This window comes from Platichthys flesus, chromosome 2, assembly GCF_949316205.1.
Source record: "Platichthys flesus chromosome 2, fPlaFle2.1, whole genome shotgun sequence".
In the NCBI taxonomy this organism is placed as follows: Eukaryota; Metazoa; Chordata; class Actinopteri; order Pleuronectiformes; family Pleuronectidae; genus Platichthys; species Platichthys flesus.
The window spans coordinates 2,867,264-3,152,058 of record NC_084946.1 but is presented as its reverse complement, the minus strand read 5'-3'; the positions used below and the strand labels follow the sequence as shown (position 1 = coordinate 3,152,058).

Genomic DNA, 284,795 nt, shown 5'->3' with positions numbered 1-284,795 from the left:
AACTGATGGGTTTCTATATGATATTGTCTTAACCTTATGGCCTTAAAATAATGTATGCTGTGATTTGGCACCATACAAATACAATTAATTGCATAAAATGTCTTGTGAAGGTTTACAGGGAATTTAAAGACAGAACGAAAGCACTGATCTAGGTATATATAAGGTATATCACATATACTAATTTAGTGGATGGCTATATGTGCTTGATTAACAACTCAACCTATAGTGTGCAATAATTGAATCACTGTCGCTAACTGTAGCTTACAGGCTTATAGTTAAGATAGACACAGAAAAAGGCATACTCTTTGGCATATTAAATAACCCATCTTGATATTTGCATATACAATTATGAGCTGTTCAGTCCAACAGTTGACTAACTCATTGGCTATCTAGCTGCCAATTAGTTCAAACCTAAAGCTGCTTTTCCTGTCAGTCCATGTGTAACTGCCCGAATAAAATTTTCATACAAAAAGTTTAAAATGAACTGGTTGATTGGCCATAAGCAGAAATACATATGTTGTCATATATGCACAACACATCAAGAAATTACTTAATGTACAGTTTTTCAGTACAGAAGTCATGAACAGCATCCTGGGTAGCATCACAGCAACTTGACTACACTGTCCCATTTTTAAGCCTTCTTCAATTGTGGCCGAAAAACCCATCATTGCATTCGAGAGCAAAAAACGGTTTAAATGGGTTAATCCATCTCAGGCCAACCTATCCAAGGACTTATTGCGTGCCGGTGACAAAGCTAACAAGCTAGCTAACTTATGTGGCCAAGGTGCCAAGTAGCTAACAAAGCAAAGGTACGGGCGAGACAAACTGGTTAAGTAATGACCTTCAGAGTGAGTAGACTGAGTCCTATAAGGCCTAAACTGAGCGTTTAATATGTGATCTGCACTTTGGTGGGATTGATAGGAATACCGTCATAACAAAACCCCATATTATTAGTACAATATTTGTGTCAATGTGCAACAGTCGTCTGTGTATGTGTGTTCAGCACTCTCTGGAATCCCTCAACTTTGCTTCTATTCCACTTGACAACAATAAAATAAGAGGTATTCCTAGGAATACAAGTGTCTTTGCTTGAGTTCTATTTTATAAGATAATTTACTAATCTGGCGTACATCTCTTTATACAAATATTGACTTTTCCACAACTTGAAAACTGAAAAAAAAGTTGATTCTATGTGTGACAGGTGAGTAAGCCATCAGTCATTACACCCTGAGGGAGGAATCTCACCTTGGCCATATTCAGCGTCTCACACTTAGTGGCAGCTAAGTCAAACAACACACACACACACCAGACACACACACACACACATATGGGTGTACATATTAAAAATACTCACATACTGGTACATACAGTACATAGCAAACACAAGCACTTGACAAACACATGCTGTGTTGAATTGCTCACCCTCTAGTTCCCCACCCAGAGGAATCTAGAGCTCTGACATAAACAACGTGCCATCCCAGCTATCAGGCCTTGGTGTGGACTGACATGGAAAATGTAATGAAGAGGTGACCTCCCCAAACTGCCCCTGTGTTATAGTCGTGACACCTTGTACCTTGAAGCTGCCATCACATTATATGTATATGATGATGATGATAGACGTTTGACCAGTGATACATGTGTGATAATTCAATCTCATGTCTGTTTAAATTTATCTCACTCATCTGACTGGTACTATCAGAAAACTGATATATATATATATATATATATATATATATATATATAAACTCCAGCATCTCTTGCTGACACAAGTGCTTGCATGCCACTGAAAAGGGGGGGGGGGGGCAGGGTCCAACATCCCACTGCTCTTCCTGCTTCAGTTGTAAAGAACACAATGCATCTTGGGGGATTTCTTTGTCCAAACCTGTCAGAGATTAAACTCTGAGCATGATGCAGTAGATATAGCCTGCTCTGAATGGGAGACTGGGGGATTTTGTGGGGTTTAGTCTATAACTTGCAGAACTCATTGGCTACTAGCAAATCGGGCTGAAAATCTTGAAGTGTGAACTAGGTGTAAGGTCTCATTTATTTAGCTAAATGGCAACACCAGCATGCTAACAATCTGGTAATGGCATCAGCATCAAGAACCATCAGGCAAATGTATCCAATAAACACAGAGACTAGAAGCAGGTGAAAAAACAAAGCTTGTGTAGTAACACAAATAATCACACCAGGAGTTGCGGGTATACGTTTACAGGGAACTGATGAGATGAATTGGGGATGAGGGAAGGAAAAGCCTTAAATACGCAACTGAACAGACCCAAGTGAAACTAATGTGGGTGGAGCAAACAATCACCGCGGAGTGGTCAGTAAGACAAAGACTGGAAGTAAAACAATCTAATACATGAGGGCTGGTTAACAACATAAAATAGGAAGTAACTGAAAATGTGCAAAAACAACAACAATTGACCGCTTCACTCTACTCAGGTCAGTAGTTGGTCATTAGCATGGCTACAAAAGATCAGTGAAAGAATTTCATAAGAAATTTGCAAACATATATATATATATTTTCTCTCTCTCTCTCTCTCTCTCTCTCTCTCTCTCTCTCTCTCTCTCTCTCTCTCTCTCTCTCTCTCTATACTTCTATATAGAGATATAGATATATAGTGTTTTACACACTATTGCTGAATATTGCCAGATGTAAAGGATTTACAGCAACATCACTTGGCTAACACAAGCAGTCAGGGGGAGGTCACATTTTTAAGACATTTTTTAGACATGGGTAATTTTTTGACTTATAATAGATCTAAAATTCTTAAGATCGAAGGTTCCCTGTAGCGTTCTTGACCCCTGCATATGGCAATGCAAAGCCACAGGCTTTGCATTGCCATTTATTTCACATTATTCTATTCAAATTGGGACAGTAGGCAACCAATGTGTTAAGAAGGAAGACTTGCATACAGAAATACTGATGAGCAGGATTTACTATATTGAAAAAGTTGCTTTGCAGATGTGTTGAGTTATGAGGAAGGAGCTGGCTTCAACATGAGCTCATGGACACTGCACTTTAGTGAGGAACACTGTATCTATACATAACCTTTCTTGGCACCTTCTAATCTTGGAAAAGACCTGCAGTCCAGTCTGTTTCTTCAGAGGAACTTCGAAAGAAAACAGGTGAAACAGTGAAGTCTGTAAAGCAACCAGAATAACTGGGCTGTGACAGTACATGGTCTCATACTATATATATATATATATATATTGAAAAAGTCCCAAAGTCTTTCTGGTGTGTCCTAAAGTAAGTGTGAGGTGCTATAAAACCAGCACTGCACAAGGTCAGAGGTCTGACAGAGCAGCAAACTTACTGACTGGATCCACTTAGTCACAGAAACAAGACATTAATTAATTTACAAAACCTCCAGTTACACAGGAAGAGACATTATGCACTGTTCAAATAATCAAATGTGTGTGATGCAGAGGGAGGTTCAGAAAAATCCAAGCGGAATGAATAACTGATTTCCACTGTCAAACTATTTGCATCTGCTGATAATTGTAATTTGTTCATTACTATTTGACAGTGTAAAATGCCCATTTCCACACTGACCTGCTTGTATTTTGAAATATTAATGTATTAATTTTTCACACAAGGAGATTTCATGCTCCATTTACCTTCCTGCTCTCTCCTTTGTGTGTAGTTTTTGTCGATGCGTTTGTGTGTTTGTGCTCAGTGCAAGAATGTGCACATAAGCATACATAAAATCAGCTTAAGTCAAGGCCTGTTTGTGTGTGTGGCTGTGAACGACGATGTGGCACTGTGTTTGAAGATACACTGGTGCACCCATTCAACTCCATGCACATACATATTGATCCATACATTAGTGTGTTTGTTTGTCTGTGTGTGTGTGTGTGTGTGTGTGTGTATGTGAGCATGTGTGTGTGCAGGCATGTGTCTGTTCCCTCTATATTGGAGAGCAACCTGCTGTAGGTACATCAACATTCATGAGGAGACTCTTTGCTATGCTCCATCAGCCATGTGGCAACCATTGTAAACATGTCCTGGATTTCAATGAGTGTGTATGTGTGTCAGTGTCTGGTCTAAATTTGTGGCTGTGTTTTGACCAAACCAAGCATGACTGGGTGTGGATGGTGGGGGTCTTTCAGAGCAGCAGAGATCAAAGGAGCATTGCAGCCCCGTGTAAAACAGTGCTGCCAACCAGGGGCCAACTACTGCTTCGTCATTTGTTTCACTGTGTAAGATGTTTTGTTACCACTGCAACATTATCCTGAGGCATTGTGTTCATGTTGACCTTTATAGACATTCTGAGCATATGCATGAATCTTGACAGCTATGATGTATTATCCAGCATATATATAGTAAGCATTAGGGAGGCAGGTTTACATGAAATACAGCCAGTACTGAAAATACATAACACCAATGAAAAAACTTGGTTGAAGATTTTTTACAAAATAGAGTCTCTACACTTTATGAGTCCTGTTTTAATCTTTCATTACATGGAAACTTAGCAAATAAATACGGTAAAGTTAGTGAATCTTGATATTGTAGAATCTTCTGTTGAACCCACATACTCTATATACTCTCATCAATTTGCTGATTTTACTTCTTTAATTTAGTTCTGTTTTGTCAATGATTTTTAGTTTCTAAGCTGAGCGCTAACATTGCTCAAAATTAAGTCATAAAGTCGTGAGAATGACTGTCGTCAGTTGAAAGTTAAGTCTCCTGTTGGTAGAATATGTTATGTTTGGTTTCAGTAGCCTCAATCAAATTAAACATTTAAAAAGTAACCTCCTATTGGCTGATTTCAAGTCATTGCTGTTTCAGTGACTTTCAATACATTTTTAACCAGGAAGTATGATCACAGCTGATCTGCTTTCATTGAGGGGAGCTTCACTTCTAAAGCTAAATTGAAGGTAAATACTCCTTCATATACTGCACAGCTCTATATAATTGTGTGATCATAATCCTGTGTCCACATTGAGGTCTGACTGAGATCTGATCTCTGTCCAGCTCACATTACATCCTCCAGCTGATACAGAACACAAACAGATGGAAAATATAACAAGATATGGTTTGAATCTATTATGTAGTTCCACTCACAAATTGTTGAATGTAGATTGACCCGGAGTCTCGATGTGTCACTGACCCGATCTCTTATGCCTGACATTTTAGAATGCAGGAAGCCAGAGAGCTGGTAATTAACACAGTTCACACAAACAAATGACTTTGATGATCAACATTTCTCAAACTGATGTTGCAATTTGAGCTATTCATTTTTCGTCATTAACAGTTTTTTCTTTGCTCCTCTGTGTACTCTTCCTCCCCGTCTCCTACTCCCTTCCACCAAGCAAAACCACAGTGTGTTTTTATGACCGTAAAATACTGACCTAGGGAAAGGGGCCCAGCTGTACGACAGCACTGTTTTCTCAGGGGACCTGTAAGACAGAACTGGTCCAAGGGATAATAGTATCAGCACAATATGCCAGCCTGTTTGAAAGTACAACTGTCGAGCTCCTTTCCAAAGTATAAATGGGGTCACACATGATTACATCTGTACTGACTAAGGTTTCTGTTATCACACTTCACCTTATATCGTCACTGCTCTGATGGAAGATAATAGTGAGGTATAAAGCCCAATTCCTCCTTCTGCGTCAAAGCTACTACAGAGCCCCTGCAGAGCCCTACAACCCCAAATATGTATCTATCTATCTATCATGAGGCGACACAGACTGCAAGAGCTGGGATTGGTTAGCTTGGTGTTATTGCATTTCGGGCAGACTCCGCCATTCTCTAATTGAGTTGAAGGAACGTACACGGGCGACGTCTTTCTTTTCTCCGTTGAAGTTGTTTTAGAAAAGTGTATGCTCTTCAACATCTATCAGCCCTAACTCCAGCACAATCAGCTTGGTGACCATCACCATTGTTCTGAAGTTAACAAAGAAGCCAGACAATGTGTAACTAAGCGGACAAGAAACCGGAAGACACTCAACAGTAGCATAGAAACTCTACCAGCACTATCCTTTTGGCGGTGTAATTGCTGCGCAACTCACACACAACTATGTACAACTTCGTATGCTCGGCCCGTGTTTAGGCTATACATGTACCCATGACATAGCTTCGACATAGAATCATGAGTTGGCTTAAGGGAGTTTTAAGAGACATAACACTCTTTGGCCATAAGACTTGTACCAAAATGGGATAATGAGCCACACAAACAGAGAAAATCAAAGTTTATCTTTTATTTGCATTTATTTTTAGTGGCTTAATCTAACTTTATAAATTGAATTATTTGCTGCATTTCTGAAGGCAATAATGGTGTGATTGTTTGCTTGCCAACCGATCCCAGTCATGGCCAAACCAGTCTGCAGAAATGTAGATACCAGACATGTGAGGGTAAAACAATTCAAAGAAAATCTACCTTTTGAGTCAAGACTTTGTATCACAAACTCTTCCTTATATAAATATTTACAATGAGTCCTGCTAGTTGTGATATGTATCTTATCATGGCTGATGTTACCAAATATTTTCTTATGAAAACAGTTTAAACAGAATGTGGCACTTATACCCCTTTTACACCAAAATTAGCAGGTACACGTGTCTACTTTTCAAAATGCCATTAAACCTTCCAAAAAAGGCAGTTGACTCATTTCCCACTGTCAGTAGAGGAGTTTCCAAATTTTCGTTTGTTTTCCCTGATCCGTCATGTTAAGTGAATGCTGATTAAATCCCATTGCAGACAAACGGCAGGTATTAGAAAGCTGCTGTTATTTAAAAAAACATACATAGATGAGGGTTTGCTTTACATTTACAAAAACCCCAAACAGCATGACAAAAAAAATAAGTATCTTAGAAACTCAATAAGGCATCTGTGAAAGAAACTGGAACTTAGTTGATTTTTTTTTGAAGGCTCTCAAGGTTTTGTCTCAGTGTGTCCAACCAACAGTACCACTAGATGAAGGATCCAATTGTGAAGACTGAGTATATGCTACATCCTTTAACTCCCTTCACTCCTTCTATTTGATCCACAAATGGACGACAAGAATGCAGACAGTAAAGTGCCTCCATCCTTATAAACACATTTACAAAATTTTCTAACTGGGAAATATATCTTGACTGGCCATTCAGTTTTCTCGAGATCATATAGCATATCTCTGCAGCCTGACATGCTATCACAGCAGTAAAAAAAAACATTGCACCTCCCATGAGACCTCATTAAGGCCCTCTCTGCCATACTAACAAGATAGAATGGGGTTCTTGCTTTGTACGCTGAACTACACCACTACCTCAGGCAGACAGAGAAAAAAACTACCCCAAGAATAAAGGGCCATTGTCCGATTCCTGCTTTGCTCCCACTCACTGTGTCACTCTTCATCCTGCCACAAGCCAAATGCCAAATGTTCCTGGTCCACTGGGCCTGGGAATCTGGCAGCCAGATTTCACACTCAAAACTCCACTTCATTTTTCACAGATATAGTAGTGCAGTAACTGGCATATAATGGGCCCTCTTGAGAGCAGATGTGGAGCATCTGATCCACCAATCAAGACATTTCTGATGGATTAAATACAACTTTGTGCCAGTTAAATCTGAAGCCAATGCACAGTAGCAGTCCTCTATGAAAAGTTGAGGAAAGTTACAGTTGACTATTGGGCAGTGAATCATACTTCTAATGCCAAACTATGTTTTCTCAAATTTTAAAGAATTGTTGGACTACTACTACTCAACAAATGGTCTTGAACAGTTTGTATGCCTTCGTGTCAGTGTGCTACAATACTAACACATCCCTGTGGCTTTTAATTGCAGGTTTTCTGATATAGTTGAAGGCTGGTGGGGAGGTTTGGATGTAGGGAAGATGCCCGGAGCTTCAGAGCACAATACCTCCATCTGGGGAAGTTCTCCATTTTCTATTCATTTAACCTCTGGGCAGCCAACACTGATGATTGTCTTAATAGTTTGTTTAATGTTGCATTTTGGTCACTCAGGGTGGATGATTTTTTTTGTTGCCCAATTGAGCAAATACTAAGGGTACAAATAACAATCCTGCACACCAATTCCCAAGAGGAATGCCAGAAAGAACTGGAATGTGGGACAATAGCATCAGCACAATATGCTGGTCTGTTTATAAGTGCAGCTTCAGGCTCCTCCCAAAGTATAAAATAAGGTCACACATGGTTACGTCTGTCGCGACTGGGAGCGCTCTCTGTAACTGCATTATCATGGAAAACGTGCTGTGCCTTACACCTTGACGTCTCTGTAGAAAATAGCTGAGTCCTAAAGATTTTTCGAGTGACACAACACATCCTCTGCTGACCATAATAATTGCTGATTTTGAAAAGTCTTCTTCATAACTGACATCATTGATCAATATTCAGATTTAGGTTAATAAGTCATTATTTATATAAATTAAGATACAACAACTTTACATCAACTTCATCCAATCTACAATCCATCAGACTCTAACATAAATTATATAATGTTCCAATTTCTTGTCTTACGTAACCAATATTTTTCGGCCTGAGAAAAAATACTGATGGTGAGTTTGGGAACCAAGTTACATGCAATACTCTTGCAGATAGATTTTTCCATTTGTCTCTATTTCCGTGTAGGCACAGTGAATATGATAGCCTGTGTACCTATTCAGTGACAGAATGTGCTGCAGTGTAACTGTATAGCGCAGTCAACAGCAAGTGAACGTAGCATGATATGCTGGTAATCAGACACAAGCAGTAATCAGATACAACACCACTGAAACTTGAATGCTTTTAACTTCGTCGTCTCTGATCAGCCTGGATTAAAGATCACTGCGCTCACAGCTATACTGAACAGAACTCATTATGCAAATTAGGTACTAATAAAGTATGTCATTAGTCTCATGATTTATAAAATGGACACTCCACATTTCTGTGTTATTATTCACATTATTATGGTAACCTTTATTATTAGTTGTAGCAGAAGTGGTATTGGTAATGATATATATATATTTATCATGCTGTACTCAACCAGTCCTTAAACTGATCTGCAGTGGTTTGGCATATGTCTTAATGATTTGTGCTGTAACAAACACCACTAGTTATGTAAGGAAAAGACAGGGGGATTATTTCCTGTCTTGGTGTGTGTGTATGTGTGTATGTGTGTGTTTTTATGTGTGTGTCTGTGTGTGTGTGTGTGTGAAGGGAAGAGAGAGTGAGAGAGAGCGTGTGTGTAAGAGCAGACAAGCTGGGGACTTGGCTCCAAGCTGCGTGAGCTTTAAACAAACCTGGTTCTAGGAATAAGCCTGAGGGACTGAAGAGAGCTAGAAGGGAAAAATGCATACATGCACACACTCTGCCTGAACAGTAAGAGTACACAGTAGTCCTCTCAAGGAAAAGCTACACTTCTTATTGAAGTCCAGCATCCTCCCATGAGGATAAGCAATTTATTTTCAGTGTCTTATTCCTTTATGACATGTGGTAGAAATAGGTATTTTTCCAAGGTTTAATTATTGGGTACATTTTAGGTTGCATTAATATATACAAAATGGGATAATTAGCCACTCAAACAGAGGGGATTAAAGCTGATCTTTTATTTGTATTTATTTTTAGTGGCTTAATTGAACATATATATATATTTATTATAGAGTTATTTGATGCACATCTAAAGATAAAGGCATCTTTCAATGAGAGGGTTGAGAGCTTTCTGAAAAAATGCATGGTGTGATTTTGTGCTTGCCAGCCGATCACAATCATAGCCAAAGCAGTCTGCAGAAATGTTAAAAAGATTTAGAAATAGCAATACCAGACATGTGAGGGTAAAACAATTCAAAGACCTCAGAAATCGACCTTTCTTTTGAGTCAAGACTTTGTTTCACAAACTCTTCCTTATATAAATATTTACAATGAGTCCTGGTAGTTGTGATATGTAGTTTATCATGGCTGATGTTAGCCAATATTGTCTTATGAAAACAGCTTTACCTTTTCAACTGCTGAATATGCACTTATACCCCTTTTACACCAAAATTAGCAGGTACACGTGTACACTTTTCAAAATGCCATTAATCCTTCCAAAAAAGGCAGTTGACTCATTTCCCACTGTCAGTAGAGGAGTTTCCATTTTTATTTGTTTTCCCTGATCCGTCATGTTAAGTGAATGCTGATTAAATCCCGCTGCAGACAAACGTCAGATATTAAAAAGCTGCTGTTATTTAAAAAAACATACATAGATGAGGGTTTGCTTTACATTTACAAAAACCCCAAACAGCAAAGTATTTGTATCACAAAATCTTAGTTTTAGTCAAACTTGCTCCAGAGATACTTTAAGCGGCTGATAGTTACTTAGTATTGCAAATAGTTGTTCACCTATCTATAGTACATAGACTTTGTATACCGCAAATGTATGAATTGTTGAGTATGACTGCATTTTAACAATTATTAGTTAATTTATCCATTTTTCTTACAAAGTATTGAAAAATTGAAATACATGTGTTTTATTTTTGTTTAGGCTCTCGAGCATTTAATTTGATATTGCTCTTGTATTTTTCTTCATACTTCTTGCAGATGAACCACGGGCAATGTACGAAAGTTCTATATTTGAAACACAGATGGGTAAACTCACTCATCAGACTTACCCATCTTCATGAATAATGCACAACATTTTTATTTTCTAATCATGATTGATCGGCAGTTACTGTGCTTGCATAAACCCTGCTCGGCCTAATGTACTGAGATTAATTGATAAACACGTTCTGCACCTGAAAATACGTCTGCTGTGTATGGACATAAGGCAGACGACCTTCAGCCGCAATGCTGTTAATGCTTAGTTTATGACCTGTTGATTAATGACTGCTTTTCAAGCTTGTAATGGAAGCGTATTTACACTGAAGTGAGACTGTGCTGGTGAAATGTTATGTAGTGTTGGGACATGGTTTTTGTGCAAACCACAGGCCTCCTTTCAGTCAAATTTGTAACAAACATGCCGCATGTTCTGGAGTGGACTCAATCCCCCAAGATGCCACAGGTTCCATTTGATCTTAGAAAGTCAAGGAACTCAGTCTTCCAGAGGATGTAACAGGATGCTGCATGTCCTGTGGTCTGGGCAATGTCACACAAAGGTGTCAAGAACCACCAGGGTCAACTCCTATTGGTCACTCTGGTCCAAGACCTGTGAGGTCACCGGGTCCAATATAAGGAGAGGTCTCCCCAAGATCTTCCTCTTTCTCCAATCCTCCCGAGGGCGGAAGGCTGCTACAGCCTCTCTTCTTCCATCTCTCCGAGGGCGGAAGGCTGCTCAAGCTCTGATCCAGCTTCCTTCTCTATCCAACCCACAACCGGAGGTCAGAGGTGCAGCTCCCCTGCCTTCACTTCAAGGAAATCTCCTCGCCCTTCAAGCTCTACCAAACTCCTCGTAGCGACGATGTCCTGCAGGAAAACTTCAACCAGCATCTGAGCACACCGCTCGACAGAATCGCGAATGCAGAACTCTACGACCACAAAGCCAGGAGACGTCACAGAACTTCAAACTGAACAGCAACTTCTGTTCCTCTTTCCCTCGGACTGGTAACATAATCTGGGCTTAATAAATATACATGCTAAGCAAGACTGTTTACTCAATTCTGTGTGTTTACAAGTTTGATATATGCTGTGATGTTGTAGGTATATGTTAAATGAAGGTTAATGGCAGTTAGGCTCGCCACAGGCTTTGTCCCTGACTATCATTATCTAATCTAGTCGATAGCTCTGCAGACTCATTACGATTAACATTAGACTCAATAGCGCCTCTAAAAAAGAAAAATGTCAAACATAGTAAATTAGCTCCGTGGTATAATTCCCAGACAAATGAGTTAAAACAATTATCAAGAAAACTAGAAAGGAAGTGGCGCTCCAGCAACAATGTTGAAAACCTCATAGACTGGAAGAATAGTGTTAAAGAATATAAAAAGGCTCTCCACAAAGTAAGAGCCGCCTACTATTCAAAACTAATAGAAGAGAATAAAAATAACCCCAGGTTTCTCTTCTGCACTGTAGCCAGGCTGACAGAGAGTCACACCTCCACCGAACCCAGTATTCCTCCATCCCTAAATAGCAATATCTTTATGACCTTTTTTAATGATAAAATTCAAACTATTAGAAATAAAATCAACCATCTCCTGCCCTCAATTGGCACTAATACCCTCCCAACAACAGAGATCTCAGAAACAGCTGAGAATCCTACCCATTACTTAGACAGCTTCTCTCTGATCACCCGTGATCAGTTTACCAAATTAATCTCAGGTTCTAAATCAACAACCTGTATCTTAGATCCCATTCCTACCAACTTACTTAAAGACATTCTGCCCCTAATTGATAGTTCGTTACTTAACATTATCAATCTGTCATTATCATTAGGTTATGTACCACAGTCTTTTAAAATAGCTGTCATCAAACCCCTACTCCAAAAACCCACCCTAGACCCAGAGGTTTTAGCCAATTACAGACCAATATCTAACCTCTCCTTCATTTCTAAAATCTTAGAAAAAGTGGTAGCCAATCAGCTGTGTGAGTTTCTCCAGGAAAATAATATATATGAAGACTTTCAATCGGGGTTTAGAGCCAATCACAGTACAGAGACAGCCTTGGCAAAAGTCACTAATGACCTTTTAATAGCCTCAGATCAGGGACTTGTGTCTGTCCTCGTTCTGTTAGATCTCAGTGCAGCATTCGACACAATTGACCATCAAATTTTATTACAAAGACTAAAACAGTTAATTAACATTAATGGAACCGCCCTTAACTGGTTTAAATCGTATTTTTCTGATCGCTCCCAATTTGTGCAAATTAATGATGAGTCATCTGTGCGCACCAAAGTTAATCATGGTGTTCCACAGGGCTCTGTGCTCGGCCCAATTTTATTCTCATTATATATGCTTCCACTAGGAAACATTATCAGGACACACTCGGTAAATTTCCACTGCTATGCGGATGACACCCAGTTATATTTGTCAATAAAACCTGAACAAAGTAATCAATTAACTAAACTTCGAACATGTCTCAAGGACATAAAAACCTGGATGACCCGCAATTTTCTCTTATTAAACTCAGACAAAACAGAGGTTATAATACTTGGCCCCAAACACCTTAGAGATGCATTATCTAATGATATAGCTGCGCTAGACGACATTGCCCTTGCTTCCAATGAAACAGTCAGGAACTTGGGAGTGATCTTCGATCCTGATTTATCCTTTAATAGTCACTTAAAACAAATTTCTAGGACCGCTTTTTTCCACTTGCGTAATATTTCAAAAATTAGACATGTCCTTTCACAAAAAGATGCAGAAAAACTAGTCCACGCCTTTGTTACATCGAGACTGGACTATTGTAATTCATTATTATCAGGCTCCAGCAGGAAGTCGTTAAAGACTCTACAGCTTGTCCAAAATGCTGCAGCACGTGTCCTGACGAGAACAAAGAGAAGAGAGCACATTTCTCCAATATTAGCATCGCTACACTGGCTTCCAGTTAAATCTAGAATAGAATTTAAAATTCTCCTCCTCACCTTCAAGGCCCTTAATAATATAGCGCCTTTATACCTTAAAGAGCTGTTAATACCTTATAAACCCACTAGAGCACTCCGCTCCCAGAATTCAAGCCTACTTGTCGTCCCTAAATTCTCTAAAAGTAGAGTAGGAGCCAGAGCTTTTAGCCATCAAGCCCCTCGGCTGTGGAATAATCTACCACTTTCAGTTCGGGAGGCAGTCACCATCTGTTCGTTTAAAAGTAGGCTCAAAACCTTCCTTTTTGATAAAGCTTATAGTTAGAGCTAATTAGTGCGCCAGAACGTTACTTGTTCTATTTTATGACACATGACACACGGAGCTTCTCTTTCCAGCTTCTCCTTCCTCTTCTCCATCCCTATCCCCCTTCCCCGGAATCCCTTTGCTTTATCACCCGCAGATCCAGGGCCTCTGTGGCCGCACCATGGATTACGGTTTGTGGATCGCGCACCGGTGGTCGCGGTGTTGGATCCAGTGTGGCGGATTCTGAGTCATGTGGGCTGATCGTGGTGCTGGTGGCGGACCCTGTGTCGCGTTGGCATTGGGCACGGGCGGTGGACCAGGACCGCAGTGGTGGCTTGTGATGGGTCCTCCTGGTGGGCGGCGGTGGACGGTGACTGAGGACTGAAGTGGCGTCTGGTCTGGATGGTGGATCGTGGTCTAGATGGTTGCTGAGCATGGACTGTGCTTCATCAATGCTGCTAGAGACTTTGATTATTGATGATGTTCTCCTGCACGTGGCATCTATTGCACTTCTGTCCGTCCTGGGAGAGGGATCCCTCACATGTGGCTCTCTCTGAGGTTTCTACATATTTTTACCCTGTTAAAAGGGTTTTTTGTAGTTTTTCCTTACTCTTGCTGAGGGTTAAGGACAGAGGATGTCACACCCTGTTAAAGCCCTATGAGATGAATTGTAATTTGTGAATATGGGCTATACAAATAAAATTTGATTGATTGATTGATAATTAACATACACACAGACACGCATAGGATCTCACCAAGTTAACCTTCCCCCTCAGCCGTAAAGCGACGGCCATAAAGTAACCTCAGAAGAAGGGGGGGGGGGGCTCTTATCTTAGGGACCATTCTTTAAAGCATGCTAATTTACATTCACACACACACTCACACACCTCCTAGTTAGTTAGTTTGATTGTTTAGTAATTTGTGTTTTTATACTTTATTATGTTCATAATAAATGTTCTTCTTTGACAAATGTTCTGTCATTAATATTGCATAAGTGAATCTTGCCAACCGTTACACTGTTAAGAACTCCATAACCTTCATTGTTCATTATATAATCTTTAATGGTAAAATATTGAGATTTCTAATTGAACTAGATCTAAATGAGACTGATCTTAATCAATAAATTGTTCATCTTTTCCCCTCTATGAAGGGTGGTGCCCCGCGAGAACTTTAACCAATTAAAGTTATGATTTAATATTAATATTTTAAATATTAATGTTTTACATTTTATTTTGATAACCAAATTTATTGAGTGCCTAAAGGCACACCATTCTATGGTAACACTTTTTACGTACTATTGCACAACAGTAGCATCCTTACTAAATGCTCATTCAGAGTGACTGAAATATACATGTCTCCTGATATTTGTTACATCAACATGTGTTCTATCTGGTTTCCCTAGATAGAGCTGGCTCTGTTGTGGATGACAGATGTTCATACCCAAGAAGGCGTAGAGTTTCACAGTGAGCACCCACTTCTCTAAAGCTCTGGTGTTTTTGAAAGCTGGAGAATGTGGGACATCCCCAGTTTATTTTCATTTGATAATTTTTTTAGTTGGAAATGTATATGAGCACCGAATACACTGAGCATACATTTTAACAGACATATCCATAGTTTTTTTTTTTGTTTTTTTTTACATACACATACAAACAACATCCCACCCACCCCACCCACTTGAACATGTAGTACACACACCTAGAATAACAAATAAAGAAGATAATAGGTAAAAAAAAAAAAAAAAAAAAAATATATATATATATATATATATATATATATATATATATTCTGTACGCTACTTGATATAGGGTCCTAGTGCAAGAAATATTGCTATGGGGTATCAGGTATAGTTTTGAGTTTCCCTATGTATTTCAAAACCGGATCCCAGGTGGAGTAGAAATTGTCCCTTGACCCCCTAAGTGAGTATTTAATTTTCTCTAATTGTATAAAGTGCATCAGGTCACACATCCACAAAGACGCTTTGGGAGGGTTTTTTGATTTCCAGTGTAATAATATTCTTCTGCGTGCAAGCAGAGTCACAAAGGCCAAAATGTTTTTATAACTTTTCCTTACTATAGAATGTCTTCGGTCTGTGATACCAAATATAGCTACTGCTGCATTGGGTTGGAAATCAGTATTGAGCGCCTCAGATATTGTTTTAAAGATCATAGACCAGTAAGTGACCAGAGCAGGGCATGACCAAAACATATGGGTTAAGTTGGCAGGGGTGTGATGGCATCTGTTACAACTAGCATCTGAATTAGGATATATTTTAGCTAATCTTGCTTTGGAAAAGTGAGTCCGGTGTAGAACTTTAAATTGTATTATACTTAATTTTGCACAAGAAGTGCTGTCATTCACTCTTTGTAAAGCACAGTTCCACATGTCATCTTCCATGTCTTCCCCCAATTCATCTGCCCAGTCCGCCCTTATCTTTGCGATGGTTATGGTTTTAAGAGAAGCTATACAATCATGTATTCTAGAAATGAGCCTTTTTGAATTAAATGGGGATTCTAGCATATCATCTAAGCCAGACATTGAAGAGAGAATTGGAAAGTTGGGGTCATGGCTCATAAGGAAGTGGCGTGCTTGAAAATATCGAAATAGACTAGATCGAGGAAGGCCAAATTTTTGTGATAAGTCGTTAAAGCTGGCAAATACACAATTTATGTACATATCTTTAAATTTAGAAATGCCTTGTCTTCGCCAAAAAGAGAATGTAGCGTCTATTTTAGCTGGGGGGAAGAGGTGGTTATTGCATATAGGGCTTAAGCTAAGAATTTGTTTGAAACCAAAGTACCGTCTCAATTGAAACCAGATCTTCAAAGTATTGATGACAATTGGGTTGTTTGTGAACTGGGAAATAGAAACGGGGAGACTGGAAGTGACCAGAGCCGTGAGAGATGTTGAGATGCATGATGTAGCCTCATAGTGGCACCAGTCTGTGTCTGGAGTATGAAGCCAAAACATTATTTTTTGAACATTTGCAGCCCAGTAGTAGTAGAACAGATTAGGAAGAGCTAGGCCTCCCTGTAATTTAGGCCTCTGTAGAAGCTCTAAACGTACCCTAGGGTTCTTGCCATTCCAAATAAAAGAAATAAAAGCGCTATCAATACCTTTAAAGAAAGACCTAGGAAGGTAAAGTTGGATACATTGAAACAGGTAGAGGAATTTGGGGAGCACACTCATCTTGATGCAATTCATTTTACCTGCCAAGGACAAGTGGAGTGTTCTCCATTTCTTCAGATCTAATTTGACTTTATCAAGTAGAGGAGCAAAATTTTCCCGATAGAGGTTTTTCATATCTCTAGTTATGTTAATGTAAAATATTTAAAGCCGTTTCTAGACATTTTAAACGGTAAAACATTCTCCTGAATTTGAAGAGCCAAGTTGTTAACAGGGTAGCATTCACTTTTACTAAAGTTCAGTTTATACCCGGAGAATTTACCAAATCTTAACAGAGCATGGAGGATATGAGGTACACTAAGAATAGGGTCTGAGACAAATAATAGTAAATCATCGGCATATAAGCTTAGTCTATGCTCTTCTCCTCTAAAAATTCCACTTATTGATGGCAATGATTTGAGTGAAATGGATAAGGGCTCTATGGCCAAGGCAAATAACAGTGGACTAACTGGACATCCCTGACGGGTCGCTCTCGACAGGGTGAAGTACTGTGATTGCCTGCCGTTTGTAACCACAGAGGCCTTGGGTGAGCTGTAAAGAAGTTTAATCCATGAGATAAAATTTGGACCATACCCAAATTTCTTTAAACACGTGAATAAATATTCCCACTCAACCCTGTCAAAAGCTTTCTCTGCGTCCAGCGAGATGACCACCTCAGGTACCTCACTGGACGCAGGGGAGTGAATAATATTCAAAAGCCGTCTGATATTTGTAAATGAGTGTCGACCCAAAATGAAGCCGGTTTGGTCAGCAGAGATCACATCAGTCATTGTGGTTTCTAGGCGTAGGGCAAGAGTTTTAGCTAGGATCTTCACGTCACTGTTTAGGAGGGAGATGGGTCGGTATGAACCACATTCTGTATTCTCTTTACCTGGCTTAAGCAGGAGAATAATCAATGCCTCAGTGAGTGTTTGTGGTAATGACCCACGGGATATAGAATCCATAAACATTTCAACAAGAATTGGGGATAGTTTCTTTCTAAGGACATCCCCAGTTTAAGCTTGAAAGTGCATTGCAGTAGTAATGTAATGCAAAAAAACAATTCAATTTCATGCCCTCTCATTTCAGCAAAGCAGAACAGGCTTTTGCTTTGGTAATTTTGTAAAGTGTTCAAAGTAGCTGAGAACGGGCCTAACACAAACTCTAATCCAGATTGCAGGCTAGGTTTTATCTTCGGCCTTCCAAACATGAGGCGCTGCTGCGATCAGATGTCAACATATAAACTTTTGTCTTTTGGGGCTGATTTGCATATTTAGGTTTGGATTAGATCTCCATTCCAAGCAAACCCGACACTTGCACTGAAGGAGAAAAAAATATGTTGAGTTATCACTCTCATTCGGCCAAATAAACAAAACTAAATGAGCAAAAGAGAACTTGGATAAACTGCTCTGATCTTGTGGGTGTGAACATGGCTGTACTACAGATATTTTCGAAACCTTCACATCACAGGATTTTGAGGAAAGCCTCCCGGCTTATGATTCCTAACATGAGCCTGACAATTGTTGACCAATCTTTGAACGATTTTGTACAGACATGTATTTTACTTGAGCTCCTGTGATTTTGAGTTAAGTATTACATAGACTGTCACTTAAATTGAAGGCTCTTCAATTAGTTTGGAGCTGGGGCTGGTTCTTGAAACTGAGGTGGTCAGGGGACGGAGGATATGAGTAATCACGCTAACAAATAAAGAAATTACAACAAAATACTGAAGGAGTCAATATATTCTATGTTGTAAGAGCTTAACAACATATGCCCAAGAGGCCGCATAGGCCCAAAGGTTCAAAAATCAAACCAGGTGAGCAATAACCAAGCCATATTAACAGTCAATTGGACAAATGCAATTAACTAACAAAAACATGCACTTCATTGTACTGTACCAACACAACTTTACTGGTCATTATCCTCAATATTAAAGATTAAACTGATTTGAGTGACAGGCAGAATCAAATGTATCTCCACCAACAAAGTGCATTGCATGGAACTCAATAGAATTGCAACAACTTAAAAGTGTATGGTATTCTATCAAGGAAATGTGTTTCAAATTTCATCACTCAGTTCAGGTGAACTGTATCAGTTGTTTAGAATTTCATTCATTTAACTGGCAAACAACGTCCAAGTGCACCAACAAATACAAAACTACATCATACTGTTACAAAAATGCACCTTAATTTCTTGCTTGACTAACATGCCTATTAACTTGGATGTCATTTGCCTACATTTGCCATCTAATGAGAGAAATGGCATCTTTTTGACTTGGCAAGAGCAGTGAAGTCAGGTTTATAAGTTGTCTGGGCAATGCGCATGCAATCATGTAGATGCTGGTCAGTAAGGGATATGAGATTGTGAGTTTTAACGGCATTCAAGTGTGAGAATGATGACTCAAAAATGTATGTTGAACCAAACATTGTCAGAACAAAAAGTGCAAGATCCTTAAAGTGTGGAAATTTCTCACGGCTGACTTCATGGGTCCAGAATTTATCAAAACCTGCCTGCTGCCATGACTGTCGCAAGTCACCTGATGACTGAATGTCAATGGTTTCCAGTTGTAAATACCCCTTATCCACAGAGGATAAAAGCTCATCTCCTTTCAATGCAAAGTCAGATTGAACGTTCACAGAGAATGATCCTTTACAAATGTCATAATTCCTATGGGGTTGCTAAAATCATGAAACCTTGAGGCAAAGTAGTTTTTCAACGAGTCAATGAAGCCTGACATCATTTCTGTAATTTATAGGCCAGAACTCCTCAATGTTGGGAAGTGGAGCATCTTCCTTGGACAAAGAGCAACAGAGAAAAGAGACAGCTTCCTTTGAAAAGCTTAAAGCTTCTCCACAAGCTGGGTTGGTTAAAAAGGTGGAAAACAATGCTCAAAAAGCAAACGATGGCATTAAACTCATCATTTTCCATCAGAGACAGAAACTTGCCAGCTTTTTTTGAAGACCGGAGAAACACCAGAATTTCCTCTCGTAGCTCACAAAAACGTTTCAATGCGTTTCCTTTGCTAAGCCAACTTATGTCATTGTGAATGAGCAAATTTTTATATTCAGCAGACATGTCAGCTAATAGCTTGCGGAAAAGGCGGTGATGTATACTGGAAGTTGACCGGATCAAATTTATGATGGACATTCAACTCACCCCTGAGCTTGGCACACAGGAGGCTCTGGTGGATGAGGCAATGAAGTAAGATAATCTGCGGAGCCACGGCTGCCATCCTTGCAGCTAGTCCCTGCTCCCTGCCCGCCATCAAGGGTGCACCAACAGTCACCAACATGTTGACGTGCGCCAAATCCAACTACAAAGAATGGAACGATTTTGGTGAAAAGAATCTCACCGGTAGTATGTCCCTCCATGGGAATTAGTCCAAGCAGTTCCTCACGAAAACATTCCCCATCAAAAACTCGCACATAGAGGCACAGCTGTGCAACATCACTGTTATCGGCGGACTGTTTACTTGGCTTAAACGGTTGCATACCGCCACCACACCGCCACCTACTGCACGTGAGAGTGTACAATTAGCCATAGTTTGCACGCAGTTACTTTTGCATGTGGTGTCAGCTGCGAATTTAACCCAAGCTCACTTTGATGACGTGGTTGATTACGTTACTGTTGATCATCTGTCCATGTACATTTTTACTCCAAAGCACACAGTTTAAAAAAAGAAAATTAAGACTTCATCATAAATTTTTACATATTAGACCTAGCCAGAGATGCCAGGGCAGACACAGATGACGAGGTAGGAAAAAAAGTACTTCTCAGGTATGGACCAAGTTAAAAAGTACAGCAGACAAGAAAGTACGGTGGCAAACAAACCAAATAGGGTCTTGCCACAGGGTAAAGCCAGTGATTGCCTAGGGCCCCCAAGAAGAGTCGGATTATGTTAGTCCACAGCAACAACAATTTTGTGAGAATCTCAAAACATTCTTTGAGGGACTCTCTTTTAGAGAATGGAATGACACCATGTTCAGAAAACTCCTAACAAGGTCCCATGCAACTAGCTTTCTGCCATTAGCTTCATTATTTTAGAAATTTGGCTTAAGACTAGAACATTAAAATATGCGCGTATGATGACCCAGGGGTGGTGTTGATGGTTGCACCTAATATTTACTGTTATTTATGTGTATGCACAGTAATATGTTTACAATTTTGATACTAAAAGAATAAATTGAAGATTAGAAGGATGTGGTTTGTTATCATATGTTTCCTTCGAGAGAAGCTAGGGGAGGTAGGGTGTTTGTTTGTCTTTGATGCAGAGTGCAAGGCCCCTGACATCCCTTTTGACTGGGGCCCCCAAAGTTCCTTAGGAATGTGCAAATGCTAAATTATTGCATATTAATGGGTCGACTGGCTCAGCGGTCGTCCTCTAATCAGACGGTTGGCGGCCCTAGTCCGCATGCTGAAGTTTCCCCCCCACATTAAGAAAGTGCTGTACATAGATGCACTGTATGCAATTTGTGTGTGAATAGGTGAATATAAAACTGGACTGTAAAGTGCTTTGAGTGGTTATCAAGACTACAAGAGCACTATATAAATAGTGGAAATAGGGCACCATTTCCTTTCTGATGCCCTATGCGAGCATCAGAAAGGAAATGGCGGAAATCTACACACCTGGACGACCTGCTCGCTTATCAGTCTCTACTCCCCTCAGTTTCTGCCTCTATTTCCACAGCCAAAAGCACTTTTTACCAAACTGCAATTCAATCCTCATTTTCTAACCCCAAAAAACTCTTCTCCATTTTTTTCAACCTCCTCGACTCCCCCAGTCCCCCTCCTCCTTCCTCCCTTCTACCAAGCCACTTTGTCAACTATTTTACGAAAAAGATAGATGACACACGCTCTTCATTTTCGGATCCTCCTTCGATAACTACACTTCCATCAGCTTCATCTTCATCTTCATAACCTTCGCTTTCCTCTTTCACCCCCCTGTCTCCCAATAAAGTTCTGACCTTGGTAACCTCTGCCTTTCCAACCACCTGCCCCCTTGACTACATCCCTTCTCACATTCTCCAGTTTTTTGCTCCTGACCTTCTTCCTTTTCTTACCCATCTTATCAACACTGCCCTGTCAACTGGCTGTTTCCCTAATTCTCTGAAGGAGGCAAGAGTAAATCCTCTCCTGAAGAAACCCACCCGTCTGAAGTAAATAACTACAGACCTGTCTCTCTTCTTCCCTTTGTTTCGAAAAACTCTTGAGCGCGCTATCTTTAATCAACTCTCCTACTATCTTGACCACAATAATCTTCTTGACCCTCACCAGTCTGGTTTCAAGGCAGGTCACTCAACTGAGACTGCCCTCCTTGCTGTCTCTCAGCAGCTTCACACTGCTAGATCAGCCTGCCTCTCCTCTGTGCGAATCCTTCTAGACCTCTCTGCTGCATTTGACACAGTTAACCACCAGTGCCTGATTTCCACCCTTGAGGACCTGGGTGTCTCAGGCTCTGCTCTCTCCCTGCTCTCTTCCTACCTCAATGAACGCACTTATCAGGTAACATGGAGAGGATCTGTGTCCGAACCTTATCCTCTCACTACTGGTGTCCCTCAAGGGACTGTCCTGGGTCCTCTCCTCTTCTCTTTGTACACCAACTCTCTCGGCTCTGTCATTCACTCACATGGCTTTTCCTAACATAGCTATGCTGATGAAACCCAACTAATTCTGTCTTTTCCCCGATCTGAAACACAGGTAGCAGCCGGATTTCTGGGTACATCTCTCAGTGGATGTCTGCACACCACCTGAAATTTAACCTTGACAAGACTGATCTACGTTTCCTTCCAGGGAAAGACTCTCCCACCCAAGACCTGACTATTAACTTTGACAACTCCATGTTAACCCCCACTCAGACTGCTAGGAACCTGGGTGTGACACTCGATAGCCAACTCTCCCTTACTACCAACATTACTGCAACAACACGGTCCTGTAGATACATGCTGTACAACATCAGGAGAATACGTCCCCTTCTCACTCAGAAGGCGGTGCAGGTTCTGGTCCGGGCTCTGGTCATCTCACGCCTAGACTACTGTAACTCCCTCCTTGCACTGCTACTGCTACTGCCATCCGACCTTTGCTGCTCATCCAGAATACAGCAGCTCGACTGGTTTTTAACCAACCTAAATTCACTCACACTACTCCGCTCCTTTCACTGGCTACCAGTGGCTGCCAGCATCCGGTTCAAAACACTAGTTCTTGCGTTCCATGCTGTGAACGGATCAGGTCCAGTCTACATCCAGGAATTGGTCAAACATTACACCCCAGCACGTTCACTCCGCTCTGCTTCGGCTAATCGGCTCGTTGCTCCCTCACTGCGAGTTAAACGGTCAGAATCACGACTGTTTGCTGTCCTAGCTCCTAAATGGTAGAATGAGCTGCCCATCGACATCCGGACATCAGAAAGTTTACACATCTTCCGCCGAAAACTATACACACATCTTCCGACTATACCTTGAAAAAAAAAAAAAAAAGTACTTTCTTGATTCTTGTCGTCCTGGGTCTGTCCCCTCGGGGTTGAATGCACTTATTGTAAGTCGCTTTGGATAAAAGCGTCAGCTAAATGAAATGTAATGTAACGTAATATTCAAACATGGTGGTAGTAGTGTGATGGTCTGGGGTTGCTTGGCAGCTTCAGAACCTGCATGACTTGTCATAATTGATGGAACCATGAATTCTGCCATCAGTTTGTGACCTCAAGCGCACTTGGGTTATGCAGCAGGACAATGATCCGAAACACACCAGCAAGTCCACCTCTGAATGGCTAAAAAAAAACTAAATGAAGGTTTTGGAATGGCCTAGTCAAAGTCCGGTTTTAAATCCAATTGAGATGCTGTGGCCTGACCTTAAACAAGCCGTTAATGCTCGAAAACCATCCAATGTGGCTGAATTAAAACTATTCTGCAAAGAAGAGTGGGCCAAAATTCCTCTGCAGTGATTTGAAAGACTCATTGCCAGTTATCGCAAATGCTTGATTGCAGTTGTTGCCGCCAAGGGTTACACAAACAGTTATTAGGTTTAGGGGGCATTACTTTTTTCACAATGGGCCAAGCAGCTTTTTTCCCTTAATAAATTAAATCATCGTTTAAAAACTGCATTTTGTATTTACTCAGGTTATCTTTGTTTAATGTAAAAAAAAAATGTAATGATCTGAATCATTAAGGTGTGACAAAAATGCAAATAAATGTATTATCAGGAAGGGGGCAAATACTTCTTCACAGCACTGTAACTAACAAATTCGTACTTTCCAAAATACTTTTAACACATTAGTCATTTTGACATGAAACAGCAGGTAAACACATCTGTTGCAATCACAATATATCAGGCTCTACAGAAATATGTCAGCCCCTCGGTTTATGTGATCGGATTCATCTGTGTTTACCTACTATTCTTCATTCCTCAGAACCCAATCGGCTATAGTCTGATGACAAATCAGCCTCTGGGAGCAATGGCCAATAATTTGGGTGTTTTGTTTGATGTCTAGGCCAATATTCTGTCTTTTGTTTGTTGTGCACTGTTAACTTGTTTCTTCTATCATGAGTCAAACATCTTACAAAACACAGTGATCCTTTTTGTACGTGATTTAGGTCCAAACGCCATTTTGGCTAATCTCTTTTAACAGTCCTGTGCTTCTCCAACTGGTTGTATATTTGCACTCTGATTATTATCTTCAAGTAGTACATTCTCTTGCTGTGTCTCAGGCTAATTTGTGTTTGTTGTGGACCTTTCTTCAACCACAGGATCATCAGAGCTCAACATTGTTGTCTCTCTTGATCCCTGTCCTCTTGTGTGTCAGCATGCTCAGTGGCCATGTCCATAGTGTGCATTTAAGGCTGTACTACTGGCTTGTAATAGTACCCACATTCGTCTTCATTATCTTCCTCTTCTTGATTTGCATTTTCTGCGGCTGTTTCCGCCATCCTTTTCTTTTGCTTAGACGCTGCTTTTGGCTGGAATTCCAAGGGTAAGTAATGACACGGTAGCAGTGGCGATTTTAGCCTGAAATTTCTGGTGGGGCAAGGTAGCTGATTATTATAAGCAGTAGGCCTATATAGACCAGTTAGATATATTATGGGCTGCATTTTGAGTGCCAGTAGGGAGCAGAAATCCTATTTCAAATTTCACCTGCTTTAGGGCTCAGCACGACACAAAGATGTTGCCTATAATACAGCATTAACGTAAAATGATTGCAACAAAGTAAAAAGATTAGAGAGACACATAGCTCAAATAACTTCCATAATTTATTAAACAAAACTTTGTAAAAAAGACGATGTCTTTCAGCTCCATAAAATAAATAAAGTTTTGACTCACCAACGCCGATCACTTAAAAAGTAAGTTTGCGCGGCGGTTCTTTGCTTGAACAAACCTCTTGATGACTGTGCTGGTAAAATCCACCAGTCCATGAACGAACGGGTTTTCAATGGCCCAAACGTTTGATTTCTAATTTTTCTTCCAACGACAATGTACTAAATTGCACCCTCAAAAAATACTCTACGTTATTCATTGTATGAATTAAAACCCTCGACTGTATATATAATGGACGTAGGATGCGCGACATCACCCATTGGTTTCTGCAAAGGGAGAATGAGGCTGAGTACTTTCTGATTTGATACACTTTAGATAAAAACCCAGTTTTTTATTTTTCTTCTTTGCCATAAGAGACAGAACACGGTCAGCACAGCTGTGTCCGTCAGGCTCTTCCGTCCCTAATACAATGACAGGAAACATAAAAGTATGGCATTAATGTAGAGGAAGTGTTACTTCTGAACAAAGTTTGTATCTTTATTTTCTGTGGATATTCAACTACGTATTTGAACATGGTTTTGGATTAAACAGTGCACTACCAAGACAAGGAATGTACAGTATGGAGTTCTTCCACATTAATAGTATTGCATATATTATTTAATACATTATGTATTATGTGCAATACTTTGCTTTGATTGTTTGTAAATTATGAAAACATAAATTATGAAACATGACACGATACCTGCTCATCACTACTAACACATGAATACAATACTGAACTTGAACCTGTTAGCTAAGGTGAAGCCTTAGCTAACAGGTTCGAGTCGAGATGATAGGCAGATTTCGTGGGGCACATCTGAAAGTGCCCCACCTCGCAATGTTAACTTTGGCCTATGTGGTTCACGCAAATAGGTGTTTCCATGGCAACTGTATTAAGCTTGGGTCGTGCCCTACAGAGCAGAGATGGACGGCAAGAGAGAAGCATTTCACAGAGCAAGCACACATACAGAAACACACACAAATTAAATTACTCCAAAACTAGACCATAACGCTTGTGAGTCAAGATTATTCACACACACATTCAAGCTACTTTGCATATAAAATAAAATAAAATATATTGTGCCACAAAGTACAGCTGTATTGAGCTTTCTGCACAACAGCGCCATCTAGATCTGGTGGGGCAGTGCCCCACGTGCCCCTAATGTAGAAATGCCACTGCAAGGTAGCAACAGGTTGCGATGTAAAATTCTTGATCTTCCTCTTCCCTGCTCAGGCTTGACTTCATAGACTGGAATGTCTTCTCCAACCTGGCGGATCACAACAGGGATATTCTCTTCCCAATGATTAAGAAGCTTTCCAGTGCCTCCTCTAAGTGTCATATTTCGAACAAGGACACGATCACCAGCATACAACGCTGAGCTTCTCACTCTTCCATCGTAATGTCTTTTACATCTCTCTGTTGACTTCTTTGCATTCTCTTGTACAATGCTCACGCCTCCTGCATTTCTAGTTTCCATTTCTCCATGTGTAACAGGTGGAACAAACCATAGGATTTAAAATAAAAAAAATAAAAGTTTATTATTTAATTGAAAATTAAAACAATGGTTTCACGTTGAAACTCTTTCCCCTGCTCAAGACAACTCTCTCTAAACAAAGACACCTGTTCTACTCACCGGTGAGTTCCTATAACTGAAAACGTAGCAACAGGTAGGCCTAAATGCAATACACTCAAAATCAAGCTTAACTTGTGGGAGGGGCTTCAGGAATCGTTGGGTGAGATTTCTACAGATTACCTCAACAAATGAACAGCTAGAATGCCAAAGGTCTGCAATGCTGTAATTGCTGCAAATGGAGCATTCTTTGACGAAATCAAAGTTTAAAGAACAAAATTAATATTTCAAATAAAAAATCATTATTTCTAACCTTGTCAATGTTTTGACTATATTTTCTATTCATTGAGCAATTCATTTGATTAATAAAAGTGAGTTTTAATGGAAAACAAGAAATTGTCTGGGTGACAGTGGACATAATAGTAAAGTAACCCGCCCAGAAACCTTTCAGATCCGGACAAAGAAAAAACATGTGGCTAAGGTGACAAGGAGAGCTATAACATTTATCACATTTGTCTTCCACTTCTGGATACAGTTCAGACAGTCTAGACTTAGAAAAGTGTGTCCTGTATAGGACCTTAAATTGAATAAGTCCAAGACGAGCACAAGAAGTGGTAGATCGTATCCTCTCTATGGCCTGCTCCCAGGACTCCTCATGTATTTGTATTCCCAGTTCCCTTTCCCATGTACACTTAAGTTTAGCATTAGAGTGGTTGCTAAAAGCTAAGATATCATACAGCTTTGAAATGATTCCTCTGTTATGAGGAACAAATGATAGCATGGTTTCCCACTGGTGTTCTGTAGGCAAAGATGTTGAAAAGTGTACGGATATTAAAAAACAATTGACGTCCCTTTATGAAACCATTTTGCATTTCGGATATAATATGAGGAAGCACATTCTCTAAGCGGGATGCAATTACTTTAGCCAACACCTTTACATCAGCATTAAGCAGAGATAATGGTCTGTAGGAACTAAAGGAGGTTGGATCTTTGTCCTTTTTAAGAAGGAGCGCAATAGTGGCCTGAGTCAGGGTGGGTGGTAATGAACCACTTTCTAAGGATTCATTGAATACGGATAAAAGTAAAGGTGCCAATTTACCAATAAATGTTTTGAAAAATTCAATCGGAAACCAGTCAGGGCCAGGGGCTTTGTTAGATTGCATAGCTTTAATTGCATTTAATACTTCCACAAGGGAGAGTGGGGAGTCGAGATGCCTGGCAGTATTTGTATCAACGACGGGATTTGAAAGATTCTGAAGAAATTCATCCATTTTAGTATTGTCTGTAGGAAATTCAGATTTATATAATGAAGAATAAAATAATTTAAAATTAACATTAATTTCCAGGGGATCTGTAGTAATAGTGTCATCATTGTTTTTAATACTAGGTATCAAACGGGAGGTGGCCTGACGTCGTAACTGATGTGCCAGTAAACGACTTGCTTTGTCGCCATGTTCATAATATGAGCCACGGCTGCATAGTAACAAGCGCTCTGCCTCTTTAGTTGAAAGGAGTTCGAATTCTGCTTGCAAATCAACACGCTGCTTAAGCAGTTCCGGAGAAGGGTTCAGTGCATATCTTTGATCAAGATTACTAATCTCAGATGTAAGAACATTAAGCCTAGCATTTATCTTTTTATTAGAAAGAGCAGAGTAAGAAATAATTTGACCTCTCAGGTAACATTTAAGTGTCTCCCATAGCAATGAATATGAAGAGGAGTCATTTTGATTGAAAGATAAGAATTCATCAACAGAATTTGAAATGAGTTCGCAAAACTCTTTGTCTGCCAAAAGAAGAGAGTTAAATCTCAAAAGTGGAGGGCTACGTTTATAGTTAGAAAATTGAATATCTAATAACAAAGGTGAATGGTCAGATATTACAATACCTAAATAGTCAGAAGAATTTACACATGAATTAAGCGTACTGTCAATAAAAAAATAATCAATCCTCGAATATGAATGGTGCACCTGGGAGAAGAAAGAACATTTTTTAGTAGAGGGGTTACGAAATCTCCACGGATCAATAAGACCATTCTGTTTCATAAAATCAGAGAATGTTTTAGACATAGCGGATTGAGACAGATTACGAGGACTAGACCGATCCAAGCTTGGGTCAAAAACACAATTTAGATCCCCTCCGAAAATCAGCAGGTGTGTATTCAAATAGGGGATGTTACTCAGCAATCTGTTAGCGAATTCGACATCATCGAAGTTTGGGGCATATACATTTACCAACAAAACCTCTCTCTGCATTAGGGTACCTGCAACCATGAGGTATCTGCCATTCCTATCAGCAATAACATCAGTGGATGAGAACTGAACTTTTTTGTTAATCAAAATCGCGACTCCTCTAGCTTTCGAATTAAAGTTTGAGTGGAAGACTTGACCCACCCAAGGGCAATGTAACTTATGGTGATCTTTGGTGCGAAGGTGAGTCTCCTGCAAAAATACTAAATCAGAATTTAAACGTTTTAAATGTGCAAAAACCTTAGATCGTTTTACAGGATTACCCATACCTCTGATATTCCAACTGATAAATCTGAGAGGTGTGCCTGACCCAGCAATGCTGGGATCTATATTGCCATTAACCATTTAAAAAAAAATGCAAATGTTCAATGAGAGCTGACACCCTTTCCCCAACAAACCCCTTAACACAAACACACCCAAAGTCCCCATATAACTACAGAACAAAGGAGACAGCAGTGTTTCCCACAATAACCAAAAGCCGTACACAACTCGGAGACTATGCGAAACAAACCAAAATAAAAGAGAAAGAGAGAAGAAGTATCTCCCGCCGACCTCGACACTATTTAACAGTGTGTGCGCAATGATAACCCATTATATTGAAATTGGGGAAGCTCACTATACAACATATCGTTTCAACTAAAGGTGGATGTTCCAGAAAACTCTGCACATAGATCAGATTGATACAACAAGGCAGGTGAATATATAGATTAACAAATAACAGAAGGCCCTCAGCCCTGCACAAACAAATGCAGAAAGCATAAAACGAGGTATTGTTGATCTGATCTGGAGTACAAATATATCAAATACGGTGTAACCGTTTTATAAAATAAAAATGCGTGCTATAAACAAACAATAGTGACACCAACCTAGTTAGTGCATATAACAGAGAACCACCTAATACTGCACAGGTGGCTTATTCAGTCTAGTGAGCACAAGCTTTGAACAATAAAAGGACACAGAACTGAAAAGGTATTAGAGCTCACTCAGAAATCAAGGTCTTGACATAGTTGCTGGCTACCGCCGCTGAAACGAAGTCCTTCTCAACCCCGTTGTATGTGATGCGAAGTCGCGCTCGATACATCAGACCATACCGAGCGCTGTCAATGCCAAGGAGCTGGTGTCTGACCTCGTTGAATGCAGCCCGAGCCCGACCTGTCTTGGCAGTGTGGTCAGGGAAGACCGAGATTGACAAGTCTCCGACTTTAATCTGTCGCAGCTCTCTAGCGCGGCGCAAAATGTCAACACAGTCACCGTGATAGTGAAGTCTGCACACAATGGCTCGTGGACGATCTCTGGGCTTGGGTTTGGGTTGGAGGGTCCGGTGGGACCAGTCCAAAACTGGCTCCTTTGCCAGCCCGAACGCATCCTTCAGTAAGGCGGCTACAGCAGAGGTGATACAGGTGTCGGGACCCTCCGGTACACCCACTATTCTTATATTGTTACGCCGTGATCTGGACTCCAGGTCTTCACACTTATTCTCCAGCATGGCCACATTAGCAGTGAGGGACTTGATAGTAGTTTTCATCTCGGCTATGAAAACTACTCAGTGAGCGCTAGCTCCATCCCCCCGACCGTACCTTTTAGGTCGGACATGGTGGCATCGGTAGCAGCTTTATCATTCACCAGCTGTGTCTTCACTGCTTGCAGGTCGTGCTTGATAGTAGTCAACGCATCACCGAGAGCATCCTGGAGCTCCTTTTTAAAGATGTCAGCGATATCTTTCCTGAGCGAGGCCAGCAACTCGAGCCTGAGGGCCGTGGTGTCAAGGTCAGCGTGCGTCGAGGCAGCCACTGCAGGAGCCAACGGGTCACCCAAGGACGCGGTCGCGGCTTGTGGACCAGGCCGCAGTTGCGTTTGAATCGAATTGCGGGTTTTAGAGTTTTTTCCCGACATATTAGGAAGCTCAGAGATAAACTTCCCAACAAAAAAGTACCGATGAGCAAAACAAGACCAAGTATGTGAACAAAAAGCACAGATGAATTACATTTTTAAATCGAAATCGGCAGGAGCCTCCAAAATCACGTCCTACTCCATCAAAGCTCAGCAGCGCCCCCACCCCAAACTTTTGAACGGTAGTGTAAATCTAATCTAAATTGAACACAGACAATGTGATGAAAAGTTGCATGTTCCATAGAGTAGAGGACACGTTTTGAAGGATGACTGATTGACAGGCTGGTATAACCGCTATTGTCGTCATCAGCTGCTCACCGGTGTTTGTTTTGCCTTTGCTTATCAATAAAGAGCAGGTACTGGGGTCCTGAGGGGACCCTCTGGAACACCATCTGCCTGCACAAATATTGACCAGAGCCACTTTCGTCATCAGCTCATATCCAATCACTGTCACAAGGTGAATGATGTGTTGCAATGTGTGCCTTAAGTCACTGATAAGCAGTGGGAAAAAGTAACTGAGTACTTTTACTTTTGTACTTCACTGATGTACTTGAACTTGTACTTGTTCTGCTTTATACAGTTCTTCTACTCTACTACTATTCAGAGTTAATCCATTTTATTTATATAAGCCATCACACGGTGTTCTGTATCCAATGAAAATGCTTTCTGGAACAACAGCATAGAGTCTTTTTCAGTGTATCTTGATTTATTAAACTAATATTATTTTTCCATGTGCGCATGAAGATGAAGACGGAAATAAAAAATTTAAAATTTGAACTACAGCAGTTGTTATGTTAATCTTTTGTATAAGAGTGCCTTAGGTGTTCATTTAGTCATGAAACCAACTTGTTCGATTACAGGCGAATATATAGGAGTGTATACTAATAAGCGCTGCTGCTCAACAGAGCTTAATTGGGAAAAAATGTTGACCTGAGTGGCCCCATTCCGACAATCACACAATGTGTTCCCAATAAGAGGACGATTGGTGCAGATTTAAATAATCTTTTATTCTAAAGGGTTTACAAAATAATCTTCATTCCCCAAGTTTACACATCATAAATATAAAATATATTTGATAATTACAATACTCGGCTCCTATAGAAACATGCAATAGCCAATGAGAGCGAACTGACCGGGAAACGTCACTAACCAGCTGTTGCGTACTTGTACAGCTGCAGCTAAAAACAACAATAAATTTACAACTCATCTCTAGCTTGTGCTGCAAAATGCAGTTTTCCACACTCCAGTAAAGACCGGGGTTGGCAACCTCTACTATCAGAAGAGCTATTCAGCCCCCTCTACCACCAAATAAAATTTGTCTGGAGCCACAAAATATTTTTGATGACACAGCTTATAAAGTTTTATATATAGTTATACTCAGTGTTGTGCCAGTTCACACTTAAAATGAACTAGTTAAAAGTTCAGTTCATGCAGAAGAAAATTAACTACTTCATGTTCATAGTTAATTTTTGTCAATTTGGAGCCCCGGGCCTGTGTGTGTGTGCACGGTGTCTGGGAGCATACGCACACATTTTCTTTCACTCCTGGTATTTCAAGTGAATGAACTGTATTACTGCTGAACACTGAAGTCGTGTTTAAGTTAGCCGACTGGTGACGGCTACTTGCCACATTTCACCATCAGTCGCTTATTCATCAGTTGCGTAGCTACCTGTTCTGTCCAATCAGATTCACACAGGTGTACAGTTCAGCCAATATTAACTGACGCTCATTGAGCAACACATTATCTGCAGTTATGCAAATGTTGTGTTGCACCTAGTCCTATTTTGTTAAAATGTTTGGATTTTTCCCCTTTTCCTTCAACCAACTGGAAAACGTCCTCTAGGGATAAATTCCAAGTTGAAGGCTTGGCCCTCTGGCAACAAGATTAAACAAGATTATTCTCTGGCTGAAGCTACACCTAGTCTTTTTCTTCAGAGGTGGTGGGGTTAAATTGCAGGTGGACAGAGGGCTGGCGGGAGATTGATGAGGTGATGGTTTGACTGGCTGACCAGCCTGGATCAGCAGATAGTTGATATGCACTGAATCGAGAGAAGCCAGTTTCATTACAGCTCCAGATATGCAACATCATGTCCTCTAACCCCAGGGTCTGTATTATATCTTGGAACAGGTCAAATCAGTAATTTGCAACCATTGGGTTGAACCCTGCTGCTCTTGATGCAGAGAGGCTTTCTGCTTTTCTAATCCTCAGATGTTAGTTCCTCCACATGAACCCGTGGAACCTGCCAAAGACATGACCCTCCCAGTATTGAAGCCCTTTAACACCCTTTTTTGTGCAAACTGAAACACCAGTCTTAGATGTCTTGCACATGTCAAGGAAATCTTTATCCCCGAAGGACTATTATTATATCTGCAAGCTTTGCATGGTCACTTGAAGAAATTTTTGGATTTGAACCAGCCGTGTGCTTGTGATGGCCTTTTCCTTTTACCCAGCACTGAAGTGTTGACTCATAGACTGTCCAGGCCCAGGGTAACCCCACCAGCCTTCAGCTATCACCCTTCATCCTGTTTTACATTCCTGTGTCCTTTCCTCTTCCTCTCTCTCTGTTGCTGATGGTGTCATCATGAAGTCCTTTATACCGTATGATGACGAAAGATTGGTTCTGATCTAAATAATCTGTAGATCATGTCTCTAATGTTATTGATTTCCAAAGTTTGTGTCATTTTCTGACGCAGAGTGGCATCATTATGATGTCATTAAAACCATAATAGTGAATGATTTTTTGGATCTATACAAGTTTTAGGTTATGTCTAGTCCTATATAATACAGAGATACAAAAAATAGATTCTGAACCATGAAGACAAATTCTTTCTGACTTCTTTGTAATGGCTTCTTTTTTTTTGTTTCAATTTCAATGATATCTAGGGTCAAACAATAGTACAGAAACAACATTATTGAAGAAACTTGCATACTACCTATGAATGGGGGATTGGCTCTTTATGTCTTGATCTTAATATTATCCAAATGTTGATCTCCCGTCTTAAGTCTGTGGGATGTGCCTTCTGCTGGAATCATCCAGTAACAAGTGTAATACTTAGGCAAGTGTGTGGCTAATAACATTAACAATGCAGTCAGTTGCCTATGCATAGCAAGCTAAACAGCAAGTAGATTAACAAAAAATATCTTCAGGCTGCTGTCTTCCGACTTAAAATACCATCATGCTTAAAATCTTTAATTGGGTTATTGCATAAATTTGGCTGGTTGGACAGCTCCAGTAAAGCACATTCCTCATATGGAAATCTTTATCATCATTTTAGCCTTGTTACATTCTTTAACTTGTGATTGAGGACATACACTGTTCACTGTGTTCTTGTGTGGAGAAGAGGTTCATTTAAAGCAGGGAAACCCCTATAAGAAACATATGTTGCTGTTTGGGGGCCACTTATAAGCTGCTGAAATTGCAGCATTCAACTCCTCTTCCAAATCCCTGTAGTGTTTACAGAATCACAGAGACACAGGTTGACTGAAGACTGAAGGTCTGTACACAAGCAGCAGTGAATGGAGTCCATATGCAGTCCAATCACCCCCCTAAAAACATACACACACACCTCACACCATTTTCCTTACACTTACTGTTGGGGCTTGTGTGTGAGATTTTTATAGTAGTTGACAGTGTGAAGGCAGTGATACCACTGAAGGAGAACAAGGAAACACAACATACTCTTTTCAAGCAGGCGTCAGTGTCGGTGAAGTCATGTAAAAGCTGTACTCTAGGTGCTAAGGGGTTTCTGACCTGAACGTATGGAGCCATTTTTATATGGGTTGGTCCCCATTTTGTTTGTATAATGCACATGCATGAGGGTGACGTGACTTAAATTCTGTCCAATGATTTTTAATCAATGCCCTCTCCGCCTGGTGTTAGCAACAAACACAGTAATGGGAGACTACTAGTTGGATAAAATGAATGTGAAATTTTTGAATACATTTAGATTACGGATTTTCTCTAAGGAAATGTTTTAATACATTAGTTAAACCTCAATCATCACACAGTACTTTCTAGTGAGTAGCTCTGAAAGTCAACATAACATTTGCTTGTTCACAAGAAAACTCGACATCTATGAGCTGTATGCCACATCTGCTCTACAAAAGGGTCATTGCAATATAGGCAATATAACAATAGATGCTGTGTGCATCAACAAACACGTGGTAAACACCCTGTATAGTTTAAACTGTAACACATGTGTGCCTGCTACTTAGCATATAATCGCCTCATGAGTCAATAGAAGTGGAAGTGCGGCACAGTTTCAACAGATGACTTTTCAAGACTAAATTAATAATATGATTTAAATTAGATTTTACCAGTCTGCAATTTAACAGAAAACTTTATGTGATTTTGAAAACAAATTCATGACAAAGAAGTTGTTTTGTTAGTTTGAGTTATTCCTAAAGCACAGCACTGCACAGTGTGTTTCAAACGCGATATGAAAACTGTTGTGTGGCATTCTGTTACTAATTCTAATGTTCTAATACTAATGAGGTGAAGGATTAGGGACCAGACATTAGCCTTTCTTTGACTGCATATTACAGATCAGATTACTCAGGATCAGTATCTGCATGAATAGGGTTAGGGCATGATTCAAAGTATATACCAAAATTAATATGAAAATGATATAATGATATAATATGATTTTATAAACAAAATGACAGACTTGTGAGTTTACATAATGTATATATATCAGTCACCTGGTTTCAAGTTTTTATATTAAAGGACCCATCATATGCCCATTTTACCACAGTTGATATGATTCCTTGGGGTCTTAATGAAATGTCTGTAACATATTTTGGTCAGAATACCACAAGGATCATTAAAAACAGCACCCTTTAAACCCTCACCCCTCCTCTCGCCTTCATGAGATACAAGCGCCCAGATTTTTGCTATCCATTACCTCTGTAGATATATGGCTACTGGAGACGAAGATACAATCTTGCAACCATATCGTTTTGAACCAGAGTCAGGTGGGCCGAAGCCTGGCTACGTGAGCCCCAGCGCCCCAGCAGTAGCATCCTTCCACACTGTTGAGTCAACGTTTAGATGTGTCCCGAGGGTCTCCGCCTCTACGATCTAAATGTTTATGTGGCCACTTAGACATAGCTCGCGACCACTCCGGAGCTACGATGCAAGCTAGCGTTAGCTTGCTGCTGCTACCCATCAGACATCTACATGTCAGAATCTCCCAGCATGCTGAATTTCATATTGTGCAATTGTCCATCTAAGCTCAGTGTGAGTCTGGTTAACCTGACCTCCCCTCACTGGCAAAGGATCATATTTCAAATACTGTCTGACTACGTGACAGTACTTTAGTGCAACCTTCACACGGTTACCATGTCTACAATGCAGCAACATAATGCAAAAATGTTACCTTACATTTCTTACCTTCATAACATTCTATATCATTTTAATGGTACACTGATGTGCAGTACGGATAATGGTGCAAATGGTCCAAATATTTCTTCTTGCACTATACAACTTTTGTTTGAGTGGTATAAAATCTCCCATGAGAAGTGTGTAATACACCCCCAGCATTATTGGTCCTTCAGCTAGCTATAAGCTATACGAAGCCATGGGAACACCTTTATAGGGTTTATTACATGAACATGAGCTATCAACTGCTTCTCTTCTAGTTATGATGGGAGAGAATGTGGATAACAAACAACATTAAGGTGCATACCTAAAAAATACTGAGCCTGTTTTTATGCATTACTCTGGGAGGCCAAATCCCTTTTTTTGATATTACAGAGAGAGCAAAAAGAGAGTGTTGATACCAGTAGTGAATATCAGGTACCGAAACTGGTAACAAATCAGTTCAGAACCAGAGTGGTGGTGTCTTCCAACATGACAAACTTCAGCTTATCTATGGAGGACCCAGAGCTGTATACCAGTGGCACAGATAGCATATTCAACAGCAGATAATAACAAGCAGTGTTAAACAGACAGTTGTTAACGATTAGTTTTCCCTTTCAGCCTGCACTGTGCTATGTGCTGTGGTTGGCCACTGTGTAGCTATGCTGCTGGGCAGGAAACGACCCATGCATTTGCTGTAAAATACCAGGGGCCTTATTTATAAAACAGTTCGTAGGATTTCCTTCAAAAAGTGAGCATCCCCCAAAATCCGAAAAAATCTGATTTATAAAACCGTGCGCAAGCACATCTGAACACAATGTTCACTTTACAAATCACAGTCCACCTTGAAACGTTTGTACGTGGATATGGCTCCACATTCAACCATGTATGGTCAATGCAAAGCACCTCATGAATATTAAATTATCCTGCTGACCAATGGGTTTCCACAGAGAGTCATGTCATGAAGCGTTGAGAAGTGAAACTTTCTGACGCCGAAATTGAGGAGTTTGTTAGTGAGGTGGAGGTGAAGAGCGATTTTATAGGAAAACAATGATGTCATTAATAAAGGAGATACTCTGCTGCTCCTTATGATGATAAAACAGTGAGAGTGAGTGAGATAGAAAGAACAGTGTCTGGCAAAAAGAGGCAAATAATAATAAATAATCACTTCAAAGCGTCAGACTGTGAGGGAACTTGTTGTATCGACTTTTAGTATTTTAATCATTTAGAACTGCAGGATTATTAAATTCAGAGACAGCTGTGATCTCCCCAATCTATACAATTTAACAGAATTATTTTTATAGGCTTGTGTTTGTACTGGGATGGTAAATCTGTGTGATACTGGAATCAGTTCAGCACAAAGATCACAGATCACAGATCTATAGAATTTTTATCAGCTGATCAGTCATCGTCATGGGACAAAAAATCTTTGTGATCACTGAACCATTGTTTCCTCCTCATCCTTCCATTAACGTGTGTCCATCAAACAGCATTACACTCATATGTCACATCAGTGGATCCTCACCTCCACTCTCTGATATTATTTGGAAATTTAGATTTTACTCATGCTTGTACTTGATGATACACGCACAGTGTTAGAAGATATTAAGATTTATTTTTCATAAATCCCAATGTTTGCGTGAGAAGTGGTGTACACATCTGTCAGGCCCTGTTTTGTGTGGGTATGCAACGATTATAAATTAGGCCCCTGGGCAGTTAGTTCTGCCTCTTCAGCTTCCTTTTACACAGTTTCATCACACAAGTGTGTAAAAGATAAGTGTAATTCCACAGGTTTCAGTGTTTGGTAGAAAGTAACTAGGGAGGCAATTAAGTGTATTTACTTTTTCTGCACAATGCTACAACTTGCTGTCATGTTTATGCATTTACAATTATGTGGATGTGATGGTGGTCCAAGGAAAAAAAATAAAAAATAGCTCCAAGACTCATTATACAATAAGAGGAACCATATCACTTTAATTGCACTAATCAGTCACACAACTTAATGAATTTTATAGCTTGTTCTGATTGCTATATAAGCATACAACAAAAATTCACAACTGGTTTAATCACGTAAAATGGGCACACAAAGAGAATAAATAATATGTTATTGTTTTTTTTTATAACATGAGGTATATTTGTTCTTCCTCTCTTGTATTAACTAAATTTCTCCTATATACTCTGGGGCTGAAGAATTCCACAATTCAGCAAGTCCTATGCATTTAGCTCACCAGGTATGTGTACCATCCATAAAATAACCTCCCACCATCAGTGTATTAACTGCCTTCTGGTCCCAGCCAGTCTGAGCAAGGCCCCATTTACAGCAGCTCACTGTTGAAATCTTCTCTTCCTTTGTGGTTTCAGGAGGACAGAGTATGGCCTCCACTCGCAGCCAGTATGCATAACAAAGCGGAGCACAAGAGTGGAAATAGACGCTGCAGACGTCCCAGTGGACAGGCAATTGCTTAAGAGCAGAGGGTGCATTTCTGTGTGGGAGTAGTCTGGGTAGAGACAGACAAAGGAGGAGAAAGTTAAAGACAAGAGAAGGACGGTAAAAATAAGAAATGACAAAGTGGTTTGTCAGGCACAAACTTAACATACACATTTTTAGGACTGAACACAATCGCTGCTGTTGTACCACACTGAAGAAGCAAAGCTTTAGAACATATTAAGACTGGCCCTTACAGGTAAATGACTAATCCAGATGAAAATGTCAAGAATATAATACCAACAAGGGTTTTTTCTGAGCTGTCATCCCAATTAGCAGGATTTTTCTTGGACATTCACAGAGACTGAATTCACAAGAGAGGCTGGGATAGTAGGACAGAGGTGAAACACACCAGGACTGGGAAAACAATCACAAGAGTGGAAAAACTAGACAATGGAAGTAAAATAACTTGGAAATAAAATGAAAGTGATACCAACTTAAAATAACGAGAGTCCAAAAGGTCCAAAGAGTTCCCACAATTACTGTCTTCAGTCATAGATGAAATTTAGCTTTTTAAAGGATTTGTTGAGTTGGGCTGTTAGACCAATTGACAATGAGTAGGCAGGAAAAATATAGAACACAGCTGATACTGTTTGTTCCAAACTGGTACAGACTTATTGGTAGGCAAAAGTCTGGCAATCGACACGCACAACCATGTGGTCATTTCCGTAATAGAACACAGCTGTGTTCTCGGCCCCTTGGCTCTCGGAAGAGTGTGTCGTGATGACTGCTCTTTGGAGCTGCCAGGTCTCCACAGAAACACAGCAAAAGACATAATGCAGACACACATGATGAGAACATTAGTGAATGATTATTATGGATTATTATTATGATAAAAAAGATAATATATATCATGAAAGTGAGCATAACATTTTTTCAGACTGAACTTAGACGTCTTGTTTCTCGGTGGTGCCACTGTTCTGTACCTGCAGTCACCGTGTTGAGATGGAGCAGACTTTCTCTTTCCTCAGCAGAGGGACATGATGGCCCTCACACAAAAAGAAGAACAGGCAACAGGGTTTCATTACCCGACTTATCTCTATGAAGTCTTCACAAAACATTTTACGAGCCATGGCTAAAAGTGCCCCTGTGAAGAGCAGGTGGAACAATATTTAGTCTGTGTTGGCAAAAAAATGATGAGAGGGCAGCTGTTGATGTTTGAAAAGTTGAACTTTAAAGTTAGTGATGTATATTTATATTTCATAAAAGTAGCAAGGTGCAGGAAGTTTACAGTGATGGCATGAAAGAATAGTTCAACATATTGGCCAATATATATATATATATATACTATACATATGTAGCAGGAGCCAGGAAGCGATTAGCTTCTATCAAAAGTGAAAAAAATATAATAAAGACATCCACCAACATATTGGATATTAATTATTAACTATGTACAGTATTTTTTTGCAAATGCAAATTCACCGCAACCTATGCAACGTGTTGGAATAAAGAGGTATTTAAAAAAAAAAAAAATTGTATTTTTGTGCAGCAACTCTTTCCCAGCTAATAACAGCCAAGAACAGTATGGATCCTTTTACATTTTTGTTTTTGCACAGATTCAAAAACCATATACATATTGCAAAAAAATGTTGTGTCTGTAATCAGTAATTGAGTTACAGTTTCTCAAAAAAGAAAAACTGAGTGCATTATGCAGATGTGCAGGAGGTCATGTGTTGTATCAGCCTATTGTTCCACTGTTTCCCTTCTAACAGGAAAGACTTCAAGACTGTGTCATGTGCACAACAATTCTATACAGTTGCTGAAAATTCATCCGCTCAGGCTCTCTTCTAAAAAAGCTCACAAATATTTGAAAACCACACAAGCAAAAATATAAAAAATATAATATAAAAAATGTAATTCAACTTGTAAAATAAAATAAAACTAAAGTAATAAAATAATATATACACTTAAAATAAAAATGATAAACTAAAAGAAAATATATTACTGAGTAGAATGAATGAATGAGAATGTTAGTAATACTGATTAGGTAGTGTAAATATTTCAAGGGTTCCCTGTGGAGGACTGTGTCTGTGCTCGGAAAACATATTGACACACGTGCAGAACCCGTGGACACTCACACATATGCAGTCGCACCGACACGTCTAAGATAAACAGTCTCCCCTTGGACATACATATTGATGAAGACTCAGTCACCACCCAATGCTGTATCCACCATCATGTACACAACATTAATGATATATCAGAGTAATTCTCCTGAAAACTGCACCTTGCTGTGCTCCCCAAAGCCAATTCATCAGCCCAGACAATCTGCTCAATTGTCGCTAACTGAAACTCAATGCAGGCATTAAGTACCTCCTGTCAGGCCTTCAGCATGTAACCTTGAGCCTGTCTGAACACCATAAAACCATCAGGAACACTGATAAGATACTGAATGTGTGCATAAAATATACAGCTTCCTGTGCATGGCACTAATGGAATGCAGTGATGGTAAATGAGGTGTCTGGATTATTAATGCAGTTTAAATACATGTCTGTGGCCTGTGTTAGTGAGAGTCGGCCATAGAGCATGATAAATTGAACTGGTCCTGTATGAGCAACAAACCCTTTCGGTGTCTCCTCAGAAGACCACCTGTGTAGACACAGATAAAGCATACACAGATTTGACTTTCAACTTTTCTCTTTCGACTTTGTGAACATTTCTGCAAGAGCTCTCTTGATTTTAGTCGAGGCAACATGTTCCTGCAGCAGCGAGTGTGTGTCACTGAATCAGCTGCCTGAGTGGGCTGTGTCCTGCCTGTAGGATTTCACTAATTATCTATAGTTTCAGGGGCTTTGAGTTAAATTGAAACTAACTCAACTGCATTGCAGTGGTAGGAAAGTACATTTACTGTCCTTAACTACATTTTTTATACTTTTACTCCAGGACATATATCGGCAGAACAATTTTATAATGCATTGTGTTTCATGTTCACGAGGGATAATGGTCGATTTATCTACTCATTCCAGAAATCTGTCTATGTGGAAAGCATATCTAGAACCTGTGAGTCGAGTTTCACAAAACCTTGAATAAACAGCTGAACAGCTCTTTGTGCTTCAGGGTTCTGTCCAGACTTGCTGAGGCTCAATTACTGCCGGCATATTTTATAGTTTTAGAAAGATGCCGAAGTGTCCTTGGGCAAGATGCTGAACCCTGAATGGCCCCCCATAGAATAACAAAGTGCTGCTAATAGATGCACTGAATGAATGTGTGGGTGAATGTAAAACTGTACTGTAAAGAGCTTTGAGTGGTCATCAAGACTAGAAAAGCACTATATAAATACAAAACCATTTACACATTCATTCAGTGCATCTATGTGCAGCACTTACTATCATACATGACTCACACACTGCTGGCACAGCTGCCAGGGGCATTTTGGGGTTCAGTATCTTGGCACACTGGGGTAGACTGAGATAAAACCGTCAAACCTCAGGTTAGTGGACGACCTACTTTAACTCCTGAGCCACAGCTGCATGACTAATATGTTTACATATATATATAGAGAGAGATTTTTTGTATAATAGGATCTGTTGACAACAGCTTTAATTTTTTAGGTCTGAACAACTCTCGAATCTTGAGGATGGCCTGTGTCTTGGACCTACAATTTAAATAGTATCATGCGTTCACACCAGATTTTTCAGCATGTTTTTCATATACTAATGTGAAAGGGAATATTTTGGGTCAAAGTTCACCAATGTGAAGCTACACTGCGGATTTGCTGTGCCACAAGAGACAAATGATTTTATTCACCCCCCCTTATGGACCGGAACTGAAAGGGAGGCAAAGGTTTGCATTTGTTTGACTAGTTCGTTATCTGTATTAACTCATGATACTTGTGTGGGAAAAGTAAATACAACCCAAGAATATTTGTCCATTTTAGTACGGAAAGAGGAGAGGAGGACTTATGGCTGAAGTGACTACAAATGCTGCATTGTGCATATTTGTGGAAACCAATCCAAGATCAATACATCTCAATCTTCAATTATAATAGTATTTACTATCTGTATGTGCCCATATTTTATAAAGTAGCTCATGACCAAACCAGATGCAGCCTCCTGTAAAGTGTGTTTGTGTGTGTGAGCAGTTGTCAAGTCAAATGCTTCCACACTGGGTTTGATGAATTATGAATCTGATTCATGGATTCAGCATCATGGGCGGTTAGGGGTTCAATGTCTTTGCAGAGGCTAAGTCAGCGACCTTGCAACATTAGATGTGTCAAGACACTCTGGTTCTCACAAGTATTGAGTGTGGGCATGTGCGTGTCAGCAGGGGTTCAAATGGGCTGGAGGTCTTAGTGCAAACCGTGTCCAATAACATGTATCTAAAGTGAAGCCAGTGTAAAAACAGTAATATGATGTGTCGTTTACAAACGGACCCTGGTTCAAGGGTGGTGTCAGACAGTGTTGTACAACAGAGCAACCGGAGCAGCCTGAGTAAGGTATGAAGAGTTTTCGAGATAGAAAACGTCGAACACATTTTTCTGCCAATGGGATTTTGGCCCCTGAGCAAAGCTTGGCAAGTTCCTGCAAATTTATAGCTCCACAGTTCACCTGGTTTTGTTTAATTCTCTTTGAACATCTGTGGTTCCCTGGTAACAGAGCAAACACTGCTGATGAGGACTGTGTTTTCTGTTTGAAAAGCTCCAGCAAAGCTCCTACATTGACTTGGAGTTTAACTTTTTTTTATAAAATTCCAATAAGAGTAACATTTACCTTTCAGTCAGCCAGCTCATGTGGACTGGGTTAGAATATCAATGTAGAAGCAGTACAAAGTTTGAAGTCTCGGCTGTGACCTCATCACTCCCCACAGAGAAACACCAAAATGTTGACATTGACATAAGATTAAATACATAATGTATTGAGTCCAACACAGGCAAAGTAGAGAAAACAGCACTGAGAGCAGTCAGTATAATACGACTTGACTCATAATGGTTGGTAAAGATGATGTAGACAATTTTTTGCTTCTTTTCACTTTTATTTGTAAATGCATCTTGGATAGGACAAAGAAAAAAATATATAATATATTCATATGTACTGAAATGTTAATTTATGTACACATTTAGGTTTAAACTAAAAATCTTCACAAGCACTCATTTGTTTTAAGATATGGTATCAGAATAATTTCTGTGTCTTTTCCCGGATGCAGCGATGGTCACTCCTGCATATTTACATACATTCATAGGATGCGATAAAACACCTGTGTTGGCACAAGCATTGACAATTCAAAAATTGAATGAAAGGAATGATGCCCTATGTGCCCCTGCATGGTTTCCCCTTAAATACATGAACTTCTATGGACGGCACCGTCACTCCCTTACATATTCACAGCGGGGTGTGCTACACGTAGAAAACAATATTTGACAGCATTTGGGGCATTTGACGGTGTGTCATGGCCTCGAGAAGGTGGTTTCTGACTACATTTCCCCAGAAGCTTTCCTCCTGGTAGTTCAGCTCCATGGTGTGTAGTGTGTACTCTGATGTCACCTCAGCTGAGGTGGAAGGCCTTCCAAGTTGCTCCATTAACAGATAAAGTGGAGCTGAGGCAGCTTTTGTGTCAAGTCGATAGAAAAATATTGTTCAAACACTGATGGCAGACTGAAATATTCAGTTCTGTGGCTGTGCACAGAGGGACACGGGCCACTGCATGAGACAATTTCACCAGTCACCTGATTAACATGTGGAAAACACTGAAAAGCCTGATTTTCAAAACCATTTGGCTCTGTCGTACAGTAAGGCCAGAAAATTGATAAAAATACAAGACCAGCATGTAGGTACATATGATAGCTTAATAAAAGGACAACAAAGAACACCTAACACTGATCAGAAGGCTGATTTGACAATCACTGTGCGCTTAGCCTTTGAGTTGTGTTTTACTTTTTGCATTTTTTGTGTTGCTGTGTCATTCTCACTCTTGAGTCTCAGCAGGTTTTCAAAGTTACCGTAAAAATGTAAGCAGAGTCAAAAGTAGGACAAGACCCCTCAGAGGCCTGAGAAGCCCAGAGAGAGTAATTCTGACTCTGATAGTAACTAATAGGGATCCCAGTGAACTTGAGTCACACTTCCTTTACATTGCATAATATGAGGAATGTGCAAGACATTGGCAGCCTTCAGGACGATAAAGGCAGTTGTTTTTATCCAGGTAGAGTGGACAGACAAGGCTACTACCAAGTCTACCACATAATCCAGACTGAATGTCTTATCTTCTGCTGGGGCAGGAGATAAAAACAGGACAAACATACCAACAGCGATAACATCCAGCTTAATACAGACCAGATGGTCAACTGTTTGGGCTTGTGGCTTTGATACAATAAATTAGAACAATCACAGATCTCTGAAATAAAAAGCAAGACACATTTCCACTCCCACACTGCTCATGTGGTTTATGTCTGTATGAGAGTGATCCAAGCATTCCCGGGGTTCCCAGAGATCCCAGTGACGCGAGCAGGGCCTCAGTTTGCTGCACGAACTGTCCGACTGCTTCGTGGAAAACGGTGGACTTTGATGTGTTTTGACAGGTGGTCGCTGCGGGCAAACTTCTTCTCACATACAGGACACTGGTAGGGTTTGACCCCTGAGTGGGACCGCCGGTGTCGGGACAGCTCATCCGACCGTGAAAACCTGGAAGAGAGAAAAGGAGGCGGTTCAATCCCCAGTCTGACCCATCTGCATGCCGAATTGTCCTTGGGCAAGATGCTGAACCCTGAATGGCCCCCCCATAGAATAATTAAGTGCTGCGAACAGATGCACTGTATGAATGTGTGTGTGAATGGTTGAATGTAAAACTGTACTGTAAAGAGCTTTGAGTGGTCGTCAAGACTAGAAAAGAGCTATATAAATACAAAACCATTTACTTTAACACTGAGAGCAGATGGTTTCACTTTGACCTTGGTCTTGTGACTTGGAATAACTCAATATTTAACCTGAAACCCAAGGATCAAAATGTATATCTTTAAGAAGTGGACAATAATTAAAACATTTTTGGCAAGGGATACTAATTCAAGTTAATTAAACAGCAGCTAATCATGTATCACAGGCAGGAGGGGAAGGTGTGTTTGCAGTTAACACCAATACTTTTATCCTATTTATGATTAGGTCCAGTGCATCAATGAAAGAAAAGAGAGAAGTAGCAGAAAAATAAAATGGCACATCATGCTCTACAGTGCTCTTATAGTTGGTTAACTGTTCATCACAGATTTACCTCTGCCTGATTGAATTAAGTTACAAATGTAGTTGTGACTTGATCACCAAACATATTGCATGAAAGGTTACTCTTGCAGTTTGTTCAGAACAACGAGCGAACACAATAGGCTAGAGACAGAAGGTTTGTGCTTCCTAATGCTAAGACAAGTATGATGCAGAATGTATAAAGCCATGGTCAGGTGGACTTCATTTCCAAAGCATATTGTTCAGGAGAGCATGAAAGAGCGATTCATATTTTAGTTTAAACGGCATCTCAAAATAACTATAACTATATTATCTGGCGTCTTTGTGCAAACTGGAAAAAGATAATATATGGATTAGGGTGAAAGTAGAAATAAAATAACCTTGTTTCCTTGGAATTTGATTTAAGTTGGAATTCTGCATGATGGGTATTAAATTATTTGACATCAGTTTTTGTCAAGGTTCTACTGGGGATCCTATTAAGGAAAGATATTCCAATATCCATCCATTATATAGTGTGTTCCTAAATGATGCAGCACACTTGTTTTGTTCATTCATCAAACAAAGTCTCTCCTGATAGAAATGTTGTTCTTTTCACATGGAAACTATTCATCATTACTCAGTTGCCCACAGAACATAATGCAAGAAGTGATAAAAAGCTTGATCTTTCCATCGCACTATTATTTTGTACTGCGTTCTGGCAACCTCTCTGATTTTCCTTAACAAGGACCCCTAATGACTGCAGTGGCCATTTCTCAGGAAGGCGATTCTACAGCATAATTTTCTTTTTCACGAGCAAGCATCACAGACTGATGCGACAAGTTGCTTGTAACTCGTGGACAAGCTAAACGTTGCAGCAGCAAGTTTGGCATGTGAGGAAAACGCTTCCGGACTGGAGCCACAGGGGTAACAGCTCCACGGCTTCTTCCCAGCAACCTGACTGACCCCAGCCACACTCTGCAGATGTTGCTCCACTGACCTGACAAGATGATGAAGATGATGAATTGATATGATTCCTCAGTGTAATTTAGCAACCACACATGGGGAGCTGCAGTAGAAACTTGCTGTACTCTCCATCATATGCAGATACAACAAGGTTACGGCTCAGAGCTGGAGTAAAGTGGCTGCAGTAATAGACATGATAAAGATACACAAAGCATCAGGCAATAGTTTATACAGGGAGACACAGCCAGTAATAACATTCTTATAGCACCCGAAACACCTACCCCATGCCTGCTAGTTCTTTTTCTCAAATAACTAACTGTATGGTTGGATCCCATGGGAAGCAGCACAAACATCATAGGATATATAAACTGTACTGTGGAGCGAGTAGCCAGCGTCATCACCGCAGGATGGATGTGGGATGAAATTTCATACATGAAAATAAAGAGGTTGCTGGCATAACCAACTGTTTTAAATCATGCACTGCTTTCCAGTAAGCCACGTGCATCCCAATCTGATCTACAAACTGATCCACGTAGTTTGTATGGATGGTCTCATTATGTTTAAGAGTAACACTACCACTGCCACTCTGAAGCCTGACATTCCAACATCTGGTTTGGATCTGTTGCTATGTAAGAGAACAAAACAATGACAGGATTTATAACGCTTCATCCGCTCTCAGTCCCAGCGGCATCGATTTAAAGCTGCTTGCTCTCTATTAAAGGGATTTGTTTCCATCTCATGTGAGCTAAAGTCTGAAATACTGTCTATAGATTTCTGCAGATTAAAAAGCATCCATAAAGGCAGACACTGCAGAGTGATCTGGAGAAGCAGGCAGGAGGGAAATTCATGTCAACTCACACAAAAGCACAAACACACACACATTAGCTCATCCAACGCTACCAACGGAGACCCTGGCTTCGTTCCTACAACAGTCAGCTTGAAGCAGTTGAGTAACAACACGTGGGCTTGATGATGTCCTGCTCGCTATCAAACAACCTGGGCACAACTTACGTTCTTATGCCTCCTGACGTTATGTTTTGTGGTTGTCTCTCCCTCCCTCCATCCCAGTCTCATGAACGCGATGGCACAAATATTGTGATGGAATTTGTCACTTTCAGATCAAACAAATTTGATTTTGGTGGTCAAATTTCATAAGAAAAGGTCCATGTGACCTAACAACATGCCCAGTGGCAGTTGGATTACGTCCGGAGAAGCACTATCACTCAAGGATGACATGATTAGAATTTGTTGGTCAAAAGTCACAATTCAAGGTCAATGTGATCTAATGACCCATTGTTGGACATAACTCAAGAATAAATTAACTTATTATGATTTAAAAGACTTATTTAACAGTTATTATTAATATGTTATTCTAAAACCGCTCCATAGTTCAACTTAGATAGAAAAAAGACAGATCCTCAATGAATCAACTGTAAATCACATTTTGTCCCAGTATCATTACAACTGCAACAGGAATAGTGTCATGACAAATCATCTTCTCATTTAGAGGCTGTAGCACAATACAAATCACTTCACAGAATGAGGGTCAATAACCAATATCTGTTCAGAATAATAGGGCACCATAAGCCCAGTAAATAAAGTTAATAATAATTCACTAGATCTAGTGGCAGAAACTTGGACTATGGGCAGAGAAGGTCTCTGGTTCGTCTCGGGTTCGACTCCACGGAGAGACAACAAAAGACGAACCTTGATTGATCTGTCCAAAAATCCAAGAGTCTCCCTACCCTGTCTAGTGCCCCTGAGCAAGGCACCTTACTCCCCCAACATCTGCTCCCGAGCGCCGTACATGGTCGCTCACTGCTCTGTGTGTCCTGCACACAGATGGGTTAAATGCAGAGGTTAAATTTACCTACCATTGCATGAGTTTGGTATAAATAAACATATCTTAATCTTTAAAAACATTATGAATCTTCCTGACCAATTAACCAATATTTACAAAATGGTAGGATCCTGATAAATGTTGTCTATGTATGACAATATTTAGAGCTAATCTAACCAGTAACATCATCCACTAAACATGAAATAAACATTTTAGGAAGTGGATCTTCTGATGTTATTATAGATTTAATTATACAGTAGCACAATCAGTTCATCTTTCCATCGGACCATTCCCTCCCTGTTCCTCCTCTATGTGTGGAAGCCTGACGGATCCCTCTCTTCCCTTTCATGCAGTATGGCCGCCTGGACGTTCCCAGTCCACAGTCATGGTTACTATTCAACACTTTTTGTTTGTTCGCTCCACTTCCTCACTCACCCCTTCAAGTGATTGTGTGCAAAACTGAAAATCTCACTTACACCCCCGGCTGCAAACTCTAGTCGCTTGCATCTCACAGACTTTTCCCAGCCTTTTTTCCCTTTGGCTGGCCCCCTCATTTAGCCCATCACATACAGTGAGTTATACACACACACACACACACACACACACACACACACACACACACACACACACACACACACACACACACAACTGGTTCTCACACACACGCTCACTTTCATCCAAACTAGATCCTGCCTTTTGTCTACAGACAAGAGCCCTTTGTTAGTTGGAGCACACAGCCTGGATTACTACCACACAGATTTCTCCGCTCATGTATTGGGACACACTTGTGCAGCATGACAAGAACAAGTGGCAGGTTGCCAGTTGGGTTCTATGGACCTACATCAATCTTTTATATGATATTTAATGATCAGCCAGTACCTGCATGCAAACAAGGGTTTATAAATAGCTGCACGCACATGTTTTTTCATTCTGATTGAAATCGTTCCTTTTGAAGATTTTGGGGGTAACTGTGAGCGATTTGTTAACTGGTGATTGATTCTGCATTTTATAGAAATAGCTGTGCTTCTTAATCTGCTATTATATCTTTTAGCACGTGTTATCAGTTTCCTGGAGAGTGGAGTAAGAGACATTAGCCAATATTGGCCTATCGCAGGTATCCTGTTGGCATGTATGTTGTTCGACATGAGCTGAAGAATATAAATATTATACATTTTTCATTTATATAATTGTGGCAAAATACAATATCAGTAGAAATCTGAACAAAAGGCTACAATGTAAAAGTGCATTCTATCCAGTCTCACTGACTGCCCTGATGTCAACTCAAGACATTTTAATGAGCAGACTTGTCTCACTGATGAAGATGCCCAAGTTGTCTCTCTGCCTCTTTCCAATGCACACAGCAGGTTCCAAAAAGATCTTGCTGCTATATAATTAGCAGACAAAAAATACACATACACGTGCACTCCGAATGCCCCAGCAATTGCACAGCTGTCGGGTCTCAACAGGAGGTTCCAGTATTGTGCCCATGTGACTCCAGCCCATATCATCTGTCCCAGATTTAGTTTACATCCTTAAAAAAATGGCACCCCAGCTATTCTTGCACATTCCAGATATCTTTCCCGCCTGAGAAGAAGTGTGACTGCGCACCCAAGTCCACCTCCTTACATTATCGCAAGTAACACTCACAAGGCTGCATGACAGCTGCCAAGAGCTCTTCAGCTCTGGTGCTTAGTAAAAAGAGAGGCAGGGCTTTTTCTTGGCTTTTCTATCAAAGACCCTTGAATAACTTTTATGTTTCTTCATCATTGCTGAAACATGAAATAGACACGCCACAGACAGAAGGACAGGAAAGTCTTCCATATTAACACTAATGACATTCATGTTAACTAGTGGATTTTGTGTGGGTGTGTGTGTTTGTGTCTCGGGGAAAGGAGCTAATGTCCCTCAATGTCACAGGTCAGTTCAAGAGTCAGTTAAATTCTGCACTAGCAACATGACACTTTGCACAACATATACACATGTCCCCTGACATATATTACTGCTGCCGCCAGATAGGACATGCCAAGTAATGGGGGTTAAGACCCTTTTAAACAGGGGTTTAAAACTGCTTACTGGTGTTATTGCTCAGTTCTGTGAATAAACAAATCTTAAACAAACTTTTTATAACCAGTCATAAATATGAGTCAATCACCTATTGTAATCTTCTTAGATAACAAACACATAAACATTAAAAGCTGCGTGGATGGGTTGTGGATGGGCAGATATCAATGTGTCTGTGAGGTGAATGTTTAATTTTGTCAAACAGTGGCCTGCATGTTAAGACCTATGTAGAAACACATTCAATCACTCAGTTCACACTTCCCTCCACAGTACCCACCTCCATCCACAGCCCTGCCAGTTGCAGGCGAAAGGCTTTTCCCCTGTGTGCCTCCTCAGGTGTGCCTTGAGGTGGCTACTCTTGGTGTACATCTTGGTGCAGCCAGGAAAGGTGCATTTGTGCATTTTGATGAGATCTGCCACTGGATTCTTCTGGAACTTCTGACCTCCAACAAGAATCCCCGAACCCTGGCTGGCTGAGCAATCCCCAAGCCCCAGAGGCTTGGCTGCGATTGGGACAGGAGCAATGCGTACAAACTTGGAGGAGATGTTAAAGTTAGGTGATGGCACGATGTGGGGCACCAGCGCAAATGTCTGACCTTGGATGTTGACTAGCAACTGTGCAATTTTTATGTCTGTTGCTGGGAGAGGCTGTGTTGGCTCTGCTACTGGGGCAAGAGGTACCACTGTCGGCTCCTGCTTGATTTGAAGGGGATGAATCTGTAGGACGACCGGCATTCCACTGTCCCCTGATAAAGGTTTCTTGACTTGTGTATTCTTGGTCCCAGTTCTGGATTCATGTGTGGGGTTTACTAATGTAGCTTTGGTCTCACTGGAGGCACCAGTGGCCAGGTCAGTGTTGCTGGAGGTTGGGACAGTTTGGTCTGAATACTTTGTCTCTGATTCTACCTTATAATCAGAGGATGCCTCCCTGCACCACTCCAGACCAACGTCTAGACCAAGAGCTTCCTCCAGTCCCACTCCCAACTCTGAGCAACCCTCTCGGATCTCCTGCTTCATTGTCACCACATCCATATTCTCCTCCAGGAATTCTTCAATTTCTTCAAGAGTGGGCTGAAAGGACCCTACAAGTCGTTCTTCTGTCTTCACATTGGACCAGTTGAGAAAATCTAAATGTTCCTCCTTCACAGGCTCACATTTGGAAGGCTCATCTCTCCTTGAGTCCCACAGCAGAGTGGATAAAGGTAAAGGTGTCACAGACCCTGCCGGGACACTGTTGGCACCTCCTAAAGAGGCTAGGGACAGCAGGTGGTCCAGGATGCTATCCTGGCTCTCAGCACTGGAGTTGCTGCCATAGCTTGAGCTGAGCAATTGGGAGTCTGGGCTGGAGCAGGAACGAGGGCTGGACGATTCGCTCAGGTCGTCCTCCGAAAGCGGTGACGGCATGACCTGGTAGGACCCCAGGACTGTCACCATGTCAGACAGCCAGTAGGTTGGTGGAGAGCCACTGTGAGGAAGAAAAATCTCCTTGCTCACGGGGAAGTTATCTACCATTCCTGGCTAGTGCCAAACCTCAGTTTTGTGTTGGATTCAGAGAAAGTCAGAGCCAAACACACCCAGGTCACCAAGGTCACTTTTCCCAAATGTGTGGATAGTGAAACACCTGGCGTTCTCTCTCAGAGTGGAAAAAGTAACGAAACAATCCAAGGTCTCCAGTCAGGATACACTTCTCTAAATAAAAAAAACACAGAAAGAAAGAAATCTGTTAATCTTGATCCCACAAGTGCTTGCTGCTAAAATGTTAAATATGGCCTGACCTAAAAGAAGAGTCACCTTGAACAGTTAACCGTTGAATTGCTTGACCCCTCATTGAGGATATATGAGCTATGGATAGTCTAACAAAAGTGATGTTCTCAAAATGACAATATTGAGGTAAAATATTTAGCACTATTTCATCTATATTTCCCTAGTTTTGTATGTCCACAACTCCACACCTGAAAGATCTGCACCCAATATCCCTCTGCTATGAGAGAAATTCTCTGTCTTGCTTTTATTTATTGAAACAATCACATTTGTTTTGGATCTTTGGCAGCACCCACCACGTGATGCAGTTATGTTGCCCACTGCGATTTGAGAGAGTAGGTAAAAGACATGCAGCTTGGAGATTTCCATAGTGAAGAGGATATTGAAAACGAGTGGTCAAAAGCAGAAGAGGAGGAGAATGCATCTGAAATTGTCAACATATGACAGCCAGACTAGGTCCGACTAATAATACATCAATAGAGACTTTAGTTTACTTTCCTATCACACGATTCAAAAGTTTTATTCACTGCATGTTACCTAAAGTCGTCTTCTTTTCTAATAGAAGTGATTTTCTTTTAATATTGTTTAGCTTCATACTTTTTAATCTCCTTGTTATTTGTGTCTGGATGTTATCTTCTTTATGGTGGCCAGTTTACATTTCTTAAAGATCAGTAGTTTATATTTGTCTATAGAAATCTTCTTCCACTTCATCGCAATTTGATGATGTCTTACTCTGGAATTCATAGGTTATTTTTCAGAGAGAGTCGGTCATACCCCCCTCCCTTATCCACCCTCCCGCTTCCTCCCCCCTTTCCAGGGGCCCCTACATGGTCTCAGTGACCGAGAGTAAACCCAGGCTGAGGGGGAGAAAAAAACACTGTCAACACTATTATCAGAAAACACGCATGGGGCAGTAGGCAGCAGTGTGCTGCACAGATCAGCCGCCAGTACGGGACAATTACAGAGCATTACAGCAGCCACGTCACCAAGAGAGAAATATGTGGGTGCAGAATGCAGGTTGGGCCACATGTGTTGTGTTTTTTTCTTCCGATGGTCATGGACAAGTTATCTTTTTATTATTCAAACGTGTATTTAAAAAACTTATAAGTACAACTTATAAATCATCTATGCCGGTTCATCTCAACAAAATATGATCTACCTATGTTTGGAAAACAACAACAACAATTACATAACAGTGCTCTGCTCCAGCGGCCACGTTTCTCAGGCAGCGTGGATCAGCAGCTCCGAGAGCCAAACTCGGTTCATTCATTTACATCGTGTCGTTAATCTTCTGCACAGCCACATGAGAGTCTCCAGTGGAGCCACTGAACCGCTGGCTGCACACTGACCGAGCCCCGTGTGGTCCTGACCGTGCGCTGAGCTCCGGCCGAGCGTCTTAACGCACGGCGGGTTGGCGCTCGTCTCCGCTCTCAACGTAAACATGTTTTCGTCCAGGCTGCTGCAGCTGCTGCAGCACGGGCTGTGGCACGGAGAGGAAACACGCGCACGCTGCAGCCCGGAGCCGCGAAAGGGGAGAATAAAGCTCTGCACTCACCTCACAGCAAATACATTCCCAGTGCAAAAGGCGCGGGGGGCTTGTTTATATCCGCAGTGTGTAACCGGAGCAGGATTTAACCTTGAGGCTCTCCATGCAGCAGCAGCAGCGTACGTCTGGACTGATCGCTCACCGAGTTGTACTATATGACCGTCACATGACTGCCAGTGTGCTCCTGAGGTGCTGTAGTGAGAAATGAGGTGCTGCTGCTACTGAAGGCTCGTCCCCGCTCCGCAGCCTCATTGGACGGCCGTGTTGGGATGGAGGCGGGTCGTCCGGTCTGTCAGTCTCACTGACGCTGCGCTGCGTGGAACAACATGTGGGCCGCACAGTTGTGACCTGTCAGCACCACAGACAACAAGCGCACAGGACGGTGCCAGGAATCCCTGTTTGATCATGTGGAGGATCCCAGTCTGAAACAGATCAGATTCATATTCAGATTTTATCTTAAGGATTCTGTAGATTAAGCATAGTCTTAAATCGAGGTAGTTTTTTTTTTCAGTTGATAAAGCTAAAAAACAAACCACATATAGATGACATAAAAAAAAAAAAAAAATAGTACAAGCTGGGAAAAGGGGAGACTGGGGCTTATTTGTTGTCTCTAATAAAACAATATTGATTGATGTCTGGACTCAAGTCCAACTGGGCAAGTCAGAGTCCCATCACTAAAATCACACACACACACACAGATCACAGATAAGATGAGTCCCGAAACGGGGAAATCTGCTGTGTTACAGCATGAGGACAGTCCAAAACTAGACATCAGTAAACATTATAATAAGTAAACATGCAATACAACCGCAAGAAAATATAACAATACAATATACTGAGACCACACTGAGGGGCACAAGGAACTCACCGCTTGGGGATTTTCTATATTTTTCTTCTATATTTTGTAATCTACTTATTTTGTTTTCATTTTATACTGATATGGACCTAGAAATCTGAAATAAAGCTCCATTAAACAAACTGAATTATGGCATTTCAATATTTTGATTCAATTATTTAGTTTCATGACAACCGGGCTGAAGGTGATGTTATATGATCAAAAGCTCCGGATCTACCACCCAAAGGACCTTGTGGTGAGGCAAGATCAAGAATGACAGAAATCCTTCCTCAAATTTCTCCACTGTTCTTTACTGACAGGAAGTGTTTCAGAGGCGTCAGGTCGTTCTTGAACATGCAGTCGCTCCGACATTTTTAGAGACATGTGATGGCCAGGAGAGAGAGAGTAATAGAGATAGTTATTTTGGGAAGGGCAGCTGCTCTTAGTGTAGGTGTATAAACACAGTTGACTCAGAGGTGGCAGACTTTTACTTCTCCACCTTTCCACATTTTATCACCTGTGAAGCCATATTCTAAATGATTCCATCTCTCCATGCTCATTATGTAAGTGTTTAATGGAAAGTCTATTTCTGTTCCAATGGGGTTTTGTTCTGAGACTGTATTACTGTTGAGAAAAGAATAGTGCTGACATGGTGACATGGTTTAAATAAACATCACCTACAGTAACAAACAGCTGTTTCACATGGAAACATTTATCTCATTAAACCACATCAAGTACAAAGTAACATATTCAGCAGTGATATTATTCTGGCAGCAATGTGCATTTTGACTTCTGGGGCCTTCATACTACTGGCCTTCTTAGATTCAGTTAAGTATATTCTTTATTAAGCTTCTCTATTAAATTGCTATTGTAACTGCTGTCTTAGGTTAACTAGATTGATAGTTTCAACGGTTTGGTCTCTGCCAACATTTCTGCAACAACACGGTCCTGTAGATTCATGCTGTACAACATCAGGAGAATACGCCCCCTTCTCACTCAGAAGGCGGTGCAGGTTCTGGTCCAGGCTTTGATCATCTCACGTCTAGATTACTGTAACTCGCTCCTGGCAGGTCTACCTGCTACTGCCATCCGACCTTTGCAGCTCATCCAGAATGCAGCAGCTCGACTGGTTTTTAACCAACCTAAATTCACTCACACTACTCCTCTCCTCCGCTCCCTTCACTGGTTACCAGTGGCTGCTCGCATCCGGTTCAAAACACTAGTACTTGCGTACCATGCTGTGAACGGATCCGGGCCAGTCTACATCCAGGACATGGTCAAACGTTACACCCCACCCAGTTCACTCCGCTCTGCTTCGGCCAATCAGCTCGTTGCTCCCTCACTGCGAGCTAAACAATCATCAAAAACACGACTGTTTTCCGTCCTGGCTCCTAAATGGTGGAATGAGCTCCCCATTGACATCCGGACATCAGAAAGTCTACACATCTTCCGCCGAAAACTAAAAACATACCTCTTCCGACTTTACCTTGAATAAAAAAAAAAACAAAAAAAAAAAACTAACAACTTTTTGAAACTAACACTTTAGTAGCACTTAAATGGCACTTACTTATAGCACTTTGTAGTTTTGCTTTATTTGAAGAAATTGTATTTTCTTGATTCTTGTCGTCCTTGGTATGTACCCTCGGGTTTAAATGCACTTATTGTTAGTCGCTTTGGATAAAAGCGTCAGCTAAAGGAAATGTAATGTAATGTAATGTAAAGCAATATGTTGTTATAGTAATGTTATAGTAATTTATTCAAGTATTCTTCTAGTTTAGAGTATTTTGGAGGGAAACAGATTTAGTTTACATGTGACGTATAATGCATCCTTATATTAAACTACCCGATACAAAATAAAAGTAGCTCTACTTCTGCCAGTTCCATCATCAAAATGCTGCTAAATGTTAATATAGTGACAATAATCTAATATGATGTGTGCATATAACATTCTGCATGATGAGTACTCTTGCTTGAGACAAAATGACTGGTATTCGAGAACACTTCTGTGTGTTCACTTAAATTTAAATTTAAAAAATGACTAATTTGTGCCCGATTTTTTGCTACTATTTTTTTTTTGCTCATTAATTGACATTTGGCCTCTTGGGTGCGGCAGAAAAAAACTGTTAACATTAACACTCATTAATCATGTCTCAGCCACTGGATTGGAGTTACCCTTCTATGAGCTCTGCTTTGGTCTCCACCAGCCTCTTGCAGCTGGAAGAAATATTGAAGAGAGCGCTGGAGCAGGCTGAAATGCTCTGCAGGGCTAAGGGGAACTCCACAGTCGTAATTGTCTGTGCAAACCTGATTCTTTTCCTTCCAGATGTTGTTCTTGTTCCTCTTTAATAAGTTGAAAATGATATCAAACTCAAGCATTTTCCTCTTAAATGTTCCTGTTCCTTGAATAGAAAGATCCTGCGTTACATCAGCTGCAGGTCTCAGCAACCAGACGTGTCTTGTGTTAAACTGGTTTATTTGTGATATCTTTCAGATCTAGTGTGCTTTGTCTTCTTCAATTTGTCACTGAAATGCCCCAAAAATGTGAGGACACAGTCGCACACATCTCGTACAGTGTGTGGCATTCAGCAATAATCACAGTGGTTCCTACTGAGGATATAAAGCTCTGAACTAACCTCACAAATGTGCTGGAATTTCAATAAAATGGTCGAGGGATTTCCCAAAATAGCAGGGCCCTGCCATTTTCAGCAAACATGACTGCAACAGGAGGAGGCAGTGTATGTTAAACTGTGATTAATACACAGTTATTCCAGCCGCAGGACGGAGCATGTGAAACAAACAATAGCATGTGTGTGTGTGTTCATGCAGAAACACGTAATCAAAACAATGTGTTTCACTTTTTTTTTTTATTTTGGCCTCTTTGCCTTCATTAGACAGTGAAAGTAGGAGAAGGTGGGATGGGAGTTACATGGAGTACAATTTGAGCCCCCCACCCTGCCAACCCCCCCTCAGACAGTTTCCTCCTGTTCCCTCTGACCTCACACTATCTCCAGTGAGGTATAAAGTAAAGGGCTTGACCAGGCTCGGCAAGGGGCCTTTACAGAACATGTTGCAGTAACTGGATGTTATTAGACCTACCATGTTGTGCAACAGGCAGAGCAGCATATCTGGCTGATCCCACTTGACCTCTTAATCCAGCCATCAAATATCTGGAGCCCCGAGACTGTCTCTGCAGGAGGGGGGGGGGGGGGGGCTGGCTCACAGATTACAGGCTTGGTCCAGGGGGATGGAAATGCCGTTGATTCAAGGACTAGTCACTTTGCCCTACTTCCTCCTCTCCGTCTCGGTCTCACCAGGGATGTGTACAAGCTCTGTAGTTCACATGGTTGATGTCATACTTTCTCTCCTGAGCTTTATTTATTAATTATGCCCAAAGTAAACACTGAATTTGGTAAGCACTATTTTAAGTTCGCTGCACCTGCTGCTTGGAATGTACTGCAAAAAACTCTAAAGTTAAAGGAGCTCATAAACCTTGAAACTTTGAAGACTCGTGTGAGAGAAATTGGAGCGGCTTCATTACGCACTTGTTCTTTTGTTTTGGTGGGAATCCGGAGCTTTAGTCCTGTTGCCTTATCTTAAGGGAACAGGGAACTTATCTTATTTGTTCTGTGTTATGTGATTTGTGTGTGTCTTGTGACTGTTGACATTTTGTATGCTGCTGTCTTGGCCAGGCTTCCCTTGGAAAAGAGGTCATTGTATCTCAACGGGACCGACCTGGTTAAATAAAGGCAAATAAAAAAAATTAAAAAAAACTGTCAGTGATTTATTCACCAAGCAGCAGTCACATATAAGTTCAGTGCAATAAACTGCTCCCACTGAGTAACATGAGAAACCTGATTCCACCATAAACTTTAGATTGTAATTGTCTTCTTTTGCTTTTCTCCTCTTTGGATGTTTCTTTATGCAATATGCTGTTTAACCACAGCTAAGGTTTACAGATCAGGAAATTCTAAATGAATGGTGGCTGGAATCCAACCGGCTGTTTGGATTTCATGGTGCTGGTAAAATACATGCTGCCTTCACCGGGACACATTACAGTTTTTTTCAGTCGCTAACAAGCGTTTTTCTAAACAGTAGTCACATTTTCAAAACTCTAAACACGATTAGCACAACATCGGTCCTTTGTGGCCATACCATTCACACATTTCATGTTGTTTTCACACAATATGCAGTCAGTGAACGCATTTATATAATGCTTACATTTTCTTAACAGACAAGCTATACCTCCAAACAAAATTATGGATTGTTTTTGTATTATTTACAAATGTTAACACACAACATCCCACAATTGCAAACACAATATTCCAAACCTTAGATACAGTATAAAAACCTCTGCTTCTGTAATACAGTAATATCAGTTCTAAAACAATATATCTCAGCTGATAATAAACAAACAATTGAATAATTGACACACAGCTGATGTATGTTGGGTATATTGGGTCAACCACAGCTGATTCCACTCTGGCTTAGAATCAATGGCATTACTAAAAGGAGGACTTTGAGGAGTGATGTTTTTGGAAACAGAAACCGAAAAAGATGTCTGGATGAGGAAGAGTTAGAGCAAGGGGCCCAGGGAGAAGAGCAGGCCCAGTGAGAGGAGCAGTGAGAGGTGTAGTAGTGAGAGGAGCAGGAGTAGTGAGAGGAGCAGGAGAAGTGAGAGGAGCAGGAGTAGTGAGAGGAGCAGGAGAAGTGAGAGGAGCAGGAGTAGTGAGAGGTGCAGGAGAAGTGAGAGGAGCAGGAGTAGTGAGAGGAGCAGGAGTAGTGAGAGGAGCAGGAGTAGTGAGAGGAGCAGGAGAAGTGAGAGGAGCAGGTCCAGGGAGAAGAGCAGGCCTAAGGAGAGGGCAAGTTAGAGGTATAAGAATGCGTGGTGGTGGCATTCTAAGGGCTACAAGGGCAGTGGTGAGTGATGGAATTCGTGCCACTATCATTGAACATGTGATAAACCACGGTCTTTCACTAAGGGAGGCTGGTGAAAGAGTACAGCCCAATTTGGGGCGGTCAACGGTTGCGTCAATTATACGCATCTTTCAACAAACCAACAGGTAAGTTTGCATTTTACATGGATTGTTTCTATTCTCACTTGACATGTCAATGAGGCCATACAGTAATGCATATGTTGATTTTTTTTGTCCCTCAAAAGAATGCAACGTCTTCCTCCCTCTGGGGGAAGAGGGAGGAAACACTTACATAATGAGCATGGAGAGATGGAATCATTTAGAATATTGTTTCTATTCTCACTTGACATGTCAATGAGGCCATACAGTAATGCATATGTTGATTTTTTTTGTTCCTCAAAAGAATGCAACGTCTTCCTCCCTCTGGGGGAAGAGGTAAGCTCCTTAATCATCAACAAGAGCTTGCCATAGTAGATATGGTTGTTGCAAATAACGCAATTAAACTGCATGAGATTCAAAGGTTCAAAAAAACCTCAATGAATAACGAAAAAAGAGGAGATGTGACCCGGCCCGGAGGAAGCCCGGGGCCCCCGTCTGGAGCTAGGCCCAGACGGAGGGCTCGATGGCGAGCGCCTGGTGGCCGGGTTTGCCACGGAGCCTGGTCGGGCATAGCCCGAACAAACTACGTTGCACCCCCCCTCTCTTCATCCCATGGGCCCACCACCTGTGGGAAGACCCGTTGGGGTCGGGTGCGCAGCCACATGGGTGGCAGCGAAGTTCAGGGGTCTCGAAGGACCAGACCCGGGCGGCAGAAGCTGGCTCTGGGGACGTGGAACGTCACCTCGCTGTGGGGAAAGGAACCGGAGCTTGTGAGGGAGGTGGAGCGCTATCAGTTAGATCTGGTGGGGCTTACCTCCACGCACAGTCTCAGCTCTGGTACCGTACTCCTGGATAAGGGTTGGACTCTATTCTTCTCCGGAGTTGCCGAGGGTGTGAGGCGCCGGGCGGGTGTGGGGATACTCATAAATCCCCGGCTGAGCGCCGCGGTGTTGGAGTTTACCCCGGTAGACGAGAGGGTCGCCTCCCTGCGCCTAAGGGTTGTAGGGGGGAAAACTCTGACTGTTGTTTGTGCGTATGCACCAAACAGCAGCTCAGAGTACTCGGCCTTCTTGGAGACCCTGAATGGAGTCCTGTATGGGGCTCCAGTAGGGGACTCCGTAGTTCTGCTGGGTGACTTCAACGCCCACGTGGGCAACGATGGAGACACCTGGAGAGGCGTGGTGGGGAGGAACGGCCTCCCTGATCTAAACCCGAGCGGTCGTATTGGACTTCTGTGCTAGTCATGGATTATCCATAACAAACACCATGTTCGAACATAAGGGTGCTCATAAGTGTACCTGGTACCAGAGAACCCTAGGCCGAAGATCAATGATCGATTTTGTGATTGTGTCATCTGATCTGAGGCCACATGTTTTGGACACTCAGGTAAAGAGAGGGGCGGAACTGTCAACCGACCACCATCTGGTTGTGAGTTGGATCAGGTTATGGGGGAAATTTCCGGATAGACCTGGTAAGCCCAAACGAGTAGTGCGGGTGAACTGGGAACGTCTGGAGGAGGCCCCCGTCCTAGGTATCTTCAACTCACACCTCCGGCGGAGTTTTTCTGGCATTCCTGTGGAGGTTGGGGGCATTGAGCCAGAGTGGGCGGTGTTCAAAGCCTCCATTGCTGAAGCTGCGGTGGCTAGCTGTGGCCTCAGGGTCTTAGGCTCCTCAAGGGGCGGTAACCCTCGGACACCGTGGTGGACACCGGTGGTCAGGGAAGCCGTCCGATTGAAGAAGGAGGCCTTCCAGGATATGATATCCTGGAGGACTCCGGACTCGGTTGCAGGGTACCAACAGGCCCGAAGGGCTGCAGCTGCTGCCGTGTCGGAGGCTAAGCAGCGGGTGTGGGAGAAGTTCGGAGAGGCCATGGAGAAGGACTTTCGGTCGGCACCAAAGTGTTTCTGGAAGACTATCCGGCACCTCAGGAGGGGGAAACGGGGAACCATCCAAGCTGTGTACAGTAAGGATGGGACTCTGTTGACCTCAACTGAGGAGGTCGCCGGACGTTGGAAGGAACACTTTGAGGAACTCCTGAATCCGAATACCACGCCCTCTATGTTGGAGGCAGAGCTCGAGGTTGATGGTGTTTCGTCGTCAATTTCCCTGGTGGAGGTCACTGAGGTAGTCAAACATCTCCGCAGTGGCAAAGCCCCAGGGATTGATGAGATCCAGCCAGAAATGCTAAAGGCTCTGGGTGTTGAGGGGCTGTCATGGTTGACATGCCTATTCAACATCGCGTGGGAGTCGGGTACAGTGCCAAAGGAGTGGCAAACCGGGGTGGTGGTTCCCCTGTTCAAAAAGGGGGACCAGAGAGTGTGTACCAATTACCGGGGTATCACACTTCTCAGCCTCCCTGGTAAAGTCTACTCCAAGGTGCTGGAAAGGAGGGTTCGGCCGATCGTCGAATCTCAGATTGAAGAGGAGAACAATGCGGTTTTCGCCCCGGACGTGGAACTACGGACCAGCTCTTCACTCTCGCAAGGATCCTGGAGGGGGCCTGGGAGTATGCCCATCCGGTCCACTTGTGTTTTGTGGATCTGGAGAAGGCGTATGACCGGGTCCCCCGGGAGAAACTGTGGGGGTGCTGCGGGAGTATGGGGTAAGGGGGTCTCTCCTCAGGGCCATCCAATCTCTGTACTCCCAAAGCGAGAGCTGTGTTCGGGTCCTCGGCAGCCAGTCAGTTTCGTTCTCAGTGGGTGCTGGTCTCCGCCAGGGCTGTGCCTTGTCACCAATCCTGTTTGTGATATACATGGACAGGATATCGAGGCGTAGTCGTGGTGGGGAGGGGTTGCAGTTCGGTGGTCTGAGGATCTCGTCACTGCTTTTTGCGGATGATGTGGTCCTCATTGGATCATCGGCCGCTAAGTCTGAGGCCATGACTCTTAGCAGGAAACCGATGGATTGCTTACTCCGGGTAGGAAATGAGTCCTTAGCCCAAGTGAAGGAGTTCAAGTACCTCGGGGTCTTCTTCGCGAGTGAGGGTACTATGGAGCGTGAGATTGGCCGGAGAATCGGAGCAGCGGGGGCGGTATTGCGTTCGCTTTACCGCACCGTTGTAACGAAAAGAGAGCTGAGCCGCAAGGCAAAGCTCTCGATCTACCGGTCGATCTTCGTTCCTATCCTCACCTATGGTCATGAGGGCTGGGTGATGACCGAAAGGACGAGATCGCGGGTACAAGCGGCCAAGATGAGTTTTCTCAGAAAGGTGGCTGGCGTCTCCCTTAGGGATAGGGTGAGAAGCTCAGTCATCCGTGAGGAACTCGGATTAGAGCCGCTGCTCCTTTACTTAGAAAGGAGTCAGCTGAGGTGGTTCGGGCATCTGGTAAGGATGCCCACTGGGCGCCTCCCTTGGGAGGTTTTCCAGGCACGTCCAGTGGGGAGGAGACCTCGGGGAAGACCCAGGACTAGGTGGAGAGATTATATCTCAACACTGGCCTGGGAACGCCTCAGGATCCCCCCCGTCAGAGCTGGTCAATGTGGCCCGGGAAAGGGAAGTCTGGGGCCCCCTGCTTGAGCTGCTCCCCCCGCGACCTGACCCCGGATAAGCGGATGACGATGAGTGAGTGAGTGAGAGTGAGTGACTGAGATTCAAAGCAGAATTTTGGAGGACCAAGAGATATTTCACGATATCAATAGCATCAGCCTCGCAACCATTATGCGGACATTGTCCAAACACAGAGTGCGGATGAAACAGCTCTACACTGTTCCCTTTGAGAGGAACACTGAGCGAGTCAAGGTGCTACGACAACAATATGTCCAGGTATAGTGTGTATATTCAATTCAATGTACAGTTCTATAAGCTTTGCACTTTTCAAGTAGGCAACCTACTCAGTAATAGGTTACAGTACTGTATGGTATATAGTACTACAATGGCATGATTTACTTACATTTTGTTTCAGAGAGTTATGGAATTGGAGGCCAACCAGGCCCCTCATGAATTCGTATACGTGGATGAGGCAGGATTTAATCTGGCCAAAAGGCGTCGACGTGGAAGAAATGTCATTGGAAAAAGGGCCACAGTTGATGATCCTGGACAGAGAGGGGAAAATATCACTATGTGTGCGGCAATTTCAAATGCAGGATCACTCCTCCACAAATGTCAGGTTGGACCTCACAACACCGAGCGCCTCCTTGCTTTTCTTGATGATCTCCACCAGCGCCTGGTTCCAGAGCAGGATCAGGAGGGTGAAAACAGGACCTTCTTTATCACCTGGGACAACTTGGCCTTCCATCACTCACAAGCAGTTACAGCATGGTTTGAGGTCCACCCAAGACTGATTCGTCTATTTCTTCCACCCTATTCACCTTTCCTCAACCCCATAGAGGAGTTATTTTCTACATCGAGGTGGAAAGTCTATGACCTTCAGCCACATGACCAGTTGTCCCTCCTTGAAGCCATGGATGCTGGCTGCAGGGACATCACAGTTGATGATTGTCAAGGGTAGATCAGGCATTCCAAGCGGTTTTATCCAAGGTGTATCGCCTTGGATAACATCAGATGCGATGTGGATGAAAACTTGGGGCCTAACCCTGAAGATCGCAGGGATTAGATAAAGGAATTTTGTGCTTTTTTTTAGTTCTCCCTTTTTACTGGGCTTTTTGGTGTTGCTTTTTTGTTCATGGATATTTTGTTAACTTTAAACAATAGTGTAAAACGTTTTCTGTTGTATCATACTGTAAACAGTATTTCTACTATACCTCCTGTAGTAAACAGTAAAGAAAAAAAAACTGATTCGCTTTTAACTGGAATGCTTTTGAATGGGAACATTACATGTGGATATACAGTACAGTTCCCAACCAAAAAATTTGGCGTAAAAAACAGTGGATTGCATGTTTTGCATGCAAATACCTGTAAAACTGAAACATAAAAGTCTATGCAGTTTTTGTAATGTCCACAATAGCCAGTATTTTGAAACCTGGTGTACTTTGATTGGCTGCATGTTCCTTGTGAAGTGAAAACAAGAGTTATTCTTTGAAAGAATAATTTCATTTTGAGTCAGATGTCCAGTGTTTTGGTAAAGTTAGTGTGTGCAGAGAAAGATGTCTTCTATTTTGAAATGAAGAGTTAGTATATAGTTAACAAAATGTGCTTTTGAGAAGAAAATGATCTATTTGGCCAATTGTGTTTTGTAGGTGTAAGTCTGTGTTAAGAGTTTAGAAAAAGTATTTTAAGTATAGGTAAGCGCTCGTTAGCGATGGAAAAAAACTGTAAGAAGGCAGCCATTGTTAATGTTAGACAGTGAGTAACATTACTCATTACTCAGTAACTGTGGCTTTACTGCTATGACAAGTCAAAATGTCTGCTATGAAAAAAACTTATGGTTGACTGCAGTAATGAGTCCCAACACATGAATTTGCATTAATACACTCTGTCCGTGATTCTTTTCAATTGTTTTGCTTTTAATTAGGGCCCGAGCACTGACAGGCACTAACAGACAGTGAGGCCCTATTGAAATTGTAAGGATTATAATTATTCACCAAATTAATTGGCTTTTTGAGGGCTTTAACATGCTCAAATACTTACCAAAATTTGCAGAAAGTTAGAAAATTGTGAAAATGTACGTATTCTGGAGGAATTTTCAATGGGCGGAGCAAAATGGTTCAACAGTGCCCCCGAGACCCCCGGAACGTGTTCACATTGACCGATCTTCACAAAAATCAATACACATGTGTATCATGACCAGACAAACAAAAAAGTCTGTTAATGCAATTGGAAAAACGCAAAAGGAAGCTTGCTATTTTGAATTTAGTGGCCATTTTTGCCATATTCCACAATTTTACTTTGAAGTACTTGTCCCAGGGCTTTCCTCAGATCAACTTCAAATTCAAATGAATGTCATGACAACAAGATGGAGATAAAAACTGACTTAAAAAAAAACTATTTTTCGTCACACCGTGTGACCGTGGCGTGGCATCAAAGTTTGATTAAACGCCATCAAAACATGTGGTTCTGTATCTCAGCATAAATACATATTTGTTCAGGGCCAAAGCGCCACCTACTGATCAGTGTGAAAATTAAGTTGTGGTCAGAGCGCCTCATTGAACAGATTTATATGTCTGTGTGTAATAATAGTGATGGAGCCACCTACTGGCAACAGGAAGTAAGCTTTGTTTTACAACTATCATTCGATTTACTTACCATTTTCACAGTGTGGTATCCTATTCGATAACGTAGCCCTAGTTTATTTTATATTTTACATTTATTTTATAATTTTTTTTTTAATTCAGCTTGTGTTCAGTTTACGCCTGAGTTCAAATTGTTTCTGGTTAAAGAAGAGAAAACAGGAATTGTTTTAGTTTTTTTTTTACGATTCTCTTGTTGATTTTCTGAACAAATCATTAAGATGAGATGTTACAGTCAGCTGTAGAGTAGCTTCCCTGCAGCTGGAGTCCTGGTCACTTTGTATTTTTTTTATGTTGTTTTTCCTGTCCTATACAGATATGGCATTTAGACTGAATTTTGCAGAGCGGAGTGGATGGGATGGAGTGTAAGGTTTAACCATGTTCTGGATGTGGGCTGGGCCTGTTTATTAGTACTAGTGTCTTGAAGCAGCCTCTTCAGGGTCTTTGATGGAGTCAAGCAGAACTGTGTTAATGCTGTAGGTGTGGAGGGTGAAAACTATTCAACAGTGCTTGTTTAACCACCAGTGTGTGAAAATGAGTCCTGGTCATCTCTTCACAAATTACAAACCCAAGGACGAGATTGAAATATAACTGTACCCATGAACAATAGAGAAATTGGAGAACTGGTTTCAACTGATGATGAAGAATGACCTTATTTGAACAAAGTTCCTAAAATAAAAATTACAATGCATACTGTGTAATATTTTTTCCGAAATTTTATCTATCAACAATGTGTTGATATTATTCTCTGTGAGGTTTTATAAAATGTACTTAAACAAGAACAAACTTCTCCCCTGTCTCCTTTCCATTAGGATTATTAATGTGATCAAGTCCCAGCAGTAACCAACTGAAACAAAACATTTGCAGTTGCTCTCATCGCTCTGTTATGGCCGTCACTGTGATTTACATTTGCTGTCATTTCTACGCTCATAAAGCTAGCATGGAAATCTGTCTTGCAGATGCTCACTGTGAGTGCTTGTATAGCCCACATGGGTGATTGTAGATGAGTGCTGCTCAGTATCACTTGTGAATGATTGCTTGTCTTCTTGTATACGTGCAGTGAGCAAAACGCACTGCATGGAAATATTGTGCTGTTAGATCATTCTTTACCTGCCAGCAGTTTCTTCTCTGCTGACCTTTGGGTTCAGTTTGTGTTCTGTGATCAGATTTAAGCTGATCATGTAGGTCAGAAAACAGTTTCTAATCCAGCACCAGTTAATTATAAACCTTTTTAAACTATGTGTGTTGTGGGTTAGTGAGCATACAAGTTCTTGCACGACCTGCATGCAGTTAGGGCAAAAGGTCAGACGGAGGCGGGTCGAGACTCAGCAGGGATAATAGAAAACGGATTATAGTAACAATATGATCCTCCATATATATTTCAGCTAAACATCATAAGGGTTATTATTACTTTTACTGTCAACAAAATGTCACTATCTTTGAAGATTTATATGAGTGCAGGTGCAAATGCATGTTTACATGTTAAACCTGCCATTAGCTCAGTGGTGTCCTCTGTATGGAAGCCACGAGGGAAGCTCTATATGACTAGGGCGCCATCTCCTGGTTCAGAAGTAGTACTGTGCAAGACCATGGCTTCGCTTCTTTTTTCTCCTAGGGTTTTGGGTGAACTGACCCTTTATCCCAGGGAGAGGGCATTGTTTCCACTCTGGAGTCTGAGCAGAACTGCGGAGGAAGATAGGTAGGGCAGAGCAAAGGACCTACTAAGAAACAACTTGCAACATGTTGGTCCCAATAATAGAATATTCAGAAAGAATAGTATGAACATTTGTGGGAAATGTGGTCCTAACTCATGAGAATCATAAGCTCTGATAATACTTTTGTAAATTAACAGCTACCACATCTGTGAGAACTACTCTGCATCTATAAAGAGTCACAATCCCCTTCACTTCACCTACATGTGTTATACTGTCATAATGTGTTGGTATTTATTGGTGGATCTGTACTCTGCCATCTTGGAGATGATAATTATTATGTCGCATATATACATATATATTTCTTATAATATGTTTAAATTAGTTTGAAGGGTCATGTGGCCAGGGACAACGGATATGGTTTTACGAAAAACAAAACAAAAGTAAAAAATATGTTCGAATTGCACATAAACTTTATTGTTTCTGCTAACCGAAATGGAGGGGAAGCATATTAGAAGTTCAGAAGTGAATTTTGGAGGAAACAAATCATCTCCAACTATCAAGTTTGATGACAAAATGAGAGAAAATAATCTTAAGACCTGCTCTGTCATCAGCAAAGGTGAGTGAGTAAACCAAGCACAAAGCAAGGTGGTTGAGGGGGTGAAGCAGACACAAAACCCTTGGTATATGATCAAAGACTAACTAAGTAGAGATTTTCCCATTATCAATCATCGATCAAATTTTATTTGTATAGCCAATATTCACAAATTACAATTTGTCACATAGGGCTTCCTCTGTCCTAACCCTCAGCAAGAGTAAGGAAAAACTACTAAAAACCCTTTTAACAGGGTTAAATATGTAGAAACCTCGGAGAGAGCCACATGTGAGGGATCCCTCTCCCAGGATGGACAGAAGTGCAATAGATGTCAAGTGTAGGAAAACATCATCAGGATAAAGGTTTTAGCCGCATTGATGAGGGTAAACATTTTGAAGGATAACTGAAGGTTAGATACTTTAAGGTCAAGTATCTGAGGAGAATACAATACGTCAAGCATTCCTGCTGTCGTGGTCCACCGCCATTATTATTACGATCAGCAAGCACGATACAGAATCCGCTATACTGGATCGTCCATTAAGTTTTCTGATACGCGATCCACAAATCGTTATCATTATGATGTGGCCACAGCTGCGGCCCTGGATCTGCTGGCGATAAGGCAAAGGGACTCCGGGGAAGGGGTCAAGTTACAAAAAGGTATTGATGAGATTTGAATTACTTTGATGTGATAAGGATGGAGAAGAAGGAGAAGCTGGAAAGAGAAGTTCTGTGTGTCATGTGTCCCCCGACCTTCTAGACCTTTGGCAGCATAACTAGCCTGGATCAAGCCTGGACCAGCTCTAACTATAAGCTTCATCAAAAAGGAAGGTTTTACCTATTAAAAAAAACAGAACAAATCCAGATGAACTAGTTAATTTTCCTCTCCATGAACTGACTTTTGAACTAGTTCCTGTTAAGTGTGAAGTGGCACAACACTGGTGCTTTCCTTACCCTGCTTTGCACTATCACCGGTTTGCAGGACAACCTTTAAAAAAATGTCCCAGATAGTGTACAACGCCAAAACCTTTAAAAAAGTTACTATTGTTAGCCACTGGAAATGCTAACACAGCTTTCTCACAGGATTTTATACTCACAGCATAAGTGCATGAATGTGGAGGGTGGAGCTTCTGAAGCAGCAGTCAGGGGAGGGGTGTTTTTGTTTTAGAGTTAAAATAGCAACAGTCATTCCCCAAAATTGCTTGGCCCATCTTTAAATGGTTTTACTGTGAAGGAAGTCCCTATGGTAAAGCATTTAGCTAAATACAGACGGGTCCTGGAAGAAAAACTCGACTGAAAGGATCTGACGAGATTGTGACAAACTACTGTGTGCAATGTCTTCACCCAGGAAGACTCCGGGCTGAGACTTTTACTAAAGAGAGGTTTCTGTATGATACTGAAATAAAGGTCTGAATACTAAATTAAATTAAACATTTAACATTAAATAAAAGAATCCAAACATGTCAACTTTGTCATTAGGTTTAAGAGCAAGGTACTTTAAACAAATAAACTTAAAACTACAACAAAAAGGGAGTACAGCATGAAGGGGACTAAATATTTTTTAACACCATTGTATCTTTCATTAGCTTCAGATGAAAACATGGCACCATAAAAGAATAGAAATAAAGACTTCAACAAACTGCTGTGATTGTGCTTTCATTGTTTAATCAATCCGTGTTTGGCTCAGCCATTCGGTAAACCCACAACTAAATAATAAATAAACAGATTATTATTACCGAAAGGTATCAACTTATTATATAATGTAAATAGACACATGATCAGGCATGTTTTCAACATGAACCTACTACCACCATAGAAAAATGTATCTAACAAAACTTGAGAGATTGAAATGGCACCAAATAAAGCAGGTAACCTTCCGGTGGAGGTGTGCACGGCGTGAGGCGTCTGTAAGGCAACTGGAGCGTAGACGGCACACTGAGTGTGCATGAGTGGCAATGTGGCACCATGGAATAGACACCGAAGCTGCGAACTCCCATAGGACAGAGCAGTAGGAGCCACTGACATGTCAGTGCTCTCAGGCCTGATTTTGGTAGAAAACTGGACTTTAGAAACAAACACTATCATAATAAACTTCTGAACAAAGAATCCTCAAATTCTCTTCTCAAGGTGCATTATCTGTGACATCATGTCCACCCCCCCATAACATATTGACCATGTTCAAAAAGGCTTTTAAAGTCCTGGCAAAACAAGGGCCAACTGTTTGATGGAGACAAATATCTCAGGTGTGTTGACGTAAACTGTGGACAGTGATGAGGTCGCCAGAGAGAACTCGGACTGTCAGCTCTACTGCTCACTCCAGGTCCTGCAGGTTGATTGTGCTTCCTGTGAACTGGGAGTTGTCGGAACCGTTGTCATCCTCAGCCATCACTGACGGTTCCTGTGAACATAAGAGTCACAGAGCTCAGCTGTCTGACACAAGGGCTGTAGTAATATCCTGGTAATAATAAAAAGATAATTATTGGTACTATGTAATTAATACCCATACATAATATTATTATTATCACTCAAACTTTATATAGATACTGTAAAAATATCATTATTCAGTTGAAAACTGATATCGCGACAGCTCTAATCATTGTTACTAGTAGTTTGGCCACTGCATTGACACCATGTGGAGAAATCCACCTGTGCTTTCAAATGAATAAGAATAAATATAAATACACTGTTTACATCAGCTAATCATAGTTTAGTACTATTTTTACTTGCTTGCTTTTGTTCTTTTCTAATCTACATTTATTAATTTTTTTATAAAAAGTGTTTTTGGCATCACAACTTTTTACTATACCTTGATATGTGCATTAGTGTGTGATTTGCTGTGTAATATAACCTGACAGTATCACAATGTGGATTATGGGCATGAGAGGCTCAAGATGGCTCACCTGTAAAATGTTGACAGGCAGGTCGACAGTGAGCTGAGAGTGGGAGCTGGAGGGCTGAGAACTTAGCTGAAAGGCCAGATCTCCATCACTGGCTGGGTCATCCTGCATGAACACACACACTTTGTCAGCATGTCTGTCAACAGCAACCTTGCTTCATGCGACTATTCAATACAGTCACCCCTTTTAGAATATGCTGCACAACACAGGGAATACATTACATTTTAAGTGAAAAAGAAATTTCAAATATGTCAGAAATTAAATTTAATATAAAAGGTGGCTTCATCGAATCTACAAACTGTATTGTAACCAAATATTTGGGGACCTCACCTGCAGCAGCTGAATCTGGACATACTGGGCCCCTGTGACCGGGTCTCGCAGAGTCAGGCCCCCATTGGCTGCTCCAGCTCCCTCACCGTAACGAGCACCAGAGGGAGCCAGGGATCCAGGAGCAATAGCTACCTTAGATCCTTTGGTTTTTCTTTGACACAACCCTGAAGTGACTGGATTTGACAACGACAACTTTCCACTTACTGTTTGCTGATATTTTTTTTTTTCTAGTCTGAATGAGAAGCATTAAATGTGTGTTACCAGAGGAGGCTGATGGGCCTCTTTGTTTCTTCTTCTTCTTGGCCAGCTGGATGGCTCTATAGTCAGTCCTGGCTGAACCTCCACTCTCCTAATGCACAAAGGAGACTCATTTTAGAACTTAATCACTTTATGTTCACTACCAATTATTCTGCCAATTATCTAGATATTGGATTTTTGGTGTAGAAATGCTTACATATTGTTAAAGGTTTATACATAATAATTATCAAATTTAAATATTTCAATATCTGATTAAAGACAATAATGTATCAGTCTGAAATATGGCTACTCACAAGGAAGCTGCTTGGTGACACAGCGTTGAGTTCTGGGTCTTTCTGAGGGCTGAAGTTGCTGCTGTGAGTAGGGAAAACAAACTGGGTGAGGACTTTTCCTCCTTCTGGAGGCCCCAACACCTCCGCACAGCCCAGCAGTGGTCCTGTTCCCCCCTGACCACCAACCTCAACCATGGAAGAGGGTGAGGTCAGCAGCTCAGCAACAGGAGCCACGGCCATGGTAGCTGTGGCCTCCACGCTCAGGGCGCTGGAGGAGCTGAGTGGGTGGTGCAGAGTGGGGTCCAAAGAAGATCCAGCACCCTGCATGGTAAGAGCTGTGAGGGATCCTAGGGCCTCTGGGGTAACTGTCTGCACATCATCTAGGTTCAGGGTGCCCTGTGGGGGCAGGACATTGCCAACTGTTCCCTCCAGACTATGGTGGGGGACCATGTCAGCACTGGCTGTTAAAATAAGAGGTTCCACAGTCTTGGCCATGGCAGTGCTAGAGCTGGTACAAAGATTGCCCCCAACTGAGGAGGGGTCTATGGTCAGGATGCCTGAGCTGACCATTGAGAGGTCCATTGTGAAGGTGCCGCTACTGCCGACAGGGATTCCCAGTCCAATACCATTGGTTGGTGCAATGCCTCCGGGCACAGCAGAGAAAAGAGAGCTGAGGTCCAAGTGGGTCAACTGGTCGCCCCCGGCAATACCAGGCCCAGCAACTGTTGTTGAGGTGGAGCTGATGAGCTCGCTACTGGGGGTCAAGGTCGGCGTGGTCTCCATTTGGTTCAAAACATCTGGCATGGAGGAGAGGGGAAAGAGTGTAAGCATTGTTCCCAGAGCATCTATTGGAATAAATTGTTTAGTAGAGTTATATATCCACTATGCATGACCCTTCATATGACTACTGCTCTCATTCATGTTGTATACCATACCGATATACTTATAACAGCCTACACACATGCATATATGTACACAGCTATTTCAACCAGATGTAAGTCGAATTTGCATGTGAAAAGGGGGCATTTTTTGATAAGTGGTATCTGGCAAGTAAAGTCAAGGACTTGGCTGAGCTGCGAGAGGGGTAACTTTTGAAAGATTTAAAAATGTTTAATTATTTGAATGAGCAGCATGTTGTCTCTCTCTGAGGCTGCTGTCCTTGCAGACGAGTTTGACTTAACACACAAGTGTTTTTTGTCTGTGGGACGTCACAATTCCCAAGTAGTGGCTGATGATATGAACACGTGCTAGCCTACAAATGTCTTATTCCTCCGTGAAACTAGGATATCGGTGCCCGGTTATTCAAACCCTTAATGATGGCAACCGTAACACACCTTGACCGACTGACCGGCGCGGAGAAATGCGGGTCCGGTCTGACTGGTCTAAACAGCCAGGCGGGAGCTATACTTGTGTGTTTTTTAAGCACTGCATAATGCATTTTTCCCCCTACTTAGTCTGTTTCCTGTGCTGACAAATATTACATTTATACAATTTCTTGTAATTTAGTCATAATAAGTGGTATTACCATGACACCTTGATCTCCTTAAAAAATAAACATCTAGTATATTTCTTATGATTAGTCAGTGAGAGTCACTAACCAGGGCTGAGGTGGTGGTGTTTGAGCATGTGACTCTTAAGACTGCTGCGGGAGGAGAAGTGCTTGGAGCAGTTGGCCACAGGACAGCGGGTCCTCAGGGTGCTGCTGTCTTGCTTATGCTTCTTGGAGTGGATGTACAGGCTGCTGCGTGCTGAGAACTTTGCGTTACAGCCTGAGAAATAACACAAAGGACAAAACATGATCAACTGATCAAACAGGTCCATTTCATTTTAATAAAGCAAGTACGGTATAACTAGGGCTTGGCGATAGTGCCTAAATCAAATAGATATATTTTTATAATATATTGCGATATATATGAAATCGCTAACCTAACAGAAGTACGGATTTACAACGGCCCCTGAATGCACCTCGTAGGTAGATATCAGTGAACAATTAATCATAAAAACACGTAAATTATCTAGTTTCTAATCGAATGTAAAAGTCGGGGCCTTCTGATCATTGATCAGCTGTGGATCATAGAGGAAACTTGAGTCGTTTGTTTCCACTGTTTCACTGAGTGTAGCGGAGTAAGTGGGGGCGGAGCTTTGGGGCCTGTGTGTGTGAACTCCAGCTCGCTCTGAACACAGACAACACACACACAAGCCTCCCATCTCACTGGAGTGAACGCTGCTCACGTTCAACATTTGTAATCTAACTAGTTTGGTTCAGCGTTCACAAGGAATATGAACAGACCGTCAATAACCGTCTCTGAACACATAACCCCCTGGGACTCTTCACTTTCTTTCTCTTCTTGCTCTCTGAGGGTCTTCCCTCTTCTCCTGATTCAATAAAACCACATGTGCGTAGGAGAGTTTTCTGGGTGGGCAGGGGAGTGAGCAGTCTGCTGTGAAAGAGGCATGCGTAGAGAGAGTGCGAGAAGCGATACTCAGTTTCATGCTGACGCCTTAAAACATTAATATTAAACTTTATACTCAATGGTTGCGATAGTAATTTTATACATTGCACTTGGTACAAGCCACGATACATCAAGTATAGTTGATATACAAGGAACCATTGACTTTCTTTTCCAGCAGACAATGTGACTCCTACCTTCTGCATGGCAGTGGAAGGGCTTGGTGCCCAGATGGGTGATACTGTGACCCTTGAGATGCTCCGCACGGGTAAAGGACTTGCCACAGCCCTCCTCCGTGCAGACAAAGCGACGGTCGTCATCATGTTTCCTGATTAACATAAAGAACGGGGCTGTGGTCAGTGAAACCTTCTCATACTAAATGGGCGGACAAACATCAACAGTGGATATTGACACTGATCTCACAGATTCATGTTTAATGCAGAAAATGCATAATCAATTATTTGAGTAAGTAAGTTCATTTTCTTGCACAATGCTTAATATTTATTACAGATATCGGCAACTTGGTTATGATAATTCCAGTTTCAGATATCTACAATTGAATTATCACTCGTCCTCATCAAACTTCAAGATATTTTACATTCACTTAAATTCAAAAATCCTTCAATTTAGTTTGAACTAGCCAGCATGGCGTTGCAGATATCATGGACTTGAATTAAAGATTATAACATAACCTGGAACCGTCACCTTATCGTGGTGGAGAGGTTTGCGTGTCCCTATGAACCTGAGGGCTGTGTTGTCTGGAGCCTTGTGCTCCTGGTAGGGTCTCTCATGGCAGAGTGGTCTCAGGTGAGGGGCCAGACTAAGAATGGTTCAAACAACCTCAATGAATAACGGAAAAAGAGGAGATGTGACCCGGCCCGGAGGAAGCCCGGGGCCCCCGTCTGGAGCTAGGCCCAGACGGAGGGCTCGATGGCGAGCGCCTGGTGGCCGGGTTTGCCACGGAGCCCGGTCGGGCATAGCCCGAACCAACTACGTGGCACCCCCCCTCTCTTCATCCCATGGGCCCACCACCTGTGGGAAGACCCGTTGGGGTCGGGTGCGCAGCCACATGGGTGGCAGCGAAGGTCAGGGGTCTGGTGGGGAGGAACGGCCTCCCTGATCTAAACCCGAGCGGTCGTTTGTTATTGGACTTCTGTGCTAGTCATGGATTATCCATAACAAACACCATGTTCGAACATAAGGGTGCTCATAAGTGTACCTGGTACCAGAGTACCCTAGGCCGAAGATCAATGATCGATTTTGTGATTGTGTCATCTGATCTGAGGCCGCATGTTTTGGACACTCGGGTAAAGAGAGGGGCGGAACTGTCAACCGACCACCATCTGGTTGTGAGTTGGGTCAGGGAATGGGGGAAATTTCTGGATAGACCTGGTAAGCCCAAACGAGTAGTGCGGGTGAACTGGGAACGTCTGGAGGAGGCCCCCGTCCTAGGTATCTTCAACTCACACCTCCGGCAGAGTTTTTCTGGCATTCCTGTGGAGGTTGGGGGCATTGAGCCAGAGTGGGCGGTGTTCAAAGCCTCCATTGCTGAAGCTGCGGTTGCTAGCTGTGGCCTCAGGCCCGAAGGGCTGCAGCTGCTGCCGTGTCGGAGGCTAAGCAGCGGGTGTGGGAGAAGTTCGGAGAGGCCATGGAGAAGGACTTTCGGTCGGCACCAAAGTGTTTCTGGAAGACTATCCGGCACCTCAGGAGGGGGAAACGGGGAACCATCCAAGCTGTGTACAGTAAGGATGGGACTCTGTTGACCTCAACTGAGGAGGTCGTCGGACGTTGGAACACTTTGAGGAACTCCTGAATCCGAATAACATGCCCTCTATGTTGGAGGCAGAGCTCGAGGTTGATGGTGTTTCGTCGTCAATTTCCCTGGTGGAGGTCACTGAGGTAGTCAAACATCTCCGCAGTGGCAAAGCCCCAGGGATTGATGAGATCCAGCCAGAAATGCTAAAGGCTCTGGGTGTTGAGGGGCTGTCATGGTTGACACGCCTATTCAACATCGCGTGGGAGTCGGGTACAGTGCCAAAGGAGTGGCAAACCGGGGTGGTGGTTCCCCTGTTCAAAAAGGGGGACCAGAGAGTGTGTACCAATTACCGGGGTATCACACTTCTCAGCCTCCCTGGTAAAGTCTACTCCAAGGTGCTGGAAAGGAGGGTTCGGCCGATCGTCGAACCTCAGATTGAAGAGGAACAATGCGGTTTTCGCCCCGGACGTGGAACTACTGACCAGCTCTTCACTCTTGCAAGGATCCTGGAGGGGGCCTGGGAGTATGCCCATCCGGTCCACTTGTGTTTTGTGGATCTGGAGAAGGCGTATGACCGGGTCCCCCGGGAGAAACTGTGGGAGGTGCTGCGGGAGTATGGGGTAAGGGGGTCTCTCCTCAGGGCCATCCAATCTCTGTACTCCCAAAGCGAGAGCTGTGTTCGGGTCCTCGGCAGCCAGTCAGTTTCGTTTTCAGTGAGTGCTGGTCTCCGCCAGGGCTGCGCCTTGTCACCAATCCTGTTTGTGATATACATGGACAGGATATCGATGCGTAGTCGTGGTGGGGAGGGGTTGCAGTTCGGTGGTCTGAGGATCTCGATACTGCTTTTTGCGGATGATGTGGTCCTCATTGGATCATCAGCTTGTGACCTTCAGCACTCACTGGATTGGCTGGCAGCCGAGTGTGAAGCGGCTGGGATGAGGATCAGCACCGCTAAATCTGAGGCCATGACTCTTAGCAGGAAACCGATGGATTGCTTACTCCGGGTAGGAAATGAGTCCTTAGCCCAAGTGAAGGAGTTCAAGTACCTCGGGGTCTTGTTCGCGAGTGAGGGTACTATGGAGCGTGAGATTGGCCGGATAATCGGAGTAGCGGGGGCGGTATTGCGTTCGCTTTACCGCACCGTTGTAACGAAAAGAGAGCTGAGCCGCAAAGCAAAGCTCTCGATCTACCGGTCGATCTTCGTTCCTATCCTCACCTATGGTCATGAGGGCTGGGTGATGACCGAAAGGACGAGATCGCGGGTACAAGCGGCCGAGATAAGTTTTCTCAGAAGGGTGGCTGGCGTCTCCCTTAGGGATAGGGTGAGAAGCTCAGTCATCCGTGAGGAACTCGGATTAGAGCCGCTGCTCCTTTACTTAGAAAGGAGTCAGCTGAGGTGGTTCGGGCATCTGGTAAGGATGCCCACTGGGCGCCTCCCTTGGGAGGTTTTCCAGGCACGTCCAGTGGGGAGGAGACCTCGGGGAAGACCCAGGACTAGGTGGAGAGATTATATCTCAACACTGGCCTGGGATCCCCCCGTCAGAGCTGGTCAATGTGGCCCGGGAAAGGGAAGTCTGGGGCCCCCTGCTTGAGCTGCTCCCCCCGCGACCCGACCCCGGATAAGCGGATGACGATGAGTGATGAGTGAGTGAATATAACATAATCAAATAGCATAAATCATATTATCTTAATATGATAATGAGAAACCAGACAAAAAAGAATGATAACAGTAGGTTGAATCTTACTATGTAATTACAGATATATCATATTGGAGTTTTGAGTAATTCAAACTGATTCAAAGACATTGTATTGAAGTAAAAAGATGTTTTATATATATATATATATATATATTCTACAAAAGTTATAATTAGTCTCAGTGATAGCATGACCACCACTCAAAATTACATAATGTTGATAATGTAATTGTTTATTCAGGATAGTCAAACTTGGTTGAGAAGGTCAAAAGGTCCTGCTGACTGCGTCTGACAGAGAGCTGTCTATGTGACAGAGGTGTATCTATCTCCCTCTCACACAGTCTCTGTCACTCACTGCACTGAGTTGAATTCTGTATTTACACAAAACATCTTCCAGCAGGTTCTTTTTGTGCGTTAGAACAAAACCGCTGTGAAACAATCAAAAAAAGTGTTTTAGTTTCCCTGCTTTGTGTTCACCATCAGCGCTGTCTCTCTTCATTCAGCCTGTTGGTCTCTTGACCACTGCAGCCCTCTCCCTCCTCGTTGAGTCGGGGAAGAGACAAACAATAAAAGTGTGATAGTTTTATGTTAAAACCTCAAACAACACTTGTGTGAAGCTGATGTCACATGATGCAGCAAAAAAACATCACTGCAGTATGAACCTTGAGTTGTTTAAGATCCTCCAGTAAACCGGGAGAAGATGAAGAGCTCCAAAAAAGTTTTCTTCAGTGATGTTGTGCTGCTGTTCCATGTGAAATAATTTTGTAGTTAACGCTCTTCTTTGCACACTTTAATGTAAATTGTATCCACACTTGTAATGACTTGTAACTATTTGCTGGATCTCTTGCAGTGTTTACCTGAGACATTTTTCAAACGTTTACCCGAAAGAGGAGCCGGTGTCGTCACATGAGCTACACAATGCACGGAAATATTCTCACAATACACATTACTTAAATGTTTTAAAATAACTTATTTTACAACTTACCGTTTGTGTCTCAGCAACTTGGACATGCTGGTGAAAGACCAAGCACAGCCCTCAGAGTCGCAGACAAACGGCCTCTCACCTGCAAACAGGAAACTGAATGTAATTACAGTGAACATGATTGGAGATCCTAAATCACTAGACTTGAGTCCCCAGACATTACACATGAAACTTAAAATCCCAGTTGAGATATAAACCAAGTATGATTACTGGTAAAAGAAAGATTTTTTTCTGTTATCATTATGACGATTAATAGGCTTTACAGGAGCACAGGATATAGGAATTAAATCCCTTTCTTGACTTATTCAAGCCTACTTGAAACTACATTCAAGGTCTTAACTTTTCCTCTCTAAAATTAAAAAACAATCATGAATTTCAAGGACTTGTGGAAGGCATGTATGCAGTCCATTTGAGACATATTCTTAGTTTGGTAATGTTTTGGATATGTGCAGAATTAAGAGCTCTTCTCAACTGAAATGAGAGAACAAAGAGCAACACATTGACAGAATCATGTGATTGGAGAATGACTTGTTGACAGCATCCAACGTCTGTTTTGCCTCTTTGACTATTGTAGAAAAAGGAAGTCACCATTCACTGATCCTGTAGGTCCAGACTAAGAGTAATGAGTGGGGCTGGTTGGCGGGGACAATGCTACTTACACTTCTAGTGTGTGCTTACTTGGGCTGCTCGATTAATCAAAATTTTATTGTAATTACGATTATTGGGTCAATCGATCTCCAAACTACTATAAATCGAGTGGAAACGATTATTTGGCATTTTTATCGAAAGAGATGTACGCGCATCCGCAATTCAGTCCTTCCCCCAAAGCATTCAACGCGGCCCAGCTGACTGGCACTCACTCTCAAGCAGCCGTGAAGTGAAGGAGGCGAGTTGTGTGTGTGGTGACCAGCTGTATTAAAAAAACGGCGCGAGTGGGAAATGGCAGAGGGACGGCAGCCCCGTCTGATCGACATAAAGGGTAGGAAATTTCTCTTGTATTCTAAGAATCCGACGAGCAGCACCACACAATGTAGCGGCCACGCCACGTCCATACTCCAGCATGCTGCCGCCTGGCTGTTTACATCGGACCCGCGATTCTCCGCTTGTTGTTGTATGTAACCCTTACATGTCGGGGTTCGGGGATAAATGATGATGGTCCTCATAGCCACCCCCCACCCCTCTCTTTCTCTCTCTGTCTGTGTGCTTGTAGTGGGGGGGGGGGGCAGATGGGGACATTTATCGGAACCAGAAGTGACTGGTACTTCCGGTCCAGTCATTTAAAGAATAAAGCACAGACTTCAGAATAAGGGCAAATATTAATAATCGTTTGAATAATTGTGATTTAGATATTGTCCAAAATAAACGTGTTTTTTTCCATAATCGAGCGGCCCTAGTGCTTACCCGTGTGACTCCTCATGTGGATCTTGAGGCGACAGGCCTTGTCGTACATCTTATCGCAGCCTGGGTAGGTGCAGGTGAAGTGGCCTGTTTCTCTGAAGTGAGTGCGATTATGGGAGAAGAGGGCACTGAAGGTGATGAACGTTTTCTCACAGCCTGTAGAGGAGTATATTTTTGCAACAGGAATATATTAACAATTATTGGTTTTGACCTGACTGTGAACTGTGGTTTTCTAGCCACACTTTACATAAGACCATACCAGTGCAACAACCATTGTGGGGTTATGCAATATCAGGCCGATTTGATCAGCTGATTAGTGTGTGGACATGGGGAGGATGTAATTGTAAAATGAGCTTGTGTTACCTGGGAATTCACACTTGTGCGGCCTCTGCGGCTCGAAGTGGACCCTCTGGTGATTGGTGAGTCGTGCAGCGCTGCGAAACCTCTCACTGCAGATCTCACAGATGAAGGAATTATCATGCTCGTGCACTTTGACGTGAGCCTTGAGGTTGTACACGGTGGTGAAACGCCGCCCACAGCCTTCAAACTGGCAGGTATGTGGCCGCTGCTTGTCATGGGACTGAAGATGTCGCTTGAGCTTGTAAGAGGTAGCAAACGCCCAGCCGCAGCCCTCTACAATGCACTGGTGGGGACGAGGATCCTCTGCGTGGTTCAGGAGGTGAACCTTGAGTTTCTGACGTGTGTCAAATGTGCTGGAGCAGCCTGGCTCTGGGCAGCAGAAAGATGTCACTGTCTCTTTCTTGGACCGGACTGGTGGCACAGCATGGAAGTCCCCGCTGTTACAGCCTGCCACTGTTAATCTGGGGGCTGGGGTGACCAGATCAGCCTCTGTCACTGCACAGAGGAGCCCTGGCTCTTGCTTGATGATGGCACAGGAGTCCAGGGAAGTGCCCAGCTCGGATAGTGAGCAGTCATCAGCCAGAGCCAGCTCAGAGTCACTCACTGACATACCAGCTCTGGGCTCTTCCTGCTGACTGCTGCTGGATACTGCTAATGTGCTGATCTTCCCGATGGATTTAGTGCCACTTTCATAGTTGAGAAGAACAATATCCTCATGGTCTTTCATGCCCAGATGCTCCTTCAAGCTCACCATGTCATCCTCTTTGTGCACATGACCCTCTGGTGGGGCCGCCAGAGTCAGGATCCCGTTTTCGATGGTCACTACGATGCTTTGGTTGTTTATCATAATAGTTCCGGAAAAGGTTTCGCTGGCAGGCGGATTCGAGGAGACCGTGCCGGGATCTGCATCGCCCTGCAGCCCCGATGAGCCTGAAATAAAGTCCATGGCTTCCGCGATGCCCGAGCTCCCTGAGATCAAGGCACAGCTCTCTTCGACACGGGACTGCGGAGAAAGCGCCAGTTTACCTCCATCGTTTTCAGTGCAAATCTGCCCACATATCTTATCGCCATATTTGTTTGTCAGAACTACGTCCTCGACGGTGCGGTGACACGCAGTCTGTCTAGCGCACACAGCGGCACAGTTACTGTTCAGCACATTGAAAACATGCTCCGTTTTACTGACGGCCTGTATGTCCACACAGTTCAGGCTGTCGCCGGGCTCGCAGACAAGAAGGTTGCTCCCGTTCCCCACCTCCATGAAGGGACGCGCTTTGCACCACTCCTGCTTCTTACCCTTCACTTTACCGCCGCCCATACATGGTACATCCGCCCTAGGGTTGCTCTGCTCGCCGTCGCCATCCTCTTGAAGCACGTTAACAACCACGTACAACTCCGGGGTAGTCCTGTCCGCCCCGCCGATGCTCTCCGGCGCCGCGGAGACTCGGCTGCCCAGTGGTGGCTGCTTGAAGGCGCCGTCCTGACGCTGCTGCTGCCGTAAACCTGGAAATGGTAATGCTAGCTGCCGCTGCTGCTCCGGTTCCTCTTCCCCTTCAAACAGAGGCAGCGCCATTTGCATTCCGCAGTCCACACTCTCCAGACCGAGTCTCCAGGTACTTCTGACAGACTCGTGGGAACCGAGTAGGGCGTTGAGCTCGTTTTCTTTCTCCGTGTTCACGTTATGGAGGCCGGTGCTTTGTTTTGGACCCGGTGCGTGCGCTCTGTTCGTCGGCTGCGGTTTGCTAGAAGGCTCAAACCCCGTCCCGCTGCCATTTTCCGCCAGCAGGCGAAACGCAGACGTCCTCGGCCTGGTGGTGTTGTTGTTGTTGTTGTCTCTGTGTGGTTCACACTGATCCAGCTGAGCTCTCGGTCCTGCCGCCGGGCGTAGAGGGGACGAAGTGGATCTATGTAGGGCGCCATGTTGAGAGTGGATGTTTTGGGCATCAGATAGCCCCTGAATTTCCATCTTGGTATCCCTGTAGCAGCGACACACAAAAGGCCCGCCCTAGTACACGCACACAAACACGCTCACACACACACGCGCGCGCACACACTCACACACGTAAACGTTAGGATATGACTTGTTGGTTTTGGTCTTTTTATAAGTGATAACAACAAGATAAATACATATTTGAATATATGCCATAGCTACCAGACACCAGAACATATTCTTTCCTCTGGCCGTTACTCTGATGAACACATATTCAACCATACAGTGTCAGGACCAAAGATCTGGTATGTATGCTACATTTTATATACACGTATGTATGTATGTATATATATATATGTCTGCACTCTGCATCATTGCAATATTTCTCCATGTAATTGTCATTTCTGTTGTGTTCCTATATATAAATGTTATACTTGTACATAGGTAAATGTTTGCTGAACCTTGTTATGCTTAGTTGTCCTGATTTTGTCTATTTCTGTACATTGAGCAATGAAAAAACTGAGTCAAATTCCTTGTTTATATAGGCATGCCTGGCCAATAAAGCTGATTCTGATATATGTAATATTTACCTAAACAAATGTCAGCATCACAACCCTTTGTGGGAGTATATAAGATATGGACTATTAGCTATATTCTACATTGTATTGTGAGGGGTGAGGTACAGTGGACTGGTCACCAGTCTATCATTGACATAAAAGACCAACAACCATTCAACTAATGTTCAAACCTACAGACAATCTTAAGATACACATCTTTGGGCCGAGTGTCTGCAGAAAAGTCGGTTATATTGGTTACATTTAGAAATTATTTATCTTGTGATGTTCTTTCACGTGTGTAGAATTGTAAAAAGGGACATATATGAGGGGACCCCTGGTTATTTTCAATCTTGTACGGGGTAATTAGCGGAGGAAAAATGAGAACTCTTGCCTTACAGCATGTTGTATTGTGTCAACTGATACATTTGCATTAATTAACACTATTTAGAATTAAAAACGTTCTGTTCTTATCCTTAGCATGATTAATTATAAAGCAACATATTCAGCCTCAGTCAGTGTTTTTCTTCCTGTTTCCACTGAGTGGCAGCAAAGTACAATAAAACAGAGAAAACCCTGTACCGCTTGTCCGACCAGACTATTAAACCAACATTTAAAGAAAGTGGTTCATGCAGTGTGTTCAAGCCTCATTCCTTATTCTTTAGTACACTTATTGTTTTGATAGTGGAGAATATGTATCACACTTATAGAATATCATAAAACATAGGATATTTCACATTTAAAAAATAACCACCACACTCACTCACAATTTAATAATGTATTTCCTTTTCTATCTATTTATATATCTATCTATTTGTCCGTCCGTCCTACTGTCTGTCTGTTTATCTATCATGTATTAATAATAATAATGTTCACAATAGCAAATCGATCTTATTGCCAACTGGCGTTAAATATCTTTATTTGGTTCCAAAGAAAAAGATAGAAAACAGTGACCAAGCTATAAAGTACCTGTGACCAACACAAATGGAGACAAAAATAACAGATACACATTTAGAGTATCAGAGAGGAACAAAATGGAAGGAAGACCTTTCACAAAATATTCTGTACATCACTTTGGACGTATTTACATCTGACCTACATAGAGACTGCATGGGACACATTTAACTGGAGAGCATTGGTGAGCATTAAATTGTTTGTCAGGGTCATTAAATAATACTGTACACACTGTATAGAAGGCTTCACATGCTTCATACAAAAATATCTAATAGGTTACATGTATGTGAATTTGGGTCAGTGTACTAGTGGATAGTAACACACACATGCATGTATGTTTTAACACTGTGATACAAATCTACCCTACTATTCATGTCTCTTAGTCCTATAGGTTTGGGATAATATTATTACAATTATTACTATTATTATGTTGGCAGTTCCTTCAAGTATATTGGACACAATAACAGTAGAAATAGAAAGAACGTTCACAAGTCAACACATGTGGGAATACAGTTTGAAGTCATTGTCAGATATGAATAAAGATAAAGATTTTCTTAAACAAGTAAAATCATTGGCAGCATATGAGCCCAGTAAGCATGCAAAAGAACAGATGTCCTGTGTTGTCATAAAAATAGAGTCCTCCCTCACACAAACACACACACTGAATTATTACAGAAATAAGGCCACATATCCGTTTCCTTTCTGATACAATATGACACAAGTTCAATAGTGATGAATCCATTTGCTATTTTTGTCTTGAAGGAAATCCCTCCAACTTAATATGTTGCCATCCGGTTGAACCATTTCTCTACGTTCCAAAGGTCAATGACAAAGAGTTACAACCAGACTTCATAGAATCTGTGTTCAGGGAAGAAAAAAGAGCTCAACCTGTTACACTAAATCATATCTGGGGTTTATAGTCAGTTACTCACTTTTGCTGGAATTGTTCATGCACACAACAAAGGCATTGCAAACAAGGAAAAAACGTCTCAGAAAAATCTAAATTCTTTGCTAAAAAGCCTGTTTATACAGCTGCTGGTTGACAGGCCAACACAGGAGAAATGCAGCCATTTATCAAACAGCAGAAGTGGTGGGGGAAATGTGTGCATACATTTTAAAAAGCAGTCAACAGGGCCTTAGTAACAGTGTCACTGACACAGCAGTATGTGCACTCAGTTGTCAGTTTATTAGGTACGACTATCTAACACTAATATAGTCACATACAACAGGTCACAAGAGTACTGCATTATTATGAGAGGTGTTTCTATTAATTTGTCTGACGCATTCAAAGCAATGATGGTAGGCTAAATAACAAAAACCCCTGTCTCTATAATGTACTAGTTATACAGCACCACTATATTATATAAACCGTATCCTTTTATTACAACTCTTCAACACAGTTCAAACACAAACTGAACAGTATAACCATCACAGAGGATTTTTGCAGGACTTCTGTACTAGACTGTATTGGTTTTACCTAATGAACTAATAAAAGAGTGTATACCAAACCACTGTTTCAATCTTCACATTTTTTCTTCCTCTTTCCAAAAAACAACAAAGGAAAGTAAAGGTGACCCTGACACTTCCACGCATTCTCTGCTACATATGAAATATTCTGGACTGTGAAATGCACACTGATCAGCTCCAGGCAGCTTTAGACAGTCAAGAATGATTCGCCTCAGCTGAGAGAGTTACAATTTAGAGGAAGAGGCTGGACAGCGAAGCACACTGATATGAGGATGTCCTCTGAAACCAGGGCTGAAATAAATTGCACAGAATGATACTGTTAAATGTGTTGGAGGAGGTGGAGGTGCTGAAGTGGAGGATATTTCAGTCCTTTCTGCATCTCGAGTGTGTTTCTGGGCCATATATATGTATATATGTATATATATATATATATATGCTCTACATTTCAAGGTCAATAACCAGTAATGGCACATCGGCAAGTCTGAACTAATCACGTGTGGACATGAAAGGAGACGCTTGCAAGCAGGAAATATATATATATATATATATATATATATATATATTTCCTGCTTGCAAGCGTCTCATGTCCACACGTGATTAGTTCAGACTTGCCGATGTGCCATTACTGGTTATTGACCTTGAAATGTAGAGCATTCATTACGAATGTCAAAGAAAACATTTGAATGTCATCTTCAGCATAGAATAATATACAGCATATACTTTCACGATCTAATAAAAAAAACGGGTGTCCCCTGCTCTTGAGTCGCCACGACAAGGAAAGGATATCATTTCTGTTCAAAAAAATGTCAGTTTCCTGTGTTACCGTCAAGCCTTTGAAATGCCCTTGGAATTAATAAGCAAGGAAAGGGACATCTTTCTTCATTATGTCTTTCTCTGCAATTGATAGAAAGCACATTGTCGGCTACTTCAGGATTCATTTTTAGAGCAGACAGACCAAGAAATTAATAAAGGAGGATTGGAGAATCAACATCAGCAGTTGAAAAGTTTTCATAAAAATAAATAGTTAATCAGTGACTGAGGAAAAACAGCCAAATGACATTTAAATGCAGCTGTGTGTGACTGAGTATAGTGACAGGAGCTGACAGAAAACAGAACGAGAAACATTAAAAAGATCAAAACTGCACTTTTTCTACACTTGTGATCCAGATCTTGTCAGAAGAATCCTTAACACATACACTTTTATAACAGGGACCTTTCTCTTCTGAAAGTTGTCCCTTTAAGTACACCGTGAAAACAAGCCTGACCCGGTTCCTCTCAACAACCCCTGGAAACCATGCAGAACACACATGCGCACACACACTCAAACATGCCCTAATTTTCAGGCATGCATGTTGTGTTCCTTGGTGGTGATTGAGCTGGTGGTGGACATTGAAGGGGATTCTGAGGTGACAGGTAAGGGGGGGCGGGGTTCAATCCCTCGACTCTTCATGAAGGACAGCAGCTGGTCGGGGATCTCTGCCAGGACGTCCTTGGCCAGACGGGCCATGCTTAAGACCTGGTTGCCTGAGCGGTCGATGTAGTCCCGGAAAGGAACGAACTGGATGGGAAAAGAAGAACGGAAGATGATAGAAAATGTTCCTAAGGTTTGTGCTTGATTAATTGTGTTTACCTCTAGACGAAGTTCGGCGCTTGGTCAACACGCACACAAATACACACACACACACACACACACACACACATTAACCCACAAAACGTGAATTTTCTCCTGGTGGCTGGCTGTATTATAGGTCAAAAACCACAGCCCATCCGTGTTAGTGAATGGAACATCGACCAAAAAAAGATGAGTATGTGTCAAATCATTTAGATAAAGTTCTGTCAAAAAAACAACTACAACGGAATACACACGATTGAACAATCAGATTTGTCCATTACTTTGAGGTATCCCCTGGAAACACTTATGTTGTCGTTTTCTGTAATTGCAGAATGTGTCTGTAACTGCAGCGTGTTTCTGTAATGTGTTGTGCTTAATGAGTTGTGTTGTTTTGTCAAATCGATGAAGATTTTTTCTTTCTTTGCTTGTGATTTGTCTACTTGCATTTGTTTTCGTAAGTTGCAGTGCATTGAGCTCTCAGGGCCACCATAGATACACGTAAAATCAACGTAAAAGGACAAGAGCAGTAGCGTGTATGTAGAATATATTGCACCTGGACGATGTCTCTCTCAGCTAAGCGCCCCCTGGAGGAAACTCTGACCTCATCCCCATCCAGTTCCTCCATAGCTGCAGACAAAAACAAAATTGACAGTTAGGCAGAGGCATTATATATTGTACATCCTACAGGTATTATTAAGAAGAAAACTAGATGTGCTGCAAGTCTAGAGAAGCCTGTCTCCTTACCATCGTGCTTCTATATAACTAAACTGTAACTGCGAGTTCCAAAAACATATCTGTAATATGTTATTTTTCTGCCAAAATATTAAATGTCCACATAGTGGCATTCTAAATTTATGTATGGTTCTGTTTCCCAGATGGTAATATCTGATTTACAACCGAAAACATTTTACGGTGACTAGATATAGAAACCAATCCAATGATGGGACTCAACCAGTGTCGACCTCATCCATCCCTAACCCCTCTGAATCAGAATCAGTATTTTATTGCCAGGTAGGTTTACACCTACAAAACAGTGTAGGTGTAATTAGTGTTTCATTCATCCAATAAACACATGGCCATTGAACACTTACTGGTCAGCTTTAGGTTTCCAACTAAATGTATTTGGTGAAAAGTAATTTATAGTCAACCAAATTTGAATGGGGGACTGACCTTACAGACATGGATATAAATATCACATCATAAAAATATCATCAATACCATCAACTTAAGTTTAGACAAGCCAAAGTATTCAGTTTTAACTATATAAAACTATATTTTAACTATGTAAAATATAAACTGTGTTTGATGGATGAGATTGTAAGGGTATTTCATATGCTTTAATGTATTTGCCTCCTGTACCCATTAAATGAGAGGCATCTTTTTGTATATTGTATTGTCGACTTATGTGAAGTATTCATGGGGAGATCAGTTTCCTACCAGTCTACGGTGCATAATTATTGTTTATTTTCACAACTGGGGTAATTTTTTCCATCACTGATAGAATTCTTTATAAATCTGCATTACAAAGTTTGGTGAACTCCAAACTTTAGGTGAACTCCACTTCCACAGTAAACAACATTAATTACCTCTCACAGGAAATAGTTTACCCACAAACTGCACAATATTGTTGATTATTGAATTTGTTTTTCATTTCAATCCTCTGAAGGAGTTCTTTGTCTACCTGTGCAATGATTCTGTCAGCAAACACAACCAAATCATAGTGCTGTTTTTTGTGCCATTCCCTTTGTTTCTTCTTGGGTAAGGTGACTAAGGGAGAAAAAACTGTTGTAGATCCATGTAGCTCATACTAAATTGTTTATTTTAAACCAAAAATGTATAGGTTTAGCAGAGATGTCCCTGCTGCTTGCCTGTGGACAAGGTGTCCCACTTCAGACCCTTGTAGGTGTCAGTCTCACTATTTCATGTGAGTGGGATAAGGTTTGGTTATTTGCAATGTGCATTCACCCTTGTCCACAAGGACCCTGTGTCCCTCTACCTGAGTCTCAGAAGGCAGAGTGAGCCACCAATTATATGGTTGGAAGTGGAATGAGATGAGGGAAAAGAACAAACTGAGAGGGAATACGTAAAGTGAAAGCCCTTTTTTGGGGATATAATATTTCCCAGAACCTAATTTAGACCCTGCTGGTACCTCAAGCTTATTCACTACAATGTTATTTTTCTAGCACCAAATCATAATATGCATTATCTCAAGGCTCTTTACATAGAAGGTCAAGACCTTAAAAATCATAGAGAAACCCACAGTTCACACAATGAACAGCACTTAGGACTCCCCTCTGTTCACCAGAGTTGTAAAGAGTGGATATACATACATTAGTTCCTTTTTAGATTTTGGTCTTTTCATGGAATTTATTATAAGAATCATATTATTTTGCCTGTGGCAATAAATGAAATAGATGAACAGAAGTAAACAGTAAATCCCTCAAATAAAAGGATAATATTCAGAATATGCAGGATAATATTCAGAATATGCCCAATGTGCATGAAATGAAATGTGTGTAATTTATACAAAATACATTTTTGTTCAGTTACACAGTCAAAAGATGTGTCTTGCCATGTTATTTCTACATTTGATGGTGTGTATTGTAGTTCTCAGTAAAACACGACAGTGTTGTCATTTGATGTTGCTTGATGTTTGATTTTCCTCAGTTCATTACTCAAATTCTCCACAGGGATTAAGAAAAGTTAATCTATCCTTCTGTTTGTCTTTAAATGAAAGCTACACTTACACTTACACACATTCACTAACAGTTATGTTTTCTATCACATTTTCAAACACGTCTCTCAAATGCTTCCCAAAATATGTGGGACGTGTATTTATAGCAGCACAAGAAGACAGACAGGTGAGCCTAAGGGAACAGAGAAGAAAATATGCAAGAGTCAATGAAACAAGTCAGAACAGAATTGGTAAAAATAATAAACTTTGGATTTCAATAGGCTGATCCTCAGACGGTGCTTCCTGAGAGATTTGATGTGGAGGTTAGATCACCAAGAGAGCAGACCTTGGCAAAACAAACAACTGAATACATTTAGAGCACAGTAGGAAAGCATCATATATTCTCCTTTATAAACCTGATTTCTGCTTTTCAAGCTTTTCAAGCATCACATAGGGTAAATCAGACACACAGTGTTCTGTTGAGCCCACACTGACGCTGACAGACGCCGAGTAAAATGAACAACAAAGAGGATTCAGTGAATGCATCAGTGAAGCTGTGATCTTGTCACTTTAATTCCGGTCTCTTTTACTTTAGTCTTATCTGATTTGAGTGAAGTGGACCTCTGTCTGTACAGTTCAGTTCAATCAGATTGGTGACTGAGGTAGGCTGGTTATGAAATAGTATCACCACATGTCCACCATTATTCTCTAACTCCACTTGAGTTTCCCTCGCTCTGTCAAACACAAGCTTTCACCTCTATTTGGTGCCTGCACAGTGACTGACAGGCCCCAATGTCGGACTGTTCCTTTCTGATTCATTTTGCCATTAAACCTTGATTTATTTCCAACGGTGCACAGAAGATGAACTTCTCTGAACTTTACATTACATTTCAAATATGTAGAAAATACCTAACTTCCTACAACATGATACTTTCCTGTTCCATGTAGATGGAACAGGTTAGTTAATTGAGATTGGTGGGATTTAATCTATTTGCGGAAATTGGACAGCATTTGGGGATTGGATGGTAAGGTAAATTAAGTTAAAAACATTAAACATAAATGGTAGAAAAAAGGATAACATTTTTTAATTAAATCAATATTAAATGTAGACCAAAGCTTGAATAGGATAACATATAATTAACAACATGAGGAGTACAGTATATTTGAGTTTATAGCATTTTGATAAATTACATAAACAGGAAATAGGAAAATTGAAAAAGATAGTCAAATTAATATGCAATGTGAAATCCATTAGGTCCAGTGTGCAGGATTAAGTGGCATGTTGTCAAGTTTCAATTTGCCCCCAATTTAATCCCCCTTCCTAGTGCACAGGAGAGCCCATAGAAGCCTTCAGGTAACATGCAAAATGTAAGAGCTCCCCTGTCAGGCTAAGGTTTGGTCCGTCTGGTCTGGGCTACTGTTGATGCATGGAGGTTGTGGGTTTATGCTCAGTATTCAGTTGGAGCCAATTTTGATTCAAGATCGGGGAGGCTCTGTAGCACCAAGAATACTTAATAAACGCATCACACTTTGGGATTATTTGGGTAGATTATCGGTTCTGATTGGCCTCTTGTTGAGAAAGCCCCAACGAACATTGGAACCAAAACACACTAATTCTTAGTTTCAGGTGAGTATACACTAATTGGAAACATGATTTGAAATATTATAATACATTTCTGCAGATAGATCCAGATAGAGAAGTTTAAGAAAAAAACATTTGAATGTTTTTTTTTATAAACAACTGAATGGGACACAGAGTTAATATTCAGCCTGTGGACAATAGTTGTTACAACAACACTAAAAACTCAGCTCACCTACTTCAACCGGACTAGATTTGATTGACAGCAGACTGAAATATAATAAACCAGCTCCACAGACATCATTGGGGTGCTGGTGCCTTTTATTTCAAGAAAATTACACTGCATGATTCATACCTGTGTCACCTTTTGTGCACATATTTAACCTCCACATCCACACTTCCACTATATTTTTGTTTTTTCCCGGAGCCAACCTTCAATGCCCAGTGACTGTAACTTCACATTCATTCCTAACATTACGAGTATTTACATAAACGTTTGTCTATGGTGCTGTCACATAAACATTAAACACCCTCTTTAGACACAGGCTTGAGGAAAGGTGGGGACAGGAATTAATAATTATTCTATCTTCTAAAATGACACAGAAAGCATCTCAGAGAAGACTTAAATATCTTATATCTGCAAAGATCTGTAATTACAATATAAAAAACCCATGCTGCAATGAAGTGCGGTTCTCCAATAAAAGCAGGTAATTTAATTAAAGATACGCTGTTTTGGCTGGGGGTTAATTACATATCAAGCCTCCGGAAATGTTCTATGTTCAAAAGGTTGACATTTTCCATATGTTGGTCTTGAAAATGAAGACATTCAAGCAGATTTCGAATTAGCATCTCAGTTATCGCTGACTGTGGAGAGAGAGTGGTGGCCTTCTGTCTGAATGCACGACTCAGAGACTAATAACTAAATAGAAGCTCTTAACTTTGTTCAGCAGGCCATCATGAGCCAGCAGCTCTAGTGTGACACATCTGCTCCATTGCAGGATATAATGTCATGGGAACCATTAGACATCATCATCATCTGAGAATCAGTGTTCAGAATTTCCCATGGAGCTTCCTCACTCCCACAGACAACGTTCAATGACAGGCCGCATCCTTGAATCCGGTGAGTTATTGCTCGTCAACATGCAATCGACTGACGTGTGAAAAAGGGCACGTTAAACAATTTGTTCACAGGAGGAAGCCAAACGTTCCCTTTGAAATGCAAAGAATTTACATCTCCATGGAAACTAATTTAGCGAATAGGTCAAGGTGTCTAAAAGACACAGTGTGTGCACGTCAAGAGTCTTTGTTAAATGTACTTACATGTACAGTATCATTAAAGCAGATCATGAACGCTAAATGAATGAGTCCAACAGAACAAAGGGCTTTTTTCAACAGAGGTTTTAGGCAACAGTTTGTACAGATGATCTAAACCCCTTCGTTTGGCGAAAAACTAAACAACAACAGTCTAAGGAGGCCCTTTCAGTTACATTGCACTCTATATTCATGCGTAGTCCAAGTCCATTCGTATTTTAAAGTCCTCACTGTTGCCCAGACATGTTGTAGGTCCCCAATCAAGGATTTACATGTCCATGCCATGAAATCTGCCATGTTCCTGTAAATATATTTCAGTCAGACAACTCACATTGAAATGTTTATTGCAACAACAGAACGTGTTTGGTGTCTAGGCTCCGACTTAATCACTCCCCCAGATCTGATTACAGAGGAATGATGGGAGTGATGAGCAAATACTTATAAACCCCAGTCGGAGCCTACAGGTGGATGCTGAGGGGTTGGAGGGGCTGAAGCAACTGGCAGCAACACTGGGTGCAGGGCAAGCGAAGGGAGATATGGGACATTTTCCCTAATAGGGTGGGTGTGTATTATAGATGAATGTGGGGAGTAAGGTATGTCACATGATTGGAGCAGCGCAGCTCGAGTTGGCTGCCTCAACTAGCTCGCAAGCGTTGCTCAATGAATGATTTTCAAAATGCAGCACTGACAGTAAAGAAAAGGCTCCTCTAATGCATTGATTGTAAATGGACTGATGCGCCCCAAAAAACACACACACACGCACGCGCACACACACACAAACACACACACACACACACACAAACGGGCACACACACACTTACCATCAAACTCAGCAGGACCCACTCCTACTATGATGATAGACATGGGCAGGGAGGCTGCCTGTGGAGAGAACACAGGGGGCTTGTAAGCCACACGACAGATCCCTGACTCAAAAATACACACTATTTATCCTAAGTACACACATATGTATGTATGAACACAATCTACTGAGACGATTTGTTCACCGGGTTGTAAACTGTTGATTTATTAAGTCACAATTGTGACATATAAGGGAAATATGGGAAATCACGAGTGGCTTAGACCAAATGACCATGACTGAATAAAGAGCATCCACCTCTGTGGATCTCTATGGGCTTTGTAGGAAATAATCATGTATCATTGGAGGGGGTTTGAACGTTATTCTTACTCCATACATATTTATCTTGGAGCCTTATGAATTTTCAGCTGACAATGCACACATTAAAGCTGTAGTGATAAACCTCTAACTGTGATATTTAAAGTATAACTTCAACATCCTCTGAGACTTACTTCACTCACTAATAATTTTGAAAATGCTGTGAGTGGCAGTGTCACTGTTGTTACATTTTCAGCTAATAATAAAATTATCTGGACATTTAGTTGTTAATAGCAGATATACAATAGCAGATGTACTTTAAAGATTTGTCTATGCAAAACACATGAAAAATGTTCCAGTACAAAGTAGAGTTCCTGCTATGACCCTGTTCAGACCTGGTTTTAACATCCATCTCACGTGATCCAACCAGCTCTATTCATGTGTCAACACACCCACGATTCACTGAGGTCACATGTGCAGTGACTTATTTGAGACCACCACTATTACTAATAATAACACTGACAAATTTTTTCACATTGATAAAATCTTGTCTCATTGTAAAGCTTCATGAAATTATTGATTCAGCCCTGTCTGGCTTTAAATAGTTGAACTGGCTAAAAACAAAAATAATAAAAACAGAATTAGTTTATATGTTAAGGTCTGAAAAGGACCATACACACAGTGTTGTGTGTTGTTTGCAGTGTTGTGTTGACTCACATTCACCACAGCCTCCTTGGTCTGATCCATGTCTGAGATGACACCGTCTGTAATCATCAACAGCACAAAGTACTGGGAGCCGTCAGTTATTTCTCCCGCACATCTTAATACATAATACACACAAACACACACACACACACACACAGAGAGAGCGAAAGAGATGGTTAATTAACATGACATTTGAGAGGGTCTAATGTGGTGGTACTGATCACAGACACACTGGTCACAAGGACATGTTCAATAATATGAAAAGACAAACTGGCCTCGCATCACTGCTTACATTTTCCAATTGAAAGAATGAGGTCAAATGAAATGTCACTTCATCCGTCTTCCGGCAAAACATTTTAAAGGGATGTTTGTCAATGTCTCAAATTATAGCATAAACGGAAAGCAGCTCATAGAGTCTATCAAAGTGATTTTATGGGACCAGCTGTGTGCAGGTTGGTTATAGGATAGCACATTGACAGTGTGGTCTCAAAGAAATGGAAAAAAGGCCGACATACAATCATGCAAGTCTCAATACAATATCAGTGTGAATACATATTTAATTGAATTAATTTACCTGATAGTTCTCACATATAATCTCTTATGAGGACAAAAGAGTGAGTGGAGAGTTCTTCTCTGCCACAGACTTAACATCAAATATTATTCCAAACTGACACTGTGTGTGTGTTAGTGTTTGTGCGTGTGTGTGTGTGTGCCGGTGTGTGACAGGTATAATGTGAGGATCCCAGCAGGGAGGAGGTAGACCTGCTGTCTGACTCAGTGTTTGATTGGCTTGCACTCTGTCTGGCCTGAGGCTAAGAGCAGACAAAATGGCAAACTGTCTTTCTGTCTACTAGATTCCTCCTGTCTGTCTCTACACCTGTCCCTATTGTTTCCTCCATCTTTCCTCCTCTGTCGTCTTCCTCTTGCAGACCCCTTCTCGCTCACTTGCTTTCTGTGCAGAATAATGGAAAAGTGCATCAACCGGTAAAACAATGGAACTGGGGAACAAATTGTGTGTCTAGTATGCTACTGCTGAAGCAGGTCGTAGGAATGTTGTGGAACAGACTCTTGTGATGTTGGTGTAAAAGCTGAGCACTGTCAAATAATTCTTGACGGCAAAGCTGATGACATATCACTGAAATCTGACTGAAAGAGAAGAGACGTTGAAGAGAGCAGGGAGTGAGTGAAGAGTGTAACTGGAAGCATGATATTAAATCAGAGGCAATAACACCAACTGTGAAATGACTCATTGGCCCTCGGACTTATATTATTTCCACGCTGAGCCACTGGAAAACACCCAAGCTACTCAATCTTTCTGTACTGGCCCAAAATCCTGTATCAAATACAACAGTTATTTGTGGAAACAGATCCGGAGGTTATTACATTATTATTATTATTTAATTCAGTGAGAGAAGGTTTACCTAAAGTTATTTCAAATAAATGCATTCAATTTCTCTATTAAATAATAACACAACAGTCATTTTGCTGCTGCAATGCTGTATATCGAGCTGAATGACAGAGCTTTTATTTTCTAACTTGGGTCTAAAGATTGTACAAAGCAAATTCAGTGTCATGTTGGGACATGGTTTTTGTGCAAACCACAGGCCTCCTTTCAGTCAAACTTGTTACAAACATGCCGCATGTGCTGGAGTGGACTCAATCCCCCAAGATGCCACAGGTTCCATTGATCTTAGAAAGTCAAGGAACTCACTCTCCCAGAGGATGTAACAGGATGCTGCATGTCCTGGGGTCTGGGCAATGTCACACAAAGGTGTCAAGAACCACCAGGGTCAACTCCTATTGGTCACTCTGGTCCAAGACCTGTGAGGTCACCGGGGCCAATATAAGGAGAGGACTCCCCAAGATCTTCCTCTTTCTCCAATCCTGCCGAGGGCGGAAGGCTGCTACAGCCTCTCTTCTTCCATCTCTCCGAGGGCGGAAGGCTGCTCAAGCTCTGATCCAGCTTCCTTCTCTATCCAACCCACAACCGGAGGTCAGAGGTGCAGCTCCCCTGCTCACCCTTCAAGGAAATCTCCTCGCCCTTCAAGCTCTACAAAACTCCTTGTAGCGACGCGATGTCCTGCAGGAGAACTTCAACCAGCATCTGAGCACACGGCTCGACAGAATCGCGAATGCAGAACTCTACGACCACAAAGCCAGGAGACGTCACAGAACTGCAAACTGAACAGCAACTTCTTTTCCTCTTTCCCTCGGACTGGTAAAATCTTTAATGGTAAAATATTGAGATTTCTAATTGAAATAGATCTAAATGAGACTGATCTTAATCAATAAATTGGCTATCTTTTCCCTTCTATGAAGGGTGGTGCCCCGCGAGAACTTTAACCAATTAAAGTTATGATTTAATATTAATATTTTAAATATTAATGTTTTACATTTTATTTTGATAACCAAATATATTGAGTGCCTAAAGGCACACCATTCTATGGTAACACTTTTTAAGCACTATTGCACAACAGTCATTTTATGAAAAAACATAAACAACTTTCTAACTTCACTCTGCACCATAGACTGTTTATAAACACAAAGCTCTGCAAACAAAGTTTTTTTGTAGAAACGAATCACCAAAGGCATCATTCGGAAATACATTAACAACGGACAAGGGAAATGATCATTCCAAACAGGCAGGTTTAGAACAGTCACTAACTTTGTATCACCAAAATTGTACACTAGCTATATCAAGCAACATACAAGACAGAAGTTGGGGAAATGATGACGCAATAAGTGTAAACTCAGTAATTTTTTTATAAATAGTGCATTTTCACTGGCTTTCATGACTTTTATGATTGTTCTTACACTAAGCTGTTGTTACGACATGAAAAGTTACATGTGGCTGTGTATATTTATGTGCATATGGATTACACCATGCATCTTCCACCTCCACCTCCTCTATGTCTGTTTTCAACACAACTCTTTATCTCCCACATGGATGACAGCAGCAAAGTAGAGGTGGATGAGGAGAAGTGTGGGGAAGACCTGGACCATTCAGATGAAGAGGAGAAAAATGGGGAGTAAAAGCCAGAGTAGGAGAAGCAGGTGAAAGACAAGAAGAAATGAGAGAGTGATACAGACAACAAGGATGTTGGGGAGGAACAGGGACAGTGAAGTGCAGAAGATAGTCAGCGTATCAAAAAAAGGAACGTGGGGAGAGTAGTGCATCTGATGATCACAGTGACGAAAATATCTGGAGATGTGAAAAAAAAACTACTTTCAAATAAAAAGAACAACGGCAGGGAAGAAATAAAGGTTTCTCTCTGTGGAAGTCAATGTATCTTGAAGCTCTTGAACCCACAGATGAACAACCCAGCACTACACTCCATTTGATTATCCAACCACAACCACTCCACTGGAACAGGATATTATTTCTTCATGTGCGAGCTAAAAATACAGTAACAGGTAATAAGCAGCCAGAATCCGTGAAAAAGTGGCTCTACTCCAACAACATTTCATTTGTGAAATAAAAAATGTTTTTAATAAGAGCCTGCAGGATGATATGTGCTGCAGGACACACTGTATTAAGCTATTCCTGTCTACTTATGTCACCAAAACAGACTCCCATTGTGACTGTCAGAAATTAATAGCACATTAAATGTGTGACCCACTTGATGCAAGTAAGCCAGGGAAATTTTGCAAGAGCAGACTGTGACATGAACTGGATTTTTTGTGATTTGCTCACTGTGGTCTGGCTTGGTCTCGGCTTCAGTGTATGAGACTCTGGCTGAGGTCTTGCACCATGAGAGCAGGGGCAGGGTGCACGTATGGCAATCAGATAGATTAGCGACATTCAGGTACATCAGTCAATTTAATTTGGTCAGAATGTAATGTTTGGACATTTCAGTCCTTGTGGACCACAGACACCGTCTATTGTTCTTTTTTTCATGGGGCCATACTTTTAATGGGGCAACTTCATCAGCTGTTTAAAAGGGACAACTCTTTGAATTAGAGACTGCAGCAACAGGGGCATTTGAAATAACTAAATATGCATAACAACTAATATTTGTTGTTATGCAGTAGTAAGGTTCTTAGGAAGATGACAGTGAGGCAGTGAACAGCAGACTGTTTTACATGAATATCGTAAACGTGAAGGAGTTATTTAATGTTGATACCGAAGTAAAGAAGTTATAAACCTGGAAGACAAAGGCATCCAAATACTTCCAAATAACTTTAATAATGTATTGAGTACCGGCAGTGTGGATTCAGAAACCCAGTCAAAGTTTAATATAATAATCAGCTTCAGGCAACAGGAAACGAATAACTTTAATTTTACTCTGTTTTACTCTCTAAATTCTAAGATGCTGGGGATATAAACTTCTATACAAAGATAATAACATTGGCACAGTATTATGTCAGTGAAATTATCTCAGACTTGAAGAGGAATTGCCACTAACAGCTTGACACTGGCTGTATGGGTGTTTGTTTATCTCCAGGTCAGGATTGTTGGGTCTGACTCAGATGTCCTGGGTTGATTTCCATCCCCACTCCGCCCCTGCTTATGAGTCACTTACTGTAACTGAAGTACATAGAGTTTCAAACACACTCCTCTTCTCAACCAGTTGTCTTTGTGTGAAGAGACACTGCGAACGTCTCTGTCCTGACACTGATCCTTTAGAGTAAGTGGTTACAGACAAAGATTGTTGAACCTAATTGCAACAGAAACATAACCCTGTCTTCAGTGCTCCTCTAGAAGCTCTGCTCCCCAAAAGTAATTGCTATGCATTACCAAGACAACGACACAACCGTGCAAAACATGGCATGAAGATGAGAAGACCTGCAGCAGGAGGAGAACATGCTACAAGAAGAAGAGAACCAAATTAATCTAATGAAATACGCGCAACACTAGTTGACCATGTTGTGAACCACAGATTGACACTGAGGGAGGCTGGACTAAGAGTTCAAATCTTAGCAGATATACATTAAAATCTGTCATTGTAAACTGTACTGGATACAGAATTTTCACTGATATTTGCTGAGCTTACAGTGTTATGCACACTACTGTAGTAGCATGAAAACTGGGACATGTTTTTTTTTGATTGACTGATTTTGGTATATAGAGAGAAATACACTACAATTTCATCAGTCTGCAGTATTGGTCTTGTTAGTGTTTGGTAAAATTGATTGTATATTTGCACTTTCTCTGTGAACTTCACTTACAGTACTCTAATCACTGAGAAGTGATAAGATTAGAATTGTTAAAAGTATTTTAGGTTAGAAACAGCAGTGTGTAACTGGCTCAAACTGAATAAAGTAATATGAAATGTGTGTGTTTCATATGAAAACAAAATATGGTTTTGATAAATTAGTGTATAGTTTTTCATTTTGCAAAGGATCTGAGGTGTTTTGCTAATTCGGTGAGTAGTGGTGCTAATTTTGTGTAGAGTTTTGAAAAACCGGGCCCTATTTTAAAAATCGTGCTGTAGCAATCGAGAAAAACAGTAAGCCAAGAGACACGTCACATACATGGATTAAAGATGGTACATCTCCACTGGCTTACCCTGATATATAATTCATTCCCCTTGATGAACACCAACAAGAACATTGTCTATATTCTAACTAGCTGCTCCATTAGTCAAACTGATAGGTTCAGTTGTCAGACATCACAACACAAACAACTCATTAACAACTGCAACCAATTAGGGTTGTTACTCTGAGTGTCAGAAATTTATCATTAACGGTGATGTCAGTTTATTTCAGCCCCACTGTGATCCAATACAATATCCAAGACATTTATAAAACTCATTTCTCTACAGAGTAGAGGTCGTTCTCTGTGACATGCCTGCATGTCTTCTGCTTTTTGCCATCGAGCTGCCTCAGATCTTCTGTTTATATTCATGATATGCATAGTGTATATACACAGCTGGCTTCCCATGATGGCGCAAGTAACACATGCATATGAAACATCTTTACATCTTTAATGGATGAGAAACATAATGTATGAGTGAATATGAAACTATGTGTTAGTATGTGTATACTCTGTGTGTCTGTGTTTTTGTGTGTATCTAGTATGCATCTGTTCCCAGGTTGTTTGTGGTCCTTTCCATGTGTGTGTGTTTACATTACAATGTTTATGAGGACCAATTTCAGTTTCAAGCCCTCATACTGGGAACATTTCTGCACTGTGAAAACCTTTTGGACACTCACAACTTTGTTTTAAAGCTAAACTGGATCATCAACCCAAGTGGTCATTGTGCTTATATCTAACATTTAAAATGTGTAGAATTTATAATTCATTCATAATGCCTGTAACCACTCTATAGCTACTTAATGTACAAGTAAACAATCAGATGTTTTATTGTTTGGCGGTAGAATGTCAATTTCATGAGACAAAGACAGGTGTGTCGTGTGTTTGTGTGTTTTTCTCACCGAGCCACTTGGTTGATGACCGGGGAAAAGTTGGTTGGACCATACAGCTGAACTGTTCTCAGACTCTGGAAATATGCCTCTAGCACCCCCTCGATCCCCACACAGTTTGGGTTTTCTGTATTTGAGTTCTGAAAGAGAAAAAGTATGTAAACATGAGGCTAATGACATCAACAAAGGTAGCTGCAGTATGGAGTTACCAAGCCTGGAGTCTAATCAATGACAAAAGACTGGAGGCAGGGGTTGGAGGTACTTTTGCTTCATCTTAAATTAGATACTTCAATCAGTACACACATATGTAGAAGCCCGTATGAGTCCACCGTATGCAATCATGGTGGATGGTTGCATGGTGCCAATGATGAGAACAACAGAGGAAACTGCATCAAAAAGTACATCACCTGAGGTCAAGGTGAACATAATATTCCCTATATCCCTGCTGGGAAAATGTTTTGTGCAATGATGAAATGAAGGCTTGAGTATTTTGGATAAACACGCCTCACTACATATGGTGTATACTGGACACTGCATACAAGTATAATCAATATGGAAATGGAGTATCACTGTTCATAGTCACACTTATGACAAATCCTCCCAGTTCTTATGTTTCGTCAAACAAAAACTGAAGCGTTTGGCCAAGTCTCTGAGCCTTTATGTACTGCGTTGCTGTAACATGATTGGCTGATTAGATATGTGAACTTATAAACAGCGCAAATGAAGTGACCACTGACAGACACACAGTCTGTGAATTAGATGAGCATGTTTCAAATCTGTGAGAAGCCCTTTCATCTCCTTCTTCAGTGTAAATAAAGATAAAGTTAACATGGGAAAACTGAAGAATAATAGACATCTAAGACCTTTTATTTCAGACAAATCAAACAGTCGTGCCCTCACCTTCGTTTTTTTCTTTTTGAAATCCCTGCATCGCTGTTGTAAATGAGTCATTCAGTTCATTCCTGTCATTCCTGTCCCAGCCAAAGTCAGTAGGTTTATTCAGAAACACACTTCAATCTATCTTTCTTAAGAATAAAGAACTCCCCTCAATCAGTATCATAGTAATGTTCTAACTCATTAACACCCCATCTTACATACAAGGATTCAACTAGAATAGCACTCGAGAGTGTATAACTCCAAAGCTGAACAATTCTACACATGATTGTATAGTTCTTACCTATACATACGAATAGAAAAGAAAATCCTAGATCCACCCCTCAATCCACATCCACACCAAAACTTAAAATAATCTTCTGAGACCCAATCCCTCCACAAGTTTAGAGGAAATCAGTTCAGTAGCTTTAATGTATTCTTGGAGACAAATAATCCAACAAAAGACAACCCAATCTCATTGGTCTATGTATTAAATATAAATATATATATCATTCAATTGATTTATTGTGCCACATTAACATCCCCTCACTTTTCATCCGGGCACACAATAAGGATGAATCAGTCCTTCCTGATTACTTGGTGCAATGTCTAAAGGGAGCTTGACACTGGGCTTCATGCAAGACCATTTACATATTCTTATATAACATGTGCTCAAAGTTCATACACCAGCTTCTCCACACATTTATTGTTATTCCAGCATTTCAAGTTGATGAATGTCAGAGAATTGCACATTTGATCATTAATCAAAGGCCCAAATTGTAATGAAAAACAAACTAAGTTTAATGTTTTGTTGTTGTTGATCACAAAAACAAAAGTAAATTTAGCCCAAAAAGTCAAAACGCTCGCATGTTTTAAAATATTGTAATAACAGCAAATGATAAATATGACAATGAAACTCTGCAATGTTGCTATCTATCGTACCTATTAGGTTTACTGAAATGACAATGTTTTTTCCTTGAACCGATACCTTTGTTGTTCAACTATTCACAATGTGTGGTGAGCGAGCAGCTCCTCCATTTCTGCTATTCTCTCGATTTCTCTTGCAATTTTAATCCACATGCCGGCATTTTCAAATAGTCTACATATTGTTATTCTCCCACTGTTGAGACAATTCAAATGCAAAACTTGAATAGAAATTGAGTATAGACAAAGACAGCTTAAGTATTTGTTTACCACAGTGACGGCCCCCGGTGGCTCCGTCTGGATTAACTTTGCATAATATTACTCATATTCAGACTGTGGAGAAACATTTATATGCTGAATACAGTAGACTTATCCACCATGAATACAATATGCCTCTGTGCACAGTGCATCCAAATAATACAAACCCAAATGCTGCATGTCGACAGATTTCAACTACATTCAGCGTGTGTGCAACCTCAAATGGTGCTGACAGTTTATCAAAACAGTGATACAGCCTCTGTTTACCGGGAACCATCCCCCCCTGTTTCAAAGGCAGGTTCACACTCTGAGAGTCTTCTCCTCTTTATCTCTCTCCAAGATTACTTCTTAATTGTTGCTATGAGACTGAAGTTTTTCTTTAATAATATGGATTTCTTTTAAGTATCAAAGTGGACTCAGAAGCCAGTGTTAATTAAGCTCTGAAACAGAGGAGTTCTGCAGCAGAAACTCCAAGTTAATCAGTTTCAAGTAACTCTCATCAAAGACAAATATTTGATCTCATGTCCTTATGAAGGAGAAGCTGATTCAAGGTACATTGACTCTTAATTTATTGCCAGTGGGAGCTGTTCAAAACTTCAAAACTTATAATAAGCTGGTTTGTACATATTCTGACCCTTATATGAACCAGGGTTATTAAGTAAAGGGGCTTAGTGTTAAAAACCAGCCTCACTTTCTCCTTTTGAGAACATCGGCACACATCTGTGTGTAATCATGATCTGTCATATGTGATCCAGACATTAGAGACAAAGTATGATGACTTTTACATTTACATGATTTTGATGAAGTCTAAGATTGCTTCAAGCATTTTCCAAACAATAAATTGTTAATTAGAGTCGCATGACGAAGTGGGGGGATTTGTCACGCCGTGGTGAACCCTAATTGGGAGAGTTAATTGAGAGGCTGCTCATATGGAAATGAGCATCTAGACCAGCAAGATTCTGGCGCTCTCGTCTACCTCTGACTTCTGATTGGGAGGGAGCCAGGATGATCATGGGATTCTATAAACCTGATTAAAAATGACAGTTTCAGGCCAGAGAAATTTAGGACACAAATTCAAAACCTAAGGCATGTCACCCACATTAAAAGCTGTGCCCATATTATCATCTTCTTGATATACAAATCCTACTATTCTTATCTTGAAGCGTTGGTAAAGCAACAGATTAAATGTTTCTCTTCAACCCACCTATCTCCTCATTTCATTATCTGGTAAGAAAGTTGTTTTAAATCAAAGCATGAGTCATTCTTTCTTTAAAAAAAGCTGTCTTCCTTAGTGCTATTGTTGCCTTCCTACTGACAATGCTAAGGTAAGCAGCATCACATCAAAATGTCTCCCTGTGCTGTGTTGTGTCAGTCTCATCTGTATTATTCCTCCATCAATGACTTACCACCTCACAGACACCACTGCTTTTCACATGATGTGCGGCGTGATTCATTTTCTTCTTCCAACCTTTTGTCCCTCTCCTCTGCCTCAATCATCCACTTCACAAGAATACTCCACAGTGCGTGCAGCTCGTGGGATGTGCTACCTCTCCTTTCATTGACTGAGCAGGTTGTCCTGAGCTGAATAGCTGTGTGTTGTTAAGTAAGGTGCAGGGGGTAATTTGGCTTGTCCAGATACATTATCCTTCTAATTTGAATGTTAATTAATGTTTGTTTGTGATCACCCACAATGAATGACTAAAAATACATTTCTGAAAAAACAACCTGGTGTCAGGGACTGCAGAGTGGGTAAGGACGATAGAATGCAAAGAAGAAAATCTGATAGCTCACAGGCAAACATTTCAAAGTTCATAGTAGTCCTCAGCTTTTGCAAAGGCATCAAATGGCATATTATGTAACAATTGTATGAGTGCATGCATCAAATACGATGAAGGATAATAAGAATAAACACAATAGGTGGAGTTCTCTTGTAAACAAACAGTCTTCTGAGTGTCTATCACTTCAACACGTGTGATGAGAAAAAAACTAAACAGGGGCCGACTCATAAACACACTTTTCCACAGTGGAAATAGTCGCCAATAACTTTCACTTTCTTTAAGCTACTTTGACTCTGTGTGGTTGAGCTTATTTTTGTATCATATGCATGACAAAATAGTTAGTTAAATGACAGCACTAGCAGGACAGCCAGGTCATGAATGATCTTTGGTCGATATTCTTGTAGCTCTACTTTGAACCCAACCAACTCCTGAGAACAATATCTGTGCCAGTGCTCAGCTATGTTCCCCAGGTAGTTGTTTACTGTGTGTTTTTGTATGCTGTTTTATCAGAATGGAAAGCTCTCAGGTTAACCATCAGGCAGTAAACATCCTGTATAAAATGCTTACTGAAAATCCACTCAACATCACAAAGACCAAGGAGGTGTGTTGTTTATTATACAATGAATATACAGACTCAACAGTAACTGTCTGACCTTAATGTGTTTTTTCCGCTTGATGCTTTTTTTTTGCCTTGACTTATTATCGGACTTGAAGACAATCCAAATTGGACTCGGGCTCTACGTCAGAGAGACCTTATATCTGACAGACACATGCCACTTCCTGTGATTTAGTCAGAGCTGACCTGGTAATAACATCCATCCTGAAAGATCTGATCATAAGTAGACAGCTCTTAGCTTATCATGTAAATAATTTCAGTAAACAAAGACCAAATAATGCTGTATTTACTCAGGCTATACAGATATGTTGTCAACATGTTTGTGGTGTGTGTCTGTGTGTTGGTGCGAGGAAAGAAGTAGGGAGAGAGCAGAGTCAGTATCGGATGGCTGAGAGAATAAAGGTGCTGCATGGAGCTCTCTCAGTGGCTGCATGTTAATAAGAGGGGAAGGGGCGCCACCCCCTCCAACATCCTGAGACAATAAAGCCAATATGAAAATGTAAAACATAATTTAATAACATAATTTAAAAAGATTATAGTTTATCATTGTACAATGCGCCTGGTGAACCAAAAGCGCCTGTGAGCATTCAATAGAAAATGTTTGCAAATCGTATTTGGTAAATTGCTGTCTAAAAACATTTACTTCCTGGTGTGGGGTACCGGCCTATTGAAAGTGAATGTAAGTTCTTGCATTTTTGTCAACCATGGGACCTGAGGCTGCTCTTTAATCGGTTATTGCAGATTTTCCATTGGACGCAGTAGGAAGTGATCGAGGAAGAGCGTACACCCGGGGCTTCTCCTGCTCTTGTAATGAGAAACAGAGGTGACTAACTGAATGTGGTGGAAGTAATGTATTTTGCTGCTTCCCCTGGTTGCTGTTTCTAAGTGACGGCACAGAGGTATGTGGACAATGATTGGGGTGCGAGACCTAAATCACCTCTTTGAAAATGCAATTGGCACGAAAGTTGCCATGGTCACTTACAGGCTACATTTTAGCAGCAGGCTTAGCATTGCTCAGCAGCTCTATGCAGGCCACAGGATTGGCATATTGTGTGTTGTGTTGTTTTTGTTGCGTCTGGTTTCAGTTTGTTTGATGGCAGATCAGAAGACGTCAGCTGAGTAGGCAGTTTTTCAATGTGGCTCAGGACACATGCGTGTTCACACCGCTAAACGAATGTGGCCACATGTGTCTTAAACAACCTTTTGAATTCGGTCTGATTGATATGATCTCAAGACACATTGAGGATGCATTTGGGTGGGTTTCACACTTGTCACACTGACCACTTGTGATTGGATGATGATGGATGTTACTACCAGGCCTGAACGGGATCTTTCTGTCTCTTACCAGGGGGAAGGCGTGAGAGATCTTGCCATCTGGGGGAAGTTTAGCTCCAAAGCCATATGCTGGGAAGAGTTTGTCGCTGTCGTAATCCTGAATGATCTCCCCTACAGCTTTTAGAGCCATGGCATATGCATTCATCTGGTATGGACTCATGTAGTGCAGTGAGGTGGGCTGGGATGGGTTCCCTGGAGAGAGAAAGCTTTCATGTGATTATGGCACATCAATTAAAGCCACGTTTATTGATGCTATTCTATGGCACATGGATAGAATTAGCCTATAGTGTGAAATGATTACAGTTAAACCATTCAAGTATACTGAAATCAATATATGAATTGCTGTACACTGTAGCAGAGATGTGACCCTGTCTCCTATATGTAATTCTATACAACTAAAGTGCAACAACAAATACATTTTCTAGTAACGTAAATGAAAATAGATTACAATCATAATGAGAATATAATATTAAATGTTTACAGATAACATATTTGTTCAAACTCTGATCTCACAGTACAAACCACTCTTAGTGACTACAGCAATTAAGCAGATCTATTTAGACTCTTGCAGAAGCCAACTTGGTGAAGGTTAGGAAATGAGTTTGGTCTGGTTCAATACAGAAAATGTTCGCAAAGAAACAATGTTTCCCTAAATTAAACCAAAAGCACCAAGAGGACTGCATTTGGATGCAAACCCTCATCTCTGGTGTGGCAGTTTGAATGTCAACTATCCTCCTCAACAACTTCCTTGTGACTCATCTGCCGTCATAAATGCGGGATGGAGGTTCATTCAAAAACCTCCGAAGATAATCCAGACAGAGATCATTTCATATGAGCTGTTATTTTCCATAAAGGGGGACATATTGTAATTATATAACTTTTCGGTGCTCTATTTATTATTTCTGTGGGGTGACTACCAACGCAGAAAAATCACAGCAGGTCAGCTTTTTATGGGGCTACCCATGTCTGAAAACATGTGCATCATTGAGCCGTTAGATTTGGAGCCTTAATTCACATCAATTTTAGGAGCTCATTGAATTCGACCAAACCGGTCAATTTGCATCAAGTCTCCACCTACAAAGTCAGAGCTACCTTGGCACATTTTTCCCCCAATGTGCAGGATCTGTGCAAATATGTTGAAGTGAGCCAAGCACACAAAATGCTCTGTTGTTGGTTGCACAGAGGGGGACATATCTTTACAACAATTCGCAGTGGCCTGAGTTAATATGTCAACGTCCCAGCTACAGTCAGGAAAGATCTGATAGCGTGTGCAGGGAATAAGGAGTTGCTTTGTTTGCTTTTCAGGAAGGTGATGAGGCATCTCCAGCTGCACAGCCGCCTTGTCACCTGGCTGAAGAGCGGACAAAGGCATCCTTAAATTCCCCGTTATCTCTTCCTCAGCCCTGTAGGGGAGAGCGAGGTAACTAGGGACATCGGATCATGTAAGACACCCCCTGTATCTAGGCAGCGGAACACATTTGTGGTAATTTGACCATTATGTTTTAAAGCCCCTCCCATCCCCCCCTTGCCTTTAATGAGAAGTTGGTACTGGTGCTGTGGAAAGTATGTTTTTTCACAAAAATTTGTTTTTTGCATGTAAAAGAAAATGTTCTTGCTTTGAACTTAATCAACTGTTGTGTCAAAACAAATAGAATCAGGCAGAAAAACTTATATCATACATGTTGATGAACTTCCAACATATAAAACCATGTGATTGATGCTAGCTGAAGATTAGCCTGAATTGATAAGAGATGTTGTTTTTTCGGTGGCTGTGGGGTAAAGTGAGACAAATGCTGTTTGTGCACCATGAAGCACAAGTTAAGTTTAATCTTAAACATATTTTAGTGTTATATTACATTATATATGTTTTATTTTTAATGTCATAAACATTGTAGAAAAGCCATCATGCCAAGAAACTATACACAAGGAAGACAACCTTGGGCCAAACACCCCTCGCAGAGATGGAGAGTGCAGCCGCTGAGGTCATGCAAAGAAAGAAGTCCTTAAGAAAAGCTGGAAGGGATAGAAATATTGATAAGACAACCCTCAAAAGATTCATAAAGAAAAAAGAGAAAGGGGAAGTAAAATCAGTAGCCTGGGGTGCCAGCCTGGATGCCAGACGAACTTAGCCCCGCCCACAACATTTAAGGTCGGGAAGTTCGGTCTGGAGTCGCTCCGTTGGGGATAAATTATGCCCGGGTTCGAAATCATCCGGACCAATCACATTGTCAGGGCGGGCTTTATACGATGATGGACAGATGATCAACGGTAATGTAATCAACTACGTCATCAAAGTGCACTTGGGTTGACGTTGTTTTCCACAAACATGCCTGCCGTTGGAGAGCTGAGATGTGTAGATGCTGCCATTGAGTCTGTTTTAGGAGACATCGACAGCGCATTAATTTTGAAAGAGGAACAGAGAAACGCGATCAAGGCATTTGTAGATCGAAAAGATGTTTTTGCAGTCCTTCCAACGGGATTCGGAAAAAGTTTAATCTATCAGCTGGCCCCGATGGTCGCGAAGAAGATGGGACACGGGAATGTTGCGTTCCAACCATGTGATTAAGTTCTTACAGGACCAACGATTGCGATACGATTTGTTTGATGTGTTGTGGAGTTGTAATCCTAAACAGAGAACTTGTTCGTACGTGCAATCACCTTTACTTTAACTGACTGCTACACCTGCCACTTTATGCATACTGTTTTATTCTGTTATTTTGTGTTGGGCTTACTTAGTAAGCGACTCCCCTCGCATAAATACCTGCAGTTTAAGGAGCGGACCATTTTAATAGACGCACCAGATCCCTCGCTTGCGGACCAGTGCAATAAGAAACCTGCCGTACAGTGCCGGCACAAGGATAGGAGCAGGAACTACGACCGGACGTGGGCTGTGCGGCATTTGTCAAAAACTCTAGTTTAACACCCCTCGCCAGCGGAATGAGGTAAAGAAGCTGGTCCCATTTACTTTGCTGCAGGTAGCGCAGAACGGGAGTCGCTATGTCACGTTAACGCATCAGACTTGTCTCGTGGTGATTTGTTTATTGTATTTTAACGTTTGTGTTTGGTTTTATGGATTAAAATATCGTGTACTTAATGTCAACAATAAAGAGCCGTGTGACATCAGTAGAGAAACTCTGCGTCATGTTCGAGGGGGGGGGGGGCTGTTACATTAACTGTTTCTCTCAAAAATGGTGTTGGTAAGCTCTCCGTGTATCCTTAAATTATTTTTACAACCCCGGCAAAAATAGTTTTTACTGATCTTCTTCTACATCTTCCAGCGTGCGTGCAGCTGAGTTCTGTTGACAATGACTATGCATCGCTTTACATACGTCACATACTACGTTGCTCTGATTGGTTGTAGGTCTATCCAATTGAGCGAAGAGGAATTTTATTTCCTGGTTCGGTTGAAACACGCCCCATAATCACAGCCCAATGGAGCGGTCTCAGACTCACATTCTGACTAGAATTGTGAGTATGACAACGTCAGGCTACTGGGGTGCAGTAGCTGAGGTAAAGAGAATATTCACAGATGAGATGGAGGAGGAGCTTACCAAACACTTGAAACAACTAGCTGACCAATTCCATGGCCTTGCTCCAGTTAAGTGCCGTGAACTGGCATTTGAATACGCAGAGAAAAACAATATCCCTGTCCCTACCAATTGGACAGAGAAACAATGTGTAGGTAAGCTAGGGTGTGCAAGAGATCACATGAATCATAATAATCATAAATGTGCTTAATTGACCAATCTCCATGATTCTGTTACTAGTCCGATATTAGTGGTTGTCAATCTAGCTGTCGGGATTTTAACTATTACAACATGTGTTGTTATGGTAGTTTTAAAGTGGAAAAGCAAGTGGACCACTTTACCCCAGCTACGGGGTAAAGTGGTCCACTTACTTTTTCCACTTTAAAACAGCTACGGGGTAAAGTGGTCCACTTACTTTTTCCACTTTAAAACTACCATAACAACGACTACTTTTTTAAAACAATCATAGTTTCACTGCCCTTTGTCCTGAAGACATTCTGATAATTTCCATTGCTAGAAAACATCCTGAATTAATGGGAAATGTGTACATTTTACTGATATATCATTTTAGCTCGCCTAGAGGGAAGCAAATGTAAAAAATGTCCCACATTAACCCGCTCTCCCCTACAGCTCACTTGGCCACTGCCTCATATCATTCACCAAGCTTCGATCCTGAGACACATACCCTTGCATTACTACTCAGTTCTTCTGACACACACCTTCCCACTGGTGTAGTCACTCAGTCTTATCTTCTCTACCTCCCTCCCCAGCAAACAACTTCATTCACTACAAAGCTCCATTTATACCATCTGCTATATTTGTCCCTCAATTTCATAGTCGCACAATGTCTAACCCGGTCAGACTCGCCATCGACATTGACAGCTAAAATCCTGCCTGTGGATCTTTGGCCAGTTAAAACATCCACAAAAATTACCATCCTTAGCAGGATTCACCATAGACTCGGTAACCACAAAAAAGCCCCTCAGAACAGGGCTCTTCACACAGGTTTGTGGGTTAAAATGTTGTTGCAGTATTTCATCATTTTGGTATTTTGACTAGTAGAGTATATTTTATCAAGACCTTAAAAATATATCAAATTGTGGGAAAAAATCCTTCTTTTACTTTGTTTACTTTGAGCCTCACCTCAAAACACTATCATAAAGCCCTTGGGGGAAATGCCAGAAAATATTACATATGGTAAACATTGACATACTACTTTTTGCATGCTGTCACTGAAGTTCAGCATTTTCATGTGAAACCATTTGTTTGTTACCTGCCACCACCATCAGCTACAACAAGAATTTTTTTTTGGATGCATGTCATTCCCCATTTCTCTCCCCAAATTTCTTGTGATCTATCTACTGCTGAGAGTCACTCCATGGTGGGCTCCCTGCATTAAGGGGAATGTGGGCTCCGCTACATTTCAATTTTATTGATAGATTCATGTATAGTGGGAAAAAAAAATCATGTTTCATTACTGTTTCTCTGACGGCCAAGTTATGCAGAGATTTATAGACATTTGAATATGAACTTTAATTTGTATTGTGAGTCATAGTTTTCAAATTCACTGCAGCTGTATATTACTATCTTTTACTTTGTAACCCAAACATAGGGGGTGAAGATGGAAATGTCACCATATCTGCTCCAATGCGTGTCCAATAATTAAATTTAATTTGAATTAATTTAATTCAATTTTGATTAGTTTTAACATGACAGTCCTTATCTAAATAGATTAAACATTAGAGAGCAACAGCCAACAGCTTAGGACTTTAATTTAACAACAATTTAAGAAAACATCACTTGTTCTATGTAAGACAGACTAATGTCTTTTGTTATTTTTTTAAGAGGACAACATAGTTGTTAATTAGAGTAAAGTAAAGGGTACAGACACTTTGGGTGTCATAAATGCATGTCCATTTTCATGCACATTCAGGCTAGACACTGTAGGTGTCTTTTATTGTCAGTTTTTCCATTTTAACTGAACCACACACGTGTGGAAACTCCGTGCATGCACAAAGAATCAATGTTATCCTACCGTTGGATGCTGTGAAGTCTATGGCCACTGTGAAATTGAGTTGTGTCCTGGTGGGAGAGGGAGCAAATCAGCATCAGTCAAAACAGAGATGTAAGGATTGTTTCTTACTGCAGCTGTTCGGGCTAGAGTAAGAAATTAAATTCAACAGTTTACTACCTAAAACACAAGTTTGATCTGTGATTCATATAATATCAGGTTTATACCGATATTCAACATCTTTACAGCTGAATATTCGTTGTTGATGACTAAGTCTTACTGCCAGAATTTTGATCATACCATATCACATCACATATTCTACACTTTATTTGAAAAATAAGTATTATATTAATTGTAAATATATTATTTTACAATTGAATCCAAGAATTCACATTTAATTGTATATTTTAATAAATTACTTCTCTGTTCAGTTATACTTGTAGATACATTTATTTCTAATATAAAGATCTAAATATTATTTTATAGATAATTTTAATGAAAACTAGTAGTACATGTTAAAAACCCTGGTAACACCAGCATTTAATAAACATTTTCTAATCCAGTTCAATTTAGACAAAGTTTGACCTACAAGACCAGGTTGGCATTTTTTACCTCTGAGGGAACTGAGTCCAAAATGGAGGAGGCTGTTGTATTTAACCTCCACTGTTAAACCAATCATCTGTTAGTGTTAAAACTGAAAAATAAAGTATTTGCAGCTGTGACATTGTACAAATTTGTAGAGAAATAATAGCTACCTCCTTTCTGAACTGACAATAGTGCAGCTAGTGAGTAATTACTACATAACCATGTCTCGAGGACCAAATATTTTGTGAAGATAACCAGAATAATTTAGCTTTTATAGATTAAAACAAGCATAACCCTGCTCCTTTAGTTACAGTTCTTGTCATAAACAGTTTGGCAGCAGTGTTTCACCAGGTAGCATTCATTATTTGGGTGTACACGTTATGCAAACATTAACTTTAATGTGATTTCAAGATCCCCCTCAGCATTGATGAAAGATTTAGCGAAGCTCTTACCCTCCTCTGATGAAGTCGACAAATGTGTATTCTGACTCCACTTTGAAAGACAGCAAGGTCACCTTGAGGAAAGCGAGAGAGGGAGAGAAAGGTAAGAGTGAAGAAGAAGAGAAAAGCATTAGAGTGGAGAGAAAGCAGAGATGGCTCATGGCAAACAGCATCTGTTTACTGCTCAAAAATGGTACTGCTACTGAGTCATGTCCATGAAAGATGTGACAGCTGCTGATGAAAATCACTTCAACCGGTCTTACCGTCCCTGAATTGATGTATTTCTTCTTCTTGCCTTTCTTTTTAGGATTTAAAACCTTTGGCCACAAGAAAAGAAACAAGAAACAAGTAATTAGTTTGAGCAGTATTGAGAGGTCACTCTGTACATTGACTGTTCCTGTGAGGCATGACAATGTTTTCATAGTACAAGGTAGTACTGATATTAATTTACACATTCAGGAAAACAGAGTTATGGAGATAATCTGTGATTCCGTCTCCATTTATTGGCTGAAAGAGTTGCTCAGCAAAACAACAACAACAACAACATCTCTATTTTACCTCGTAGACATTGAACTGACTCTGGCCTCTGGACAGTTCTCTATAGCTGGTAGTGAACTCCCCGATAAAGTCATGACTGGAAGAAAGACAGGGATAGATCAAGTGTCTACATCTGCTTTGACATGATAATTCATTGCGCAGTAGTGTTTGGGTTATTTTCTGGGGAGCATCTAAAAACAGCTTTACTTTGAGATTGTACAACATATGGTGTGGAAAAATTGTCAGTACACTGTCTTTGTACAACAACATGAACACTTACTGGATTTTTTGAACACATGGAGAAAGAAACTGTACTGACTAAGGGCAGCTATGGCTGAGTTAGGACCTCTAACCAGAGGGTCGGCGGTTCAATCCGAGTCCTACCCATTTAGCATGCCTTGTGCTGTGCATTAATGCACTGTATGAATGGGTGAATGGCAAACAACTGTACTATACCATTTACCATAGTATTTTGCCACTTGAGGTCTGACCACTTCCATTTGAACAATATTCACTTTGTAGAAGCCCACTTGGTAGATTGGTCAGTTTATCCCATTCTTTCTGGATCTGCCAGGAAGAATGTCAAGCTTCAGATTAAACGGCAAGCGTCTGTGAGCTGTTGTCTTTAGGTCTCTCCAAAGATGTTCTGTGGGATTCAGGTCTTGGCTTCGTCTGCGTCTGGGTCAGAGATTTGTCCCAGAGTCACTCCAGGGTTGACTTTGTTGATTGCTTTTGCCCATTGTAATGCAGAGAGCTCAACTGTCAGCTGAGTCCAAAAGTCTTGATGTCTGTCTCATCAAACCAGAGGAATAATTTTTCCCATGCTCTGAGAATCCTTAAAATGCTGTTGGGCAAAGTCCAAACTTATTCAGTTTGTCTTCTGCAAGAAGTGGGCAGAGATGGTTGGCAGATCACTAACTAAAATTCACTTTTTTCCACAGCTGAATTATTCTTCATAACACCTCTAGTCACCCTGTAGACATGAGTGGTCATATCCTATATACTCGTGCTGTGGTTGATGGTTGAACCCAATTACACACCACAGATCTGAGGGTATGTCAAATGATTTACTTGTGGTATATTCTGTAAATAATGTAATGAACAAGGTGTTCCATTGCAATGGCATATGATGTTGATAATAATGCTAAATTGCTATCCCTATGCCAATATTCTCAATATGCACAGGAGGAATTCATCATCTTTACACAGGTCAGTTACACAATTTTTGAATACTGTTGGAAGTTGGTTTTGTCACAGAGTGAAGACTCTTTTCTGCTCATTTCATCCTAATGAAATGAGTTGCATAACACAGTTTTGTATAATTTTTATTCCCAAGAGGATCCTGTGCAGGTGGAACTGAATGTAAATATGTGACTGTGTTATCTCAACATTCTAAATTACAATACCAAGCCTAGTGGCCCTTGTTATTCCAGATATATTCAAAGCCAGGTCTATCACTTTTATGTAAGATAACGGTGATCCATTCTGTGACCATGTGTCTGTTCATATTAACTCTGTAGGGCAATAAAAATGTGTTCCATTGCTGATACATCTGCGTGACTGCTCATGTGGTTGTGATTTCCCTCTCAGTTTCTTGCAGTTAATTATTTTTTGTAGCTTGGAACATTTGAGCAAATCAGGGTAATTCCTTTAATATCCTTTTTCTTGTGGGTGACTATCAAATAATTAATTTGGTCTCTCATAGCCACCAAAGCAATCATCTATTTAATATAAAGTATGTAAACTGTATATGCTCATTTCCATTGTTGCCTTTTAAGCCATTTTCAGACATGAACTCTGGAAAATATTCGCACATTTGGATCTGCAAATTCTTTTTGTGTGAGTTTGCCTTTCACACATGAATAATGCAGCTGGAGATTCTCCACTGAGAAGCTTTCACAACATCACAGAAATGTCCGCAGCATTCAAATGAAGGCTCTTGCAGCAGACAGAGCCAGGACGTAACTGGCTCTGATGCTTTAATTCCGCTGCGGAGATCATAGACATGTTTTTGTTCAAGGCACTGCCACTGGCCATTGGGCTCTCTGAACATCTCCATTGGTGTACTCTATGTGTACGGCACCGCTTTTTCACCACATGATATTTGTATTCTTTTGAGTTTTTTCGTTTTTGCACGTCCCGTGTTAGAAATCAACTCACAGACTCGCTTGCGGTGAATGCTGCAGAATTTCTCCTGCTTTTCTCTCACATGTTCTCATTTGGAGATTTTCCTGAGCTTCTACAAGGGGGCTGGCAGAACAATCCCGAGCCTCTCACTGACATTTGTGTTCTCACATATACCTCCAGAGAATAACAGGAGATTATCCAGAGTTCAGTGAATGTCTGAAAGTGTGTGTTTCGTTAACCCATGCATCAACTGCAACCTTCTCCACAGGCTTCCTGGTCGTATCTCACACTTATTACTAGCAACAAACAAAATGTGAAGGGTTGTTTTGAAGTTGTTGCTCAAAGACTGGGGAATTTTCTACTTGCATTAGCTTCTCACCCTGTGTGTTCTTGTGTCTGTAATCTTCTGTATTTTTAATGTATTTTCGTTACTTGTATAATGACATATTTTCTTTAATTACTACTTTTATGATGGTACCTTTATGAAAAAACACCTTGTGAAAGGTGCTGCAATGAATAATTAAATAATCTGAAACTAAACTACATCGTCTAACTTTTTCCTATGCTTTCGTCACAAATACTAAGGGCGCCTGAGGTTACCTAACAATAAAACGTATCTATGGGTCGTAAAAAGTTGCACAATGCAGAAAAATAAATTAAATTACTTTTAAAGTTGACGGTCACTCCACTTGCTTGGTTCTAGAATAAAAATCCATCCCTTAAATCTTCTCCTCTTGACAGGATCCCTCAGAGAACCCTTTTATGAGTTGAACACATTTTCATCCGCAGGAGAGAAACGCCCCTCCAGCATCACCAGACTGGTAAATATCAACTCCCTCGGATCATCTCTGCATCTCAATATATCACCACCTGAAGCAGTGTATGACACCAACTCTGCCTGTGTAGTGCTGCTATTTATATATTTATATTACAGGGTAATCCTCAAGGTGCAAACAACGTCCATCTCCCAGAGGGGGAAGGAGGATAAGATACAACAAGATGCGGAGAGGAAACAGTAACAAAGGAGATATTTAGGTTAATTAGTAGACAGGAGAAAGAGAAATTAGGCATTATTAACCTTTATGTGCTCTGTAAATACTGAGCAACCATGTATCCAAGACCTACGCTTCTGCACAACTTATCTGGAACAGCAAATGTGTTGTGAAAGAAACATCATTTCAATTAGGTTACAGTTTAATGTTGACATTTATATTGAACATTTTTCTGGCAAAAAAAGTAAAAACACTCATACAAAATAGCTATTGTACTTCAGGGTCAGATTTTAGCAAAATAATACATTTTACTGATAGTTAAGTATCAGGGTTGTTATGACTTGAAAAACACAACTGTATGTAAATTAACATTACATTAAAAGAAATCTAATCCAGTACCGATTGTTGTTGTTTTTTGGACCAGTAACAATTTCAACCCATTTGTTATTGCAGATTCATTATATGAAGAAATGTATAGGCTTGCACCAACAGTGAAGTTATGTAAAAGACTTAAGCCTTGTGAAAGATGATCCTAAAGTGGGGATGTGGGTGTTGCCACTTCTGTAAATTGTCGCGAGAGAAGATGGATAAACAACTTCTTGTGATTTCAAGTGCTCAGAAGCTGCCAAAACAGCCAGAGAAAACAAAAGAAGAGAGTAAAGAGAGAAAAAACTGAGACTGAGATTCTGCTGTTACAAATCCATGCGTGTGCTTTGAGACATTAACTTGCAGACGGAGAAGTGCTCAGAGGATGTTCTGTGCTCACACTTTTGTCTTCAGTATGCTTCTACATCCTGTGTTGCACCCAAAAGTGTTGTACTGTAGGTAGTAATACTTTTTGAGCAAATTACTACCATGAGTCATCATAAGTCCTAGGTCCGTCTCTGGTGAAATGAAGTTTCTAAACTTCTTCATATTTTCCCAATATGTCTTTTATATGATAAAAACCTTAATTTAGGTAAAAACATGGCTGAGCATTTTGCCTTTCAAACAAGGGTTGTTAAGCCTGGAAAATCTACCAAGACAATGCTACACTGAGGTCTGAATGAACTGATTGGTTGTGTTTATTAGTCCTGCGAGGGCCACCGACATTGCCTTATTAGGGCCCGAGCACTGACAGTGGGAGGCCCTATTGAAATTGTAATGATTATTATTGGGGCCCGAGCACCTCCGATGGGAGGCCCTATTGAAATTGTAAGGATTATTCTGAGCGTTTTTCAACGTGTTCAAAAAGTTTTCAAAGTTTGGAATCTGTTGTTTGGAAATGGGCGTGGTAAAATGGCTCAACAGCGCCACCTACAGAAAAGCCCCACATTTAATATTTACTGATCCTCACGAAAATGAGGATAGTTGTGTATTATGACCAGACAAACAAAAAAGTCTCTGATGCAATTGGAAAAACGTAACAGGTAGCCTGCTATTTTGCATTTAGTGGCCATTTTGGCCATATTCCACATTTTTACTTTGATATACTTGTACCAGGGTTTTCATCTGATCAACGTCAAATTTAGATGAGTGTCATCACAACAAGATGTTGATAACATTTTTTTAAAAGATTCATTTTTCGTCACACAGTATGACCGTGGTGTGGCGTCAAAGTTTGATTACACGCCATTAAAACACGATATTCTGGACCATTTATCCTTTGATGTTGAGACGTAAACAAACAACTCCACTCCTGCAGCGTCAGTGTTCAAAGATCGAAGGAATCTTTATGTCTTGCAATGGTGACGTCTCTCTCTCTCTCTCTCTCTCTTTCTCTCTCTCAGAATTGGACATTTCCTCAAACCGTGTAAAGATTGAGGTACGGCGAAGGTTCATCCTTCGCCAAAGGAGACGATGTTATCCTAACTCCACTGTGCATTGTCCTATTACCACCAAACTTCTGTCTCGTGATCAGAGTCCAAGCCTGAACAGCTCCATGTGTCAATATTTCCTCAGTCATTATTTTATTTTTTTTGGCAAAACTATGCAATACTCCACAATGCATGTGCTCGGGCCCGCTCAGTACTGCTTTGCAGTCCTAGCATTTTTAGAAATTGTATTCATATTTATTATTATTGTCATTATTTCATGTTGTATTTATTTATTATTATTCATTGATCTTATTTTGTTTTGAAAATGTCCATTATTTCAAGGAAATGTGTAATTGGATTTTGTAAACCCCTAACTATGCAATATCCACTGTGCAATTATAAGAATAAGAAGAATACGATCATTTTATCTTTATTAGTCCCACAATGGGGACATTTGCAGTGTTACAGCGGCAATAGTCAAAAAGACATCAGCAAGTATTATTTTTCCTTGTATTTTTGTATTGGGCCACTCTCTCCACTCTCGCAGCATGGTTCTCAGCGGCTGAAGGCAACCAAAAAGAAAAGGAAGGTCGAGCAGCCTGAGGAGAAGAAAGCTTGTGTTGAGGTGATTCAGCCTGCTCTCCCTCCCGAATAGCTCAGGAGGATCTGCCTGTCCAAAACAGGCTGGAGAAATGGTGCCACGTGCCCTACTTTGCCACCACTGTGATCGGCTGCTTCATCAAGGCAGTTTTTGATGACAGCATCAGCGACCCAGCTCACTATGTTGCTGAAATTGTGTCTGTGATGAAGACTAAGAATGACTACCAGTTTGGATCAAGACGGACAATCCTGGTTTTCCTTTTTTTTTAATAATTTATGGAATGCTATCTGAATGTAAAGAAGATTTCAATAAATAAGATGACACAATTATCATCCCTACCTTCGAAACTGCATTTAACAAATGCTAGTCAAAAATAACACATTCAACAGTCAAGGTTTGGGATGTCAGAAACCTAGTAAACCAATCCTGTCATTTTAGATCGTAGACAGTTAGGGAGACGATGAATGGGCAGGGTTATGTGATCATATTTAAAGATCCCATGTCACTACATGTGGAGTTACATTAAAGCTATTTTGAGAACATGACGGAATGTTTTCACGAAAAACAATAAACATTTAATTTTGAGGAACAAAAAGCTTTTAGAGGGGGTGGGAATCCAAACATGTAATTTCATGTCAAACTAATCCCTCTTTCTTTCTGTCACAGTACAGTGCTGCTATGATGATAAATAATTGGCAGCTCTACTATTTTGCTAGACAGTGTCAGACTGAAATACTGTGCTGGGACAGACAAACTGCAGATCTGTATAGACACAACAAGAAGTGATTCTAGACTGAGCTTCATGAAAAGTAAGATATGGCCAGAAAATCCAATTAAGCCCACAAATCTCCCAAAAGACCCAAGAAGCCTGTGTCAGCACCAAGGTCTGCTCTCATAAATTCTGGCCCTCCTATCCACTGCAACCTTTCACCTTCAAGTTGTTTGAGATTCTTCACTCAGTGAGTGCCAGGTGGGTGGAGCCCTCCTAGGGTCAGACAGAGCAGGATGTGATATTTTGAGGGATTCAGTGATGAGCTGAAAATGAGTCAAGGAAAATAAAAACAGAAGAAGAAAACAAGAGAGAAAGTGGGGAAGAGAATGTACCTCCCGTCTCGGTCCCAGTCATACACGTCCACCTTCACTGTCCTGAGGGAGGTGAGACACACAGGTAGAGTCACAGACAGACATGGACATGTAAAGAAGAGATGGAAAGTTAAGCCAGGAAGTAAATCTAAGTATGTACCCAATTTTTAAAACCAACATAAAGAATTTCAAATTGACATCCATTTAAAAATTACAAACTTACAAATGATTACACCTTCTCAGATATGGATATCACAATGCTTTGCCTGTGTGGTCGACAAGACTGCAATTGTTTTTCTGCTTGTCAGCAAGTCATTTTCAAGAATGGACTCTTTTTTAATTTTCTGGTTATCTAAAAAAAAGTCTCTTGTTTTGTTTTAGAATAAATAATAATCACTCCTGCAGACATCCAAAAGGGATCAATTATTGCCAAACAAGAAATTGCATGGTTGTAGAGAAAAGCTACAATTCAATACATTAGGAATCTATGAACAAAATCAGCAAGTGTTTAGACTTTTCGGGGCCAGGTAGTAAAAAGTTAATTAGGGCCCGAGCACCGAAATCGGTGTGAGGCCCTATTGAATTCTTAAGGATTTTTATTAGGGCCCGAGCACCGAATGGTGAGAGGCCCTATTGAAATTGAAAGGATTATTAGGGCCCGAGCACCGAAATCGGTGGGAGGCCCTATTGAAATTGAAATGATTATTTAGGGCCCGAGCACCGAAATCGGTGGGAGGCCCTATTGAAATTGAAATTATTATTATTATTAGGGCCCGAGCACCGAAATCGGTGGGAGGCCCTATTGAAATTGAAATGATTATTATTATTATTATTATTAGGGCCCGAGCACCGAAATCGGTGGGAGGCCCTATTGAAATTGAAATGATTATTATTATTAGGGCCCGAGCACCGAAATCGGTGGGAGGCCCTATTGAAATTGAAATTATTATTATTATTATTATTATTAGGGCCCGAGCACCGAACTCGGTGGGAGGCCCTATTGAAATTGAAATGATTATTATTAGGGCCCGACCACCGAAATCGGTGGGAGGCCCTATTGAAATTGAAATGATTATTATTATTAGGGCCCGAGCACCGAAATCGGTGGGAGGCCCTATTGAAATTGAAATGATTATTAGGGCCTGAGCACCGAAATCGGTGGGAGGCCCTATTGAAATTGAAATGATTATTAGGGCCCGAGCACCGAAATCGGTGGGAGGCCCTATTGAAATTGAAATGATTATTATTATTATTATTATTATTATTATTATTTTTCTCCCGGCCTAATGAATTGGCTTTTTGAGGGCTTGCTCAAAAAGTTTTAAAAGTTTGCAGTAAGTTAGAAAGTCGTGAGAATGGACATATTCTGGGGTATTTGGAAGTGGCCGTGCCAAAATGGCTCAACAGCGCCACCAACGGAGCTTCCCCTCATTTACGGAGAGCCCCTCATCTAGCATTCACTGATCCTCACGAAAATGAAGACAGTTGTATATCATGACCAGATGCACAAAAAAGCCTCAAGGAGCATTATGAAAAACTGAACAGGAAGCCCACCATTTTTTATTTAGTGGCCATTTTGGGCATATTACATGTTTTTTACTTTGATATACTTCTCGTACAGCTTTCATCGGATCAAATTAAATTTTAGACCCGTGTCATGACAACAAAATGGAGATCTAAAGTCTGTATCTCAGACATATTTGGTCCAATCGACTCCAAACTAAACATGTAAGACAAGAGTCCCGACCTGAAGACATCAACACAGCAGTCGTGACATAAAATCACAGCGCCCCCTGGTGGCAACAGGAAATGTCTTGTTTTTGGTAGGTGTTATATTTGTATGTACTACTCGGAGAGCTTTCATCAGATCAACTTAAAAATTAGACGAGACTCTACAAAACAAGATGAAGATCTAAAGTTATCAAAATTTAAACTTTTTATCATACCGTGTGACCGTGGTGTGGTCTCAAAGTTCGACTAAACGCCAATATAAGCGAGCTTCTGTAACTTGGACATATTTTGTCCAATCGACTCCAAACTACACATACAAGACAAGAATCGCGACCGGAAGACATATACCTAGAAATCATGACTTAAAAGCACAGCGCCCCGTGGGGGCATTAGGAATGTCTTGTCTTGGTCATCTTACTCTTTGATGTATTTCTTCCAAGCCACTTTGCTAAACCATGTCAAACTGTGTGAAATGGGTCTCAAGATATTGATAATGTAGGCATATCATTACTGTGAATTTTCATCATGCGGATTATTATTGGCATGGCATCAAAGTTCATCAGCTCACCATGACAAACGAAATCAATTTTAACGGAGTTACCATGAACGCATCATGAGACCGCTTTCGTTTTGTTACGTCTCACACTTGGATGTATTTCTCCTCATTCACTTTGCTAAACCATGTCAAACTTTGTCACATGGGTCTCAAGATATTGATAATGTAGGCATAACATTGCTGTGAGATTTCATCATGCGGATTATTCATAGCTTTGCAGCAGACTTCTTCAACTCGCCATGACAAACGAAACTCCATTTTACACAGCTGCACGTGAACGCCTCATAAGACCGTGAAATGGCTTGCACTCACATATCCGGTAAATAACACAGTTTGATGTTCTGCTCCTTCTCCTGACGGACACGTTAACGACGTCTGCGCTCCCGTTTCTGTGGTAAGTCACGTAGAGTTTTTTATTTACATGTGTTCGCAGTGATTCGCAGGGTGCCTTTGAATCAGGCGTGCTAGCTTAGCAACGCTAATCCGGAAGCTACATACCAGCTGCTAACGGGTTCGATGCGAATGCCAGCTGTTACCGACACACCACCATGAACCCAGGTCCACCAAGCAGATACAAGCGTTAATTTATAAGGATGAATCTGAGAAAGGAGACTGTGTGTTGGCTCAAGGAGCTAGCCCGGAGGCTATTTAGGCTAGCTAAGCTAACTGAAACCTGAGAAACCTGAGTGTTTAACGTCACATCTGCATTGCAAGAGCAGCTGTTCAAAGGAGCATTACGTGTCCTAAAGCTCTTTCTTCAGAGTAGTGTTGTAACGTGTTACAGTGAAAAGTAACCGTGTCTGCTACCTTCACTCTTTAAATCGTTAATCTCAGACAGACTTCACTGAATTCTTTTGTTAAATATGAGTAAATCATAGCCTTGTAACTTTAATAGAACAGACAGTGTCATACAGAATTGTAGGCTAATATGCACTACCTATTTCCTAAGCTGAAATGATTTAACTTTGAGGTAATATTTTATTTTTCCATGTAAAAGTCTGTTAAGCAGTTGACCTGGCACACGTATGACTTTACATATCTGTGTATTTGTGTTCAATGTTCCTCTAGCATGTCCAGCCTGAGAAACAACTTGAATCCAACCAGACTGAACACTGACTCCAGGTACAGACCTGTTTTCATTACTTACAAACAATCAAAGAATTGCACATAATACATAATGTATTAAATTATAATGCAATACTTTTAATGTGAAATAGCTCCATACTAAACATTCATTGTCATGGTAGTGCACGTTTTAATCCAAAAGCATATTCAAATACATAGTTGAATATCCACAAAAAATAAGAATACACACTTTGTTCATATGTAACTCTTCCTCTACAATTCTTTGATACTTTCATGTTTCCTATCATTTTATTAGGGATGGACGAGCCTGAAGGTCACAGCTGTGATGACCATGTTCTGTCTCTTATGGCAAAGCAGAAATATAAAACACTGGGTTCTTATCTAAAGTGTATCAAATCAGATCTCCACCATGTTGCTGCTGAGGACATCAGGTGCTGCAGTTCTTCATCTATGAAGAGAAAAAACGCACTGTTAAAGAATGTTTTGTGTTGTGTATGAAGCACAACAGATTTCAGATAGAACCGTTGTACTGTGGTCTTGGTTTGTATCCTCATGGTTAAATGTACATACTTTAAATCGCTTTTGATAAAACGTGACAAAGAAATACAACATTGTACACATAGATAAAATGTCTTTCTACCTCATCTGTAATATTCAAGGTGATGATCTCCCACAGAGCTGTTGATAACAGTCCACATCAAGTCTCTCCACTTCCCTCAGTGTGAAAAAATAATTATATAATTAATTGGAGAAGTGTTTACAACACTGATGTGTGGACATTATAATCTTATCACTACTGTCTAATTCACTCTACAACTCCATGACAGACTAAATAAACGATGTGAAAATAGTAATGGCGGATATACCATCCTGTATCAGAATAATGGTGAAACATAGTTACTATCACATGAAACGTACACGTGTAGCGTATTGATAGTAACTCATTACAAAAAACTTGAGGCATGTAAGCATATGATGATAGATAAAGCAATAGGTTATGTTGGATAGTTTGAAGGTTACTTACCTCTAGTTCAGCACCAGCGGCTGGCCAGAAGAAGTGGAGCGATCATCCTTGCCGCACAGGGCAAACGCAGGCAATGTGGAGACGAGCGCTTGGTCATCGAACGTTCTCTCTTCCCCGACCGCAACAGACTTGAAATTGCCTGTGCTCGGGCCCGTTAGTGCTACAACGTAGCCCTAGTTATTATTATTATTATTATTAGGGCCCGAGCACCGAAATCGGTGGGAGGCCCTATTGAAATTGAAATGATTATTATTATTATTATTATTATTTTTCTTAGCTTAAATGAATTGGCTTTTTGAGGGCTTTAATGTGCTCAAAAAGTTGTAGGAGTTTGCAGTAAATTCGAAGGCGGCGTAAAATTACGTATTCTGGAGTATTTTGAAAAGGGCGTGGCAAAATGGCTCAAGAGCGCCACCTACGGAAAAGCCCCTCATTTAGCATTCACCGATCCTCAAAAAAAACAAAGATTATTGTGTATCATGACTAGATGCACAAAAAAGTCCATCAGTGCATTATGAATAACGCAACAGGAAGCCCGCCAGTTTGACTTTAGTGGCCATTTTGGTCATATTCCATATTTTTTCTTTGATGTACTTGTCGTACAGCTTTCATCAGATCAACTTCAAATTTAGACGATCGTCATCACAACAAATTGGAGATCTAAAGTTATTGAAGGATTACGTTTTAGCAAAACCGTCTGACCGTGGTGTGGCGTTAAAGTTTGATGAAACGCCATCAAAACACAAGCTTCCATATTTCAGACATATTTTGTCCAATTGAGTCCAAACTAGACACATTCGACAAGAGTCGCCACCAGAAGACATGGGTGCAGAAATTGTGACTTACAATCACAGCGCCCCCTGGTGGTAACGCGAAATGTCTTGTTTTGGTACGTGTTATGTTTTTATGTACTACTCAGACAGCTTTCATCAGATCAACTTAAAAATTAGATGAGACTCTACAAAACAAGATGAAGATCTAAAGTTATCAGAATTTAAACTTTTCATCATACCGTGTGACCGTGGTGAGGTCTTAAAGTTCGACTAAACGCCAATATAAGCGAGCTTCTGTAACTTAGACATATTTTGTCCAATCGACTCCAAACTACACATATAAGACAAGAGTCGCGACCGGAAGACATCTACCTAGAAATCATGACTTAAAAGGAAAGCGCCCCCTGGTGGCATCAGGAAATGTCTTGTTTTGGTCATCTTACTCTTTGATGTATTTCCCTCCAGCCACTTTACTAAACCATGTCAAACTGTGTCAAATTGGTCTCAAGATATTGATAATGTAGGCATAACATTATTGTGACTTTTCATCATGCAGATTGTTAATGGCGTGGCATCAAAGTTCATCAGCTCACCATGACCAATGAATCCCATTTTAACAGAGTTACCCTGAACGCAGCATGAGACCGCTTTCGGTTTGTTACGTCTCACACTTGGATGAATTTCTCCTCATTCACTTTGCTAAACCATGTCAAACTGTGTCACATGGGTCTCAATATATTGATAATGTAGGCATAACATTGCTGTGAGTTTTCATCATGCGGATTATTTATAGCTTTGCAGCAGACTTCTTCAACTCGCCATGACAAACGAAGCTGCATTTAACACAGCTGCAAGTGAACGCCTCATGAGACTCTGAAAGAAGTTACGTCGTCACAAGCTGCGGAGCTGTGTATCACGAAGAACCGGAGAACGGTTGGCGAGTCTGGATGAGAGGACGGCGGCGGAGTCACTGTGGACGTTGTTCGCTCAGCAGGTTAGAGTGTGGGACTCAAAGCTTTTTTCCCCCGTCCGTCGTGTCTTTTCCTGTGTGAACTCTGCCGCTCTCAACAGCAGCACTGGCTATGAGCTAGCTCCTGCTACCTCCAACGAAGCATCTCTCAACTGCTACGTAAGTTAAACGGACACTTCTGACTGACTGTGATGATAAGCAAAAGAGACACTGTGGATGTGTGATGTGTTGTACTGCATTTGTTTGATCTGTTTACTAATACTAGCTCTAATAAATACTGTATAAATTATATTTTGCTCCTGAATTGAACTGTGTTAAAGGGGTTCACATGGAAAATATATGTTCAATTATGTAAAGGGTGATTTTTGTTACTATTATACTAATGGAGATTTAGCACTTGCTACACATTGTAAGAGCAGCTGTTCAAAGGAGCACTACGTCTTTTAAGGCTCTTTATTCAGAGTCACGGTGTTGATGTCCTGTCACGTGTTACAGTGAAAAATAACCGTGTCTCCCACCTTCAGTATTTAAATCGTTAATCTCAGACAGACTTCACTGAATTCTTTTGTTAAATATGAGTAAGTCATAGCCTTGTAACTTTACTAGAACAGACAGTGTCATACAGAGTTGTGGGTTTATATGCACTACCTATTTCCTAATCTGAAATGATTATGCTCTGATTAACTTTGAACTAATATTTTATTTTTACCATTTAAAAGTCTGTTAATTACTTAACCTGGCCCATGTATGACTTTACATATCTGTGTATTGGTTTCATGTTCCTCTAGAAGGTCCAACTTGACACACAACTTGAATCCAACCAGACTGAACACTGACTCCAGGTACAGACCTGATTTCATTACTTAAAAACAATCAAAGTATTGCACATAATACATAATGTATTAAATTATAATGCAATACTTTTAATGTGAAATAGCTCCATTAAAAACATTCATTGTCATGGTAGTGCACGTTTTAATCCAAAAGCATATTCAAATACACAGTTGAATATCCACAGAAAATAAGATTACACACTTTGTTCATATGTAACTCTTCCTCTACAATAATGACGATCACTTTCATGTTTCCTATCATTTTATTAGGGACAGACGAGCCTGAAGGACACAGCTGTGATGACCATGTTCTGTCTCTTATGGCAAAGCAGAAATATAAAACACTGGGTTCTTATCTAAAGTGTATCAAATCAGATCTCCACCATGTTGCTGCTGAGGACATCAGGTGCTGCAGTTCTTCATCTATGAAGAGAAAAAACGCACTGTTAAAGAATGTTTTGTGTTGTGTATAAAGCACAACAGATTTCAGATAGAACTGTTGTACTGTGGTCTTGGTTTATATCCTCATGGTGAAATGTACATATTTTAAGTCCCTTCTGATAAAAGTGCTGAAAGAAATACAACATTGTACAAATACATAAAATGTCTTTCTACCTCATCAGTACTATTCAAGGTGATAATCTCCCACAGACCTATTGATAACAGTCCAAATCAAGTCTTTCCACTTCTCTCAGTGTGAAAACATAATTCTATAATTAATTTGAGAATTGTTTACAACACTGATGTGTGGAGATTAAAATCATACCTAAACTGTCTAATTCACTGTAAAACTCCATGACATTCGCAGGCCATCTGTAGTTAAGGGAGCAACGCATGGAGTGATGTGTAGATTACTAGTTTGATGATGCATGAGGAGAGGCGGTGGTCGACTGGCAGAAACTTGGACTATGGGCAGAGAAGGTCTCTGGTTCGTCTTTGGTTCGACTCCATGGAGAGACAACAAAAGTCGCACCTGGATTGATCTGTCCAAAAATCCAAGAGTCTCCCTACCCTCTCTAGTGCCCATGAGCAAGGCACCTCACTCCCCCAACATCTGCTCCCCCGAGTGCCGTACATGGTCGCTCACTGCTCTGTGTGTCCTGCACCAGATGGGTAAAAAGCAGCGATTAAATGTCCCTACCTGCATGAGTGTGCCTTTGCATGTCTGTGCATGTGTTTTGGATGAATACATGGATTTTAATCTTAATCTTTTAATCTTAATCAGTTGTCTTCCAGTTGACCAGCATGAAGCTGCAGATCTCCACCATGTTGCTGCTGGGGACATCAGGAGCTGCATTAATGAGGAGCAGAAGCGTACTGTTATGAATGTTTTGTGTTGTTTATGAAGCACTACTTATTTCAGCTAGAACCGATGTACTAGGGTCTGGGTTTGTATCCTAATGGTTAAATGCACATACTTTAAATCGCTTTTGATAAAACGTGACAAAGAAATACAACATTGTACACATAGATAAAATGTCTTTCTACCTCATCTGTAATATTCAAGGTGATGATCTCCCACAGAGCTGTTGATAACAGTCCACATCAAGTCTCTCCACTTCCCTCAGTGTGAAAACATAATTATATAATTAATTGGAGAAGTGTTTACAACACTGATGTGTGGACATTATAATGTTATCACTACTGTCTAATTCACTCTACAACTCCATGACAGACTAAATAAACGATGTGAAAATAGTAATGGCGGATATACCATCCTGTATCAGAATATTGGTGAAACAGTTACTATCACATGAAACGTACACGTGTAGCGTATTGATAGTAACTCATTAAAAAAAATAATGTCACAACCAAAACAAGACTGTCGAGTTATCTTGCTTCAATCTGTTCATTAGACGTGATAAATAAACGGTAACTTTTATAACAATTACATATTACAAAAAACTTGAGGCATGTAAGCATATGATGATAGATAAAGCAACATGTTATGTTGGATAGTTTCAAGGTTACTTACCTCTAGTTCAGCACCAGCGGCTGGCCAGAAGAAGTGGAGCGATCTTCCTTGCCGCACAGGGCAAACGCAGGCAATGTGGAGACGAGCGCTTGGTCATCGAACGTTCTCTCTTCTTCCCCGACCGCAACAGACTTGAAATTGCCTGTGCTCGGGCCCGTTAGTGCTACAACGTAGCCCTAGTTATTATTATTATTTTTCCTCGCTTACTGGAATTGGCTTTTTGAGGGCTTTAACATGCTCAAAAAGTTTTAAAAGTTTGCAGTAAGTTAGAAAGTCGTGAAAATGGACATATTCTGGGGTATTTGGAAGTGGGCGTGCCAAAATGGCTCAACAGCGCCACCAACGGAGCTTCCCCTCATTTACGGAGAGCCCCTCATTTAGCATTCACTGATCCTCACGAAAATGAAGACAGTTGTGTATCATGACCAGATGCACAAAAAAGCCTCAAGTAGCATTATGAAAAACTCAACAGGAAGCCCGCCATTTTTAATTTAGTGGCCATTTTGGGCATATAACATGTTTTTTTACTTTGATATACTTGTCGTACAGCTTTCATCAGATCAACTAAAAATTTAGACGAGTGTCATCACAACAAGATGAAGATCTAAAGTTATCAAAGAATTAACTTTTAGACACACCGTCTGACCGTGGCGTGGCATCAAAGCGTGACGAAACGCCATGAAAACACGAGCGTCTGTATCTCAGACATATTTGGTCCAATCGACTCCAAACTAAACGTAAGACAAGAGTCCCGTAAGACAAGAGTCCCAACCTGAAGACATCAACACAGCAGTCGTGACATAAAATCACAGTGCCCCCTGGTGGCAACAGGAAATGTCTTGTTTTTGGTAGGTGTTATATTTGTATGTACTACTCGGAGAGCTTTCATCAGATCAACTTAAAAATTAGATGAGACTCTACAAAACAAGATGAAGATCTAACGTTATCAAGATTTAAACTTTTCATCATACCGTGTGACCGTGGTGAGGTCTCAAAGTTCGACTAAACGCCAATATAAGCGAGCTTCTGTAACTTAGACATATTTTGTCCAATCGACTCCAACCTACACATATAAGACAAGAGTCGCGACCGGAAGACATCTACCTAGAAATCATGACTTAAAAGGAAAGCGCCCCCTGGTGGCATCAGGAAATGTCTTGTTTTTGTACATCGTGCGCTTTGATTTATTTGTCGGAGAGCTTTCATCACATCAATTTAAAATTTAGACGGGTGGCATCACAACAAGATGGAGATCTAAAGTTATCAAAGAAACAACTTTTCGACACACCGTCTGACTGTGGCGGGGCGTCAAATCTGCTCGCCATGACACACGAAAACGCTTAAAGGGGACATATTCGCTTTAAAGGGGACATATTATTTCCATTTCACCACAGTTGATATGGTTCCTTGGGGTCTTAATGAAATGTCTGTAAAATATTTTGGTAAAAATACCCCAAGGATAATTTAAAACAGCACCTTTTTACTCTGTCTAAAACAGACCTCCTCAGATCAACCTGTTTTGAAGGCCCCGCCCCCCTCTCACCCCGCCCCCATCTTACCCCACCCCCTTTCACCCCTCTCATCCCTCCCCCTTCTCACCCCTCCCCCCTCGAATGGAGGTGTAGGACATGTGCTTGAATGTGTTCTCACTACAGAATGCATTCAACATCTATAGGGCAGATTATGGGCCTCGTGAAAATTTACGTATTCTGGGGTATTTGGAAATGGGTGTGGCAAAATGGCTCAACAGCGCCACCAACGGTGCTTTCCTTCATTTACGGAGAAACACCTCATTTAGCATTCACTGATCCGCACGAAATTGAAGACAGTTGTGTATCATCACCAGATGCACAAAAAACGCGCTCGGAGCAATATAAAAACGCAACAGGAAGCACGCCATTTTCGATTTCGTGGCCATTTTGGTCATATTCCATAATCTTTGACTTTGATATACTTCTCATACAGCTTACATCAAATCAACTGAAAATTTAGACGAGTGTCATCACAACAAGATGGAGATCTAAAGTTATCAAAGAAACAACTTTTCGTCACACTGTCTGACTGTGGCGGGGCGTCACATCAGCTCGCCATGACACACGAAAATGCTTTAACTTCCGTGTTCATGGGTCCATCTCCCTCAAACTACATGTGTGTATCATCAGCCCCCCTCCCTTGAAGATATTCAGATGGTTTTAAAGAATGGGCGTGGCAAAATGGCTCAACAGCGCCACCAACGGAGCTTCCACTCATTTATGGAGAAACACCTCATTTTGAATTCACTGATCCTCACGAAATTGAAGACAGTTGTGTATCATCACCAGATGCACAAAAAACGCGCTTGGAGCAATTTGAAAAACGCAACAGGAACCCCGCCATTTTCGATTTGGACCATATTCCATGTTTTTTATTTTCAAGTACTTCTTGGAGAGCTTTCATCAGATCAAGTGAAAATTTAGACGAGTGTCATCACAACAAGATGGAGATCTAAAGTTATTGAAAGATCAATTTTTCGCCACACCGTGTGACCGTGGCGAGGCGTCAAAATGTGACTAAACGCCATCAAAACACAAGCTTCTGTATCTTGGACATATTTGGTCCAATCGAGTTCAAACTACAGATGTAAGACAAGAAGCGCGATCTGATGACATCAACAAAGACACCATGACTTAAAATCATAGCGCCACCTGCTGGCTACAGGAAGTAAAGCGTTTATCTTGCAGCAGTGCGCAAATGCATGCAACGCTGAGAAGAGCGCTTGGTCATCGAACGTTCTCTCTTCCCCGACCGCAACAGACTTGGAATTGCCTGTGCTCGGCCCCGTTAGTGCTACAACGTAGCCCTAGTTATTATTATTTCCCTTTGGGGGGCTTTTTCAGGGTCTAGACATGCTCAAAAAGTTGTGAAACTTTGCAGGATATTTAGGTCTGCGGATATTTTAGTATTCTGGAGAAATTTGAATTGGGCGTGGCAAAATGGCTCAACAGCGCCCCCTGGAACCAGCCCCTAGGTTTCCCCTTCTTCGATCTTCACCAAAATCGGGACATAGGTGTATCGTGACCAGTCATGAAAAAAAGTCTCAAGGAGCATTATGAAAAAAGCAACAGGAAGTCTGCCATTTTGAATTTAGTGTCCATTTTAGCCATATTCCACTTTTTTTGTTTTATGTACTTGTCGTAGAGCTTTCATCTGATCAACTTCAAATTCAGCTGAGTGTTATCACAACAACATTGAGAAAAAATTGATCAAGGGAATTTTTTTTCGTCACACCGTGTGACCCTGGCGTGGCGTCAAAGTTTGATTAAACGCCATCAAAACACGAGCATCTGTACCTCGAACATACATGGTCCAATCGAGTCCAAACTAGACATGTAAGACAAGAGTCCCGGCCTGATGACATCTACACAGAAATCATGATTTGAAATCACAGCGCCCCCTGGTGGCTACAGGAAGTGACATGTTTTATATTTTGATGAACTGCTCCTGGCTGCTTTACAATATACAGCTCAAATTACCTAAGTCAAGTCATTGGATCCAGGTCAGAATTGTGACATTTCCTCAAACCATGTAAACATTGATGTTTGGCGAAGGATCATCCTTCGCCAGACGAGGCGATGTTTTCATAAGTCCACTGTGCATTGTCCTATTACTACCACACTTCTGTCACATGATAATAGTACAAGCCTGAACAGCTCTGTGTCAATATTTCCTCAGTGTAATAGCGCCACCTACTGATTCGCCAGGAAACAGGAAGTACTTTGTTAATCCACTCTGCATTATCTCAACCGGCTCCAAACTACTGACCTATAATCACAATACTGATCTGAACAGCTCCACATATAAATATTAGTTCAGGGTCATAGCGCCACCTACTAATCAGTGTGAAAAATCTCTGTGGTAAAATTGTCCAATTGACACAAAATTGCTCACGCTATATCAGAGCGGCTACTTGAACAGATCTATATGTCTGTGTGTAATAATAGTGATGGCGCCACCTACTGGCAAACCTACTGCCGCAGAGCGCAAAATGGATGCAACGCGGAGACATGCGCTTAGTCATCGATCGCTCTCTCCACCGACCGCAACAGGCTTCAACGTGCGGGTGCTCGGGCCCGCCAGTGCTACAACGTAGCCCTTGTTCTGGATTGATTTGCAAGGCCAAAATTCATGGCAATAAGGAGGTCAGTTGAAAGACAGCTGCCCCCTCACAAATGACAACATATTTTCATTACATGCTGCTACTTCAGCTGAAATAATGACGCACAATCCCAAAACTCTAGAGAAAAAGAATAAGGTATGAGCTCCATGGGTCATGAACAGAGGAGTACTATACGCTAGACGTTTCTCATTCAGTATCTATTGTTGCATGATGGGAGACCCTGGGGTTGGTTGCTAGGGAGAAATTCTGCCATAAAGCAGGATGATGAGGAAGGGGGGCAGGGATTTATGCTACACAACGTGTAACTGTCACTCCTGCAAACTTAGCAAATTGCAGCTTTGTTCATCAAAAAATATTATAGACAAAGTCAGATTACACCAATCTTGTAAAATTTACTGAGATAAAGTTTAAAGAAAGACACCGATGTTTTTATCTTGCCGGATGTATCCAATAATAGAAAAAATAAAATGCCGCTAATTGATACGTGTCCTTGGCTTAGGTGCTCGACAGCAAACACTTTGAAGGTCTCAGGAAAACACTTGGCCTTTGGGATAGCAGGTCAACGGCATAATGGAATTTGAAATAAATTTGGGGTTTTCATATTATATCGTTAACCCCTGAACCCTGATTTCTATGCAGCTACTTTGTCTCTGAATACATTAAGTCCCAAACCCTATCTAAGTATTTTCTGATTATCCTACTCTCTTCATGGTGCTCCTTTGGTTCCTTTAAATCTTGGCGCAAAAATGTATGGTTATATTTAAAAAGGAAACTTAACAGTTTCCTACAGCAGTGGGACACTGTGGTTTTTAGCCAACATTTAACAAATAGAAGAAAATAGTGCTTTGAGGTACTATTTTTGGTGCCAGGTTATACATTTGGTGCTCCATTGAGTGGCGTCAATATATTTTCGTCACTGGTGCTGCATTGCCTCTATGTTGGTCTCAATAACACCAGCACTGGCCTGAGCCTAATAACATGGCCGACTGCTGGCATTATTCTGACAACCACAGAGTGTGTGTGTGTGTGTATGTGTGTGTGTGTGTGTGTGTGTGTGTGCACAGAGGGAGATAGATCAAGCTTTGAATATACACACAAATCTCTCTCTCTCTCTCTATATATATATATATATATATATATATATATATATAGTGTAATTGCATCAATAAGTCAACATGCGTGGTGACAGTACATTTCCAGAGACACATAGGTGATTTATCTCCTGATAAGATCTTTAAGTTTGGCTGGTTCCATTGATTTACTGGCACTTCTTGACACCTTTGGTTTCACCCAGTTTGTTGATGAAAATACTCAGTGCAGTGGTTTGCTTTTATCGGGACAGTAACTGTCAAAGCTTAAAATATTTCTAATATCCTAGTCTGCAGAGAATTCAGCTGAAAATGTCTTCGGCTTCACTGCCTCGTTGTTTGTCCTGACTATTGATTTGACTTGATTAACCTCTGAACCCAGTGCTGTCCCCTCACCTGTCATAGTCTCCATTACAGAGTGCTCTTACAGGGATGGTAAACGACTGCCAAACAGGATTCAGATTGTTCTTGATCACCTCAGTCTTGTGGCAGATGGTGAACCTGGAAAGACAAGTAACCCCAACATGGTGAAGATGAAAAGTCTGATGAAGGAATCTGGGATGGATATGGATCTCTTAACAAGTTTCTCACGGGGATAAGGTGTCCTCTTCTTGTACCATGTAATGTGTATAAATAGATTGAAAATATGTGTGTATTTGTATGTAACCCTTTGGAGAGAGTGTTTAATATTAGAGTAGGGCACAAAAGCCTTTTACGATTCAGTTGGAAATGGTCTACAGAATAAATTCTTCAGTGTGGTGGAGCAAAAACAGCACAGGGTCATAGATAGATTTGATTCTGAACTGTGTGTCTGAAATAGTGAAGGCTGCCATAAGTGCAGATAATAGCATTTTATCGCAGTGTCAAAAAAATCTATTAGCCCACTTTCAAACTACCATCCTAAACACTTTCACACTGTTCATGGGACTTGATCTAACAGATAAATCCTTTATCAGCTTTTCATGTGCTGTCAGTAATAAGGGATGAGCTTCGACAGAGGAGCATCACACTCACTGCTTCGAGGAAATAAATGGACCGTACAACTGAGGATTTACAATGTTTAACAAACACGACCCTTATAAAGTCACAAACTTACGTCCCATCCTCATTGCTCCGGTAAAAGACAAGGAAAGGGTCAGACTTGCCGAAGAAATCCTTTTTGTCCAGCTTGTTGGCACAGAGCTCCATGGTCGCTATGTCCTGAGAAAACAAACAGTTTATACGTCCTTTGATTTTAAGTTGATTTAGTTCAGACTTATGTTTGAACATTGAATTAACCATTGTTTTCTAATAAATTCACTTGGCCCTGAACTTTTTCACTTCTTAGACCTTCCTCTAGCCCTGAAAAAACACTTAGTGACCTGGACAGAAAACATAATTTTATCAAGGATCAAAAGGTCAAAACCCACAGGCACTCCTGAACTTAGGATATGTCCTTCTTTATTCAATGAAACATTTGAACCTCGCAAATATACCATACATTTGGCCATTGTGGCTCTATGGGTTGGGGGGATTTGCACTTGCCACTTCCATTGTAGTGATTTGAGTAAAACAACAACTGTCACAGACAAATTATACCAGTCAACCATTATAAGCCTACATCGTAAACCTCATTTAAACATGAATCATTTCAAATTAGTCCAACCAAAGGTAAATATTTAAAGTATGAGCCAAAACTGCCAAACTAAGACGTTTTCTAACATTGTGATCCATTTCCTCATCAGTGGTGTTGCCAACAGGGCAACAAAGTCATGCAGTGGTTGACTAAAGCAACAAATAATCATCAATTACATGATATCTGATTGGAAGCGAAATCCCCCCGATCTAATATAAAAACAGGGTTCTGTCCCAGAAAGGATCTGATGTTCCTTGTTTGCATTCATTTTATAAAATACTGGCCTTTTCTGGCAGCAGTTGAACTTTTGTTTCTATGAGCTAGCTTGACATCCAGGCGTTAGATCTGTCATTTCTGTAACTTTCATGGGTGTGAGCATGTCAAAGTGTAGGTTTTTTTAAGATGAGGAAAGGGAGCAGCATGTTTTGGACTTTTGCAAATTGAAGATCAAAGAAGCGTTTGACTAAGCTCGCTACAGACAAATGTGCTTGTCAAGCTGACTCAGCTTGCACTGCTCTGAAATTAATTATCTTGCACACATTATTTAACATAAGCACAGTGTTAAACTGAACTTGTAGGAATATTACTTCAACAGTTTTTTCTTCTTGGCTTTTAGAGGCAGAGCAACTAAACAAGAAAATGCCACTGATTAATTATTTCTGATTAAGATCTGTAGTAGGTTTGAGCCAGAATAGAATATAAGATAATATATGACATAAATAGTGCAGATGGTCTGATTCACTTCTGTGCGATAATTATTTCAGTATCACCACTCCCGGATGCACTGGGAACAACAGCATAAGCTGTCAGGGAAAAGTTGTTCTCCTTGCCCGGTCAAGTTCGTTGTATTGTTAGCATTGTTGATAGGCTGCTGATAGAAGTTAGCGGACAGCTGGATTCAAGAACCATTCAGAGCCCCACATGAAAACAAACTGATGTGCAAGATGACCCAGATGTAGATCCATACGAACTTAACTATAATGAATGTTTTAGGCAGCTACTTTCCATATTTACTTATGAATTTATAAAAGCTGTAAGAAACCAAAATAATAACATTGCTGGGATACACATTTTACAGATAGAGCTGTCGTTTAATTCTGATGCTAAAACCAACCAGGGGAGTTTTTTATTTCTAGAGACACAGGTTTTTGCAATAAATAATAATAAAACCATAACTAATACATCGTAATGAGCTTGGTCGTCTCAAGCTCTCAAGGACTCTGCGGTTAACTGTTATCACTGTTTTATGTCCTGCAGTTAGAGTTTAACCTTACAGTTTTTTTCGATTACATAAACACTAAAATCAAATGTATGACACATTATCAAAACCTTACACTCAAGGAGCAAAACATGGGCCCAGATTTGCACCACTATAAACACAATGTCAGCATCACCCTTTTTGCAAAACAATACACACAGTGATATACAGAAGTATATCAAGATGTCACTTCCTTGCAATTCCTAAGCACTGCCTGTCAAATGACCACCCCTATGAGCCAATTGGTTAAACACAGCCGTCAGGTGCGCAAACACAAGATTGCTTAATTGTAGACACACCAATCAGGATTAAGCACTATACAAATGCAGCAGGTGAGTTCACCTGTCTTCAACAAAAATGGAGCTTGTGCTCAAAAAAGAAGAAAAGTGAGGGTGAGAGGGGGAATCCGCGGAGGAGGAGAAGGTTTAGAAACATAGAGTATGTGGAGGTATGTATTGTTCACTTTAGCACTGTGATGTTGCATACTGCACACGTAACCTTTACAATGTAAATGTACTGTATTCCAGACCTATGCTGAACTACACAATCTTGTCTTTCACTGTATTTCTGAGAGTTTTACAGATGGATGCTGAGGAAATCCTGAATGAATTCATATCCATAGATGAGGCAGGGTGCAACCTGACAAAAGCAAGAAGGAGAGGCAGAAATATTATTGGCCACGGGGCTATAATCAATGTCCCAGGGCAAGGTGGGGGTAACATCACCCTTTGTGCTGCCACTACACAGAATGGGATCCTCCTCTGTGACGCCAATATGGGCCCTTACAACACAACTCACATTCTCACATCTTTGGACCGATTGCACAACATCGTCATAGCAGTAAACCACATGCACCAGATGCAATACACTGTCATCTGGAACAATGTGTCATTCCACTGCTCTGGTCAAGAACTGGTTTCAACACCATCCACAGTTTACAGTACCATACCTTCCACCATACTCTCCGTCTCTAAACCCAATCAAAGAGTTTTTCTCTGCATGGCGGTGCAGGGTTTACGATCTCCGGACCCAGGCTCAGGTACCCCTCATTAAAACGTGTACTTGCTACCGAATTATCTGCTAGTCTGATATTTGTCGAGCTTACAGTGTTATGCACACTACTGTAGTAATATTCAGTTGTTGCACACACTTCTCAAGTAAAATCTCAAAGTATCAACCCACAACACACAAATACTAAAATCTCTAAACATTCAGGACTGTTGAGCAATTTCACCTCTTTTACACAGCCGAACAGGAGACTGAAATTGTAGATGTGGTTCGTGAGAACAACTCTCTCACACACAAATAAAAACTAGGATCCTGGCTGACCATGCTACATTTAGAAACATCCAGACCGTCAGCCTCTCTACATTGGACCGTATTCTTCATAGGACTGCCATGTGGATGAAACAAGTGTTCAGGGTCCCATTTGAACATAACACAGGCATGAAGGAGTTACAGTGAGAGTTTGTGCTTGTAAGTACCATACATTCAGCACTGACACATGCATATAATAATAATAATAATAATAATACATTTTATTTCACAGCGCCTTTCATGTCACTCAAGGACGCTTTACAATTTAAAACAGGAGCAAACAAATAACAAAACAATTAAAATTAAAAGTGCAAGTAAAAACAGCATGGCAACTACAGTGATATATATTGTACCTGTAATCCAATATTGTTCCGTTTCTACAGTGTCTCACTGTAGCCCACTGTGTTGACCTCTCTGTGTCCATACTGTAACTTGCATTCTCATGCTGCCTGTGTCAGCGGATCCAGGAGCATGAAATAGCTAATGTGTTGTACCAGTACATCTTTATTGATGAGGTAGGATTCAACCTGTTGAAGAGGAGGCGACGGGGCAGAAACGTCATTGGCCAGCGGGCCATTGTTGAGGTCCCCCCGGCCAGCGTGGTGGGAACATCACAATGTGTGCTGCAATGAATCACCATGGGATCTTGCACCGTCATGCCGACCTAGGGTTCTATAACGCTGCCCGTCTCACGTTGTCATCTGGGACAATGTGAGCTTCCACCGGCTGCTCAAGTGCGTGAGTGGTTCAAAGACCACCCACATTTTTCCGTTCTATACCTTCCACCTTATTCTCCTTTCCTGAATCCCATTGAGGAATTCTTTTCAGCTTGGAGGTTGATGGTATATGAACGGAACCCACAGGACCGGGTCCCACTTCTCCAGGCCATTGAGGAGGCTTGTGGCGACGTGAGTGTCGAGGCCTGTCAGCATTTTGTATGTGAGGTTTTTAGTTTTCTGTGTGCAGTTTTGAGAAAGCCGTTATTGTTTTGAAAAACGTGTGTCACAGTTTTTCACAATTGTTAACAAACGTTTTTCAAAACAGTGTGTTGGGGGAGCAGGCCGGTTTACAGTACTGTACTGTTCTTTGTGTGTACCGAAATAAACCTTTTTATGCTGAATATTTGTGTGCTGTTTTATGTTTGACTATGAAAAAAGTAGGCCTACACTGAGACATTTTACAAAAGGAGAAATGGCTCATTCTCGAGAGTCATTGTCATTCATATGGTGTGTTCCATTTTGATGATTGTGTTTTCAATTTTGCACTTCAGTGTGCTGTAAATGCTTGGTAGTGTGCAAGCAAATGCTTAGTTGTGTGTACTCAATGAATATTATGTGTGTGTCATTTGAAAATATGGCTGTGTGTACCAAATGAAAACACGAGTTCCATTTTTTGAACAGTTAAGAGATTTGATGGCAAAGAGTCATCTTGCAAAGGGAGTGTCAGGTTTAGCATTTTGTGTGTGAGGTTTGCAGTTGTCTGTGTGCAGTTTTGAGAAAGCCGTTATTGTTTTGAAAAACGTGTGTTAACAATTGTGAAAAACTGTAACAATTGTGAAAAACTGTAAAAGTGTTTTAGGTTAGCAACAGCAGTGTGTAACTGGCTAAAACAGAATTAAGTCATATGAAGCGTGTGTGTTTCATATGGTAAAAAAATATGGTTTTGATCAATTAGTGTATAGTTTTTACAAGAGTGTTTCATTTTGCAATGGATCTGAGGTGTTCTGCTGATTGGGTGTGTGGCTGTGCTAATTGTGTGTAGTGTTTTGAAACACCGTGCCCTGGAAAGTTAAAGTAAATGTTGCGTATACATTTTAGCATTCCTCAACATTCAAATCATTATTCCAGCATGGATGTAATTGCACTTGTTTAAATGTAAATGTGTATAATATAAAAAACATGGTAAGCCTGTTTGTGTGTGCCTGCAAGTGCCTTTTTCTTTGATTGGAGTGTCCAATTATTTACTCCCTATGGCAAGAAAAGTGCACTGTAGGACTGGATAAAATATTCATGGGTAGCTGTGATCACCACTTTGAAGTAAAAGTACAAATTCCCTTTTATTCCATTTGATGCAAATGACAAAATTATTCTGAAGTCTGTGCAGTCATTTCAATTCTCCTCAAAGTTTAAAAATAGAAACACAGAACGTGACAGTCATGAATTCAGGATCTAGTGCTCTGATCAGACTGGAATTAAAGACAGTCACAGTTGATCTTCCAATTGTGAACCCCCCAAGATGCACAAACGACGCATTTGAGATCACATTAGGAGATGGTCTGGGACGCATGTGGCCACATTCCTAGGTCCAACTCTGCTGTAGCCGACGTCCTCTCACCTGCTACAGTTTCCCTGATCTACATGCATATAAACATGTGTATAATTCCTGTGAGCTCTGATCACAATGGAGTCACACCCTAATGTAAGATGTGAACAGATGTGCAGACTTAGAGCTGTCCACAAGAGACAGACGTTGATAGCAGGTCTAAACAGGTCCCCTGTGGCCTGAGTATAATATGAAACTAACCCGGCAGTTACTTAGCTCCTCGGCTGTGAAGATGATGGTTCCACACTTCTTTCCGGGAATCCCACTGAGAGAGAGGGTACCAGAGAAAGAGAGATAGAGAAGGTAGGAGGGTAGGAAATGAAGAACAGAACAGAAGAGTTAAGTTAAGACAGTTTTATTTATATAGCATCACCACACGACAGCACTTAGAGAGTGCAGAGGAAAAACTTCCTTTCCATCTGTCTGGGCCGGTTGGGTTAGACTAGAGAGAGAAAATGAGAGGGGGAGAAAGAGTGGGAGAGAGGTAGTGAGAGACAGAAATAATTCACTAAAATGTAAATCATTCAATTAAACATGACAAATGTAGGATTTTTTGGTTTTACAGGAAACCAGTTCAGAGAAGCTAATATGAGAGAAATTTAATCGTTTCTAGTTCCTGTCATGTTGATTTGTTCGGACAGTCTAATAAAAAATAATTGCTATAACCCACTTTCTTTATGTATAATGGAGGTGAAAAAGGTACTCATTTAAATGTTTTCTATTTGTGTAAAGGACACAAATAGACAATTATAATCTGCCTAAAAGAACCCTAACACAATTAGTCCAATCTAAATTCTTATAATGTTTACAGATGGCTTTCCTATATATTTTAAGACAGGCTGCTAGACTAAGCAAGATTCTTCCACATCGGGGGACCACCATTTCCTCTTAACTGTGTGCCATGTTTGATGTCTGGTGTTTAAGCGTATAGATATATTACTCAGCAGTGTTAATCCATCAATCTGTCAAAGAATGCTGTGACCAACAACATTCTGAGCTAAACCTGTGTCCAAAATTCTTAAGGTTAATCCACAACTCCTCCATATGTCCCCGGCATTGATTCAATGCAAACTCATACATAGGATTTATTACACTAATCACAGATTGTCTAAATTTTACCCCTATGTCAGTGATGCCTGTAAACAAATGTTGCTAGTCCCTGCCAACCTGGTACACATGCCCAAAATGGACACATTTTGGGGTATTTTACACATTTTAAATGACCTATATTGTTAGATCCACATCCCCTTTCTGCCCTATTTGGTATCCCACCTAACAAAGAACTCTAAGCTGAAGTGAAACATGGCATGGACCTTTTTCACCCTGTTGACCAGGCTTCTAATTCTATTAAACTTAAAGAAGGTTTTGCTTATGATCTCATGATCAGTGGATAAAAGAGGTTCTGCATGACCTGAAGCTGGAGAGGTGAAGGTTTTTTCTTGGAGTCTCCCCGAAGAAATTTGACAAGTTTGGAACTCTTTATTGTCCCTCATAGACTCTCTGGATGGGTTACCTGAGGAGTTGGATGACTGAGCACCGAGACAGGTTTATTGTTATTTATTTCTTATTCCCTGTATCCTTGGTTTTTTAAATGTTTCCCTTTTTAATATTATTTATTTAATTTAACTGTTTTTATTTCCCTCTCTTTGGGAATCATTGTTTCATGGTCTTTCTCTTGTATCTTGTTCATGGATACCTTGTAACATTGATGCTCAAAAAAATATATATTTCAAAAAAGAACCTTGCTCACTCTGAATCCTTCAGGTGATCTCCTGCTCTGCTCTCACATGGGCTCATTGAGACATTCTCCAGAGTTTTTACTGGCAGGATAATCACTAGAGAAACTCCACAGCCTCTCACACAGACATTTGTGTTCTCTTATACAGCCCCTTCAGATAATGTTAGGCGATTAATCCGAAGTTCATTGCATGTCTGAAAGCATCTAATAACATACGAACAATAAGAACAAGGCAGAACACCCACATATAGATGTGGAGTCAATCATTTCCTGCAAACCACACAGTAACCCCTCATCAGCTGATCCAATTGCAGCTCTGCACTTGACATCTTGGTGAATAACTATTATCATATATACTGTAGGGGGTGAAAAAGACTTATTCTCCGGGGATACATCACCCAGATTCTGATCATGTCTTAGCTCCCTCCACTTAATTTTTCTCAGGGGAGATAGGACTTTTCATTTGGTGCTGATTTATGAAACAATCTCAAAATTGTATTGAAATTGGTTCTCGATTGTCAAACAAAGCCTGAAATCATTTTTATGAAATGAGGAATACCCAGGTGCAGCAGGAGCTCTGTGCTTTTCTCTGCTCTGCCTTTAATCTTCTGAGAGTGATGTTTTGTTAATGCTGTTGTTCCTGTAGTGCTGCATTAAAATGAGAGGATTGTGCTGCCTCTTCTTTTAAGCTCCTCGTATCTTCACAAAGGTTCCCACTAAATACAAGACAAATTCTAAAAGCGGGTCACTATGCAAGACATATCTTCACTCTGGGTAGTAAGAATTAGGGAAAAAACGGCCAAGAAAATATGAATGTTTTTACTTGAGCACAGTCAGCACACACACACACACACAAACACACACACACACACACACACACACACACACACACTAACTAACATTAATATGATATTTGGCGATGCATGGAAATTCATTTTCAGATATCCTTAAATATGTAACATTGTTTTTTGCCTTAATTAGTCAGTTACCATTGAATAAGACGACATGGGTCATGGGATGAGGTGGTAGGAAGTCTCATAGCACAAGTGTGCTGTGATATTACTACTACTGGAACTACGGGAACTCCTTTTAAGCTGCTTTCAAGCTAATTGCTTGTCTTTGTGTGTTTTCTAGCCAAATCAAAACAAATCCAAAACTGCAATTCATCACAAAACCAAACTAGAATGAAAATCAGAGAGCACATACTGCCACCGATTATTAATAGTTTTCAAGTCAAATTAAACCTAGAGAAAATAAAAGTTGCAGAACCTTTATCATCCACTTGATAACTTCCTGAGGCTGTGATTCACACACAGTGATTCGTTCCACCCACTTAAAGCTGCCACTGTGAGCAGGCCGCCTGATGCTATGCTGTGATAACAATGCAGGCACAGACTCAAGGATGTCACTTTAATCATCTGTGACAAACAAGCACCTCAAAAACATGTGCACACAAGCTACCATGCTGGAGAAACCCTGCAGATTACAACAATGCACACACACACACACACACACAAGCACATACATGTTACACATTCTCCTTCAGAGACTGGTTCCCGTGTCCTTGAAATTAGATTTTGTCTCACTGTCAGTCTATTGTTCTCTCCACAGCTACTTTTGTGAACTCAGTCACGTAACCTCAGCTGCGTGAGGGCAGGTCAAACTCAAATACCTCGGCTTGAAACCAGAATTAAATTTTGCCCTAATACCAGTTTCCTCTCAGTGTGGTTTTCTTTTTAATCAATCTCTGCTGACCGTCTAACGCAAAAAGCTAACAGTGATGTATGAGCAGACAGTGATTGCTCCCATAATGACTTCTGTGTGGTGGCGTGGGCCAGTGGGGGATACTTGTAGCTTCACACACACACACACACACACACACACACACCACTCATCACACAGGGTCCTATTCACATTCTTGCTGCAACACTGTCGATCAGCAATCGATATAGCAAGGATGAAGAGAATAAACTTGAGATTGAGGCCATCAAAGTATATACGTGTAGCTGAATATATGTGTGTGTGTGTGTGTGTGTGTGTGTGTGTGTGTGTGTGTGTGTGTGTGCAGCTCAGCAGGAGTTTTCCCACATGTCCTCTTTCCACATTCCACTGGCTGATGTGAGTCCACACTCCCATATTAAGTACAAACCATACGTGTACAAGCATGTTGCTCTATTGGTTTGGGGAGTGGGGACACTCTTTGACATAATGCATTCGCCAGCCTCTTACCCTTAATCATCACAAATAACTGTCCACACAACAATGGCTTTGAACAAACACAACCATATCCCAAACACACAAACTCACACCACGCACACACAGTTTAGTCTAAACAGACACAGCTTTATACAAGAACTTTTCATAAAACCTGAGAGTTTCCTTTCCTCCCTTTTTTTAACTAAGGTTTATTCACACCTTACATGGTCCAATCCTTCAGACTTTTCAGTTTAGTCTGAACGAAATGAACAAATGTGAAAGGTGCCTCGAACCACGGCCTTGACAAACCAAATATAATCTGATCAAAAGAGGTGGTTTTGGTCCAAATCAAAAAGGCCTAGTTGTGTTCGTTCACAGTGTGAAAACACGTTAAGGGATAGTTCGGACTTTCAGACCAATTGTAGGAAGTTGTCACAGCGGGACACCAGTTCATTCTTCCCCTCAATTCAAATGGAAAGACCTCTTCTTATCTATGCACTTCATTTGTAAGTCTCCAAACCAAATGTCAAGTACGGACAGACACAGACCATGACCATAATTAGTTCCATGTGATCCGATTGGAACCATGGGTTTATGAAGGTTTTTGAAAATGAAACTGGAAGAATACATTTGTACGGGTCACTTTATAATGATTATTAAAATTCAGAAGGGAAAAAAGAATAATGGAGTGTGGTCTTTTTTCAATATCCTGGGCTGTTGCTCAATATTCCATTAATTCTGTTTTGTCAGAAGTGAAGTTCTGCTAATGTTACAGATAACAGAATGAGCACACTCTAGAATCATACAGAGGGTGCACAGTTGTATGCTTATGTGTGAGTGGGCTTCTGTGTGTTTGTTGTTTTCGGAAACATAGAGGTCATTTGGAGATCAGGGGACACACTTGCCCAACAGCCGGTGGCACTGCTTGTGTGGGAGTTTTGTTCTCTTGTTCATGTACAGTTTGTCTCCTTCTTCTTTTGCAGCATGGGTTTAGAGTGTTTGGTTATGTATCTTAAGTTATTTTTTTTATTTTGGGTCGGAGATTAACAGTAATCCAGTTGCTGGTTTGCTTTTTTCATCAAACTTGCCTTAAGGCAATTTAGGGCAATGAGCTGAGCTTATCCACCTTTTACATTTATTATTGTGTTTAAGGTAAACTGACCATGGCATAGCTCTTAGATATTTTTAAATGTTCCAGTCTAATTAAGCTTTTTGTTTTTTTATCGAGGCATTTATAAGGGAAATGTCCGCAAACAAGCTATGATGAGATCGTGGACATGTTTTCTATCGCAGTGATCCTTTATGGTGAATGTATATGTAGCCAGGGAGGGAACCCTTTGTATGATCATCTGAGACTACTGAGACTATAAACCGGCTCACGGGAAGACTCTGTATAAAAGCAAAGCATTAAAGGCACCCTCTATGCTGCTGCTCTGTGTGCAGGAGCAGGACAAATCCAAACTTAAGAAAGCTTCTTCTGACAGTAACTCTTTCTGCTGAACAGTAAATCTCTCAAATCCTAAATGATTTCTACAGCGTGATCCTTTAATTCTTCTTTTTCAAGATAGGAAGATAGAAGGACATTTGTAAGGAATATTAGATTACAGTGTTACTATCCTTGAAAGAAACAAGGCACATAATTATTGCTGAAAATTGCAAATTACTACTAGACAGACATTAAGTTAATTGCCTCATGTGTAAAGAATATATTTTTTAGCGTTGTTACTTTACAGATTTCCCCCTCAAAAGGCCGTTCTCTGACAGTGTCATTACCTCAGTGCTAACCCCATCAACTGAGAGAGAAAACAGAGAAAACGCTTTAAAGTTTGTTAAGATCAAATGTATATTATATAATCTCCCTGTGGTCCCATATATAACATCAGTGACCTTTGACCAGTGAATGCAAGCAGCAAGCCATCATGATGATGTGTGCAGTGCAAGGGATCCCTGTCAGAATTTTAATTAAATGCATAGAGATAAATGTAAATGCTTTCAGAGTACTGTGACTCTGTGTGGCTCTTGGATGGTTTCCACTGCTGTCTGTAATACATGCTGGTGTCTTTGATGTTGAGCTGGGTTAACTCCCATTCGACTAGAGAGGGATATTTTCATGCATGTGTAAGTAGAAGTGGAATGTAACAGGTAATTATACTTAAATACTGTCAGAAAACTACTGACTCTATGCATGAAGATCAGTTTAGTATTATATGGAGCACTATGCAGCTGATCCATGTTTTCTGTGATATTGGAAAAACTTCGCTATGTCGATAACATGTCGTTGTCATCAGGGGTTGTCCCTGGAGAATAAAGAAAAAAAGCTAAACTGTAGCGTGAACACAAATACACTATTTAGATTCTGGGAAAAAAAGGATTCACTATTTGTAGAACTTGAGGTCAGAATCCCAGCTCTTGTTGCATTATCATTTTTGAGTTTCTCATCAATCCTGACTTCATGAAAGGGCAGAGGCGTCAATTGGGTATGGCAAGGTATGGCAGCTGCCACACCTTGGCTCCAGGGGAAAATGTAAATGTTCGTTTTAAAAAAATAAATTTATGGAATTACTCTGTGTCAATTTGTATTTATTATTCTATTATTTAATACATATAAATTAAATACAAATGAAAATCAGAACAACACAATCGATTTCCCAATACTTATCGTAACGTATCCCCCCTCCCTATCTTGAAATGTGGTATCTCCTGACGAGAAGCCGCCGGACGTCAGAGCGGGTCATGTTATCGCGGTTTTTTTTATTTTTCGGCTAAGCTAATTAACTAAAATGAAAAGAAAGCAAAGAACTTTAGAATCTTTTTTTATCAAAAAAAAGGCAGGTGAAGGTGATGGCTCCAATGTTGCCCCAGCAGCAGAGGGAGAAGGACCAGGTAGTGAAGGTGGGATTCAAGCTGTTAACGAGGCTGTTAGCCACTCCAGCACCTGCGCCGGGGATGCAGATGCTAACAGGGAGACGGAGACTACATGCATGGAGGCTGAGAACTCGTCCACACCGACTTCTCGAATTGAATCCGAGTCTGAGTCCCCACCAATTTCTCAGATTGAAAGAGCTGGATCAGACGTGGACAGCGATAAGGAAGGTCAAGGCCCGGGTGCAGCAGCAGTAGCAGCCTCTGGGTCAACTGGAGCAGAGAAGAAGGATATTAGTGGATGTAAAACAGACGGACTCAGGCGTCCTCGTTTGACCCACTTCCCAACTAGAAATGGAAGACGCTTTAATGTCAGTGTGTATCAGGAATATGACTGGGTTGAATATTCTGCGCAAGAAGATGCAGTTTATTGCTTTGCATGCCGTCATTTTGGAGGAGCCTCAACTTTAACAGGTGACAGGCATGGACTGCGTGTGTTCATAGACACTGGATACACATGTTGGAAGAACATGAAAAAAAATCTCCGGGATCATCAAGGGAGCAGTAGACACAATTGTGCTGCATTAGCGTGGTCTAACTTTAAGGCTGTGATCAGTGGACATAAGGAATCCATCGCAAGTCGGATTGACGCAAACAGGACAGATGAGGTGCAGGAGAACCGGGCTCACGTCAAATCCTTGTTCAATATCACGTCATTTCTGGGAAGACAGGCCCTCCCTCTCCGTGGCCACAACGAGAGAGATGAGGATGAAAATAAAGGAAATTTCCTTGAACTTTTGGACGTTATTGCAACAGATGACAGGAACGTGAAAAAAAAACAGGAACGCAGGTATGCGCACTATTCTTCCCCAGAAGCCCAGAATGATATGGTGAGAGTTATTGGGGAAAATATCAGAAGTATAATCATAAATGAAGTAGGAGAAGCACGGTACTTTTCAGTGTTAGTGGATGAAACGAAAGACCTGTCTAAGAAGGAGCAGCTGGCCATTTTGATCCGTTATGTACATGACGGGATTATAAAGGAAAGAGCCATTGGAACCTATCACATGAAGGACCTGACAGCTGAATCCCTGGCCCAGAAAATAATAAAGGAATTATCGAGTTTAGATATTCAGCTGTGTGTTGCACAATGCTACGATGGTGCAAGTGTTATGCGGGGTAATGTGCGTGGAGTGCAGGCTTTAATACGTGAAAAAGTGCCGCATGCAGCGTATATACACTGTCATGCACATAGACTAAATCTTGTGCTTGTGAGCTCGATAACTGAAATACCAAAGATGGCAGAGTTTTTTGGTGTTGTTCAAACACTATATACATTTATTGCAAATAGCAATATCAGACACATGCTTTTCATTGAGGCTCAAAAGAAGTTGGGACACAACAAAATACTGCACTTGGAGCGCACCTGTCCCACTCGGTGGCTGTATTGGTATAGGGCTCTACAGAAGATAAAACTGCGCTACGAGGCTATACTAGCTGTGTTAGATGCCACTATTGACGCTCATGCAGAGGGTTCAACTGAAGCTGCTGGACTTCGGACAAATATGCTGACAGTCACTTTTGTTGTGCGTCTTCATGTCCTAGAAAAAATCTTAAATCTCACTTATGGACTGTCTGAACAGCTTCAGACAAAAGACATTGCAATCACGATGGCTTCCAACCTCATACGGAGTACTAAGGCCCAGCTGGAAAAGATGAGGTCAGATAAAGAGTACCAGGACACACTGAGCAGAGCCAAGGCATTTTCCACAGAGCTCGGCCTCCCAAGCAGCGACACTGCCCCTCTGCGACCAGCAAGAGCACGGAGTGTGTCCAAAGCCTTGGCAGGGTTTATTGTCGGATCATCCAGTGGCCAGAGACAAACAGGAGATGACCAAGAAAAAAGACTATACTTTGAAACACTGGACCGCTTCATCTCTGAGTTAGATCGCCGATTTACAGATAATGATGAGCTACTTAATGCTATCCAGGCATTTGATTGTTCATCTCCCCATTTTATGGATGTAGTTAAAATGGAACAGTTTGCACAACTCTATGATGAACTGATCGACACCACCCTTCTCAGTTCCCAGTGTCACACAGCAAAAGCTTTCCTTGAACTTGAGATGAAGGAGGACGTGGAGGAGGAGAAAAACATAATGCTGGCTTTGACACGACTGAAGACCATGTCTGTCGCTTTTTCAGAGGTCATCAAGCTATTCAAGATCGCAGCAACAATTCCTGTCTCCACTGCATCCAACGAGAGATTCTTTTCCGTTTTAAAAAGAGTCAAGACTTACCTGCGGAACCACCATGAGCGAGGACAGGCTCACAAACCTCATGTTGATGGCTGTTGAGCCTGCTGTCGTAAAATCCCTGGACGCAGATGAACTTGTCAATAACTTTGCTGCTTTGAGGACCCGCCGTTATCCACTTGTGGAATAATTAATAAAGTTCATCTCAAAGTAAGATACCCAAACATCTTATTAATATGATTTCTCTTTCTCTTTCTCTTTCTCTTTCTCTTTTCTTCTCCCTCCCTCCCTCTCCTCTCTCCCTCCCTCCCTCCCTCCCTCTCCTCTTTATATTTGGACTTTAACAGTTTACAGCAGTTTACCTGGTATGTTCACGTGATATTGTTGCAATTACATAGTGAATGAAGTGAACAGAAAGAGTGAAATTGTGTCAGAAAGGCTATTACTGCTGTCTAACCCTGCCGCTTGCTATAATCCATGGTGCTGAAAACGGATGCGTAACGGCGCATTTGACTGAATTGATTGATTGACGTGCGTAGTTAAGTGTTTGTGTCCATAGTTACTTGCGCTAGCGGGATGTGAGTGAGGCTGCATTTGAAAAAGTTCAAATTTTCCTAACCACACAGAAAAGCTACATAGCAGACTTGTCACTTTTGTTATGATTATTTGCTGGGCATGTATATTGATTGATACTGTAGTTAAGTCATGTGACTAGTAACCTTGCCATACCTTAGCTTTGGCTGAATTGACGCCACTGTGAAAGGGCAGCACTGATCTTAGTTAAGCGCAGTTCTAAAAGCGGCATAAAATAACAGCTACAATATCCTTTTAATTAGTACTTGTAATAGAGAAATGGTGCCTCTTTCATTCCCACTCAGTGCCCTGAACACCTGTCCTTCTACTATTTCACTTTCGTGAGAACTGAGTGATAGTCATAGCTTCATTGCTTGTAGAGTTCGATGCGTTCCATTGAGACCCCATTTGAAGTGAATGATTGGCTTTGTTTTCTGTAGATGAAAACCACTTATACTCAGAGCCAAAACCGTATCCATTCCAACTTGTGGCTGCAGGGGCCGATATGGCTCTTCTAGTGTTTTCTTTGAACACTAAATTGAGTATCTTCACGTCGTGAGACATAATATAATTAAAATCGCACACTCAGCAGAGTGTCTACCTCCACCAAAGTTTCAAGAAAATTGGTTTAGCAGTTTTTTAGTAATCTTGCTAAAAGACATACAAACAGCATGGGAAAAAACCTCCTTGCCAGAGGTAGTTTTTTATTTCTGTTGGTTAACATAGCACTGAAATTATTAATAATTGCTATGGTCTGTGAACAAAGCAAAATCAGAAAGTGCAAAAAGTACAATTATGGGGTTTCTCATAAGATTTTAATGATGCCAAGCAGAACACAATTTAATAACTCACTTTCAGTTATATTGAAAGATTTTCTATTGCAAATCATCCTATCAGCAGACACAAGTTCAATAACCTCCTTTTCCCCCCAAATCTGAAATCTTTGAGTGAAGCTTTTGTTACAGGTGGGGCTTTCATCTTCCAGCGACAGATGTATAAAGCAGAGAAATGGGGGCAGTTCCTTCAGATCTGCTTTTCCAGCATTACACATCAGAAGGCAGATTATTAACATCTAATTATCATCTGGTCTTCCAATTTTCACAAGCTCAGATTAAACAGAACTTCAAACCCCATCAAAAAAATATCTCAGCCAATTGCCAAGTAACTTTAGAGTTTTATCTGGCTGAATGAAGTGGGACTTTGAGTTCTACTTCTTTTCTGAAATAGAAAAGGATATTACTTTGGCTTTGACATAATTTTAAGTCTAGCCCTTCATCCTCTGAATTCTTCTTTTTCCACAGTTTTATCTCAAATTGTCTACACTAAAGTAATCATATTGCAGATGTTCCCGTTTTGGTTGAACTATGCTCTATTTAAGCTAATATATTCTCAATTCTTTAATTAAATGCAAATCAAATGCATTATGATTGGCTTGGGATTCCTTTGAATCTTTTTTTACCTTTATTTAAACAGGTTAACCCCACTGAGATAAAAAAAAAGGGTATTTTCCTTCAAAGGAAACCAGGCCAACATACAAGCTTTACAATAAATACGAATTTTGAAGAGCACTAAATGTATCAATGTAAAAACTGAATGAGGTCAAAGTGACGTGAAAAAGCAGAGTGAAGCCAGAGCCAGAGGAATCCCAGGCTCAACCTGTCCTTCAGTGTTGCAATTCCCAAGAGACACCAGCTTCTTGGTCATTATAACTTATTTTAAAATGGAATTCTGAAACAGGTCTACATTGGTGGTTTGTATGTCATGAAAGACATCCCAAATAGAAGACATTATTGTGGAAAATAAATGTAATGTCCTCTATTTAGCCATATAAATAAGTCATTGGTGAAATGGGTTATTGTTGGGAGGATAGCAGTCAATACAAAATAGATTTATTCAAATGTAATGCTTCAAAAAGTTATATTTTCCCTTTGAAATCTTTATTTTGGCAACTGGACAGACAAAAGGGAAATTAGACAGAAAAAAGTTTAAACATTAATAAGTTTAATTGAGAAAAAAAATATGGAACTGTTGTCTTGTCAACACTTGAAAACATAGGTCTTACTTTGCTTTGATAAAACAAGGATCCTTTTACAAGGATAACAGGATTTAGATCGTAATCATTCTTGTTCCAGAGCCTGTTTCACCATCAGAGATTACGAATTAACTGCATCAGATTTGGAACACGATACTGAGATTGTTTTCATCTTCAGTTAGCTAAAGGCATTAGCTAATGTCATTAGCTAAACTACATTAACTGTGTGATACATGCACTTCTCCCACAACAAGTTTCTGTTTTCTGCTCATCTGTTAAAGTCTGCAAAACCTGACCAGGAGCTAATACAGACCATAAACAGAAATATAATTTTTTTTTTTTCAATTTGGGTGTTTTATATAATTTTGTAAGCATCCTTCATTGGCCATACTAAATGAGTGATTATACATATATATAACATCCCTAAAGTGCCGGCTGGAAGTGTCGGTGTAATATCTCTGTCATAATGTGGTCTTGTGAAAACTGCTTGTTGGAACCAAACTTCTCAAAAGTTTTAACTTTGCCTAATATTTTCATCCATATCTGTATATTTTAATACAGTTATGTGTTAAAAGTGTTAAAAATTGTTATGTTGAAAGCATCTACTTTATACAGACCTACTGGGATACTTAGTTTTGTATTGTTAGGTCTATAATTTGGAGAGATGAGATGAGATAAACCGTATTAATGGACATTTTCTCATTACAGCAGATAGATAGAATGAGGTAGACAGTACTTTGGTGTACAATCTAATGCCTGAAAAATAATGAGCCATCAGCTCTTGTTGATCTTCAGATCTTTTCACAACATTAAACATGACTAGCTTTACCTTCTAAATATCAATATTTTAACATTGTTACTGATGCTAGCTGGTGGTGGTATTTAACTCAACACATTGACACAGAGCGTCTGTTATGACTTTTAACTATTTGGGCTTCTGGCTTTAATACAGATCCTCAGTGAGACTTTCATTTTTTCCCATCCCATAATCTTTCTCTCTCTCTCTTTCGCTTTCTCTCTGTCAGCGGCCTTGAGATCCTATATTGAGAATCCCCAAAACATTGTTGAGGTCTCCATGCCCTTGCCCTTTGACCTTTGAACACCAAATTTGTATAATATAATGTTTGTGAGAACATGTGTACCTTGTGAAAATTAGAATCAGAATCAGAATTCACACGGTGTGACGAAAAATCGATCTTTGGGTAAGTTTAGATCTCCATCTTGTTGTGATGACACCCAACACATTTTTAAGTTGATCTGATGAAAGCCCTACGACAAATACATCAAAGTAAAAATGGCCACTAAATCCAAAATGGCGAGCTTCCTGTTGCGTTTTTCATAATGCTCTTTGAGGCTTTTTTGTTTATCTGGTCACGATACACAACTGTCCTCATTTTCGTGAGGATCGTTGAATGCTAAATGACGAGCTTTTCCGTAGGTGGCGCCGCTGAGCTATTTTGCCGCGCCCATTTCCAAATACCTCCGAATACGTACATTTTCACCAATTTCTAATTTATGGCAAACTTTAGAAACTTTTTGAGAATGTCGAAGCCCTCAAAAAGCCCATTTACTACGCTCAGAATAATCCTTACAATTTCAATAGGGCCTCTCACCGTTGGTGCTCGGGCTCTATTAAAGCTACTTCTCAAGCATTCAATTTTATTGGCTACTAAAAGACAGGGATTCAAAGCTGGAAACTCATGCTTTTAAAAACATAACATGCATTTGCTAAAAGGAAAGAATCCAGTGACAAGAACTAAATGGCTTTTGCTCTGCTTTGCAAATAAATGTAAGATGAGTGATTTCTTTGTGCCAGATGTGCCACTTGTGTTCTTCCAGCCTGAAGAACTACTTGTCATGAAGTCACATGAGGCATGGCAATTATACAGTGGTGTAGTGAATATTTAATTATAGTGAATATTTGATCAGTTTTGTGTGGCTCTTCAACCACTTTTGAACAGTTTCATCATTATTTCACTTATTAGTTAAGATAAATAATGGACAACTCTGGAGGTGGCTGCATGAGCACCTATGTGTGATTGATGTTAGCTACAAGGCAACAATAGTCACTCTGGCTGTGTGTGGGGGAGCCACGTGGCATGGTCTTTTTGCCATACCACATACACAAATATTTTCGGAACATGCTTCAATGTTTATCATCAGGGCACACAAATCATGTGGGAGTAGATTTGTAGTTTTTAGATCATTCAACATTAAACGTTAACATTTTCACAGTGACAGAATTCTCTATGGTACAATGCATACCAAGGGTTTTACTATGAAAACTACTTCTGCAGATAAGATAAATATATTGCTCTATTATTTCACAGTGTGCACTCCATTATTAAAGACATTCTAAATACAGAAAATGGAGCTCTCTCCACTAAGCCTGTCATTAGGCTACAGTGATAGCCTCCAGCAGTTTGTCCCATATAGGCTAGTCCTCATCATAGTCACTCAGCAGCGACAGAGATGTCCTCTGATGGCTTAGGGAGCAGTGCCCTATCACAGCTTCACTGAAAATTAATTGATGACATGGTGACATGTGATTGGTAATAACAATAAACTATACCTTTCAATCTGTCTGTCTTTCTGTCCTTTGATTTTCACAACAACTTCTCATTTTCTTGACTTGAAATATTTGTCTTTGTGTGTGTTGCTGAGGCAGCAAGGAAGTCGACCGTGACGTTTTTGATGAGAGCTTCATTAGAAACATAAAAAAAAAAAAACTTACTATGTTAGTGCTGAAGCAACTCATTCGCACGGACATCTATTTTGATCACTGCCCATCATTAAAAAGGAGTGTCGGGTCAAAGTATGGATTTCCCCATAAAATAAGCTTTAATATGGAGTATGGAAATCAACAGCTTTCATCTTTGTACTAAAATAACTCTTTGGTACCTTTTTTTAATTGGTGATGTATCATGCTGTGGCTTTTCATGTCCAAATGATCATAACATGTAATTTTGTAGTGTAGAAGAGAATTGGTTCACTCTGGATCCTTTCAATGGGCAAGTCATTAAAAAACAAGATTTGCAACTCTTCAAATGTTGGACCTGAATACTTCTTAATGCAAGAAACTTCTTGTCTCCCTGTTTTTACTCTCACTGCAATGGAAACTAGAATCACTACAGTGTCATCTTACAGACTAATATGAGGTGACCCTAACACTGAAGTCTAATATATTAATCTTTGTGTGACCACTATTGTGTGACCACTATTGTGTGACCACTATTCAACATTTTAAGAAATTCCTGGAAGGCAGACAGACAAGCAGATGGATGGACAAACAACCGGAAAACATAATGACTCCAACCATTGGCTGTAGCTCCAGTTAATGTTCAAGGAAAAAACACATTCTGTGAGCTACACTTTGAATGTTCGGGGGAAAAAATACTTATTAAGAGCCCTATTATCTTTGTCTTTTGAGATCACAAGGCTTTATCTGTTAGATAAATACATTGCACCACTGTATGGCTACTAGTGTAACACCTTGAATACAAGTCTAAATTAATTAAGATTAAGATTAAGATTAAGATGCATTTATTAGTCCCAAACACATGCAGGTAGGTAAATTTAACCTCTGCTTTTGACCCATCTGTTGCAGGACACACAGAGCAGTGAGCGACCATGTACGGCGCCTGGGGGGCAGATGTTGGGGGAGTAAGGTGCCTTGCTCAGGGGCACTAGACAGGGTAGGGAGAATCCTCTTGGATTTTTGGACAGATCAATCCAGGTTCGTCTTTTTGTTGTCCAAGGACCTGAATGAAAGACAAAACAAGTCTCCAGCAATTAAATACTCCAAAAGAAAGTTCTGTTACTACAAAAAAAAAAATTGTAGTTAGGGAGGTAACCTTGTGCTTTGTGACATTGTGAGTTATCCAGCAGGACGCAGCCATTGTTGATTAACTGTGACCATAAAAGCAACAACTCTCAGATAGACTGCCCACTTTGTTGCTTTTATAAAAATGTTCACAAAGTTTAGGGAAAATGTAACGATTTAAAATAAAAGCTATTAAATGTTTAATTTATCTCATATCTCTATATGATTCAGGGGCAAAAAAAAATTGTTTTGTTAACGTTGGGAGTTCTGTCAGCTCTTGAGATCACCATCATTTTAAGGGGGTCACTTTCATGCAACGCTTGGGTTTTAGAGTTTGTTTTTATTCTGCGCCTTAATGAGTAAAAAGCATGTTGTGCAGGATGACAATTACTCAGAGGACGGTACCAATTCTTCAACACTAATTATCTCCTCACCCTTCTGGCATGAAGACAGACATGGAAGTCTAGAAACAAGAGTACATCTATATGTGCAAGTGTGTGTCTACACTTAAAACATGCATGTGGGTGTCCAATACTGACAATGTGTGAGGTTGTCCCTCTGTCAAAGTGTCTCTCCCCACAGGGCTTTCTGCATGGAAAAACTGATGTTCATTTTGATTAAAAAGTCGGGAGCAGGAGAAGAGGAAGCGGATGGGGTGGGTGAAGACAGTAACATTGGCATCTGCCACACTCACACACACACACAAAACACATCCTCCACCCCTTTTCTCCTGTCACATACTGATGGGAAGGACAGGGCGAAGGACGACTGACAGCATGAGCAGCTCATTCAATTACACAGCTCTGATGAAAAGCTTTCATGTTCTCAGAAGAGCGCAGACGACAGAGGGAGGAGAGGAGGGAAATGGTCTGGGTTTGGGAATACACCGTCTTCAGCAGAGGTAGTGCGAGGCTGACTATAAGTGGGAAGCACAAAAAAGAATTCCAGCAGGAAGGAGATGGCTGGTGTGTGAAGAAAATGAGTACATGAAGCCACAAAAACAGGACATATTCATAAAGAGAAGGGATGGGCGTTTGATTAAATAGTCTTCATCGATCGTCGGGAGAATTAATGACGAATTTTCGATTAATCATTCATATTTTCAAGTTCAAAAATTCACTATTTATAGGCTTTATTAAAATGAAGTGAAAAAACAAAGCGTGTTTCCTCATTGAGATCTTTATTACAAGATGAACAAAATATGCGCTGCCGTAATCTTCAAACAGCTGAGCCGACAGCTAGACCTGGACGGACAACACCTGGACAACACCTGGATCTGTTCCACACTGTCAAAGTGCCTACCCCACCCCACTGTCTAAGTGCCCCTGAGCAAGGCACCTTACTCCCCTAACACCTGCTACCCGGGGCGCCGTGCATAGCTGCCCACTGCTCTGTGTGTCCTCCTGTGTAAACCAGATGGGTCATAGCAGAAAAACAAATTTCCCCCCTTGCATGTCCTGTGTGTGTGCATGTGTGCATGTGTGTGTGTGGGACCAATAAAGTGTATCTGTATCTCAAGGGTTACAGTGCAATTCTTCTTCTTCTTCTAAGCCGGTTGCTACTAAACAAAACTGACCCTCGTTTTTTTTTTTCTCCAAAATAATATAATAATAAAAATAATATAAAAAACATCGTGTTAAACAACAACTTAACCAGATCTATGTAATACTTAGGTCTGACAGGTTTTGCCAGATGTAAATCAAACAAGGCACTGAGTCGGGAAAGCTTCATAAAAATAACCAGTAACTCACATACAACCTCAGCACCAGCCTACGAGTTTGTGTTGCAGCCAACGACTCCTCGTCTGTCTGGTAAGGCCTTCGTGTGATCACCGGTTGCAAAATCAAATCCCCCCACTCTGTGGAAGACCTGAGACTTGCAAACGAACTGAATGACTTTCGATTGACACTCTCAAACCCCCCCCCCCCCCCCCCCCCGCATTTATCACACCTCTTCTCCCCAGCCTGGACAAAGACAATAGCCCCCCCCACAAAATGGCCCCAGACTGCCCCATCCCCTCCATCCCCCCCATCACACACCCATCCCCCCCATCACACCCCATCACACCCCTCTCAATTCAGGAGAGAGATGTAAATAAGCTCCTGAAGAGACTGAACCCCCGTAAGGCAGCTGGACCAGACGCTGTCTCCCCCTCAACACTGAGGCACTGTGCGGATCAGCTGTCTGTTGCCTTAAAACATCCACCATCATCCCTGTTCCCAAGAAGCAGAGGATCACAGGCTTAATGTCTACAGACCAGTCGCCCTGCCCTCCGTAGTGATGAAGACCTTTGAGTGCCTCGTGCTGAACCACCTCAAGACCATAACCAACCACCTCCTCGACCCGCTGCAGTTTGCCTACAGAGCCAACAGGTCCGTAGACGACGCAGTCAACATGGGACTCCACTTCATCCTCCAGCACCTCAACTCCCCTGGCACCTACGCCAGGATCCTGTTGGTGGACTTCAGCTCCACATTCAACACCATCTCCCCAGCTCTTCTCCAGGACAAGCTGACACAGCTGAGCATGCCTGAGCCCACCTGCAGGTGGATCACTAACTTCCTGACCGACAGGAAGCAGGGCGTGAGGCTGGGGAAGCTTGTCTCTGACACCCGGACCATCAGCACTGGAGCCCCACAGGGTTGTGTGCTCTCCTCTCCTCTTCTCCCTCTACACGAACAACTGCACCTCCAGCCATCCCTCTGTACAACTTCTGAAGTTTGCTGACGACACCACCCTTATTGTATTAATTTCCAATGGGGACGAGGCCGCCTACAGAGAGGAAGTAAACAGCCTGGCTTCCTGGTGCAGCCAGAACCACCTGGAGCTGAACGTTTTAAAAACTGTAGAGATGGTAGCAGATTTCAGGAGGAGCCCAGCTCAAACCGTCCCTCTCACCATGGGCAACTGAGGAAATTCAGCATGCCGCAGAAAGTGATGGTTGACTTCTACACAGCAATCATTGAGTCCATCCTCACCTCATCCATCACCGCCTGGTTCGCTGCCTCCACTGCCGAGGACAAGGGCAGACTGCAGCGGATCATCAGGTCAGCTGAGAAGGTCATCGGCTGTGACCTGCCGGCTCTCATAGATCTGTTCCACTCCAGGAGAGTAAGAGAGTAAGAGAGCAGGCAAGATCATTGCTGATCCTTCCCATCCCGCTCACCAACTGTTCCAGAGACTCCCGTCCGGAAAAAGGTTCCGGGCCATCAGGACTAAAATCTTGCACCTGAACAGTTTTTTCCCCATGGCAGTGGGGCTCACAAACAAGCCCCCTGCATCACACTGACTCTGCTGCTCACCTCGCTCCTGCCATTTATTCCAGCTCACTTTTACTACTTGTATTCACGCTCATAATTTTGGTCAACACCCATGAAGCTGGCCATTCAGCTTGAAGTTCCTTCAGGTATTTTGCAGAAGTATGGGGTGCCAGGACAGCCATTTTGTCTCGATATAACTGTAGTGAGACCTGTGAGTCTGTGTTTTTGGTGTTGGACCCTGCTCAGGTTGTGCCTTGTCACCAATTTTGTTTCTACGTCTTATAGACAGAAACCTAAGGTGCAGCCCAGGTAAAATATCTGGTATAATGGCCTTAGGATGCATTTCTGCCTTTTAGCCGATAATGGAGTTTATCTGCTGACTTCATCAAACAAGGCAGCTCCCTGACGAGGAGTCCATCTTTGTTTTCTGCCCCAGAAAAGGTCTCTGGTTCGTCTCTGGTTCGACTCCACGGAGAGACAATAAAAAGACGAACTGGATTGATCTGTCCAAAAATCCAAGAGGATTCTCCCTACCCTGTCTAGGGCCCCTGAGCAAGGCACCATACTCCCCCAACACCTGCTCCCCGGGCGCCGTACATTGTCACTCACTGCTCTGTGTGTCCTGCACCAGATGGGTCAAGCAGAGGTTTAAATTCCCTACCTGCATGAGTATGCCTGTGCATGTCTGTGCATGTGTTTGGGACAAATAAATGCATCTTAATCTCAATCTTAATCTTAATTTAAAGTAATACTCCAGTATGCAGCTCTCAAGGGCGGATGTGGCTGAGGGCTAGAGTGCTCGTCCTCTAACATGAAGGTCGGCAGTTCGCTCCCCAGTCTGACCCATTTGAATCCTTGGGCCAAATGCTGAACCCTGAATGCCCCCCCATGGAATAACAAAGTGCCTGCCAAAGCAAAATAAATTAACCAACCCAGTCAGGCAAGAGCAAGGGGAGCCCCTAAAATAGAAATTGAATGACCAAAAAGGGTGCTACATGTAAGTAAATGTCTGTGGTTGGTTCTTTGTTCATTTTTACAAATTGTTCAAAACAAAGTAAGTCAGGCAGACACATCCATATTCCAATGCCAAAATTCGCATGTTGAAGAAAACTCTTTTGAAAATGGAATCCTTCCTTCCAAAAAGACATGCGTAATACAGAATAGAAAATGAGGGTACAAGGAAAATGCGTGCCCTTCTCCAGCATCCCCCAGAGCCGATAATGAGCATGGGCTTTTTTCAGAAAAAAGAGGTAGATTCATTATGCATGTTTGTGTTATTTTGCTTCACGCTCACCCTCCTGTGATTAGCGACAAGAAATTTCACGCAACATGAGGAGAGCTTTTACCAGGCATTGAGGGGTCATTATGAGTAAATCTCCTTTCACAGGTACTAAAGTGGATTATTGAGAAGATTTAGAGCAGAAGGCAACAGGAAGTGAATGTAAAAAAAAAAATGTGATGAGAAAATGAGGTGTTTGACTTTGTTGTCTTTCTGGAAACCTCACATGTTCATGCTGGTCTGGCCTACATAAGTACTGGAACTGTGGAGTATATTTTATTTCTCTCATGAGGGGCAAAGCCTACAAACACAGTTATAATTTAATTGGAGGGAAATGTATTCCACGACTGGCAAGAAGCTATTACGTTGTTTTTAATAATAAATTGCCAATATGACTGAGGTTGAGCGTGGTGCAATGAGTGGTGAAATCCTTGCCATGCCTTTTACCTACATGATGGTCGAGGGAATAGCTAATGGCAACATACTGCAACTGCCAGGGTTGAGGTGGAATAAAGGAGTGATGAGCTGTAATTTATCTCTTGATGTGGAAAGCTGGTGTTGAGTCTTAGCTCAGATTCAGCGTAGTTCACATTGACCTGGTTAATGTGAAAATAGAGTCAACTAAGAGAATCATGAAGATGGCATCTTATATTAAAATAAATTAGCAATATTGTTTCCTCGTCATGTAGCCTGTTTGAGTGATTAATAAAATATCTATAGACTGTAGAGTGCTCATGCTGATTGAAGGGTTAGAGAGGTGCTGGCCTGGAGCTGCTGGCTGGATGTGAGAAAACAGAAATAAATCTCCAGAGACAAACTGACCTCCTTTTTCTGTTCCTGTGAAGTATAGGGGGAGTTGACGGAAAGAGTGATGGAGGGAGATAAAGAACAGGGCTTCCCACTGCTCACCCAGTATGGAGCCACACTAGATCTCATTCATTTGAAATTACTGTTCTCTTTCTAGGTCACTCTAAGGCCTATCTGCTGTACCACCACTGCTGTGGGAATAAAGGAGCTGTTGGACGAAATGTTCCTCTTTAAAAAGGATTTCATAATTAATACTTTTGGATGAAAAGTTAATTTGACAAGTACATTGTATAATGAATTGCCGTGTAGCACTCAATCACCTTTGTGCAGTTGATTTATTGCATTGGAAATTCCACTGACTGAAATTTCCATGATAGCTTATTAACCAGGCTTACACATTTCATTCAAAATGACTTAAAGTGACTGTTAGTTTAAAATAACAGGAATAGTTTGTGTGAATACACCTCTAACTGTTGTGTAATTGAGTATTGTGTAATAGTTTGTATATTTGTAATGTATCAGTTGCCCATTGACGAGCTCCCTTCAAGCGGATTAATCTCTCCACATCCTGCAGCCTGTAAAGCTGATCCCTCTCGTGTCTGTGATACACTGTGAATGTGATGGTCTTAACTGTGATTAATTTATTTAATCAGCTTTGCCATACAAACCACATAAAAACCACCACATTTAAGCACACACATATGGGTTGAACGTGGCTCATAACACCACGTAGTGTTTCAAACAGTCTTGCGCCAATGTTAATGTAAAGACAACTATTTAGCTTGTCTCTACTTCATTACCTTTATATTTATAATGGTTAACAGCCTCTACTCGAAGGTGGTTGGCACCCACCCATTCAAAGACGTCCCCCATCCTGCCCCTTGCCTGTCTCACACACACAAACCACTGGATGAGACATCAGACAGCCTTATACCAGCAGTTTGAATGGCTCAGTGAGACCCAGGTCTTAGGTGAGAAGCCTTTACTTCATTCTACATTTCTATCACATGTGTGATACAACTGGAGTCCTAGATAACCTTGTTAACTTAGTTCTAAGCAAGCTAAATGGTATGTTCTATGTATATGTGTTTAAAATGTCTCTGTGTGCAGGGAGAAAGAGTCGGGGAAGAGTAGGTAAGTGCACTTTAGCCCCACCTCCCAACACTGGACTCCCTGAAGGGTGTTATTGAATTTCCAGGGAGAGACAATTCTTCAAAAAAGGGTTGAAGTTACACTTTAAGGCGAACTTGCAATTAATAAAGTTTCTTCTCTTCAAAAAACATTAAAAGTTCAGCGGGAAGCAGGGGGCAGCATCAGATCTCATTTAGTGGCACTTCTTACTCATCAGACTAACTGCAGCCAGACTTATTTACATATTGAGTGTAAAGTTAAAACATTGTGGTGAAGCAAGATTTTGAGTCCCTGACAGGAATTGCAACAGGCCTAATAACGTTTTTAGTAGTGCTGTCAGTTTAACGCGTTATTAACGGCGTTAAAGCAAACCCATTTTAAGGCCGTCAATTTTTTTATCGCGAGATTAACGCAGAGCTGCCAACTCTCACGCTTTCGCCATGTGACACACGCTTTTGCATGTTGGTGGTTGACTAAGTTAGTTTAAAACATCATCGTATCAGGCCTTCATGAAGTACAAGGAGCGGGCGAGAGTGTGCGTGTGTGTGTGTGTGTGGTTCCAGATAGCGCACCGTAGCCCCGCCCCCTGCCCCTGCGCACTCGCTCAGGAAGACACAGTGAGATCAGAGCTCGTTCACGTGCAGCAGCCTCTCAGTGACTCACTGCTTCTTAACTATGAAAACAGTGAAAACACAGAGTTTCTCTGGTCTCAGCTGATCAGAGATCAGCGCCTCAGCTTCTCGATCAGAGCAGAAGCTGCAGTTGGTTTCTATCGAGCTTCAGTATCTGTGTACGCCTCTAGTCTGACCTGCTCTCGCTTTTTGTTTTAATATTTCGCCAACTAAAATATATATTTTTAAGCTACTAGGCTGCAGCTATATGTTTTTGTTTATTTCAAAATAGGGTACTTCTTATTTCATACATTTTCCACAAATATGGGGAGGACACAAATAGCCCTACAAAGTTCTGTGTTTAATTTGTTTCAAAGTAGGCCGACACTTGCCTGTGTATTTTGTTTGTTTGTTATTTTGTTGCTTGTCTGTTTGAGAGGCCTGATTGCTATGTTCACAGCAAACTTGAAAAAAAGAAAATATTAAGCCATGGTTTAACTGCACTATAGGCTGAGTCCTTGTTTACCTGAAATGTGCACTTTATAATTTTATTTTGTACCGCCCTGTTTGGCAATGTTGTTTTTCAATAAAATAAAACATTTGTACAAAGCACGCCAATCCACTTTCCATGTTGATAGAGCATTAAAACTCCCCAAAAATTATGGAGAAAAAATGAATGAAGGGACATTAAGAATAGATACAAATTTGTGATTAATCGCGATTAATTTTGAGTTAACTATGATATTAATGCGATTAATTGGATTAAATATTTTCATCGTTTGACAGCACTAGTTTTTAGTAAACTGGATGACAGGAACAAACCTGAACGCAACATGAATTTATGAAACCCACACTTGATGAGTGTGTTGCGATGTTTTTCTTTCCCCACAGCAGATTCATACTGCAAGCCCTGTAAAACATATCACAAGTCAGAATAAGGACCTGGACTGATGGTATCATTCTCCTCACATCAAACTGTAAACAGCTCCTTTTTAATGACCACCTGTCTGGAATCACAAGCTTTTTCTAGGCTGCACATGGTCTCAGTCACAAATAGGGTTAGGGTTGTGGACAGGAAATTATGTTCTGACTTCTACATCAACCCTCAGTCAGGAATTTATTGGATTTAAGACCAGAGAGAAGAGATCATGGCAGGAACCACGTCTGTGATAGCAGAGAAAAAAAAATCTATTCAAAGGCTTTCACTTGATGATCTATTTCTGATGTAAGAAAGAGAGAAAGAGAAGAGAGGGAGCCTGTGGGAGAAGCATTACTACATCTGCCAACTGCCTTTGATCTTTCAGCAAATTGTCTTGAAACAAAGTCAGGATTGTCTTGCCTTCATTAGAGAAAACTTTGCTCTCGCTAGTTTGTTCTTCTCTGATGACCCATCTCTCTTCAGTGGCAAACACACACACAGACACTACAGGCTCAGATCTCTATTTTAACGATCTAAGCTAATGGAACAAATGCAAGAGAGGTGTGGAAAAAAGGTCAGTACATAAGGGGTATGGTGTAAAATCATGGTGCTTAATCATTGGCGTGCCATCTCCCTTCAAAAAACCATATGCACCGTGCACCTTGGTGGATTGATATTATAATGGCAGAAATGTCAGGTAACAAGAGAGAATGCTCTTCTGCAGAGGTTTATGGATCAGCTTGGGTGGATAACAGTGAAATTGCACACAGACCATCTTTGTGTGTAACAAGCAGAATGCACATTGATTGTGTGCCTGCCTATGAATGTGCTTATTTAGGGCCCGAGCACCGAATGGTGACATTTTTATAATGTGCTCTTAAAATACAAGTGAAATACTGCATCTTTGACTAAAAATGTGGCCACTCTACAGAAAAATGACAACTGCATTGGTTTGACACTACAAAGGAATTGTGCATATCCCTTTGTGCTGGATGCGCTGTGTTACAGCACCGACTAAACAACACACCCTACAAGCCAAACCCAACAAATCAAATAAACTTAAAAAAAAAAAAACAGCTGGTAAAAGATTATCTGAGCGATCATCTACTTGGCCCACTACAAAGCTCCTCCTTGACCCTGATAAGAACTGTAAGGAAGAAATGGTAACTTTGGTTTAGACTTTGTTTAACCTTTACTTTTTTCTCCATCAGTACTGATTATACCATATGTTCTTGATCATTGAAAAGTTTAACCTTGATGAAATGTTCCATTTTCTTTAAAAAAAATACAACAAATATAAGCCACGAGGATACAGCAATAAAAATAAGGTATATTCAGTTTAAGTGACACCCAGTCAGTGATATAGTGAGCATAAATGAGAAATGACAATTACCTGCAGGCTAAACGGCCCTATTAATAGCTTCAGCTGGTAAGACTCACAAAAACTGACAAAAACTTTTAAGAACCCTTCAAGGTACTCCCCTTCTGCCAGAAAGGAGCCATAGAAATGGATCAATTTTCTTTGCCAGTGTCTCCTCACAGCGAGGGGGTGACAGGGAGAAGGTGGGTGGCGTGCTTTGGCATCTCTAGCTAATTATCCATTTGGACAAAGTTCAAATACCCCACTGTGGAAATTATGTTCATTGTTTATGCATCAGATGTGCCTAAAGTTTGCTCACAGAGAGAAGAAGGAATAATCTGATGAATGGCACTCACTTTTAAACTGCTCCCATACATACACAGTGAACTCAAGGTAATCTCCATTTTTCTGGAGGGGCTGTCGGTGAGAACGCAGATGTGAGAGGCATTCTCCGGAGGACATTCTCCAGAGTTTCTCCAGTCAGTACCCTAGTAAAAACTCTGGATAAAATCTGGATGAACCCATGTGGGGACACAGCAAGAGATTCTCTGCAGGATCCATTTTCAGCGGCTGGGTGTGTTGAGGATGTTTCTCACGACAGAGCCAAAATTTAAGAAAAAACTGAAAGATTACTAATATCTCAGGAACAAAAAACAATGCCATAGAGAGAACTGGAAACAGACTTCAAGCTGCTCGCTTCATTTTGTCACTGTTCTCGTTAGTCAAACGGATAAGTGGGGACTCTGATTGCACAGAACAAAATAAAAGGTTAAATGCAATTTAACATGCCAAAATTCAATATCCCTTTCAGTACCAGGGATAGTGCTACTTGGCTACTCGTACCAATATGCATTAGCACATTTTGTTCTGCTCTCATACTGCAGCGATTCACTTAGATATACAGCATATCAAAAATGGGTATTTTATATCTTTAGGTATGTGGGCTATTTGTGAAATATAGCACTATAGCTTGCACTATATCACAAGCTAAATTTGTCCCCGGATAACAATTATTCATCAGATGTAGAAATATCAGAGGATGAGATGAAATTCATACACCTATCCCTCTGGCAAATCACAGCCAGGATTAGTTTCCTTTTAGGCCATCAGCCTCTCAACTGTCTACTGACACACAGTGTGATCTACTTGCCAAAATGGGCATGGATCACAGGTCCTCTTTTCACATGTGAGATACACATCTCCATGTATTTATGTATAACTGTCATTCTGTGCTTTCATGAAGTGAAATTTCATATAATAAATTACCTTTCAGTTTACATTGATGGGAGTGTAGATATGTTGTATGTCTTTTTTCATTTCGATTGTGTTTATTATTCATGAAAAGCTTCACAGCTCCAGTCCACAGTTTGAATCTTATTCAAATAACAACTAACAAGATAATGGATCTCATCCAGTCAGTTCCTTTTCAAGATCAAAGGGTAACTACAGAGAACAAGGTGAGCACGGTGTAGCTGCCACCGGAGGTTAGACTGAAGTTAGCTGTTAACATCAGACTCATTAAAAAGACAAACTATACAGATGTATTGTGTTTTCTACATATATGTTCGTATACAAGATCCACTGAGCTGCTGCCGCAATTATCTAATCCTTTATTGCAGAGGTCTTCAACCAAATCAACCATGTTTAAAACAAAAACATGAATCTGTGAATTACTTAAATAGCTCAGTGTTGTATGCAAGATGTATGTTTATAAATGGCAGTGGCATGGCCACCCTGTATCTAGCACATGTTTAAATTAAAAACATGAATACATGAACCCCTGTTATATTTGTATAGCTTAGTATTGAATGCACAATAACAGGGTAGCTATGTTTATATATGGCACTAGGCCCAGTTTATTATAAAACACAATTTTATACAATATATATTGTATGGGGTCCCTGCTCCATCTCTCCACCAGTTTGGGAATCCTTGGTCTGAAAAACGTTTAAGACCCCTGCTTTATTGGTTCAAACACTGATCATCTGTGTGTAAGCAGCATGCATTAGTCATCCAAATATTTGTGTTAAGTTAGGTTATGGATAACTGCAAGTGCAGAGGCCTCAAATTAAAAGAGTTTGGCCGCCTGATCAGTTGTGTATAGTCTTGTGTGAGCAATGTGTTAACAATGAGTAGACATAACCCGGGAATCTGTGGGCATTTAAATTCTGTCTTTTATAAAGCTACAGCACCGACGTGAAATTGTGTTTTGGTATGGATGGAGGGTTTATTTCTGATACAGCGATAAAGCACTTGTCGGGACAGGGATCAGTGTGTATCGGTGTCAAGTGAATGTAGCCTTGCTGCCATGGCAGCCTCTCATTTTTATTCAAATGAGTAAGCGTCACACTGTTCTCATAATAAAGTCAGTGTTTGTTCTGCTACAGAAATATTGTCCAGGGTTGTGTGAGTTGTTGTTCAGCTGTCATGAGTGGAGGGAGGTGAGGCTGAGGGTCTGTAAGTTTCTCCTACAATACAACACTTGTAATCTTTTCTTTTAAGGTTGTCCTTCTCTCACCTCCAAAGTTTTTTAATTCACTTTTCTTTCTCTTGCTTCCTGTGTTTCATTATTCATGTGCAAGTACATCATTAAAAAGTAAAACGAGTCCCAAAACCGCACACCAGAGTTGAGTGTCACTAGTACATTTGTGCTATATTGCATTACGCATTACCACATCTACTGAAGATTTGTTACAGAGCTGTGGAGAACAGAAAGCATGGAAATTAAGGTTAGACTGATAATGATATATCCAAGATCTTTAAATTGCAGGGAGAGGGTGTGGTTTAATTACGAGGGTTAAAACTAGCGGTCAATGATGAGATGTAGAAAACACTTGAGCGGACTGGGGGAACCCACCACAACATTTTTCATCTGAATCTTAATTTTCTCAGAGCTAAGAGCCTCATGCTATGTGAAATGTAATTACAGGGATATAAGAGCAGTGAGCTGCCAGGTTGCTGCTCTGCACATGTGTGAGGCTGCAAGGGGAAAGAACAAGGACAAAGCAGCAAATGAAAATACCTGCCGACAAAGACCATCCCAGACATTTTGTGTCGGGATACTGTCACAGTGTCTGTCACAGGTAGTCAGTGAAATAACTTTGTGATTGGTTTCAGTCCAGTGGTGCGTCATTTAACTTTTATCGACTGAGTAAATGACATGAAAGGATACATTTATTCAGCCGATAAGGAATTAAACAACTCCATATTTTATCATTTATTTCTGACATTACAGACCCTCCAGCTCATACATCTCAATAAAAAGCTGTGACAGCTTGTTCCTGCTGTAAATTGATGTTTGCTTGGATTTAATTCAGTTCGGGAATGTGACTCTGTCCTCTGGGGAAGATTTAAATATGGATGTATGAAATAAGCAGAGTGACCTGTGGATGGGCTCTGATTTATTAAAACGTTGAGTCTCAGGACCTCTATGGGGTTGAGGAGGAATGCCTTCACCAACCGTAAGGAAGAAGGCACTAAGATGCAAATCTGATGTATTCTCAATCTGATGTCAGTGATTGCTGCACAAGGCATTGTAGGTAATGGTTATCTAGGATATATAGGAGAGTAGCAAGTTATCAAAAGGGAGTGGTTGAACATTACTTTATGCAAATATGGGTAACATTTACCTGGAATCTGCAATGTGATTTGTCAAGGTGTGGATCCTTAGGGGAGAGTGGGGTTATGTGAGACATTTTTTACATTTGCTCCCCTCAAGATTTTTTGTGATAAAATTTACACATTTCCCGTTAATTCAGACCAGAGAAATCAAGGGGATAAAGTGATCCACTTACTTTTTCCACTTTAAAACTACCATAACAACACATGTTGTAATAGTTAAAATCAAAATCCTGACAGCTAGATTGAAGACCACACATTCCAAAACTAATATCGGACTTGTGACAGAATCATGGGGATTGGTCAATTAAGCACATTTATGATTATTATGACTCATATGATCTCTTTTACACCCTAGCTTACCTACACATTGTTTCTCTGTCCAATTGGCAGGGACAGGGATATTGTTTTTCTCTGCGTATTCAAATGCCAGTTCACAGCACTTAACTGGAGCAAGGCCATGGAACTGGTCAGCAAGTTGTTTCAAGTGTTTGGCACGCTCCTCCTCCATCTCATCTGTGAAAATTCTCTTTACCTCAGCTACTGCACCCTAGGCTACTGATTTTACCTTCCTTTTCTCTTTTTTTTATGAATCTTGTGAGGGTTGTCTTGTCCATATTTCTATCCCTTCCAGCTTTTCTGAAGGACTTCTTTCCTTGCATGACCTCAGCGGCTGCACTCTCCATCTCTGCGAGGGGTGTTTGGCCCCAGGTTGTCTTCCTGGTGTATAGTTTCTTGGCAGGATGGCTTTTCTACAATGTTTATGTTATTAAAAAATAAAACATATGTAATGTAATATTACACTAAAATATGTTTAAGACTAAACTTAACTTGTGCTTAATGTCTCACTTTACCCCACAGCATTTGTCTCACTTTACCCCTCAGCCAACATTTTAGAAAACACAACATCTCTTAGCAATTCAGGCTAATCTTCAGCTAGTATCAATCACATGGTTTTATTTGTTGGAAGTTCAACAACATGTATGATATACGTTTTTCTACCTGAATCAATTTGTTTTGACACAACAGTTGATTAAGTTCAAAGCAAGAAAGTTTACTTTTACACATTTTTGTGAAAAAAACATAATTACCACAGCACCAGCACCAACTTCTCCTTCGTAAGAGGGGAATTGGAGGAGCTTGACAACATTATGGTCACATGAGCACAAATGTGTACCGTTGCCTAGATACAGGGGGTGTCTCACATTACCCGATGTCTCACATTACCCCGCTCCTTAATGTCGTTTCTGAGTTCTTTTTACCCTTTACCTTCGAAAACACTGATACAGGCAAGACTCAGTTTGCTCTTGTCATTCCAAGTGTCATGTGCACCGGTAGAAAATTCAGATTAGATTCAATACAGCTTCACATTTAAGCCACATACACTGCATGTGTCTTACATGCAAATCAGCGTTGGCCGAGCTCCAGTGCAGAAGGTTGTGGTAATGCACCTGAAGCTGTTTGGCTCGTTAAAAGTTCTCCATACCCAGACACAAAAAAACATGACTTGCATTAATTGAAGAGTGAGCCAAACTCAGCTCGTTCAGCTTGTTCAAGCCTCAGATGCCAACATGTTGCTCCTTCAAACCAAATGTGCTGACTTTTCTCTCTTTTGCTGATTGAAATTATGTTTCCTAATTGGTATTATAAAAATGTATTATCATTTATATCTTTGTCATTTTTTTTACGTTTTAATGATGTAGCCTTTTTCAACTAGATAATAATTACCATAGATTTGACTGATAAGATGCGTTTCCTCATGGCTCTAAACTGGGTAATCGTCAGAGTGTAATCACTCACTTCAAAGGGGGATGTCATTAGATTCTGCTTCTTCGCTTCAGAGGGATGATTTCTCATGGTCGTTATAATTTCTGATTTGAAGGCTGTATGTTGAATGCGAAATTACTGTTACGGTAGATCATCCTCAGATAGATCAAACAATGTCTTATCCTTGTTGTTTATGCAAAAGAAGAGCAAGTGAATGTTATTATTGCTGTAGTATAGTTTTATTTAGAGGCATAGAGGTTTATTTGAATCGTTATATATTATTTTTCCCATTCCGCATGATGAAGTGTTTTTGGGCAAGATATAACCCAAATTGGCTCTGACGGATGTGCCGGCAGTGTATGAATGATGTGTGATAGATAAAGGGCTGCACATGTATGCACCGTGTGAATGGTGAAATAGCCAAACTGTACTGTTTACTGAGCTTTAAGTGGTCATCAAGGCTAGAATAGTGGAATATAAATTCAGACCATTCACATTTACAGGCTGTGGTGTTCCAGTGTACGAAGAAAAGCTGCTGCGTGGTCTCTGGACAAAACAGGCTGGGGGAATGTGTGTGCCGTGTGGTTTAAAAGGGGCCCCCAGCTTGCTTCACACCCGAGTTCTCCTTGCAGGTAATCCGGCCCTGCCTGTGGAGATATTCTTATGATAAGCGAAGGAATTTAAACTTTTGGAGCAGCAGGAAAAAAAGCTAGAAATTGTGATGGAGACATGTGAAACCTTGAAGCAGATGTTCAGGAGACGTGTCAAGGTTCAACACCACGCTGAACCTGTCCCCAAGGGTTTAATTCATCCATGATGTTGCTCCTTCACAGAGTGCAGATCCGTCAGAGGGCTTATCAGCATTTACAGCCTCGCCATCCAGAGCTTCAAAACTCAGAAAACTCCTTTCCATGGCAACAGATCAAAATAAATGCAACTCAGACAGACAGGGATGCAGACATCAGTTCAGATCAAAACAAAAACACAGACGTCCTGCTCTGCTGAAACTCATCAAAGACAAGCTACACGCTTGAAAGCTGCTCTCATTCTGTAATGACAAACCTTCAGAGAGCTGGGAATCATCAGCCTCATGTCAGATGAACAGAGCTATTGCTAAACACAAAAGCAGTGGTGGCATGGCGTGAAGTGACCGATCAGTGGGATGCTCTGTTAACAGTCAGCAGTGATAGGGACTCATCAAAGAGCTGATCTCTAGCCAGTTTGTGGATCAGTGGCCCGCTGGATGGGCATTGACATATCAAGCATCCATCTACATATGGCCTTGAAATATTTTATGAGTGGGACAGCCAACAGAACGTGATGTACATCATTAAGCACAGGGTCGATCAAGTGTGCCTATCACCTGACACACCGCTCAGTATGGATTCTCTGTCTGACCTACCATGTACAATACTGTGAGAAGTTATTGGTTTAACTAACTGAAATCAATCAAATTCAATCTAATTTTGTTTGTATATATACTGAGCCATATGTTGGGGATCCCTCTCTCAGGACATACAGAAGTGCATTTAAACACATCAACAAATTTAAATATTTACAGCATTGATTAGAAAAAAACGTATTTACCATAATGGAAAGATGTTTCAAATATTTATATAGAGAAAAAGCAGAAGCAATGACAATTATTGCAATGAGTTATTGCCATTAATGGTCGAATATGTAAGAAGCCATATTCTAAATCAAGCAGGTTAGAATTTATAATCCAGCCATTCTTAGTTGATAGTCCCCTTTCTTTGTTGCCCACCAAAAACCACACAAACACAATTTAATAGGCGCTTTTGCTATATGGAAAACTAAATATCTTTCGATTTCATGATGCCATTCACAATGACTCTTGATCATGTGTCAAGTGTCACAGAAGCCATTGTGGGGGCACTTTACCACAGCACAGGAGGTGATATAGCTGAGGTCGGAAGGTGGATTATTGCTACTTTAAATAAAATTTCAGTCCACAAGCACTAAAGCCGACTAAATAAGAGGGTGCGTCGTGACTTGATGCTCAAGGTGGGTTTCCATTCTAATCCTGTCCTCCACGTGCTAAATGCCACAGGGCTCCTTTCCTCTCCCCACCCAGCATCTGAAAATAGATCCTCACCATGGCTCTGATGCCATTTTAAGCACAGTAGAATAGTGCAGCTTGTAGGAAAACAGTTCACCTCGCCACATCTTTGATGTATGAAGTACCCTTCATGCGTTCAGTTTCCTTGGAAACCTGCCTGTCATCCAAAGAGGATCAATATTTTTTATTTTATTTCTTTCTCTGCGTATGTGTGTGTGTTTATATGCGTGTGTGCTTTGAACGTAAACTCATATAGGGTTCTACCAAGGGTATCCTCTTCCTATGTTCATCAGAATGTCATATTTACCAGTGTTTTAACTGTAAGACCTCAACTCTCTCTCCAAAAAATTACATGTTCTTTGTAATGAAACTACGACACCAATCACAAGTGGGAAACACAAATGCAACAGGGTTAAATGTTTGATTAACACAGTAATGATACTATATGTTGTTAATTTACATGGTGCAACTGACAAGTAACAAAAGTAAAATGTTCACAAATACTGTGTTTGCTGCTAAATTACCTGTAGCTTTCTAGCGACTGAAGCAAATTGAGTTGTGGTCATGTCAGGACCGGCTTGGTTAGGGTTAAGGAAAAATCCTGGTTTAATTTAATATAAAATAGATCACAGGGACGTTAGACCAAACCTCTTTATTTAAATTTACCAGAATCACCTGGTTTACCGGGATTACCCTACCACCTGTACAGAAAACCCTTAGACAGTGAGTAGATATTGATGTGACACTATAACCCATCATCAAAAGCGTGTGTGCATACAAATTAATGTTCAGCAATTTGTAATCATTTATACTAATGCATCCATGATTAATGCCAGTTTCATCACCGTGGTCTGTCAGACTGGTTTACAAATTAAGTTTTAAGCTAATATTAAGCTTCAATATGTACACGTTACAATTTTGCAATCAACAAACTATTGATAAATTCATCTTTGTGTGCTTATTTTTTTAATGTTAAATAGCTTTACATGTGGCATGGATGGAAGACACATACTGCCTCATTTAAGACAAGAAACAGGGGTTTAGAAGTTAGACCATCTTGGGACTTGTTAGTTTTTACCTGCGACCTGACTCAGAACTTAATATCAGGACTTTATCCTTATTGAGAGAGTCATGACGAATACTTGTGACACTACAATCATTCACAATCAAAATCGATCACCTGATCTCACACATTGTCTATTTTAAATGTTGAAAAATCTTCACGTGTGATCCTGGTATTATTCTTTGTTTTATTCCAAAGACTCCTTAAAGTGCATTTAATCAACTAGTGTCATCAATGTTCCTTCTTCTCAAATGGCAACAATTGCTAACCTTGTTTAAGATAGCTGTCTGTATCTAATAAATTTGAGATAAAAAATATTCTCTCTCTTCTAATGTTGAGATGTTTAAAAGAAGTAGTAGTCCCGGTAACAAAGGCTTTACATTTATCTTGATTTGTAAACTCAAACTCATATCATACAGCTCCGATGGTGATGGTATTATTTAAATGTTGGCAAGTGGCTGAGAAGTTCTCACCCATCATGTGACAGTGTTACCTTTAAGTTTAGTATTGTACTGTGACATAATGTCACTTTTTTAAACCAAAATTCAACTAATCCAACTCGTGCATGTGTCTGTCCATCAGATGTACTCTGGGTATGATGTGATCTCTGTACTTTCACGATGTATATCTAGCTGTTTACCCAGCGAGTGTGACTTCCATGCAGGTTGGAGTCCTGTGTAATGAGACACTCTTCGTTTCATTCTAACACCTCCCACGCCTCTCACTGACAAGCTGTCTGATTCAGGAAATGCTCCTGCAGGCTTCAACAAAGATAAATGATAATGCAGGAGTAGCATCTCCATAGAAAAGTCTCAGACCCGACAGATGATTTATAGGCGGTTGATAATGAAATGCTTGATGACTTTTCTTTAGCTGTCCATGTTTTTCATGATTTTCAGCAGTCAATTATTTTAATAACCTGAACTTGTCCAGTGCGCAAAGGATTTAATTCAAATTTGGTCTTCATTTACAACCAAATAAATGAAACAAAAACACCTGACAAGAAAGTATCTCTGTTCCTTTTCTGTTTTTCTTCGATGAGATAATATCTTAAATGCTACATCATCCCCCTTCAAATACACAAACACAACAAAATGCACATGTAGCAGCTCAGCCCATCACTTTGGCTGTCTAATTATAGACAGAAAACGTTGAAGCCCTCCAGGCTCTCCAAACACATAAACCAGAGGCTTTGAAAAATAGTGTCTTCATCGTGTTTCATGCTGTCTCCGTCAGGCAAACACACCACTCGAGATTGTTCAAAGGTCGGTGACACACAGAATTTCATCAGCTTTGGATAATATTTCCTGTGTTCCTACTGTTTCACTGTAGTTCCGTAAAATGCAATTCCTTAAATGGCAGTAGGTCATTTTTAATGTTTCATATTGTGGGATGGAAGAAGGCTATACTTAAACTTAGGAACTTCCCAGTGCAACCACAGCTTTTCACTGGTGGCCAATGAGGAGCTCCCATGAAGGGTAAAAGCCCTTGCTCAAGGACACCTTAATGACATCTACAGGAGCTGGGGGCTGCACTCCTGTAGGCGAAAGCCTCCTGACCTCCTGATTGTGAGAAGAAGTGATGAGGTCCAGGTCAAGGTATACTCCATTACCTTCAGCAAGCAGCGTCATCAGTGTCCATAATAATGTCCCCATTGACTCCCAATTGAGCATTTCACATTAATCACTAACAGACTGACAGGCAGCCATGCACAAGCTAACGAAACAGCCTGAGGAAATCAAGAGATACTGAAGAGACAGGTGTGTCACAATTTCTCTCAACATCAATGTGATTGACAACACTAACATCTGCACATGAAATCCTGATTTACAGGTGGGAGAAGCATGACTACACCACCTTCTGTATTATTCAGCATCCTAAAGAGAAGAAACTATAGGTTACGATACATTACAGAATTTCCGATCAAACTGGATTATCCGCAGTCTACCTGAATAAATAACAGTTGTCCCTTTCTCAGCTTTAGGGTGTTCAAACTGCATCAGCCAGACTTTTAACTAAATCACAAAAGCATTGTCTTATCTGTGGTGATGTGTTGTTTTTACTGTGTCTCCCCTTTCCCTTCTGTTTTCTCCCAGTGTGTTGTGTGTGGCAGGGGGGCGTGGCTGGCTCATGGCTGCAGCAGGAAGAGGCACACCTACTTCTAATCCAACTAATCATCCCCTCCATATAAGCCTGGTTGTCTCATCACTTCGACGCCAGATTATTCTGTCTACTATGGTAGCAGTGGCGTTGCAGAACTCTCAACCTTCGTGTCTTTTGGATGTACTCTAACCTTTGTGCTTTCCTTCAACCTTGAGGATCCTCTTCTCTGCCAGGATCCTCAAGCCAGCCAGCACCCTACCACTCAAGCCTACATATACCTAACCTGCAAATAAACTCTGTTCATTTACCCACCAACAACTCGTCCGTTTCTGCTTAGGGGTCCAAACCTTCACTTAAACTTAACATTATCTTCCCTATTTTAGCTTCGCTCCACTGGCATGGATGTGATGTTTAGAACTGATTTTAAAATGTAGCTCCGAACGTTAAGGCACTGCATAACCATGTCCTAAATAGAACGTCACCAGCCTGTAGCTTCAGATCTTCTGATAAGGTCCTGTTAGCTGCTGAGGGGTGACAAGACCTCAACCATCAATATTATTATTATTATTTTCATTCTTATCACTGACAAATGGCTGCGTGCTGTAGAGAGTAGAAGTAGTGGAGATACAGAAGCAGGGATGTGCACCTCTGAGAGGTGAGTGTGATAACATTGCTGACATGTGCTGTAAACATGGGAAACATGGCATGTATACAGCTTTACAATTAAAAAACACTGCTGTGAGGGTTAGTTTTTACAGCATGGCTACTTTCAAACATACAATGACCTCAAGATAATTTTTCAAGATCACTCTTTCCAAATATCTGACTGAAAAAACAGTTTCACGCACCATCATGCAACACAGACGAAGATGTCAAGAGAACATTTTGTGATAACAAGATGTAATGACACATCAATGAAGCCGTTGTGTATTCATTTCAACTATTGCCAACAATCATTCGACTGTAGACCCAGACTTTTCACTTCATGTTTCACATCCAGAGATTCAACCATATTAATGTAAGACCACGCAATCATCAGGAATGTTAACACAAACAGCAAACATGCACCTGTTGTTCCTGCATTGTTTTGAGATCACATTTCCACACAGGCCTCAGAGAGAACCCTGAGCGCCTATCTGATATCTGGAGTACGCTGTACTTACGAGAGCGTCCTTTCAGACCTGCTTCCAGTCGAGCCGATGATCTCCCCCAACGTACAGAACATCTGACCCAGAAAGTCCTTCACAGAAGAGAAGAGTTAGTGATTAATACACAATACAGATGAGTGGCACATATGCATTTCCACATCTCTACTATCCACTCCTACATTACAACATTAACAGTACATAATTACTATGACTGGTAAGTTCATTGTGATATTTTATTATTATTCACATGGTCCTTAATAAGGATCTTTCCGCAGATAGGATCAACACAGTGAGTCACAAGGATCTCAGAGTGAAGATGCAGGACAGTCAAATGCAAGGATCTTATATAGGAGGACTAAGGCTATCTCTCAGAACCAGTTCAGAATGGTTCTGTAGGCGCAGGGATGGAGAGGAATCTAAACACAGAAAACTGATTTACATATGTTTCTTTTGGAGATAAACAGAAATACATTCAGTTCTTTCGAGAGTAAATAAACGATAAAGAAGGGTCTGACAGTTTTCAGGTCATACACACAGACCATAAAACAGTCCAGGTATTTAGACAGGTTATATATGTATCTAGATACAGATCATAACACTTTCTTTTCAACTATAACATAGGTTTAAACCATACTTAGTTGATTTTTCCATTACAGATGTCACAAAATCCCCCATGTTGGTTGTGCATAATTTAGTATGACAAGTGTGACCAGAGCCACATCAAGACAGTTACATCTATAAAATCAGAATGCAAATGAAGACTGAGACTTCTCATTTAAATACACAAAGACAAATATGGTGTATTTACAGATTTCCGTCACGTATCTTAATCACTTTTTGTCCTGCATTCACTCTCACTTACTTACACACTCCCTTTACAGACTCACATGCCTACTTACATTTAACTAAAGTACCAGATTAGGAGCAGTAGAACATGTGAATAAAGGCACATTTCTAATGGATATAGTTATGTTGCTCATGTGGGTGCCATTAAACCACTGCAGAAGAAGAGGGTGCAACAACATGACATATACAAGGAGCGCCACTCAAACTGCAAACAATAGAGAACAGTGAGGAAAACCTTCTTTCAATTAGTCTTTTCATTGTTCCACTTCCATATGATGCTTTTGTCTCTTCACATGTTTCATGGACCCAATATAATCTCACAAGTGCAACAACAAGAGCAAAGTCGTCTTCTAGTGTGTGCACCTGCTATTCTGGTTCACTTAGGTACAGAAGCACAAGGTGCAAACAGGCTGAGTGAGATGGAAAATACAGTAAAACGCCCTTCACTCCATCCACAACACTATCAGCCTGGTATCACTGCTCTGAGCCAGCTGAGCCAATCGCCGGATAGTATTATGACAAGAGTTCAACAAATGGGCATGGCAAGGAAGTTTCTGAATCATGCCAGAGCATCGCAACATGCTGCTCCATGAATCTGCAGCCAGATGCAGCCAGAGTTTTTAACAGTTATTTATTTAAACGATCATTGAGACACATTTGTTAATCCCATATTCTAAATTGTGACACTAGAGCTTAAAATGCCATAGGCCTACTGCCGTTTTTGCTTAGAGATGCATTTCAAGAATAAATCGTGTTTATAGCTGATCATGTTTTCAAGAAAATCGGACAGGAAGTCATGGCACGCATGCAGTAATAATGAGCCCAAGTAATCTGATCTCTAAACATCTGGGGCCGTATTCACAAAGCATTTTATCTTAGCGCTAGGAGTGCTCCTAACTCGCGCTAAAACATTTTACGTAGGAGTTTTTTCTTAAAAGTTATTCACAAAGCCTTTGAGACCTACTCTTACTAAGGATAAATCACTAAGAGTGAACTAAGAGTGACGCGCCGTTGCTATGGATGACGTTGATTCTCGTGCACGAGTTTAGAAGCGGTCAGTGCGGTGATTGGTTGTTCAGACGAGCCCACTAAATTACCGAAAAACAATGAAATAGACTAGGCTAGAAATGAATTCCTATGAAGTAGTTATGGACAGTGCAGTTAGCAGAATACACGCATGATGACAAGTTTGTGCAGACCACGATAATGACGTTGTAGCCTGCACGTTCAAGAGAGAGAGAGAAAGCAAACAATAAAAATACGTAAATTGCTTTCAATCAAGGAGGCAATTAAAAGCACCCTGCAAAATACTATCCAATGAGCATTTTTCAGCACTTAAAACACTTTAAATAACAGCCCATACCGCCGTTCAAGTCCCCCTATCATGATGGATGTTGAAAACGTGAAACGCAAGCGAAAGGCCAATTGGTCCCAGGACCAATTGTTACTACTTCCCCAGTTTGTGCTGGAGCGGAGGGGGGTAATAAAGGGTAGATTCGGGGCTGGAGTGACCAGTAAGAAGAAGCGGGAGGCATGGGAAGAAATATGCGTAAACATAAATGCTTCCTTCCCTGCTGTTTGTCGCTCTACCGACGATTGCGAAAGACGTTGGTATGACCTGCAATCACAGTTTAGGTTTGAGATTGCCGACTATAAAAGAGCTGTTGCGGCTACAGGTAAGTCCATTATTATCATTGCTTGCATTCATTTGGGAAATGCATTTGCATGTCTTAAATTTACAATTAACAAAGGCTACAGTGATATGAAACGTGAATGAAACTGAAATTGAATTTGTTGGAGGAGGATCTGCACCAAAGCCGTTGTCCCCGGTCGCATCGGTGGTGTACGCCGTCCTAGGCTCGGACGCAAGCATTACTGGCCTTCAGGGTGCAGCTGATCCTGCAGTCGAGTTGCTAAAGGAGATTGAGGGGTATGCATGCAATGATTTCAAAAGGCTTCATGAAAAACCTTTCTGTTTAATATTTACAGAAGAATTACAACGTGCAACTGGTCAACCCACTTCCCAAAAATGTGTTACAAATTAAATATATATATATTCCCCACAGGAGAAATGAAGATGAAAGTCCAGCTGCAGCATCACATCACACAGCTCTTCCTCTTCTCCCCCTCCTAGCCCTTCCTCTGCCAGCTCTTGCTCTTCCAGCAGCACCTCCTCTCACAGCTCTTCCTCTTCCGGCAGCACCTCCTCTCACAGCTCTTCCTCTCCCAGCTGCACCTCCTCTCACAGCTCTTCCTCTTCCACCCCTTTCTCTTCCAACTCTCCCTCTTGGTGCACCCACTGGCTCTCCTCTCCCTCCTGCTGCTGGTACCAGTTCACTGTACGAGAAGAAATTGAGGATGGAAATGAGGGTTTTAAAAAGGCAAAGAAAGGTCCTCAAAGCGAAAGAGTGGCTAATAAAAATGAAGACAGAATATTAGTCTTAAGATCGAAAAGTTGAAAAATTGAAAAAATAAATGTTATGAACTACACATGTGTGTTGACTGATTTGTGCCAATTTGTTAAAATGTGCCAACAATACCTAAAATGTGTATTCACAAAGTGATCCCTAAATGCCAGTCCACTCGGTTCCACACGGCCAAATTCATTGTCATGTTGTCGAGCGCCATCATCATCATCATCGGGGTCATCGTCCTCTTCATCGTCATCATCGTCTGGCTGTGGAATGTTCCTCCGCTTGCAGAGGTTGTGTAGAATGGCACATGCAGTGATGACTGTGCTTGCCCTCTCTGGGGTGAGGCGTATTTCGCCGTGGAGTACATGAAACCGACGTTTCATCTGCCCAATTCCTCTCTCCACAACATGTCGTGTATGTTTGTGTGCTCTAACATATATGGAGGAAAACGGTAAACAATAATAAATATGGATTTAACAAATAAAAGGCGTCAAAGAGCCAATACGATGTGTTTTACGCATAGGACTAAGCGTAATCTGCGTAATCACTTACATGTTATACTTTAGCTGTGCTCCCGGTTGTGGATTGAGGTAGGGTGTCAAAAGCCACGTCTTGCAGGGATAGCCACTGTCACCCAGCAAGTGACACCCAACTGGTACATGGTGCCTCTCAAAAAGCTGCCTCAGACCGCTCTCCATTAAAATGCGCGAATCATGGGTAGCTCCAGGCCACTTTGCAACAACATCCAGTATGTTGAAATTTGCATCAAAAACAACCTGCGTGTTGATGGAATGCACTTTCTTCCTATTGACGAACACGTCCTCATCTTTTGATGGAGCAATTATTTATATGTACCACACCGGGCATACCTGCAATCGCCATGAAGTTGGCTTTGATCCTGTGTAATTGTTGAATGTCCAAAGGAAACCGGATAAACTGTTGGATGATATGTGGTCTAGCTAGCGCGTTGATAGTTTGGTTTATGGCACGGCTGACTGATGGTTGTGATATTGCTAAATTGTCGGCATTGCAAAGTTGCATTTTCCCTGTTGCTAAATAACGTAGTGTTACTAAACATTTTATTTCGGGACTAATGGGATTATTCCTGTTAGTCGGGGATGTTATTGCATCCCGCACTAAGTCCACAACAAGTTGAATACCCTCACGAGTTAGCCTATATCTCTTGATTAACTCACGGTCTTCCATTGTCTCCAAAGCATTTCGTCTCGCAGCCATTTTAGGATTCTTTGTGAATAGGTCTTAGTGAGTTAGGAGTCCTCTTGAGGACTTTTAAGCTCTCCTTGACTTAGGTGCTACTTTTAGGCCTAAATTACTTTGTGAATTGCTCTTAGTGAAAAAAGTTAGGAGTCCTACATTTAAGAGTGACACGCCCATTATTTTTAGGAGTTACTCCTAAATTCGCCAGTTAGGACCTACTTTTAGCCCTAAAATCATTTGTGAATACGGCCCCTGGTCTCCTGAAAATATCCAAATATTGAGTAAGTGTCTGATGTGTGTTGTCATTTTGTTGTATATATATATATATATATATATATATATATTTGTATATGTATATATAGGTATTTTTCTCTCCACAATCACCAACGTTTTTACTCATTGTAGGTTTCTATACAAGAGGACTCTCTGTCCTGCATCAACAGTGCCTTCTCCTTCCCCGGGCAAGACCTAAAAGCCTTGCTGGCCCCGCTGGCCATGCACACCACCGACGGCTATGCTAACAACCACTCCACCGGGGCGTACTATGGGAACCTGCAGGGCAGCGTGTGCCCCCCCTCCCCTCCGACCTACAACATGAGCCTGGCATGACTATCTACATCACCTGTCACCCCCTGCTCTTCCTCTACCACTTTAAACAGTCATTCTTCCACAGCCTCCGACATTCCTGTCATGATAAACACTTTTCCTGATCAACATGACAGTTCAACGGTGATCTTGTGAAGGAAAACACGCCTGTCGCGACGTCTCAGAACACAAACTCTCAGGGACTTGTTGCAGATACAAGACATTTCTCCGCCCCTCAATACATGTACAGTCAATCAAAATATCACTACCTTTTTAAATGAGCCCCAAGAATTTAGAAACAGGAAAGGGGTGGGTTTGCTACACTTAAACGTAAGAAGTCTGTTTAGCCATCACAAACTATATTCATATTTTAGTAAACCAAGCAAACCCTGACATATTGGTCATATCGGAGACATGGCTACATAAAGATATAGACAACCAAACAGTGCATATCCAGGGATATAATATTTACAGGTCTGATAGGGCCAGCAGGGGTGGTGGTTTAGCTGTATATGTTTAAAGCACTTATGCTGCTATTATTTTAAACGCTGTATCCATCCCAGAATGCTTTGAATTCCTTTCCCTAAAAATTGACCTTGGTTACAAAAATTCCATTATTGTCATTGGAGTTTACAGACCCCCTAGTGCCCCGACTATGGCCCTAAATAAGGTGACAGAACTTCTTTTTCCTCTTTCTGACTCAGAACCTGGTGGTTGTGTTGGGTGATTTTTATTTAGATTGGTCAACTGATGCCTCCGAAGCTCTTAAGGAGCTGTCCTCTGACCTGAATTTTACCCAGCTAATTTCTGTGCCCACTCATCCTAATCTGAAAGCCTTTTCTAAATCAACTTTAACTGATCACATTTTTTGCAACAAACCGGAAAAATTTGTTGCAAATGGGGTTTTAGACTTGGGGATCAGTGACCATTGTCCCATAATATGCATCCGTGACATGAGGTTGCAGTAATGTGGTTCTCGGGTAGTTATGAAAAGCCCCCATGTAGGGAGTCTCGCTCCATGGCCTTGGACAAGCGAGCTAACACTAGCCGGGCTCCACCGGCCCAGTTAGTTCATGCTCCCCCCGGCTAAGGGAGCACGGCTCCCCCGCTAGCGTTAGCTCGCGAGCTAACCGGGCCGCTAGATGAGGAGGCCTGTTTTAGACAGGGTAAAAATGTGCTGTTTTAAATGATCCTGGTGGTATTTTGACCAAAATATGTTACAGACATTTCATTAAGACCCCAAGGAACCATATCAACTGTGGTAAAATGGGCATTATATGTCCCCTTTAAAGGTCACCCAGCGGTTTGTGTAACATGGCACTAACACCTTAACCAAAACTGGAAAATGTCCGTCAGTAAACGAGGCGAATGTGAATAGTGGTTTGCAACTGATGTCAGCCTACCTTCTGCTCATCCAGACAGGGAGGCAGGAAAGAAATGCAGACACATGTTAGAGGAAACACTGGAAAGACACAATCAAAAAACTTCAAGCTGATATTAAAGGAACACATTAATTATTCTTTCCATTTAATAAGATAATAAATAATAAAGGCTGAGCAACTTTCCACAATTAAAATGGAGATGGAATCACTGTCTTTGCTGCTCAGCACAGTGAGGCGTTCTGAGCTGAGGTAAAATACATCATTATGAAATATTACTTTTTCAATGATGTGATAAAAGTAAGTATTCTTACTATTTTATAGAATGAAAATAAATTAAATCCCAAATCCTGTTGATTTTAATTTTAATTTCATACATATCATTATTTTTGTTAACATTATAATTACTATTAGATTAAATCAAGAGTAAGCCAACTCAACCTCAACAAAAGGCAGCAAAAGAAATGAATTAAACATTATCAAAATATTACTTTACAATATGGGCTTGTTTTTGTCTCCCCATGTAATATCCTGCTTTTATTAACACATTTGCAGTTTTCTGGAAGCAGACAGGAAATGACAATAAAATGGGAAATGATGCTCATATAAAATAAAAATCTTTAAGGCAAGCCAAAAAATGAATGATTTTAAATTTAAACCATGTAGTACCTTATAATATAATCTATATTATAAAGGCTGAGTTAATCAATGTTGGCGCAAAGATTTTCGAGGGCATAAAAGGACTCTTCAGTCCTAAAACATAATTTGTATTCTGGTGTACTTTGAAAGTAATTTGAAGTTAGGTAACTGGATGAATGGTTGGTGCTCATTGTGTTGAGCTTTCAGTGTTTTGGGTAATAGCCCCACAACCCCACAATCCTCCCCATTTCAGTGTTGATGTCAAACACACACATCCTTATCCAGCCATGAGGGAAAAAAATAATAGGCTTTTTGACTTATCATAGCAGGACAAGGAGGTAAAACAATTGTATAATGGCGGCTTATGGCATCATGACCACGAGAGACTACAGCAGGAGGCACTTGGACGAATTTACTTAAACCAAACGCATTTGTTTTCAGTGTTTTCTGTCATACCTGCAACGACATGTCATATTATTTAAATACAGTAAGTTATTTGTATGGATTCCTGTCTGTTTCAGGTCTCCATGCTGGTTCATTGAAAAGACTGCTTACGTGTTTTGAAAGGTTGGAGCTCCTGGTATCCACATTGTACCTGCAAATGAAAAAAAACAACAATTTGAATAAACACTTTTATCTCCTTACATGGGTAACACAATGGAATAGATATCCGTAGAGGACGAGCAGAAAGCACAACCTAAAAGAAAACACTTTCTTAACTCTTCCTAACAATTATTAAAAAGAAGGTTGAGTGTGTAGGAACGTTTTTCAATCAGCTGAGCCCCCTCAGCCTCACCCTTCTCCTCTAAGAATTTGAATGGCCTTCAGTGACATTAGATTAGACAGAGGGTCTTCTCTATAGCCAGGGTTTGGTTTGTACGTTCAGGCTAATGTGGAAACATGCATGGTGAGCTCTGTGAAATAAAAACATCATTATGGTTACTATACTGATCTAAAAGGCATGGAAGAGTTATTTTGGAAAACGAGTATAACTACAGTACTCACTTTAATTTCTTGCTGGTTTCTGGGTATATTTGTTATAGCATCAGTGTTGGGTTATAGGGCCTTGAAGAGGAGCGTAAAAGCTGCAGAGTAATGGAATCGAGAGGGAATGTAAGAGAGTTACTATCTAAATATACCACCAACTGTGGCACTGCAGCCTGCCTAAAAGTGCCAAAAGCAGTGCTCTCTGCCGTTAAAAAGAGTCACTCCATAACTCCCTACACACACTTTCGTTATACTGAATCTCTATCTTCTGTCCTTTAGCTCAATCCAACGAATCACCACTAGTCCACAATCTCTCAGCTCCTCGACTTCAGCTGAAATCTCTCCCACCCCCCACGCTCACCTTCCAAGTCTCCTTCTCGAACAACATCCCATTGAGCCCTATGTGCTGAGTATGGGTGGGATCAAATGAAATTACCACACAGTAGGATAAGCCTATGAGCAATGACAAAATTAGATTTGAGTGCGGAGGTGCAAACAGAGCTGCAAAAAAAATCGAATGACCTTCATTTACATGGCAGGCGGCAGGGGAGCTGGGCTTTTTATCAGAAATGAGAGTGAACAATGAATACAGTTTGTGTTTCGTCACCCTCATATTTCTTAATATCACTCCATTCTTTCATAGCTTTGTATTTCACTGTGCATGCCACACAGTGGGATTCCAATCAGACAATGTAAAACTACTGGGGGGTTTTGTGGATCGACATCCAAGCACTGCTCGTAATCAGAATCTGTCCTGAGGGATTCAGCGGTATCATCCCATATACCACTTTGGAGATTCTGGTTTATTAAAAACTTGGGTGTCCTCTTCTTCTTGGATTAATGCTGAGAAATGTATACGCAATAAGAGCATTATTCCCTGCAAAATATGCAGTAAGGTAATTTAAGCTGAATCATATCGTCCCCATGGGGGTGATTAGCGGAATCACATCACTTCTATGCAAAATTTCAGGCTCTCTGGATGTTGGCTCTGCAAATCATCATTCAAAAAACAGTACTTTTTAGTTTCTGGGTACTGTGGGAAGTTTAGATCAGTTCAATTACTATATTCTAAATTTCTAAACTTTTTATGAGTGGCGCTAACATTTTATTTAGTGCGACCTTTAGGGCATAAGGGGAAACGACACTCATTGGCTTTAATGACATTTTAAATATTCTGAGACGACAAACGTCATCAAATCAAATTACTTAATTTGCCACGTTGCGGTGTTCCTCGCTATGTTTTAGTTAACATTGTAAGTCTATCCATAACACAAACAGCAGGTTGGCAGGTTGCAGGACTTTTAAGGGCCCATATTATACACCTTTCTTGGATTTCATTTTAGATATTGGTACCTCTAAGATGATATATCAGTGATTTAAAGGGAGGGGGGGCGATGCAAAGGGATTGATTTAACAAAGTGTGAATCAAAATGTGAAGCTGGTCATGATATGATTTACATATCCAAATGGCTTGTGGATGAGGCCTTTTTTTATTCATAATTTAAGTATTGCACATGTAAAGCTTGATTACACATCACCGCTCACTCTGTTATGATCTGACCCGTTCCTTTAGGGTCGAGAAATAAAATGGACAACAGCCTTAATAACATTTTTCAACAATAACCCATGATTGCAACACCTGTGCTGGGGGAATTGGCACTCTCGACCTTAGGTTTATTCTCTTTTAGAATAGCTTGTATTTGTTCAATTCTCAGGTGGGTCTTTAACTAGCTCACAACACCACAGGTTTAGATTATGCAGCAGCTTCCTTAAGCTGCAATGTTGTGTCTGATGACTGTAATCTTTTCTCCAAATACTATAACTCACATGTACTGCCCTCCAGTCACACGCTTACCGTCCACAGGCAGATTTGATAATTTCTCTGAAGAGACGAGATTTTTATATTCACCTTATTGTAAAAGCAAAACAGTTACGGACATCGGACTGGAAGGTCGCTGGTTCGACTCCTTGCGATGACAATACAACATACCTGCCAGGACAACACCTGGATCTGTTCCAAAGTCCAAAGAGCACTCTCCCTACCCCCACTTTCTAAGTGCCCCTGAGCAAGTCACCTTACTCCCCCAACATCTGCTCCCCGGGTGATGTTCACCAGATGGGACAAAAGCAGAGGACAAATTTTCCTAATCTGCATGTCGTGTGATTGTGCATGTGTTTGGGATCAATAAATGTATCTTATCTTATCTAAAACATTGACTCAGTAGATTCAGTTCAATATGTATTAATAACCTGAATTACAGATGTTTCACATATAGCTTTTGCCTATTTTTGATTTTTAACGTTATGGTCATGCATACTGTTTAGTATATCTGGTTGTATTTACCAGCAGAGAACAGAACAGGGAAGTGAAATGGTCTCAGAGCAACATACATTTTTAAGTTTGATCATCAGGTCTGAGACACTAAGAACATTCATGTTATTATTATTGTATTAATTAATTATGTTATGTATGTGTACATACGTATATATGTTATGTTCTATTTTAAGCTACAAACCGTATCTGTATACCGTATTTGTATCTGCATCATTAGATTGACTTGTTGGATGGCAGCAGCTAGTACGGAGCATGTTCTTTTGTAGCATTAGAAGTAGCTCAGACCTGTGGAAGAAGATTTGATTAATTTATAATAACCAAACACTCGCTCTCTAAAATATATCCAGTGAAAACACTTCCATACCGTTTTTAAAAGACTACTGTCTGTATGTGCAACGTATTAAACCCTATGAGACAATTGTGATTTGTTTTTATGGACTATACAAATTGAATTATATTGATTGATTGATTGACAAATATCCAGTAAAGCAGTCTCAGACTTTTGGACCACACTGTATATCATTTGGCTAAAAATAACCGAGGTGGGGAGATGGGATATTAATAATGTATTTCCTGGAAGGCTCCCTTTTATTGGAATCCCCTCTTATAACCTCACATCAGGGAGACCACAGCATCCTCCAGGGACTCAGTATTATCCATATCTGGGCCACGCTTGAAACAGGCTCAACATCATTTATTCCTGTTTCTAAGGTTGTGTTTCATCACTCCTGATGTGTGGGAATTTGAGGCTGTGTGTGAAACAGAAGAGTTACCAATAAAAACAAGATTTTACTGACATATCATTGACCAAGAACTATATAAGATTATGAAGTATTACATGTCTTGATGATGAATCAGTTATTGTCTCATATAGCAACTTAATCATTTAATTATTATAATATTATTTTATTTACTGACATACTCAGGCATTTATTGTGTATTACATGTGCATCATCTGTAATCACCAATGCTGGATATGGGATATCTGAACTGTGTGTACTGTGAGCAGCTGTCGTCAAAGAATAATAACAGCAAAAGGAATTTTTAACTTGATGTTATTACGGACTGAACATCATCTCCTGCCAAATATTCATCTTCCTTTCATGAATGTATGTAGAATGCATATATAAAGCTTAATTATAAATAAATGTAGCTGATCACTCCCTCACTGTTTCACTCATTTATAGTCATACAAACATTTATAGTCATCCTTAAGAATGTAAGTATTTAGTAATATATTGTACAGAATAAATATGGATGTACTGTATGTTGCTGGGCTTTTTCAGTCAATCCAGGATTAACAGAACATTTATCACTAAATATTAACCTTCCCTGGAGTGATATTTTTCTGGTCTGCATCCAGTGTAGTACAGTACATTGTATTATGTACAGTTGTGTATTACTGCAAACGGTTGAACTACTGGTTTGTCACACACCAGAATCACTTATGCTGTATCCTTGAATGGCTGGTTAAAGTAGAATACTTAAGAATATAGAACATATTGAAATGGTTTTATATTGAAAGCAACGATAAAGACACTGTCTGCACTCTGTCTTTGTCCGCCATTAGCATACACATGAAAGAAATAATAAAAAAGTCTAAATTAGATTCATTCTTTACTCAAGACATGAGGACATTTTTATTGCTCTCCTCGATTCTGGGCATTTAAGTCTGCAGTCAGGCTTTCTTTAAACTCTAATTTAGAAATGAAAAATCTGTGATCTGCACACAAATGGTATGTTTACCATTCAAATTCTGCTGTGTTTTTTTTTATTCATGGGCAAATCTTGAGTGACAGCATGTGACGGCCTGCTGGCCTGTACTATTCCATGACAGGTGTCTAACCCTCTGTTTGTGTCCCTGGTCACCGTGTGCAGTGCCGCTGATTGGAGGTAACAAGCCGTAACTGGGTGCACCTGGTACGCAGGTGCACGGGACTCCTTGAAAGCTCTGGCTCCTCCCGGGATCCCGACCTGCAGCAGACACAGGCTGAGCAGCTGGGCTTGGCCAGCACCGGGGGTCGTGCTGAGCATTCGTTTTGTTTTGTGCGTTACTTTGTTTGAATATCTGCACCTCTGAAGTTCTACAATAAACCCATCATGGTAAAACTACCGTCCGCTCTGTCATGTCATTCATACTCTGGGTGTGACACAGCATTATTATTTTTTGTTTTATTAACTTAAGGATTCAAACTTATTGTGTTTACTTCTTTTGTTCTGCAAAAGTTGCTCAAATGTTTGAAAAAAGCTTCTATCATGAAAACTGATGTTTCATATTTTATGCTTTACATTTTTATATTTATTCTCTTGTGATTATTCAGTGCTCTATCCTCAAAATTGAATAATAACTTTTGAGCGCTTTGTGGAACACCAATAATAATTCAGTTTTGTCCCTTTGGTTAAATGTTGCATGACTCATTTGATTAATTCAGTCTTTTCTCCTTAGTGAAGTGAAAACACTGAAAATAAAGTCAAATGGATTAAGCGTGAGTTTTGCGACAACAAAAACAATGAGCGTCCTATTCAAAGGACAGTGATTCATGTAGCGTCTGCGGTGTCTAACCAAACCAGTGATGCACAACACACAAGACTTTGAAGTGATGGAGTGTTTGTGTGTGTGTGTGCAGGTGTGTGTTATATTTTGCATTACTTAATAATTTAGCATTAATGATTTATTTTGTCAGGAGATTAAGACTCCTCACTAAGCAGGGAGGCTGCTGTCCCAGGGGATCAGAGCTTCAAACTCAGTGCTCAGCGCCCCGAAAAAGTTGGACTCTTATGCAGCGAGAACAACAATGCAGTTGATAATTTTCTGATATCTGAATTCATTCACAGCTTATTCTCTTTCCTTATTCAATTTTAAAATGTGAAATGGATAAGGTCTATTCCCCTGGGCTAACACAGTCCTCTAATCTCAGTCATATGAAAAGGCCTTGTGACACAGCTACATTTATTTCACAGCTTATGTGGTGCTTTACGCTGGGTACATGGTGAACAGCTAATCACAGGGCTAGTTGGTGAACTACTATAGCTGGTGAGCTAAGGGCCAGTGTGACTATGCCACTATGGTTTCCTCTGCAAGTTCTTTCAACGGTCAGCAACATCATGACGGGTTGTTATTGATCAACAGCACAAACTTCACCGAAAACATATTCTACATGAAAGAAGTTGCGTGGCTGCAATCTTGACCAACATCGGTTTGCATACAGCCCCAATACAACTCCGGATGATGCCATCTCCTGAGCACTTCACATTGATCACTCACATGGAAAATCCCAACACCTACGTCAGGATGCTTTTTGTGACTTCAGTTCAGCATTTAATACCATCAACCTGCACAAATTGATCATCAAACTGCAGACACTAGGTCTAAACCCCCCCTGCTGGCTACACAGACGGGCAGTCAACATCAGCAGGGACCCCTCACATCCTGATTAGCATTTGTTCACCAGCCTCCCCTCAGTCAGACTCAGGGTCACAACCCCTACCCCAACCCATCCAATAAAACAATGTTTAATTTGATTCTCTTATTTCATACATTTTCTAAATAGATATACTGCTAAGTAGACTGCTGCCAAACGAAATTTCGTAACGTATTAATAATCAGTGACAATAAGGAATCTATATAGCAAATATATCAGATTATTGCAGGGATGTGACAATCCAACTACATCTGGGCTGAAATCCAGCAAATGACTACTCCTAAATGTATAAATGTGAAACCTTTTCTGGGAGCAGAGATGCAAGTGACTGTTAATTCTGATGATCCAGGTTGGACGGACAGATTTATAGATTTTCTCTAACTCTCACTGGCAAAAAGCAGCAATCATCGTATCAAATATCCTCTAGGTCCTCTTCCTGTACCTGACCCCTCACTCAGTCTCTTCTTTGAAGCCCCTGTGGGGTCATCGATCCCCAGTGTGGCGAGAATAAAGGTGAAAGTCGAAGTGGTCACTCTTGTCTGCGTGTGTCTACCTTCAGTCTCCTTTGTGACTGACTTCACAGAGTTTGACACGGATCAGTAACTACAGAGAAGCTGTGCACATTCTGTATGTAAATGAACAATACAACACCAATTTTATTTCCTCATTTGCAGATTCACAAGTTAAATTTCCTTTTGGATTCCCAATTCTCTTGTAAATACGCTTAAACATGTTGATATATATTTTTGGACCAAATAAAACAACTTTAAGATGAACAATGAGCTATAGATTCAAACAAAAAGATACGGATGAACTTTTGCTTTCCTCTGCAAGTTCTTTCAACGGTCAGCAACATCATGACGGGTTGTTATTGATCAACAGCACAAACTTCACCGAAAAATATATTCTACATGAAAGAAGTTGCGTGGCTGCAATCTTGACCAACATGCTTTAAGTATCTGGTGACATGTTCTGTCCATTTCTAACAGGGAAACTAAATCAGTAGCTATTTCCATCCAGGTGTTTTTATGATAAAACTAAAACAAAGATTATAAAGTTGATCTATTGATAAAAAGTTCAATGCAACTAAGTGCGACAGACAGAGTATAAATGATGATGGCTCTTGTTGTCGCTGGCTGATGTTACCTTCTAATTCCATAATGAACCATGTTGAATGCATATCTCGGAAACTTCTTTGCCTCACAATTGGTATGTGTACTGCTAGTGACCCAGGGAAGAGCAGCGCAGAATTTTGTGCGTTTGGGACATAACAAAATCTCCCCCATGGCCGACTTCTTTTGTAGAAGAGATGCCTCTGAGTCTGGTCCTGTCCGCATTGGTTCTGTGGCTTGACCCAGCTCGACAAATTACTGCATCAATTAAATTAACTTATTATTTTTTTCATATTTTATAGCTTAATTTTGGCAATAACATTTAATATAAGCAATTATTCTTCAAAATAAATTGTGGATGATTCAAGTGGAAACAGAGATTGTGTTACACTATGAAAAAAGATTGCAGTTTCTCTTTCTGATGATTGTTTGAGAACATTGTCACACAAACAAAAGGGCTTGATTTGTTTGTGTGTGTGTGTGTGTAGGAGGAGGAGACTGGATTGTCATCCTGATGTCACACCCCAGGAAGTCTTCTTTCTGACATTTAAGCCAATTATCACCCTACAGGTTTATTTATGACCCTTTTGTAGTCTTATAAACCCTTAAAACGCTTGCAATTACAGGTCACATTCACTCAACGCTCCAACACGCAGGAGTTTTTTTTTTACACAACATTCATACACTGACCAGCAGGGCCATCAGTGGTTATTGGGGATTTAGTATCTAGTCCAAGGCCACTTCAGAAAGCAGACTGGACAATCCGGGCATCAAACCACCAACCTTCTGTTCTACTTCTTGAGGCACAGTAGCCCCATGATTTCAGCACTGACATTATTTTTTGTATTTTACAAATAATTTAGCTTTGGGGAGTTTTACAGTGCTGAAAAGAGACAAGGAAAAATTTGATAATGCAGATTTACTATCCAACACTTCAATGAAACTCATCCAGTCAAAATGCTTTCATGATAATCAGTATTGACTGGAGGATTCTAAACCTAGTGGATATGCAGGCCAGAATTGTTGGAGGCTCGATTGAAGTCATTCCCTAACAATGAGACAGCAGAACAGTGGAGGGAAAAGGTGGAGATGTTCCTACTTACACATCAAAGCGAAGGTTCTGTTTCTCTTCAAAGAAGTAATCAAGGACAAACTTCCTCACAAAGTCGGGGCTCAGCGTGTTATCGATTACCTCGGTCCGACCAAACTGGAAAAAAGACACAGAGGAAAGACAATCAACACCATGCCGGACAATCTGTTTATTTTGGGGAAACACAACAACTACTGTAGAAGGATGACGCTTAATGTTGAGTTCTCACCCAGCAAACATGACATATGACAGCCCAGGGAGAGCTGCCAGGAAGAGCTGCCAGTTTAAAAATCCAGCAACTCACAGAATCTGTTTTACAATCTTGTTTTCCCAACATTAAGTCTCTAAACCTGATAATTTGTTACAGTCAGATTTAATGTGAAAAGGAGCAGAGCAAAAATTCTGGCAACACTGTTAGTGACTGGAGTCCAGTGTCCAACATATCTGATTGTTGGCTTTGTATTTTTGCATTGGGTTGGCAAACATCCAGATATCTCTTGTCTTTGCTGTCAAACAGCTGTGTGCAACTTCAACACTTTATTTGTTAGAAATTAAATTTGTATGCTATGGTCAATATTTTTAACAGCATATCAAATGATAGTATGAAAACTCTAAAAGAGCCTGTGGTCGTAACAAACATGTAGAGAATTATCAACTAAATCTGCAACTCCCCCCAAGCTTCATTGTTTAGATCTGAGCTTTCTGTTGTGGTTCATTCTAACCATTCTTGGTTTGTCATCCCGACCCTGAATCATTTTCAAAGTAAAATTCCTCTGTATATTAGCCTAACAGCAGACAGACAACCCACTACATCTCATACATTTACTTCTAAAAACGGCTAGGTAAGATTACAACGGTCTATATCTAGGGACTGTTTTATCCCTGTTTTAGAAATAATCTTTAATAAAACAATTGGAAACACATATCATAAGATCATTCATGTACACTTGGCATGTGCATGCCAGGTTAAACAGGAAGCTGATCATCTACTTTGTAGTTGGTTGTTTAGTTACAGAAAATATTACAAAAATTAAACCGCACGAGAGAAAAGTAAGAGCAGGGTCACATGATTATGTATTTTTTTCATCTTTCATAGACAAACTAAGAAGCCCATTGAAAGAGGTGAAGAGGGGCTTTAAAATATTTTGTCATACTTGGAAATACATTTTTTTTAATAAATACATGATATATTATTTAGAATGACATGAGTGACTTTTAATGTGAATGGGCTAAATTATGATTTCACATTTTGTCAGATTTGTGTATATAAAGTGGGAAACAATTTGAAATAAAAAACAAATTGAGTGTTTGACATCACAGTTTTACAGCCATCCGTCTTCAGATTGTTGGGCTCTGTGGCAGTTTTATACTTGTATGAAACGATGTATGAGTTTATGATGAAATAAATGATAGGATATACATGTCGGACACAGACCGTTTCTAAAGGTGCTGAGCATGGAAAAATATTAATGTTTTGCAATGGTCCTGCACTCCAGAGAAGGGAAGATTCAGCTGCCTGTGAAGATGAGCTACTCACAGGCAACTTCAAAATTAAAAGAGAATGTGACAAAGTGTACGACAAGTCCAATTGTTATGAGAGACCACTGTTCTTGTAATGCGGAAAGCCCACTTTTTAATTCTGTGCAGATATGACATGTACCCGGCAGGCTTAGAGAGGATTAAACAGCAAATCTACGAACATACACAGAGAAGTGTACAGACAAAGAGAAAGCCTCCTAGTCTCTAGTTCGGCTGGAGCCATATGGGCAGGATGCATTCATGGACAGAGCAAGGACAAATTTCCCCCCATTTGCATGAGTGTGTCTGTGCATTTGTGAAGGATTAATAAATGTATCTTATCCCGTATCTTATCTCATTCTTGCATTATCATCGTTTGAACATTGTACACTTTTTTTTGTTTGTACCCTGATTCTGTATCAAATAAAGCGTCAGTGTTTAGTGCAATGCCCGCTCTAAACCTGCCTGTTCTCTTGTCCTGTGTTAATGCTCTCGAGCTACTTCAGAATTATTCCATAGTCATTAGTAAGTCCTCATCAAACAGTTCTGCAATATACTGTCACTTTTAATTGTCTTTGTGCTGGAGGTTGTGTGCAAAGCTTTTTATAAACAGTCTATGGGGAAAAACTGTACGTTTGGCAGAGTGATGTTTGTGTTACTCCTGGTTTATCTGCAATAAAGACTTTATCGTCAATGTTCTTCATAAAATGAAAAACATTTTTGCAATATAACTGATTTAATGTGTGGTTGATTTTTAAGTTGGAATGATTTACTTAACTTTGCATTATATGTTCATTTATTGCATGTCAGCTATTTCAAAGACATGCAAAACAGTATTCAGACCCAAATTCAAAACTCTTCTACAATAAAACCTCTGTAATTCAGCTGCTTTTACTTTGAAGACAAATTGCCAAACAGGAAGTGACTCTATGAATCTCCCCTGAGCCCTTAAGAATGCACATGCCAAATGTGAGGCCGATAAGATGAACAGTTGGGGTGATATGTGTTGCACATACAGACAGACAGATATTTATGGAATTAGTAGGTCAATAAGCTTGTACACTTAATAGCAGCAGAAAGTGTCTGTATGTTTGTCCCTTCACAAATTTTGCTGTGTGACATTTGCCTTTCTCACAGAAAACATGTTTAGAATGATAAGAATGGCTGCAATCAAAATGTATCTGATGTAATTTGCAGAACAGGGTAAATTTTGTATATGCCATTAATTGTAATTAGTGTATAATTGCTATATGACCACATTGTGTAAAGATGGCCATATATAATTACAGATGCGACCACAGTGAGCTGCTCTGATAGGCAGGAGATGGTGCCCAAGAATAACTTGTGATTCTCAGATGAATGATTTTAATGAAAAACAGGTTCTGAATTATAACTGAAACAAATGAATAACTCATATCAACTGCTCAATATGCAAGACAAATTATTATGCAAGTTGGATAATTAAAGTGTTGAACCTGTGCAACCCATTCCCCCCTCTAGAAGACTTAAACCACATTAAGGTTTGATTCATTGTGTCCTGCTTTAATTTAAACACAGAGCTTCATCCAGATATTATAATTAGGATCTCAGAGTTGTTTTCTGCTGTTTTTTTAGGTTAGTGTGAAATTAGACTTTTGCAAATGTCACATTCACATTTTGTAAAACTGGCTCCATTAAAGATGTTGGTATTAGCAGCTCCTGTTTGCAGGTTATGAATGGATTACCTTGAAACAACAGAAAAACGATTTTTCTATGATTTCTTGGCATATTTATGAATGTTTATCGACAATGGGCATCAATTTGATACTCTGATATCCTCGGGACAAGAGGTATAACTCTCACTGAATGGAAGCAGTATGTGTTTTAGATGTGGGTGTGTAGATTTGAATTAGATATGACTCCAATAGACATGAAAGACCAGCTTATTGAGCTGAAGAGTGACAGTAGACTAAAGCATCTGTTTTACCACCTCCCCTCTGTCGTCATTCTGGGTAGCAATGATGCCGGAATACCCTCAGCTTTGCGACTTATTGACTTAAAAATGATCCTCCAATTCGCGTCAACTTTTTTTGCAAGGCAGGCTCTTCAAGACTGACTGCGCTCAAATCTAAATATTGCACCGCGCACAGATCGAGGATGACCTGAGGATATGTTTGTCAAACATTGCCCCAAGATTTGAGGACCTTTGCAAGGCAAAGCAGGCTCATGTCTCACATTGACAGACCTGCCCCTAACCAGCTTTGGGGGTGCCCAGCTTGCAAAAGTTTGAGAACCCCTGGTCTAACCAACGCCCTGGCAGTTTTTCAGGCCCTGGTCAATGATGTTATGAGGGACATGTTAAACAAGTTTGTTTTTGTATACCTGGATTAAATTCCACAGGATTGTGGGAGCTGTAGTCCCAGCTCCAGCCATGGGTTCAAGGCTCCTATCTCCAACAATTTCTGATTCCCATAGGAGTCAAATACTAGCAGGTAATCTGTTTTGGAAATATGGAAACATTCAATTATATGAATGTAATATCTATATGTGGGTAGAGCGGCAGAGGTTGTTGGTTCAATCCTCAGTCTTCCTATCTGCATGTCAAAGTGTCCTTGGGCTGATACTGAACCCCTCAAATGGCCCCTTATAGATATTTAATTCACTAATTGTAAATCACTTTGGATAACAGTTGATATGGTTCCTTGGGGTCTTAATGAATTGTCTAACATATTTGGTCAAAATACCACAAGGATAATTTAAAACAGCACCCTTTTTACCCTGTCTAAAACAGCCCTCCTCAGATTGACCCGTCTTGAGTGCCTCGCCCCCCTTTCACCCCCCCTCCCCCATTACCATATACAAGCGCCCAGATTTTTTGCTATCCATTACCTCTGTAGAAACAAGCACACCTCTTCTCGCTTCACCCCAGTAGCAAGAAGGGCGGTCTGGTGAGACATCTCACTCATGCTTCTCAGAGAACCGGGGTTACGAAAGTAACCTAAAGTTCTCTTTCTTAGCATTCGTTTTGATGTCTCACTATGGGATATGGAGACTCCCGTATTGCCAGACAAGCATATCTCGGTGACTGACCACCAGCCCCCCCCTCACTTAAAAGTGAGATCCACATTGGAGCCCAGGCTCAAGACAGCGTGGGTCAGGCCAGTTGATGTGACATCCAACCTGTAGTACCTCGCAAATGTGAGGGGAGAAGACCAGCTAGCTGCAGCGCAGATGTCTTGGATAGAGACTCCCTTGAACAGGGCCCAAGAGGTCGCGAGACCTCTTGTAGAATGTGCCCGTCAACCAGTCGGAACCTGAAGGCCTGAGCTGGAGTAGGCCAATGCAATGGCATCCACTATCCAGTGAGAGTCTCTTTGTTTGGTGACAGGTTTGGCCCAGTGGGGCTTAGCCCAGGACACAAACAACTGATCCCCTTTCCTAAAGCTCCTTGTCCTTTCCACATATGTGTGTAAGGCACGGACAGGGCACAGCATGTGTAACCGCTGCTGTTCTGCAGAGCCATAGGGAGGTGGCTGACAGTTCCACTGGGGAGCATGGTTTAACAACCTTTGGAACAAATGCAGGATTCGGTCTCAGCGTCACCCCAAGGCTCCCCGGGGTGAACCGCAGACATGCTGGATGTACAGATAAAGCGTGAATATCACTTACACGTTTAGTTGTAGCCAAAGCCAATAACAGTGCCACCTTCAAGGATAACGTTTTCATGTCCACGTTATCCAATGGTTCAAAAGGATGACTAGAGAGGGCTCCAAGCACCACTGCTAGATCCCATGATGGTGACATAATCTTAGAGATGGGCAGCAACCTCCGTGCACCCTTCATAAAACAACAAACCAGGGGGTGTTGGCCCACAGGTTTTCCATCAAATCCAACATGTCAAGCAGAAATAGCTGCCAAGTAAACTTTGACAGTAGAAAATGCCCTCTTTTGATCAATCAAGTCCTGCAGGAAGCACAGGACTGTACCAACTGGACATTGAAAAGGGATTTCCTGTGCCTTAGCACACCAATCCTCAAACAATCTCCACTTACAGTCATAAAGAGACCTAGTGGATGATGCTCTGGCATTCTGAATTGTGTTAACAATATTCTGTGATAATCCAGTCAGGCTCAGATTAAACCACTCACGGGCCAAGCCCACAGGGCGAGGCGCTCCGGATGAGGGTGAATAACTGTCCGCGCGCCTGGGAGAGCAGGTCCCTGCGTAGCGGGAGACGCCATGGGTGACCGTGGAGGAGCTGTCTCACTTCCGCCAGCCAGTGCATGGACGGCCAGTGAGGAGCGATAAAAATTAGTGACAGACGATCCTCCCGCACCCTGAGCAGTGTCGGGGGAATCAGAATGTGAGACATTGATGTGGCGTTGAACAATCCCACATCTGAAACATGTCTCTTCGCCTCTTTACTGGGACGCACAAACTGAGTAATTTCTCCCCTAACACACGGGATAGCTGGTCTGCCAGTGAACAGGGAACGGGTGGCAGCTCCGCTCGCGGTGGGGTTGACCGCTAAGTCGCCTTCTTCTTCCGCCTGGCCTGCTGACTGGGTGACGGGCCCGGTTGAGCAGCCTGGGTTGACGGGGAATAGAAGGGCTTTCTCGGCCAAGCGGGCTTCGTTTCCGGGGGGCCGTTGGTGTTCGCACCCGGTTGAGCCCTGGGGCGCTTCGGGATGCGGAAAGCAGGAGCGGCGCTCCTAGAGGCAACCTGAGCGAAAGTCTGCTGGGGGGTCAGAGGCGCCTCACAGCGTTTTTGCATTGAGGCAAGGGCGGAGCCGAAGACACCCTCGGGGACAATAGGCATGTCCAGGATGTCCTCCTTTTCTCTATCGGACAGATTGGTCAGATTCAGCCATCTCGTCCTCTCTTGTAACACCAACATCGACATGCACTTCCCTGCCGCCTGCACAGCGCATCGATGGACGCGTAGGCAGAAATCCGCGATTGTGGTGATCTCGTCCCACGCGGAACTTTCGGGCATGTCGGCTATGTCATCAAAAAGCTCCGCTTGGTAAGCTGACAACATGGAGGTGACGTTGAGAGCCCTCACCGTCAAAGCCGCTGCTTTATAAGCTCGCTCAGTCATGGCAGATTGGAAGCGATCGGCTTTCGTGGGAAGTGTGGGGGCCCTGGATGAGGCAGCTGACAGCCGTGGATGAAGGTGTGCTGCCACCAGGGGCTCCATGGGAGGCATGCGGGCCATGGCATGCTTATCCATCCCCTTAATATCCAAGGAAGACGCACCTTGAATGGTGGTTTTGCTGGAGTAAGGGTTCTGCTTCCATGAGGCGGTAACTTCCTCCAGGAGTTCCGGGAACACCGGGAGAAGTTGTCTCACAGCCCTCTTTGCTGTGGGTAATTTCTTCCCCTCGTAGCGGGACCTTGGGGCCTCCGCCACGACCGCGGGCCATGGAATCTTCAGTCTCTCTGCGGCGCGTTTACACACATCGTGCATATCGCCACTGGGCTGGGGCGTAATTGTTCCAACCGAGCCCTTTGGAGGGCTTTGATAGCTGAGAGCCTGTGAAGGTGGGACAAAGCAGGATTCATAATCCTCGTCGTCACCGTCCGACAATCCCCGCAGTCGGACTCATCCTTCACCTCATAATCCAATATGAGGGGTGGCTCCGTTAGCTGGTCAAGCTAATCCAGCGTGGAGCCCCAGCGCCGAATCTCTGGTTCGGGAGCGTCCTCCTCGTCCACACCGGGTTGGGCTTCCTCGGTAGTGGCACTGGAAAGGATCGGGTCCCTCTCAGAGACGCTAGCTTGGCGTGCGAGTCGGCGGCGGAGACTCTTCGCTGTGAAGCGGGCACAGTCGGCGAACCCTGCACATACAAGATCTCTGCATGTGCAACTCTGTTTGTGTGCCTGAGGACCATACAGGTTACCCGTAAACATGATAGCGAACATGTGAAGACGTTTTTTTTTTGTTTAATCAATATAAACAATGTAAACATCACCATGGCAGCACTCTTTACACATTACATTCATACTTATTGCTGCATGGGTTCATTTTACATGGTCAAAGTTATATTTTTGTTAAAAAGCCATTATCCTAATATATAATAAGTTTATGTGGACTCTTAGTCTTAGAAACAACAAGCTCAACTTTTAAAACTCATAGTTTTAAAAGTTTAAAAAAAAGTGTATATTCTCAGAGCGGTGGTTCTCTCTGTGTTCAGCAGGGTCATTTGATCTCCCGTTATTATCTAAATACTGATAAGTGGAGCTTTGAATATTTAAATTATTACTAAAATTAAAACCCAAGGAGAGTATAGTTTATTTTCAGTTTATCTGGGGCCCCTGGTGGGTTTGAGGCCCTAAGCAGCTATGACTGTATATGCCAAAGGCCACCTCTGTACTTTTCCATTTAACCTGTAGCACAGGAGATCAATATTCATACAAGACTCATCATACGCACATTAAAAACCGTTTGTATTTTCTAACCACTGATTTATCTTATATAATCAGCTTAGGTTTCAATTTCTCTTTTTTGTTTTATGTCAAGGGAAGGATGCAAGATTAACACACTCACAAACTTCTTAAGTTTGAAGTTATCAGTTTTGGAGAAAAGATCCTATGCAAGTGCTGCTCCCACAGACTAATAAGTAAGTATATCTAAAATAAGCCAGGTTGTCCAGGTTATTTTCTGACAGATGGAGTAGGAGATTATTTCATATAACAGAAGTTTATTTGCCTTCTTGACTCTCTAACATACATCAACAGAAGGCATCTTTTAAAAAGTGCTGTTGATGTAGATGTTTTCTCCTTTTGTGTATAATGTTTTTCTCTCTCAATTTTGTTTCTGTCGCTCGTCCAAATTCTAGATATTTTTTCTGGCAAAGCTTTAATTATATTTTTCTCCCCCCTTAGTGTGAGAATTTGATTTCCGCTAATTGCATCCAAAAGTGCCTCAAGCCTTCTCTGCCAGTGTGTTCAAACAGCCCACGCACTACAAGATGGTGACAATACACATGTCGCAGGGAGGCTGCTGACAAAAGAGTATATACAGTACTGTTGAAGACACAGTGGGGAGTGGGCAGCTGAGAGGGACCTGTAAGCGTATGGAAGATGTCCAACTGTGGCTGCGATCCAACGGAGCCCCTGCTCTCAAATCAGCTGGATTTATAAAAATAAAGAGCAGTGGAAAACACATTTACAGCCAAACCATGTGCCTCATAAAAAGACCCTGGTAATTCACAGCAAGAGAATAACAGCTTTGTCTCACTGCTAAGATAGTCAGTGAGGAAAAATAAGTTGAGGATGCTCTTTATGTCTTCTCCCAGAAGTAAAAGGCTTTTTTATTATTTTCTAATTGTGGTGGCTTTGCAGTGATCGAGGCTTGAGAGTTTATCCTGCACAGTTTCTTAATCTTTGTTAGGATAACTGTCCCAGTGCTCCAAGCAACCACACATTTCCCCAGCATCTGAAGAAAGAAGTATATTAATATTATAGTGTAGTTTTGATAGTGTTCACTCTGAGCAGAAACCAGATTTATTCAGTTTTGGCGTCTAGCTGTCAATTATAAAAACAATACAATTCGATGCAGACTAGAAAACTAATATATGAAAAAAGAACAACAAGAATAATGAGAATTCTGGAGCAAATATTCATTATTATACTACTTATTTATGCTACAGGGCTGCTTATCAAAGACATTAATCGTTTGACTGAAAATTTAAACCTGCAGCTGCACCAGCTGTACTGTCTGACTCTTTCTTTAAAGCTTTACACATTAAAACTCATTTTTTTTTAAATAGAAATATGATGTTGCTATATATTTACTATCAGCGACTGGCTGGCATAACTCAGCTGGGTTAGTAGGTTAGGTTGACGTCCAATGAGGATTGTGCAGTTATGCAGCACTACCAATTTCGATGCTGTTGACTGATCTGAGATGTAATGTTCATGTAGGTGTCTATTATTAGGATGGGTACTTAACAATCAGAATAACATTTTTTTGCATCATTAAGTTCTGAAATTATATGTTCTGCTCTTGGTGCAGGAAAATTTTAGATTTCCTATTCAGTATTGCTACATAGGTTATGTTGCACATTTTATCTCACCAGGTTTCTGATGTTTCTAGAATGCATTTTGGCCATCTGCAATCTCTCTCTCTCTCCCTCTCGCATGTGTATGTGCCGAGTTTGGAACAACTTTCTCCCTTTGACACACACGTAATAACAGTGAGTTTGTTGCAAAGGAATGTTAATGTTTATAATAGACATATAAGAACATAATGCCATATTAATTCTGTTCACAATTACATTTCCAGTTAATTATTTCATGTTGCTTATGTGTTTTATTATTATTCAGAATTGTCTCATTTGTGGTGAAAAGAGAATGAGCAAGGTAAAGATAATAAAGATAAACGCCCAAAGTAAATTGGTTTTCGAAGTCATTTCTCAGATTAATATGAATGGAAAATACTTTTTCTGCTGCTCCACCATAAGCACTTTTCTTTCACATATTAAAAAGAGAAAAAAAAAAACAGTAAACAAACAAGCACCCACTAATGTCCTTGGTCCTTGTGTTCACAGTGATGGTTATCATGGAGTGATTACTGACTGCCACAGAACAAGTAACTGCTCCTTCTTTTACAACAATATCAACTCTAAGTAAAACTATTGGGGTTGTGAAACAAAAAAAAAATCATCGTTACTCAGGTTAGGTCAGGTTTGATGGTTTTCTTTGTCAAAAACAACATTGTATCAGTTCTGAGACCAGTCAGTCCATTTGTTTGTGACGCCAGCATTTCAGACAGCTTTGATTGCAGTGACACACAGCCATTTACCTGCAAACTGATCCATACTGCTCTATGAGTGCATCGACCACCACTTTCCTGTGTGTGTTTGTGTGTCCGTGTCTAAGTGTGTGTGTATTCTACTCTCTCTCACTGTGAGACTGATTGAGGCTCACTGTGAATGTGTGTGAATCCCCACTGAGCTGAGATTGATTTTCTGTGATGGCAGAAAGCACAAATTACTGAAAGACAGAATGAGAGACACCAAGAAAGAGAAAGGAGAGAGCGATGTATGAGGTTTTCTGTATGTTTACACAGACACTTGTGTTTCAGGGCCGACCTCCCAAAGCGTCTCGGAGGGTTTTCCAATTTATGAATTCCTATATTTGGCTGCTGCGGCTTCAGAGAAAAGCTTCTTTTTTATTATATTCTGTTGGCCTGCAAACACAATGATCTGTATGATCATTGCTGGATGTATTTCTTCATTCATTGACCTAAAGCATGGGCCATTTTAAAAGTATTTCTTTGTGCTGAGAACAAATGCATTTGAAAGGTTTTCTGTTATTATCCAAATTCACAGTCAAGGATTAGCAGAGATCTAGTCTCTAGTATGTTGTTAGCCTTAAATTGTTTCAACAGAAGCTCAGCTATAATCTAAGGACCAGAGTATGCAAAAATTATCTCTCAAGGGAATCAACCGGTTTAGCATTTCATAGCCTAAAATTTGACATTGTGAACGTCTTAGCAATAAACCCCCACTTGTTTCCTGTGTGAAACCAATTCTTTATAGTTTCTATTCGAGGCAGGAAAGTTTTACCTTCATTCCGCCTTATTGTTCTGTATAAAAGATATGAATATGGAATAGATCGGGGTATTGTTGAATCTCCATTTAAGATGGCAGCAGAGGTAATCACAAAGCTGAATGGAAATCTGTTTAAAAGGGGGAGCTGGTATGGCAGACAGACATAGAGAAACACACCTCTAATTTTGGGAAGCTGACATGATGATATCGCTGCTTTTTTTTAAATGTTTCCCCTAAAAATGATTTCAGGCCCACTGTTACGCACCAAAAATACCCCATTTTATGAGGCACAAAGAGCGAAAAAATGCAAGATCCCCGCAAATGCAATTAAGCATGCAAAAAACTTGACTTCATTGGAAACTACTGCATTTATTTTATTGCATAGAAATAAACCGGTTTAACATTAAACCTTCTAAAAAATGGCACAACATGAAAGTAAAAGATACTTTTACTTTTAAAATTTTAACGGCCCATGTTGCCAATGAAGTCAGGGAGGTAGAGAGAGAAAGATGAAGTTAGCGAGAGAGCTGCAAAGAGAAGATAAGTTAGCGAAGTTAGAGAGCTCTAAAGTTAAGAGTGTGAAAAACAATCTGGTTCTTCATGAGACTGTGACGGAAAAAATGTGAACATGGAGGGACTCACATAAGTTTATTACTGTAAAATTCAAAGGACTCTCATTGTGTTAAACGTTGCCCATGCAGGCTAGGATACAGAGTTAAACTTTTGCCAGAGCGATTTTCAGCACTGCTGAGGTTCACTCAATCAAAAATGATTATCATTATCTCGAAATCAGTATTTTCTATAATTTGTTGGTATTTTTTGAGGCATCGCACAGGTTCTTATTGGCCTGCTGGAAACCCTGTTTCTTTTATCAGTGACAGTTCAATAAACTTGATGTCATTTTTATTATTGAACCCATGAGAACATGTCCTGTGATCTTAGGACGGCACTTATTGTAACCTAAATCACCACATTTTCCTAAACCTTACCAAGGGGGTGTTGTTCCTGAAGGCATGGGGTGGTACGTCTTTTTCAAGCTCAGGTCCTCTACTAGAGGTCAGGGAGTTTAAGTGTTCTGCTCAGTATTTTGTACCTAGGATCTGCTGGAGTCACTCTCCCAGTTTTGGGGTTACCGCTCCTAATGCTCCCATTTTCACAAGCACAACATTGCATTTCACCTTCCAGATCCACTGCATGAAAAGAAGAATTTGTGTCAGTTAGAGTCGCTGCAAATTTCGGAGGAGTTTTAGGTTAACGGCTGTTCACAGGAATCTGCTGGCAGCACAGACACTGCCAGCAATTGACGGGAATTGACACAGGCTTCCAGTTTCACAAGCCTGAGAACGTTGGCAGGTGACCCCCCCTGCTCCTAGGCCTAGGTTTACAAATGCAAATCAGGATAGTTCCACTCAGTAGTGCAGAGGTAACACCTTTTTACTAAGGTACTAACTAAGGTACCACTAAAATATCTGGCGTAAGTACACCAGGCTTAAAATAAATATAGAAGCTGATTTGGTAGGTTATACAGATTTTCCTTAAGTAGTTGTACTATAATGAATAACATTATATACCACGAGCAGGGGTGGTTTTGGGCACGGGCGAAGCGGGCACTTTTTTTTTCTTTCGTGAGGGGCGGCACGAGCACTTAAAAAAAAAAAAATCATCTGGCTTGCAAAGCGTTTTCTATTATCATATCACTGTGTGGGGAATTGGCAAATTGGCGCCCCCTGCAACTACAGGCACCCCTGCTTGATTCTGTGTGAAAAGGGGGAAGGGGAGGGTGCGTGTTTGACAGTTCACCTCTTGGTCTCCCAAATGGAAGGGACAATGGTGGTCACCAAGGGCAAGGTGAATTGGTTTAGTCTTAACTTCTGGACGAGTGACAGTGTTGGGGGGATAGGAAATGTTTTGATTGTCGAGTGCAACTGTGCAAAATAAGCACAGAGATGGACAGGAAAAGGCCAAAGCTGTCAGGTGCAGAAGAAGAGGAGAAACAAGCAAAACATAAAAGATATGCCACTATGTTCTCTCTGTATGATTACGGTATCCATGTCATGAATGAAGGGCTAATGTTAATTAGCGGGTATAACTCTTACGTTTGTTAGCCTTGCTATGAAGCTGGTTATTGCTTATTCAACAATAATTCTGTTTTAACTCAACAAACACAATAACTAATTTCACGATAAGATTGTGCTTTGCAACAAAACTGTTACAAGATCAGTTATTATTTATTTCCATCATTTGGCCATGTAATTAGCCAACGGAATGTTCATTACTTCTGTAGGTAGTTTCAAAGACGTAACTTTGCCATTTGCTACAACTCTATTTAGTCATAACTTGAAGTGTGCCATGCATAGAATTCGAGGCAGTCACCAAGCAGCTAATTGTGCCTCCCTGAAAGATAGGTTAATATAGCGTCTAATGACAGATATTTAGCATGTAAGGCAGTAAGGGCATGTTTATTTAATGTTGCAATTCATGGATGTTTTGTATAAGAGTTATATTGTAGCCTCTGGTCTTTTGATGTCAACTTCAGGGGCACTTTTAAAATATTTTGGAGCATCCTCTGCCAATGGTCAGGATGGTAAATGGTAAATGGATTTGTATTTATATAGCGCTTTTCTAGTCTTGATGACCACTCAAAGTGCTTTACATTACAGTTTCACATTCACCCATTCACACACACATTCATACAGTGCATCTACTTGTAGCACTACTATGGGGGCCATTCGGGGTTCAGCATCTTGCCCAAGGACACTCCGGCATGCAGATGGTTCAGACTGGGGATCGAACCGCCGACCTTCAGGTTGGAGGATGACCACTCTACCCCTCAGCCACAGCCACCCACCTCCCCCGCTAGACAGGACTCTGCTGTAGTCTCACTGTTTCAGGATGAGGAGCAGCCATCTACCTCATCAGGAACACAGTCACAGGCCTCTTTTGGAAAGGTCTCAACCCTTCAGGATGAGCTGCCATCTATGTCCTCAGCTACTCATATGTCTCCACAAATATTGAGGATGAAGACCTCTTTGCCTCTTGGCCTACTTCTCCCAAGCATGAGCCTTCAGGTTGGTTTTTGCATGTCGCTCTGTGTGTGTGTGTGTGTGTATTTGTGTGGAGGGGGTATGCCCAGGCTACAAGACAACTGGACAACTGTAATTTCATATACATTTTTGTATTTCTGAGAATTTCTGAGTAGGCCTATGTGTTATGTTCCACTGCTATGTGCTTTGAGTAATGTGCCAATATGCTGTCTGATAGAAACACAAGGAGCTGAACCCCCACTGAGGATGAGCCTCTGTCAACTGACCCTGCTAACTGGCCCTCACCTCTGACTGAGAGGATTCAGACTTAGCTGGTTCGAAGATGACCAAGTAGGTTGCCACCTAACTTTGTTTTTCATAAGAATGAGAGTGATGGGAGAAGTTGCCTTCAATATTTTATTAAGCCATTAGTTAGTGGTGAAAAGATGGCAAGAAGTTGGCTGATGTATTCCATGGAGAACTACAGCCTATTTTGCTTCTGCTGCAAATTTTTTTCCTAGACTGGGAGGATCATTAATTTAACAAGTTCAGGAATGGCAAATTGGAAACATTTCAATTTCATGTACCTCACAGCAATTGAAAACAGTCCAGAACACCTCAATTGCATGTAAGCGTGGAAGGAACTGTCAGTGAGGTTAAGAGGTGGGGAAAAATGTACAAGCAGGAAATGGCCATTCTGGAGGCTGAGAGGGTGAGATGGAGAGCAGTGCTGATACGTCTCAATGCTATTGTGCAGTCACTGGCAGTTCGAAATTTGGCTCTAAAGGGACACACAGAAACACTGTTCACAAAATGGGAATTTTCTCAAAGAGGTCAAACTGATGGCCAGGTTTGATCCCATTATGAAAGATCACCTTTACCGTGTCACAAGGGGAACAGCAAGTCACAACAGCTACCTAGGCCAGCATGTGCAGAATGAGCTCATTGATTTGTTGAGCAGCAAAATCGCATCTGCTATAGTGGATGATATCAAGCAGGCAAAGTTTTTTTCAATATTTCTGGACTGCACCCCAGATATAAGCCACACAGAACAGTTGTCAGTGGTTATTAGAGTTGTGTCACTAATGAAGAAGCCCCATATCAAGGAACATTTTATGGGATTTTTGGAGGCAGGAGTCCACAGGCCATCACTTGGCATCCATGATCCTAACGAGACTTGAGGAGTTGGGAATTCCTTTTGAAGACTGCAGAGGACAGTCATATGCCAACGGAGCAATCATGAAAGGCGAAAATAAGGGAGTTCAAACCAGGCTCTCAGACAAAAATTTGGAGTTCTGACAAACTTCCCAAGTCTTGCAGATGAGGAGCTGGCAGAGCAATGTGAGGCACCCAGCACCACACTGCACTTTGAAGGGCGTTCTGATTTGAACAGTAGAGATCATTTACAGGAAATTAAGATATTCCCTGACCTGCCATCAAAAACCATGAGCCTCCTTGAGCTTATCACTTTTATGCATGATAAGGATCTTTCGGAGATCTACCCCAATTTTTAGACTGCTCTCAGGATTGCACTTACTGTGCCAGTCACTGATGATCAAGCAGAGAGGAGCTTTTCAAAACTGAAGTTGATCCTTAGGTCAACTCTGTCTCAGAAATGGCTGAATGGTCTTGCCGTCATCAGTAACAGTCCCTCAAAAGGGGAGCAGATTTCATATGATGACATTATTGATGATTTTGCATCAAGGAAGGCCAGTTTTAGTTTGTGTTTTCTTTTCTTAGTGCAATAGTGTAATAATTAGATTTTCTTTAGTGTGTTTATTTATTCTATATTGTATTTGTATATTATTTTTAACATTTTATATTTTCGTATCTCTGCGCTAGTTAACTTTTTCTATATCTGATTGTATATATTTTTGCCACTTTTATGTTGTAACTTATACTGTGCAGAATTGTGTGCATTGATTCTCTTAAATGTGTTATTCAAATGTTCTATTGAAGGATCTGTGCAATTGAGAAATTTAAGTTTCTCTTTCACTTATATTGTTATAATTAGGGATGGGCAGAATTAATCGACGATCGATCATTAAGAATTTCGTCGATCAAATTATTTTTTCATCGAGAATTTTGCTAATTACGCATTGACCACGGGGGCAGTGTTTGCAAAAAAACGCCAAAGGCCTACTCAGATACCTGCGACTGGCTGCGAGTTACCGTGTATTTCCATTTCCAAAGTAAACATTAAGAGGTCATGGCGAAGTGTAGAGTGGGACCATTTTGAGTTAAAAAATGACTTAGTTCACTGCCAATACTGCAAAGCTATCCGAGACTGGGGGAGACGAGGAGCCTGCGTTGTCTGACACGGACGAGGGGAGCGCAAACACCGGAGTCGCGGCCAGGCTAGCCAAGTTAGCACGGAGCTACCTGTGTATCACGGGGACGTCAGTCCCCTCAGAGCGAGTTTTTTTGGCGGCTGGACTGACGCTCACCAGGCTGCGTTCGCCTCTGACCTCGGGAATGTTAACATGCTCATCTTTCTCAACAAAAACCCGTAGGCTGGTGCTGAGGTTGTATGTGAGTTACTGGTTATTTTTATGAAGCTTTCTCGACTCAGTGCCTTGTTTGATAGTTTTTAGTCACATTTGGCAAAACCTGTCAGACCTAAGTATTATATATTTGTGGTTAAGTTGTTGTTTAACATGATGTTTTTTTATATTATTATTATTTTATTTTGGAGGGTCAATTGTGTTTAGCAGCACCGGCTTCTAGGTGTCGGCTCCGCTGCTTAAGATTACGGCAGCGCATATTTTGTTCATCTTGTAATAAGATCTCAATGAGGAAACACGCTTTGTTTTTTCACTGCATTTAATATAGTCTATAAATAATCGATGAAGACTATTTAATCGAACGCCCATCCCTAGTTATAATAAAAAAAAAAAAATTAAAAACAATTCCATATAGAACCGCCACTGACCATGAGCATAGGTCAATGCTATGAACAAAATTAGAAACATTGCATTTCCTTTCAACATTTGCCTGTCAAGCTCATCCAAGATAATATGTGGGAAAGACTCTCCCATCCATGACCTGACTATTAACTTTGACAACTCTGTGTTAACCCCCACTCAGACGGCTAGGAACCTGGGTGTAACACTCGATAGCCAACTCTCCCTTACTGCCAACATTACTGCAACAACAAGGTCCTGTAGATTTATTCTGTACAACATCAGGAGAATACGCCCCCTTCTCACTCAGAAGGCAGTGCAGGTTCTGGTCCAGGCTCTGGTCATCTCACGCCTAGATTACTGTAACTCCCTCCTGGCAGGTCTACCTGCTTCTGCCATCCGACCTTTGCAGCTCATCCAGAATGCAGCAGCTTGACTGGTTTTTAACCAACCTAAATTCACTCACACTACTCCTCTCCTCCGCTCCCTACACTGGTTACCAGTGGCTGCTCGTATCCGGTTCAAAACACTAATACTTGTGTACCTTGCTGTGAACGGATCCGGTCCAGTCTACATCGAGGACATGGTCAAACGTTACACCCCACCCGTTCACTCCGCTCTGCTTCGGCTAACCGGCTCATTGCTCCTTCACTGCGAGCTAAACACTCATCAAAAACACGACTGTTTGCCGTCCTGGCTCCTAAATGGTGGAATGAGCTCCCCATTGACATCCGGACATCAGAAAGTTTACACATCTTCCGCCGAATACTAAAAACATACCTCTTCCAACTTTACCTTGAATAAAAAAAAAGAAAAAATACTAACAACTTTTGGAAACTAACACTTTAGTAGCACTTAAATGGCACTTACTTATTGTACTTTCTTGATTCTTGTTGTCCTTGGTATGTACCCTCGGGGTTGAATGCACTTATTGTAAGTCGCTTTGGATAAAAGCGTCAGCTAAATGAAATGTAATGTAATGTAATGAATGGAGAGAGTGGCACCACTGTACAGTTTTGCATGAGAAGTCTTTCTGCTGACACCAAAACACTGTGCTTCACATGAAGCATATCAGTTATGTCATCGCACTATACTCATTCCATGGCATACTAAGCTGTTGACTCTGCTGATATTGCTTCATAATGGCCAGCTGAGGCTGAGGGCTATAGTGGTCGTCCTCCAACCTGAAGGTCGGCAGTTCAATCCCCAGCCTGACCCATCTGCATGCCGAGAGGTCCTTAGAATATGGAGGACCATACATGACTTAAGTATAAATAAATAAATGTATAAATAAATACAGAAATGAACAAATAAATAAGGAAATAAATAAATACAGAAATGTATAAATAAATGCCTTAAATATATTTCAACATTTATACAAAACACAGAGTGTCTCTGGTCACATCTGCTCAGAGATCAGCTGCTTCATGGGCATAGCAGAAGCTGCAGGTGGTTTGTACCGAGCTGGAGTTTCTATTTCCTCCTCCTCCTCTCGGCTCGCTCCTTGTGCTCAGTACAACACCAGACGTGGCGCTCACAGTCAGGACTACTGACACCTAAATCATCCCAATAAAAAATAACCTTAACTAACTATCTGAACTTGAACTAGTTTATTTTAAGTGTGAGCTGGCTCAATGCTGCAAACAGCTTCTGGACACCAGTCAGCATTGAGAGGCAGAGGTAGAAGGGCTGGATCATCACTCTCCTGTGACCAATCCTGCATGTGACTGTGGTTAGGCCCGCCTTTCTCATTAGCATACAAACACAGAAATGTGGAAATATATTTAATACAAATATTTATACATGTCTGTATTTATTTCCTTATTTATTTATTTTTGTATTTATTTATACATTTATTTATACCAGAAAGAATAAACTGGTCCTCAGTCACATTCTCATCCCATATAAAAGTACAATTTAAAAACTGTTATAACAGCTGTTTCAAACGGGAAAAGGACATTTGTGAAGTTTACTCTGAATGAAGCGTCTGTCTCCCGCAGACATGAAACTACTGGCTCGGGTTTTGCGTGGTCGAACAAGGGACGCTGTTTTCGGGTAAAAAACTTGCTGGAGTCGACACAACACTGTTTCCCTGGAGAAGGGGAAGACTGCATTGGAAAGTAAAGCCGCAGGCCCAGTGTGGGCGAGTCAAAGTGGAGAAGACAGGCGAACAAACCCAAACTTACGGTAAGAGCTAAGCTACAGAGAGATGTCATTGCTAACTGCTAAGCTAACTCTTAGATCTGAATAGCGTGTTAACAACTGTGGGATTAGCGAGAAAGTTGCTAAAAGAAGATGACCATTGAGAGCTTGAGTAGAACTAGTGCATATTTAAATATGTATGAACTGCTTAAACTTAAAGAGTTTGTTCAGGTTAAGATTTTTGTCCTGTATTTTGTAGGAAACTGCCCGTCTCGTCACACCTCTGAGGCAAATGGCCGGTGTTCCAGTTTAACTGGCGATCATGGCAACTGGCGATATGTTTACTTTATTCCAGATGTTGATGGTGGGTTGCAGAGCCTGTCGCAGATTCGTCATTTTCACAAAGCGCCTGTGTGTGAAGTCTGGTGATCTACTGAAGGTCTTGTTGAAATAAAAATCATACAAAAACCCTACACAAGTTAATGTGTCCATGTCAGCATCACATTTAGACAACAATATAAATCAAATGGTTATAAAAAAGAAAAATTGTATAAAAATATTGAACTGCGTTCAAAACAAGCCGAAGCACTATTGGCTTCTGTCCTGATGCGCCCTCATTACGCCATCGAGCCGTTGAGATCTTCATCGCGCATCACATAAATGTCACGTTCTTTGCTTTGTCAGCTGTCTAACACTAGATGTGCTTTATGGTAACGCCCGTATTATCTGATGATAGTCCGAACACAGCATAAACGCTGCATACTTAATACCAGGCTTCACAAACTGATGCTCCTCTTCATAGGAGACACAGGGAGTTCTGAAGAATACACGTGTGGCCAGCTCCACTCAAAGTGCTTTAGTTGGACGCTGGTGATCATTACATTGCGCACACACCAAACAGGTTTCATATGTAAGCGTTTCGTGTGCTCGTTGATATCATGGTTGGAATGAAGCAAGTATACAAACACGAGTAATGAGAAGCTCGTAAGAGGTTGTAGTTGGAAAAAAATACTAGGTTCATGTTTTGCTGGTTTGGTGTAAGGTCTTTTATTAAGTGTCGAGATGCAACACATATGCACATCTGCGCACTCATCTTCACGAAGTTCAAACTGCCATGGCACTACAAATGTCGCTGTAGAGAGTACAAATTGATGTCAAGATAACCTCTATGGTTCATCAAAGTAATAGCCACACGTCGCAGATTTTTTTGGGTCATCTATTTTTTATCTCAGTTTCCTCATCAGAAACAGGCAACAATTCCAAAACAATACAAATACTATATAATTAAATTGTAACTAAAGCATACATGGCCCAGAGCTTTTTTAAAGGCTCCCCAGCTAATGTTCACCAATTAAAATATTAGCACATCAAAAACTTTTTTTAATTTAATACAAATGCTCTAGTATCTTATTGTCCATGTAAAAAAATAAACAATTTAAAAATAAATGACAAATGATATGTTAACCTGTTGGTCCACATCCACAACATGAATAATTTGGGGCTGTTTGTTGTTTTTAACATCACAGTAAGGAAACAAAATGGAAATTATTAATATGTATACAAATACTTTGATACTATTTGATCCATGTGTGAAACGTTTGGCTAATTTTAATGACCTAAGCTTGTCCCAATCGCCTTAATAATTAAGAACGTAATTTGACACTCGATCAATCACAGTCGGAAGCTTACAATTCACACCTGGTGTTGGCAAGGCCTACATATATAGATTGGACAGCGAGCGAAAGAAAGATAAACATATAGCAAAAGAAAGTGATAGCGCTTGGGAGATTGTTGAGGTAAGGTTAATTCAGGTTACAATTATTTAGAGCAGGGATAGAATAGAAAAAATATTGTAGATGTAGGATAGATTGTTGTAGATATTAGATTAAGGGTAGATTTGAGAAGCAATAGGCTAAAATTAGCACAGGGTAATATTCAGATTAGTAACAGTTTAGTCAGGGACACATAGATAGATAGTTAAAATGGACCATAAGATGGTCAGGGAAATCAAAGACTTCCTGAGGCATAATGCCTATCCTTTTGGTTTATCCTCAAAAGACCGATATACAATAAAGAGGAGATGTACAAATTACATCTTTAAGTGTAGGGACTGGCCTTGTCTTTCCAAATAATAAGGCACTGATGTCAAGTTACTAATGTCATCATGGCCCTCAGATGGGCAGCTTCACTACATAAACCGTAGAAGGAAGCAGGGCGGGTATCCCACCAAAGTTGTTACCTCACCAGAGGAGGCAAACGATCCGTTTGTGGCATTCCATGGGAGTGAGAATGAAGGCCATTGTGGGATGGAGAAAATAGTGGACGCCATTTCCTTGCGGTACTATTGGCTAGGATGGAAAAGGACATAAGGAAATGGGTGAGCTTGATCTAATTATATATGTCTGTGAGAAGCTGAGAATAAAGAGAAGTCTCTGCTCTCCCTACCTACCCCAGACTAACGGCTTGGTGGAAAAAATGAGCGGAACTATTCAAAGGTATTATAAATGTCTATTTGTTAATTCTTTAACACTGCAATCTTAAGGACTCAATGTTGTGTGTATGACCTTACAGGACCTTGACTAAAGTAGTGGGTGAAAAACCAAACACCTGGGATGGCCACCTCCAAGCAATACTTTTTGCTTTAAGGACAAAAAAGCAGTTGACCACAAGATACTCCCCCTTTTCCTCATGTTTGGACGATAGGCCAGGTACCCTACTGATGTTCCCGAGAATTATGTAGCATGTAGGAAAGTACACATGTAATGTGTAATTTGGAAATTATGACGTTTACCTTCATGGTTGCTGTAACTCAACTTTCTGATGTGTTTCTTGACACAGATGATGGTGTGCAGGCTCTTATTGCCCAGTAGACCCAATCTCTGGGAATGAAGAGACTCCCTGCCCACTACACCGTGGCTCAAGCCATCATTCTATTCAAAACTAATAGAAGAGAATAAAAACAACCCCAGGTTTCTCTTCAGCACTGTAGCCAGGCTGACAGAGAGTCACACCTCCACCGAACCCAGTATTCCTCGATCCCTAAATAGCAATATCTTTATGACCTTTTTTAATGATAAAATTCAAACTATTAGAAATAAAATCAACCATCTCCTGCCCTCAATTGGCACTAATACCCTCCCAACAACAGAGATCTCAGAAACGGCTGAGAATCCTACCCATTACTTAGACAGCTTCTCTCTGATCATCCGTGATCACTTTACCAACTTAATCTCAGGTTCTAAACCAACAACCTGTATCTTAGATCCCATTCCTACCAAATTACTTAAAGAAATTCTGCCCCTAATTGATAGTTCGTTACTTAACATTATCAATCTGTCATTATCATCAGGTTATGTACCACAGTCTTTTAAAATAGCTGTCATCAAACCCCTACTCAAAAAACCCACCCTAGACCCAGAGGTTTTAGCCAATTACAGGCCAATATCTAATCTCCCCTTCATTTCTAAAATCTTAGAAAAAGTTGTTGCCAATCAGCTGTGTGAGTTTCTCCAGGAAAATAATATATATGAAGACTTTCAATCGGGGTTTAGAGCCAATCACAGTACAGAGACCGCCTTGGCAAAAGTCGATCGCTCCCAATTTGTGCAAATTAATGATTAGTCATCTGTGCGCACCAAAGTTAACCATGGTGTTCCACAGGGCTCTGTGCTCGGCCCAATTTTATTCTCATTATATATGCTTCCACTAGGAAACATTATCAGGACACACTCGGTAAATTTCCACTGCTATGCGGATGAAACCCAGTTATATTTGTCAATAAAACCTGAACAAAGTAATCAATTAACTAAACTTCGAACATGTCTCAAGGACATAAAAACCTGGATGACCCGCAATTTTCTCATTAAACTCAGACAAAACAGAGGTTATAATACTTGGCCCCAAACACCTTAGAGATGCATTATCTAATGATATAGCTGCGCTAGACGACATTGCCCTTGCTTACAATGAAACAGTCAGGAACTTGGGAGTGATCTTCGATCCTGATTTATCCTTTAATAGTCACTTAAAACAAATTTCTAGGACCGCTTTTTTCCACTTGCATAATATTTCAAAAATTAGACATGTCCTTTCACAAAAAGATGCAGAAAAACTAGTCCACGCCTTTGTTACATTGAGACTGGACTAGTGTAATTCATTATTATCAGGCTCCAGCAGCAAGTCGTTAAAGACTCTACAGCTTGTCCAAAATGCCGCAGCACGTGTCCTGATGAGAACAAAGAGAAGAGAGCACATTTCTCCAATATTAGCATCGCTACACTGGCTTCCAGTTAAATCTAGAATAGAATTTAAAATTCTCCTCACCTTCAAGGCCCTTAATAATATAGCGCCTTTTTACCTTAAAGAGCTGTTAGTACCTTATAAACCCGCTAGAGCACTCCGCTCCCAGAATTCAAGCCAGAGCTTTTAGCCATCAAGCCCCTCGGCTGTGGAATAATCTACCACTTTCAGTTCGGGAGGCAGTCACCATCTTTTCGTTAAAAGTAGGCTCAAAACCTTCCTTTTTGATAAAGCTTATAGTTAGAGCTAATTAGTGCGCCGGAACGTTCCTTGTTCTATTTTATGACACATGACACACGGAGCTTCTCTTTCCAGCTTCTCCTTCCTCTTCTCCATCCCAATCCCCCTTCCCCGGAATCCCTTTGCTTTATCACCCGCAGATCCAGGGCCTCTGTGGCCGCACCATGGATTGCGGTTTGTGGATCGCGCACCGGGGGTCGCGGTGTTGGATCCAGTGTGGCGGATTCTGAGTCATGTGGGCTGATCGTGTTGCTGGTGGCGGACCCTGTGTCGCGTTGGCATTGGGCAAGGGCGGTGGACCAGGACCGCGGTGGTGGCTTGTGATGGGTCCTGGTGGGCGGCGGTGGATGGTGACTGAGGACTGGAGTGGCGTCTGGTCTTGATGGTGGATCGTGGTCTAGATGGTTGCTGAGCATGGACTGTGCTTGCAGCGGGACTGCTTGGCATGTCATGTTGGGGTTGTCCTTCGGGATGTCTACCCTCATCAAATGCTGCTAGAGACTTTGATTATTGATGATGTTCTCCTGCACGTGGCATCTATTGCACTTCTGTCCGTCCTGGGAGAGGGATCCCTCACATTTGGCTCTCTCTGAGGTTTCTACGTATTTTTACCCTGTTAAAAAGGGTTTTTAGTAGTTTTTCCTTACCATTGCTGAGGGTTAAGGACAGAGGATGTCACACCCTGTTAAAGCCCTATGAGATGAATTGTAATTTGTGAATATGGGCTATACAAATACAATTTTATTGATTGATTGATCATGGGGATGGCTCAGCTCCAGCAGCCTCAGCTTCATCTCCATCCACCATGCCGTCACCCCCATCTATGGGGGACCATACTATGTATGTCCCTTTTTTAGGGCAAGTCTCTTAGAGCAGTGGTCCCCAACCACCGGGCCATGGTCCGGCCCTGGTCCGTGAGGCATTTGTTACCGGGCCGCACAGAAAGAATAAATAATTTATATAATTTCAGTTGTATTGTTTATTAGTCTGGAGTTTTTCTCCGACGTCACATTCGTGCCTGTGCCTCTTGACACGTCAAGATGTTGTCTCGGTCCTGTGATACATTACTCACCAAACTAGCAAAAATGTCTTTGGAGAGCTTCTTTGCAAAGGGGAAAAGGCCAACAGAGGAGCCAGAAGAGGAGCCTACTACCCCTTCTTTTAACAGACAATACCAGGAATCATACTTAAAATACGGGTTTTTCGCAACAGGTGACTCTCACGCACCAATTCGCTCTGCGTAATATGTGGCGACAAGCTAGCAAACGAGTCAATGAAGCCTTCAAAACTGCTTCGGAACCTGGAGACCAAGCACCCTGGATTAACAGATAAGCCTTTGGAGTTTTTCGAAAGGAAAAACCGTTAACAAGAAGGATAGAAGCAATTACTGAGGGACACCACATCAACAAATGCGAGTGCACTGAAAGCATCATACTTGGTGGCTGACCGTTTTGCTCAGGCTAGGAAACCATTCACTATTGGAGAAGCACTGATCCTGTCCGCCGTCAAGGATATTTGCCTTGAACTTCTAGGAGAGGCTGCAGCTAAAAAGGTAGCACAGGTGCCTCTTTCGGCTAGCACTGTCACCAGGCGCATTGAGGACATAGCGGAGGACATTGAATTGACTCAATTTTTGGAGGGGATTAAAAAGTCAACGTGGTTCGCAATCCAGGTTGATGAGTCTAAGGATATTGACAAGGCAATACTACTTTTTTTATGTGCGATATCTTTATCAGGAGGATGCGCATGAGGATATGTTATGTACACTGTTGTTGCCAACCAACACCACAGCCGCAGAACTTTTCAGGTCTCTGAATGATTGTATGTCAGGAAATCTGAATTGGTCATTTTGTGTCTGTGTGTGCACAGATGGAGCTGCTGCCATGACCGCACGGCTGTCTGGTTTAACTGCACGGATTAAGGAGCTTGCACCTGAATGTGAGTCCACGCACTGTGTCATTCACAGGGAAATGCTGGCTAGCCGAAAAATGTCACCTGAACTTCACAGTGTTTGAATGATGTTAAAGTTATTAACCTCATCAAAGCACATGCACTCAAATCCTGTCTGTTTGAGCAATTTTGTGAGGAGATAGATGCAAAGCACAAACGCATGATGCCCACCGCAGAGCTGAGATAACTTCTTCCTCTTTTCTTCGCCAATCACGGCGCTGGATTCGATATAACCATGAGCCTATGTCGGGGTCTATGAGTGGCGTTCTTTCTGGGTTCGTTGGTTATGATCCTGCTCCTCCTCGTGTACTGGGACAACGTCAGGGGCTTCAGCCTCCAGCCGCTGCAGGTCCCCAAACACGGGTTGCATCAGGCTGCATCTTGGCCTCGGACGACTGCCGGCCCGTCCCTCTCTCCCTCCACCGCCAGAGCCCAGAAAAGTGTTATGGAGCAGGACGAGGAGGCAGAGGGTCAAGGATGTCTGTTCAGGAAAGGGGGCTGTGGAATTCCCTGGAAGGACTCAACCATTTGAGCAGATCCCCAACAGTGAGCTGGATCACCTGATAGTGGACGACAAACACCAGGTCATCTACTGCTTCGTTCCCAAGATAGCGTGCACCAACTGGAAGAGGATGATGGCGGTTCTGAGTCAGTCTATGATCTCGCCCTCCACAGGAAAACCGTACACTGACCCCTTGGATATACCCATGGTTTCTTAATCTTTTCCAAATTTGGGCATCGTGCTGCGTCGTTATGGTAACGTGTCCAGGGCTCCACCGGACAAAGTGACAGAAGCGTTTGCCGCAGGAATCAAGCCTACGTTTCAGCAGTTTGTCAAGTAACTGCAGGATCCAGAGACAGAGCAGAAGGCGAATGACGATCACTGGCAACATGTGTATCGTCTGTGTCATCCGTGGGTACGACTTCATCGGGTGACTGAAAACCCAGGAAAGCGATGCAGATCACCTGCTGAAGCTCCTGAAAGTGGATCACCTGGTCCGCTTCCCCTCAGGGGCACGGAAACCTAACTGCAGCCAGCTGGGAACAAGACGGGTTTGCACAGATTCCCATACCGAATGAGGAGAGCTGTACAAAATGTACGAAGCAGACTTTGAGCTGTTTGGTTATCCCAAACCTGACAGCATCCTCCATCAGTGACCCACACCACAGAGCCAAAGGCTACTTGGTTAGTAGTGGGTAGAGAACAGTGTTTGTTGTCAAAAAAGAAATAAGATGGCTATCCAGAGATAGATCACTAGGCAGAGTGTGTGAGTTATGAGAGCCGCTGCAGAGATTTATATTTTTCATGCACTTAACATTGTTTTTATGCCGGTCGTGTTGTTTTATTTTTGCTGTATTTATCTGCCACACCTTGAAGGCCGGTCCGTGAAAATAATGCCTATATTAAACTGGTCCGTGGTGCAAAAAAGGTTGGGGACTACTGTCTTCGAGGTACAGTGCACAGTGCTTCTGTTGGTTTTGCACTGCAAAAGTAGTAACATTAGGTCTGACTCTGTTGCATCTGGTGCTTTAAGAATTAGAATTTAGAAGTTTATCCAGCTCTTGAGAATAATGCCCATTGGTTTGTAGTGTTTTTTTAACCAAAATCTGTCTCATTTTCACAATGTCTCTGGTTTTCATCCTGAAGTTGCTCATAATGCATTTGAGGGTATTGTCTCCCGGTCGAGCTGGCTTACTGATTGAAATCAATGAAATCAAATATGTTATTTTCATTAGATGGGCTGTATAAAGCTATGTTGGCTTTCCCCTATAAATGGTCCGACAAAAAAAAATAAGCCAGTGTGTCTTGGGTCGGAATCTATTGGAGGCAATGCCGATGAAAATAAGAATCTGAGGTTTCTCAGGGGGTATGATAGATGTCCATGGATTAGCATGTGGATGGAAGAAATCATTGCTGAAATCATTCAGATGTGTGTTATAAATGAGGAGTTGTTTCTCATTGTTAAAGTGCTGTGTGGGATTTACAGGAACTAAGCTTGTCACCGTCAAGAGAAATCTCACTGACCCCTATCCATTGGACGAATATATGGTTTTATCAAGCCGCATGGTCAATAAAAAAAAGGCATATTCTCATAAAAGGTTAGTTAACCTCCAAAGCATTGTGCATAATATACATGCTGGATAACAATTTTGTATGGCCTCTGTCACGCATACAAGTGGGTAACATCCTACCCAGGCTTTTAATTTTTAGCCACAATTCTAGTTTGCAGGTTGAACTTATAAACATTGCTGGTGAATTTTTATCACAGGTTTTCTGCAGGGTCTTACAAAGTATTACAAGGTAATAAATACATTGAGCAACAATTTAAGCCCTTGAAAGCATTACAAAGTCTTATTCAATCACCTTTTTATGAGGTATTATGGTAGAATCAGTGTCTTTACATTAGAAAAATTGTATCTTAACATAAAATATATGCAACAACCTTTTTAATTTAATGTTTGTCATACTCTTCACAGACCACGATGTAGAATGATGAGTTCCCCGGCCATTCTTAAAGTAATCCTGGGAGACTAAAGCAGCCAAAGGCTGACTTTCCAAATTAAACTTCCTGGATTCGTTAATGAACTTAACGTTACTTACGTTAGCGAAGTACAAAGATGATGTGGTCTTGACTATAACTTCAGACTTCAATTTATGGATGCACCATTTGGAAATAAGTTTATGTATCTCACTTCAATGGATGAAGTACAGGATAGAGGGACTATCAGAGTAATCCCAATGACAGAGCCCTCAACTCTCCACTTTGCTAATAGCCTCTCCATGTTTTTGAGTATCCTCATCCCTGTCTAGAGACTGGTGCAAGAAATAGACCTGTACAAAGATGATGTCACTGATGAGCAGTTTAACATGGTGGGAGAGGCCCTCGTCTCAAAGCATCCCTGCCTGACTGAGAAAGGCTCCCTCACTGGAAAGCTAACTTGATGAATAAACAGGCAATCTGCCACACTCACTTGAGAAAGCTGGGGTGTCCTGAGGTGATGGTAAACTCTCAAGCAGAAATCAGAGGGCAACTCAAGTGCTGTTTGTGGAATAAAATAACCTAGGCTGTCCGAAGTAAACTACTGCCAATCTTATCCTATTGGAGAATCTGACGTGAGCCTTGAGAGTGGAACTTCTTTAAGATGTTCAAAATAGAAGTAACAGGAAGGTGTTGATGATGAAAATGGAAAAGACGTTTGCATATAGGAGACATGACGTAGTACATGACACACCAATATGGTTCTCAACTGATACTACTGACCCAGGATTTTAAATCAGTATACATACATTAACTAAAATCCATCCAACAGAAAAACTAAATATTGAGTGATGTAAATTATATTTTAAATAACTACAATGGTGAGAGCATCAGAAAAATTAAGTGATCAAAATGTATTGTTATGTCCGTAATACCTTTTTTTTTCAGATACATGCAGAATATAAGCGCATTACCACCATGTGCCTGCAATCCAGATTTCTCTCACAGCTGGATGTAAATGGTTTTATATTTATATAGCGCTTTTCTATTCTTGATGACCACTTAAAGCTCTTTACAGTACAGTTTTACATTCACACACACATTCATAGAGTGTATCTATTCGCAGCACTTTGTTATTCTATGGGGGGGCATTCGGGGTTCAGCATCTTGCCCAAGGACACTTCAGCATGCAGATGGGTCTAACTGGGGATCGAACTGCCGACCTTCAGGTTGAAGGACATCCACTCTAACCCTCAGCCACAGCCGCCCGATGTGCTACGTCTACAGAGGATTTTGCAACACATAACTCAAGTAAGAATTAATTTTGGGGAAGGAAAATCCTGAGGTGTATATATTTGAAGAAGGATTTCAACCAAATGTCTTTTTTTTTCTTTTTTTTTTATCTAAAAATGGGACAGTTTTGGCAACATACTTAAAGTAAATTACATTTTTAAGTTTTTCATGTTTTAGGTTTTGATTTGAACATCCAGTTTTAGATTTACAAGACCGGTAGGTTACAATTTCTTTATATATGAGATATTGGGCATAAAACAAGAGTATTTTCTTTTGCAAAGTTTATTATGCTTGAGATCAGTGCTGGCCAACCCGTGGATCAGGGTTGACTGGTTGATCCCCAAACACATTGGACTCAGCAGCATGTCGGTTGTCTGTACAAGTCGGATTACGTACGAAACTAAACGTCAGGACTCTACGTTATGAAGACATGCATATTCCGGTCTGTGTATAACAATCAAAGCCCCTTTAGAACAAATTAATGGATTCAGAAAGTGAAACGCTGAAATGCTTTTAGTTTATACGTAAATATGTTTGTGATATAGACAGAAAATCATTGTTTCACAGCAGAATAAACAGAGGAAATGATCTTTCACCTGACTTAATGTTTACCTGTTGAATTTATGTCATAAACATATGGTTTAATATGATAGAAAAATTGACAAGGACATACTTTCTAGGAAAGCCCAACTTCTCAAAACAGACTCTGACAGTTGACCATGCTACAGGGCCCACACAGAGCCAGAGACAGAAATTTTGTATTTCAGCATCTTTATTAACAGGTTAACACATTGCAAACATAACTTCACCAAACTCAATTTAGGATGCCCGCACTTTCTGCTGGCTTCAAGCTTTTCAGCTCAGTCTTTTTGGAGTCTCTCCTGAGTGTCTCCCATACATGTCTGTCCGTGATTGTCCGTGTTTCTGAGTGGTAGCTCAGTTGCCGCCTTTTAAACCTGAGGATCAATCAGCTAACAGCTCTCACCTGTACTGATTGATCCTCTGTGGTGCAGGTGAAGTTGCTCCCCCAGCCCCCTCACCTCGACACAGACTATGAGCGAGCTGTTGCTATGTTGTGGCAAGGTGGACACAACACAGTGGCCCAAGTTTGCCTTTTAGAATACGAACCAATGTTGCTCTTTCAATGCAAGCCCAAAGACCCTTAAGGACAAGCATTTAGCACCTCACTTGCACTGTCTTTAAGTATGCTTTTGCATTGTTTATCTATATCATATGTATTTTGTTTTCATTAAATTGTTTCATATGTTCCAAAATGTACTTCTTGCATCAAAGTACCTTGTTAGATTAGCTGACTCCTATTTATTTAATAAATATGCAACAAAAAAATGTTTTCTTTCCAATGTTAGGATTTGCCAAATAATTTATCGTATTTTGTTGGCACTGTGACATTTAATGGTGAGGAATCAAGCCATTTGAGAGCTCTTTTGGCATAGACAAACGCTGTCTATTCTTGTCAGGAGAATAACTTTGTTTGTCTTATTTTTAGATTCTACCAGTACTGGATGTTTATCATGCTCTTCTGACATTGGGTCCAGCTTTACTGCCTTCAAATTGCAAGTCAGAATCATTTGCATTTAGCCAATGTGTTACATCTATTGACGTTTGTTTTGGAAACTGTTTTAAGGACAGATTGTGTTGCAATCAGTTGTAGCAGTTAAAGATGTATGCTATGCTCTCTTAAAAAAATGGTTCACAAGTGTTCCTTTGCTGTGTTATAACAAGGGAGAGACATGTTTGTGTGTATACATAAACATACATGCATTACACATTACTGCATTACTGTGATTGTGTTTTCTTCTTTTTTCTGGCATGGTTTATAATGAAGTGGTGGAAAAAGCCAAATACTATTGTGGATTTGTAGTCCAGTGTTAGAGTTGTTTTATTCTATGAGAAAAGATACATTGATAAAATATTGTTTTACTTTCATTCCTTATTCAAGTGTCAACTGGTAATCTTAAGGCTACCAGAGCGCCTAAGAACAGTTTGGAAAAAGAAAAGAATGAACGAGAACCCATTTCTTTAAAGGCGCCTTCAACTTTGTGAAATCTCTCTTCACCACAGAGAAGGGAGGAACCCTGAGGACCTCTAAACACCGGTCCAAAAAGCTGGAATTCCAGGGTTCTCTGAATGTTTATAATACATTAGCATGATCTGGCACCAAATCCAATCGGCCAATAGTGAGAAGAGAGATGTACATTTCATCTTCTTTGATGTCTCTGATGCAGTGGTTACCAACCTTTTCAAGCTCAAGATCCAAGACCTTGGCTTTGGTGAATGGCAAGATCTACCTATTGAAGCACTGTGTAAAAAAGATGGCCATATTGAAATTCCAACTTGCAGACTTTTATGTAGGCAAATTGTATATGAATTACATAAAATGCTTTGGACCAACTTTCAAATGGATGCAACGAAGAAAACAATGTAGCTTGCATGTAAAGCAGATCTGTATGGCTTATAGAATAAAATAAATAAAACAAATTATTATAGTTTATATTAATGTAGTTTTTTATAGTGTTATTACATTTTATTCCGACACCAAAAAAAGGCATGTGGTCTGTCTTGTATAAGGGAATATGTTTTTATTACGGATGCACCGATATGGAAATTCTTGGCCGATACCGATACCGATATTTAAAATAACAATCTGGCCGATAGCCGATACCGATATTTGTTTATTTTCTTTTTGTTGTTATTCATTCACCCTTTTGTGTCAGAAAAATAATTAAATCATTATTTAAAAAGCACTATTTAAAAAATGTTCAGCCCTTCATCACTCTTATCTTTTAATGAGCACAAATTTAATCAGATTTATGAAACAATCTTTGATTTAACTAAACTTTATTTAACAGAGACATATTATGCCCATTTTACCGCAAGTTGAAATGGTTCCTTGGGATCTTAATGAAATGACTGTAACATATTTTGGTCAAAATACCACAAGGATAATTTAAAACAGCACCTTTTTACCCTGTCTAAAACAGCCCTGTTAAAGTATCATTATAGAGACACTCTTCTCATTGATTTACGGTAGCAGTATTGCCCGTTTATTAGATGTGTTACGGCTTCTGTGTGTATGACGTATGTTGTCAATTCCCTTGTTACCTGTGCATGAGACGGATGAATAGAGCCGATGCACATGAGAATAAAGTACTTAAACAGACGCTACGCTCATACGTTTTACGTCAAGTTACACTGTGTGAGTCAAGATAACTTAACAAGCCCTCCTCAGTTTGACTTGTTTTTAGTGTCGGGCAGAAATCACATCGCGTCAACACCCACCGTGGCCCTTCGCGATGCTTGTTTTAATTAAACAGTCGGATTCCCCTGGTCCGCACCAGTTCTCAGGGTTCCCCCAGCGGTCGCCGTAGCTGAGGTGATCCGCGAGAAGGGCCCGACACGCGTCCAGAGTGGCCGCCGCTGACTGCGGACACCGCCCCGCGGTCCAAGAGAAAGAAAGACCCCGCACCAGCGACGCCGTGAGGCGCCACCGGATGAGGACCTCCCGGTGCCGCGCACTGAGCCTCCGGCGGCGCGGAGAGGAGGGCGACGGAGCGACTGCTCCCCCAGCCGCGGCACGTGCCCAGCGGTTTTACCACAAATATGAACATCGGCCAATGATATCGGTGAAAGTCAAGTTTATTACCGATAAGCCGATATCAGTAAACGAGGCGAATATCGGCCGCTACCGATGTACGACCGATAAATCGGTGCACCCCTAGTTTTTATTAATTGTAGAAAACAAAGAAAAAAATCCAGATACTTGCACTGAGCAGATGATATTAGGTGCCATTGTTAAGAGAAAATGTTTGTCCACTGAAGCTTCATGTGAGTTACTATGTTTTTCCAGTTAACATTTTAGAAAGTAGAACAGTAACGGGAACAACAAAATTACAACAAAGAACAACATTTTCAGTTAGTGCAATTCTATGTCCCATCTTATGCAGCATCACTTTTCACAATGCCACCAGAAAGCAAAACTGTTAATGTGATGGCTGTGTTTGAATATTGTCTGAGTGCATTGTAGTTCAGCTCATAGCTACAGAAAGCCAGTCTGAGGCAGTCTGTGAGGTGTCTGTCAGTAAGCCGGCTCCTGTACTTACATTTGATTATTTTCATTTGTGAAAAACGCCATTTCACACAGGTATGTGGATCCAAAGTAGGCACTCACTCTTAGTGCACATGCAGTGAGGAGTGGAAACTTCTCTCTGCTGACAAGTCCCCGAAAGTCACTGTCCCTTGATCTGGCTTTCGGCTCTATGTCATTTTACAAATCAACCATTTCCATATCAACTCCACAGGGCAAAGAAAGTACTTGCTGGAATTTGGTTGCTACTTGTTCTATTTCAAAGGACTGAAATGGATTTGACACAAATGCAGCAATATCACCAATACGCTGACTGAACTCTGTTGCCACTTTGGCCCTTTCCCCCCCTTTATAGTTCAGGTTTAAAAGCATCCTCGTCCACGATGGCCTATGACATTTTCTCCAGGTTGGGAAAGTGTGTCATTCTTCCGTTTCCTAAATGTGTGGTCCAGACACCGAGCTTGGCCTTGAACACATTCACTGCGCTTATCCTTTGGGGCAGGTGTCGTCTTCGTTTTTGAAGTCGTTGAAAATGGTATCTGCTGTAATGGCCATTGCTTCCTTGAATAAATCGCCATCTGTAAAAGGTTTCTTGTGTTTGGCCAAAAGGTGACTTAAATGGAATGATGCTTAAGTAGCATCCTTATTCAGAGAAGCAGGTTTTGTGAAAAGCGTTTGCTGAGCCTTCAAATCCTATTTGAGCTCTTCAACATTCCTTTTACGGATTTCGCTCTGCGGCGGGGACCGGCCTTTAAATTTGTAGTGGTCGTTGTTGTGGTGCCGCTCCAGAGTTCCTCTTTTAAACAGGGCTTGTGTTTGGTGGCATAACATGCATACATACTCGTCTTTCACAAAGGTAAAAATAAATTCCTCTTCCCATTCTGAATGGAAATTGTATGTTTTCATCTTCTTCCATGGAGCCACAGCCATGCTAGCTTTCTGTTAGCTACCTGTCACCGGTGTATCAAAATTTACGAAAAGCCTTGGATGATGCTATGATGCAAGCCTCAAAGACTGCAAGCCGGTCCAGCAACTGAAGCAGAATGGCTTTAAGAACATCGACCAATCATGTTTCCTGGCAAGCTAAATCTGTGGTGCATTTTGACCTTTTATCCCGACTGATGTGGCCACTTACATTAGTTAAATTCTCATCACAAGCAGACACTATCTGTACGTTTATGAGTAGGCTTAAAACCTTCCTTTTTGATAAAGCTTATAGTTAGAGCTGGTCCAGTCTTAGACCTACTCTTTGTTATGTTGCTATAGGTCTAGAAGGTCGGACAATTGACACACAGAGCTTCTCTTACCAGCTTCTGCTTCCTCATCACATCAAAGTGATTCATATCTCATCAATATATGTTACTGACTTGACCCCTTCCCCCAGAGTCCCTGTGACTTATCGCCCGCAGGTCCAGGGTTGCAGCTGTGGCCATATCATGGATTATGATCTGTGGATCGCGTTTCAGAGATCGTAATGGTGGATCCAGTATAAATCTGTATCATGCTGGCTGATCGTAAGTAAGGCGGATCCCTTATCGCGTTGGCATCTGATAATGGTGGTGGACAAGACCGAGGTGGCAGCTGATGATGGATCCTAATTGGCGGCAGTGGACAATGACTGTGGACTATGGTGGCATCCGATCCTGATGGTGGATCATGATCTTGCTGGCTGCTGACCATAGACTATAATTGCAGCAGGACTGCTTGATATGGCAGTGGGGCTCACAAACAAGCCCCCTGCATCACACTGACTCCGCATCACACTGACTCTGCTGACCGACCCCCCCCCCCCAACACATAATTTATAACTCTATATTACTGGCACTATCACCAATCTATGCACCTTAAAAACGCACGTAACCCTTCTACTGTATATATTGTTGTTTTCTTTTTTTTATATTGTTATATTGTTGTTTTTAATTTGTTGTTTGTAAAGTGCACCAACCACACCAAGGCTATTTCCTGTATGTGCAAATATACATGGCAATAAAAAGAATTCTGATTCTGATATATAGTATTTCTCCTCAGATACTTGACCTTCAAGTATCTGACCTTCTGTTATCCTTCAAAATGTTTACCCTTATCAATGCTGCTAAAACCTTTATCCTGATGAAGTGCTCCTCTACACTTTACATCTATTGCACTTCTGTCCATCCTGGGAGAAGGGATCCCTCACATGTGGCTCTCTCTGAGGTTTCTCCGTTATTTTGACCCTGTTAAAAGGGTTTTCTAGTAGTTCTTCCTTCCTCTTGTTGAGGGTTAAGGGCAGAGGATGTCACACCCTGTTAAAGCCCTATGAGACAAATTGTGATTTTCTGAATATGGGCTATACAAAAAAAAAATGTATTGATTGAAGAGATTAGAAAATGGAGAGAATGCTCAAATCCTATGTGAGCAAATGGTTCAAAGTTACAAGATGTCTGAGCAACATCGGCCTGTATGGCCTCATGCGGCTTAGCTCAAGTCTTGTATAGGAGTTTAAATGCACCAAAACAAGGCAGGAGATGACCCTCTCAGACTCCCGAGACAAATCTATACGGGCTGTTGGAACATAATTGACATTAACAGGATGGAAATGGACACCAAAAGAAGCGACTCAACAAGCAAAAGCAGGACTCCAGCAAACTGACATTGTGGGCCACACCTTCAAACGTACAAGGGATATTTACCATCTCATCCTGTAAATTAAACGTAGTATGATATATGCTGAAGATAAGAGATAGATAGATGTACAAAATGCCTTTATTAACATGAAATAAATCAGTTCACAGAAATAATCTTATGTGGAATGGATGCACAAATGATGCATTTGCTTTATAACTTAATAGTGTAAGACTTACTTGATCAGGAAAGCGGGATTTAACAGAACGACAGGCGACTGTCAGAACCATTTTTTCCAGTGATCATTCATAAACATCAGATTTTCTGATGATATCAGTTAACATTTGTTTCTGTAAAACAAGAAAGTTTGGATTAAAAACTGCTTTGCACTCACCTCTCTCCACTCCTTGGTCCCCAGGCCTTGAAGGTACAACACCACCACTGCAAAGATGAACACATCATATCATAGGGTCATTTTTGTACTTTGTGGGGTTAAATGAAAATAAACCTCGAAGTCAGTGGCATGACAAAATTAACATAAAGGTAATTGTTTTGTTTGAGGGTGATTAATACACAAATAAAAAAAAAGTTATACTCTGTGCTCGCTTTGTTCCATATTGAAAATGTCTAATTATTTATTTCTACAGTAATTTAGATTTTAACGGCAGCATGCAGAACAGAGAAAGAATTTTGTTCCTGCTTTAGAAGGAGAAGAAACCCTGATGACCCATAGATCCAAATTCTCATCTTCTTAGAAAAAAATGATGGAAGGAATTAGAAAAAAAAACCGGGTCAAACTAAATTAATAAATACCAAAAACAGAGAGGAAGTTATGGATGGTTGGCTAACTGATTCCATTTGGTGGAGAGAAAGGGATTGTGTGTTAGAGTATGCAAGGGTATGTCGGGGGGGGTGTACATGGGGGCGGCTATGGCTGAGGGGTAGAGTGGTTGTCGTCCAACCTGAAGGTCGGCAGTTCGATCCCAAGTCTGACCCATCTGCATGCCAAAGTATTGCTGAACCCTGAATGGCCCCCCTAGAATAACAAAGTGCTGCGAATAGATGCACTGTATGAATATGTGTGTGAATGGCTGAAGGTAAAACTGTAATGTAAAGCGCTTTGAGTGGTCTTTAAGTCTAGAAAAGCGCTATATAAATACAAAACCATTTACCATTTACATCAGCTCTTGTGAAATATTTACGAAAAACCGTCCGGCACTATGAGAATACAGAGTTCACGGATGTTGTAAAAGATTAAATCATCCTGCTCTGGATTGTCAGACTGTTTAGGTTATAAAGCATGAATGGAAGTAGTTTATTACCAGTTAATGGTCTTCAATGTTTGCTATTGCACAGTTTAAGTTTTGATATCCTCGTCTATTGAACTTAAATCAATCTGAGTGATTTCCTGCTCCTGTTTTTTTTTTTTTAAAGAACTGACTCTTTTCAAGGGGCTTCTTTTGTAGTTTTATTTGTTTGGTTTCAAGACGATCACATTTATATCTTTCTAAGTTTCAGATGCCTGACAAAAGAGAATAACAGGCTTAAACAGCGTATGTGGATTTGTGTCAAATATCTTAATTTTATTCACACATGCATATGAGTGCTATCAGGTCAGAATATTTAGTTCTTCGAGAGTAATGATATTCCCATTGGCCCTGGCATTCTTTGTACTTAATGGTAATTAGCAATTGCAATAGTTTATTATCAGTCTTACTCAGAAGATATTAGCATGTCAACTTTTGCACTTCGCAATGGACTCTTTAATGCATAACCAGCTCCATAAATAGTAAATGTTCCCTCAATGGTGATGGTAGTTCTGCCAATGAATATTGTCATGGAATTTGAAGTTTTGAGCTCATATTCTGTTATTGTTTTTGTGATCAATTTAACGATATACATTTGTTTGAACTTTCAGAAACTTTTAGAAGGGGCGTTTTAGAAACTGGGTTGTATAGAGAGGTCACATTGGGCATTTTTAAAATATTCTATTCTATATTTCTGGACTCAACTTCAAAGCAGCAGTCAATGGACAGAGGTTTAAACTTTTTTGTGTGAAAGCAAAAATCTGTGAAATATATTATTAATGTGGGGAGAATTTTATCACGGAGAGCTGTGCCTGATCAGTGCTTCCTGCCTCAAGAATGTAAGCGGTTGATAGCTGCAATCAAAAATCTAATCTCAGCGGCATTTCTGCAGAGATGAAGGTACAACTGAAGCCGAGTGCACTCAGCAAGCAGAGACTGTGAACAACCATCCACAGGGATCGTTTTGGAATAGTTTAGTTAGGCGGAGACAGTCAACCATTAGGGTGCCCTCTGGGTCATTATCATAAATGGTTGTCCAAGTCAACCAAGTGTCGGCAGGCCCCTACATTCATATCCGTATCGAAACAAAGTGCTTCACATCGTTGAATTATTTGTTGCCACCACCACAGTATTAACAGCGACTGACACATATTGAGTGATTTCTTTACAGCCTCTCCTTACTCTCCCTCCGCTCACTCTTACACACTGACACACACATTGATAATACACATCCAGTCATACTGGTTAGGGTTAGGGTTAGGTTCACTGCATGAAAAGAAGAGTTTGTGTCAGTACGTTTCGCAGAAACTTTTGGGAGAACTTTCAGTTAACGGCTGTTCACAGGAATCTGCAGGCAGCACATAAACCAGGAATTGACGCGGGTTTACCAGTTTCTTGGAGTTTAACAACCCTTGGAATGTTGGGAGTTGACCCCCTGCTCCTAACACTAGGGGAGGCTTTCACTTGCAAATGACAATGCTCTGAGCTTTACAAATGCAAATCAGGATTGTTTCCCTCAGTGCATATAACTCTTTTTCTAAACGATATCAATTAAACATTCAGGTGTAAATACACCAGGCTTTAAATAAATATCAAACCTGAAACTGTCAATTGTTGCTGTTGGGCCCGAGTCCAGAGGCTGAGCACCAGACACTGGAACCGATGTGGGACAAAGGGTTGTAAACTTTTGGCAGGAAAACATTCTCCAGCAGGCCTAAGAATCTCCCCCTGGTGGTTGGAAAATGTCCTGAAGAGCCTTTAGGACCCCCGCTGAGTTCCAAGCCCCGCCCACTGAGGTCCAACTCTGACACTCAATTGGCTTAAAGCCAGCATCATCCTATGACCAGCACCTCAAGGAGGCTGGACCTCTCAGGTAGAATAAAAGCACGGAGACATCAATAATCGCTGCTCATTTCTCCCTGCTCAGGACTTCGACCAGGGCCCCTTCGGGGCCTACCAGATGTTCCAGCTATGAAGAGTCAACTTTAACTTTTGCTATATGCCATGCTCATTCTCCCTGCTCAGGACTTCGACCAGGGCCCTTCTGGGGCCTCCCAGATGTTCCAGCTCTCATGGGAGAAACATCCACAAAAGTTTGTTCTAGCTTCTATTTTCTTTTAGCTTAAGTCAACACTTATTTTGAAAGACTATTTTTGCTTTTAACTTGAAAATGCCGTGCAAGAGGAAGCTCATTCGCCGGCCGAGACAAAGACTTTTCTTTTCCACGATCTCCAAAACAACTGTGCCACCGCTGTTCATCACTGCAGAAGAACGACATCATCCCGTTGAGGAGCAAGACGAATCCGTTCCTATTCGGCCCAGCCGACGCCGCTGCGACAGAGGAGCCAGCGCCGCCAAGCTTGAGCGGCCACGATTATTCACTGGATTTCCGGAATATCTGCGCGACACGCGCACGCAACACCGTGAAGGTCACAGTAAGAGGCTTATGAATTGTCTGTGCAGAGAACTAGTTTAAATACTTAGCGTGTCATTTGTTTGATTGTATGTTTGTAGATCGCTGATCTGTTTTAAGCCGTGTAACACACGACGACTGAGACGTCACATCCGGTTCCTTTGTTTACTGTGTTTTTGAGAAGCCCGGCGCTTCCTTTTAACGTGCTACCGTCAGAGATGTTGTGCGGAGATTAACATCTGTTAAAAGATAAATCTCACGTAACTGGACTGCCTGCTTCGCTAGTAGTTGTCTCTGACGATGTTTCTGATGTTTCCTGATCTCTCTCTCTCTCTCTCTCTCTCTCTCCTAAACCTGTTTTTACACACGTCCCGACCTACAAACCACGAGATAAGAAATCCCTTTGTCTTAAATATCCCCTTTGTTAAGGTCAGTGACCGGCAGCCATTTTGCTTTTCGCAACGTGGCTTCCCTAAGGTAACCTCCATCTTGAAAGTACGTGAATGTAACATCACCTTGAATTCGGCCAGAGGACGTCACCACGTGACCTCGTCATTACGCCATAGCCACTCCCCTTTCTCTTTCTTACACACACACACACACACAACCACACACACACATACAGTTGCAATCAGAAATATTCAACCCCCTCACCTCAATAGACATTGTGGTGATGTGGATGACAGATAATGACAATAAATGACAAAAAACCTCATCAAACCACAAAAGATATTTATTGATGCGTATTTTAGATATTTTGACAACAGAAGTTGACTTAACTTTGAAGTTCAAATGAAAAATGTAACTCTTTCAACACATGTGCATGTGCAGAATGATTCAACCCCCCAGCTTCAGTACTTTGTGGCGCATCCTCTAGCTTTTATAACTTCTAAAAAATGTTTTCGGTAAGTGCGGACAAGCTTCTTACGCCTCTCGATTGGAATCTTTGCCCATTTTTCATGTGCAAAAGCCTCTAGATCAGTGATGTTTGATGGCTTCCATGCTGCAACTGCCTTCTTTAAATCCCACCAAAGATTTTCAATCAAATTTGAATCTGGTAACTGTGAATGCCGCTCCAGGACGTTCCAGGATCTTTTTCTCAACCAAGCTTTGGTGGACTTGGAGATTTTGCTTTGGATCATTGTCTTGCTGGAAAGTCCAATGATCACCAAGGTTTAATTTGTCAACAGAAGGAATCACATTCCTCTTTAAAATGGCCTGGTATTTCTGTGAATCCATGATGCCATGTACACAATAAAGATTGATAGTTCCTGCCGCAGAAAAACAGCCCAATATCATCTTTGACCAACCTCCATGCTGGACTGTGGGGATGGTATTCTTCTGGTCATAAGCCTGGCCTTTCACACGCCAGACATACCGCTGGTCCATACGTTCAAACAGTTCCAGTTTGGTTTCATCAGTCCATAGAACTGTCACCCAAAACTCTGTAGGCTTATCCAAATTCCTCCTGGTATATTCTAGTCGACTTTTGATGTTGCTTGTGGTCAAGAGCTGAGTGCGTCTTGGAGCCGGCCATTAAGTCCTTTATTATGCACTGCATGTCTTATAGTTGCCACTGCAGCACTTGTACCAGCCTTCATCAGGTCATCCTGTAGGTGTCTTGTAGTCACACAGGGGTTTATCTGAGTTGTTCTGACTAAGTTGCTGAGGGTCCTTGATGAAATGCTGGGCTTTCTTCCACGGCCAGGCATGTTTGAAGCTGCTCCATCAGTTGTAAACTTCCTTATAATGTTACCAATTGTGTCTCTTGGAATATAATTTTTTGGGGAATTCTTCTTCTACCCAAGGCCTTTCAGGTGTGATGAAATAATCTCCTCTCTCAGCTTTTGTGTAAGCTCCTTTGTCTTTCCCATGATTGCAACTCACCTTGAATACCTTCATGGGTGGGGTTTATATATGCATCACAGCTGAAGCAAATGAAGGATCAGTATAGAGTTCCCAAAGGCTTAATAATGTTTCAACTCAACTTTAGGACAACAAAAACTGTCAGACAGCTTTAAAAACAACAATTTTATATAGGGGTTGAATAATTGTGACATGGCTATCTTAACAAAATATACTGCTACACACAAATACTACATCATGCATTTTCCGTGTTGATTTTCTGTATCACTCAACTCATAAAGAAGGCATCCGAAGCAGAATCTTGATCAAAGAACAAGATTCTGTCTACTTTAATTGATAAATCCTTAAAATCTTTGGGGGGTTGAATATTTCTGATTGCAACTGTAGATACTCCGTATTACATGTGTGACAATTGTGATAAGTGCTGCTGCTGTTGTTACCACCTTTGAAATATTGGAGTTTGTTAAATGAAGAATCATTGAAATAACATTAACTTTATTTCCCCTTTTTAATAAATACTTTTGTAATTAAAGTATTTGTATTTCTGGGATTATTTGTGCATATGTATGTGAATACAGCTGGATTACTTTAGCCTGTGCTCGAACTTAAAATCCTTCATTGTTTATTATATAATCATTAATATTAAATATTGAGATTATTAATATAATTTATATCATTGAGACTGATATTTAAAGATTGAATTGTTGGTCCCTGTAACCAGGGTGGTGCCCCGCGACAATAAGCAATGATTACAGATTGTATTCTTAATTGATAATTTTATTGTTTTCATTAATTATTTTAACTATTATTAATGGATAACCATATCATTTCTAATTAATTGTTTTACTATTCTTAATTAATAGCTTTATAATTTTTAATTATTTTTGATAAATAATTGTTATTTTAATAATCATATTTCATGATTATTAATAATTAGCCAACGTCAAATCTACTCCTACTATTGCACAACATTGGACTTAAGTAAGTGAGTGTGCTATAATGAATTACATTGTATACAATGAGCAAAGGTCAATGCTATGAAAACATTTTTGAAACAGTGCACTTTATTTCAAAATTTTATTATAATCCAAAACAATGAGGCTCAGTAAGTCTGTTTCCCTGGATAGGAGTGACAACCCATCAATCTTAATTAACCATGAACACTATACTAAATCTCAACCACTGTGCAGAGTGGCATGATTACAGTTACTTTTTCACTTGTGTTGGTTAAATACACAGTGGATGTGTTAACAACACATCAGCAATCCACGCAACAGGAAGAAATTATGCTGGGGATTGTGAGTCTGTGCCCTGTAAGAACAAAATTTCTACTGGCTTTCCATAAAAATATCTGTCCTCCCAAAATACTGGTAAATACAGCACCGTATTCACATGTCCATGGCAAACTAAGCTGTTGACTGCTGAAATTCCCTCATAATTTGAAATTCAATTGTCTTATTGTTGTTATAAACTTTCACAGTATTCCAATAAAACACTCAACACTTTTATCCAAAGCGACTTACAATAAGTGCAAACAACTATGAGGGTAAAAACGCAGAACAGCACTCTCTCGTGTTAAGCAAAGTATAATTGCTTAACACGAGAAAGAATAAACGGGTCCTCAGTCACATACTCATTCCATATAAATGTACAATTTAAAAGCAGTTATAACCGCTGCTTTAAGATGAAAAGAACATTTCTGAAGTTTTACTCTGAAAACCTTACGTCACTCATTCGTGTCATCACCTGATGGGCTCATCCAATCACAGCCTCGTGAATGAAGCGTCTGTCTCTCGGAGATATGAAACTACCGGCTCGTGTTTAGCTTGGTCCGACATGTAACTCTGTTTTCGGGGTAAATAACTTGCTGAAGTTGGAACGATACTGTTTCCCTGGGTCTGCAGTGTTTTTTTTGGCTTCGCAAACTTCTACCGCCGATTCATACGGGATTACAGTAAGATCGCTACACTACTCACCAGACTTACATCTCCTAAAATCTCTTTCACCTGGTCCCCTAGTGCGGAGAGAGCGTTTGTAGGGCTCAAGACTCGGTTTTCCAACGCTACGGTTTACCTGGGAGTTGCTGGCCGTCGTCCTGGCGCTGGGAGAATGGTGCCACTGGCTGGAGGGAACGGAGCACCTGTTCATCGTGTGGACGGATCACAAGAACCTGTCGTACCTCCAGTCAGCTAAGAGACTTAACCAACGACAGGCTAGGTGGGCTCTGTTCCTGGGACGGTTGAACTTTTCCTTAACTTACAGACCTAGTTCCCGCAACACCAAGCCCACAACTCCCTTACTAGCTCTGTCACAGGTATGACTCTATATACAGTAATGAACGGTTTTCAACCCCCCTTGTTCCCTTTGCAGGAGGAGGACGTGGCCGTCCCCTCCATTCGGCTCCATCTACGCCGCTGCCGGAGAATATGGAGGGAGGCTCGGGCAGCGTTGGTTCGCACAGCAGTCAGGAATGAGAGGATAGCCATCCGCCGTCGTACTGCTGTCCCTACTTACACGCCTGGGCAGAAAGTGTGGCTGTCCTCCCGAGACCTTCCACTCCAGGTGGAGTCTAAGAAGTTGGCTCCGTCGGTCCGTACAAGGTTGTGAAGGTCATCAATCCGTTGACAGTATGTCTTAAGCTCCCCTGCGCTCTTAAGATCATCTGACCTTTCACACCTCCTTCATCAAACCTGAGCTTGTCCCTCTTCGGAGGGGCGCTAAAACTTAAAAGTTTTCCATTGTGAAGTTAATGATTCATAACAAGAAGTCCGCGTCTCTACCGGTACCCTTTCAAAATAAAAGCATGTAATACAAAAGCGGAAATGAAATTGTATGACCTTAAAGCGAGCAAATATTTCACATTAAAATAACAGAAAGACACTTCAATAATATAAACAATAACATATATTGCGTTATTTACACTTTTTGTTTTTTCTGTGGGGAGAGATTAGCCAACAGTGGCATTAAGCCACCACATTTTCAGCGGTATCTCCAGACAAAACATGAAAGTCATGTTGGTAAGCCACCTGAGTTTTTAAAGAGGAAACTTTCTGAATTCAGGTCATCTCAAGACACGATGCGAAAAGCCTCCCCGAAGCAAACGGAAACAAGCTACCTGTCAGTATTCTTTTCGATCTTTAAAGAAGATATTTTAAGATGATAAATATTGAAAAAAAAATGTTTTGAGCTAATCTTTTATTTAAAACTAAGTTAATGATTTATTTTTTGCGAAGAAGTGTTTAGCTATAATTAAGTTCATGAGTTCAGTTTGAGAACATATCTTTATTATGATCCCAAAAGAGGTCACTTTAAGTTGATAATTATTTTGAGGTGCACAAATCTTTATTTATATTGAGATAATAATAAAAGTCTTTAGTTATTTTTAAATCTTTTTATTTCGAAATAGTTCAAGAGAGACCACTACAAATGAGCAATGTTATGGACATTGATGGAGTTTTAAATTTGAATGTGTCTAGTTACAAGGCTTAATAAATCACATTACATCTTTCTTTCAACCAAAAATGCTTTGCGCTGGTTAGGGGGTACTCGGCAGAATTTTTTCTTCGAAGGGGGTACGTCACTGAAAAAAGGTTGAGAACCACTGCATTAGATGACTTGGCGGAGGCTCACCAATGAGCGCACCTGCATTCATCACCCTCTGGCTATATCTACCCTGTCTGTGCGGCAAGTCATTGCCAGTTCGTCATTGTCACTACCTTGGTAGATACTCGATCTTGGCCCCTCAGTCCATTTCTCCTGTTGCGTATATCTTGTAACCCCTGTGTTTGTTCTCCTGTCCTCCAGGACCCTGTCATCCTGCTCACCTGCTCTTCCTCCCCGCTGACGAACTCCCGGAGCCATCAGCAACCCCGTCATCCTGCCCTCCTGCTTCTCCTCCCCGCTGAAGAACTCCCGGAGCCATCAGCACCCCGTCTTTCTACCTTGCCCCACAATAAATAAACAGCCTTGAACCCACCATCTTCGTGCTCTGTGTTTGACTCTGCTCTGGGGTCCCTCCACCCGACCTGAATCGTCACAAGGATGTCCTCTCAGGATTGTAAACCATCCGTTCTGTTGGAATGAAGCCCTTTGAACATGAAACTGTTTGTTTGAAAAGTGAATTTCCCAGAAATTAAATAAAATTACTCAAGAGGTAGCATTCATGACCTAACATCTGAAACTCCTACAATCATGTGTCTGCAAAGAAAAACTCCAAAAGGTACACTATTTGTAGGAATATTCTACTTAAAATTAGTACATTTGATAAGTTATTATAAATTAAATCATTTAGGTATATTTTAATTGAATCTTTAAGTACATATGTTGTCCAGGCCTACTGTGGTCTTCACTTAATGACTATTTCTAAAGGGCGAGGTCACATATTCTATCCCCACCATGACCCAATAAACCGTTGTTGTTGGGGGGTCGACTATACAACAACATTTGAAATTACAATGATAACAGTGTGAAATATGACTGAGATTGATACATACATAAAGCTATGATGAGATGAAATATAACATTCTTAGTAATAGTTAGTTAGGTTACCCTAACCCTAAATATATAGTTGCATGTTAGATGAACATCTCAGACTTTCTGCAATTTTATCAAGTTACCTAAAAGCAATTTGGAAAAAATTTAATAGAAAGTACAGAAGGTTTGAACATTATTCTCACTTTGCTACAGATGGAATTTGATGGTTATCAGCTCAGAGTGGAATGGGGTTTGATGGCCTCAGTATGTAACGTTAATCAGTTGAGCATGGCTTCAAGGCCAGTTCTACCTGAATAATCTTAACTGTTAATTCAGTGCAGGATTTTGTTTCTGCCCAGTTTCAAGCTGGGGACCTTTTGTATATTAAGTAAATGTGATAACCACTACAGTACAATAACTGAGCTGCCAATGATTACCAAATTTCTATCAAATGATAGATTGAGTAAAATCTGTTGATATTCAACAATCCAAAAGTTTTTTAGCTGACTAAACTGAATGACTGACTGGGGCAGCTAATTTTGACCTCACTGTGTTTGACAAAGGCATCAGTGCAGGATGTTGTTTCGACCCAGGTTCATGCTAAGGACCTTTCGAGCATTCAGGCTGTCTTTGAAAAAGACAACACAGATACACTCCTCTTCTTGAAATCGAACACCAGTCTTCTGCGTGACAGGCAGAGGTACTGGCCTCTAGACTGCTGCAATGTGACATCTAATGGTTCTCCTGTATTTATAAAATCGTTCCCCTTTTTCTAATGAATGGGACCATTTGTAACATTAAAAAATTTCCATTTTGGTCGAGTGACATTTCTGTGAATTGAGTTGTAAGATATGAAAGAGTTGTCTATTTGCAGCCAATCAGAAGGCATTTGACCTCTAACCCCCAGTCACTAACTAATCAATTGATGTGTAGAGAATCAATACAAATTATTACCATTTATTCACTTCAGCCCTTAACGGAGACACTTATTTACAGGCATGGATCTGCCGGGCTAACTGGTTCAATCATTTATCAGTAGCTTTCTATGCTGTGTGACCTTATCAGGAGGTATCGACCCTGTTCCTGTATTGGCCGGATGCTAGGGTCCAGTCGAAGGCTCTAACCGTGGACATGAAAGAGCTGTGGGGGCACTGTAGCCACAGCGAGTCAAGCTTCCCTTTTTCCTATGGTGGGGAGAAAAGCTTTGAAGTTCAAGACCCATCTGAAACAATCATTACACTCAACCATGGCTCTCCACCTCCACCCAGCTCAGGAAAAAAAACTAATCTGTGGTGATGTGTCACTGAGGACCCCTGGTCTCCTGACTGACATTGTGGGCAGTGATTGTGTCTGTGTGTGCGTGTCTCTTCCTAACAATATGTAAATCCAGAAGCTTATTCTTTCCAAATTTACAATCTATATTTCCATTTAGTTAAACTGTTATCCTGATTATTTTTTACCAGCACAATATAATGTGTCCTTGCTCCTCACAGATAGTGCCTGCCTGTCACTTGGTTTGAATCTTTACAACTCCAAGATGTGATCATTGAGATAAATGTTCAAAACAGCTTATCCCCTTTGACATTTACCTTCTTGCATGTGAAGTGACATTTAACTGAATCATAACGTTTACCTGAAGTTTTTGGAGCTTTATGATTATTACTGATTGTTAATAAGATCAGGAAATATTTCTCTAACTTTAAATCCATGACACAGATGGAGATTTATGGACTGGTTTTAGATTGTTCAGCTTGTACCACTCAGACACACTTGTTAGAATTGATCATGAGGCTATGAGAGTAATAGGTTCACATTAACACAACGTGTCTCAGCTGTCAGAAATATGAAGGCTTGACAGATGTGACGTAAAACAAAGAAGCTTGGTTTATAGTAAGAAATCATAAGAGCATTGCTGTTGACCATGGTAGTGCTGCATCTGCATCAGTTTTCTGTCGGTCACTATTGAAGTATAAGTTTTGTCATGGATTTTTGTCTAGTAAATATGCCGTTGACACATCTGTTGTGTTCTGCTGCCATGGTTACAGGTGTTCTCATCTGGTGTAGGGGCTAGACTAGAAAATGTGTTGTTTCCTTATTACTGTCTGGGTTTATCTTGAGAGAATAGGCTCAAATGTCTGATAAGATCAAAGTGAACACAAGCAGCAGATGTTGTTTTACTACTCCAAGCTACAACACATTGTCTAACACATTTCGAATAAAAACAGCATTTAGTTCATTTGAATCCTCTGCATTATTATTTAGTTTTCAATTTTTATCATCACCCTCATCAAACTGAATATCAAATAACAAACTATCTGATTGAAATTCTACATGATTCATCGGTTAGTGAGGAGCAGCCAGGTTTTAAGAAACTAATAGTAAGGACAAATATATTATGCAAAGTATTTCAATTAAAATAAATGTTACATATATTAAACAGATTGGTGTGCTCCAAAGACATAGCAAACATAAATGCACATTAAGATATTAAGTCACCCACTTGTAATGCATGCAAGGATGATAGGGATGATGATGATGATAATAAAATGATAACCAGAGTCAATTCTGATTGCCCTAAGAACTATTGTAATTATTACAGCAGGGCGAGATGGAGAGCTCCGCCTCTCCCTTTCTCACCAGTTAAGCTGAAATCTGAATCACACACCCCTCCCCCAGCCAAGAGTGAATCACGGCATACGGCTGCTGCTAAAGGTTACTGTATTTCACACAAAATCTGCATGTCTGTGTGAGTGTGTCCAATCATTAAGTGATCAATCAGGCTACAGTGAGAATTAGCCCTAATTAGGAACAAACTTGATTGAAAGTCTTTTACAGCTTTTCATTCTCTGTCTGCAGTACTGATTCCATTAACACTCTGAGAGACACTCGCTGTGTTAAACTCACTGGTGCTTGACACGCACTGATAAGCTGCATAAGCCCTGATTTAATTACACATGCATGAAACACGTTCAGTCAGAGTGGAGTTTTGTGTGGAATGAAAGGTATCGGGGAGGTGACTCTCACAGACGTGAATGTTGAATTTGATGAATGGATGAAAAAGAAGGAATGTGACGGCGGCAGCAGTTACCCGGGTCTGACTTCGAGAAGGTGTCCATGTCTAACAGGTTTCTGCAACACAAGGAGAGAGAGAGAAACAGATATTTAGAGCTAGCTGTTTTGTCTATGAGGCTGAAGCTTATATGATTTTGAATAGAGTATTATTTGATAAACAGTTTCAGAAACTTTAAAGTTATTGCAATAAAGCTGGATTGTCACCAGTCAGCATTTGGTGTGATTGTGTTATCGACTGACTTCAATACTAGAGCTTTTCTGCAGCACTGATGCCATACGAAGTCACTGACATACCCAAAGAAGTATGGATGTGTCTACATGAGAAAAGTGTAGTATCCATTCCAAAACAACACATTGTTCAGTGTGCTGTTTATACTATCTACAAAGGACACAGAAGAGTTTGTTGCTGTTGGAAAACAATAATACAAACGGCAGATAATGGTGAAGCAGCTCTTTTGAACATTGTGGTGTCTGACAGTGTGCATATTTTTGTATCCTGTTAGAATTACACAGTAGAGTATCTTTGAAGTTACAATCAGGACCAGAGATACGAAGCTCCAGATAAGTAAACCAACACTTTCGGGAGGAGCGAGAGGATGAAGATTTGAATAAAGACACTGGCATGAACACTTGACCGGTGAAACACGATGACTTGGGTCTCATAGAAGAAAGAGCAGATTTATTAGTCTTATTCCAGCTTTGAAAGTCAGCAGTGTTTTCAGGTACAGATTTGAAATGGATGAAGCCAACACTGAGGAGGAAATTTGGAAGAGAATAATTTTCTCCAACAGTGGAAATTTACCTGGACTTTGCAAATGTATCCGATCAAAGGCCAAAGAGGGGAAGGTAATGGATTCACCAACCGATGTTAAGAAGGGGATGTTCCCAAAATGATCAATAAAAGACGTGTCTGCCTAGCAACACCTTGGTATGGCAGTAGATCAAATTGTGCTTTCTGTGTTTGTCAGTGTATATCCCACTGAGCTAAGGACTGCCCACACAGAGGTGAGAAAGTAAATCTGACCAGTTCATAGTGCATTTGTAATTAGTAAGTAGAATTAAGTGAAGCACATTACATGAGACCTTAGGGTCTGCTGCTTCATGTTGCTTCATGTTGGCACATTTCCATTCATAGAATCACACATACGTGAACACTATCTCTGGGGTGACCACATGTCACAGTTCCAATCCATTGTCTTGGTATCATGTGGAACCTCTGCAGTAAATAAAACTGTCCACCAATATATTCAGTACATATAAACTGAATCACAATGAATAGTTATAACCTCCACTTTTATCCTTCTGGATTTCATAATTTATATACAATGTATTCCAGATAGATTTACTCAGATTGAAGTGCCTCGATTTGAGAATTTGTAAATTACATAAGGAGAATTAATTGCTCCTCCAGGCAAAATATACATTTGCAATTAGGCAATGGCAACAACAACCAGAGACCCTAAAAGCCCCAGGTCAGACACTTTGTCTGGGAATTATTGCACCACTAATGATAAATCCATGACATAACCCTGACAAGGTTAAGTTAACTTTACATTTATTGTAGGGCACGTTTTTGTAGTAATTTACACAGGAAACCCAAGGCCCTGAAGCAAGACAGTAACAAGGAACATGCACAGAGCTGACAGTGCAATCAATAGAAATAATCTCAGAAAAGATCCTGCAGCTAAAGTCTTCACATCTTACACTGTCGCTTTTGTTAATAAATAGCTCTAACATGATACCCTGTGAAGAGTCCCTGTATAGAAATAATTGGCAACATTAATTTTCATCATGGTGTTTTTTAGTAAAGGTTGGGGAAAGATAATGGGCACAGTTACAAAAACCAGCTAGATGAACCAGACTCCAGGTTGGATACTTCATACAGACAATCTTCCATCACATTATCATCTGTAAAGGCCTTTACACACCAGCAGGGTGACAAGTGAATGACAAGAAGATGTGAAACACTCATCTGCAAATACTTTGCATTAAAATATTCATAGCAGGAGAGATGTGAAATAAAAACATGATCGAAACACTTGTTCAACAATAAATAAATTTGCTACCAGATTCAGAGAGACTAAGGGATTCAACATTATCTTGTGATAAAGATACTGCCCTCGACTAGGTGGTTCAGAAAGACATTTAGAGTTTCACAAGATACAGAAGCTCTACCACTGCCCTGGTTCCAGACATGTTTTGTGTCTGCCATCTGCCTGGATAAAGTTGTTCAATAGCCTGAATTACTATAGTGCACTAATTTGTTAATGTCGTGTGTGAGCCAAGAAAAAATATCCACACAATATTCATCATCTGTGTGAAAGTACTTGTGACAAAAACAAGGATTCAAGATAATGTGTAAATATAACTCGTGGGGGGGAAATTATCATAATGAAATTATCATCATATCAAAGTGACATCCATTTGATGAAGCTGATTCTTATATGGACTGCTTGAGTATTAAGAAAAATAAATTCTGTAATTTCAAGGATAAAGTCATAATATACCAGTATAAAGTCATAATTGTACAGTCATAGTCATAGTGTTATGAGAAGGAAGTTGTAACTTTTACCTTACTCTTGCTGAGTAAGAAGATGTTGCATCTCGTCCCCATGAGACAAATTGGGATTTGTGAATTTGGACTATAAACAACGTGGATTCTGGATCTGAAGAAAGAACCAAACAGAGGGCATGTTTGGTAGTGGGCAACTGTATATCATTGTTTCATCAGAGTAGTTAGGAGTGTCATAGTTAGGGCCTGAGCACCGACAGTGGGAGGCCCTATTGAAACAGTAAGGATTTTTCTTAATATAATTTTTCAGGCAAAAGAAGGGGCTTTTTGAGGGCTTCAACATGCTCAAATCACTACCAAAGATTGCAGAAAGATAGAAAGTGGTGAAAATGTATGTAGTCTGGAGTATTTCGAAATGGACATGGCAAAATGGCTCAACAGCGCCACCTGTAACGCAGCCCCTAGGTCTGCCCTCGACCCATCTTCACCAAAATCGGTAAATGGGTGTATCATGACCAGAAAATTTAGGCCGTATTCCACATTTTTACTTTAACGGACGTGTCGTAGACCTTTAATTAGATCAACTTCAAATTGAGTTGAGTGACATCACAACAAGATGGAGATCTTAACTACCTCGAACTTCAATTTCGGTTTCACAGTTTGATTACACGCCATCAAACATGAGGTTCTGTATCTCAGACATATTTGGTCCAATCGAGTCCAAACTATACATGTAAGACAAGAGTACCGGCCTGATGACATCTACAAAGAAATCCTGACTTAAGATCAAATGTTTTCCTTTTTATAAAGCCTTTATATAAAATAACACTTCAGAGGATTCCTTAAGCAATAAATTATTTGTTGTAATTTTGCTTTAATGTCCTAGTGTCTGTGGTGTTAGATTCCTTTGATGTCTTAGAATCAAAGGTGAAAGATTTATATGATCTGAAGAGAGAAAAGAGTGTATTAGTGTGTATATAGTGATAGGGTTAGCACAACCTACTGCCAAAAGGAGGTAAGCCTTGTTTTGTTTTTTTAACTAAACACACAACAGGAACCCCACCATTTTGGATTTAGTTGGCTTCTGTCGATAACATGAGTTCGCACATCATTATAAAACAATAAAGACATTATCATAGACGATATATATCACACACCCCTAGGTTTCAGGTAAAAACATAGACTGGATATAAAGATGAAAAACATAACCTATTAATTTGTGTAGCATCATAATCATACTACATATGCTTACATGTGTCAAGTGGTTTGTTAAACTGAGGGCACAGTTTGTTAAACCGGGGGAACGGTTTGTTAAACTGAGGGAACGGCTTGCATCCACGAAGCCACTTTCTGATATAATTGTTCTCATTTTTTAACTGAAATGGCTCTCAATAGAGCGTGTACCTATGCCAAGACCAAACTGTCGGCTTAAATTCAGTCAAACTGCACCGAGTTGCACACAAGATATCAGTCCCCTGACTAGACTCGATTTTTCATCAAGATCCTGGGAAATTGTAGAAAATGACAGAATAAATTCTGTCTTGCAATGTTAAAGAAATATGCTAAGTAGTTTGTGCATAATCCTGCAGACCAACTAACCCAGCAACCAAATCATGACCTCCTTGGGGGAGGTAATCCATGATAATACAGTGGTGGGAAATGAAGCTTGATTTAAGTGTTCAAAAGCATTGAAAATTATACACATGAAAATTGGCAGCTCAACTCATGAATTTACAAAGACAACAGATGTATTAATAATATTGATATTTGTTCTGCCAACAGGTAATCTGAAGCAGTGAAATGGATGGTCTACCAGAGATTAAACTGAAAATCCCTCCAACGTCAACACATCCTGTAATACAGAGTGTAATTCAAAATGACCTCAAGAGTCTCAAAATATTACTGAGGGAAAATGAAATCGATGGACTGTTCCCCTGCACTGAGTTGGGTGATTTTATAACCCCACTAATTGCTGCTGTTGTATATCAAAAGAGTGATATTGGCATTTATCTTCTAAAGGAGAATGGCAGACCAAATGCCCTGTCCCAAAAGATCTTGACACCTTTGCATTATGTTGGACTGTACAACGCACCAGCAATTTTTGCAAGGATGTTACTTGATGCAGGCGCTGATCCAAACGGACCATTTCCACAGCCAATCACACCTCTGCAAATAGCCGGCATTTTTGACAGGGACAATGTCATGAAAGAGCTCCTCTCTGCTGGTGCATTGGTAAACTTGATACATTCGACTAAACCTGAAGATCATTCTTTCAATCATAAAATAGCTCAGACAATTTTTAGGTTGGCTTCCAGTGGAGATGAACTTTGCTCCAAATTAAGGGATTTTGTGGAACTGAAAATTGCTGTGCTACACGGACAAAAACCAGATGAAGTGTTTACAACTTTTGACAGTCGTATGCTAAGGGTTAATTCTCAAACTCATCTGACCATGATTGAAATTCTCTTTACTGTTACTGGGAATGATGGAGACAAATACCGCAGAGAAAGCATCAAATGGCTGTCAAAAACTGAAAATTTTAACACCTTCATTACCGGGGCAGTGAGTCGCCTTCCAAAAATTCGTCAGGAACATGTACATTGTTCGATAAAGACTTTACATGCAGTCTTTTGCACAATGGAGCAGATACCAGTTGAGCAGGCGCTTGTTATCATCCCACAACTATTGGAAAGACTTGGCTACAAAGAGAGACCTGCTGTTAAGCTGTTAGAAGCTGTTCAGTCAACACTATATGTGATAACACAGAAAACACAAGTCACAAATGCCTGGCAGCCCAGTTTTATTGAGAAGTTGTGCAGGACAGTTGCTCCTTTTGTCAGGGATCAATACTCCTCTGACATCAACGTCTACACGTATGGCATAGTTGGAAACTTGCAGTCTGTTGAACATGCTGTAAGCATCTTTACATCAGCAGGGATAACGTCAGTGCCAGAGGACATACTGGCTTGTGCAGATATGACAATGAATGACAAGCTGAAAAAAGTGCTCAAACAACTGAAAGATCATTTGAGCAAACTAAACGGGGAGTGTGAATGGGCAAGGAAAAAGAAGGAGCCAGAAAAGACCAAAGACCCAAATTATGAAGTTTGCAGTGCTTCCACTAATCCAGCAGTTCAAGCTGAAGCATTGGGAACCAACAACTGGCAACCAATAAGCAAAAGGTGGAGGGAAAAATTAGAGAGGCTTGTACACTGCTTAAATACTGATGAAAGTAAAGTCACCAGAATTGGGAGCATTGCTTACATCAATGATGTTGACTTTCGTATAGCGAAAGGGAGCGATTGTACGGAAGTCTTCTTGGGGCTGAGAGGAAGTGATGGCTCTGAAATTGCAATTAAGAGAATGTCTAAAACCAACTATCAAGTGCTGAAGAATGAGAAATTACTTCTGCAACATCCAAAACTGTACGATAGCTGTGTTGTGAAATGTGTTGACTTTGCAGAAGATGAGCACTTTGGGTATCTTTGTCTTCACCTTTGTGAATACACTCTGGAAGAATATATCAGAAGCAATGATGACAATCTGCATCCAGAGGCTCTTGTCTCTGACGTCCTTCACAGTTTAAGGACACTTCATTGTCAAGAGCCACAAATTCTCCACCGAGATCTCACACCACAAAATGTTTTGATCAGTAAGTAAAGGAGACAAATATATAGAACAATGTAATAAACTGAAGCTGTTTTCAAACATGAACTCTGGAAAATGTCAGGACAACTGAGTCCTGACACTCTACAGACATTGTCTTTCACATACAGACAGGAGATATTCGGGTCAGACATTTCAGGTCAGACAACAAGAAAATGTCTGAAGCATTCAGGTGATGGATGGCATCAGGGTAGAGCTTCAGGATGTAGAACATAATGTATAAATTTAATTGCGTAAAATGTGTGATTTTATTTAGAGACACCGGTGTCGGCCCTCATGGTCAAAAGCTAACTGGATCTTGTCTTTCCAAGTGGACATCTTCTTCGGTACCTTCTATTTCTATGTCACCATCTATCACTTGTTAAAAACATCCTGAACTTGCTACGCAGCATAACAAAACAAAATGTACTAAATATTTGGATTCATGTGGTACAACTGACTTATTTTCACTGCATCAATCTACTCCATTTATCTCACAGATGTGAACGGAAGGGCAAGATTAGCTGGTTTTGGCATGAGCAGGCTTTTGCAAAAAGACCAAACTACTTATCACACACGCAGTGCAGGAACAGTAGGCTGGATGGCCACCGAGACTTTAAAAGAAGATGGTGATATACGATACAAATCAAGCACAGATATACAGGTTAGTATTTGTGTTGCATGTATTCTCTTTATGATTAAGTGAAACCAAATATTTTGTTGATTAAACTGCTTTGCTTACTTTTCAGGTGGCAGGAATGCTGATTTATTTCATCCTCTCCGGTGGACACCATCCTTTTGGTGGTGAACGCAGTAAGCTTATCTCAAACATTCAAGAGGGGAAGTACAGATTGGACCACGTTCAAGATGTGGTGGCAAAGGATCTCATCGAGAGGATGATCGATAAAGAACCACAGAACAGACCCAGAGTGGAAGAGTGCTTGAGTCATCCCTTCTTCTGGAACAGCACAGAGTAAAATCTCTTTTGTCATAGCCAGTTATCTCAGATTATTCAGATGCTGCAGATGTATGTATTGGAGCTAGCACAGTGTTGACGTAAAGGTTTACATACAGTAGCTGTTTTCAGACACTGTGGCTCTTCCAGTTTAATGTTAAAATGGTGATTCCAAGCAGGTAAAATATTTACCATGGCCACCCTCTAAGTTTAAGATATTAGTATGTCAATATTTTCTAATAACAAGGAAATTGGAAACACACTATCTCAGAAAATTATGTGAATGTATTTTGATCAACATTTTTGTCCATAGGCTTAATGAGAGTCTCAGAAAATTGCAATATTTGACATGACAGCACTGTCACAGCACACACTCTCAAGGATATGCATTGGGATACATCATTTAGGTATGGAGTGTCATAAGTGTCATGGCTGTTCATCACATGCAGGCACATTACATTTTGACAAGCATGCAGTCTAAATTTGCAAGCTTCTCTTTTTTTCTCAGGAAAGTAAGATACTTGAAGGAGGTTGGAAACAAGAAGGAGGTGGCAAGCCGACAAAAAGTTAACCAGGAGTTGATTTCAATGCTGGATGAATGTTCTGAGGGTGTTTTCTACAATCAGTGGAAAACTAAGGTGATTGCAACTTGAAATTCATCTTTTGAAACCCCACCACTTTTTTCTAAGAAAGTCCCTTTGTCACCTTTTATAACTGCGAATATACATTTTTGCCACCGTAGTTTTCACCTGACTTGGTGCAGAGGATGGATGGATGGATAAAGAAACCATACCCAGAAAACATACTGGGATTACTCCGCTTCATGCGAAACCTCCAGGTGAACTAGTAAGTTAAAAGAATGAATAAACTCAACAACATTTTCCATCCCTTTCCTGAGCACCACACCTCCATTCACCTCCACTTTTAAGGTGAATTTACAAATGAGTCAAATATGTTCATGAAATTGGGATTTTGACAAATAAGTATTTGGAAACATTTTAGGGACATTTTGGGGCGGCTGTGGCTGAGGGGTAGAGTGGTCGTCCTCCAACCTGTAGGTCGGCAGTTCGATCCCCAGTCTGACCCATCTGCATGCCAAAGTGTCCTTGGGCAAGATGCTGAACCCTGAATGGCCCCCCTTAGAATATCAAAGTGCTGTAAATAGATGCACTGTATGAATGTGTGTGTGAATGGGTGAATGTAACACTGTAATGTGTTTTTTTAAGTGTTCAAAAGCGCTTTGAGTGGTCATCAAAGACTAGAAAAGCGCTATATAAATACAAAACCATTTACCATTTATCTCAATCATCCAAACAAGGATATTTTTAGTTATAGATTTAATTTGATTGAAAGAAACAATTATTTATTGAGTGCATTTATTCAATGACTTTTCCCCACTGTTTTATTACTCTATCGTTATTAGTTGAACCAAGTTTAACCTTAACATTGCACGTAGTTGTTGACTATATGTCTGCACATATATCGGTTCATTGCCACTGTTATATGAATTATTGCTAGAAATAATTATCTTTATAATATAATTTTATAAAAATATCCTCTTATCTCTTTTTATTTTAGTTACTAGATAATTTTGGGTACAGGCCCATCAATCCCCTCAATATGCCAGATTTGTGTCATATTCCCTGGGAGAATTGTGAAAATTTCCAAAAAACACAATGTTATACAAAGGGGAGAAACGTTAATGGATCCACCCCTTTATCTAGATCTGCACCAACAATGAATGGGCTCTCTATTAACCCATGTCCCATCCTTCCGCCAAGTCTCAAGGAATCTGATCAGTAGATTTTGTGGAAATCCTGCTGACAAACACACAAACAACCAACAAAAAAGCAAATGGCCAGGGGCAAAATCATAGGCTCCTTGGCAGAGGTGAACAGTTGGTATCATGTAACTGATGATAAGGTAGTGCTAATAGACATATATACCTTTTAAGAGGCCACAAACCAAAGGTTTAGAAGTTACTGGTCTACTGTACATTCATGATTTTCTTCGTAATATTATTCCATTTTTCTGTTTGCAGTCCCGATGATGCAGCCAGCGTTGATCTGATATCACTGTTTCCTCATCTCTTTGGATGCGTTTATAAATTCACCATAAGGCAAGGATGGAATTTAGAGTATCCCCTGAAGGAAATGTTCACACCCAAAAAGGCACTAGGCTCCAACTGACCAGAAGTGGAACTCGCAAACTATGAAGAACATGTCGGCCTTGCAGTTCAAGAATCTCAACACTTTTACTGTGCCAACAAGCGGTATCTAGTCCAGTACAACAAACCTGGACAGACTCTGAATGGATAATGAAACTGGCCAAATTAATATTTTTGGGCTGCAATTTAAGTTGAGTGATGTAACAGAAAATTTCACTGACCAGGTGTCTGACTGCTGTGAACTTGACAAACAGGGAGATTGCTACAGTGGATGGACACAGCAGATAGACACAGATGATGATTTCATGTCTTTTTTTCATATTACGTTTTATGAAGCACCTAGTTCTGGCTTGTCTTTTTTTCATGTTGTTTTATGGAACGCCCCTTTTTATAAGTTTTTGGCTTTTGTGAACTTGGGGCCAGTTAAATTTTGAGCACCTGTGTTGGGTGTGTAAACTCTGCAGAGCTTACTATTAAAAAGACTGAAAGGCAACTCCAGTCTGGGAAATTCATTATTTCACTTCTCAGGATTGAATTTCCATCACAAACTTGGCGTCACGAACAGGATCCCTTGAAAGATTGTCTGGACCCAGATGAAATCAAACATAAGAATGAATACATTTAAAGGGTTTTATTTGGAACGGGTGTTTTAGTCATTGTCTCTGGATTATTGTGAATTATTAATGTTAATCTGACCCATTTGGTGGCAATCATCATAGTTGAAGGCATTTTTCCTGCTTTGCCGTAGAACGGATTCATGGAGACGTCCACGTCTTAAATTGAGTGTTCAAGGGAAATTGTGGATGAGTACGATTTCATACACTTAATTGATAAGGATGTGGAAATTGTGGATGAGTACAATTTCATACATCTAATTGATAAGGATGGGTAACAAGGGAAATCAGGTACTTCAAAGCCCAGAGGGTCCATTGTGGACTCTGGTTGCAAGACACAGACAGGAAAGTGTGACATTTCTTTCAGTATGGTCCAAAGACTTTTCTTTTCCTCATAACAGGTAATTCAGTGTCGAAAAAATTTAACTTTTAAGAGAGAAACTCCTCGAGAGAGAGGAAGAATTAAAAAGCAAGAAAAAAGTCAAGGTCACAATGTGGAAGAGACATAAAGACAATAAGAAGTGTCTGGAAATGTGGGAAAAAGAGGCAGAGTGAAGGGACAAAAAACAAACATTTAAACAATGGCTAAGGTTGACAAGAAGGACACTGAGAAAGTTGATAAGAAAGTTGAAAAGAAGTCCCATAACACTGGGACAGTCCTCTCCTCAATGCCGGCCTCCCTCCTCCCAAACGTCAAAGCCCTTCTCCATATGATGTGCAGAGACCAGACTCCACCAATCAACGATCAGGCCCATCTCAGACTGAATAATAACCTCACCTGTTCCTCATCTTTAGGCTTCGCTTCCTTCTCTCCCATTGCAAACAGAACTCTACAAAATCAACACCAAGGAGAAGTGATAACCGCTCCTATGATAAACGTCATGGGACCAACCGGCCCAGCCCTCATCTACCGCCCCAGGACTGACTCAGACAGGACCGAAGCACTGAATCACCTCCCAGATCCAAGGAACTCTGGCATAGCATTTGCCGTCCAGTTTGAAACATTTTGCTGGGGTGCAAACAACAACCAGGCCAAACCGTAGGAAATATCCTCACACGTCTGACCGTCCTGTTTAATCAACACAGCGGCATCCCCATACCTGACAACCTTGGCAACGAGCCAGGGGTTTATTAAATATATCTTAAACAGGCCTTCCTGAATGGTCTGCTCCCCCCCACTAAGGGAAGACGTAGGCCACCGGGCTTGAGGATGCTTGCTTGACAGAGGTCAAACGTCATGTTGAACATGCTGAACGTCAACACAAAGAATCCAAAGCTCAGCAGAAAAAGGATCAACAACCCATTGCACTGCACTTCACACGAGACAGAAACAGTAGATCTCATTTATGTATTCTCTGTTCTTGCCCTTTTCCCGATGATTCTCTGAAAGTGTCCAATATTTTTTGGTCAGGTTCCAGAAGTGCAGCTGCCGTCTCATGCGAAACACTCACTGTTTCGCGTCTCGAATTCCAGCCCTCACATTTCGCTCTCCAAGTCCCATGATGACCAGTGGCAAGACTTTGTCAGATCATCCCAGGCTCTCGTTGATGGCAACCCACAACCAGCCCCGGGAGTAATGTATTCACCCAGTCTGAGTGCATTTGATCTAAAAATGTTTCCATCCCTCTGTTCTCCAGTCACACGCCCCTTTTTTTGTGACTGAAAATCCCCTTCATTCTTGTGCAATTTTGTCCAGCCGCTCTTATGTTTCTCCTTTACTTTCAGATCTGCCTGAAACATTGTGGGCTTAGGACAAATATACGGTGGCCCTGAGAGCTCAACGAACAGCAACTTAAGAAAACACATGCAAGTTGACAAAACACATGTAAGTTGACAAAACGCAAGCAAAGTAAGAAAACATCTTCATCAATTTCACAACACAATACAACACATTACAGAAACGCGCTGCAAATAGACAAACGCGCTGCAAATACACACACGCGCTGCAAATAGAGGCGACAACACAACGGAAGTGTTTCCAGAGGACAGCTAAAAGGGATGGACACTGTGCCACAGGAGACACTAAAACGTCCACTACATCATACAAATTCGGTTCCGCACAGGGGTTAGCAACCCTTGGCTCTGGAGCCGAATGCGTCTCCTCAGCCCCTCTGCAGTGGCTGTAAAGTACAGTGTTGTGCATATGTTTCGCGATCGCTGAACTTAACAATCAGTTTTCATATTATTAACGTGAACGTAACGATGAACGTGAGTGAACATCACGTTAATTTTTTTAATCATCATCGTATCAGGCCTTCATGAAATACCAGGAGCGGGCGTGTGTGTGTGTGTGTGTGTGTGTGTGTGTGTGTGTGTGTGTGTGTGTGTGTGTGTGTGTGTGTGTGTGTGTGTGTGTGTGTGTGTGTGTGTGTGTGTGTGTGTGTGTGTGTGTGTGTAGTGGGCTGACCGGTCTCGGGTTTCGGGGCACCGACCCCGCCCACTCGCTCAGAAGAGGGGGCAAAATTACTGTTTTGATAGTAAAGGTTTCAAACCCCTGCACACTATGGACAATACATGGCCTCACAAACAGGGGCTTGCTTGTTAGCGCTGTTTATCCAGTTTAACAGGAGAAGACGGCATGTCTCTAGATAGGACCATCTTCAGAGCTCACTGTGGCTCTCTCTGAGCGAGTGGGCGGGGTCGGAGCCCCGGTGCGCTGGCCACACACAGACACACACACACACACGCACACACACACATACCCCCCCACACACACACCCACGCCTGCTCCTGGTATTTCATGAGGGCCTGATACGATGATGATTTAAAAAAAATGAACGTGACGTTCACTCACGTTCATCGTTACGTACACGTTAATAAAATGAAAACTTATTCGCTAAGTTCAGCGATCGCGAAACATATGCACAACACAGCGCATTCGGCTCCAAAGCCGCGGGTTGCTGACCCTGTGCGGAACTGAATTTGTATGATGTATTGGACGTTTTTGCGTCTCCTGAGGCAGCGGTGTCCATCCCTTTTAGCTGTCCTCTGGAAACACTTCCGTTGTGTTGTCGCCTCTATTTGCAGCGCGTTTGTCTATTTGCAACGCATTTGTGTATTTGCAGCGCGTTTGTCTATTTGCAGCGCATGTGTCTATTTGCAGCGCATTTGTCTATTTGCAGCCCATTTCTGTAATGTGTTGTGTTGTGTTGTGAAATTGATGAAGATGTTTTCTTACTTTCCTTGTGTTTTGTCAACTTGCATGTGGCTTCTTAAGTTGCTGTTCGTTGAGCTCTCAGGGCCACCGTACAAATATGATGTTGATCTCATCAGAAACTGCGATCCAGTCAAAATCACTCCATGATCTGATTATAGGCCATGTAAACAACAATATCCACTCAGACAGGAAGCAGTGGAGGGGATACGTCCTGTTTTTGAATCCTTTTTGGTAGTTAGTGTAATTGTCCCCTGCCCTGATCACCGGTTCGCACTCCACTGTTCCCAGTTGAGAAGATCAGAGACCAAGGTCAACCTACAGAGTGGCGGTTTGTGCAGGATCTGAAGGCTGTGAATGATGCCGTAATTTCTCTATCGCCTATTGTTCCCAACCCATACACCCTGCTTTCCCAAATTTCGCCTAATGCAGTGTGGTTTTCGATTGTAGACTTATCCAACACTTTCTTTTAGTGTTCCTGTCCAAGGATAGCCAGTACTTGTTTGAAAACAAGGCATACACATTCTCACGCCTATGTCAAGGCTACTGTGAGTCTCCATCATTATAAAATCAGGCTCTCAGGAACAGTCTTGAACCACTCATCCTCACTCCTGGTTCAGCTCTCTTGCAGTATGTTGATGATCTACTAATTACCAGTCCCACACAGGAACAATGTGAAACAAATACGATCGCTTTGTTGATACATCTGGCTCGTGAGGGCCATAAGTCAGCCTCAGCAAACTACAGTTTGTTCAACAAACTGTCTTGTTTCTGGGTCATGTCGTCACAAAAGATGGCAAATCCCTGTCTGATAAGAGAGTAGAGGCTATTGTTAACATGACTAAACCCTTGAAGAAGAATTAACTTTTGTCAATCATCAGCAAATGCTCTTTCTGTAGAGTGTTCATCCCTGACTTTGCTCTTCTTGAAGCCCCTTTAGGAGCTCTGTACCATGGAAAATTGCTCACTCCTCACAAACGTGTTGTTTGGACTCCAGAGGCAGACGAGGCATTTGTCACACTGAAGAAGACGCTGCCGCAATCTCCCACTCTTGCTCTTCCTAACCCTGACAAACCTTTTGTTCAGGCTTTGGATGACAAAACCCGCTGCATGACTTCTGTCCTCCTTCAATCTCATGGTGAAAAATATCGCTCTGTCGCCTACTTCTCCGCCAAACTTGATCAGGCGGCAGCTGGCCTTCCACGTTGTTTGCCTGCAGTGGGCGCCTGTGAAAAACCTGTCCTCGCCTCACGAGTCATAATAGGTTACTCTGACTTGACACTCCTTGTTCCTCATGCTGTGTCTCTCATTCTTACAGAGCAGAAGACCTCACATCTCTCTGCTGCTCGCTGGTTGTCTTTATGTCGATAGTTCTGCTTCACGTGACCCTGTCTCTTGTACTAACTTTTTCTGTTTGTTCAGATAGCGAAGTCCTCGTCTCGAGTTATGATCACCTCTCAGCACAGGCAGCAGAGCTAATCGCACTCACGGAAACATGCAATTTGGCTACTGTTAAAACACTCACAGTCTACACTGACTCCAGATATGAGTTTGGTGTAACTCATGACTGTTGCTGTATGCAAATGTACTGCACATAAACGTGCTACGGATGTTATGGGATGTTGTCTATGATCACAGAACATTGGTTTAAGAATTGTTTCTCCACCTATGCTCAAAAATAGTCAGGCATGCGTAATCTGCGCCACACACAATGTTGGCAGGCCAGTGGCTGTAACCAGCCAGGCAGCACACCCACCACCTACTCGACCATTTGAACATCTGATGATGGACTTCATGGAGCTATATCTATCAGAAGGTAGATCTCACTGTTTAGTGATGGTCGACATGTGGTCAAAATAGGTTGAAGCCTTTCCTGCCTCAAAACAAATTGCAAGTGTGGTCACCAAAGCATTGTTAAGAGACATTATTCCACGATGGGGAATTCCTAGCAGAATTTCTAGTGAAAACGGCAGACACTTCGTAAACAAAGCTGTCAAACAACTCGGTTCTCATCTGGGTATGGATGTGCGAACACACCGTGCATATCATCCAGTTAAACTTGCAAAGTGCTGTGAAGACACAGGTCTCGCATGGACAAAAGTCCTGTCTCTGGTGCTGATGTACATGAGGATGAGAAAATGAACCAGGTCTAAACTTTCACCTTATGAGATTATTTTTGCAACTCCTCCCCACATAGGTTTGGCTCCTCCTTCTTTTCCGCTTCCATCCACAGACTTGTGTGATCAAGACATGTTGTCATATTGTGCTAACCTAACTTCTTCTCTTTCAGACATCAGGAAACAGGTGGCATCCTCCCTTCCTCATGCAGCTACTGAACCTCTTCATAACCTCCAGCCAAGCGACTTTGTGGTGGTCAAAGACTTCCACTAGAAAAAAAGCAGAATTTCCGCCAAAGGAAACCTCTGGGAATTCGCCTAATTCCTGGCAGTTAGTGCACGTTTACAGGACGCGAGTTCTGCGTTTGCCAGCAACAATAACGGGCAGTAACGGGCTGAAACATACCCCTGCTACTGCGGGGGCAGGGGGAGCAGCCGGGGAGTCGCAGAGCAAATGTGCGATCTAATTAGCATATGAATCGGAGCGAAGCCATTGGTGAGACTCACCAATAAAATGAAACCACAGACCTTTGAAACGAAAAGTGACTTGTGATTGGCTGGTAGATTATTATTAGTAAGCCTTTACCAAAAGCACTGCAGTTAATGGAGATTATACATTCATTCATGTGAATCTTGATGTTATATGTTGAACATATTGTACAGGGAAAAAACATGGTATATGTTGAGTCACAGCTTTATTGTATTTAATGCACTTATTGTAAGTCGCTTTGGATAAAAGTGTTTTAATGGAATACTGTGAAAGTTTAATAACAACAATAAGACAATTGAAGTTCAAATTATGAGGGAATTTCAGCAGAGTCAACAGCTTAGTTGGCAATGGACATGTGAATATGGTGCTGAATTTGCCAGTATTTTGGGAGGAAAAAAATATTTGGGAATTTGATATGTGAGGACACAACTGATATGCTTTATTGCACAGGGTTTTGGTTTAGGCGGAAAGACTTCTCTCAGAAAACTGTACAGTGGTGCCACTCTGTCCATTCCAACATTTTATCTTGGATGAGCTTGACAGGCAAATATTGAAATAAATTGCACTTTTTCAATTTTTTGTCATAGAATTGACCTTCATTAAAGCACACTTACTTATATAACGGAAAATCCTATAAGCTACAAATTAAGATTTTTTATTTATATTAAGCCTGGTGCACTTACGCCAGATACTTTAGTTGGAACCTTAATTAGTACCTTTTAGAAAAGGTGTTACCTCTGCACCACTGAGGGACACTATCCTGATTTGCATTTTTTAGGATCACAGCATTGTAATTTACGTGTGAAAGCCTCCCCTAGGCCTAGGAGCAAGGGGTTCACCTCCAAACATTCTCAGGCTTGTAAAACTGCAAGAAACTGGAACCCTGCATCAATTCACGGAGGTTTTCTGTGCTGCATGATGATTCTTGTGAAAAACCGTTAACCGAAAATTCTCCAGAAAATTCTTCTCTTCTTTTCATGCAGTGTTCCGAAGAAAGAACTGGCGCTCACACAGGTGGGAAGGGCCCTACCAGGTACTGCTAACAACCCACACAACAGTGAAAGTTGCTGAAAGATCCATATGGATCCACGCCAGCCACTGCAAACAAGTACCTATTCCATTTGACCTGCTGACGCCTTCAGCTGAAAGCACACACACTGATACTTCCAGAGGTTGAGAGGCACCGAGAGTTTTGTATGATTAACCACATAAGCATTCTACCACAACACAGAAGGAATCTGCCTGACATGGAAATGTCATGGCATCCATTTCGACATCCAGGTTAGTGTTTCCTCATAGGCTCACTATGCGTGTTACTCATGATCTCCTTGATTATTGTTTCGCCAAGCTCCTATAAAAGTGTCTGATGATCTAACAAAATCCTCTTTTCCTACAGTGTCCTCTCAGAACCATCCAGCACATGCAAATTTGACAAGACACGTTCCTGTCTTGTTCCCCATCCCTCCCTACCTGGACACTGACAGTACAGATGATTCTGATGACGATTCTCAAATTGAGCTTTATTAGGGCCCAAACACCGAATAGAGTGGGAGACAGTGAGGCCCAATTGAAATTGTATGGATTTTGTTTTTGTTTTTCATGCAAATGAATTGGCTTTTTGAAGGCTTTAACATGCTAATTGATACAAGAAGGCTCCTTTGATGATATAGAGATGCTATGTCATCAAAGGAGCCTTCTTGTATAAATTCATAAATATAGTAATCTAAATATTGAGCCTTCTTGTAAATTACATATTGAGCCTTCTTGTATAAATTCATCATCATGAATTTACAAAGGCATCACATGGTTTAATAATGATGATGTTTGTCTGCCCACAGGTAATCGGAAGCAGACAAATTAATATTCTACCAGAGATTCTACTGAAAATCCCTCCAACGTCAACACATCCTGTAATACAGAGTGTAATTCAAGATGACATCAAGAGTCTCAAAAAATTACTGAGGGAAAATGACATCGATGGACTGTTCCCCTGCACTGAGTTGGGTGATTTTATAACCCCACTAATTGCTGCTGTTGTATATCAAAAGAGTGATATTGGCATTTACCTTCTAAAGGAGAAGGGCACGCCAAATGCCCTGTCCCAAAAGATCTTGACACCTTTGCATTATGTTGGACTGTACAACGCACCAGCAATTTTTGCAAGGATGTTACTTGATGCAGGCGCTGATCCAAACGGGCCTTTTCCACAGCCAATCACACCTCTGCAAATAGCCGGCATTTTTGACAGGGACGATGTCATGAAAGAGCTCCTCTCTGCTGGTGCACTGGTAAACTTGATACATTCGACTAAACCTGAAGATCATTCTTTCAATCATAAAATAGCTCAGACAATTTTTAGGTTGGCTTTCAGTGGAGATGAACTTTGCTCCAAATTAAGGGATTTTGTGGAACTGAAAATTGCTGTGCTACACGGACAAAAACCAGAAGAAGTGTTTACAACTTTTGACAGTCGTATGCTAAGGGTTGATCCTCAGACTCATCTGACCATGATTGAAATTCTCTTTAATGTTACTGGGAATGATGAAGACATCTACCGCAGAAAAAGCATCAAATGGCTGAAAGAAACTGGAAATTTGAACTCCTTCATTACAGGGGCAGTGAGTCGCCTTCCAAAAATTTATCAGGAATATAAACATTATTCTATAAGGAGTGTACATGCAGTCTTTTGCACAATGGAGCAGATACCAGTTGAGCAAGCGCTGGTTATCATCACACAATTATTGGAAAGACTTGGCTACAAAGAGAGACCTGCTATTAAGCTGTTAGAAGCTGTTCAGTCAACACTATATGTGATAACACAGAAAACACAAGTCACAAATGGCTGGCAGCCCAGTTTTATTGAGAAATTGTGCAGGACAGTTGCTCCTTTTGTCAGGGATCAATACTCCTCTGACGTCCGAGTCTACACGTATGGCATAGTTGGAAACTTGCTGTCTATCGAACATGCTGTTGGCATCTTTACATCAGCAGGGATAACGTCAGTGCCAGAGGACATACTGGCATCTGCAGATATGACAATGAATGACAAGCTGAAAGAAATGCTCAGACGACTGAAAGATCATTTGAGCAAACTAAACGGGACGTATGAATGGGCAAGGAAAAAGAAGAAGCCAGAAAAGACCAAAGACCCAAATTATGAAGTTTGCAGTGCTTCCACTAATCCAGCAGTTCCAGCTGAAGCATCGGGAACCCACAACTGGCAACCAATTAGCAAAAGGTGGAGGGAAAAATTAGAGAGGCTTGTGCACTGCTTAAATACTGATGAAAGTAAAGTCACCAGAATTGGGAGCATTGCTTACATCAATGATGTTGACTTTCGTATAGCGAAAGGGAGCGAATGTACTGAAGTCTTCTTGGGGCTGAGAGGAAGTGATGGCTCTGAAATTGCAATTAAGAGAATGTCTAAAACCAACTATCAAGTGCTGAAGAATGAGAAATTACTTCTGCAACATCCAAAACTGTACGATAGCTGTGTTGTGAAATGTGTTGACTTTGCAGAAGATGAGCACTTTGGATATCTTTGTCTTCAACTTTGTGAATACACCCTGGAAGAATATTTCAGAAGCAATGATGATAATCTGCGTCCAGAGGCTCTTGTCTCTGACGTCCTTCACAGTTTAAGGACACTTCATTGTCAAGAGCCACAAATTCTCCACCGAGATCTCACACCACAAAATGTTTTGATCAGTAAGTAAAGGAGACGAATATATAGAGCAATGTAATAAACTGAAGCTGTTTTCAAACATGAACTCTGGAAAATGTCAGGACAACTGAGTCCTGACACTCTACAGACTTTGCCTTTCACATACAGACAGGAGATATTCGGGTCAGACATGTTAGGTCAGACAACAAGAAAATGTCTGAAGCATTCAGGTGATGAATGGCATCGGGGTAGAGCATCAGGGTAGAACATAATGTATGAATTCAATCCCGTAAAATGTGTGATATTATTTAGAGACAGCGGCGTCGGCCCTCATGGTCAAAAGCTAATTGGATCTTGTATTTCCAAGTGGACATCTTCTTTGCGACCTTCTATGTCACCATCCATCACTTGTTAAAAACATCCTGAACTTGCTTACGCAGCATAACAAAAAAAAATGTACTAAATATTTGGATTCATGTGGTACAACTGACTTATTTTCACTGCATCAATCTACTCCATTTATCTCACAGATGTGAACGGAAGGGCAAGATTAGCTGGTTTTGGCATGAGCAGGCTTTTGCAAAAAGACCAAATTACTTATCACACACGCAGTGCAGGAACAGTAGGCTGGATGGCCACCGAGACTTTAAAAGAAGATGGTGATATACGATACAAATCAAGCACAGATATACAGGTTAGTATTTGTGTTTCATGTATTCTCTTTATGATTAAGTGAAACCAAATATTTTGTTGATTAAACTGCTTTGCTGACTTTTCAGGTGGCAGGAATGCTGATTTATTTCATCCTCTCCGGTGGACACCATCCTTTTGGTGGTGAACGCAGTAAGCTTATCTCAAACATTCAAGAGGGGAAGTACACGTTGGACCACGTTCAAGATGTGGTGGCAAAGGATCTCATCGAGAGGATGATCGATAAAGAACCACAGAACAGACCCGGAGTGGAAGAGTGCTTGAGTCATCCCTTCTTCTGGAACAGCACAGAGTAAAATCTCTTTTTTCATAGCCAGTTATCTCAGATTATTCAGATGCTGCAGATGTATGTATTGGAGCTAGCACAGTGTTGACGTAAAGGTTTACATACAGTAGCTGTTTTCAGACACTGTGGCTCTTCCAGTTTAATGTTAAAATGGTGATTCCAAGCAGGTAAAATATTTACCATGGCCACCCTCTAAGTTTAAGATATTAGTATGTCAATATTTTCTAATAACAAGGAAATTGGAAACACACTATCTCAGAAAATTATGTGAATGTATTTTGATCGGCATTTTTGTCCATAGGCTAAATGAGAGTATTAGAAAATTGTTTTATTTGACATGACAGCACTGTCACAGCACACACACTCAAGGATATTCATTGGGATACATCATTTAATGTTTGTAGTGTCATAAGTGTCATGGCTGTTCATCACATGCAGGCACATCACATTTTGTAAAGCATGCAGTCTAAATTTGCAAGCTTCTCTTTTTTTCTCAGGAAAGTTAGATACTTGAGGGAGGTTGGAAACAAGAAGGAGGTGGCAAGCCGACAAAAAGTTAACCAGGAGTTGATTTCAATACTGGATGAATGTTCTGAGGGTGTCTTCTATAATCAGTGGAAAACTAAGGTGATTGCAACTTGAAATTCATCTTTTGAAATCCCACCACTTTGTTCTAACAAAGTCCCTTTGTCACCTTTTATAACTTTGAATATTAATTGTTTACCACTGTAGTTTTCACCCGACTTGCTGCAGAGGGTGGATGGATGGCTAAATAAACCATACCAAGAAAACATACTGGGATTACTCCGCTTCATGCGAAACCTTCACGAGCACTAGTAAGTTAAAAGGATGAATAAACTCAAAACAGTGATATTGAGATTTTTTACAACAAAATGTTCCATCACCTCCCTGAGCACCACAACTCCATTCACCTCTACCTCTAAGTTTGATTTATTTATTGGTATTAGTTGAACTAACTTTAACCTTTACATTGCACATATGTGTTAACTATATATCTGCATATGTACAGATTCTTTGCCACTGTTATATAAATTATGGCTAGAAATAATTATCCATATGAAATAATTATATAAAAATACCCTCTTATCTCTTTTAATTTTAGTTACTGTATAATTTTGGGTACAGGCCCATCAATCCGCTCAATATGCCAGATATTTATCATATTCCCTGGGAATATCCCCTGATATTTATCATATCCCCTTTATCTAGATCTGCACCAACATTGAATGGGCACTCTATTAACCCATGTCCCATCCTTCCACCAAGTCTCAAGGAATCTGTTCAGTAGATTTTGTGGAAATCCTGCTGACAAACACACAAACAAGCCAATGGCCAGGGGCAAAATCATAATCTCCTTGGCAGAGGTAAACAGTTGGTATCATGCAAGTTATGATAAGGTAGTGCTTATAGACACTGATACTTTTTAAGAGGCCACAAGCCAAAGGTTTAGAAGTTCCTAGTCTACTGTACATTCCGGATTTTTGTGGTAATATTATTCCATTTCTCTGTTTGCAGTCCCCATGATGCAGCCAGCGTTGATATGATATCACTGTTTCCTCATCTCTTTGGATGCGTTTATAAATTCACCATAAAGCAAGGATGGAATTTACAGTATCCCCTGAAGGAAATGTTCACACCGAAAAAGGCACTAGGCTCCAACTGACAAGAAGTGGAACCCGTAAACTATGAAGAACACGTCGGCCTTGCAGTTCAAGAATCTCAACACTTTTATTGTGCCAACTAATGGTGTCTAGTCCAGTACAACAAACCTGGACAGACTCTGAATGGATAATGAAACTACAACTTTAATAGAGACTATTTGAACGGGCAGTTTGCAAAGAAATTAATATTTTTGGGCTGCAATTTAAGTTGAGTGATGTAACCGAAAATCCCACTGACCAGGTGTCTCACTGCTGTGACCTTGACAAACAGGGAGTTTGCTACAGCGGAAGGACACGGCAGATAGACAAAGATGATGATTTCATGTCTGATTTTTCATATTGTTGTTAATATGAAACGCCTCTTTGTATTAGTTATTTTGTGAACTTGGGGCCAGTTCCATTTTGAACAACTGTGTGTGTTGTGTAAATTCTGCATAGTTTGCTATTGAAAAGACTCAAAGGTAACTCCAGTCTGGGAATTTCATTATTTAGAATCTCAAGATGAATTTCCATCATACTGATAAATCCACTCAAACGGAAAATATATAGAGGAATTTACGCTTCTTGAGATTTTGTACTGTTATTAAAAGGTTTCTCTTTTTTAATATTATATTCAAAATACTTGATCTATCCAAACATGTAAAAATATGATTGTAAGAAATGTTTTATCTTGTTTTGCGTGTACCCTTGTGCGAGAGCTTATGTGGTTGCAAATGTGGCTCCAGAGTCGTTTTGAGTCGAATGTGAATGTCTCTTTAAGGAAAAAGCAGATAATATATATATATATATTCAATTGTTTACGACCTTTTTACAAACAAACATTACATATTTAGTGCAGGAGTTAATGGGGCTGTTGGGCCTTTTGCAAAAGTATGTGCTTGACCATTAGCCATTCCGATTCATTGTATTCTAAAGTCATTTTACACATCTTTGTGTCAATTTCAGCAGATTTTGCTGAAGTAGAAAGATCTGTGAAATTGAATTGGCTCTAAGTGGAAAAAAAGTGAGAAATCAACAATCAAGCTATTTTCAGAGTTATCTCTTATCAATATCTATTTAGTTGTATAGACTCACACCAGTTCAGTGATGCACAACCTATTCTTGTTTCACAGTTGCTCTAAAGCAAAGGTGTCCAAACTTTTTTCCCCGAGGACCACATGCAGAAAAACATAGGAAGGACTGGGCCACTCACCAGACGTGAGGTATTCTGCCTCACTTCTACTGCACTGCTATTTGCAAAATTAAGTTCAAGTCAGTATCCGCCGCCACACACAATAGTAACTAGCTGTTAGCTAGCTAGCTTATTTTCTGGCTAGTTAATTTCTAGTTTTATTTAGTTGATCTAGCTATAGCCATTTTCCAAATTTTTACTTTGCCATACTTTTCGCACGGCTTTCATCAAGTCAAGTCATAGGACCATGGTCAGAATTGTGACATTTCCTCAAACCTTGTAAACATTGAGGTGCGGCGAAGGTTCATCCTTCGCCAAAGGAGACGATGTTGTCATAACTCCACTGTGCATTTTCCTATAGTGGCCATTTTGGCTATTTTCCACTTATTAACTTTGACGAACTTGTCGTAGGGCTTTCATCGGATCAACTTCAACTTCTGGGAATGTCATCCCAACAAGAGGAGACGATATTGTCATAACTCCACTGTGCATTGTCCTATCACCACCAAACTTCTGTCTCATGATAAGAGTCAAAGCTTGAACAGCTCTATGTGTCAATATTTCCTCAGGGTCATAGCGCCACCTACGGATTCACCATGAAACAGGAACTACTTTGTAAATCCAATCTGCATTTTCCTACCGGCACTGTACTACTGACCTATGATCACAATCCTGACCTGAACAGCTCCATATATTAATATTAGTGCAAGGTCACAGTGCCACCTACTGATCAGTGTGAAAATGAAGTTGCTTTAACATTGTCCAATTGACACAAAATTGCTCACGCTACATCAGAGCCCCTACTTGAACAGATCTATTAGTCTTTATGTACTAATACTGATGGAGCCCCCTATTGGCAACAGGAAACAAGCTTTGCTTTACAATTATCATTCTATTTAGATAACAGTTTCACAGTGAGATGTGCAATTGATAGTGTGGACCGTAATGAGCAAGTGTACAAAACGCATGCAATGCGGAGACGTGCGCTAGGTCATTGATCGCTCTCTCCACTAACCGAAACAGGCTTCAAACTGAGATTAGTTTTCTCATAATGTTACAAATTTGTTGTTGTAAGCTCTCTTTTTTTTCCTTCAACATGGTCTTAATACTCCATTGTAGAAAAGATCATTAACATCAACAAACAGAGCAAATATAGCAAAAATCCTGGTATGTGACTTTCAAAATTACAACATCCTACAACAGACTCTTACATTACCCACTCAGTCAGCCCTGTGATTGATTGGTGTAATATGGGCACCATTTAAATGTGTTGTCTTTTTTTCAGTCAACTCAGCTGCAAACACAAATGCGAAAGAGTAGCGAGGGAAATGAATCACACACAAACATCAAATCACTGTCAGAATCACGACCCATATTCCCTCCTAACGTCCTGACACATCACTGACGACTGATAGTGATTTTCTTTTAAAAACAGCGTTCAGTGAAGAGGATCAGTAAGTGACACATTGAAAGATTCCTCTCTCCGGGGCTTGTAGCTGTCAGGGAGATGGGGGAGGAGGGAGTCAGGGTGACTGCAGGGAGATGCACCGTGTATCTTCACATGTTCATGCTGCTCTGACCATGTACATTTCCAGTATACTCGTGTTCATGCGTGCCCTTCTCTTTATTAGGCCCCCCTTGTCAATATAGTGTGACAGTTTGTATTATACAAACTGTACATATATATGCAACAGGGCTGAATGGTCACAAAGAAACCAGAACCCTAGAAAAGTAGGAAAACCCCATTGAAATCTGAAAAGATACTTTTATTAGCAGAAATCAATATGACTGTTGCGTGAAATAGCCCAGCACAGTACTATGTCATGTGGGTCACTCCATTTGTCAGCCTCTAATGAACAACATTTCCCGTAAGCCCAAGACTGTCACTGGTTAAATGTCACTTGCTCATAAGACCAGCCAGATGAGTGAGGAGCTATGAGAATAGACCTGTCCATCTCCATAGTCCACACATAAGCACAATCTCTTTCTTCTATTTTAAACCTGATCCCAGGAGAACAGAGGGGATAAATAGCAATAGGGAAACAGGTAATGATGACATATAGTGAGTTCAATGGAGAAATATCATGGGAGCTGTGTTTTTCATAGAACCAAATTCATTAGCTTAGGTTACCTTTGTTATATTTTGAAAGTTAGAATTTTAATATCTGATAAAATCCTAAAGAACATGTTTAAGGATCCCAGAAAACACATTTATGTCCGTCGGAGACCCCTTCCAATCTATTATATAGTTATAATTATGCTCAGATTTTTTTCAATTAAACTCCACAAATTATTATCTGAGAAATAAACAACAATTTCTCAAAAATAATGCCCTAGGTAGCAATGTTTAAAAAAGAGAAATAGTCCTGTATCCCCCTTGTTCCTGATCCACAAAGTTCAATGGATTCTTTCCAGACCCACTCCACATTTTTCCATCAGGATTTGTTGTAATCCATACAGGAAACTTTCCATAATCCTGCTAAATAATGGACAGACAGACAAACAAAAGAATAACCTCTTTGGCACTGGGGGTTAGCAACCCAAGGCTCTGGAGCCACATGTGTCTCTCTTTAGCCCCTCTGCAGTGGCTCTTTGTGGCTTTGACCAAATATAACATGAAAAATTAATTTTCTTTTTATTGAATTTTTCTTATTATTGCACAGTGGATAATATTTCAAAGGGAACGCATCTTATCTTGGGACTTTGGGTGATACTTTCACACTGATATAAAAATATATATATTTCGTCCACTAAAATATGCATCATATCCTTTATACCTCTACTGCCCCTCGACGTAGTATCCGACTCAATCCCTTTGTAAGCTATCCATGGAAGAATCCCCCAAAGTCTTGGAGGATAAGAGCTTAATTCTGCATTGATGGATTCTTTTACATTCACTGCCAACAATGGTGGCTTACCAGTGTGCTTGATATGTGGAGGAAATTATAACAATTTCAGAACAAGCACACATCATATGCTGAATAGTACCAAGGTGGAGATGGGCTAAACCTGGAACCGCTGCAGAAAGCTGCGCAGAGCAAATATGTGTTCAAGAAGTGGATCAAGTCTCCACTGCTGCTGCTAGTTTCTTGGCAGCTAATAAGGAAAGGCATGGAAAGCTGTTTACAGGTGGAGAATACATGATAGAATTGTTCATTAAAATATCAGAGCATTTTTTCTCGGACTTCAAAAACTAACGGGAGATTGTTCCGAAAATTACACGTGTCTAACTGCGAAGACCACCAAGGACAGGGCCATTACAGTAACAACAAACATTACCAGTCAACAAATTGAGGAAAACAATTCAGCTGCAGTATGCTCAATCGCCTGTGACGAGTCGGTGATGGAAAACAATATTAAGCAGACAGCCTTGTTATGCAGATAGTGAACTCTGGGGTTTGATTTGGATTGTTTGAAAGCCAAAGAATTTAACAGCATCCACATGGTGTCGGTGCTACCAATGGGGCACCTAGTATGAGAGGAGCACAGAATGGATTTGTGACTTAACTTCAGAAATGGCTTGAGCAAAAGCTGCTCATGTTTCAATGCATTTCGCTCCAAGAAGCACTGTGTCTTGTGAGGAAACACCTTTTCAATCCCTCTGTCCACTTCACTTGTTATAGGTTGATTTTATTTCTAAATTCACTATCAATCAATCAATCAATCAAATTTTATTTGTATAGCCCATATTCACAAATTACTATTCATCTCATAGGGCTTTAACAGGGTGTGACATCCTCTGTCCTTAACCCTCAGCAAGAGTAGGGAAAAACTACTAAAAATCCTTTTAACAGGGTAAAAATACGTAGAAACCTCAGAGAGAGCCACATGTGAGGGATCCCTCTCCCAGGACGGACAGAAGTGCAATAGATGCCACGTGCAGGAAAACATCATCAAGATTTAAAGTCTTCAAGATTAAAGATTAAAGTCTCTAGCAGCATTTGATGAGGGTAAGCATCCCGAAGGACAACCCCAACATGACATGCCAAGCAGTCCCGCTGCAATCACAGTCCATGGTCAGCAACCAGCAGGACCACGATCCACCATCCAGACCAGAACGCCACTCCAGTCCTCAGTCACCGTCCATCGCCACCCATCACGAGCCGCCGCCGCGGTCCTGGTCCAATGCCCATACCCGATGCCAACGCGACACAGGGTCCTACACCACCACCACGATCAGCCCACATGACACAGAATCCGCCACACAGGGCCTGCCACTACCACCACGATCAGCCCACATGACACAGAATCCGCCACACTGGATCCACCATCGCGACCCCCTGTGCGCGATCAACAAACCGCAATCCATGGTGCGGCCACAGAGGCCCTGGATCTGCGGGTGATAAAGCAAAGGGATTCCGGGGAAGGGGGATAGGGATGGAGAAGAGGAAGGAGAAGCTGGAAAGAGAAGCTCCGTGTGTCATGTGTCATAAAATAGAACAAGTAACGTTCTGCCGCACTAATTAGCTCTAACTATACGCTTTATCAAAAAGGAAGGTTTTGAGCCTACTCTTAAACGAACAGATGGTGTCTGCCTCCCGAACTGAAAGTGGTAGTTTATTCCACAGCAGAGGAGCTTGATGGCTAAAAGCTCTGGCTCCTAATCTACTTTTAAAGACTTTAGGGACGACAAGTAGGCCTAAATTCTGGGAGCGGAGTGCTCTAGCGGGTTTATAAGGTACTAACAGCTCTTTAAGGTAAAATGGCGCCATATTATTAAGGGCCTTGAAGGTGAGGAGGAGAATTATAAATTCTATTCTGGATTTAACTGGAAGCCAGTGTAGTGGTGCTAACACAGGAGAAATGTGCTCTCTTTTCTTTGTTCTCATCAGGACACGTGCTGCGGCATTTTGGACAAGCTGTAGAGTCTTTAACGACTTACTGCTGGAGCCTGATAATAATGAATTACAATAGTCCAGTCTCGATGTAACAAAGGCGTGGACTAGTTTTTCTGCATCTTTTTGCGAAAGGACTAGCCTGGATGCCAGACGAACTTAGCCCCGCCCACAACATTTTTGGTCGGGCAGTTCAGTCTGGAGTCGCTCCGTTGAGGAAAAATGATGCCCGACCGGGCCAATCAGATTGTCAGGGCGGGCTTTATACGATGATTGACAGATGATCAACGGTAACGTAATCAACCACGTCATCAAAGTGCCCTTGGGTTGAATTCATTTTCAACAAACATGCCTGCCGCTGGTGAGCTGAGATGTGTAGATGCTGCCATTGAGTCTGTTTTTAGAAGACATCGACAGCGCATTCATTTTGAAAACGGAACACAGAACGTGGACGCGACGGCAAAGCACCGTGCTAATCCCTATCGCGCCGGCACTTGGCTGTTCACAACGGACACTGAAGCGACGCTGGGCAGCGCTAATAATATCACCCGTTGATCCAGTAGATCGCTGCACGGCTTTGTGCCAGTCACATCGGAGGCTGAAGCACCGCGCTGCGCCAAGGCTGCTTCAACCTCCGGTGTGACCGGCACAAAGTTTTAACATGGGAGTGGATGGGAGCCAGCTGTAATTTAAGGCTTGATGCTGCACTGAAATGTCCGGTGTGAACCCGGGTTAGTAAATAACTCACAAATAATGTTTCCTAATGGAAGCATATATAATGAGAATAAAATTGGGCCGAGCACAGAACCCTGGGGAACACCATGGTTTACTTTGGTGCGCACAGATGACTCATCATTAATTTGCACGAATTGGGAGCGATCAGAAAAGTACGATTTAAACCAGTTAAGGGCGGTTCCATTAATGTTAATTAACTGTGTGAGTCTTTGTAATAGAATTTGATGGTCAATTGTGTCGAATGCTGCACTGAGATCTAACAGAACGAGGACAGACACAAGTCCCTGATCTGAGGCTATTAAAAGGTCTCAAATCACTATGAACTATATACTATATAGGTCTATATAACAATATAACTAAGTGAGGAAAAGAGAGATAAAGATATACTCATCTATGTATTCTGGTATAGCATCACCCTGTAAGCTTAAAGCAAGGCTTGGTAGTCTTGGGAAATTGAGCAAGAGCAGACTACTAAAAAATGATACATCCCACCTCATGTCAGTCAAAGCTCCATCCCCAAAACACATGAACGTGCACAGCCTGACAACTGCTTTGATCTCTGCTTCAGAGACCAAAACAGTTGTATGTGTCTGTGTGTCTGTGGTGTTTGTGTCTCCCTGCCTCTCCGGCTGAAGCATCCTGTCATGCACAGTGAGAGCACGGAAAGGTGCCTGCAGGCTGGCAGGTCAGTTAGTGAGGTACAGATACACCGACCAATCATTTAATTTGGTCTGAATGAAATGATTGCTCCATGTTTATTTCAGTCCTGCACAAGCCAGACACCAGGTGACTTTATTTATTGATGGTTTGGAAATGAGGAGGGTTTGAACTAATAGGATACAGTGTTACAAGCCTTCCTTAAAAGAAAGGAAGCTATAGGTGACGGAAATTTCTGAAAACGTATTGTTTCACCTGGGTGTCATTTCTCAGAAACAATTATTGGAAACATCAAGACATAATTACTAAGTACTTTGTGTATTAACAGTTAATAATGCCCTGCCAAAACTGAACATCAGTCAGTCAAGTACACTCCTGATCAAAATCTTAAGACCAGTTAAAAAATTGCATGAATTTTTGCATTTTGCACTGTTGAATCTTAGGAAGGTTCTAAGTAGAGTTTCAAAATGCAAAAAGAAGAAATGGGAACAAGAGCCCAAAAGTTGTTAGCAGGCAATTTATCGAAAACAACAATTTAACTGAAGTAGGCTGTTCATCAGCTGATCAATTTTTCAGAGGCGGTGGTCTAGTGGCAGAAACTTGGACTATGGGCAGAGAAGGTCTCTGGTTCGTCTCTGTTTCGACTCTACGGAGAGCAACAAAAGACGAACCTGGATTGATCTGTCCAAAAATCCAAGAGTCTCCCTACCCTGTCTAGTGCCCATGAGCAAGGCACCTTACTCCCCCAACATCTGCTCTCCGAGCGCCGTACATGGTCGCTCACTGCTCTGTGTGTCCTGCACCAGATGGGTAAAAAGCAGAGACTAAATTTCCCTACCTGCATGAGTGTGCCTTTGCATGTCTGTGCATGTGTTTGGGACGAATAAATGGATCTTAAGATCTTAAAAGTAGACCACTACTCCAAAAAAAAAAAAAACTCCTAAAACAGAAATTAAAGTGTCAAAAACTGACTCGGTAATGAGTAGCTCCACCATTATTGTTGATCACTTCAAAAATTCGTTTTGGCATGCTTGATGCAAGTGTTTCCAAAAGGGTAGTGCGAAGATGGCTTCACGAAGGGCATCCACTGTCTGGAACTGAAGTCCATTTTTGTAAACTTCCCTTTCCATCCATCCCCAACTGTGTTTGAACACAAGTAATTCTCTGATTAAATATGAAAAACAAAATCTCGCAAACTATTCATCTTATCAAATTTACACAGGGCATGTGTATTGTCAGTGGTCCAAAGATTTGCAGTGATAAATTTTATGTGATACGTTCAATATTAACAAAATGTGAACAAACAGGCGACCAGCACTCTGTAGCAATGTCAATTGGGACCGCCTCCACACAGTGTATCTTCAGTCTGCAGACCGAGTTGAATATGTCTTCTTCTTATATGTCCTCAAAGAAACTACAGCAGGTCGATAACTGGGTCAAACCATATGGGACTGATACAGATATTCAAAGGAGCTGATCTCCACCATTGAAACAATATTCATAGAATCACTTCCTGTTTGGCAGTTTGTCTACAAGTAAAGGTATAAGATTTTGTATTAATTTGTAACCCCGCTCTCCCCTACTGGTTTGGAAATAGTAACGCGTTAGATTACTCGTTACTGAAAAAAGTGATCAGATTAGAGAAACGCGTTACTAAGTAACTAAGTAACGCGTTACCGGCATCACTGTCAATGAGACCTCCAGTTAGCTTGCTCTGAACACACATTCAACCCTCAGCCTTATATTTCGTGTTTGATTATTTTGTGCAAATGATGATAGTAATGTGTCCTTTAAAGTGAGGAGTGGATATTGAGGTATTGGACCTGTGTAATTTGCATCTGATGGTCAAAAGACCAGAATTCATTTCCTTACGACATTATAACCTGCCCTGTGATGTATTTTCATACCTGATGTCTAAGTTTTGCTACACTGTGCACTCTAAATATTGCATTCTCACATGCAACAATTCCTTTCTACTTTTTGATTTATTTGTTGTTATGTTTGGTTAATTTGTGCACATAAGGTGGTGGTGTATTTCCCAGGGGAAAGACTGGTCCGTTCTCTGCAGAGAGCTGACACGCAGGGTTTGGGACTTTATTATTACTCATTAATCTCACTTTGCAATGGCAAATGTTGCGGTACAAACATCTGAGAGAGGCTATGAAACCATATACAACACAATTTATCATGAGGAAGTGTGTGACTTTCAAAATATGGTCTTAACACAAAGTGAGACTTCTGTTGTGTCACTGCTCATGATTTGTTTTATGAATGATGGATAATGCAGATTTCTGGGAAGTAAAAGTACCTTGCTGAAACAGTAGAAAGCTTAAGTGCACCATGTAAAGCTTTAAAGCTAATGTTACTCTGAAGGTGTGAACAGGCAGGTGCTAAATTTGAACTTGCAGATGCTAGGACAGCGATAGAATGTATGCTTTAGCACCCTTTCAGGCATTAACTAAAATGTTTTAATAAATTATTTTTTATGACGAAAAAAGTATAAATCATATGTCTCATAATCAGTCAAGTTATATCCTCTCTGGTACCCCAAGGGGGCCCTCTAAATTAAACTGGTATTAAACACGATTTTGTCCGAATTCATTTTCAGCTAATTAAAGGGATGACTGCAATCACAAAATATAATTATTATAAACTTTCTTGGCTATAACATCAATTTCAGTCAATTCCCGGCATTAGAGAGCCATTTTTATACTTGGCAGTCAGGGACACATGGTGGGTTAATATTGGGGTTAATAGGTGCTTTGCTCACAAGAAAGGAGAGGTAATTTATTTCCCCCTGCCTCATTGTAATGATCCAGTTGCAGACTGCAGGGTGCAGGCTGCCTTGAACACTCAGCTTGTCTAATAGGATCCTGAGGAGAAGCGGCAGTTTGGGTGGCAGGCTGGCAGCCACTTATATAAGACAGAATTCAAACACAGGCCATTCTATCTGACTGCCTGTGTAACCAACACACACTGCACGCTGCCATCTGACAAATGCAACATGCTGACACTGCAGCCAAACCTGAGTCATCTTCCGAACCGTTCTTATTTTAAGTTGGTGCTTCAGTGTTTAGTGACAATATGGAGATATTTTTGGGCGGCTGGACTGACGGTTACCAGGCTGCGTTCGCGTCTGACCTCGGGGAATGTTAACATGCTCATCTTTCTCAACACAAACCCGTAGGCTGGGGCTGTATGTGAGTTACTGGTTATTTTTATGAAGCTTTCTCGACTCTGTGCCTTGTTTGATAGTTTTGAGTTACATCTTGTCAGACGTAAGTATTATATAGATGTGGTTAAGTTGTTGTTTAACATGATGTTTTTTATATTATTATTATTATTATATTATTTTGAAGAAAAAAAAAACGAGGGTCAGTTTTGTTTGGTAGCACCAGCTTCTAGCTGTCGGCTCCGCTGCTTAAGATTACGGCAGCGCATATTTTGTTCATCTTGTAATAAAGATCTCAATGAGGAAACACGCTTTGTTTTTTCACTGCATTTTAATTTAGCCTATAAATAGTGAATTTTTGAACTTGAAAATATGAATGATTAATCGAAAATTCGTCATTAATTCTCCCGACGATCGATGAAGACTATTTAATCGAACGCCCATCCCTAATTGTCACTGAATACTCAACCTTTCAGATATCAAATATCAGTTTTACACTGATAGAGCTTTGTATTTACACATTCATTATTTTTGTTGGTTTTAGTATCTTGATGTAATCGAAATATAATTACATCTCCTAATGCAAATGAAGTACTCGTCAAAGTGAGACAGTTTCAGATCTTGATATAAATTGGAACAATGTTGATATCAGCAGAGGCTTTTCCCTTCTTGCCTTGTAGTTTTCTAATTGCTGTGCACAATGGGTCTCCCCTTCTATTTCTGTCCCACTGTGACGTCAAGCAGCTTTCACGTACAGTGTAAAATATTTAAAGCAGATATGACTTGATGCTGCTGCCTGTGTGTCTTAACATTATAATTCTGTACACAGACGCCATTCTTCCTCACTCTCCCCTGACCCGTTTCCCTTTCCACTCAGGTCTCTGATTTGAAAAGGAACCTCTGTGTCAAGCATGTGAGCCAAAATGGGTAAAGGAAACCACCTCATTACCACCTGCAGTGGTAATGCAGAGCCCTTTAGACATCAAGTCACGTAATCACCTTCAGATAGCCTACTCTGACCGCTCATCAGCACTCATGCAGTAATGAGACTTTGGGCTAAATGAGAAAGTTTTAAGACGCTTAGTAAGCAGTAAAGTGAGGATCAAAGGTTGGCTTGTTTGGGAAACTGCAGCTTTTCCGATGAGAAGGAAAAAGAAGATGAAGCTAATGCCTTGTCAGCACTGGGAAAAGAGGGGAAAGCTAAATGGATGGCAGCTGGGTTTAGTTTTAATACCCTTTTCCAGCATGTATACCTAAACAAATAAAGTTTGTAATCCAAATGATTTTCTTAACATCATTTTGATACTATTTATGGTCAACATTCCCACATAGGAAATTACAAGTTTCATATCAATTTGCAAGATATTCCCAGGAAATGACAATTATGATGATTTAGAACATAAACATGCTGCAGGACAGCACTGTTGACTGTTCTGAACCTGATTGTTAGGAATGGGCTGTTCTCCTGTCCTGTGTTGATGCTCCACAGCTATTTCAGAATGATTTCTTGTCATAAAGTGTGTACTCCTCAAACAGTTCTACAATATACAGACACTTTTTATTGTTTGACTGCAGTCTATGGAGCAGAGTGAGGTAAGTTCATCCTACCTGTTTTATCCACAATGAAGTTGTTGTGCACCCATGACAAACCAGATTCTATTTTATTTTAATACTAATAAAATGAAACTGGATTTGCTTGATTGCTATTCACATGTATGAATTGTACAAGTTTGTATTTTTATTACATACATTGCATGTTGGCCTATTTTATTATTTATGATTGGGGACAGGTGTGAGTGTAGGAATGTGTATCTGTATGGATACTTTTTTTAGTTGCTGCACAACAATTTTTTTTTATTATTTTGTGCAATGACAACAAAGTATTTATGGATTTCTGATTTATATTTCAGAGGTCTGTTAAGGTATCAACACAATCTTTAGACCCAAGATCACAGCTTATCAACATGAAAGCATTGTAATTTAGCTTGATATAAAGCACTACAGAAATTAAATGAATGTTGGGCTTTGACTTTATAGACAAGTTGCTGAAGAGGACGTGATTCTCTGAATGCAATGACAGAGATCAGCACCAGTGACTCCCTTTTGGTGTAATAAAAGAAACAAATCATCAAAATGTTCTGGTGGGGCATTTTGGCAGTTGGTTATTCAAGGACGTAGAAGAAATCATGTACAACTCGATCCACAGACTGATATTTAAGGGCCCGCCCCCACTGACTGAATGGCGCTGTTTGAATATTTTTTTCAAATTCTATTAATATTGAACACATCTTGTGTCTTTATTGCACAATGCTCTAACTTTCACTTTTGCAGTCCTCAAACGTAAATCCAGCAACGGTAAACATGGAGGTGAGTTATTGCTTTTGAGATGGGATTAATGAGTCAAAGCTGGAAAAGAGAAGAGCACTGGTATGAAGCATATAAAAACCATACAGGAGTGCTCGACAATTCGGGCACCTTCAGCGCTGAAGTGACCATGATCATTAAAGACAATGTGAAACAAATATTGACTAGTGCAGCTTTAAGGATTATAATCATTTTAGGGAAGGTGTTTCAAAACAAAAGCTTCAAAGTGAACGTGAAGCATACGCAGCCTAACCTGCACTCAGTGCAGGGTCACACAAACTCACACATTCACTTCCAGTGGCCAATCCTGTGGCTTTGGGTGGAGTTCAACTTGGGTGAACTTTGACCAGAGATATTCACTTAACATTCAGATATGTGAGTCATTAAGACATTTTTTAAGTGATGACCTGTGTACATATAAAAAAATCTCATTTAGTGATCCAGTTTACCCAGTGAAGTGTAATTATCAAGGAATAAGAACCTGAATGTCTGTAGAATCTATTCCCTCTCACCAGCCAGGAGGGTAGTTGTAATGAAATCTGAAGTGTTTAGATCAGTCAGTTAACTTTCAGTAAACAAACCAGCTCTAATACAACATTGATGATGCCTCACTCCAGTGAATGGGGCTGGACCCACCTGAGTTGACTACAGTCACTGTTACAAGGATTAATTACACCTGCTTGAGAGAGGCCTGCTTGGTAACTGTGACCGACCATCATCGCCATAACACTAACACAAACGTCAGCAATGAAGCCCTCAACAGCAGTGTGACATTTTGCTTTTCATGCTCTTTAACAAAAGAAGAATCACTTCACCAAGTCGCATAGTGAGATGAAAATGGTGAGTTTCACTGGCTCTCTTTACTGTACCCCTCGTATTCCTTTTATTTTGGTAATCTCTGTCTCCGGCAATGACTTCAATGATTCACCAAATAAATGCCATCACTTCACATTAGACATTTCCTGTTTGCAACACTTATTTGATCATGAATACAGTTCATTTAGCTTTTTATCAGGTTCTTAATAAGAAGCATCTTTTTACTGAGGCATAGGCTGCAACAACCAACAGGAAAATAATAAAAACTAAAAAACTTCCCCTCAATTAATTTATTAAACCTTACATTTTGTATTACAGCGTGACTGAGTTATAGATAGGATTCCTGTTTGTCTTCCTCTCCTCGTCTGATCAGAACTGTTCCAAACACAGTCTACTCAGCGCATCCATGTGATGTGAGAGTTGCACTCTCTCCAAAGCACTCAGAATAAATCCTGGTGCTGCTGGTTGCTGCGCCCCCACGCACTTCTACACCCACAGCACATGCTAATTCTTCTTTAAGGAAAAAAGAGCTGGTCCGTGCACGGTAAAGATGCACGATGCTGACTGACAGCAGGAGGAAAAGTCTGATAATGAATAGAAACCGGCTGGAAATTACGCGCAGTGATTTCAGAGGCTCATAAACAAACTGACTTAAAACAGATATAAATATCTTAATGCAACAAAAACAAACTCAGTGCCATTGAATGTTGTAAGAAGATGCTTGTTTCTTACCTGCAGGAGACGGTGACTTCAATCTTTGTAGCAGGTACGATGGAGTTGAGTGGGTCGAAATCTCCTATTGTCGCCATGGCTCAGGCTTTCTATAATCACTCAGTCTATCAATCAATCACTCAATCCTCGAAGTTTGGATTTATAGCACAGCTTTAAAAAACACTCTGTGTTGGCTCCACAGCTGGATGAGAGACTGAAGCAGCCGGAGCCGTTTGTAGTAATAGTTGCTGCTGACGGTGGCTGGACCGCAGCGGAGGGTAAAGAGACATACCTGAGGACGAGAGAGAGAGAGAGAGAGAGAGAGAGAGAGAGAGAGAGAGAGAGAGAGAGAGAGAGAGAGAGAGAGAGAGAGAGAGAGAGAGAGAGAGAGAGAGAGAGAGAGAGAGAGAGAGAGAGAGAGAGAGAGAGAGAGAGAGAGAGAGACCAGATTCTCTCAATCCCCTGCCTCTTATTTCTCTCCATCCATCGCCAGGTGGAGGCAGAGACCTCCTCCACTTCTTCTAGCAGCGCCGCTACGTGCGGTCTAAGTATGGCAGGTGATTGTTGCCACAGGCGGAGGAGAGGCAGCAGCAGCTGGAAACGGCTTTTACAGAACATTAGTTTTTCTTGTTTCGTTTGTTTACTTGACCCGTTAATTACTGATTTGCGTTGTACAAACATCAGCTAAGAAACCGTCAACTGAGATTTGCTCATGATTAGTCAGGGGGGTGCATCACTGGGACCTTAATTACGCAACTCCACTCCACAATCGATCAACAGGCTCTGGTCACTTTTCACAGTGGGAGGTACTGGATATGCAACGTCTACCTTAATGTACAATCATTGGTCAAACACGTAAACTCTATGGTTAGACCCTCATCTGATCCCTGCCAACGCAGGGATCAGATGAGTAGACGGTGGATCCGGAAAACAGCTTGGAAAACATAAAAGGATAGAACATGCAAAAGAGAAGAGAAACTCTCACAGTGGTGTCAGGAATCTTCACAGAAATGTACAGTCAAAGGGGGAAGAAACACCGGTTGACAGATAAGTACGCAAAATAGCGAACCAGAATCACAGGGACATATCTTATGTTCGGGAACAGAAGGCTGAGGTTTTTTCAAGGAATTAGGCAAGGCAGGTTAGACAGGGACATGCAGGGTCGGCAACTTGGAATCAGTCTGAGGATAAACACTGGAGAGTCTTGCATGGGATATGGTGAAGAATAATGTGCCAGTGAGTGATTTTGTGAGTGACCATGAGTTTAATACTGATCAGAAACAGGTTAGTGGGTATGTGAACCGGAAAAATGAACCGAGGGAAAGTAAAGTGAGAATTGATGAACTGTTTACTGAGCTTTAAGCAAAGAGCAGATACTGAGCAGCATGGCCAATGCTTACTTCGAAATTGTATAATGAATTTGTGTGCAAGTCAGTAGAGGATCATCAGCAGTGTGGCCAGATGTACGATAATTGTTGTATATGTAGGATCATTTAGCCCTCTATACAATGTACGCTCAATAATGCAAAAATTTCCAAGATCAACGATAATTTGATCATTTTGTGTGATGCACGAATAAGTCACTTAGCCATGATCACGTGACATGACCTTTCTAAACCACATTTTGGAGCAGGGTTTCAAAACAACTGCACCCGGGAATCTTGACACAGGTTAGAAAACGTTGGTATGGCGTCCCATCCCTACGCTGGTTGTGTATGATAATTTTTTTTTAAAAAAACAGTGATTTCAAGCTTAATACTTAAAAATACTTAATTTCCCACCTGGCAATGCTTATCGTCAGGTGGGCACCCTTGTGCTGCTGTTCACCGAGTTGGAGAAGCAACACGGAAAAGCTTAACTCCAGTGTCCCTGGACCAACACTTCTACTGCATTAGGATACTTCAGTGAAGAAGTAGTTTAATAAAGAAGCACATCTCCGACTTACTGACCAACATATTTTAATACCCTCACACTCACACAATTGTTAAATACTCAAGATTTCACGCAGAAAAAATTGTCTTGTTTAGTATTCACTAGGTTTATCACAAGAGCAACAACAACAAAGGAAACTATGCCACAATGTTCAGGATTTTATACTACTATAGTTTCTTTTATAACTTTACTTTAGTATAGTTGTTCGGCAGCTGCTGTAGCACTTTGGCCAAAGACAAATTTCCCTCTGGGACAATCAATATTTTGAATAACACACACACAATAAGTGAGGGTGACAAGGACTTAGTTTCAGTGTACCTACAATTCCCTCCTTACACATTATAGGGAAGGCTGTCTGCATTGTGTGTGTGTGTGTGTGTGTGTGTGTGTGTGTGTGTGTGTGTGTGTGTGTCACATGTATTTGGTTATTAATCAATGATGTAGGATCATGACTCCAAATCGTTCCGACCCCATTAATCTTAATGTCCTATTATGTTAAATCTCGTGTTGTGTAGCAGGTTTAAAAATGTGTCTCAGAAACTCTGGAGCAAATCAAACAAACACAAGGTAAATGTCAGGTCTGTAAGTGTCCTAATAACTTGTGGTCAGTGCTGGTGTTTATTGGTAAAGTGAGAAGGGAGCAGAGGGTCAAAGGGGGAGTGAGGAGGAAGCAGACTCAAACTGAGACTCTGACACAGTACAACAGGATCTTTAATATGTGCGTCTGTCTCTGGATCAGTGGTGTCAGGGCCGGCCCTAGCACATTTGGCGCTCTAGGCAAGCTTCACTCCTAGCGCCCCCCCCCCCCCCCCCCCCCCCCCACACACACATTTTATTTTTATTTTTCAAAACGATTTTCCACGAAAACTTAACATAAAATTATTTCTTTCTTCATCTGAGTTGCTTGGACACACACACTCCAGCCATAAGCCTCAATTTGCTAGTGTGTTCTGACAACACCAAGGAGGTACGTACCTCAATTTTTGCCTAATTTTACCCTGATGTTAGATTAATTTTTTTATGTCAAAATATTGGTTGGAGATATATGTTATGAGTCCCAAAATTGATACCACAGCAGCAAAGTATATCTGTAGAATACAGCATGAATGCAGCAGCAATAACGACACGGAGCCTTCAGTTCCTCATCCAGACTGCATCTTATTCAAAGTAAACACAAGTACACAGAGTGTAACTTCATTTTAAAGTGGATAAAACATACATTCAATTATTATGGTGTCTCTTTCCTCCAACATTTTAATATACATTATCACTCATAAAGAAATATAAACATTTACAATATAGACCTATTGAACATTAGCTTATAACTGGTCTTTATAAGGCACAATACCAATACATGAATTACAGAGTCTGTGTGTGTCGGAGCTGAACTACACACTTTAAAGTAAACAATATACTCTCGCGACCCGCCTGCAAGACGAGGTGCAGGTAAAATAAACACCTATACAGGCGAATGTAGCCCCGCCCACCTAGTGTGCCAGTGTCTCCAGCCTCACTGCCCAGCGGAGTTTCTAAGTTTCACCAGTCTAAGTAGAAAATCAAAACAACATCAACATGTCTCAATGAAACTCGTGGTGATCCAGCGGATCTTTAGGAGTTAGGTGACTCTCACCCACTACTAACCTGTAGAATACAGGATGGATGAAGCAGCCGTAAAGACACGGAGCATTCACTCCCTCATCCAGACTCTCTATCTGGCCAAAGAGACAGGACGAGTTGAAACTGCTCCGGTGCCAAACGTTCCACCTGAGTGCTGCTGTCATTTACTGATTTCTCTAATGAAACTACTTAAATTACTGTTAAAGTAATTAAATACAATATTTTGGGCCATATCACATATAGAAGGGGGCGCAATTATTTTTTTGGGGGATTTTTTTTTTGCTCGGCGCAGTTTTTGGCGCCCCCCTCTGAGTGGCGCCCTAGGCAACCGCCTATGTAGGAAAGACCGGCCCTGAGTGGTGTTATAATTTGAGTTGACTTCTATGTCGTGATGCAAAAATGGATTGTTTTTATATATTTCAACAAACTTGTTTGACAGGGAAGCTGTGCGCAAACAGCAATATAGCATTCTTTTGTTTTTTTGCAAAAGCACCCAAGAAAAAAAGCCCTTTCTCTCGAGGAAGAAAAAGGGCTGGAGCTCAACCTCGGTTCTGATGTCTATGTATGCACGTTCCAGCATCGCAGTCTCTCAACTGACTGTAAGGAATATGGCATGATGAAATGTTTATGTCGTTAATTCAATGTCGGAAAAAAAAGAAAAAGAAGAGTTGGCTGACTGAAAGTGCAAGAAACTAAAAGGGTGACAGAAGGAAATGGGGTGGAGAAAGTTTGATGAGCATAAATGGAAGAGGAAAGAAGTTGAAAGAGAACACCAGGGAGAGAAGACGACTTTGCGCAAAGAGGAAGACAAAATGTTTGATTCTTGAAAGTAGGGGGAAATAGAGAAGGAGAGCAGCAGAAGGGCAACTGGACAGAAAACCTCAATGTAGAGAAGGCAGTAACCCTGCCACAAAACCCTGTGGCATTAATTATCTCACCTACATTTCAAAGCCCATAAGCATTAACAGTAATCTCGGCCCATCATCAACCATTTAATTTTTTCAGGAATTGATAATTAATTAAAACCAGAAACATTTAAGAGTGAGCCAACAGGAACATGTACTATTCAGGTTCTAGTGATCATCTGACCTGCTGCAGTGGTGTGATTGGCCGGCCTTGATGCTTGAACTACTTTTCCTTCTAGGGATAGGTTCTTTCATCCACGACCTGACTATTACCTTTGACAATTCAGTGTAAGCCCCAACCCAGACTCCTAGGAACATGGGTGTGACACTCAACGGTCGACTCTCCCTTACTGCCAACATTACCACAACAACCCGTTCCTGTAGATTCATGCTGTACAACATCAGGAGAGTACGTTCCCTTCTCACTCAGAATGCGGCGCAGGTTCTGATCCAAGCTCTGGTCATCTCACGCCTAGACTACTGTAACTCCTTCCTGGCAGGTCTACCTACAAGTGCCTGCTGACATCTGCAGCTCATCCAGAATGCAGCAGCTCGACTGGTCTTTAACCTAAATTCACCCACACTACTGCGCTCTTCCGCTCCCTTCACTGGTTACCAGTCGTTGCCCACGTCCGTTTCAAAACACTAGAACTTGCGTACCGTTCTTTGAACGGATTGGGTCCAGTCTACATCAAGGACATGGTCAAACGTTAAACCCCAGCCCATCCACTCCGCTCTGCATCTGCCAATCGGCTTGTTGCTCCCCACTGCAAACTAAACACTCAACAAAATCCGACTGTTTGCTGTCCTGGCTCCTTAATGGTGGAATGAGCTCCCCTATGACATCAGGACATCAGAAAGTTTACACATCTCCTCCGACTATACCTTGAATTAAAAAACAAAAAAGTATGAACTAAACAT

The 284,795-nt window shown here is 41.0% G+C and overlaps 3 protein-coding genes, 1 long non-coding RNA gene and 1 pseudogene across 6 annotated transcripts; 2 read left to right on the top strand and 3 right to left on the bottom strand.

The window, feature by feature from the left end:
- Positions 1 to 43,669: 43,669 nt before the first annotated feature.
- On the bottom strand, positions 43,670 to 54,356 carry LOC133959490 (Krueppel-like factor 15). The gene is made up of 3 exons (XM_062394599.1): positions 54,033 to 54,356; positions 50,994 to 52,405; positions 43,670 to 45,327 (listed from the first exon to the last, which is right to left on the bottom strand). Exons 2-3 carry the CDS (start codon positions 52,226 to 52,228, stop codon positions 45,159 to 45,161), a joined length of 1,404 nt encoding a protein of 467 aa, XP_062250583.1. The 5' UTR covers positions 52,229 to 52,405; positions 54,033 to 54,356; the 3' UTR covers positions 43,670 to 45,158.
- A 15,532-nt stretch (positions 54,357 to 69,888) lies between these two features.
- Positions 69,889 to 82,636, bottom strand: si:dkey-156n14.3 (zinc finger protein ZXDC). Its single transcript, XM_062394598.1, has 10 exons — positions 80,641 to 82,636; positions 80,281 to 80,433; positions 78,883 to 78,961; positions 74,645 to 74,775; positions 73,596 to 73,766; positions 72,019 to 72,794; positions 71,729 to 71,816; positions 71,468 to 71,640; positions 71,141 to 71,242; positions 69,889 to 70,638 (listed from the first exon to the last, which is right to left on the bottom strand). Exons 1-10 carry the CDS (start codon positions 82,598 to 82,600, stop codon positions 70,552 to 70,554), a joined length of 3,720 nt encoding a protein of 1,239 aa, XP_062250582.1. The 5' UTR covers positions 82,601 to 82,636; the 3' UTR covers positions 69,889 to 70,551.
- Positions 82,637 to 86,185: 3,549 nt separating this feature from the next.
- On the bottom strand, positions 86,186 to 279,680 carry LOC133959432 (copine-9-like). 2 transcript variants are annotated; one of them, XM_062394596.1, is made up of 21 exons: positions 279,442 to 279,680; positions 242,979 to 243,019; positions 230,226 to 230,272; positions 193,753 to 193,856; positions 185,349 to 185,388; positions 184,179 to 184,181; positions 177,728 to 177,804; positions 141,289 to 141,352; positions 135,672 to 135,775; positions 134,972 to 135,076; positions 120,405 to 120,446; positions 113,806 to 113,917; positions 113,511 to 113,564; positions 113,260 to 113,321; positions 112,247 to 112,293; positions 106,695 to 106,876; positions 100,913 to 101,040; positions 94,547 to 94,649; positions 93,537 to 93,594; positions 87,705 to 87,778; positions 86,186 to 87,097 (listed from the first exon to the last, which is right to left on the bottom strand). In XM_062394596.1, exons 1-21 carry the CDS (start codon positions 279,516 to 279,518, stop codon positions 86,879 to 86,881), a joined length of 1,743 nt encoding a protein of 580 aa, XP_062250580.1. In that variant the 5' UTR covers positions 279,519 to 279,680; the 3' UTR covers positions 86,186 to 86,878. The 2 variants fall into 2 exon arrangements, with proteins under 2 accessions (XP_062250580.1, XP_062250579.1); XM_062394595.1 differs by having other exon boundaries at positions 113,806 to 113,881.
- On the top strand, positions 122,828 to 129,159 carry LOC133959458 (uncharacterized). Of its 2 annotated transcripts, XR_009921841.1 has the most exons (4): positions 122,828 to 123,064; positions 123,739 to 123,792; positions 127,627 to 127,762; positions 128,582 to 129,159. It is a non-coding gene; the product is annotated as an uncharacterized LOC133959458 (long non-coding RNA). The 2 variants fall into 2 exon arrangements; XR_009921835.1 differs by having other exon boundaries at positions 127,627 to 129,159.
- LOC133974110 (carbohydrate sulfotransferase 12-like) lies at positions 219,588 to 220,510 on the top strand (annotated as a pseudogene).
- Positions 279,681 to 284,795: the final 5,115 nt, after the last annotated feature.

Bases quoted from the DNA above. Each gene is read 5' to 3' on its own strand.
- LOC133959490 (XM_062394599.1), bottom strand. From the start codon at position 52,228: ATGGTAGATAACTTCCCCGTGAGCAAGGAGATTTTTCTTCCTCACAGT. The intron at 45,328-50,993 runs GTGGGTACTGTG...TCTCTCTTCCAG, and splicing joins TGGCAGGGCTGTGGATGGAG to GTTTTCACGGTCGGATGAGC.
- si:dkey-156n14.3 (XM_062394598.1), bottom strand. From the start codon at position 82,600: ATGGAAATTCAGGGGCTATCTGATGCCCAAAACATCCACTCTCAACAT. The intron at 74,776-78,882 runs GTAAGTTGTAAA...TATGTTAATCAG, and splicing joins AAGTTGCTGAGACACAAACG to GAAACATGATGACGACCGTC. The intron at 71,817-72,018 runs GTGAGTAGCCAT...TTTGTGCATTAG, and splicing joins TGTCACCAAGCAGCTTCCTT to GAGAGTGGAGGTTCAGCCAG.
- LOC133959432 (XM_062394596.1), bottom strand. From the start codon at position 279,518: ATGGCGACAATAGGAGATTTCGACCCACTCAACTCCATCGTACCTGCT. The intron at 113,565-113,805 runs GTAAAATAGAGA...TTGTGGCCAAAG, and splicing joins GTCAGTTCAATGTCTACGAG to GTTTTAAATCCTAAAAAGAA. The intron at 113,322-113,510 runs GTAAGACCGGTT...GCTTTCCTCAAG, and splicing joins AATACATCAATTCAGGGACG to GTGACCTTGCTGTCTTTCAA.